This window comes from Scomber japonicus, chromosome 15, assembly GCF_027409825.1.
Source record: "Scomber japonicus isolate fScoJap1 chromosome 15, fScoJap1.pri, whole genome shotgun sequence".
Lineage (NCBI taxonomy): Eukaryota > Metazoa > Chordata > Actinopteri > Scombriformes > Scombridae > Scomber > Scomber japonicus.
Window position 1 is genome coordinate 6,336,454 of NC_070592.1, and position 280,022 is coordinate 6,616,475.

The window sequence follows — 280,022 nt, forward strand, 5'->3', positions numbered from 1 at the left end:
AAATCAGTAGTATTGCATAAAGGTAGGATTATATGTGCAACATAGAAATATGATTTAACTTTGGTTAATAATGAATACAAAGAGATTCTATTATTTGCTTGTTTGTGCTACAGTTTTGGTGGCCATTGTGTTTCCCCTGATACACATTACCAGCACCAATTTATTATTTTTTCAATTGTTCACTTCATATATTCCTTTCTTTTTCACACTACTGTAAACTTTACACTTTCAGCACTTTTAGTGGAAACGCATCAGCAGCAAACTAAAAGAACAACAACAAAAAAACTTTCTAAGATTTACAATCCAAGGAAATAAATAGCCATTGTCACACAATGATTCATACTAAGTTTAGTGACTTATTGTCGCTCACACAGATACACACACACACACACATCCCTGAGTTGTTTTCTTTTGTATACAGTGTCATTTGTTCCCTCTAAAGCATTCTGTGAAAAACTGGTTCAATAAAAGCCTTTTCTTATAAATAAATCTCACTCGACTAAACATAAATAATATAGCTTACAGTTCATAATGAAAGACATTTTTTGGTAAAATCTCACTTACAGTGGATATTTCAAAGTGCTAAAACATTTGGGTGGTGCACAAAAAGTCTTTTTACACTGGTGTGCCACTCTGTCGGTACTGTGCTGAAGTGTAGAAATGATCATCATCATCATCATCATCACTGTCCTCTGGGTCAGAGTAATCCTGGAGGCTCGAGGTGGAGGTGGAGGTGGAGGTTGATGGGGAGGTGGAGGCGGACTTGAGCTGGAAGGAATATGAATGAAAACATGAATGCCTCAACACCTGTAATACTTCTAGCAGGTGATTAAACAATTCAAGTGCAGTTGGCAGCATGTCAGGGCATTAAGTCTCCGGGCTTTGTTAATTACGGAAAAGTATGTAATTGTAGCACAAGCCTTAATAATTAGTTTTATTTAATCAAAATGAATTCTAAGAATAACAACAACAAATGGTCATATAATATATCATCTTTAAGCAGATGCACAAAGACATATTCATGTGAGTAGGCTCTCTTTAAAAGACAGGCCTCCTGTTTTTGTACCAAAACTATGTTAAAATGTGATTAACAAACATTTGTGGCTGCAAACAAACTTATTGACTGGATTTTGTTAATTTGTAAGGTCTGCTCCTTCTTTTCAAACTCAACAAGGCCTTTAAAAACTAATTGTTTTTTTTTTAAATGTTTAAAAAGTTTAATAAATCAGAGAGGCAACTTTATCTTGATTGACTTTATTTTAAACAACTGCATAGAATTACCAGTAGAAAGCATGATTGCCGTCCCTTGTTCAGTTGGTAGAAAACAAAGCTGTGTCTAGTTCTCATCATCTTGTCAGCTTCCTGTTTTGTTAGGGTTTGTTATTTTAGTTTATTTTATCTTATCTTTGAGGCCTAAATGATTGCTTTATTGGAATTTGGTTAGGGTTAGTTTAGGGTTAGGGCTTTAGTTAGTTTTGAGTTTGAATGAAAACGTGTGTGTCTGAATCTTATCATTAAATCTCACACAGTTTTGTGCCATTTGCCAGCAGTTCTATAAACCAAAGACTTATCATTATTATTATTGTTGGTAATCATAGTATCAGTTATAGTAAATGTAATAACAGAGTTTTGTAACAGTTGCACATTGTAACACTTGCTGTAGTTATAGTATGAGAAGTAGTTACCTTTTTGCCTGCCAGGTACTCATCTTTGCTTTCAGGCTTTGGGTCTTTGTGCTCTGTGTCCGTAAAGGCTACATAATGAATCAGGGTGTATATTCTGGATAAAAACACAACAGGAAAGTTAGACTTTAAACATTTTTAACATTATGAGCATCAAAAACGTGTTGAAAAGAGGATTTGGTGTTTTGTACCTGTGGTAAAACATGGCGAGGAACTGGATCAAAATGGACAAAGCGAATCCGAGAATGAACATGAAGCCAATGGGCTCTACCGTGATATTGCCGTCGTTTTGCAGTTGGAGGTTGATCTTGGGGATCTTGATGGTCAAGGTGGAGCCGAAGAACTGGAGGGTGAATGTCGCCACTAGCCACAGGGCGTTAACGATGAAGAAGGCGAAGTTTATCTGTTTGTTTATGACAAAGATAAGCTTTAGTTAAGTACATTGAACATTGGTTTCCTTTTAAGTATATAACAGTTCATCATACTGACTATACCTTGTTTCTCAGCTCTCGCAGGTCATCAGCGATTTTTTCCTGTGTCTCTTTGTCAGTAACCAGAGGTTTCAGGTACTTTTCCTGCAGCTCTTCAAAGAATATCTCCTCCTCCTGCAGAGAAACACACATATAACTCAATTAATTATTCTGAAGATAGATCATGATAAAGCAGCTTGAAACTCATATAGCAGGTAGAGCAAAAACTAAAACACTGTGTATGTATTTAGCCTTCTGGTATTCCCAAAGATGTATTATTGCTTTCACTGTTTGAGTTTAGTCGCAATAGTAAGTAACAACAAAGACACAGCAAATAACAAAAGACTAATTCTATTCCTCTGTGGCATGTAAAGTCAGTTTTAACCCTGAAACTGAATATGGTGAGCATCATTTCGACATTATACAAAGGTGATTAAAATATAATTTGAGACATATAGTCATACTAAACTGATAAAACAAAAAATGCACCTGGCTGAGTGTGTCCTCCTGCAGGTGTATGTCATCAGACAAAGACTTTAAGTCTCTGACCCAACCTGAAGCGAAGAGCAAGACAGGAGAATATTAGAGAACGTGACATCTAGAGTAGTGTGTTGGAAATCAACATTTTTGCAACAGATTCAGACTGATTTTTGCCAAATCATCAGGACTTACAGTGGGGTTCTTCAGGACAGTCGACAGAAGGCTGCTGAAACCTGAAATGCAATCAGAAATATTATCAGTATCATCTCACACTTTTTATGGGTGACACATTCAATTTCAATCTGTGTTCCAGCATCAAAAATACCTCTCCTCTTCCTCTGGGATGTGCACGTCCTCTACGATAGTGTTTTGGGGCTGAAGTTCAGGCTGTGTGGGTTCTGGGATCTGGTTCTCTTGGTTGACATTGAGCTCCTCACTATCTCCTTGTCTGGACTTTTTACAACATTTGATCCATGAGAGGAAACGTGTGAAGGTGCTTTTGGCTGCAGGGATGAAAATGACTTCAGTCAGCTCAAGCTCTAATACTTGTTTGGTGTTACTCTGTGAATTATTATTATTATCTTTAGTTGTATCTAGTATCTACCTTTTTGGGATGTCGTTTGCGGCTGGGTGGTTGTAGGAGCAGCTCCAGTGGCAGGCTTTGTCTCCCTGGTGCCCCAAGATGAATTGGTCATGTTAACCATGGAGTAAATAGTGAGCAGGAGGTAGGCGCTAGGGACACAAATAATGTAGAGAAAGCCGTGGAATAACAGCAGAAATTCCAGTGGATGCATCATCGCAGTGATGATGTACATGAGCGCCATGGCCACAACAAAGAGGCTGCTGGGTGTCAAGATGGTTTGTTCCTTCACCATTGATGCTGATGGGAAGTAAAGTGGTGGAGAAATATTGAGATTAACGCAGCATTAAACAGGTCTTCATGTATAAATAAAGTAGCTACATAAATGTCTGCATAGTTATGCCTGTTAACATTTAACTCACCTATAATGGACATCGTCACCACCAACATTAGAAATGCGTATAAGATACTCAAGATTGCTGCAATCGTGACCTGAGTATCTGGTTTGAGCCTGAAGCAAAGACCCAGGTAGACAGTAGGAGGGATCACAGCCATGATGAGGGCAACGTTCGAAGAGACATTGAAGACCAAGGTCAAACTTCCTGAAATACACAATAGATGGGCTTAAGTTTTACATATTCTTCTTAGGTAAAAATCCAGTGGATCTCTAAATTATAGTTCACAAAGGGTTATGTTCTAACCTGCGATCAAAAGGCAGATGGTGGCGGGCGCCAGTATTGCTGATACCATTCCAAAGAGCTGGTAGAACATGTAGAGTTTGGACATGGATCTATTCTTCTTGGCAACTGTGTTGGTGGATCCCAGCAAATCCACAACATTAGCCATTGTGGACGGTCCCCAACGCCGACGCTGATGGTGCAAAGAGCCATTAGCATGACTGATGTGATAATGTGATTAAAATTATATGAAAAAATACAAGCACTGCAGAGCAGCACAGGTTTTTCCAGCTAAATCACTTTAAACCAGTGAGATCTACAGTCAAAAATCTATCTATGTCGATTTTGGAATGTTTTTTGTTTTTTCCCCAAATCTTTGTATGTAATCTAGTGAGATTTTGATCAGTCCCTGCACTCACTTGGTTGTAGAGTTCTTTGAAGTCCTCTGGGGCATTGGTGTAGGCATCAGATGCTGCAACATACTCCACTCTCCATCCCTGCTTCAGCAGTAGTGTACACAGCCAACGGTCTTCACCTGCAGGGTACCGAGAATTCATTTATATAAAGGAGGGACTGACAAATCATAAAGGAGGTCAGTAAGACTGAGTTCCAAGACAGGAAGTTCTAAGAAACAGCATCCCTTACCTTGATCGTACTGGATGTGGTGACTCGCCTCGGTGGGTTTGGTGGAGTATCTCTTCATCACGTTGTCGTCCATAAGAGCAGCTCCTCTGAACAGGCTGAAGCACCCAGGGCTGCACAGCACACAACCGATCACGTGCTCTGCGGTCTTTTGTAGCCAGTGGCTGATGGCATATTCAAACTTCTGAAACCAAACTGCAGGACCTACCCAGGAAATACACAAGCATCGTTAACCTCAGTGCACCGATGCTACCTACTGCTGCCTGTTGCTTTTAGAGGTATTTGTTTTGTTAGTCCCTCTCTGGTAAATCTCTCAACTGTTTTTTAAAATGATTTTACTATGTGCCAACCTGAACCCGTGGGGTGAATCCTGCCACATGCTGCCCCGACATGAGGGTACATTTTCATACGATCGATGAGCAGCATCACAGCAGCTGGCTGGAAATCTGTGTCCCCATCCAAAGCGAGGATGTAGGTGTTGTGCTTCTCTTTCTGAAAGAAAAGGCACAGTTTGCTCTGTCTTACATTTATATCAAAACTATTTCATTGAGAAATGCTATCCATACCTTAAAAAAAAAAAAAAATTATATATAAAAATATATACACAACATTTACATTATGAAAAAGTTGACTGTATTATTGCATGTGCTTTTCTCACCTCGATCTCTTTTTGCAGATTTTCCTCATTCTCTCCTCCTCTCTGCCAGCGTTTGTAGTATTTGGTCATGAGTTTCCAGCCCAAAAGATAAAAAAGGTACATGACCTAGGAAAGATAAAATAAGTTGAAACACATTTGTCTCATGTTGCATTGTTGAGTTGAGGAGCAAGTCAGTTCCCTACCTGAGACCACCTCTTCTTGTGGCGGATGAGCTCTTTGTTCTTGAAGTGGACCACAATGTTGTTGCCGTGAGGCATGGTGAGCACAAGACGACCTCCATACGGAGTCCTTATGATCTTCTGATCAGGGACCTGCTGCTGCTTTTTGAAGAACTTCTCATCAATGTTCATGAAGATGCTGGTAACAGAGAATAGATGATAGTGATTTGTACTTCATGGAAAATGTGTGTTTAATGCACCATCATGGCAGACAATTTGATAGGTGGCTCATACTCGTAAACTTCTGTGAGGACTTCCACAAGGGTTTTTGCATATTCGTTGAGTTCAGGCCCCTGACGCCCCGGAACAGTAGTGAATGCATCATCAAAGTAGATATGGGCTTCAAAGGTGAAATCATTGAACTTTGGGTCTTTCTTTGGGTCTTTGTCTGAGTTTTCATTTGGTCTGTACTTGTCCAGTCTGCAATAATCAGAAAATCACAAAGAAGAACAGTGAGGAAATCCACTGTCAGGAAATAATTGATGAAGTTGTTGACAATGTTCAAAGTTCAAAACATAATTTACCTCAATGATTCCACAGAGAAAGAAACTGATGAAAATCAGTCATTTTAAGTAACAGCTAAATTACAGAATGTAACTCACCTGAAGATTGAAATAATGATTTTAATCATCTCATCGTAGTTTTCATGCCACATGGTTGCACACAGATACACCATTGTTTTCTCCAACTCCTGTAAGCCTCTGGAATGAAAAGATTTGCAAATTTGCGAAATTCTTGTTTCCAGTCCTAGCTAGATAAACTCTTCTTCTACACATTCACTTTACTAACCAAGTCCAAAAACACCCTGAAGAATGAAAGATCTAGCTTTTGATGATTACTCTTACACAGAGACCTCAGACTTACCTCCTCGATTTGTCTTTGATCTGAATGTCAAATCGGGTGTTGAAGAGAAGGGACTGTTCGATAAAAGCTCCTTCATAGAGCCTCCTGATGAACAGGTCCTGGGTCCTCTGAATGCGATACAAGTGGAGGTGCCACAAATGGATGGTGGCCAACACAAGACCGAGCCACCAAGCCACTGCCAAACCTGATGGAAGATAAACAAACCACTTAAAGATTTCACCCTCTGACAGGATGAAATATTTTAGTTTATTCAAAAAAATACAGAGCTGCCTAATAAATTGAATGTCAAGTGTCCATTTTTACATGAAACAAAATAACAATGTAGAGTTTTTGGTCATTTTTAATTCTGTTTAAAACAAATCCACATCATGATACAAAGATACTGAGACTAGTTTCTTATTCATAAAAGCCTTGGCTCCTTCATACGCATGAGCACTGTTGCTGACAGGTATATAGGATGGGTTTCGATGGCCTACAGAGATTCCACATTTGGGCTACATGAAAATTAAAAAAACCTTTTGGTCTGGTGACCCGTTCTTGTGACCTTTACATTTATAATTTGTGCGAAACTACATTGTAGAGGATACAAAGCTCAAGTTTCTTACCTGATATTAGACCGATGTCTGTTATGTTGGACATATCCAGGAAGCACAGAGTGTGTGTAACGTCCAAAACCAGATGTGTGAACACACTGCCATTCAGGCTTTGGTTTCTTGCATACACAGCTTCGGTGCAGTAGCCTGTGAAGTTGACGCTTGCGGTCCCGTTCAGACTTGTTCTGTAGTCCTGATAGTAAACGATAACGGGGATGATCAGCAGAGCCATCACAGCCAGAGAGGCCAGGTACAGAGGCAGGATGAAGCATCGTCGCAGGGCATGCATCTTACAAGCAGTAACTGCGAACCAGTGACACAGTGCTGAGCTGACAAGCTGGACACCGATGGTGATGACTATAATCCTTGTCTCACGACTCGGGATGGAAGTAACTACTTCCCAGTCCATCTTGGATAGAGGGACGTATGCACCGAGCACAGAGGCGGTCACTCCGATTCTCAGCATGCTGGACAGGATGTGCAGCATGTTCTCACTCCTTTTTATGTCTTTGCAAAAGTTCTTTAGGAAGTTGGATTTGCTCTTCTCACTGATCTGTCTGAAGTAGTTCTCCCACCAGTTGAAAGACACCAAGAATGACCCACCGACAGCCAGTCCGACCCAAATTGCCGACTTGGTATCCTTCATGATGTATAAGACGACAAACAAGACGTAACCGATCAAAATGAGGATGAAAGCAGTGATTGACGGCAGCAGGTGGCGGTTTCTTTCTTTGGCGGTGCACTGGGCAACCACCTGCAGGAGTGCAGAGAGGATCCCTATGCTGTTCAGTATGGTCACGTTGGTCACGATGTCCAAGTGTGGCATGGCTACAATAGTGAGAACTGCTGCACCCAGAGACACCAGAAACTCAAAGAAGAGTACCTGAAGGAGAAGCAGAAGAAGGTGAGAAAAAGGACTAAGACACATGCTGTGCTCTGTTTTTGGCATCAAGGGTAAAAACAGTTACATAATATAACTGGAACCCGTCTCACCAGAGCAATAGTTGTTTTTCTTGGAGGCTTTGATGTTTTGTAACATGCTTTCCAGAAGCTTTTGAGTAAAAGAAGGGCGCTGGATGCGATGAGAGAGCAGCCGATACACAGCAGAGCGACAGGTTTCTGGTCCGCTGGGAGGATCTTTGTGTCTTCATTGGCGTAGGTGATCATGAGGAGGAAAGCAGTCTAAAAATGATAAATGAAAAAGATGTTATTGTTTAACTGTTGTTAATACTGTAATGTGAAATGAGCGTCTGCTACATAGACAATGACTCGGTGGGACTGAGTTAATATGACAAAATTAAGATTAAAAATATAATAATAAAAAATAACAAACCTTGCTACTTATTGCCAATCCGAACACGAGCACACCGACTACCAATAATGAGATCAACTTTAGCAGCTTGATCATTTTCCATGGCGTGTGCTCATCTTCAATGACCGGGACCTCTCGACAGGTATCCCACGGCCTCCTGATTAAAGATACCAAAATGTCAGGTAGGTACAAAATTGGTGAGCTAAGAAAAATATACACATATAAATAATATATAATTAATTAATAATGATAATAATAAATGATGTCATAAATAGTTAGATACAGACACATACAGTAGCTGAATACGCATATAGATATATAGATATGAAGTGGAAAAACGTTGTAATATATTGCTTAAAAATATACAGTTTTTAATAAATATATTATTTGAAACTACTGCAGATGAATTATGGAATCTTTAAACGTATCCCAAGAAATTTTACTTAAAAAAAAAAAAAAATTGCAATCACTTTTTCCCTCTCTGTGAATTCCTCCAAAAAAGTTAGTTAAAAAGTTAAGTTAAAAGGAAAATGTAAAAAATATTAAACTTCAAAAAATGAAGTCAATGAGGAACTATTCACAACCAAAATGAATGTTAATAAATTCATATGTACTTACTTTGGCAAATCTCTGTCTTCATCCATGATGTGCGTTGCAAATGAGTTACCTGTGTCTGACAGTGAGTTTATAAAAGTGAGCACCTGAAGCTATGACTCATACCTGGCTGGGAACGCCCAACACCCAACACCTGAATTAACTGGTAACGTGCTGTACCACTGTACCAGCATATGAAAGTAGTTACACAGTAGCCAACTGGTTTAAGAAAAACTAGCAGTAAAGTTTTAGTTTTTTCTTGCTCTTGCTCCAGTAGAGTATTAACAGTATTACACCAATGGGGAGCCAGGAGAGAGAGGTGAGGTTGAGGGGCAAGTTGTTGGAAATGAAGGAGGGAAAAAAAAACAATATAAGGAACACGGAACAGACACTGAATAATGACCAGGATGAGCAGGATTTATCACTGCAAATCTAGACCTGGGAGTCTTCATGCAGCGTCACCATCAATAAAGAGAGAAAATAAAATAAATAAAACTGGATACACCTATAGAAGTTTTAGAATGTTACAGTAAATCTAACAGTCCCTAAAGGCTGCAGCAGGTTGTTACGCCTCCTATTGTTTTGAAGTGTTGCACCATGTCTTCAGTTCAAGCATTTCAGACAAATAACATGAACATATCCTCAGGCGGTTTTTACGCTCATGGAAAGTCCAAAAGGAGTGATTTGCACATCAGATTGTAGCATACAACATATCTTGCAAAAGTGTGGCTCAAAGGTGGTTTTTAATTTAACGTTAAAGCTGCAATTCATAATTTCTATCTTTTTGTGCTCTTGTGAAGCAAGTTATTCTCTATCTATTCTCTCAAAGTCCAGCACTATGAATACTTGGGGCATTGGTAGATACCAGATAGTCCTAAAAAACAATTGTTGAACATCTCACTCAAACATAATAAATTCATATTGGATTTTTGTCCTTAAACTGCTTGTTTCACTTTACAAAATTACTGTCCACATTGGATTATGGTAATATCCTGTATACATGTGCTGCTGCTGCCACCTTTAAACCACTGGACCCTTTTTTACCACAGTGCCATTCGACTCATTACTGCAGACAGGTCATCACGGACATCTAGAATACACCAGGGTATTTGTGACTTCATTTTAAAGCCTTGCTATGTACGTCGCTGAGTTATTTAAAATCCTCAGTTGAGCCCAGAGTTAATGACCCTGACATGAGGTGACAGAGCAGGTTTCCTATAGTTCCCATAAACTGTGGAGAACTGGTTTCTGGTACTTCACATGAACTGTAACACAGCTTAGATGTATAGATACCCCTCGGGGGGAGTTTAACTAGGTGATAATGTTTGAAGTAGTGTCTCTATGCATGTGTATAATGATGTGACTTCTTCTCACGTCTCTCGTGCAGAAGAAATCTTGATGTCAATGAGATTTTCTGAACAAATGAAACCTATTAAGTAATTCGATTTTACTTTTGAACTGATCTTAATAACTTTTCTTTCTTTTGCATCATGTAATGTACTATCCTGCACAATTCACACATATATGAAATGTACATCTAGAGTCATCATCTTGGGAGAATAAATATTTATAAGATATTTTATGGATGTGTTCAGATGAAACAATCAGAAATTGAATCAGAGTTTCTGGATGAGAGCAGGGTTAGGATTAGGTTTAGGGGTTAGGGGTTAGGGTTAAGGGTTAGGGGTTAGGGTTTTCACCAGGATGGTTTGTTTGCATAAATATGTGGAGCATGTTTTGGTAAACTTGTGACCTCTGGAAGAACCTGACAGTAAAAAGACGTAAACAGGTGGGTCTCAATCTGCTTCTTAAAGGAGTCAACAGACCAGAGAGTCTCTCAGTCAGCAGCCACAAATCAAACGCAGCCTGTCGTAAGTTATGAGCCAGAAAGCCGCTCAGTAAAGAAGACAGGTGTCTGAACATGCCGTCTCTAAAAGTGACCAGGTTATGAATTTATTGAGGAGGCAATGTCACGTTGCAATGATGATGATGATGATGGTGATGAAGGACCTCTTGTTTTCTTGCTGAAGCAAGTGAATGGGGAGTTGTCATAATCTGGTATAAATAATAATTTACAGTATACAGGGAATAAAATTAGCAATAATATAGAACAAAGTAAAAGTTATAGTGCAAAAAAACTTAAAGTAGAGATGGGAGTGAGTGGAGTACATATAGGTAATAGGTGATGATAATGTGCACAGGAACACCAGTTAATTGTGTTAAAAAAATAATGTTTTTTTAAAATTAATTTTCATGCACTTTAAATTGGAGAATGTTGCAGCTGACAATACTGTACAATCAGCCGATCACAGCTGTCAATGTATGAGTTATTGTGTGGGAAAAAATACTAAAAATGAACTCACTAACACACAGAAGCCCATTTATGTATAGAGTACATTTTAAAATGACCAAGTTTTTTCAGAGATGAGCTACAGTCAAATAAAAGGAGGATCAAAAGAAAAAAGAGTAAAATGTGGATCGTGTAAGCCGTCATGTCTCCCTGATGACTATGAAAAAGCTGAAGAAAACAGCTGACCCTAACCCTAACCCACCTTTTTGTTTTAACTGTGAATATAATCCATAGTCTGCAGCTTTTCTTAAAAGCCCACTGGAACAATTTGCCGTTCTCAGCCTACATGTTGCTTGTCTATTTCTACATATTTTATGTCTCTGCTTCAGGCTTTACTTTCATATTTGCACTCTGACTCTACAAGGAAGTAAGAAAGAATTTTGGAGCGGGGAAAAATCATAAGTGAGCTGTCACTAATAATAAATTCAAGATAACCATTGACTCAATCTTTACAGATGACATCATTCAGAGCCCTCGACTGGCTTCCTTGTGTTTTTAACCATCCTCACCACACGCAACCTTTTCTTTAATGTGGCGAAACTGCCTTTTAACACATGTTACACTTTCATAGACCATACTTGTGTTTTTCAACAAGGAAGAACTCTTTTTTTCTTGCTGTAATCATTCATCCTGTTCATACCGATCAGTTAGGGTTAGGGTTAGGCTATATAAATAAAGCTGCCTTGCCTCATTGATTCAAATAGTTTGTCATGAGCTGTGCAGCACGTCCACATATGTACTGAAAAATTAACATTTAATGAATTGCAGAGGGAGACGTGATTTATGATGTGGTTAAATCTAATTTATGATGTGGTTAAATCACCTGCCTATTCTTCCTTTAGCGACACAGACAATGTTGATTGATGGTTTAGAGCTATATTTACAACCACAGTTGGTCTCGATAGCTCATATGAAAAAGAAAAATATCTTGAAATACTACAAGTTTTTCAGTGGATATAAGAAAACTGTTTGAAATGGGGAAAAAAGATGAAAAGGATGACACGTCCCTTTTCTACTATCAGACTGGCTTATGGAGAATATCTTATTTTTTTAAAGTTTCCTTTTTAAATCTTGAATATGTTGGGTTGTGAATTAACATAAAGAAACATTAGGATACCACTACTACTACTACTACTACTACTACTACTACTACTACTACTACTAATAATAATATTAGTCCTTGGGCAAGGCACATCTGAATGTTGTGCGGTCGTGGCCTGAGATGTGTTGCTGACGGCTTGAATATGATATGTGGAGACACGAGCGCTCACTCAGTCCTGAAGAGGATGCATTACATTCTCTAGATCACTTCTCTGACAGCTATACGTTCAGATGACTTACTGTCTGCTTTCTGCTGCCGCAACATTTATGACAAGCACTTGGAAAAACTTGGTTTTCTTGATCAGACATAGGAGACAGCTACTGCTGCGGTTGCGTCTTCATTGTTGGGTTTCTTCTGTCAGTACAGATGTATTTTTTTTTAAAGCTGGTTTGACTCAAAATCTTTAAATATGATAGATGTTAGGCCAACTAATAAGTTTAACTAAAATGAATGTTTAAACAGAGTTCTTTGAAATGTGATTTAAGTCATGGTGCACAGAAAATCTAACTGAACAGATACACTAATAAACATGATCTAAAAATACCATAAAAAATAAAATTAGCTATTTTTTGAGTAACATTTCTGTGACGGTTGGAGGTGAGCTGTGGGACAATCCTTTCTGTCATGGCCCACCTGAGATGTTTACACTTGGAGCTTTAACACATGAGCTCATACAGGAAGACTTCAGACTTCAGACTTCAGGTTGTTTCTGCATACCTGCTGATGTTTTTTCATCTCTGTAATTATGCTTTGGAAAAAGTCAAAGTTTCTTTGTAACCAGAACAATGTCTCATTTCAGTAGCTTCATAAATCAAGAACTTCTCTTATGACTGACGGTTTATGAATCAGCAAAGCGTCATGTTTACATTCAACAGCATTTGAATTAAATTAAGTTTATTTCCGACTCCAAGTTCCTTGTTTTTTTTAGCTTGACATCATGAGTATCTGACTTTTAAACATGCCGAAACCTGAAATTCAGTTAGGACATTAAATCAGCCAAAACAGGAGCTGAACCTGGTTTGGTATGAATACTGACACTGCTACGAGATGTAAAATCACAGCTGTTAGTCTCGATAAAAAACAGATGAGATGTGTCACACATGGCTGCAACTTAAGTGTAAATGCTTCCGTCTCTTTAGAAGAAACTGTTTGATTATTTTTTAGTTCATTATCAGATTGTTCACACATGCACATGATCATTTAGATTCAGTGAAATGCAGATTTTACAGTTATAATGTTTGTCTCACTTCTTGTTTGTGACACTTGATGTGTTTATTGTCCTGTGTGCAAAAGCGATTGACTCTGCTCCCATCGAACCTGTATGAATAAAGGGTGGATGAATTAATATAAAAACAAATGAAACCTCATATATTGTATATTGTACTGCAAATGTTGTGTTTTTACTGTCTGTCTACTGTGTGTTTTAATCATGAGTCACATCAAAGACAAAGTTCCTTCACATTAATTGAATGTTACAAGTTTATTTCAGGCAATCAGCAGGAGGCACATCTGTAAATTATTATTATCGGCACAAAAAAATAAAACAAAATGTGTGCAGATCGCTGTGTTGTCTCCATTTCTTCTTTAATGTTTCATAGACATGACAGTTGACTACAAAAGGTCTTCCTCAGGTGAAGGTGAGGATGTGAATACAGTAGAGCTGCAGCTTGAGCTTATTTTCATAATCAATTAATGTATCAATGATTTTTTTTTTCAATTAATCGTAAAATGTCAGAAAAGGCCGCAGTTCGATGATTGACTTTGTAGTCGTGTCGTCGGACTTGCGGCCGCATGTCTTGGACACTCGGGTGAAGAGAGGGGCGGAGCTGTCAACTGATCACCACCTGGTGGTGAGTTGGCTCCGATGGTGGGGGAGGATGCCGGGCAGACCTGGCAGGCCCAAACGCATTGTGAGGGTCTGCTGGGAACGTCTGGCAGAGTCTCCTGTCAGAGAGAGTTTCAACTCACACCTCCGGGAGAGCTTCGACCATGTACCGGGGGAGGCGGGGGACATTGAGTCCGAGTGGGCCATGTTCCGTGCCTCCATTGTCAAGGCGGCTGACCGGAGCTGTGGCCGCAAGGTGGTCGGTGCCTGTCGTGGCGGCAATCCCCGAACCCGCTGGTGGACACCGGCGGTGAGGGATGCCGTCAAGCTGAAGAAGGAGTCCTATAGGGCCTTTTTGGCTTGTAGGACTCCGGAGGCAGCAGACAGGTACCGGCAGACCAAGCGGAGCGCAGCTAGGGCGGTCTCTGAGGCAAAAACCCGGACATGGGAGGAGTTCGGTGAGGCCATGGAAAAAGACTTCCGGACGGCTTCGAAGAGATTCTGGACCACCATCCGGCGTCTCAGGAGGGGGAAGCAGTGCACCGTAAACACTGTGTACGGTGGGGACGGTGTGCTGCTGACCTCGACTCGGGACGTTGTGGATCGGTGGAAGGAATACTTCGAAGACCTCCTCAATCCCACCAACACGCCTTCTGGTAAGGAAGCAGGGCCTGGGGGCTTGGGTGTGGGCTCTCCTATCTCTGGGGTGGAGGTCGCCGAGGTGGTTAAAAAGCTCCTCGGTGGCAGGGCCCCGGGGGTGGATGAGATCCGCCCCGAGTTCCTCAAGGCCCTGGATGCTGTGGGGCTGTCATGGTTGACACGACTCTGCAGCATCGCGTGGACATCGGGGGCAGTGCCTCTGGATTGGCAGACTGGGGTGGTGGTCCCTCTTTTTAAGAAGGGGGACCGGAGGGTGTGTTCCAATTACAGGGGAATCACACTCCTCAGCCTCCCTGGTAAGGTCTATTCGGGGGTGCTGGAGAGGAGGGTCCGTCGGATAGTCGAATCTCGGATTCAGGAGGAGCAATGTGGTTTTCGTCCAGGCCGTGGAACAGTGGACCAGCTCTACACCCTCTGCAGGATCCTTGAGGGTGCATGGGAGTTTGCCCAACCAGTCCACATGTGTTTTGTGGACTTGGAGAAGGCATTCGACCGTGTCCCTCGGGGGATCCTGTGGGGGGTTCTCCGGGAGTATGGGGTATCGGACTCCCTGATAAGGGCCGTCCGTTCCCTGCATGACCAGTGTCAGAGCTTGGTCCGCATTTCCGGCAATAAGTCGGACTTGTTTCCAGTGAGAGTTGGACTCCGCCAGGGCTGCCCTTTGTCACCGATAAAAATTATGAACAGGATTTCTAGGCGCAGCCAGGGTGTAGAGGGGGTCCGGTTTGGTGACCTCAGGATTGGGTCACTGCTTTTTGCAGATGATGTGGTCCTGTTGGCTTCATCAGACCGTGACCTCCAACTCTCACTGGATCGGTTCGCAGCCGAGTGTGAAGCGGCCGGGATGAGAATCAGCACCTCCAAATCCGAGGCCATGGTCCTCAACCGGAAAAGGGTGGAGTGCACTCTTCGGGTCGGGGATGAGATTCTGCCTCAAGTGGAGGAGTTCAAGTACCTCGGGGTCTTGTTCACGAGTGAGGGAAGGATGGAACGGGAGATCGACAGGCGGATCGGTGCGGCGTCTGCAGTAATGCGGACTCTGCACAGATCCGTCGTGGTGAAGAGAGAGCTGAGCCGAAAGGCGAAGCTCTCGATTTACCAGTCGATCTTCGTTCCTACCCTCACCTATGGTCATGAGCTTTGGGTAGTGACCGAAAGAACAAGATCGCGGGTACAAGCGGCCGAAATGAGCTTCCTCCGTAGGGTGGCTGGGCTCTCCCTTAGAGATAGGGTGAGAAGCTCAGTTATCCGGAGGGAGCTCGGAGTAGACCCGCTGCTCCTCCACGTCGAGAGGAGCCAGATGAGGTGGTTCGGGCATCTAATCAGGATGCCTCCCGGACGCCTCCCTGGTGAGGTGTTCAGGGCACGTCCCACCGGTAGGAGACCCCGGGGAAGACCCAGGACACGCTGGAGAGACTATGTCTCTCGGCTGGCCTGGGAACGCCTCGGGGTCCCCCTGGAAGAGCTGGACGAAGTGGCTGGGGAGAGGGAAGTCTGGGCTTCCCTGCTTAGGCTGCTGCCCCCGCGACCCGACCCCGGATAAGCGGCAAGAAGATGGATGGATGGATGGATGTCAGAAAACTGTGGAAAGTACTTGTTATAATTTTGCAGAGTCAAAATAAATCATCATCTTCAAATATAACTACTTATGTTTGGTATTTTTGCTTGAAAAATGACTAATAATTATTTAATTAAAATGAAAAAAACAGTTCCTGATTATTTTTCTGATGACTAATTGTTGCTGCCCTCAGGCTCAAATACTGTCGATAAGCTGGGATGATAAATCACTCGTCACCTGTGAAATTAGTAACTGATGTGATTGAAAGAAAGAGGAAGGTCGAACGTATTTTTAGAGCACTGTGCTACATACATACAGTGGATTCATATGCAAATGAGCTAACAGATGTTATAAGTAAAAATTAACAAATAACAGAAACTCACAAAAAAAGGGGAAATTAAAACTAACACAGCAGCTATCTGAAAATGTCCAAAATCTGTTTCTAAAACTAACATAACAAATCAAATCCTGAAGAAAATGTAGCTTTGATGTCATGTTGATGTGATAAGATATATATATGTATTAAGTGTATTCCCAATTATTACCCAATTCACCCTTTTCTGAGGAAACTTGTGTTTTTAGTCACTTTCCTTACATTTCTGATGGTTTGGAAGGTAATTCTTATAATACTACATTGTGTATTTTAGAAAAAGTAAATCAAAAGTCACCCAAGAACTAAGAAATTACAAGGCAAACAATAAAATAGAAATAACAGGGTCAGAATGTTAAATGTGAAGCTGATGCTTTAATATCCAGCTCTCTGTAGTTTTTTTTTTTTTGACAATTTCCAGCAATTAAAAGACTTAAAACAGTAATTTTAATCAGCCCAGGCTTTTCTTACTGTAATCATTCCTCATGTTCATATTGGACATTGAAAAATCCCTTTATAATGGACTTTCAATGGGCTAAGTGAAGGGAGACAAAATCCACAATCAGTGCGACACTATATTTAAAAGTTTACATGAAGTTAATATGAAGCTCCAGACGTTTGAGTCACTCAAATAAATAGGAAATCTTCCAGTGTTTATTTTAGAACACAATGCTTGCTTTGACTGTCCTTTCCCGCTTTCCACAGAAAAGTGTTTCATTTTCATTCATTGTCATCGATTCACTTAAAAATAAACTGAAAATCTGACAGCAGTGAAAAGGTATCATCATGACGCACAAGTACGTTGCTTACGAGGAAATGAAACCCTACTAAAACAATTCTGACCAACTGTGCAGTATCACAGGAAGACTACCAGCATACCTTTGTGTTTGGCCACTTACCATAACAACCAGTTTCCTTTGCCAATCAAGATTAAGGCACTAGACAACATGAGATGGAAGTATGATATGCAGTAAAACTTTGCATAACTAGGTCAAGATGTTTTACACCAGTGGTTCCCAACACTGGGGGAAACTAATCGCATCTAAGGAAGGAGTGTTGGGAAACTACCCCATAAAGGACCAAAATTTGGCTGCAGGTTTCCTTCCAACCAACCAAGCAGGAACACACCCAGCTTGACTCATTTAATCAACTGATCTCAGTCTTTAGACGGTTGATGGGTCAAATCACATGTGCTCTCGATTGGTTGGAAGAAAAACCTGCAGGCACACGGCCCTTTGTGGAGTAGTTTGGAGATGCCCAATCTAAAAAAGTGGCTTCTTTTCTTGAATCTCAGCCTTAGAGTCTTTTATTGCTAGTTTGTTGTACTAGATTGTAAATTGTAAAAAAACAAACCAAAAAAAAAAACAATTAGTGGTTGTGACAGGTAGCATCAAAAGCTAAAGAGTTACCTGTGAACGGAACCACAGTCCCATGCATGAACAGACATCAGGCGCCTTAAATGCAATAACAAATCATGTATGGTCATTACATATCAAACCGTGCATGACGATGAATCTGTGTCAAGATGTTTGATTGCGCGGTTAAGATTAGCTCTACAATATAAAGATGTGAAGCAAAGCGGAGTCATGACAGCTTCTCATTACATTCATCAGTTGCATATTTTTCCATCAAAGACTTCTTTGTCTTCTTGTCATCTTCTCACTGACCATACAACTGTTGTCCTCCCGAGTCAAAATGTTCCTGCTCTGGTTTATAAAGCATAAAGTATGAATTATCGCCCAATTCTGCGTGAGACCTTTTTGTCCAACTTCCTTCCAACTTTTGTCTACAGGTTTTACACCTATTTTTTTGTGGAAATTATAGTCAATAGGCTTCATTGAAATCAGGAGTGTCACACGCACATACAGCCCAATTTGATCTCAGATGGGCCAGACCAGTAAAACCACCGACTGCATAATAACCTATAAATAATATATAATATAACTTTACTGTAATAAAAAATGTACTTATAAAACAAATGAACACCCTGCGATGTTTTAAGAAAAATTAATGCATTTTCACCATTATGTCTCACAAATTACACAATTTTCAATACATGAATGTTTTAAATATGACCACAATATGTATTCACTGTATTCTGGTCATGGTGGGAAAAAACCCTGACGCAGCAGAAAAATTGGAATAACTTTCTGAAATGTTCATATTTTGCAAACATATGCAGTGGGCCGGATCAGACCCTTTGGGTGGCCGGTTCTGGCCCATGGGGCAAATGTTTGACACCTCTGATTTAAATTAAGTTATACCTCATTTTTGAGTTGAGTGTTGACCTCACAGGTAAAATTGAGCTGGTCTGGTTTGTCTGTTTATGAAGCAGTAAGTATAAATGATCACCCAATTCTTTGTTAGACCTGTATGTCCAACTTCATTTAAACTTATTTCTACAGGTTTTATTTATTTGTTCATATTTTTCTGGAAATTATAGTCTACAGGCTTCATTTAAGTTAAATTATACTTCATTTGAGTTGTCACGTTATCAGCAGGAATCAATTTCACGCCCAGTGATTACAGCCTTGTTGAGTGTCGGCATGTGTGTGATTCTTATCAGAGAGGCATCAGGTTATTTGTTTTATTGCTTGGCTGTTCATGCGATAAATCAACAAGTCATTTGTCATCTCAAGGAAGGAACTAAAAATCCCCTAAAAAAACCCTGATAGTGCCAAGTATCTCTGGCTCCCTCTTGTGGCCAGTTGTATTAACAGCAGATTTAAAAACAACCATTTCCAACTGAATCATCACATAAGTCTGATTTTACATTTTTCAAGTATGTCTTTAATTACAGAGTGTGCAGAAAAAGCATTCATCACTTTGAATATTATAAGAAACTATGTGGGATTTTTCCTCACAGCCGCAAATATTTTCACTGATTTTTAACCATTAAAAAAAAAAAAATCAAAAAACTGATTGTGCAGGAATGTCTTAAAGCAAACAGGACATTTTTAGTACAGCTGAAACACCACAACAGTTTATTTATATTTAGTTTTATTCTGTGGAATGTAAAAATATTAACATTCAGCATTTTCCAAACAAAAAAAATTAAATTCATATAACTGATGACATCTAGATCAGGCCAGTGTGCAGCGAGCACAAATAAGCCACATCATTGATTTCTTTGCTTCTCGCCGACCCAACTACGAAATGTTTGATGACTTTAAAAAAGGAACAGCCACGTGCCAAATGATATAAAAAAATTAATTGGTCTTATGGCTGAAAAAAAGTTACATGAATTTCAGCCCCACTTGTGGAGGGAGCAACGTGTCAGTTTAAGCTGTGATAAAAATATAAAATATATCTGGATGGTCCATGTAGTGAAAGTGGTGACTGGAGGAAAGAAAGAATGAATCTCTCCGTTCTTACCCACAGTGAACACACACACACACATACACACACATACACACACAGCAGTCCTCAAAGGGTTTTTTTTCTTCTTTCTTCCAGCTCTCGAGTCTTTGCTGCAGAACGTTTTTTTTTTAAAGACACCTTTCCTTTCAAAAACAATAAAAAACAAAACAAAAGAGGAACCGTGACATAAACCAGGGACGAGACAATGAACTGCTAAGACAACAAAAATCATCCATAGGTGGCGTTTGTCTCAAAACAGAACGTCGTTTAAAAAAAAAAAAAAAACCCTGACAAACTAGTTAAAACCGCCTTTTTTATATTTCCTCCTCTCTGTTCCTTCTCTTCCTGTTTCACTAGAAGACGTTTCTGTCCGCTCTGCTGCTGCGTCTCACTCGTACTCGGCGATCAGCACCATCATGCCCACTCCGAACAGCAGCGCCAGAATCTCCATCAGGGACTGGCCGAAACTGGAGCGACCCGCCAGCAGCTCTGGGAGCACGGTAACCGTGGCGATGTAAACAAACCCGCCGGCAGTGAACGGCAGGATCCAGGCCGTCGCCGCCGCGCCAACGCCTTCAGCCAATAGGGAGCAAGATGTGCCGGCCAGAGCTCCCAGGGCCGTAAGCAGCTGTAGACACATGGCCTGATGGGAAATAGGAAGAAGATGTTTTATATGGACATGGACGCCTGAAATCTGTCTTCACTTACTCAATAAAAAGATCCTTAAATATAGACTGAAAGGTTTTTTATTGAGCAAATGAAGACAGTGTACCTTTTTCATGTCATTTACAGATCTTTGTCTTTGGTGCCAAGTGTTCATTAAGGCTGAGACTAACTCTTCAATTAGATGTCCGGTCAATAAAATGTCAAGATAATGGTAAAAGGTGGCGTCTTAAAATGCCGACAGTCCAAAACACAAATACATTCAGTTGACCAGCATCGAAAGCGAAAGAAATTGGAAAATATTCACATTTGAGTATGTTGAACCAATTATTAAATCTTTCCTCTTTTAAAATCACTCAAAACACTGAGGCACTACTTAATTTTTTTTCTTTTCGGTTTTCTTTTGTTTTTCCTCCCATGTACTTATTTATGCCTTTCTGTCTCTATACCTTTTTCATCATGTACTTTATTATGTAACTGAAAGCACTTGGAAATCAGCACTATAGCACATTAACCCCTTAAATGTCCATATATCTACCACTGTCATTCATTATAATCAATCAAAACCAGCAATAGAGCTGTTTTTAGCACTTTTATTTTTATTGTCACTTAATCTGCTGATTATTTTCAACATGAATCCATTAAAACTATAAAAAGGGTTACCATCAGTGTAGTGAATAGCAGAGGTAGACTAGATTCACTAAATAACAGATGATCTAAGACAGGGGTGTCAAACATGCGGCCTGTGTCCACTTCGGCCCACTTTCCTTCCCTGTCTTTTTTTTCTTCCTTCCTTCCATCTGTCCTTCCTTCCTTCCATCCACCTTTCCTTCCTGTCTTCTTCCTTTCTTCCACCCATCCTTCCATCTTTCCTCCCTGTCTTCTTTTCCAATCTTTCCTTTCTTCCTTCCTCACTTTTATTCTTTCCTTCCTTCCACCTGTCCTTTCTTCCTTCTCCCCTTCCTTCCTTTCTGCCTTCTCACCTTCCTTCCTTCCATCTTTTTAATGGCCAACATGAGATCAAATTGGGCTGTTTGTGGCCCTCGAATGAAAATGAGTTTGACACCCCTGATCTAAGAGGACACATTTCATACAGTAAAGACTTCATTTTTAATCTCTATTGTTCCTGTGTGTGTAATAACTTGTTGTTGAATTGTGCTCTACAAATAAAGGGGAATACTGGACCAATGAACAGATTCTGATTAAAGACTTTCTCCGGTCTTTCTCAGATGATACAAAACATTCCTCTTATTTATAGTCTACCTTCTTTTTGGTGCAGCCGGACTGGACGAGGATGGCGAAGTCTCCGATCTCGTGTGGGACTTCGTGCAGCAGGATGGTGAGAGTGGTGACGGCGCCCACTGCTGGACCGACCAGGAAGGACGCTCCGATAGCCAGGCCGTCAGTGAAGTTGTGTGTGAAGTCGGCTGCCAAGTTAAGGTAACCTGACACTTTGATGTCTGTGTTTAGAAGGATTAAAAAAAGAAGAAGAAAGTTAAGAGTGGAAAAGGGATGAGGAGTCGACAGCAGCTAATTTCTGTCAATAAGGTAATAAATTAGTAATTTGAGTTTAAGAAGTCACAATGTTCTGAGGAAGATTTCCAGGATTCCAACAGCAACATATTTTCTCTGACTGACTGAGGTGAGGTGAAGCCATAAAAACAATTTCAGCCCACAAGCAGCAAAATAAATACTATCCAAAAAATGTGAGTGATAAATCAATGACTGACACGGGCTGTGTTGGAAACCGCATACTACATACTTCTATTCTACATACTAAAGGACCAGATAGTAAGCAGACCGTTTACACTGTAGTAAACTACACGATTACCCACAATGCATTTGGTTCCTACCCGAGCTGAAATCATCAGGCTGAAGCTGATTTCATTTCAGCTCTAACTCTGTAAATAAACCACTTTATCCACATTTCTAACCTTTTTAGGAAGAAAGTAAAGTAGCCCTTTAGATCCACAATGTGACGCTAATTTGTCCAAATAACACCTGTTTAAAGTTTTGTTCCTGAGAATTCGGAGTCAGCCGTGGCGAGTAACAGTTATTTCGGTTATTTTTACAAAATAAAACACCCGTTGACTTTTATTATTAAGAAAACCATAACGATAGAATTGGTGCTTTTATTTTGAAAACAGGAAGCGAACATACCCTCGCTGTATCTAACTTGAAACCCCCGAGCTGATGATCTGTGACGTTTGTATTTTGGGTTTTTTTCAGAAGTTGTGTTGCATCTTGGGTAATTTGAGTGTGAGTAGTCAGCTCTTGATGCATACTCTGCATTTCTGGAGAATCTAGTAAACCATCTGGGAACTTTGAGCAGTTGAAACCCACTACATACTTCAAATGACATCAGAGTTGGTATGAGTAGCAGGAAAGTATGCGGTTTCTAACAGACCCAGGGTCTTCAGAAACACACAAGAAAACCTGTTTGTGACTCCAGGAGAACAGTTTGTCACTTCCTGTTCCCCCGCAGTAAGAACAACTTATGTAAAAAGGTGTAAAGTGAGAAATTCACTTATGTAATCATCTTTTTTTTTTGGAGGATTGACAGGTGTGGTGTTAAAATTACACACCTGTCAAAAGTGGGGAATTACACTGGAATTTTAGACAGTGTGCAGGCGTTGAACACAACTTTTTCTTTTCATTCAACTTTGAGATTTTAGCACATTATAGTTTTTAATTCAGATAAATTACACAAAGTAATAAATATGGAGTGGTTTCAGACACAGTGCAAGTATTGATTAATTCTTAAAATATAAAAAAAGTGACCATCAGCCGACTGATCAATTAGTTAATGAACAGAAAATGTAACTATTGTGATAATCCAATAATTATTTATCATTTCTTAAAGAGAAAATGCTAAAATTACCAGTTGCAGCTTCTCAAATATATTGATTTTAAGCTTTTTGTGTTGTATATGATACACTGATTATCTTTGTTCACATTTAATAGATAAACCACTCGATTGATTAGATAGAAGTGAGTGAAGCTGATTTTTTTGTTCCTAAAGTTCAGGGTGTAAAACTGTGAAACTGTAAATTCTTGTTCACCTGTGTTCGCCTCCTCTTTCTTCGCCGCCTTCGTGTCTTTGCTTTCTTTCTTCTCCTCCTCCTCTTCCTTTTCTTCTTCGCCATCGCTGACCTTTTCCTTGGGAGCAGCTGAAAGTGTTACACATAATAACAGCTATTAAGAAAAAATGAGCAGTATAGGAATTTTACTCTTCTGTTTATTTGCCACGATGGCTGACAGAGATAAAACGTTAGGAGCCATTTTTGCTGATTTAGCAGACAAACTGATTTGAAGAAAATAAAACCTAGTAAAGCTACAATATATAATTTATTTCAGAGGCAACAGCTTGGCAGATAATTTGGGAACTATTTTGGTCATCAATTAATCATTTCAGATATCTTTAAAGCAAAAAATACCAAAACATTCCTGCTTCTGAAATGTTCCAATGTTCCTGTTTTCTTCAACATAAATCATTGTCAGTGATAAATAAGGGTTAGCAAGATAAGCAAATCAAAAATATCTTAAAAAAGACTGAATACTCCTTAAAATGTCAAATGGTGTAACCACAAAAAAATATGATAAATATTAAATATTTTATCCAACTTCAGTGTATTTAACTGTAGTTATTCGAACAATTACTTTTTGCATTTGCATTTTTAAGCATGTTTAATTATTTAGTACAGTTTTCATAGTTACACCACTTAGACATTTTGCCATAATCCTCTAATATATTCTCTCAAAATGGATTAAAAGCAGAAATTTGATGCTGAGTCCACAAAAAAAAAATGTGCAAGTTATTCATACATTTATTTTCTAATTTTAATCCCTTTAAATTTGACCAAAAATAAAAATCATTGACCCTTAACAGCCGAATGAATATCTTCAAATTGTGGACAAAACAGATAAATCAAAAGGCTTTGCTCTACACTTTAAGAAATGATAAACAGCATTTTATTCTCTAGTTTTTAACCAATTTAAATCGATTCATTCTATCTCTAAACACCAGCGTACCATGTGAGTGTCCATGTGAGTGTCCGTGTCCGTGTCCTCCCTTCAGCAGACGCACAAATTTCTCTACGACCAGGAAGGCGATGATCCCGCCGAGAACCCACAGACCCACCGACATCATGTGACCGTGGGCGGCTCCTGTGGAGAGAGGAAGAGAGTTTATTAGCTTTGATCACTACGTGTTGATTTTGCAGTATCTCGTCTAATAACTTTACCGTGAGAGTGTCCGTGGTCGTGTGATTCTTTTTCTTCATGCGAGTGGCCGTGATCTTCGTCTCCGTGGTGAGAGTGGGGCTCTGTGAACAACGAACACAACACAGAAAACAGACTTTAAAATCACAAAAAACAAAAAAAGGACAAAACTGAAAAGGCTGACTCCACTTTGGTTTGATGTGTCAGTTCAACAGTCAGTGGCAGATAGAAAACATCTCATTATTGCTCTTGTACATAATGTTACTATTATTTTTATTATTTCCAATTGTTTTTATTGCTTGAGTATTTCCTTTACTTTAGTCTTTAATTATGCTTCAAATTATGTAATAATTTACCTAAAGCTATGAGAGATGTGAGCTCTCTGAACATTTTTAAAACAGCAGCTGAAAACATATTTATTTAATCTGGCTTTTAATTAGAGTCATTTTATTATTATTCCTTATTTTTTAGTTACTAAATGTCATTTTTCATTGCCGTTTTATTGTATTGTATTTTTTTTAGCACTTGTATGAAAGGTGCTCTAAAATAAAGTTTATTATTATTTCTATTACTTCTTATTTATTGTTCTTTATTCTTTTTATTGACGCTCTTTCTATTTTTACTGTGCACATTTCTCCATCGTGGGTCTAATAAAAGGAATATCTTATCTTATTTTAAAGTTTTCAGGAGTGTTGAGAGTCTCATTCATCAATCACTGAGTGAAAGAGCCAATAAATAAACAAATAAATAATTAACTAATAATTGTTTTTTCTATTCCAAGAGACTGAGCTGCTCCTTACACTCAGAGAGTCAATTAGCTCTAAAGTAGTCAAAACCATCATGGCTCTGTGGATCAAACTTCGTACCCAGAGCGTGTGGTATGAGGTGAAGGAAGGCGTCGCCCAGCAGACCACCGGAGGCGAAACTCAGCAGCACTTTGAGCAGATTCTGGTGCTGGTCGCTGTTGGACTGAACCGGGATCAGAAACAGGATGAGGAAAGGAGCTGCGCTGATCAGCAGGGTGGCGCCGATAGCCTACGGACAGCGGAGGGAGGGAAGAGAACATGTGGTTAGTGCGCGTCGCCCTACAGAGGAGAGAAGACTGAAAGAGTAAAGGCCCATTTATGCTCGACATTAAATACGGATCCGGATACGGTCGGAGCCTCCTGTCCGTGCTCTGCGTTCATTTCGTCCGTATTTCTGCACGTTTCAATAAAGCTTACAGATACAGACCAAACGGAGCAGTATCGTGGGGGCAGTGTTGCTGTCACTACTCGATACGTAGCTCTAGTGAGACACGAAGAAGTAATAACAATGGAGGAAACTAGAAACTTAGAAACTTTAAACATATCGTTTTTGTCTTTTATGCAAGAGGAACATTATCGATATCTCCTCCACAGTCACCATGTTTGTTTTTGAGTTTGTTGTTGTCATAAACGTTTGACTCTGTGCTGCCCCCTGGTGGATGTATTGAGTTAACATCCATGCCAACGTAAAGGACGCATGGAAGTATGAGAGCAGTGACGGTAACATCGTTTGAAAAGGACGGATACATTTACATATTGTACGTTGAGCATAAATGGGCCTTAACGAGAATGAGAATGAGAAGAGAAAGTGTGTGTATCCATGGGAATCATCTAGCTATGACTCAAATAATAAATAAGAGCTTGAGACCGGTTGTTTAATTTGAGTCGATGCTGCACGATATCTTTGAGAGCAAAGCTGGGAAACAGACGAGTTCCCTTAAAAAGAAAGAAGCACGCTGAGTTTTAACAAAAGCCAGAGAAACTCTTAAGAAATGAACTGAAAATAAGTGAGCAGATGACACAGCTGAAACGTTGCAGGATGTGCACACACTGCAGTCACCGATGGCAAACAGACCAAAAGTCAATTTCGCCTCCAGAAAACTGCCGACTTAACGACTGTCATTATTTGTAATTTCCCTCCGGTGATAAGAGATGAATCAGCAGTAATGTTGAGTTCAGCTACACTCAACTGTTTTACATTTGTGGACAAAAAATGACATGAACACAACAGAATATTAAAAACAAAACACCAAACTACAGCTTTTAAATGTTAATTTCTACAGAAAGTCTTGAACATGTCGATGTGTGTTCAAACAGACTTTCTGGATGAACTGGATCTTCTTCCAGCTTTACGCCCATATTTAACGTGGCAGGTTGACATAATCTTATTTGAAATGTGTGAAAAGAAAGGGGAGGAAACAGATGTGACTGAGAAAATACCCATAACAGGAAAAAATACTGATTACAGTGGAGGGAAATAAACTGTTTTCCAAAAGAAGATAGTCACATGAAATGTCCACCAGACTTTAGTTTTAACTGAAGAAATCCACACATACAGAGAAACCAAAACATTAAAACTCGTAAATAAAGTTATGTGTAATAAAGTGGAATGAAACAAGAAAAAAAAGTAAGAAAGCAGCACACAAAGGCAAGGAACCAGCTGAAATCTGTAAGTAGTTAGAAAGTAATTCTACCTCTTATGTGTGTAAATGAATATCAGCTGGGTTAGAATATGTTGACAGGCTATAAAAAGGCTTTTTGTTACCAAGATGTTACACAAGAGACATCTAATGATGGGTTAAAGCAAAAACCTGGTAAAACATATCAGAGGGACTGGTTACAGACGTATTTCTAAACTTCTGACTTCCAGTAAACATCATTAGGGTTTCATTAAGATCAGAGTTCACAGGATGAAACCTCCTAATCTTATAGCTTTAAAAGACAAACTGTTTAACCCTCCTGTTGTCTTCGAGTCAAGGAAGGAAGGAAGGAAGGATGGAAGGGAGGGAGGAAGGAAAGGAGGAAGGAAGGAAGTAAGGGCGGAAGGAAAGGAGGGAGGAAGGCAGGAAGGATGAAAGGAAAAGAGGGGGGAAGGAAAGAAGGAGGGCAGGAGGAAGGAAGGAAGGAGGGGGATGGAGGAAGGATGGAAAGAAAGAGAGAAGGAAGGAGGGAGGGAGGGAGGGAGGAAGGGAGGAAAGAAGGAACAGTCAAAACAGACGGGGTCAATTTGACCCGGGAGGACGACAGGAAGGTTAAAACCAGCCTCCATTGTTTCCGTGGTTACCTGCATCCAGAGCTCCAGCGTGTCTCTCTTCTCGCCCTCCGCTTCTCTCTTCACCCTTTCACCTCCGTGCGTGTGTCCGTGGCCGCTCTCCTCCTTATGCACCCGGATAATATCCTCATGATGAGCGTGAGCGTGCCCGTGGTCGTGAGAGTGTGCATGTCCGTGGTCGTGAGCGTGCCCGTGGTCGTGAGCGTGCCCGTGGTCGTGAGCGTGCCCGTGGTGCATCTCTTCCTGTACATTGGCCTCGGCGCTCCACTTGCTCGCTCCGTGGAACATCTTCACCTCGGCGTGGTCATCGTCCTCTCCGTGCGAGTGGCCGTGGTGATGGTGGCCATGGTGATGGTTGCCATGGGAGTGGGCGTGCCCGTGGTCGCCGTGGGAGTGGCTGTGAGCGACGGCTGAACGGGAGGCTAACAGCAGCACCGCAGACGTGGCCAGTGTCAGTGCCAGCAGACGTAAACAGCCCATATTATTCCCTGTGATGAGAAGAAGAAGAAATATAGGAAAAGTCAGATAACGGCTGGAAATTAAACTCAGAGGTTTTATTTACATCTATACCCTGATTAAATTAAAGATAACTCACTGATCCTTTAAGAGTTTAAATAAAGAGCTTCAGGTTTGCCGTTTAATGCGAGTTAATATGTGTTTGAGAGCAAAGCTGGGAAGTTCCCTAAAAAAAAGAAGCACGCAGAGTTTCAACAAAAACCAGTGAAACTCTGAAAGTGAACTGAAAGTGTTCGACATGTTTTTGACGCATTATAAATTTACTTCAGACACACAAACACATAAGAGCTGAGCAGCGTCTTCAAGGCGAAGCAGCCTCGCCTGCTGTGAGAGCTTACAGAGCGACGCAGGTGAGTAGCGATCAGTTTGGGAAGAAAAGAAATGATCCATCGGTCCTCCTCTGAAAACAGAGTTAGAGGCAGAAAGCTCTGAAAGTTAAAAATGCTGCTGTGGTTTTATTTGATCTGTGGGAACCAGAGACGACCACTAAAGAGAAAAAAAATTCAAAAAGCTTTATTCATGACTCTAAAAAAGTTTAATGTATGTTGGGAGACTTATAGTTAAAGAGCGAGATTTAGTTTGTTAAGTGAGATTTTAAGCGAGGTGAATTGTTCAAATTGAAAAGAAGAAAAAAGAAAAGCAGCATGACAGGTCACTAAATGAAATATGCTCCAGATTAAAAGCTTCACTGAGCTCTCTGTTCTTCTGCAGCTCAGCCAGTTTGTGTTTTAGTGCCGACGCAGCAGGTATTCAAATCTCACTGGAAACTGTCCACGACCATAACTCAAGATTAGGCTTTACCAGTAATATATGGCGGCAGGACGTGATCTCAGTGCAGTAGGACTGCTACGAATGATTACTTTATATTATCAGTTAGTTAATGTGGTTATTATTTCCTTAATTAACTGAGCTGTGGTTAATTACCGTTTCTCAAAACCTGAAATAACATCATCTTCTTTTAGTCCCAACCAACAGAATTTAATACTATGACTAATAATAATAATAATAATAATAATAATAATAATAAGAAGAAGAAGAAATTGTATTTTCATAGCACCTTTCTTACAATAAATGCAGCTCAAAGTGTTTTACAATAAAAATAAATTACAAGTGCTTCAGATTAAAAAGGAGCATAAAGCAAAGTTAAAAAAAAACACACAACCAGACGAGAGGAAATGAAAACATTAATGAAATATAGCAATTAAAATAGTACATAGTAAAAGTAGCTAAAAATTTGAATATAAATGTTATATTCTTAAATCAAGTAAAACTATAACTATTAAAAGAAGTGCAGTAGTGAGTGATAGAAAAGCTAAAGTTTTTAATCAGTTTTTTATTGAAAGAAAAAAAGAGACTTTGGAGTGGATACCTGAAGATTAATTTAATAGTTGACAGCTAATCTATTAATCGACTAATCACACACAGCGATGAGTCAGTGCTGCATTAAAGGACCAGTTCACAACTTTTCATGTCTGTCCTAAAGTAACATTTCAGGAGCCCAAAAGAACCTTCATAAAAAGGAAGTTAGAGAGTAAATTGGAGACAGGAGGAAAGTCTGAAGCCAGCAGTAACTTATATTCATATCTATAACTTCAAGAGTGACAGCATCAACCCTCAGGCTGACGCTCAGTGTTTCACACCCGACATCATTCAGCCTTTCACCGAATTCCTCGTGTCTTTCTCACCACTCCTTATCGATGTGGGTGGGGCGGCTTTAACACACTTTTAAACGGACTGTGCTTGTGTTGTGAAAAGAAAGACAATCCTCCATAAAGTATTTACAATGTAAGTGATGGAGGACAATACTCACAGTCGTCTTTCTGTGTGAAACTGTATTTTAAAGTTAATCTGAAGCTAATATACATACAATACAAATGACTGCAGAAGTCACTACAATGACGACAGTCTTGACTATGGGACAGTTGTGATGGACTTTGTGGAGTGCTGTGACAGCCATTTCCTCAAGTTAAATGTTCAAAAAACTAAGGACATGGTCATTGATTTTAGGAAAATATCACAACCTGCTTGCCCAACGTTAAGAGTATAGCTGTGGAGATGGTTGCTTGGGGATAGTGATCGATAAAAACCTGACACATGATCTCAACAAATCAACGATCTGCAAAAAGGGCCTGCAGAGATTATACTTTCTGGCAGACTAAATTATTTTAATGTTGACAAGATTTTAATGGTTTTATTTTATAAATCCTTTATTGAGTCCATTTTAACGTTTTGCTTAATTTTGTTTTATGGAAACTTGTCAATAAAGAACAAAAATCATCTGCTAAAAATAGTGAAAGAAGCCAGTAAGGTAATCGTCCTGCAGCAGCGTTCTCTCAGAGATCTTTGACAGGCTTGTCTTAAAGAAAGCACGGTCAATCTTGATCGTCCACTTTTGGAGGAATTCATCCCCCTGCCATCTGGACGGAGATTTAGGCCTCGAGCACGAACAAACAGGTTCAAATTTTCCTTTGTCCCATGTGCAATCAATACAGTTAACTTGTACAACCCTTAAAAACAACATTTCTTATTTTTATTCAGATTGAGATTGTTCTTATCAAGTTTGGTTGTGTTGTGTCACTGTTTATTTATCTATTTATGGTTGTTGTGTTAGGAGTTTTTTGTTACTGTCACTACAAACCAAATTTCCCCTCGAGGGACAATAAAGCTCTGAACTGAACTGAATATGAAGCTCCAAATGAGTCTAATCAAGTAGATATCTTTGAACGTTACAGTGTTTTTAGTGCCAAAGTCTATCTTTTTGTTACTATACTTCCTCCACAGCTCAACATGAAAACATTTACAGTCTTTTTGATGCTAAAAGACAGTAAATGTGTCAGATATCCACTTGATATTTCTAACTCAGACTGCTGATGTAATGTGATATAAGCTTCATGTTAACTTTTAAATGTGTTTTTACTCTAAATGACTGGGTGGACACTATGTGGATCTTCACTTTCATTGAAAGCACATTTAAAGGAGATCTTTTAATAGTCAGTATGAACAGGAAGAACGATTACAGAGAGGAAAAACATCTTTCACTGCTCATGCTGACACCTGACTGCTGCTTTAAAACCCGGCTTAAAAAATGTTAGCTGTGCAGTTACACTTGAGCTCCATTCATAGATTTACAGCCAGCATTAAGAGGCTGTGTCGTTTATTATTATTATAATAACTATATGCAGATTAATTCAATTACAAATACCTTTCTACACTTTTTGTTTCATTTCATTCAAAACATGTGATAAGAGTCAGCTTCCTAAATGAACTATGAAACCTGTTTCTCTTGCTAAACCATTCCTCCTGTTCATACTGACCATTACAAGATAATGTATATACAATGTAAGTAAAGGAGGACAAAATAATATGAAGTTTCAGCTACAAATGAGTCAAATCAAGTAGATATCTTTTAGTGTTTTTAGTGCTTAAGTCTTTTTGTTACTATACTTCCACCACAGCTCAACATGAAACACAAAGAGGGAATTTGATGCTAAATGTACGTGTACTGTAAATGTGTCAGATATCCACTTGATATGACTAACTCAGACTGCTCTGCTGAAGCCTCATATAATGACTGTCTAGACACACTGTGGATTATTTAGCCACTAACACTTTCACACAAAGCACATTTGAAAGAAGGGAAACATCTTCCACTGCTCATAAAGACACCTGCCTGCTAGTTTAAACCCTGCTTTAAAATGTTATATATTGCACTTTAAGGTTATGCTATGCTCCTCATTCATTACTAGTGTTATAAAACAATGTAGAGCATCTAACCCAGCAGTGGCAGATAACAATGAATGCTTAGATGTTGCATTGTTTATTTGTTTGTTTGTTTTGCAGCTTCACACGTCGACGTGCAAAGCGGATTAATGCTATCCTAACTTTTTAAAGAGAGTGTGCACTTTAATCTCACAGTAAACAGTAGAAGCGAGTCTTCAAATAGCATCCATTGATCCTTGTTTTGTCTTCCCTGAAGTTGTGAAGAAAGCCTGCTAGCTGCTAGTTAGCTGCTACTCTGCTGAGCTACTAACATGTAGCTGCAGCCAGAGCAAATATCACCATAAATGATAATGTAGAAAGAGGAAATAAAGTTCATTCTTACCGGGTTGTGCAGGTTATGAGTGCCTGTTGTGCGGCTGGGTGTCTCTCTGCTGTGTATACTGCTTATATTTGAGTCCACGCTGCTCCTACTTGTAGCTGTGTGTTAAGACGTGGCATTTACTCAACTCAACTAGCCGAAATCTCGCGAGAACATATGGCTGTAGATGATAAAATAGATGTTTTATTTTTCATGTTTTATTTTTTAAATATATTTGCATGTATGGCTTTATTAAAATAATACTTTTAAAATATGTCCACTCATGATTAATGGTCTATATGAATTTGGTTTAGAGCTCTATGGAACTATCGCGAGATTTGGATTATTTTGTAATCAGCAGCATCCTGGAGGGGAGCAGGATGCAAATAGGAAACACTGGCTGAGACTGACATGGCAAATATTTAAAGGATATGCTCACAATTGTGCAAGTCTGTTAAAATAACATGCATGTGTCCATATGAACAGTAAAAAAGTATTTCTCCCTTTTGGCTAAGCATTATTCCTCCTTTTCATACGTATTAAAGGATCACATTCAAATATGCTTTCATTGTATGTGATAGAGGGCAACATCTGGTGTTTTTCTGCAAAATTGCATTTAAAAGTTGATGTGAAGCTTATATGATGTTTCATCAGTCTGAGTTAGTCATATCAAGTGGATATCTGACACATTTACAGTCTTTTTAGTATCAAATTCCCTCTTTGTGTTTTACCTGTTGAGTTGTGCTGGAAGTATAAGATAAGATAAGATACACTTTTATTTATCCCACAGTGGGGAAAATTCAGCATTACAGCAGCTCAAAAAGATAGGGATATGAGAAAAACAATAAAATTAACTAAAAAAGGACCTTATAGTGCAGGAGTGCACATCAGCAAGAAAAACTAACAAAAAGAGGAACTTTGGTTCTAAAAACTCTGTAACGTTGAAAGATATCTTCTTGAATTGACTCATTCAGACAGCTGAAGCTTCATATTAGCTTCAGATCAACTTTTAAATACATTTTGGAACAAAAGGAGCACTGTGGATTTTGTCCTCCATCACTCACATATACTGTAAGTGCATTATGAAAGAATCTTCTAATGGCCAGTATGCCATATTTACAGTCTTTTTTAGCATCTAATTCCCTCTTTAGGTTTCCTCGAACAGTTTTCCTTGGAAGTATAGTAACAAAAAGAGGGACTTTAGCAATAAAAAAGACTAAGGTTTTTGCATTATGAAGGGATAAGAAAATGTGGGCTTCTGATTGTTTTAAGACATAGGCTACTTGAAAAACTATCAAAAAATAAATAAATATGTGCAGCCAGGTTAAAATGATCAGTGGGTAATGGGTCTGTCAGCATTAATAACAGCTGCATAATAAATGCATTGTGGTTTGTAGAAATGTATTTAAGCTGTAGATACAATTGTGGAAAAATCCCTACAATATATTTTTTAAAGCATTAGTGCATTATCAATCCCAGGTCTGGACAGTTGTTTTTGCAGTACCGTCTTATAATGTAATAAAGTTTTGTTTTTGTTTTTTTCTACAGGTCACATGCAAACTGGAATTCATATGCCTATTGGGAATAATAATAGCTTTTATGATGATCGGAAGAATATCTCCGTTTGATAACATTGTTTTCCTTATCAGTAACACCTGAGCTATGACTCTTCTCTGTCGACACGCCCCACATTCACTATCAATGGTGTATATCACATCAGCTGACGGCAGCTCTGCAGCTCTGTCTGCTTCTCTAAACAAGATGAGGATACTATTTGTGTTGCTCCTATTGTCTCACGTTGCATCCCCAGGTAAAATGACATTATAATACTAACTGTTATTCCTGCTGTTGCTGTAAAAAGTTGCTTGATCTAGTCTTCTATCTGTCTTGTGTATGGCGCCACTAGAAAGTTTCGCTTTCAGTTTTTACAGTCATATCACTGAACTTACAATGTCATCACATATGTGTATTTGGAAATGGCATATTAAGTTGGTGCATTACAAAGTATACGTCTGTCTCTGCCATACTATGAGTTTTATTTGTAAATTTAGATGTTATGATCACAACTAAAATAGGAAACCACCGTTCATGTTGCTAGGAGACCGCCATACGTCGTTAAATGCATTCACTCAAACGACTAGTGCAGTCCTATGCTAACCTTAACCTTAACCCTATGCTGTTTACATGTTGGTATGACTATCAGCATTTGATATTAATGCACAGTAGCTTTCTTACGGCATAATACTGTAGGTTTGTGGGTTTTTTAGCTGCAAATGTTCAAGGTTCAAGGTTTCTTTATTTGTGTCCTAACGCTAAATATGCAGATTCAGTGATACAAAATGTTAAAACGCATCAAAACAAATGCATTAAAACAAATATCCTAGTATCAAACATAGTATTAAAGTATATATATATATTTTTTTTTTACTAAACTAAACTAAAAAAATGTATAAAATATCATTAAAATCCTGAAAACCTTCTTTATCCTACAGTGAAACACTCCCTGAAATATTTCCTCACTGCATCTTCTGGAGTGCCAAACTTCCCAGAGTTTGTGGGTGCAGCGACTGTTGATGAAATCCAGGTGGGTTACTGCGACAGCAACATCAAGACAGCAGAACCCAAACAGGACTGGATGAAGAGATTAATGAAGGACGACCCACAGCACCTGGAGTGGTATGCGTTGAAGTGTTTTGGTAATCAGCAGGTCTTCAGAGCCAACATTGACAGCTTGAAGCAGCGCCTAAATGAAACTGAAGGTATGGTTTACGAATTAAATGATTTCTCATTCTGCTCTAAGATGTAGCCTTCCCTCTCCATGATTTTGCCATTACTATTAGCTTTGGTCAGCCAAAATCAGCCAAAATCCACATCCTATTTCTCTGTCTCTCTCATTCAGGCGCCCACATTTTACAGAGGATGAACGGCTGTGAATGGGACAATGAAACAGGAGAGATTACTGGTTTTAATCAGTACGGTTATGATGGAGAAGACTTCATTGCGCTGGACCTGAAGACACTGACATGGATCGCTCCAAAACCGCAGGCCGTCATCACCAAACTAAGATGGGATACTGAGAAAGCTCGGTTAGAATACAATAAGAACTACTACATTCACAAATGCCCTGAGTGGCTGAAGAAGTATGTGCACTACGGGAAAAGCTTTCTGCAGAGAACAGGTAGAGTTACTATGACCAGATGTAAAGCTCTGTATGGATACAACATGCAAGTGGTTTTTCTGTTTCAAATGAATATTTACCTTCACATGAAAATAAAAACAATATATATCTATTTTTATCCACCTCTCTCCAGAGCATCCCTCAGTGTCTCTCCTCCAGAAGACTCCCTCCTCTCCAGTCAGCTGCTTCGCTACAGGTTTCTATTCTGGAGGAAAGATGGAGAGGAGCATCATGAGAACGTGGAACTTGGAGAGATCCTCCCCAACCATGATGGACCCTTCCAGATGAGTGTGGACTTGTATCTTTCATCAGTCACACCTGAAGACTGGAGGAGGTACGAATGTGTGTTTCAGCTCTCTGGTGTGAAGGACGACATCATCATCAAACTGGACAAAGCTGTGATCAGAACTAACTTGGGTAAGACTTGTTATAGTGCCACCATGAGGCTTCTGTTTCAAGTTATGTCAAGTATTTCAAGTATGTAAAGTACTGACGTCTACTCAGAGAGATCCTGCAGAGTTTCATGGCTAGATGGTGCTATTGAGTCCATAAATAACTGAGGTTATACGCAAAGGAACAATCAGATTTTGGAGCAGATTGCACCACCATGTAGTTTTGCTGTTTTGCTAATCTCCTAAATTTAGAGGTGTAGAAGCAAAGTTCTTACCTCATGAATTTCTTGGTTGCTTGGTGGTACAGATTGCTGTAAGTGAACAACTGTACCCTTTAAAAATAACTCTTTGCTTTTTATTATCTAAACCACCCAAATGTTTTGTTCTGGATCCAGTTCCCCCCTCAGACTTCCCTGTTGGTGCCGTTGTTGGAGGTGTTGTAGGACTGCTGCTCCTATTGGCCGTCTGCATCGCTGGACTTTTCATCTGGGGACGAAACTATCATGGTTAGAAACAATAATGATGTACTCCGCTAATGAATAAAGTGATAATCTAGCATAAATCTTCACATTGTTTGTGGTACTTTTGTTAAATGAATCAATTTGTTTGATATTTAAGTAATAATAAAGCACAAAGTAGTTTTTATGAATCATTTTTTAACATGATCTCATCTGTATTTCAGGGTTCCAGCTTGCTAACAGTGAGTATTTTACCTTCAAGTATTTTAATTGATCCTCTTTTTCACTCTGTGGATGAAAGACTCATTTCTTGTTCACTATAAAACCAAACATTCCTCATTATGTGTAGACTGTTTTTTGGCATGGTTTTACTGTTGGTATTTATTTACCATTTATCTTGACAGGGGGGCCATGAAGATTAGAAGAGGATTCTGAACTCTAATGTGTCTGTTGGCCATCAGTCCCCTCTCAGTGGGACTGTGATGGTGCTGAGTACCCTGGACAGCTCCAGGATCAGGACTCTGAACAGCAGCAGTGAGAGTCACCACCTCCCCTCTTCTCTTGACTCTGAAGCTGCAGTGACAAATAACATCATGGAGACACTCTGTAGGAATATATTTACACACTTTGTATTTGTTTCCAGTGCATCTGTCACATTTACTTTCTTTACTTTAAAATCAACTTTCAGAATTTCATCTTTTTCCATCTGTTCAAAACAATAAAGGAAGGGAAGGAAGGAAGGAAGGAAGGAAGGAAGGAAGGAAGGGAATAAGAAGGGAAGGAAGGAAGGAAGGGATTAAGAAGGGAGGGAAGAATGAATAGAAGGAAGGACGGACAGGCAGATGGAAGGAAGGAAGAAAAGAAAGGACAGAAGGGAGGAAGAAGGGAGGAAGGAAGGACAAAAAGGGAGGAAGGGCTGATGGAAGGAAGGAAGGACAAAAAGGGAGGAAGGGCTGATGGAAGGAAGGAAGGAAGGAAGGAAGGAAAGAAAAAAGGGAGGAAGGAAAGAAGGAAGGAAGAAAGGGAGGAAAGAAGGAAAAAAGAGAGGAAGGAAGGAAGGAAGGAAGAACAGAAAGAAAAAAGGGAGGAAGGGCAGATGGAAGGAAGAAGGGAAGAAAGGAAGGTAGGAATGATAGACAGACAGACAGAAGGAAGTAAGGAAGGGCATATGGAAGGAAGGAAAAGAAGACAGGTGGGCCGGTTTAGACTCCTCGGTGGGCCGGTTCTGGCCCACATGCCGCATGTTTGACACCCCTGCCATAAAGTAATCAAAACATCAGACTTTAATAAATCTGTTTACTTCATTTTATTGTCAGGGAATAGAATTAACTTTTGATTTATCATGTTGTTTTATTTTGTCCCTTAACATATTAACATTATTTAAGCCTTGAGTAAATTGAGAATATGAGTTATCATCATAACGGCTGATTCAGGCTGCATCTAACAAACATTTTCAACATCAATTTATCTGCCAATTATTTTCTCTATTCATCAATTCATTGTTTTGTGTTGCTCATAATTGTTCTTTTATTTTATTGTTTGTGCTTTATGTGCTATATTAATAAACTTTGACTGGACTTGTCTGTTAAATATCAGAAAATAGTGAAAATGACCATTATAATCCCCCAGAGTCAAACATGATGTCTTTAAATGTCTTCTGTCAGAACATGCACACATATTGACTAAAGGAGTATTCCACTATCATAGTAGTTACTGATTATGTTTCTGTTGATCAACAAATTGATCAATCCACTAATCATCACTGTTGTTATAAGTGCATTGCATCTGATCTGGTTTGCTTAAATAAAAGTGCTTTACTGATGCTGACAGGGACCAGGGCTCTGTGGTCTTGGTGAGAGACATAAAATATGAGGCAGAACCCACAAACTTGATGACAACTCGGTCAGATGTTCATACATGAAAATCACTCACCTTTCGGCGAAATTCGCCGTTTTGAAACCAAAATAGATGGCCTACGTGAATCGTGCAGATCCGATGAGATTTTTTTTTTTTTTGGGGGGGGGGGGTCAAGTGATTGTGATTTGGAGGTATACGGGAGTCTTGAATTAGGAAGAGAAAAAAAAAAACACCCACGAGCGTGAGAGCACCTAATTGGGTTGTGAATTTTACTGCAGTCCAGAGCGGCGGAAGCTTCTCTGGAGAGCTGCCGCGTGAGGAGACGTTCTTGGCCTGACTGAATTTCGTGAGTGACGGTTTCAATAATTTCATTATTTTCTTCATTAGCTCTGTTAACATAGCCTTAACGTTACCTACAGGCAAGCCCGGATCCCGAACCCCGGGGGCCTCGAGCTCCCAGAGGCCTCCGTCACTTAGTGTTTTTTTTTTCTTGTGAGTACATACATTAATACACGCACCTATTGTCACCCACGTTGTCGTCGGATACATGTCCTCATTGGCTTTGGAGACATGTGCTGCCTCATCCTAAGCACTGATTGACTGGTGTGTCGTGTCGTATGAAACAGGAGGAGCTCATGGACGTAAACAAAACAGTCACGTGTCCCACCGATGCACGCGTAGGCCAGGAAATGACGTAAAAGGGACCTATATGGTTTGTTCCGCGTGTGTTACGTTACGTGTTGGACTAAATACATGGACATATTGAGGAGAGTATTCTGGTTAGAAGGAAACGGATTTCATATTTCACAAGAATGGATACTTGGCGAGCTGTACAGAAAGTCCTGAGTCATAAGATGATCGTTGTGGATAAAGGGAAGACTTTGAAGGTATGTAGGCATTATAGCTGTTTTTACTTTAGCTGAGTGGCTAGCCGAGCTAATCGCTAATACTATTACTGCTGTGAGCAACCACATAATTCGTGAGTGGTCTTGAATTAATCAGGGCAATCTAAGCTTTCTAACAATGTACGGCATGAATATAAATGTTTAAGGGTTGGTGTTTAAAACATTCAGAAGAACGTGTGGCTACCTCCCAACTTCTGGTCCGTCCCGTAGGCGGAACAGCGTGTTTTACGCTGCAGTTCCGGTCCTTCATGTTGGTGACACACCCTCAAACATGCTGAAAACCAGATTGAAGTTTGGCCTGCAGTTAGTCTTCCCTAATGTTTATGTGGCTTCGAGGGTGCTCCTCACGGTGCCGGTGACAAACTGTGAGGGGGAGCGCTCATTTTCTCATTTGGGGAGAATCAGAAATGAGCCTGAAGTCCTTTTATCATTACTGGCAACAGTCTGAACCTGTCAGAGACCTGGACTTTACCTGGACCTGTTGTGGAGGAGTTTGCTAGGAAAAAGGTAATTGCATAAGGGAGCTACTCTAATGTATGTGTGTGTGTGTGTGTGTGTGTGTGTGTGTGTGTGTGTGTGTGTGTTGTTAATGTGCATTGTATTTTTTTATGACTCAGAAAGCATTTGTTGTTGGGATGTTTGATATTGTGGAGATTCTAAAAACAGGTTGTTTGCTATTCTTTGAAGTGTTTCTGCATATCTGAGTGTAGACTGTTTTGATAACACACACACACACACACACACACACACACACACACACACACATTCACTGCATGTGCTGAGAGTCTGGTGTTGAATTTATCAGTCAGTGTGAATCCTGTGCAAGTACAGGAGTTTCCAACAACTACTACATCCACACTTGTACACTAGTAAACTAGTTGTCTGTTGTGTTGGTGCACATACAAGTGTGTGGCTGTGTCTCAAATGGCGCACTTGCACACTTCAAGCACTATGTTTTAGGGCATAGTGCGTTCACACTGAAGAACAAGCGAAAACTCAGTGCTCTGAAAGTACCCGGATGGTGCACTTATAACGGACAAAAAATCCAGTGTGAGATGATGGACACTACTCACACTAAACGGACGCCATTTTGCCTACGTAGCGGAAGGGGAGGGACTTTTTGCCCAGTTTTCTGATTTCAATAATGGCGGCCAGCAGCGACATGCAAGCCCGTCACTTCCGCTAAGTGCAAAACGCCAGTGCTCCATTTCAGACAATACTTACCCACGACAGTGTGCACTACAGAGGTAAGTGCTCAGTGCGCACTACGCACTACATTCTGGTGCACTCACGTAAGTGCTCCATTTGAGACACAGCCTGTGTGTGTGTTTGTGTGTGTGTGTGTGTGCGTGTGTGTGTGTGTGTGCCCGCCCGTGTAAGGGCCTCTAAGAGTCTGGCCCAAGGGCCTCTGAATTCTTAATCCAGCTTTGGCTACAGGACATATATCACTTGAAGAATTAAAGCAAGAAAGATAACGTAACGTTAATGTTAGTTAACAAGCCTCCGGCCTCTTGTTGTAGCTTGTGCATTAGTCGACTGACAGCCGGTCATACTCTAAACAGCATATCTTTGATGTTTCATACAGCGTCTGACTGTAAACTGTGAGGTTGCTCATTTAAATTTATATGTCAAAGACAATGTGGCAGAGGATATTTAATATGAATATAATATGAATAATATTTCATTAAATAATGTTGAATCACACACTCAGGGTGGGTCCATGTAGATCAAATATTTAACCATTTCCATATAAATGAGATAAAGATGTGGTTTTCAAGCAGAAATTTACATTGAACATGTTTCTTTTAATCTTTGCACTTTCATCAAACTGTACTGTCCTCTGTCCGTCCGTCTTCTGCTGCTTATACGGGGTCGGGTTGTAGTTCTGCTTGAATTTCCTCTCAAAATGCAGATTGATGCTTTCAAGCCCTAACCTCCCTAGAGGGGTCGTATCCTTCTCACCTTTTTCACCCATGACCCGTTTTCATGTCTGGATGTTGTTCACTACACATCAAATAAAAAGTGTGCAGGCTTGTATGTGTCTTTCTCCAAAAACTCCAAATAAACACTAATATTAGTAATTAACACTACAAATACCAACAGTACAAACAATGATGCTGCTTCAGTTTAGCAAGGGAATATATGAAGTTTAAGTAAGTATTAGTCAAATAGTTTGATTGTAGGTACGTGGTTTGGGTGGTTTGGGTGGTTTGGGTGTGCTGGCACAGTTCTCACTTCTCACTGCAGTTGACAGGAAGTGGTCGGTTTGCAACAGAGAGGATAGGTCACACCATAAAAAAGCAAACAGTTTAACACTTAAACTGCAGAGTTTAATGCTGCAATTTTACACCTGGATTTACATATTACTGACTTTTCACTGAGTAAATAACCCCCAACCTACACTATTATTAAATAATTATTAACATCTAATCAATAACATGACAGTAAAATGTAAACTTCCCATACCTTTTATATATAAACCTATTTATTTGCATCTTTAATTTGGTTGTTTTACTTAATAACGTTTATTTATTTAAATGGTTGCCACAAAGATACCTTTGTTGCTCCTCCTGAAACAAGCTACACTATAGTACACTAACATGTTGACATAATATTCTGATAAATGTACTACAAGGCTTTCTTTGGTTTTAGCAGCACTCGTTATCCAGCATGCTAACAGCAAACATCTCACACTGAGGATTTATTGTATCGATTTAAATGTTTACACATTTAAATTTCATACATATTGGATACAGTGAAAGCATATTTGAGGGGAATATCACCCATAGAGTCCAGTGAGAGCTCTGCTTGTGCTAACTAGTGTTATATCATGACCCTCATTTAGTCTATTTATTGATGCATATTGTATTTGGTAGTGTAATGTGTCAAGTAGCCGGCCCATGAATGTGTTCATTATTAAATACATAAAACTAAAATACAATTTATTTGTGGGAAATGCTTTGTGAGAAAATAGCTTTTATCTAAATTCATCAGACACAAAAAGTAGGCGGGACACATCTTTCAGTATTTTACCAGACACGTTTCAGTTCTGGTTTCTTCACTGCTGAGCATCACACCAGGTTCATCTCTCAAGGGTCAGCTCGACTTCTTTATCAGGACAAGATGAAGATTTTATTTTTATTGCTCCACTTCTTTTACGTCGTCTCTCCAAGTAAGATCAAACTTTATTTTTTCCTTTATACCTTTTTAAATAACATTAGTTCTACCTTCTTCTCAACTTTGAGATTACACAAATCTAAATGCTGACATTCTTATGCAGAAACAGTAAATGATTAATGTCACATATCATACAAACAAGTTTATAGACCTTTCAACTCACTTCATTTAAATGCTGTTTCCCGTAAACCAGATAATCACTGAATTACTATGCAACCTGTGAGATTGTCACCAAATTCACAGCATCTAGACATGATTTCAGATTTGACTCCACACTCACACATGAACTGTTTATGCCTCGCTGTTTTAATTAGTTTAAGGGGCTATTACACACACTCAGCAGCTCATTTGAGCTCTAGTCCCGTTTTTCACTTGACATTCATACGTGAAACATATTCTAAGATGTTCTTATTTCCTGTAATCTGTGGTGAACAGTGTGTTTTTACACCAGGAAATAGTACACAGCTATGGGGGAAGGTACAGTACAACCTCAATTAAAAAGACCACAAAAACTGGTCAGCTCTTAAAGGATAGATTCAAAATTGTTCAAGTCTTTAAACAAATTTCAGTCTCCCATATGAACAGTAACAGAGGTTTTCCTCACGGTTATAATTTTGCCTGTTCATACTGACTATTAAAAGATTCCTTTCAAATGAACTTTCAGTGTAACTGATGGTGTGGAAGTTAATGTGGAGTTTATATGAGGCTTCATCAGTCTGAGTTAGTCATGTCAAGTAGATATTTGACACATTTACAGTCTTTTAAGCATCAAATTCCCTCTTTGTATTTACCTGTTGAGCTGTGGTGGAAGTATAGTAACAAAAAGACTTTGGCACTAAAAATACTGTAACATTGAATGATTTCCACTTGGACGGTGGATTTTGCCCCCCACCACTTACATTGTAGGTGTATTCAGTGTTCATTTGGGAAACTGACTGTTGCTTTAGGACAGACTTGAACATTTTGGATCCTCCTCTTCAACTCAGTGTATTTATGACTGAGGACTATCCACTTCCTCTCTGTAGGCTATGTAATGGGAGTGACAACTTCCCCTTTATATTTTAATTAAAATAAAATAATAAGCAACATTAACTTTACAATTCACATAGCATGAAACTCTAAGAGGATATTAATTTATACTTTGTATAAAACAGAAACACAAATGTAAATACATGTATCTGGGTGAATATCTGTTCAAATTATCTCTAGATAATTTTTTTTTTTGTCTATGGTGATTAGATAAACCTATGCAAAAAGGTAATAAATACAAACTGAAAACCTGTTTATCCTACAGTAACACACTCCCTACGGTTCTTCCTGACTGGGTCTTCTGGAGTTTCAAACTTCCCAGCGTTTGTGAGTGTTGCGATGGTTGATGATGTTGAAGTGATTTACTGTGACAGCAACAACCAGACAGCAGAAGCCAAACACGACTGGATGAAAAAATTAATGGAAGATACAAAACCTCTTGATTCTACTGCAGAGTGTCTGGAAAACCAACGCTTCTTCAACGACACCATTAGAATTTGGATGCAGCGATTTAACCACAGTGGAGGTATATTTACTGTATTGTTTTTAGTTCAATGTACAATAAACACAATAAAGACATGACTGCAGCTTTAGTTACCAGTGGAGCTGTTTTTCCCCATTTATCATTTTTCATTACTTGACTTTTATACTACTTGTATTTTCTCATACTTTTGATTGTTATACAGCACAACATCAAGGCAAATTTCTTGTATGTGCAAATGATTCATGTACCTCAGGCCAAAGCTGTGTTTGACTTGTTTGATAACAGGCAACCCATTCTCATATTAAAATTGTACTAGCTACATTGGTCCACAGTACTAAACATAGTTTAACACTAACGACTAAAGTTGTAAGATGCCAACATTTTCTTTGGCCCATTCATTTCTTTGGTAGTTCCTACAGTATCTGTCAAAACTAAAAATGGCTGCCACTTCTTTTGCTGTCCAACATTTCAGATTCATTCACACTGTTGCTGCCATCAATCTCACTCTGGTTTACTACAGTCTGTGTCTCTGTCTTCCTCCCAGGTGTTCACACTCTCCAGAGGATGTATGGTTGTGAATGGGACGATGAGACTCAAGAGGTTAATGGTTTTAATCAGTATGGTTATGATGGAGAAGACTTTATAGTATTTGACCTGAAGACTCTGACATGGATCGCTCCAATACAACAGGCTGAAACCACCAAACAGAAATGGGAGAGTAACAGAGCTTTGGTCGTACAGACTAAGCACTATCTCTCCCAGATTTGCGTTGACTGGCTGAAGAAGTATCTGTACTATGGGAGGAGCTCTCTGATGAGAAAAGGTAGAATCACATGACCTGACGTAGTTTCATGAACACAACAATGTTAATATGCCTCCTCTGTTTCTAACTTACAGTAACATTACAATAAATATGAACCAACACACAGAGACCTGCTGAGTCTCAGTTTACACATATTTCTCTTTTAATTGTCTCTCTGACACTTTTTCCACATCTATACCACTTTTTTCCTCCATTTACTGTCTCACTGTCCTCTCTTTTTGATTTAGTTTCTCTCCTCACCTCGCTTTGTCTGTCTTTCCTCTCCTCTGTCACTCCCTCCTTTTCTCAACCAGACTTCAATGTTGTTTATTTGCATGTTATAGTGTTACTAATTCATTTAAACGTCAACAATAATAATATACACCAAATACAAGTGGGACAATGACAAAGCTTTGAACGCACACAGTTGAAGAACTACCTCAACCAGGAGTGTCCTGACTTGCTGAAGAAGTATTTGAACTACGGGAGGAGCTTTCTGATGAGAACAGGTAGAATCACCTGACCTGATGTAGTTTCATGTATAGTATGTCTATTAGGGCTGAACAATTAATCGGTATTTTATCAAAATTGCAATATGGCCTACAGAGATTTTCAAATCGCATGAGGTGCAATATTGGTTGAAGGAGATAAAATAACATTCAACACATCATACTCTACAGACTTTAGAAACATCCTTTAGTCACATCATAATCTTTTAAATATTTTTTTGAAACTGAATAAAAATAATGATGTATATTGCATCACTCTCTCTAACATCGTAAGTTATATCACAATTGCAATATCAGTCAATATAATTGCAAATAGATATCTTTTTCTAAATCGTTCAGCTCTAATGTCTATCCTGTCTCTATTGTACATTATAATGAATATGAATTTAACAGCTGTCTCCCTCAGTTCAGTGTCTCTCAGTCACTTCAATCTGCATATGCCAATGTCACATTTTATGTGCAGGTGATAAGACAATCAGCAACTAAGTTTAGGGAAAGATCATGATTTGGTTTGATGGTTTAATGGGACTAAAACATCTGATGTGAGAGTGAAAATGTTCACAAAATGTCATGGTTGGTCTTGAACAAGGATCTCCTGCTGTTTGTGCCAACATTATGCCAAAATCAGCTTATGAGATAAAATTAAGTCACATTATATTGATGTCATCTGAAATATATCACTTCACCATCACTCAAACATAACAGCATGAAATGACATGCTAAAAAGTTTAAAAGGTACATATATTTGTGAGATTTTGAGGTTTTCGTATCATTCCGTAGCTTCCTGGTAGTAATCCAAGTACAAAAATTAATATTTAGGTCAAAATAAGTGTTAGCATCAAAATGCAATTTTCCTAAGCCCTTCTAAAAGCTTTCTCTAACATACAGCAAGTATATGGCGTTCCCTGGCTCTAACCCATGTCACTGCTTTTTGGTAATGGTTGAGTGGGTGTTTCCGTTTGAAACACCTGATATAGCCTAAAGGAATACAGGAAGATGTATCCTTTAAAATGCAGAGATGAATGAGGGGAATGACAAGAAATTGTTGTGATATTCATACACCTTTTGGTGAAACCAGACTGGCTTGCCAGTTCTGGCATGAGAACAATAGAGAGTTTGAATGAGCTCTTATCCTTCATTGGGAAGGGGAAACCCATATTTTGGTCACTGTACACATTTTTTTTTCTCTACTTTATCTGATTTACACTGGGCACAAAGACTCTCTCTCTCTCTCTCTCTCTCTCTCTCTCTCTCTCTCTCTCTCTCTCTCTCTCTCTCTCTCTCTCTCTCTCTCTCTCTCTCTCTCTCTCCAGAGCTTCCCTCAGTGTCTCTCCTCCAGAAGACTCCCTCCTCTCCAGTCAGCTGCTTCGCTACAGGTTTCTACCCTGACAGAGCCGAGATATTCTGGAGGAGAGATGGAGAGGAGCTTCATGATGAGGTGGAGCGTGGAGAGATCCTCCCCAACCATGATGGATCCTTCCAGATGAGTGTTGACCTGAACCTTTCATCAGTCACACCTGAAGACTGGAGGAGGTACGAATGTGTGTTTCAGCTCTCTGGTGTAAGGGACGACATCATCACCAAACTGGACAAAGCTGTGATCAAATCCAACTGGGGTAAGACTAGAGTCAGAAGTGATTTAAATGCAAAAAATTGGTCATCAGCTACAGGTGTGCCGGGTGTCCATCTTAGGCATGATTTTCAATCTCAGGTCAGTCGCCCTTGTATTAAGGGTATCTGTGTCGTATGGGCTTTTTGACTAGAGTCAAGCTGCCGACCATGAAAACACATTGAAAACCACATAGCATGGCTTGTTAAGTTCCAGCAAAGTAAGTGAACCTAAAGTGCAAATCTTGTTTTAATTTCACGTGCTCCTTCAGATTTCCCTGCTCGTCCGGTCATTATTAGAGCTGCTGTAGTCCTGCTCCTCATGCTCCTCCTGGTATTCTGCATCATAGCAACACATATCTACATCTGGAAAATGACCAAAAATGGTGAGACAAAAATGTAACTCTCAAATAAATAGACATTTCTAGTGATTCTTCCTACTATCCTTTAATACATTTCAAAATCTCACTAATAATAACCCCTCATTATTATTTTCAGGTTTCAACATAATTTCTTTTGTTCTTACTCATGTTTGTCTAATTTACCACAAACAATAAAAGCTAATTCCCTGCATTTGTGAACACCAGTTAGGTCAGTAATTCACTTTGGCTGTCTGTTCATTTGTCTTGACAGGAAAACAGCCTGAAGGTTAAAAGAAGATGATGAACTCTACTGAGGAGTCAACAGGATCAAACATTGTCTCAGAGAGTTGTCTTTCTCAACCCAAAATCATCTGGAGAGAGCTGATGCTTTTAAATGCAGCATAAAGCTTATGTTTATTTGTGCATTATCAATATGTAAGTGTGTAAAATAGTGAACCACTGCATATCTTTACTGTGAGCTTTTTTTTTCAATTACATTTGTGCATCCAGAGATTTAAAAATAGTGTGTTTCTACAATTATATTTTTGAGGCTAAATTTCAGTAACTCTCCACTAGAGAGCAACATCACCCTAAAAAACTCTGCTGTGAGAGAGAAGCAAGTTATTAAACAGTTGTTCTAATGTGATGAAGGATTTCTTTTACATGGGGTTTAATAACCCAGACAGAAGCACATCTGTAGTGAAATACATTGCATTTAGTTAAATTCAGTTCCCTTCATTATATCATAGCTCTAAGGAATGGTGACTGAAGACGGTTAAAGATGTATGTGAGGAAGAGACATGAATAATGAAAGAGAATGTAATTTTATAATATATACATAGATACAGTAAAATAAATCAATGCAGCAACAATGATTAGTGGAAAAAAACATGAAGGTAATTTTAAGTTAGAATTTAATCAATAATAATTTAACAGAAAATAATAATAATAAAAAAGAGTACAGAGACTGAGCACCAGCCGAATATTTTGGAAGACATTAAAGTAATCTTGATGTCAGAGAGGAGTGGGGAGTGATTTTTTTTATTGTTTTTGTTTTTCTTGAACTTATTTTTATCAAGTGCTTTACACTTGATTATGACTGATTTTAATGTTCAAAAACTGTTAAGTCTGTCTTAGAACAGTCAGATGCGCATATGAACTTCAGGATTTCCTTCAAATGCCCTACAATGTCAGTGATGGGGGGCAAAAGGTCTATTTTTTGTGCAAACATGTATTGAATAGTTCACCTGAAGAGTTAATCAAATGTAATGTATATTGCTTCAGTAAATATTGTCCTCTGTCCAGCTACAGTGAAAAGATTGATTTGACTCATTTGTACGGCTGAAGATTCACATTAGCTTCAAATAAACAAAAAGAGGGCTGTTTATTTACATTGTAAGTGCATTATGAAGGGATCTTATAATAGTTAGTAAGAATGGGAGGAATGATTACAGCAAGAAAAACATATCAATAATCATTTGGACATCTGGCTACTATTTCAAGACAGACTTGAAAAAATTGTGACCCTATTCTTTAACAAGAGAAATGAAGTTTATCATCATCATCATTATTTTTAACTCTTCAAGTAAGGAGACAAGCCCAGACAAAGAGCTTTGGTGGCAGCGGACAGGAACAGATAACAGCTTCATATCAAACAAGAAAATGTGTCAAATTAATGTTGAACACAGAGTGGAGATCATTCAAATAGGCTCTAATAATACTGAACACGTCCTCATAATTAAACAACTACACAGGTCGATTGTACTCAAGAATGACCCATGGGAGCATCTTTTAATAGGCCACCTCTATATCTATACTTTCCAAGTGTTACAAACCACTGTTAATAAATAATTATGGTTTATGGTGTGAGAACGCTGTGGTTAAGGTCTGGTTGTGTTTAGACACAAAAACACTTGGTTGGGGTTGGTGTGGGTTGAGGATAATACCATAGAAATAAAATATGCCTATTCAGTTATTACTTCCTTAAATGTGTGTCGTTTGTCTTCATGGCAGCAGGAAACACCAAGCAAAACTGTCCTAACACATGGTTGGAAACTTGACACTGGCGGTTGAAAACAGGAAGTGAACAGCAGCTAGATTCACCTTAAAACATCTATACACGTAACCCAGTTACTCTGAACATGGAAATTTGAACTTTTTAGGGTCAAAGAGAGAATGCACTGCCATCACAAGATAATTTGGTCACTTTTGACATTTTTTCTGATCCTTAATGAACACGTCATCTCCACCACATCTAAATATATGACTATTATTTAAAAATAATACGACATATGACACCACAATATATGACTATATATTTTCATACATTTTCACAATTATTACACATTTGCAAATGAAATTAATTAAATGTCAGTAGGACCAAATGGCTTAATGTACATCCAGCCATAATCAAGTTGGCTTGAACTGTTCGTAGAGTATGAAATCACAGGCTGTGATTTATTTTGTGTTTTTGTTTTTAGTGTTTAACGTATATTTAGAATTTTCTGGATATTTACAAAACAAAAATGTGTGTATTCATGGTAATGACAGTTAATGAACATGGATGTTGTGGTATTTTACTGTGTTGAAAACAGTAGAAAATTTTATTTGAAAATACTTTTGAACTAAAAAAATAATAGCAAGTCAAAAATGTAAGCAATAAATAAATAATGTATTATTATTATTATTATTGTTGTTGTTGTTGTTGTTGTCCTCCATCATCATCATAATGGACATTTGGTAAAATTGCTTGTTCTCTATGAACCACCCCTGAGCTGTAATAATAGCAGTTATAATTACAATGGCCACTAGATGGCGTCTATCACTCCAACCTAATAATAGGTGATTTTTGGCGTCTGAATTTATAAAATGTCTTTTTTGGGGGAGGAGGCCAGATTATAAATGTGGTAGTGAAGTTGAATTTGTACCTGTATTAAAGTTGAGCCCTTGAACACCTGTGAGAGTCTCTTACGATGACCAGGAAGTGCAAAACAACAAAACAAAATGTGAAAGACTTTTCAAAATTTTAGACAAATTTACATTTTGGAAAACATTTGAACGTCATAAAAGAAATTACATTAGCAAAACACTTTTACAATCCTGAAAGAAATTTACATTTTAAAAAACAAATAAGACGCGAAAACCCTTTAATGTTTCTAAAACGAAACTGTCAAACTAATTGTGAGTGAAAGCATTAGTAGTTCAACATATAATGTTTTAGTATGTTTGGTTTCAGCTTTAGAAGCAGAAGTTAAAGTGCTGAATATCATCATGTCCCTCATTAATGGATTCAATACTAATGCTTATCAACGGCAGTATAAATTTGATATCAGCAGATAAAATATGCTTCACTGGAGTAACGTTGTGACTCTTTGGTGTCTGGTAGCTGCTGCAGTGATTCATCTCCACCAAAGGTCTGAGGAAACAGCTGGACAGCAGCATCACTTCTCTCCAGATGTTGTTACTCCTGCAGTGGAGGATTCACATCAACATTAATGCTTCTGTCAGCTCTCAGATCATCTTCACAGATATCATTCTTCACTGCATCCACTGAGGACCTGAAACTCATGAATCTGATGAATGTGATTTATACATAAATATTAATAATGCATCTTTATTCAAAATCACCATTAGTGGTCATAACATACAGTATTTGATTTCATTATATGCCATATGTTTGATTTTGGTCCAAAATGTTAAACATTCAATCAATATTACAATAAAACCTTAGTGTCAGCTAAAACTATACTGGATCACTTAACTGAGAGATTCTCTCAAAACAGCCAAACAGTTTGTTTGTTTGTATATTGTTTTCTTTTCTTTTCTTTTATTAAGAAAGACTTTCAGTGTATTTATGAGAGTATTATGTCAGTATACTGTAGTTTGTTTCAGGAGGAAAGAAAGGAGAGCTTCTTCATACAGTATCTGCACAGTGTTGATGACATGATGAAATACTCACTGTGATCAGTTAAAAGCTGCATCTTTGACTGAGGAAGTTTCAAATGATAACTAGCTATAAAAGAAAAACAAACAGTGTCAGTAATTCAATTTAAAGTATAAAGTGCATTTATTTGTGCAGAGAGAGACAGATAGAGAGATAAACTGAATGAATACTCACAGTTTGCAGGCCTGAATCCTGAAATACAGACAAGAAATAAAAGTAATACAACATATAAAATGTCAGAATACATTAAAGTTAACAAAGAAACACTAATACATGTGACATACAGTACATTTGACTGATTCTTGCATTAATTTCTAACTCGCCAGTTCGAAGTCAAGCTACTGAACATCAGCCAGGTTACGCTGTTGTATGGAAGCCCTGAAAGGCAATTTTATTTTTTTCTGGAGATCCAAAAGTCTGATTTATATCATTTTGTCTCCTGTGTTTATAACTCAAGAACAGGAGGAAAAAAATGTTTTGCCTAAATAATCTTTCACATTTCCTTCATTTGTCATCAGTGAAAATAGCTGAGAAAATATTTTGGCAGGTTAAAAAAAATATTACTTTTAAATATATAGTGTTTAAGTTATCTATCATTGATAAACTAACATTCATGTCTTCTTTTGTATTTTGATCAATTTATTGAATTAATACATGGACAAATTAAAAATAAAAAAATGAATGCTTTCAGTCCTATTTGGAACACTGTGGTGGTACCTTGTGCCCTCTTGTGGTCAAAATGACTATTACAACACTCGTAACAAGCACAACATTTTCATTTCATTTCCCACAGACAGGGAAAAAATAGGGGAAATGAAAATGAATCTCACTTGCCTTTCAGGGCTTCTATACTTTGATTAATATTTTCCTGAAATGTTAGTTTGAATTTGGTGGCTGAAATATGTTCAAACAGTGAAGTTAAAATGGCTTGAAGAGTATTGATATTGATCATAATTTCTCCTTCTCCAGATGAAGACTCCAGTGATGCAGACTGCCAGGAGCAGCAGTCCTACAACACCTCCAATAACAGGACCAGCAGGGAACTCTGAGGGAGGAACTGGAACCCAAATAAAACATTCACAGTGTGTCAGGAACATGACTATGCACTTTTGGTATTTTCACCTATAATTATCTAAACTGATGTGTGATAATCAAACATCATTATTCAAAATCATATTAGTTACTTTTATATCCTTAAAGCTAGAGGGCTTTCTCCATCATGATGCACGGACAGTTTGGGATTCATGTGAGAGTTTTATTTAAATTGGATAACAAATGTTTTGAAAACAACATTGTGAAGTCAGTATTTCTATCTTACCACAGTTGGATTTGATCACAGCTTTGTCCAGTTTGGTGATGATGTCGTCCGTCACACCAGAGAGATGAAACACACATTCATACCTCCTCCAGTCTTCAGGTGTGACTGATGAAAGGTTCAGGTCAACACTCATCTGGAAGGATCCATCATGGTTGGGGAGGATCTCTCCAAGTTCCACGTCCTCATGAAGCTCCTCTCCATCTTTCCTCCAGAACATCTCGGCTCTGTCAGGGTAGAAACCTGTAGCGAAGCAGCTGACTGGAGAGGAGGGAGTCTTCTGGAGGAGAGACACTGAGGGAAGAACTGGAGAGACAAGGAGGAGAAAGGAAGTGAAGTTAGAAACAGAAGAGACATTTAAATATTGGGTCCATGAAACTATATCAGTTCATGTGGTTCTACCTGTTCTCAGCAGAAAGCTCTTCCCATAGTCCAAATATATCTTCACTAACTCAGGACAACGGTGGGTGAGGAAGTATTTCCACCATTCATTTTCAGGTCTATCTCTGTCCCACTTATGTTTGGTGATGACAGCTTCTGGTTTTGGAGCGATCCATGTCAGAGTCTTCAGGTCAAATACTAAGAAGTCCTCTCCATCATAAACAAACTGAACAAATCCATTAACCTCTCCAGTCTCATCCTCCCATTCGCAGCCAGTCATTCTCTGGAAGATGTGGACATCTGAGAGAGAGACAGAGAGCAGAGTGAGTGTTTGCTAATGACGAAAAACACAAATTTACATTTTTACCTCCAGTTTTGTTCAGTTGTTTCTTCAACATGTTGATGTGAGCTTTGTTCTCGTGTTGACTTGACAAACAATTCTGAATGTACATCTGCAAGTGTTGTGGATAATCGTCTATCATTTTTTGTGCCCAGTCCTGTCTGGTTTCTGGTATCTTCCTGGCGCTGTCACACTGACCTACGAGAACTTCATCAACCAACACAACAACCACATAATCTGGGATGTTTTTGACTCCAGAGGACGCTGTGAGGAAAAACGTCAGCGAGTGTTTCACTGTAAGAGAAAGAAGATTTAAGGGTTTTTAAGTTCATATACATACTCACGATAATTACATTTAATTACTTTCAGTATTTTGCCCAACATGAAACCTCAGACACACAAAGTTAGTGGTGAGCTGGTGATGAAAGTAGAAAATGTACCAACCTAAGAGCCAGATATTATAATTGGACTGATTGAGACTAAACAAAAGCTAAAAGGAGAGTGAATATTGACCTACTATTGGCAACTAAGCCAAAAACACAACTCAAAATACAAATAAATGCAGGCAAGTATTTGTTGGCACATTTACCTTAACGACTAAATCATCTTAATTGACCTTAGTGATAATTTTATATCAAGTTAGTAATGACTACACACTGCAAACATTCACGTTTAAATCCAATCAAAATGTTAAGCCTTTATATAAATATTTGTTCACTGCTATGGGATTCTGGGAAGTGGAACATCATATGATGAGAAAAAATAAATATTTATCACTGGGGTCTCTACCATGTGCCTTAATTTAATTGAATACTCACGAAATATCTTCTTTTTTTTTAATTATGTGATTTTATTGTATAATTTAATCTGATTGAATCACATTTAAAAAAATGTATATATTAACATAAGTAGGAAGCTATGTTATGACACAACCTGTTATGTGTTTAGTTGATGTGGTGATATCTCCTCTTGTGGCGTATAAACTCCACCCATGCAGTTATTATGGTATTAATACATTTTTGACAGTTTAGACATATCTGTAGTTTTTAAAATACACTGAGACATGGACTAGCCCATGATTGATGCTACATATCAGATCAGATCAATCAGCTCCAGGGTCCAATCACAGATTTTCAGTAAAGGAAAATAGGGTAGGAAGAAGCACTTTGTCTTTCATATCAAAGATGCATGTGCCAATTCACTGTGTAAAGTATCTGCATTTTAATTTAACGTATCGTAACCGTAGTGCACCACTCCTGAGAAAAATGGTTAAAGAAAGGAGAGAATGAAAAGTAATCTTACCTGCAAAAGCAAGGTGACAAAACAGAAGCAACAAAATGAGTCTCTTCATCTTGTTTTGAGTTAAGTTGAAGTTCTGTCTGAAGGGTGTGAGCAGGACTGCAAAGTGTTGACTTCAGTTCAGTGAGATTTGTTCAAGGGAAGGTGAGGCGTTGTACTTTGGACTTATGTTCATGCATTTATCAAGCTGTAGTGTTATTAGTCATGAATTTGTTTTTCACTGCGTGAGAGAACGGATGTGTGGCGTGAGAAAAGTGTCAATTGTGAGAGCCTCATGTTCATTGGGTGAAACTTTGCAGCTCCAGGTGTGAGCAGCAAAGTTTCCTCCAGAACATCATGACTCTGTCAGGGTAGAAACCTGTAGCCAGTGGTGGACAGTAACGAAGTACAAGTAATTCGTTACTGTACTTAAGTAACTTTTTAGCGGATCTGTACTTTACTTGAGTATCATTGTTTTGTGAGACTTTATACTTTGACTCAACTACATTTGGAAGAGGAAAATCTTACTTTTTACTCAACTACTTTCCAAAAACCTGTCGTTCCTTTCAATGTTCCTTTCCACAACATGCATGCATGACCGGCTGCTGTGACAGGTCCAAATGAACGTGCACCGCAAGTGTACCAATCAGAACACATCGTGTGTCGAGCAGTTTTGGCCCGGCCCCCTACCTGGCTACTTGTCCCAACTTGCCTTCTCCTCCATCCATATCTCTATTAGCATTCATTTGACAAAGTTTCGCTGTCCAGTAGCCTGCCCTGCCAACACATGGAAGTTAAAGAAATATGTGTCTAGTGTGGTTTTCCCCCTCCCTATTAATTCCTAATCAGGTGATTTCCATTTAGTATGATGTGCTTATGATAATTTCAAAAGATATCAATACCAGATATCACAAATGGAAAACATTTTGTTTTCAGGGTGGTGTTAGTGGGCTTTTTAACCTTAAATGACTTGATTGAGTGTATAAAGGACATACCAAGACATTGGAACTACATTACACCAAATTACTTTTACTTTTGATACTTAAGTACATTTGAAGCCAAGTACTTTTATACTTTTACTCAAGTCGACATTTAAAGGGAGCACTTTCACTTTTACTGGAGTAATATTTTACACTAGGTATCTCAACTTCTACTCAAGTACGTGGTCTGTGTACTTCGTCCACCACTGCCTGTAGCGAAGCAGCTGACTGGAGGGGAGGGAGTCTTCTGGAGGAGAGACACTGAGGGAAGGTCTGGAGAGATAAGGGGGAGGGAGGCATGGCGTGAGGTTAGAAACAGAAGAGACATTTAAATATTGGGTCCATGAAACTACATCAGGTCATGTGATTCTACCTGTTCTCAGCAGAAAGCTCCTCCCATAGTCCAACTTCAAAAACTCAGGACAACGCTGAATGAGGAAGTCTTTCCACCTTTCATTGTTGAATCTATCTCTATCCCACTCAAGTTTGGTGATGTCAGCCTGCTCAACTTGTTCCTGTTTTTAAGTTTTCGTCTCTGTAAGAATTATAACTGTCAACATCTTTTCTGACATCAAAACATCTTCACCATCACTTACAGTATAAAGGTTTATGAGGGCGAACATTTCCAAACACCAGTTACTGTATATCTGTTGCTGAGTTTTAATTAAAGACCTTTTTTTATTAATTTGATGATAATTTTCAACTGCTTAAATCTTCAGTAACACAATATAGAAAAGTTAATGTTTGATTTTAACTTTACTGTATTGGTCTGATCTTCAATGGAAACAGACTGTACGAATTTAGCTTTAAATGTTGAAAACTTTAAGTCAGGAAATTCTTTGTAATATTGGAGGAAATGTTCTGTCAGCTGTTTCTCTGGAGACTCACAGCTGAGACATTTCACAGTTATGTTGCTCTCTAGTGGTGATATAGAGAAATACACTCTAGGTCAAAGAGATTCATTGTACTTTTTCATGAATAAACCAAAATTCATGAAGAATACGGGTTTTTGTAGTTGCATAACATTTTTCTTTTATCCTCACACATTTTGATAACTGAAATAAACATTTTAAAAACTGATCTCATGCTTTCAGGTGTCAAACTTTACTCGTGTGTTTCCCAAAACTTGTAACAAAACCTTTAAACGTACACATCTGAACATTTGAGACAAATATATGATGTAACAAGAACATCTCTTACTCAGGTTCTCAAGATAATTTTATTGATTGAGGGTAAATATAAAACTTTTTGGAACAAAGAAAATAAAAATGACTCTAGAAAATGTAGTCCAAAAAAAACCATATTTTACAAATCACCAGTGAAAAGAGAATTAAGAAGTCACAATTAATCATTAACTTGTAATTGATTTAGAGACAAACTTTAACTGAAGTGAACACATTTAGTAATAAGAACCAGTGTTGGGCATGTTACTTTTAAAAAGTAATTAGTTATAGGCTAGTTACAGTTACTTCTCCCAAAATGTAACTGAATCACTCCATTATAAAAGTAAGTAGTTACCAGGGAAAGTAACTATTGCATTACTTTAAAAAACAATAATTAAAAAAAAAAGTATAAATATGTCTGTGTTTTTGACCACAAGTTTTGTAGTGGCATGTGCCGTTGAGAGATGCTTCATTAGGTTAAAGTTGTTTGTAACGGACGTGGACAAATACTTGGCTCTGATACATAATGTACATTTCACATGTATGTTCCTGCCTTTTACCTCAAGGAGATTAAAGTACTGTCTGTACTTCCATTGCTGCAGCTTCTGCTAGTTTGTGTGAGGCTGCTGTGTGCATGTGTAAACAGTGCCTCTGATTGGCTTACCATGAAATCTTACTCTGCCTTAACCAATCATCATCACGGTTGTCCCGCCCCTCCCTTCTCCCGTTCCCCTCTCCAAAAAAACAAAAAAAAAGGCTTTGCAGCTTTTATGGCTGAGAGCAAAGTTGGATGAGAACAGGTTCACTGAGTAGATTAGCTTCAGTTTGTAACGTGCCTCATTTAATTAAGTAACGTAACGGCGTTGTAACGATGGAAATAGTAATTAGTTACATTACCCGTTACTGAAAAAAGTAACACTGTTAGTATCACTGATAAGAACAGATCATATAACTATAGAGAAGACATATACTATCATGTTGACAAATCAACCATAATTAATCCTCTTACAACAATAATCTGAGTTTTACTATATATATAATATATAAACATTCAAACAATATGAGTAAATGTTAAAAATGTATGTGTAAAAAGAGTTACAGCTGTTACTTGTAGTGGAGGAGCAATGTGTGTTAGAAGACTGAGACATAAATCAGATATTTAGACTTTGGTTAAAGTGAGAGAAATAAACAATAACATGTTCATAGTTTAAACACATCACACTCAAACTATGGAAGTAATCACAACAAAACAGTAAAATATATTTTTTCAGCTGTTACCTAGTGCAGATTAATCATTAATGTTTCTAAAATGAAACTGTCAAACATATTACGAGTGAAAGCATTAGTAGTTCAACATATAATGTTTTAGTATGTTTGGTTTCAGCTTTAGAAGCAAAAGTTAAAGTTAAAGTGCTAGTTAAAGTATCATCATGTCTCTCATTAATGGATTTAATGCTAATGATTATTAACGGCAGTATAAATTTGATATCAGCAGATAAAAGATGCTTCACTGGAGTAACGTTGTGGCTCTTTGGTGTCTGGTAGCTGCTGCAGTGATTCATCTCCACCAAAGGTCTGAGGAAACAGCTGGACAGCAGCATCACTTCTCTCCAGATGTTGTTACTCCTGCAGTGGAGGATTCACATCAACATTAATGCTTCTGTCAGCTCTCAGATCATCTTCACAGATATCATTCTTCACTGCATCCACTGAGGACCTGAAACTCATGAATCTGATCTATGAATTCACACTTTAGTTTGATGTATCCTGTGACTTTCTGATGATATCTGTGACTTCACATTTCAACATTCATTAAAAAATGTTTTGTTAATTTACATTCATTGAAGCCACAGAGACTCAATTTATGTTCACTATCCTCCAGTAAATCTTTACTGGAAAGCTGCAAAGACATAAACAGGACAAGACCTGGACTTATTAATATTCATATATTCATACAGTAAGTAAATGTGTATATATATATATATATATATATATATATATATATATATATATATATATATATATATATTTAAAATGGTCAGTATTACAATAAAACCTCTGTTTCAGCTGTAACTATACTGAATCACTTGACTGACAAATCCTAACAAACTTTTAGTATATTTATGAGAGTATATCTCAGTATTAGCTAGTTTCAGGAAACAAAGGAAAGATTCTTCATACAGTATCTGCATATTGTTGATACTCACTGTGATCATTGAGCTGCATCTTTGACTCAAGAAGTTTAAGTGGATGATGGGTCTGAAGCTATAAAATAAAAAACCAAGTGTCAACAATTCAGTTTAAACTATTCACTGAATTTATTTTGTACAGCGAGAAATAGATAAACTGACATAATACTCACAGTTTGCAGGCCTGAATCCTGAAACACAAACGAGAGATTACAGTATTTCATCATTTAAAATGTTGCAGAACGTTGTAGCTTTCTAACTAGTCAGATATTAATTTTACATAATTTGCTAACACATGATTATGTGTTTTCAGTACATGGACAAATGAAAACTCACCAGGAATAAAAAATGAATGTGTCCTGTTTAGAACACTGTAGTGGTACACTTGTGCCCTCTTGTGGTCGAAATGACTATTACAACACTTTGTGAAACAATCGGTACACATGCACAAAAAATGTAATTTAATTCCCCACAGATTAAAAATCTGATTCATATTTCCTTAAATGTTAGCTTACATTCTGTGCTGAAACAGTGAAGTTAAAATGGCTTGAAGAGTATTATTGCCTCACCATTATTTCTCCTTCTCCAGAGTAAGACTCCAGTGATGCAGACTGCCAGCAGTCCTACAACACCTCCAATAACAGGACCAGCAGGGAACTCTGAGGGAGGAACTGGAACCAAAATAAAACATTCACAGTGTGCCAGGAGCATGACTATGTACTTTTGGTATTTTTACCTATAGGCTAATTATCTAAACTGATGTGTGATAGGCCTAATCAAACATCATTATTTAAAATCATATTAGTTACTTTTATATCCTTAAAGCTAAAGGGCGAGTTTGTGAGGAAACTTATTATTGTCCAGATGTACAGAGTTGTCAGTATGAATACAACTCCACGCATGCATGAATACGCATGAGTATCTTTAATGAGGTTTCTGTACAAAACTGACTCAACCTTTTCCTGACCATCTGAGCAGGTGGCTGGTGGACTGTGCAAAAGTGTGTTGCTGGATTAGCAACAGCACAACTTCAACTGCTCCTTTCCTCCTAATGGAGGGTATTCTGATGACCAGGCTGGTGCAGGTGAGGAATTTACCCCAGATCAGAGCTGGTGACTCGGACTTGCGACTCGTACTCGAGCTGCACTTACGTCGCACTACACATTGACTTCAGACTCGACTCGAACTCGAGGCTGGAGACTCGCAAATTACCATTATTTTCATGTTATCATTTATATTCTCATTAATTATTATCTGTCATTCGTCTTCTCTGTTTGCATTTGGGAAGTGATCTCTGGCTGTGACTGAGGCTGACAGTAAACACCAACATCACGCATGCGCCGTGTGTGTACGCGCGCATTTCGAGCTAAGCCCGTCTACTACTACTGTAGGCCTATACCAGAGACATACTGAAACTCTCTGATTTTAAGACAATGGCGAGTGAAAGAAGCCCAACAGGAGTCCCTTGGATCGTTACATTTGGCTACAATGCCTTCACGCAGTCAGCCTACAAACGGACAGCAGTGTGCAAAGTGTGCAACAAGAAGATTCAAGATTTTGGTTCAACCACTTCAAACTTCATCCGGCATCTGAAAACACACCCAGACCGGTCAGTCACTTGCTAATGTGAAAGACGCTAAAATTAGCAATTAGCTCTCAAACGAATATTAACGTTACATTCTTGCTGCTGGCCATATGATGTGACAGGCTGAGTTAACATTTCATAACGGTGTGCCAGAAGATTATTCTGTGACATTGTCTTAAGTTAAGTTACAGTACAGTCACCTAGTGGCGTTTTGTGTGTAAAAAATTAGTGGAGCACCTACACATTTAATGCTTTATAAGAGTCATACCCAAGCAGCCTATTCTAGATATCAAGAAGGATATTTGTCACATATCGAGAGAGAGACGGAGGGAGAGAGAGAGAGAGAGAGAGAGAGGAGTCATACTGTAATAACCATAAGGTTTTAAAGAACCAGTTTTTCATTTTTAAGTTAGTAAGTCAAATGAGTACAATTTATAATTTACTTGCACCATTGTGGGTGTGTTTTTTTATTTATTGTTAAAATGCAACATATTGTGTGCTGCGTGCCTGTTATCAAAATACATTGTTGGTGCAATATATTTCTTTTATTGTATTTTACAGCATTGTTAAAAAAAGAAAGAAAAGAAAAATACAGTTATGAAATTGAAACAATCCTTTGTATTTTTTCCACATCACATTGCTGTAGATTCTAGTGAAACAATCATCAATACTGTCTTATATAGAGGACTTTACAGAGCTTATAGAATTTGAATTTGATTTAGTGTTTGCGAGAGACTTGAGACTTGACTTGGACTTGACCCTCAAAGACTTGAGACTTGACTCGGACTCTCTCTCAAAGACTTGAGACTTGACTTGGACTTGCAAAAAATGACTTGTGAACACCTCTGCCTCAGATACATACCTGTGCTCCTAACCATGTGCTGGAACATCACTAGATTTAAACTGGTTTTCATTACATCTGCTTAAATAATTTAAGTAGGTCATGTGCATAAGGTAACAAGTACAGTCAGGACTGATAACTTTGTTTCAAACTCATTTGTAAAATCTGAACCCAGAGTTAACATCTTAATATTCACATCAATCACATGTGTTTATATTTAATTGATAATTAACGTTTTGAGGCAAAAACATTGTAAAGTCAGTATTTCTATCTTACCACAGTTGGTTTTGATCACAGCTTTGTCCAGTTTGGTGATGATGTCGTCCGTCACACCAGAGAGATGAAACACACATTCATACCTCCTCCAGTCTTCAGGTGTGACTGATGAAAGGTCCAGGTCAACACTCATCTGGAAGGATCCATCATGGTTGGGGAGGATCTCTCCAAGTTCCACGTTCTCATGAAGCTCCTCTCCATCTTTCCTCCAGAATATGTCGGCTCTGTCAGGGTAGAAACCTGTAGCGAAGCAGCTGACTGGAGAGGAGGGAGTCTTCTGGAGGAGAGACACTGAGGGAAGGTCTGGAGAGACAAGGGGGAATGAGGAATGGGGTGAGGTTAGAAACAGAAGAGACATTTAAATATTGGGTCCATGAAACTACATCAGGTCATGTGATTCTACCTGTTCTCAGCAGAGAGCTCTTCCCATAGTACAAATATCTCTTCAAAAACTCAGGGTAATGCTTGGTGAGGAAGGATTTCCAAATTTCATTTTCAGGTCTATCTCTGTCCCGCTTGTGTTTGGTGATGACAGCTTCTGGTTTTTGAGCGATCCATGTCAGAGTCTTCTGGTCAAATACTAAGAAGTCTTCTCCATCATAACCAAACTGTGCAAATCCATTAGTCTCTCCCGTCTCATCGTCCCATTCACAGCCATCCATCCTCTGTAAGATGTGGACACCTGAGAGAGAGACAGAGAGCAGAGTGAGATCCCACAGAGGGTTACAGGTGGCTGCAGTCTATGTGAGGCTTCATTTTAGAGAAGGTCGAGGAACACGTGGAAGAGTCACCTCTTCATCACAAGACCAACACAAGTTAACCAAAACCTTATCTGACCAGAACTTTTTAAACATACAGATGAAATCATACATGACAAGAAGGACCAAACACACACACAGACACAAAACAAGGGCTAGATTCAAATTCAGGGAAGTTATATGTTAATATTAATATTGGTACTGACCACCGATTTGGAAAGAGTCCCTCACCGTTAGCAAACTGTGTATCTGTTTGAACATTTAAACATGTGTGTTTATAATGTAACTATATCTGTTTGCTTTTTGACAAAAAACACAACTTTTTACTGTTTCTTAGTACTTTTACTTACCTCCAGTTTGGTTCAGCTGATTCTTCAACATGTCAATTTCAGCTTTGTATTTGAGTTGGCTCATCAAACACATCTGAGTGCACAACTCCAAGTGTTCTGGATCATCTTCTAACAGTTTTTTCATCCAGTCCTGTGTGGCTTCTACTTTCTTCCCGATGCTGTCACAGCGACCTACTGGAACTTCATCAACCAACCCAACAGCCAAAAGATCTGGGATGTTTTTGACTCCAGAGGACGCTGTGGTCAAAAACTTCAGCGAGTGTTTCACTGTAAGAGAAAACATTTTTAAGGGTTTTTAAGTTCATATAAATATCAGTACACTGCTATGTGATTCCTCAAAGAGAATCAACATATGATGAGCAAAGTTTATAAATCAAGGCATAGTCACAGAATATCTTAATTTTTTAGACATGTGTGTGATGTTATCATTAATTTGATTAATCAGAGTTTTTAAAACCTGTAATCATAATAACTAATATGAGTTATTAGTACAGTAGGAAGCTGCTATTATATGAACTCAGCTACCTGTGTTTAGTTGGTGTGGTGGAAAAACTAAAACAACACTTTTCAAATCTGATATAATAATTTCATAATTGTCATTTATCTAAATAATGTTCAATAACATCAGTATGAAAAAACCTCAAATCAAAAAGGAACAAGAACCAGCTACATAAGGGTCAGTGTTTATTTAACTTGATGATTACAAGATAAAGACCTCATAATTACAAAATAACTTAGATAGATAGATTGTTTATTTGTCCTTTCGGAAAATTGTTCTGTGCCGTTTTCAGTGCATCTGATACAAGTACAAAGACATTACAATAAACAAGAACACAATAGACAAACCATACACCCACCCTCCCAGGACAAAAAGACAAGTTGACAATAGGACAAAAAACCCCAACTTAAATACAGTACAATACTAAAATGCAGTTATTCAGTACTAAAGTGCAATGTGCTATTCGGTCTTAGTTGTCTTATTTAACATGGATATGCTGGTAGGTATGAATGATCTGTTTGTCTGGAATGAAGGCATCCTGAGCCTCCTACCTGAGGGCAACAACTCATATGTTTGATGTAAGGGGTGTGAGAGATCCTCACATATATTATTTGCCTTCTTTACCACCCTTGTTTCAACAGTCAAGCAATCTTGCTGGCCATGTTGACTATCCTGTGAAGCTTATTTTTATTTGCAATAGACAGAGAGAAGTACCAGGCCACAGAACAGAAACATAAAATGCTCTCCACAAAAGAATGGTAAAAGACCCGCATCATATCCCTATCTACTTTAAATTGCCTTAGCTTACGCATGAAGTACAGTCTCTGCATTCCCTTTTTGTAAATGGTGTCAGTGTTACAACTCCAATTTAATTTGTCATCTATAACAGTTCCCAAATATTTATAGTTTGTTACAGCCTCAATGTCTTCTCCATGTATGACCAACTTGATGATAATTAAAGTTAACCTCTAAATTATGAGTTAATATCTTCAACATAAGATACTTAATAGTTATACATATAGGAGTTACATTACTATTAGAGCAAATGATTTGAAGAATATATCTGAATAGTTTTCTCCCTCCATTAATGCAACGCTCCAAAAAGTCTTCTTATGAAACATTAAATGCATTGGTGTATGCATGCACTGTGTATTTACAAACAAACAAATCCAGATACAAAGTGTAAACACTCCTCATTTAAAGTAATAGTCTACTTGATTGGAGATCATATTACATTACAAGGATGTATATTTGGTTTGAGAAGTCGGAACATCTAGGAACTATGGTGATACAAAATCCAGGAAATAATTAAGTTGGTCTTAATGATATATTCCAACAGAAAGTATAGTACCACCTACCTAGACTGGTAAAATCTGGACTGGATTATCTCAGAGAGAAAGTCTCTTTAAAACAGTTTCAGAATTGTGAAAGCTTTATTCTGTTTGTGAAAATGCAATAAAGGCAGATTTCACTGAGTTTGTTTATATGGAGACCACTTTAGACTATTCAGGAATAGATAAAAAAAACAGTGGTCATCTGTGGAGATGAAGTTGCACGGCATCATCTCCACAGATAATAAACAAATTTGAAAGTGGGAGGGGACACAAATGGAATTTTATAAAGTTTAAAATATTATATCCTAATCATTTCTTGTTGTCAGATGTTCCTTTTTCATGAATGAAATAACATGAAAAACCAAGTTCACAAGTGTCATATTTGATTTTGCAATGGAGTTTGACTGGAGAAGCAGTATAGTAAGATAGCATTATTTTTTCATAAAAATTGGATTATGTGCAGGAAAATAAATATGAACTAAAATGTGGAATAAATGTAAGCCACTTCATTGGTCCCAACTTATTTAGAACATATGGTTGTGTTTAGGATCAATAATGACAAAAATGCATTAAAATTTAAATTATGTCATGATTTTCATTTGATGTTTTAAAATGAAGTAATTCTTTTTAGAAATGCACTTAAACACACTGTGGGTGAATAAAATATTTAATATTTATCATTCTTTTTTGGTTACACCATGGGACATTTTAAGGAGCATTCAGTCTTACTTTTGGTTTTAAAAATGGTGCAAATGTCATATCGAATGACAAAACCCCCCCAAAAAATATACACATTAATAAAGCTGATGCTGCTTTTAAAACTATCTTTAAGACATTTTTGAATTTCCCATCTTGCCAACTCTTATTTGTCACTGAGCCTTAAACCTCCATGGTAACTGTTGCAATTAACTCTCATGAAAGTTCACTGTAACATTGGTACTTTCCCCTTTTGGGTGTATATTAACTTTAACATTCTTGCTACTAACTCCCTGCTAATAAATAACTTTATTTAACCCATACCAACTGGTTCTATGTTGTTTCCATGTCCTCTAGTGAGCTGGGTGGTAACAATACACAACACTTCTGAGTTTATATTTGATGCTGCAGCCATAAAACAATGTTATATTGGTTTTGAATACAGTGTGGACTCCCCCATGACCCAGAAGGGCTTCTGAGTAGAATAAAGCAGATACTGTAAGTGTTCTCAAGCAAGTTTATCATAAAGATCTTTATCTGTCTAAAGTGAGAAAATAAATACAAGCTTCTTTGAAGCTAGTTGGTTACATTTGCCTCATTGACAGTCATTTCCATATTATCCTTCTGAACCTGTCTGTATAGCAGGAATACCATGATTTTCATACATTTTAAATACTGCCAGCATTGACAAATTGTCCACTCCTTAATTACGTTCAGTACATTTATTGTTATAGTCCACTGTATACACTACAAAAAACAATAACTTCAATGTGTGATTGTGCTAGTAAAGAAGAAAGTTGTGTTTTACAAGTTTAAAAGTACAACAGTGTTTAAAACATATGTGGCAGTGAATAGACATGTTAACATCTGAGTTATGTTATGTAGAAATAGACATAATTGTTTAAATTATTACGTTACCTGGAGAGACAACATGGAAAAAAGCAAGGCAAGGCAAGGCAAGGCAGTTTTATTTATATAGCGCATTTCATACACACTGGCAACTCAATGTGCTTTACATAAAACAGAAAAACATGTAATTTGAGAAACTTAAAACATACAATTAACCCCCACCCCCCACCCCCTCCACCGCCCCATAATAAAAACAAAGTACAGAAAAATAGAAAGACAAAAATAAAATGATTGCAGCATAAAATAATAATTTAGCTTTAAAATCATTAAAAGGACATAGAGTGCAAATGAAAGATTAAAATGTAAAGTGCTTTAGAAGAGCTCAATCATAAGCACAGGAGAAGAGAAGAGTTTTTAACCTGGATTTAAAAGTGTTCACTGTTGGGGCTGATTTCAGTTCTGCTGGTAGTTTGTTCCAGTTGTGTGCAGCATAACAGCTAAAAGCTGCTTCACCATGTTTAGTTTGAACTCTGGGCTCAACTATCTGACCTGAGTCAGTAGATCTCAGAGCTCTACTGGGTTTATATTCTACTAACATGTCATTCATGTATTCAGGACCTAAACCATTCAGTGATTTGTAGACCAGTAGCAGAACTTTAAAATCTATTCTATAGCTGACTGGGAGCCAGTGTAAAGACTTTAGAACTGGAGTAATGTGCTCTGATCTCTTTGTTCTGGTTAAAACTGGAGCTGCAGCTGTTTAATGCTTTTTTGTGGGAGTCCAGTCAGAAGACCGTTACAGTAGTCGAGTCTACTTGAGATGAAAGCATGAATCAACTTCTCCTGGTCTGTTTGAGACATAAAACCCTTCACTCTGGATATGTTCTTAAGCTGATAGAAGGCTGTTTTGGTGACTGATTTGATGTGACTGCTGAAAGTCAAATCTGAGTCTATCAGCACGCCAACGTTTCGGATTTGGTCCCTAGTTTTTAGAAGAAACAACAGAATCAGAAAGAGAAGAAACAACAGAATCCCCTTCATGTTGGTTTGATACAGACGTTAAAATACACTGAGGAGGAAAGACGGTCTGCAGTGCATGGAATAAAATGTAGTGACCAAAGGAAATTAAATATAGCTGAGGATAGCAGGAGGAGGAGCCAACTCATGTAGCTGCTCAGATTTAACAGGAAAATGCAGGAAGTGTGTGTGTGTGTGTGTGTGTATGTGTGTGCGTGTGTGTGTGTGCCAGAAGTTTAATACCATGTAGTTACATGAGTGGCTGTTTAAAGGAATGAAATTGGTCCCAAAATTAATAAATGTTATTTGAAGTGGCATAACTGAGAAAGTAACAGTGTGAATCACATGTGAACAAGGGCTCAAGAATTCAAACTAAAAGGGATTTTAACAATGTTGAGCTTCTGTGTGAACTTGATTTGAGTCTGTTACCTTTTTCTGCCTTCCTTCGGTAAAGCTCTGTCTTAACTTTTATTTTCATTTTATTTGATCTGTCACCCACATAGATCTGATTTCTGTGTGATACGTCACACACAAGCCCTCTCTGCAGACAATCTCCAATGACTGATCCTTACCGGACAACCTCCCTGCTTTCACTTTCACCTTCATCTTTTTTTTCCAGTAATAACCCTCTCAAGGCTGCTGGACCAGACAATATACCAGGTTCTGTAAGATTGCACAGAGCATTTGAAGTAAGTCTTCACAGACATATTCAACATTTCCCTCCACCAAGCAAGATTGCCGACTTGCTGGAAGAGTGCCACCATCATACCTATGCCAAAGAAGCCAAGTCCACATGACAACTTCAGGCTTGTGGACCTGACTCCAGCTCCAGTCATCATGAAATGCTTTGAGTGCCTTGTCATGCAACACATTAAAGCTGGCCTAAAGTCACCCTAATCCATCACAGTTTGCTTGCAGAGCCAACTGGTCCATATCCACTACCATGAACTGCAGCGGCTAGTGGAGAAGCTGAAGATACTGAATGTGGACACTAGCCCCTGTAATTGGATCTTGGATTTTTGTAGTTGGCAGTAAAATGTCAAAACCTACTGTAGTGAACACATGACCACCTCAGGGCTATGTACTTAAATCTAATCAAAATGTTGAATCCTGATATAAATATCTGTTCACTGCTATGGGATTCTGGAAAGTGGAACAACATATGACGAGAAAAGATAAATATTTATCACTGAGATCTCTAATGTGCCTTGATTTACTTGAATACTCATGAAATATCTAATTTTTTTTTAACCATGTGATTTTATTCTATAATTTAATTTGATTGAATCACATTTAAAAAAAATGTATATATTAACATAAGTAGGAAGCTATGTTATGACACAACCTGTTATGTGTTTAGTTGATGTGGTGATATCTCCTCTTGTGGCGTATAAACTCCACCCATGCAGTTATTAAGGTATTAATACATTGTTATTTTTGACAGTTTAGAAATATCTGTAGTTTTAAAATACACTGAGACATGGACTAGCCCATGACTGATGCTACATATCAGATCAGATCGATCAGCTCCAGGGTCCTATCACAGATTTTCAGTAAAGAAGGAAAATAGAGTAGGAAGAAACACTTTGTCTTTCATATCAAAGATGCATGTGCCAATTCACTGTGTAAAGTTTCTGCATTTTAATTGAACGTATCTTAACCGTAGTGCACCACTCCTGAGGAAAATGGTTAAAGAAAGAAAAAGTGATCTTACCTGCAAAAGCAAGGTGGCAAAACAGAAGTAACAAAATGAGTCTCTTCATCTTGTTTTGAGTTAAGTTGAAGTTCAGTCTGAAGGGTGTGAGCAGGACTGCAAAAGTTTGCCTTCAGCTCAGTGTGAAATTTGTTCAAGGGAAGGTGAGGCGTTGTACTTTGGACTTATGTTCATGCATTTATCAAGCTGCAGTGTTATCAGGCATGAATTTGTTTTTCACTGCGTGAGAGAACGGATGTGTGGCGTGAGAAAAGTGTCAATTGTGAGAGCCTCATGTTCATTGGGTGAAACTTTGCAGCTCCAGGTGTGAGCAGCAAAGTTTCCTCCAGAACATCATGACTCTGTCAGGGTAGAAACCTGTAGCGATGCAGCTGACTGGAGAGGAGGGAGTCTTCTGGAGGAGAGACACTGAGGGAAGGTCTGGAGAGATAAGGGGGGGGGGGGGCATGGCGTGAGGTTATAAACAGAAGAGACATTTAAATAGTGGGTCCATGAAACTACATCAGGTCATGTGATTCTACCTGTTCTCAGCAGAGAGCTCCTCCCATAGTCCAAATATAACTTCAAAAACTCAGGACAACGCTGAATGAGGAAGTCTTTCCACCTTTCATTGTTGAATCTATCTCTATCCCACTCAAGTTTGGTGATGTCAGCCTGCTCAACTTGTTCCTGTTTTTAAGTTTTCGTCTCTGTAAGAATTATAACTGTCAACATCTTTTCTGACATCAAAACATCTTCACCATCACTTACAGTATAAAGGTTTATGAGGGCGAACATTTCCAAACACCAGTTACTGTATATCTGTTGCTGAGTTTTAATTAAAGACCTTTTTTTATTAATTTGATGATAATTTTCAACTGCTTAAATCTTCAGTAACACAATATAGAAAAGTTAATGTTTGATTTTAACTTTACTGTATTGGTCTGATCTTCAATGGAAACAGACTGTTTCTAAGAATTTAGCTTTAAATGCTGAAAACTTTAAGTCAGGAAATTCTTTGTAATATTGGAGGAAATGTTCTGTCAGCTGTTTCTCTGGAGACTCACAGCTGAGACATTTCACAGTTATGTTGCTCTCTAGTGGTGATATAGAGAAATACACTCTCTAGGTCAAAGAGATTCATTGTACTTTTTCATGAATAAACCAAAATTCATGAAGAATACGGGTTTTTGTAGTTGCATAAAATTTTCTTTTATCCTCACACATTTTGATAACTGAAATAAACATTTTAAAAACTGATCTCATGCTTTCAGGTGTCAAACTTCACTAGTGTGTTTCCCAAAACTTGTAACAAAACCTTTAAACGTACACATCTGAACATTTGAGACAAATATATGATGTAACAAGAACATCTCTTACGCAGGTTCTCAAGATAATTTTATTGATTGAGGGTAAATATAAAACTTTTTGAAACAAAGAAAATAAAAATGACTCTAGAAAATGTAGTGAAAATGTAGTCCAAAAAAACATATTTTACAAATCACCAGTGAAAAGAGAATTAAGAAGTCACAATTAATCATTAACTTGTAATTGATTTAGAGACAAACTTTAACTGAAGTGAACACATTTAGTAATAAGAATCAGTGTTGGGCACGTTACTTTTAAAAAGTAATTAGTTATAGGCTAGTTACAGTTACTTCTCCCAAAATGTAACTGAATTACTCCATTATAAAAGTAACTAGTTACCAGGGAAAGTAACTATTGCATTACTTTAAAAAATAATAATTAAAAAAAAACAAAAGTATAAATATGTCTGTGTTTTTGACCACAAGTTTTGTAGTGGCATGTGCCGTTGAGAGATGCTTCATTAGGTTAGAGTTGCTTGTAACGGACAAATACTTGGCTCTGATACATAATGTACATTTCACATGTATGTTCCTGCCTTTTACCTCAAGGAGATTAAAGTACTGTCTGTACTTCCATTGCTGCAGCTTCTGCTAGTTTGTGTGAGGCTGCTGTGTGCATGTGTAAACACTGCCTCTGATTGGCTTACCATGCAATCTTACTCTGCCTTAACCAATCATCATCATGGTTGTCCCGCCCCTCCCTTCTCCCGTTCCCCTCTCAAAAAAAAAAAAAAAAGGCTTTGCAGCTTTTGTGGCAGAGAGCAAAGTTGGATGAGAACAGGTTCACTGAGTAGATTAGCTTCAGTTTGTAACGTGCCTCATTTAATTAAGTAACGTAACGGTGTTGTAACGATGGAAATAGTAATTAGTTACATTACCCGTTACTGAAAAAAGTAACGCCGTTAGTATCACTGATAAGAACAGATCATATAACTATAGAGAAGACATATACTATCATGTTGACAAATCAACCATAATTAATCCTCTTACAACAATAATCCGAGTTTTACCAATATATAAACATTCAAACAATATGAGTAAATGTTAAAAATGTATGTGTAAAAAGAGTTACAGCTGTTACTTGTAGTGGAGGAGCAATGTGTGTTAGAAGATTGAGACATAAATTAGATATTTACACTTTGGTTAAAGTGAGAGAAATAAACGGTAACATGTTCATAGTTTAAACACACCACACTCAAACTATGGAAGTAATCACAACAAAACAGTAAAATGTGTTTTTTCAGCTGTTACCTAGTGCAGATTAATCATTAATGTTTCTAAAATGAAACTGTCAAACTAATTGTGAGTGAAAGCATTAGTAGTTCAACATATAATGTTTTAGTATGTTTGGTTTCAGCTTTAGAAGCAAAAGTTAAAGTGCTGAGTATCAGCATGTCTCTCATTAATGGATTTAATGCTAATGATTATCAACGGCAGTATAAATTTGATATCATCAGATAAAAGATGCTTCACTGGAGTAACGTTGTGGCTCTTTGGTGTCTGGTAGCTGCTGCAGTGATTCATCTCCACCAAAGGTCTGAGGAAACAGCTGGACAGCAGCATCACTTCTCTCCAGATGTTGTTACTCCTGCAGTGGAGGATTCACATCAACATTAATGCTTCTGTCAGCTCTCAGATAATCTTCACAGATATCATTCTTCACTGCGTCCACTGAGGACCTGAAACTCATAAATCTGATCTATGAATTCACTCTTTAGTTTGATGTATCCTGTGACTTTCTGACGATATCTGTGACCTCACATCTCAACATTCATTAAAACAAGTTTTGTTGATTTAAATTCATGGTGAAAAATATTTTATTGCCACAGAATATTTATTTGAGTTCACCATTTGTGGTAATAACGAACAGTATTTGATTTCATTATAAGCAATATGTTTGATTTTGGTCCAGAATGTAAAATATTAAATCAGTATTACAATAAAACCCCAGTGTTGGTTGCTTCCTGTAACTGGATCACTTCACTGAGAGTCTTTCAACTGTTCTTTCTTTCTTTCTTTCTTTTTCTTACAAAGCTAGTGATGACATGATGAAATACTCACTGTGATCAGTTAAGGGCTGCATCTTGACACAAGAAGTTTCAGTGGATGATGAGTCTGAAGCTTTGAAAGAGAACAAAGTGTCAGTAATTCAATTTAAACTATTAGCTACAGAGAGATAAACTATCTAAAAATACAGAATATTACCAGTTTGCAGGCTTGAATCCTGAAATACAGACAAGAGATTACAGTACTTTAATATTTGAAATGTCTGAATTTATGAAACAAAGAAAACACTAAAACTGTATGTGTATTTGATTTACTACTCCTTCAGAATAAATATTTTCGTAAAACATTTGAATTCTGTGCTGAAATATGTTAAAACAGTGAAGTTAAAATGGCTTGAAGAGTATTGTTGACCCTCACCATTTTTTCTCCTTCTCCAGATGAAGACTCCAGTGATGCAGACTGCCAGGAGCAGCAGTCCTACAACACCTCCAATAACAGGACCAGCAGGGAACTCTGAGGGAGGAACTGGAACCCAAATAAAACATTCACAGTGTGTCAGGAGCATGACTATGCACTTTTGGTATTTTCACCTATAATTATCTAAACTGATATGTGATATTCAAACATCATTAGTGACAATTACATAAGTTACTTTGATTTCTTTAAAACACAGGGCTTTCTCCATCATGATGCACGGACAGTTTGGGAGTTTTCTGATGAGGAAACTTATTATTGTTCAGGATGTGCAGAGTTGTAAACATGACTACAGCAGCTCAGTTATATACTGCCAAAAGTAGATAATGTCTCTTTTTAAGTGAAATTCACTTCACTGTATATGTTGATCTGATGGTTTAATTTGGCATCACAATAATCCATACAATCAACATCTGCAGGTTTATACCACATTACTGTTTCTGTCCTCTGTGTGTCCATCCTGCATCTATGTTGAACCTATTCCCTGTCTTTGTTGTGTTACACCTTTTGCATTTTTGTTATTGTAAAACTGAAGTTTTATTCTTTGCCCTTTTTATACTAGTTTTTACAGTATAATAAATAGAAGGAAAATTAAAAGTTAAATGAAAAATGAAAAAAAAAATCATATTGGATATCTTTTTTTTTTTTTTTACCTTACCTAAATACCTGTGCTCCTAACCATGTGCTGGAACACAACTACATTTAAACTGTTTTTCATTACATCCACTTAAGTAATTTAAGTAGGTCATGTGCAGAAAGTAAAAAGCACATTTGTTAACTTTGGGCTAAACTAACTCTCAGTTTCAGAAAGACAGGACTGATAACTTTGTTTCAAACTCAAAATCAGAACCCAGAGTTAAATTCTTCATAATATTCACATCAATCACATGTGTTTATATTTAATTGGGTAACAAATGTTTTGAAGCAACAACATTGTAAAGTCAGTATTTCTATCATACCACAGTTGGTTTTGATCACAGCTTTGTCCAGTTTGGTGATGATGTCGTCCTTCACACCAGAGAGATGAAACACACATTCGTACCTCCTCCAGTCTTCAGGTGTGACTGATGAAAGGTTCAGGTCAACACTCATCTGGAAGGATCCATCATGGTTGGGGAGGATCTCTCCAAGTTCCACGTCTTCATGAAGCTCCTCTCCATCTTTCCTCCAGAACATGTCGGCTCTGTCAGGGTAGAAACCTGTAGCGAAGCAGCTGACTGGAGAGGAGGGAGTCTTCTGGAGGAGAGACACTGAGGGAAGCTCTGGAGAGACAAGGAGGAGGAAGGCAGGGTGTGAGGTTAGAAACAGAAGAGGCATTTAAATATTGGGTCTATGAAACTACATCAGGTCATGTGATTCTACCTGTTCTCAGCAGAAAGCTCTTCCCAACGTCCATATATGTCTTCAAAAACTCAGGACAACGCTGGGTGAGGAAGTGTTTCCACACCTCAATGTCTGGTGTATCTTTGTCCCAGCTGTGTTTGATGATGACAGCTTCTGGTTTTTGAGCGATCCATGTCAGTGTCTCCAGGTCAAATACTAAGAAGTCTTCTCCATTATAACCATACTGAGCAAATCCATTAATCTCTCGAGTCTCACTATCCCATTCACAGCCATCCATTCTCTGTAAGATGTGGACATCTGAGAGAGAGACAGAGAGCAGAGTGAGATCCTACAGAGGGTTACAGGTGGCTGCAGTCTATGTGAGGCTTCATTTTAGAGGTCGAGGAACACGTGGAAGAGTCACCTCTTCATTACAAGACCAACACTCAGAAATACACAAACGGACATGACAAGAAGGGCTGAACACACACACACACACACACATACACACACAAACAAAACAAGGGTGAGATTGAAATTCAGACCCTGTTATTCAGTTTTTAAGTGAATCCAGTACAAAGCTGCAGAGAAGCTGGATGAAATATTAATGTTAGTATTGACCACCAATTTGGAAAGAGTCCCTCACATTTAGCAAACTGTCTATGTGTTTGAACATTTAAACATGTGTGTTAACAATGTAACTTTGTAATTTTTTAGTGCTTTTACTTACCTCCAGTTTGGTTCAGTTGATTCTTCAACATGTCAATTGCAGCTTTGTATTTGTGTGGGCTTATCAAACACTCCTGAGTGTACCACTGTAAGTGTTCTGGATAATCTTCCATCAGTTTTTTCGCCCAGTCCTGTGTGGCTTCTACTTTCTTCTCGATGCTGTCACAGTGACCTACTGGAACTTCATCAATCAACCCAACAACCACAAAATCTGGGATGTTTTTGACTCCAGAGGACACTGTGAGGAAAAACTTCACAGAGTGTTTCACTGTAAGAGAAAGAGGTTTTAACATGTTTAAGTTCATATCAATTATTTCCATTTAACTACTTTCAATATTTAGCCTAGCATGAAACCTCAGACACACAAAGTTAGTGATGAGCTGGTGATGAAAGTAGAACATTTACCAACCTAAGAGCCAGATATTATAATTGGACTGATTGAGACTTTAAAAAAAAGCTAAAAGGAGAGTGAATATTGACCTACTGTTGGCCAGGAAAACAAAAACACAACTCAAAATACAAATTAATGTTTAATATGATAAAAGGCAATTTTTTGTTGACAAATTTGCCCTAATGACTAAATCAGCTTTATTACTCTCACTGATCAACATTTTATACACAGCTATGGGATTCCTGAAAGAGAATCAACATATGATGAGAAAAGTATTTAAATTAAGGCATAATCACAAAATATCTTAATTTCTAAAGAGTTATGTGATTTTATCATATCATTTAATTTGATTAATCACAGTTTTTTAAACCTTTATATGATCATAATAATTAATATGAGTTATTAGTACAGTAGGGAGCTGCTATGATATGAACTCAGTTACCTGTGTATAGTTGGTGTGGTGGAAATATGTTTTCGTTTTGAATCCCATTTGCTGTATCTTATACATACATTTAGGGGCTATGGTGATACAAATTCCAGGAAATAATTAAGTTGGTCTTAATGATATATTCCAACAGAAAATATAGTGCCACCTACCTAAACTGTTGAAATCTGGACTGAATTATCTCAGAGAGGCCAAAGTCTCTTTAAAACAGAAAATGCGTGGGTGGGACTCCTGGGCCTCTGTAGCCTATCATGGGGCCATTGGGCCAGGTATTCTTTATATAGACAAGCCAATGGGCCTCTGCTGTGTCAGCAGGCTGCAGCGGAGCTCTGTGGGCCGGTGTGTGTCGCTGCCCCTGGGCCGGGAGAGTTACCATGGCAAGGTGCAGCAAAAACTAAATGAAGAAATAGTTCTAAAAAACGGGCAGCCATCGGCCCAAATCCCGGTACTCCCAATGGCCAATCCACCCCTGCATGTGAACAAGGGCTCAAGAATTCAAACTAAAAGGGGTTTCAACAATGTTGAGCTTCTGTGTGAACTTGATTTGAGGATGTTACCTTTTTCTGCCTTCTTCCAGTAAAGTTCTGTCTCAACTTGTCTGCCTGCTAAGCTTGTTTTTATTTTCATTTTATTTTATAAGCCTCATGTAGATCTGATTTATGTGTAATGAGTCACACACAAGCCCTCTCTGCAGACAATCTCCAATGACTGATCCTTACCAGACAACCTCAATGCTTTTTACACAGACTTTCACTTTCACCTTCATCTACAAAGCAGGTATTCCACTTTCCCACTGAGGAGATAAAGAGGGTTTTTTTTCCAGCATGAACCCTCTCAAGGCTGACAATATACCAGGTTCTGTAAGATTGCACAGACCAATTGAAGTAAGTCTTCACAGACATATTCAACATCTCCCTCCACCAAGCCAGATTGCCTACTTGCTGGAAGAGTGCCACGATCATACCTGTGCCCAAGAAGCCAAGTCCTACATGACAAATTCAGGCCTGTAGACCTCACTCATGAAATGCTTTGAGTGCCTTGTCATGCAACACATTAAAGCTGGCCTAAAGTCACCCTAATCCATCACAGTTTGCTTGCAGAGCCAATTGGTCCATATTCATTACCATGAACTGCAGCAGCTAGTGGAGTGTTCACTACCTACTGTAGTGAACACATGATCACCTCAGGGCTGTGTACTTAAGGCCCATTTATGGTCAACATACGTACGAAAATCGTCATTTTCAAACGATGTTACCGTCACTGATCACTGCGTCCTTTATGTTGGCATGGATGTTAACCAATACATCCACCAGGGGGCAGCACAGAGTCAAAAGTTTATGACAACAACAAACTCAAAAACAAACATGGCGACTGTGGAGGAGATATTGATAATGTACCTCTTGCATAAAAGACAAAAACGATATGTTTAAAGTTTCTCACCAACCAGCTAAACCTTACCTCAAAAAGTTCCTCCATTGTTATTTCTTCTTCGTGTCTCACTAGAGCTACGTATCAAGTCGTGACAGCAACACTGCCCCCCCCATGGTTTCCGGTGGTACTGCTCCGTTTTGTCCGTATCTGTGGTGTATTGCAATAACGAAGCAGCTGCACACGTTTAACAACCTTTACTAGCAGACCGGGGCGTCAAGTACAACACAGTTAACATGTGGGTCTCAGATACCTTACTGAGCATGCGCGGCACAACAACTCAAAAGTACGGCAAGTCTATTAGGCCAATCAGTAACAAGTGAATATTATATTACTGTAATATATCACATTTCCTCCCCCTTTAGCTCAAAAATAACTGAAAATATTATGGCACCCCAAAACACTGTTCATCACTATAGTGCATTAACAATCACTATCATCACTGTAACTGTTAACAACTAAAAATAGACATGTTCAGTTAACCTTACTGAATGCTATTAATATGTTACTTTAATTGTGAACTTTTAATAAACCTAAATTCAGCAATCAGTACTCAACAGTCCTCAGAACCCTGCTTAGTTCTGGTAACGCTGCGGCAAGCGTGTAGCACGCTCTGAGCGTCTCAAAGTCACTGCAACTGGGTCGGGTGGCTCAGGAAGCTTTGGCAGCTCAGATGCTGGGGTCTCAGGTGCCAGGGGCTGCGTTCCTGAACAAGCTCCTCCTCAGGTGCTTGCTCCTGAGCGTCCGGAGAGAAGCGAGGTCTCAGCTGGTCTCCATGACGTCTGTACATTTGGTCAGTTTTTTTACCTTGGACCTTGTATGAGACTGGGCCAGTCTGCTGCTTTACTACTCCTGGAATCCACCTTGGATTTTCTCCTGCAGTATTGCGCAGATAAACCTGTTCATCCACTTCAAACTGTCTCTCTGTAGCTTTGTTGTCGTGTTCCTCCTTCTGTCGATACTGCTTCCTCCTCACCGTTTCTGTGATGCTTGGTTTCAGGAAGTCCAACCTGGTTCGCACATGCCTCTTTAAGAACATGTCGGCCGGTGACTCGCCAGTTGTGCTATTGGGAGTCGTGCGATATCGTAGCAGGAAGTGTGAGACTTTATCATCAATGCTCAGTTCGTCGTTTGCCAGCTTTTTCATGCCTGCCTTGAAAGTTGCAACATACCTCTCAGCTAGGCCATTAGTAGCTGGGTGTCTCGGAGCACCAGTTGTGTGTAGGATTCCATTTCTTCTCACAAACTGCTGGAACTCGTCTGATGTGAAGGTTGTTGCATTGTCAGTGACTATTTGCTCTGGAACTCCGTATGATGCAAACAGTCTCTTTAGTCTGGTGATGGTTGCTGCAGAAGTTATTTGTGTCATCTTGTAAACTTCCAGCCATTTTGAATATGCGTCGACCACGATCATGAACATGTTACTCATGAACGGCCCTGCAAAGTCAATGTGAAGTCTTTTCCAAACATCCCCAGGAAACTCCCAGGGGTGTAGTGGGACTTGGCGTGGCATGTGTTGATCCAGCTGGCAAGTCTCACACTCCTTGCAGACTCTCTCCACATCCATGTCGATTTTAGGCCACCAGACATATTGCTGTGCTATTGCTTTCATCTTTACGATGCCTGGGTGTCCGGCATGGATCTCTTTTAGCACTGCTGATCTCAGTTTTGCAGGTGCAATCACTCTTGTCCCCCACAGGACGCAACCCTGCTCCACAGACAATTCATCTTTCTTTTTGTGAAACACTTTCAGTTCCTCTGGTATTTCTTTCGGCCATCCCTCCATGATGTACCTGTGCAGCTTTGAAAACACTGGGTCATTCCTTGTCGACTTGGCAATCTGTCTTGCGCTCAGTGGCGCCCCCTCTAGGTGCTCACATACCAGTGCATCAATGTATGCTGACACAGTCTCAGTTCCAGCATCTTTGGTCTCGGGCAGTGGAACACGCGATAATCCATCTGCGTTGCCATGTTTTTCTGACTGGCGGTACAGTATGTGGTAATCATACGCAGAGAGTATGATGGCCCACCTCTGAATGCGTGCTGCCGCCATTGTTGGAAGTCCCTTATGCTCTCCAAACAGCGTCAGCAGAGGTCTGTGGTCTGTGATGAGGTTGAACTGTCGTCCCCAGAGGTATTGGTGGAACTTTTTCACACCAAACACCAAGCTCAAAGCCTCCTTCTCAATTTGTGAGTATTTCTTCTCCGCTGGGGAGAGTGAGCGTGAAGCATAAGCTACTGGATGCTCTTTTCCATCTGGTGTTGTATGCTGAATAACTGCTCCGATCCCATAAGCAGAAGCATCACATGCGAGAGTTAGTGGCAGGTGTGGGTTGTAATGTACTAACACTTTGTCACTTGTCAAAAGTTCTTTGCACTTGTTGAATGAATCCTGTTCAGCTTTGCTCCATCTCCAGGTGGCTTGATCCTTTAGCAGGCTATAGAGCGGTGCGAGCACTGTGCTCTGCTGAGGTACGAAACGTCCATAGTAATTTACCAGCCCCAGAAAAGCTCTTAACTCTTTGACGCTTGTAGGTGCTGGTGCATCGTGTATGGCTCTCACCTTATCTTGGGAGGGGTACACACCTTTTTCATCTAGCACATGACCCAGATACTCAATCTGAGTTTTGCCAAACTCGCACTTGGACTCTCTCACTCTCAGCCCGTTCTCCTGGAGACGCTGCAGTACTCTGTCCAAGTTCGTGAGATGCTCCGCTTTGTCTCTGCCCATTACGAGGAGGTCATCCAGATAAACCACCACGTTGAGGTCCTTCATTAAGTTCTCCATGATTCTCTGGAAGATACTGACAGCAGAGTTTATGCCAAAGCAGAGGCGATTGTAAACAAACAATCCCTTGTGAGTGTTTATTGTTGTGTACTTCTTGGAGTCTTCATCAAGGAGTACTTGTTGATATGCTGCAGCCAGGTCTATTTTTGAGAATAACTTTCCACCACTAAGTGTTGCCAGCACTTCCTCAATGCGTGGCAGGGGGTATATCTCAGTGTTTGTAGCCTGGTTCACAGTAACCTTGTAGTCACCGCATAAACGGAGCGTGCTGTCTCGCTTGGTTACTGGGACTACTGGGGCAGCCCACTCACTGTGCTTCACAGGGGAGATGATGCCATCCTTCTCCAGCCTTTCCAGTTCTTTTTCCACCTTTTCTTTCATTGCAAACGGCAGGGGACGTGCCTTGTGGAATTTTGGAGTTGCATCAGGCTTAACAGAGATTGTCGCTTTGATGTCCTTTAATGTCCCCAATTCATCTCTGAAGACTTCACTGTATTTTGCAATCACTTCAGGCATTGACTTGGGCGGCTCTGGTGGCTCTGTGCGTTCACTGACTGTTTTGATCATTTTCCAGTTGAGTCTTATTTGTTCCAGCCAGTTTCTCCCACACAGTGAAGGACCCTTTCCTTTCACAACTATCAGCGGTAAGTCAGCGGTCTGATCTTCATATGTCACTTTAGCCATGAACTGTCCTTTCACTGGAATGGGCTGACCTGTATAGGTTTTCAGCTTGACATTAGTGCCCTCTAGTGGTACTTGCGAGAACGACCTTTCATACACAGTCTCTGAGATTATGCTGACAGCGGCTCCCGTGTCTATTTCCATCAGTACATGTACAGTATTTACTTCAAAGTCAGCACTGAATGGCCGCCTGCCTGTGTCACCTGCACTGAACACTGGGAACATATCTACTTCTGCCCCTTCTGCATGAACATAGCCCGTGGTAACTTTTTGTGTGCGCTTCCTCTGCGCTCCCCTCTTCTCACGTGTGGGCCAGCTGGCCCTGCACGCTTTCTGGATATGCCCAAATTTATTACATTTATGGCATTTACTATCCTTGAAGTAGCAGTCATTAGCGCTATGGTTTTTGCCTTTGCATCTATAGCACTCCGTTTGTGCTGAAGGAGAGTGTCTCTGTTTTTCGTTTACCTTGTGAACAGAAATGGTAGCGCCGTCTCCTTTTCTCAACTGCTGCACATCCCGGTGGGCTGTTTCCATGTTCATTGCAAGTTCAAGGGCTTTTGCAAAAGTTAGTCCGTCCTCTGAGAGCAATTTTCGCTGGCAAGCTTCATTATTAATCCCGCTGACGAAACCATCTCGCAGGGCTTCATCCAGCCGGTCCCCGAAGTCACATTTGGCGGCTAACTGTTGTAGCTCTGCAGCATACTGAGTAGCCGACTCGTTACTTTTCTGGACACACTTACGAAACCTGAAGCGCTCAGCGATGACCAACGGTTTCGGCTCGTAATATCCCTTCAGAACTGCCACAATCTGGTCAAAACTTTTGTCCTTTGGCTTTTCTGGCTGAACCAGATTGCGCAAAAGTCCGTAAGCCGAAGCTCCCATGGTACTCAACAGGGTGGGCACTTTTTTAACCGCTGCAACTTCGTGTGCTTCGAAAAAGAGCTCCATACGCTCCACGTAGGCAGACCATGGTTCATTTTCAGGCTTGAATTCGTCCGGTCTTGCAAAATTAGCCATTTTACCTCGTCCAGTTTATCTCGTCGCCAATTATGTGGTGTATTGCAATAACGAAGCAGCTGCACACGTTTAACAACCTTTACTAGCAGACCGGGGCGTCAAGTACAACACAGTTAACATGTGGGTCTCAGATACCTTACTGAGCATGCGCGGCACAACAACTCAAAAGTACGGCAAGTCTATTAGGCCAATCAGTAACAAGTGAATATTATATTACTGTAATATATCACAGTATCCGTAAGCTTTATGGAAACGTGCAGAAATACGGACGAAATGAACGCAGAGCACGGACAGAAGGCTCCGTTCATATCCGTATTTAACGTTGAGCATAAATGGGCCTTAAACCCCTTTTTGTTCACTCTCCTAATCCATGACTGCTCGGCCAGGCTTGACAGCAACCATATAATACGATGATCGGCAACAAGGATGAGGCTGCCTACAGAAGGGAGGTGGAGCAGCTGGCAGCCTGGTGCAAAACACACAACCTTGCCCAACACAATAAAAAAGACCAGAGAGTTGATTGTTGAGACTAAAAAAAGCTAAAAGAAGAGTAAATATTGACCTTCTATTAGCCAGGAAGCCAAAACACAATGGATGTGTCAAAAGGCATTTTTTGTTGGCACCTCTGCCATAATGATTAAATCAGCTACATTAACCTCACTGACCATCATTCTATATAAGTTAATAATGACTACACACTATAAACATTCACATTTAAAACTAATCAAAATGTTAAATCTTGATATAAATATCAGTACACTGCTGATTACTGAAAGTGATGAGCAAAGTATATAAATCGACTAATCACAAAATATCTTAATTTTTAGAGATTTATGTGATGTTATCATATTATTTAATTTGATTAATCACAGTTTTTAAAACCTTTATGAAATCATAATAATCAATAAGTTATTAGTACAGTAAGCTGCTATGCTATGAACTCAGCTACTTGTGTTTAGTTGGTGTGGTGGAAAAAATAAAACAACACTTTACAAATCTGATATAATAATTTCATAATTGTCATTTATCTGAATAATGTTCAATAACATCAGTATGAAAAAAACTCAAATCAAAAAGGAACAAGAACCAGCTACATTAGGCCAAGGTCTGTGTTTATTTCACTTGATGATTAAAAGATAAAGACCTCATAATTACACAATAACTTGATGATAATTAAAATTAACCTCTTAATTGTAAATGTCCTCAGTGTAAGATATTTAATAGTTGTATATATAGGAGTTACATTACTATTAGAGCAAATTATTTGAAGAAAATATCTCTGAATAGTTTTCTCCTTCCCTTAATGCAATGCTCCTAAAGGTCTTCTTATGAAACATTAAATGCATTGGTGGTATTCACTGTATATTTACAAATAAACAAATCCAGATACAAAAATCTCCTTAATTAAAGTAATAGTCTACTTGACTGGTGATTATATTACATACTGTAATATATTGATCATCTGAGTTTACGGTATGAGCAGGGCCGATTTCAGAGTTGACAAGATCCGCAGAGCCAGGGACAATTTTTACATACATAGAATTTAATTTTACTGCATTGTATGACCACTGCTAACATTAATGGTCTCAGTGGTGATTTATTTTGGTGATTTATTTTGTATGTGAACAACAGTTGGTGTACCAAAACTAAGACCAGATGCAAATGCTAACTCTGCCCTGGGACATTGACATGACATAACGTTAGCTGTCAGCAGAGTATGTATCCTGAGGCTGTTCACATAATTGCAGAGGACTTTAACCATGCTGATTTAAAGGCAGTGCTCCCTAAATTCCACCAGCACGTTCAATGTGCTACCAGGGGAGCAAACACACCGGACAGGGTCTACTCTAACATCAAAAAGGACTTTATGACTAAGCAATTACCACACCTGGGCCACTCAGACCACATGTCCCTGCTCTTAATTCCAGCATATACCCCCCTCAGAAAAAGTGCTCTTACCACATCTAGAACTGTTACAACCTGGCCTGAAGGTGCCTCTCAACAGCTACAGGACTGCTTTGAGTCAACAATCTGGGATGTTTTTTAACATCAGGACCTAGAGCAGTACACACAGCTGTTCTGGGTTATATCAAGCACTGCATGGACAGTGTCACTGTTGACAAATGCATCCGGGTTTATCCCAACAAGAAACCCTGGATGACTAAAGAAGTGCAGTGCCTGCTCAGGCAGAGGAACACCACCTTCAGGTCTGGTGATGGGGTGCTGAACAGTGCTGCTAGAGCAAATGTGAAGAGAGGCATCAGAGAGTCCAAGGCTGCCTACAGGAGGAGGATTGAGGACTGCCTCCAGAGCAACGACTCCAGGCACGTGTGGCAGGGGGTCCAGCACATCACCAACTACAGACCCAGTAACATCTCATCTGTTGTTGGTGACGCCTCACTGGCAGAGGAGCTGAACCATTTCTCACAGCCACACTACATCCACAAGCCCACAACAGTCACATCCTCAAGATGGAGGAGCACGAGGTGAGGTGCACGTTGAGGGCTGTGAACCCGAGGAAAGCCTGACGGCGTCTCTGGACGGGTGCTGAGGGACTGTGCAGACCAGCTGGCTGGAGTCTTCACCAAGATCTTTAACCAGTCACTGTCTCAGTCTTCAGTCCCTCCTGCCCGAAGTCCTCCACAATTGTCCCACTCCCGAAGAAGAACAACACCAGCAGCCGGAGTGATTACTGACCAGTAGCTCTTACACCTGTCATTATAAAGTGCTTTGAGAAACTGGCCCGGAAGCACATCACTTCAAATCTTCCACCCATGTTTGACCCTCACCAGTTCACCTACAGAGCCAACAGGTCCACAGAGGACGCTATAGCCACAGCTCTCCACTTTGCTCTGTCCCACCTAGAGCAGCAGGGGAGCAACGCACGGATGCTCTTTGTGGACTTCAGCTCCCCAACAGACTGGTGAATGAGCTATCAGACCTGGGAATATCTCACTCTGTCTGTCTCTGGATCAAGGACTTCCTGTCTGACCGATCCCAGAGGGTGACAGTAGGGCCCCACATCTCCTCAGCGCTCAGCCTAAATACTGGATCACCTCAGGGCTGTGTGCTGAGCCCCCTACTCTAGACCCTCTACACCCACAACTGCACCCCTGTCCACTCCAGAAATAGCATCATCAAGTTTGCTGATGATACTACTATGGTGGGGCTCATCTCTGGGGGGGATGAGTTTGCATATTGGGACGAGGTGGAGCAGTTGTCAGTGTGGTGCACAGAAAACAACATGGCACTGAACACTACCAAGAGCTGGTCATAGACTACAGGAGAAATAAAGCAGACACTCCGCCCCTGTTCATCGCCGGGGACTGTGTGGAGAGGGTCACAGACATTCGGTTTCTGGGCATTCATATAGAGGATGACCTGACCTGGAGCATCAACACCACTGCTATCATTAAGAAGGCACAGCAGAGATTGTACTTCCTGAGAGTACTCATGAATAACCAACTCTCACAAAAACCGTGGGAGCATTTTGACCTACAGCATGTGTGTGTGTCTCCAGCTGCACAGCTGCAGAGAGGATAGCGCTCCAGAGGGTCATCACCACAGCCCAGAAGATTATCGGCTGCCCCCTCCCCTCCCTGAAAGATCTGTACAGTTCCCGCTGTTTCAGGAAAGGTCACCATATCCTCATTTTCCAAAAACATTTGCACATAGAAATACTTAACAATCATTTTTAATTGCATTTCACTCAGTTTCACTCAACACTGCCTTTAACTGAAATGTCACTCTTAATCACTGTTGTTATAATCTCACTCAGATTCAGGCAACAGCTGGTAAGTCACTTTTCAGGCAAGGCTAAGATGTTTCAAACCTGATGTCATCTCTTTACTTGCTCTTTATGGACATCCTTACAGGTTATGTAATAGATATCAGAGAGAATTGAATGAAGCAACACAGTACTAGTCAGAAATTTAGACACACTTCTTCATGGAAGAGAATGGGAATGTGTGTCTGTTAAGAGGTGGTCTTCATTTCACGTATTTCTATGAGATCATTTTGGTCCAAGCTTCGGACTGATGGCCTACTGTGTATATGAAACTGATTTATGTTCAACAGAGCTGTGTGCGCACCACTTCTAACTAAAGCCACGCAAATTGAGCTGAAATGAGTAAAACAGTTTGGTTTTGAAGTCATTAATTTACATAACGTATCTTTAAGTAGCCTATACAGTATCTATTAGAACCATTTACTAAGAGTGACTTATTAAAAAAAGGTTGGCTCGTTTAAACTGAAAGTTAAATATAACACTCTGCCATTAATACCGTTACTTAGTCCACACTCTACGTATTTTAGTTAATCTCACCTGAAAGTGTGACAGGAAAGAAGATGAGCAGAAAAACGAACTCCATCTTCTTCATAGTGAACAACCAGTCCGTTTTGATTCTGTTGTGCGTCTTCGTGTGTTGTGTGGGACCAAAGTATCAAATTACAGCAGCCGCCCAGCACACTTTTTTTTAATCAATAATATGTAGGCCTACAGACAAACATTTTATTCTAGGAGCACATATTTATATTATTATATGCAAGTTCACTGTGCATGTGCTTTCAATTAAATATTAAAATAATGAATAGCTCAAAAGAAAAAAAAAGCTAAAATTCAATGAGACAGATAGAATACAAACTTTAATCAAATTTGAATGAATCAAAAGCAGCAGCAGAGTCTTCAAAAGTCTTCAACCTTAATTTAAAACAACAGAGAGTTGCAGCAGACCTCATGAGATCAATTACAGAAATTACTTTGTATTGTTGGAGGAAATGTTCTGTCAGATGTTTCTCTGGAGACTCACAGCTGAGACATTTCACAGTTATGTTGCTCTCTAGTGGTGATATAGAGAAATGCACTCTGAGTCACAAAGTTCATTATTAATATGAGCTGACCAACATTTGTGGTGTGTGTGTGTGTGTGTGTGTGTGTGTGTGTGTGTGTGTGTGTGTGTGTGTGTGTGTGTGTGTGTGTGTGTGTGTGTGTGTTTCTTTTAGTACTGTAAGCTTTTTCTTTTATCCTCACACATTTTGACAACTGGTAACATTTTAAAAAGTAGCTTCACCAGAGTGTTTCCCAAAACCTTTAATCCACATCTGAACATTTGAAGTATACACATTTATGATCACCTCAGGTAGGTAGAAGGTAAATATAAACCCTTTTGGGGAAAAATTAGAAGAAAAATGAGGGTTAGGGTAATCTGACACATCTGAGAGGTATGACACCCCAAATAATCATGTTTTACAAATCATCAGAGAAAAGATCGATAAACAATTAATTAATCATTAACTTGTAGATGATGTATAGACAAACTTTAATTGAACTGAACACATTTAGCCAAAAACAGATTACATAACTTTAGAGAAGAAGTATACTGTCATGGAGACAAATCAATTTTCCTCTTTGGCAATATGAAATAACGTACATCAGTCAGTACAAAATATTACTTGAATTAATACTCTAACACCAATAACTTTAGCATTAACAATAACATTTGTCTGCATTACAATGATAACACTTATATAAGATTAAATGTATTAACTGTAAGAAGTGTAATTGCTTTAATCTGTGAGGTTCAATGAAAGGAGGAGTATCTAAATATTCAAAAATATATTTATATATCACAAAATTGTGGAAAACATTAGTGTTTCTAAAATGAAACTGTCAAACAAAGTGAGTGAAAGTGTTAGTAGTGGTGTATTTAATGTTTTATGATGTTTGGTTTCAGCTTTAATAGAGTTTAAAGTGCTGAGTATCATCATGTCCCTCATGAATGGATTTAATGCTAATGATTATCAAAGACAGTATAAATTTGATATCAGCAGATAAAAGATGCTTCACTGGAGTAGCGTTGTGGCTCTTTGGTGTCTGGTAGCTGCTGCAGTGATTCATCTCCACCTAAGGTCTGAGGAAACAGCTGGACAGTAGCATCACTTCTCACCAGATGTTGTTACTCCTGCAGTGGAGGATTCACATCAACATTAATGCTTCTGTCAGCTCTCAGATCATCTTCACAGATATCATTCTTCACTGTATCCACTGAGGACCTGAAACTCATGAATCTGATCTATGAATTCACACTTTAGTTTGATGTATCCTGTGACTTTCTGATGATATCTGTGACTTCACATCTCAACATTCATTAAAACAAGTTTTGTTGATTTAAATTCATGGTGAAAAATAAAATAAAATATTGATGCCATAGAATATTTATTTGAGTTCACCATTTGTGGTGATAACAAACAGTATTTGATTTCATTATAAGCAATATGTTTGATTTTGGTCCAGAATGTAAAATATTAAATCAGTATTACAATAAAACCCCAGTGTTGGTTGCTTCCTGTAACTGGATCACTTCACTGAGAGTCTGTCAACTGTTCTTTCTTTCTTTCTTTCTTTCTTTTTCTTACAAAGCTAGTGATGACATGATGAAATACTCACTGTGATCAGTTAAGGGCTGCATCTTGACACAAGAAGTTTCAGTGGATGATGAGTCTGAAGCTTTGAAAGAGAACAAAGTGTCAGTAATTCAATTTAAACTATTAGCTACAGAGAGATAAACTATCTAAAAATACAGAATATTACCAGTTTGCAGGCTTGAATCCTGAAATACAGACAAAAGATGACAGTACTTTAATATTTAAAATATTGGAATTTATGAATTTCAAAAAGAGACAGTAACTCTCCAGTTAGAGGTCAAGCTACTGAACATCAGTTTGTTTTATTGATTCAGAATAAATATTTCCAAAAAATATTTTACTTATGTGCTGAAATATGTTAAAACAGTGAAGTTAAAATGGCTTGAAGAGTATTGTTGTCCCTCACCATTATTTCTCCTTCTCCAGATGAAGACTCCAGTGATGGAGACTGCCAGGAGCATCAGTCCTACAACACCTCCAATAACAGGACCAGCAGGGAACTCTGAGGGAGGAACTGGAACTAAATAAAACATTCACAGTGTGTCAGGAGCATGACTATGAACTTTTGGTATTTTTACCTATAATTATCTAAACTGATATTTGATAATCAAACATCATTAGTGACAATAACATTTGTTACTTTGATTTCTTTAAAACACAGGGCTTTCTCCATCATGATGCACGGACAGTTTGGGAGTTTTCTGATGAGGAAACTTATTATTGTTCAGGATGTGCAGAGTTGTAAACATGACTACCACAGCTCAGTTATATACTGCCAAAGTAGGTAATGTCTCTTTTTAAGTGAAATTCACTTTACTGTACATGTTGATCTGATGGTTTAAATTGGCATCACAATAATCAATACAATCAACATCTGCAGGTTTATACCACATTACTGTTTCTGGCCTCTGTGTGTCCATCTTGCATCTATGTTGAACCTATCCCCTGTCTTTTATATTATATTACAACAACACATTAGTTGTATTTTATGTTTTTCTTATTGTAATACTCGAGTTTTATTCCTTATCTTTTTCATCCTGTCATCTTTGAGTTGATCACCCTGTCCACCCTGAAAGCTCTTAATCTCTCCTGCATGATCACATCCTCAAATCAACATCAGATTTATTTTGATCTTACTTTGTTTAATAAATCTTACTTTCACATATAAACAGTAGATTGTCTCTGACAGTACAATAGATAGAAGTGGAATTACAAATTTGATGCAGCTTTTTTCATATTGCAATTCTTTTTTTCTTTTTTTTCTTTTTTTACATCTTTTTCATATTTAATTTGGTTAGATTTGTGTGTTTTACCTGTAAATCATGAATAAAGACTTTTGTGTAACTATAATGAGGTTTCTGTATAAAACTGACTCAACCTTTTCCTGACCACCTGAGCAGGTTGCTGGTGGACTGTGCAAAAGTGTGTTGCTGGATTAGCAACAGCACAACCTCAACTGCTCCTTTCCTCCTAATGGAGTGTATTCTGATGACCAGACTGGTGCAGGTGAGGAACTTACCTCAGATGAATACCTGTGCTCCTAACCATGTGCTGCAACACCACTAGATTTAAACTGGTTGGATGTAATCCACCAAAGTTCTTTAAGGAGGTCATGTGCATGTTACGTGCCGTGTGGTTTCCTTGTTTCTTTTCCTTTTCTTTAGTTACCGCCCTCTTCCCCCCCACTTTTTAGCGCAGCTGTGGCGCATCAGGCCTGCCAGTTAAAAACCCTGGTGAAGCTGGTGCCAGGGCAGTTGGCCTTCTGGCAGTGTGCTGAACGGAGCTGTGTGCGTGTGTCAGTGTCAGAGTCTGGTGTTCCTGGTGTTCCTGGTGTTCCTGGTGTTCCTGGTGTTCCTAGTGTTGCTGTCAAGCGGCGTGGTTTGACTGCCTCATCATTGATCGGTTTCCCTTGTTTTTTTGGAAGCTCGTCTTTAGTTTGTTCGTTAATAAATTGAGTTTTTGATTTGATGCCTTTATTCAACGGTAGACAAATAGGAAACATAGGGGGGTATGACATGCAGCAAAGGACCTCCGGCCGAGAATCGAACTGGGGTCAGCTGTGTATATGACATGCGCTTTAACCACTCGTCCACCCATGTTTGGGTATATTTTTGTTTGAGTTGTTTTGTTTGTTACTTCCCCACTCCTAGACACAATCGGGGTCGTAACAGTGCATAAGGTAACAAGTACATTTGTTAACTCTGGACTTAACTAACTTTCAGTTTCAGGAAGTCAGGACTGATAACTTTGTTTCAAACTCATTTGTAAAATCAGAACCCAGAGTTAACATCTTCATAATATTCTCATCAATCACATGTTTATATTTATTTGGATAACAAATGTTCTGAGGCAACAACATTGTAACGTCAGTATTTCTATCTTACCACAGTTGGTTTTGATCACTGCTTTGTCCAGTTTGGAGATGATGTCGTCCTTCACACCAGAGAGATGAAACACACATTCGTACCTCCTCCAGTCTTCAGGTGTGATTGATGAAAGGTTCAGGTCAACACTCATCTGGAAGGATCCATCATGGTTGGGGAGGATCTCTCCAAGATCCACGTCCTCATGAAGCTCCTCTCCATCTTTCCTCCAGAACATCATGACTCTGTTAGGGTAGAAACCTGTAGCGAAGCAACTGACTGGAGAGGAGAGAGTCTTCTGGAGGAGAGACAGTGAGGGAAGGTCTTGAGAGACAAGGGGGAATGAGGAATGGGGTGAGGTTAGAAACAGGCGAGACAATTAAATATTGGGTCCATGAAACATCAGATCGTGTAATTCTACCTGTTCTCATCAGAGAGCTCCTCCCAAGGACCAAATACCTCTTCAATAACTCAGGGTAATGCTGGGTGAATAAGGATTTCCACCTTTCATTTTCAGGTCTATCTTTGTTACGCTTGTGTGTGATGATGACAGCTTCTGGTTTTTGAGCGATCCATGTCAGTGTCTTCAGGTCAAATGTTATGAAGTCTTCTCCATCATAACCAAACTGAACAAATCCATCAACCTCTCCAGTCTCATTGTCCCATTCACAGCCAGTCATGCCCTGGAAGATGTAGACATCTGACAAAGAGACAGAGAGCAGAGTGAGATCCCACAGAGGGTTACAGGTGGCTGCAGTCTATGTGAGGCTGCATTTTAAAGAAGGTCGAGGAACACGTGGAAGAGTCACCTCTTCATCACAAGACCAACACACAGAAATACACAAACGGACATGAGCCAAAACTTATCTGACTAGAAGATGAAATCACACATGACAAGAAGGGCCAAACACACAGTGAGGAGGCCTGTCTAATGTGCAGTGGCAATTCATTCCAAAATTTTGGAGCTGCAACGGCAAACGCTCGATCCCCTCTAAACTTAAGCCTATCTTTAGGTACTGTCAGGAGCAGCTGGTCAGCTGGCCTGAGAGATCGGCTGGGAGTGTAGGGGTAAAATGAATCCTAAAATGGACAGGCAGCCAGTGGAGTGAAGCTAAAATAGGTGAAATGTGCTCATACTTGCTTGTGCCAGTCAAAAGATGTGCAGCAGCATTTTGTACCAGTTGAAGACGGGCCATGGAGGACTCGCTAACCCCCATATAAAGTGCATTACAGTAATCCAGCGTGGATTACTGTCTCAAAGTGCTGTCTCTGAAGGACTGGTTTAAATTTTGCCAGCTGCTTTGACTGGAAAAAGCTAGACTTCACCACAGCTTTAATCTGGCTGTCAAATTTAAGGTCTGCGTCCACTTTTACCCCCAGATTGTTCACAATTGGCTTGTAATACAGTGCCAAAGAACCCAGATCAATTGGGAGGGGGTTCACAGAAGTGCCACCAAAGACCATGACTTCTGTCTTTTTTTCATTAAAATTCAGAAAATTTGAAGACATCCATGCTTAAAGGTCGTGTAAACATTTAGCGGTGGGTTAACAGAGTAGGAGTCAAACTTTTTAAAGGGGGACATAGATCTGACTGTCATCGCATACTGACTGTCACAGCAGTGAAAAGAAATGCCATGTTTCCTGAGAATGGAACCAAGTGGGAGTAGATAGAAAGAAAATAAAAGAGGGCCAAGCACAGAACCCTGTGGGACCCCACATGAGAGAGGAGCAGTGGAGGATACATAGTCATCAAGGCTGACACAGAAAGTCTGATGTGACACACACACACACACACACACACACACACACACACACACACACACACACACACACACACACACACACACACACACACACACACACACACACACACACACAAAAAAACAAGGGCTAGGTTCAAATACAGAATGCTGTTATTCAGTTTTTAAGTGAATCCAGCACAAAGCTACCAGAGAAGCTAGATGAAATATTAATATTAGTACTGACCACCAATTCAGAAGCAAACTATATGTTTAAACATTTAATCATGTGTGTTTATAATGTACCTATATCTGTTTGCTTTTTGACAATAAAGACATCTTTTTATTTTTTCAGTACTTTTACTAACCTCCAGTTTGGTTCAGTTGATTCTTCCAAATGTCAATTTCAGCTTTGAATTTGAGTGGGATTAACAAACACTCCCGAGTGTACAACTCCAAGTGTTCTGGATCATTTTCTATCAGTTTTTTCACCCAGTCCTGTGTGGCTTCTACTTTCTTCCCGATGCTGTCACAGCGACCTGCTGGAACTTCATCAACCAGCATTACAGCCACAAAATCTGGGATGTTTTTGACTCCAGAGGACAATATGACCGATAACTTCAGGGAGTGTCTCACTGTAAGAGAAAGAGGTTTTAATGGTTTTAAAACTCATATCCATAGCCATAATAATTACATTTAATTACATTCAGTATTTTGAAACATGAAACCTCAGACACACAAAGTTAGTGACAGGCTGGTGGTAAAAGTAGAACATTTACCAACCTTAGAGCCAGATATTATAATTGGACTGATTGAGACTAAACAAAAGCTAAAAGGAGAGTGAATATTGACCTTCTATTGGCCAGGAAAACAAAAACACAACTCAAAATACAAATAAATGCTGGATGTGTTAAAAGGCATTTTTTGTTGGCACATTTGCTATAATGACTAAATCAGCTACATTAACCTCACTGATCATCATTTTATATAAAGTTAATAATGACTACACACTGTAAACATTCACATTTAAAACCAATCAAAATGTTAAATCTTTATATAAATATTACACTGCTAAGAGAATCAACATATGATGAGCAAAGTTTATAAATCAAGGCATAGTCACAGAATATCTTATTTTTTTAGACATGTATGTGATGTTATTAATTTGATTAATCAGAGTTTTTAAAACCTGTAGTCATAATAATTAATATGAGTTATTAGTACAGTAGGAAGCTGCTATCATATGAACTCAGCTACCTGTGTTTAGTTGGTGTGGTGGAAAAACTAAAACAACACTTTCCAAATCTGATGGAATAATTTCATAATTGTGACTTATCTGAATAATGTTAAATAACATCAGTATGAAAAAACCTCAAAAAGGAAAAAAGCCAACTACATTAAGCCAAAGTCAGTGTTTATTTAACTTGATGATTAAATAATACGATAAATAAAGAGTACTGTATGGTGATTCAAAATCCAGAAAATAGTCTTAATGATATATTCCAACAGAAAGTATAGTACCACCCACCTAGACTGGTAAAATCTGTACTGGATTATCTCAGAGAGGCTAAAGTCTCTTTAAAACAGTTTCAGAATCGTGAAAGCTTTATTCTGTTTGTGAAAATGCAATAAAGGCAGATTTCACTGGGTTTATTCATATGGAGACCACTTTAGACTATTCAGGAATAGATAAAAAACAGTGGTCATCTGTGGAGATGATGTTGCACGGCATCATCTCCACAGATAATAAACATATTTGAAAGTGGGAGGGGACACAAATGGAATTTTGAAAAGTTTAAAATATTATATCCTAATCATTTCTTGTTGTCAGATGTTCCTTTTCTGAAATAACATGAAAAACCAAGTTCACAAGTGTCATATTTGATTTTGCAATGGAGTTTGACTGGAGAAGCAGTATAGTAAGATAGCATTATTTTTTCATAAAAATCTGATTATGTACAGAAAAATAAATGTAAACTAAATGTAAGCCACTTCATTGGTCCCAACTTATTTAGAACATATGGTTGTGTTTGGGATCAATAATGACAAAATGCATTAAAATTTAAATTATGTCATGATTGTCATTTGATGTTTTAAAATGAAATTATATTTAGAAATGCACCTAAACACACTGTTGGTGAATAAAATATTTAATATTTATCATTCTTTTTTGGTTACACCATGGGACATTTTCAGGAGCATTCAGACATTCATTCACACACAATATACACATTAATAAACTTGATGCTGCTTTTAAAACTATTTTTGAATTTCCCATCTTGCCAACTCTTATTTGTCACTGAGCCTTAAACCTCCATGGTAGCTGTTGCAATTAACTCACTGTAACTTTGGTACTTTCCCCTTTTGGGCGTATATTGACTTTAACATTCTTGCTGCTAACTCCCTGCTAATAAATAACTTTATTTAACCCATCCCAACTGGTTCTATGTTGTTTCCATTTCCTCTAGTGAGCTTGGTGGTAACAATACACAACACATCTGTTTTTACATTTGATGTAATGCTGCAGCCATAAAACAATGTTATATTGGTTTTGAATACAGTGTGGACTCCCCCATGACCCAGAAGGGCTTCTGAGTAGAACAAAGTAGATACTGTAAGTGTTCTCAAGCATGTTTATCATAAAGATCTTTATCTGTCAAGTGAGAAAATAAATATAGTCTATTCTTTGAAGCTAGTTGGTTACATTTGCCTCATTGACAGTCACTTCCATATTATCCTTCTGAGCTTGTCTGTATAGCAGGAATACCATGATTCTCATACATTTTAAATACTGCCAGCATTGACAAATTGACCACTCCTTTATTACGTTCAGTACATTTATTGTTATAGTCCACTGTATACACTACAAAAAACAGTAACTTCAATTGTGCTAGTAAAGAAGAGATTTGTCTTTTACAAGTTTATAAGTACAACAGCTTTAAAAAAAAATAGTTGGCAGTGAATAGACATGTTAACATCTGAGTTATGTAATGTAATGCTGAAATAGACACAATTTATTAATATTTTTTAAAATATGATTACGTTACCTGGAGAGACAACATTGCAAAAGAGAAGAAACAACAGAGTCCCCTTCATGTTGCTTTGATACAGACGTTAAAATACACTGAGGAGGAAAGACGGTCAGCAGTGCATGGAATAAAATGGAGTGACCAAAGGATATTAAATATAGCTGAGGATAGCAGGAGGAGGAGCCAACTCATCTGGCTGCTCAGATTTAACAGGAAAATGCAGGAAGTGTGTGTGTGTGTGTGTGTGTGTGTGTGTGTGTGTGTGTGTGTGTGTGTGTGTGTGTGTGTGTGTGTCTGTCTGTCTGTCTGTGTGTGTGTGTGTGTGTGTGTGTGTGTGTGTGCCAGAAGTTTAATACCATGTAGTAACATGAGTGGCTGTTTAAAGGAATGAAATTGGTCCCAAAATCAGTACATGTTATTTGAAGTGGCACAACTAAGAAAGTAACAGCAGCTCAGATAAGATGCTCTTTAAAAGACAGAGTAAAGTGAGACATGTGTATCTTCAGTATACAGTACAGCACAATTCATACAATGAGCCAGTTTCAAAGTGTCTGATTGAGAATGAATTATTACAGAACATAGTGAATAACTCTTCACATGTGAACAAGGGCTCAAGAATTCAAACTAAAAGGGATTTTAATAATGTTGAGCTTCTGTGTGAACTTGATTTCTGCCTTCCTTCAGTAAAGCTCTGTCTCAACTTTTATTTTCATTTTATTTGATCTGTCACCCACATAGATCTGATTTCTGTGTGATAAGTCACAAACAAGCCCTCCCTGCCTCCCTGCTTTTTACACAGAGACTTTCACTTTCACCTTCATCTTTTCTTTCCCAGTACTAACCCTCTCAAGGCTGCTGGACCAGACAATATACCAGGTTCTGTAAGATTGCACAGAGCATTTGAAGTAAGTATTCACAAACATATTCAACATCTCCCTCCACCAAGCCAGATTGCCGACTTGCTGGAAGAGTGCCACCATCATACCTATGCCAAAGAAGCCAAGTCCACATGACAACTTCAGGCTTGTTGACCTCACTCATCATGAAATGCTTTGAGCGCCTTGTCATGCAACACATTAAAGCTGGCCTAAAGTCAAAAGTAATAAAGTAATAAAAACTAGGAATTAGAAACTGTGTAATAATGCTGCCTTAGTTTGGAAATAAGAAAGCAATGCAGCAGTGACCTTTAGGATAGCAAGCAGAGTCTCAAAAACCAGTTAAACATACAGTTGATACAGAGACACCCTCCCACTCACCAAAGGGTTGTGCGTGTGCTCGTGTGTGTTTGCATGTGAGAAAGATTGAATTTTGTGTGTTAATTTCGTCTGACGAGACCAGACAAAATATATTTGTCAACAGCGAGACAGCACCAATGTCCTTAAACACTGACTGTGACTAAGTTAACACCCATTAGATAGCAGTAGGGTAGATGAATGGTGTCTTTATCTTTCTATTTTTTTTTGTGTGTGTTTGTTGCTGAAATACAGTTTGTTTTATAAGTTGACCGGAAGTTTTGTGCTTTTTGTGCTGACTTCCTGTCTGGTGTGATCTGCTCTGTTTACCTTGGCGTTTTCTCTGATGACAGCGACATTATGCCAGGAAGAAAAGACAACTGTATATTTGATCCCATTTTATAATATCTGGATGTATTTCTGTGAGTATCAGACCAGACACCTTTAGCAGAGTTAGACATAAATCAGAGATATTTACACTTTAGTGGGAGAAATAAACTGTAACATGTTCATAGTTTGGACACATCACATTCAAACTATGAGAGTAATCACAAGAAACAAAACAGAAACAAAAATATTAAAATGTCTTTTTTCAGCTGTGACCTAGTGCAAAATATTCATTAGTGTTTCTAAAATTCAACTGTCAGACTAATTGTGAGTGAAATCATTAATAGTTCAACATTTACAGTTTTAGGTTTCAGCTAAAGACGCAGAAGTTAAAGTGCTGAGTATCATCATGTCTCTCATTAATGGATTTAATGCTAATGATTATCAACGGCAGTATAAATTTGATATCTGAATAGAAAATATGCTTCACTGGAGTAACGTTGTGGCTCTTTGGTGTCTGGTAGCTGCTGCAGTGATTCATCTCCACCAAAGGTCTGAGGAAACAGCTGGACAGCAGCATCACTTCTCTCCAGATGTTGTTACTCCTGCAGTGGAGGATTCACATCAACATTAATGCTTCTGTCAGCTCTCAGATCATCTTCACACATATCATTCTTCACTGCATCCACTGAGGACCTGAAACTCATGAATCTGATGAATGTGATTTATACATAAATATTATTAATAATGCATCTTTATTCAAGTTCACCATTAGTGGTCATAACATACAGTATTTGATTTCATTATATGCCATATGTTTGATTTTGGTCCAGAATGTTAAACATTCAATCAATATTACAATAAAACCTCAGTGTCAGCTAAAACTATACTGGATCACTTGACTGAGAGATTACTTCAAATCAGCCAAACAGTTTGTTTGTTTGTATATTGTTTTCTTTTTCTTTTCTTTTTTTTTTAAGAAAGACTTAAAACAGTGTATTTATGAGAGTATTATATCAGTATACTGTAGTTGGTTTCAAAAGGAAACAAAGGAGAGATTCTTCATACAGTATCTACACAGTGTTGATGGCATGATGAAATACTCACTGTGATCAGTTAAGAGCTGCATCCTTGTCTGAGGACGTTTCAAAGGATGACGAGTCTGAAGCTATAAAAAAACAGTGTCAGTAATTCAATTTAAACTATAAAGTGCATTTATTTGTGCAGAGAGAGATAAACTGAATGAATACTCACAGTTTGCAGGCCTGAATCCTGAAATACAGACAAGAAATTACAGTAATTCAAAATATAAAATGTCAGAATTTATTACATTTAGAAAACACTAATACATGTGACATACAGTACATTTGACTGATTTCTGCATTTGTTTCTTTTTTCTTTTGAGTAACTCTCCAGAGATCAAGCTACTGAACATCAGCCAGAAAAAGAAGGTTTTCCTTGAATAATTCCTTTCACATTTCCTTAATTTTTCATCATGAAAATTGGTGAGAATATTATTATTATAATATAATAATTATATATATAATAATAATATTCTCATATATGTAGCTCCCTGAGCTACTACCTTACCGTGGTGGAGGGGTTTGCGTGTCCCAATGACCCCAGGAGCTCAGTTGTCGGGGGCTTTATGCCCCTGGTAGGGTCTCCCATGGCAAACAGGTTCCGGGGGAGGGGCCAGACAAAAGGTAGCTCAGAAGACCCCAATGATGAGCAACAAAATTGGTCTTCCGTGTCCCTTGCCCGGACGCGGGTCACCGGGGCCCCCCCCTGGAGCCAGGCCTGGGGGCGGGGCTCGGAGGCGAGCGCTTGGTGGCCGGGCCTTCACCCATGGGGCCCGGCCGGGCACAGCCCGAAAAAGGGACATGGGACCCCTCTCCCACAGACCCACCACCAGTGAGAGGGGCCAAAGGGGTCGGGTGTGTAATGAGCTGGGCGGCAGCCGAAGGCGGGGACCTTGGCGGTCCGATCCTCGGCTGCAGAAGCTGGCTCTAGGGACGTGGAACGTCACTTCTCTGGTGGGGAAGGAGCCTGAGCTGGTGCGTGAGGTTGAGAAGTTCCGGCTAGATATAGTCGGCCTCACCTCGACGCACAGCAAGGGCTCTGGAACCAGTCTCCTCGAGAGGGGTTGGACTCTCGTCCACTCTGGAGTTGCCACTGGTGTCAGGCGCCGGGCGGGGGTGGCAATACTTATTGCCCCCTGGCTTGGTGCCTGTATGTTGGAGTTTACCCCGGTAGACGAGAGGGTGGCCTCCCTCCGCCTTCGGGTGGGGGGACGGATCCTGACTGTTGTTTGTGCCTATGGTCCGAACAGCAGCTCAGAGTATCCTGCCTTTTTGGACTCCTTGGAGGGGGTGCTGGAAAACACTCCCCCTGGGGTTTCCCTCGTTCTGCTGGGGGACTTCAACACCCATGTTGGTAGCGACAGTGAGACCTGGAAGGGTGTGATTGGGAGGAACGGCCCCCCTGATCTGAACCCGAGCGGTGTTCTGTCGTTGGACTTCTGTGCTCGTCACGGATTGTCCATAACGAACACCATGTTCAAGCATAAGGGTGTCCATATGTGCACTTGGCACCAGGACACCCTAGGCCGCAGTTCGATGATTGACTTTGTAGTCGTGTCGTCGGACTTGCGGCCGCACATCTTGGACACTCGGGTGAAGAGAGGGGCGGAGCTGTCAACCGATCACCACCTGGTGGTGAGTTGGCTCCGATGGTGGGGGAGGATGCCGGTCAGACCTGGCAGGCCCAAACGCATTGTGAGGGTCTGCTGGGAACGTCTGGCAGAGTCTCCTGTCAGAGAGATTTTCAACTCACACCTCCGGCAGAGTTTCAACCATGTACCGGGGGAGGCGGGGGACATTGAGTCCGAGTGGGCCATGTTCCGTGCCTCCATTGTTAAGGCGGCTGACCGGAGCTGTGGCCGCAAGGTGGTCGGTGCCTGTCGGGGCGGCAATCCCCGAACCCGCTGGTGGACACCGGCGGTGAGGGATGCCGTCAAGCTGAAGAAGGAGTCCTATAGGGCCTTTTTGGCCTGTAGGACTCCGGAGGCAGCAGACAGGTACCGGCAGACCAAGCGGAGCGCAGGGCGGTCGCTGAGGCAAAAACCCGGACATGGGAGGAGTTCGGTGAGGCCATGGAAAAAGACTTCCGGACGGCTTCGAAGAGATTCTGGACCACCATCCGGCGTCTCAGGAGGGGGAAGCAGTGCACCGTAAACACTGTGTACGGTGGGGACGGTGTGCTGCTGACCTCGACTCGGGACGTTGTGGATCGGTGGAGGGAATACTTCGAAGACCTCCTCAATCCCACCAACATGCCTTCCGGTAAGGAAGCAGGGCCGGGGGACTCGGATGTGGGCTCTCCTATCTCTGGGGCTGAGGTTGCCGAGGTGGTTAAAAAGCTCCTCGGTGGCAGGGCCCCGGGGGTGGATGAGATCCGGCCCGAGTTCCTCAAGGCCCTGGATGTTGTGGGGCTGTCATGGTTGACACGACTCTGCAGCATCGCGTGGACATCGGGGGCAGTGCCTCTGGATTGGCAGACTGGGGTGGTGGTCCCCCTTTTTAAGAAGGGGGACCGGAGGGTGTGTTCCAATTACAGGGGAATCACACTCCTCAGCCTCCCTGGTAAGGTCTATTCGGGGGTGCTGGAGAGGAGGGTCCGTCGGGTAGTTGAACCTCGGATTCAGGAGGAGCAGTGTGGTTTTCGTCCGGGCCGTGGAACAGTGGACCAGCTCTACACCCTCTGCAGGATCTTTGAGGGTGCATGGGAGTTTGCCCAACCAGTTCACATGTGTTTTGTGGACTTGGAGAAGGCATTCGACCGTGTCCCTCGGGGGATCCTGTGGGGGGTTCTCCGGGAGTATGGGGTATCGGACTTCCTGATAAGGGCCGTCCGTTCCCTGTATGACCGGTGTCAGAGCTTGGTCCGCATTTCCGGCAATAAGTCGGACTTGTTTCCGGTGAGGGTTGGACTCCGCCAGGGCTGCCCTTTGTCACCGATCCTGTTCATAATTTTTATGGACAGGATTTCTAGGCGCAGCCAGGGTGAAGAGGGGGTCCGGTTTGGTGACCTCAGGATTGGGTCACTGCTTTTTGCAGATGATGTGGTCCTGTTGGCTTCATCAGACCGTGACCTCCAACTCTCACTGGATCGGTTCGCAGCCGAATGTGAAGCGGCCGGGATGAGAATCAGCACCTCCAAATCCGAGGCCATGGTCCTCAACTGGAAAAGGGTGGAGTGCACTCTTCGGGTCGGGGATGAGATTCTGCCTCAAGTGGAGGAGTTCAAGTACCTCAGGGTCTTGTTCACGAGTGAGGGAAGGATGGAACGGGAGATCGACAGGCGGATCGGTGCGGCGTCTGCAGTAATGCGGACTCTGCACAGATCCGTCGTGGTGAAGAGAGAGCTGAGCCGAAAGGCGAAGCTCTCGATTTACCAGTCGATCTTCGTTCCTACCCTCACCTATGGTCATGAGCTTTGGGTAGTGACCGAAAGAACGAGATCGCGGGTACAAGCGGCCGAAATGAGCTTCCTCCGTAGGGTGGCTGGGCTCTCCCTTAGAGATAGGGTGAGAAGCTCAGTTATCCGGAGGGAGCTCGGAGTAGACCCGCTGCTCCTCCACGTCGAGAGGAGCCAGATGAGGTGGTTCGGGCATCTAATCAGGATGCCTCCCGGACGCCTCCCTGGTGAGGTGTTCAGGGCACGTCCCACCGGTAGGAGGCCCCGGGGAAGACCCAGGACACGCTGGAAAGACTATGTCTCTCGGCTGGCCTGGGAACGCCTCGGGGTCCCCCTGGAAGAGCTGGACGAAGTGGCTGGGGAGAGGGAAGTCTGGGCTTCCCTGCTTAGGCTGCTGCCCCCGCAACCCGACCCCGGATAAGCGGCAAGAAGATGGATGGATGGATAATAATAATATTCTCATATATATAATAATAATATTCTCATATATATATATATATATATATATATATATATATATATATTAATATATATTATTATTATTATTATTATCATTATCATCATCATCATCATCATCATGAATAATTATATAGTGTGTTAGCAAGCTAAGCAACATTGATGTCATGTCTTCTTTTCAGCTACAAATGTATCTTGTTCAATGAATTGAATCAATACATGGAGAAATTAAAACTCACCAGGAGGGAAAAAATTAATGCTTTCAGTGCTAGTTATAACACTGTAGTGGTACACTTGTGCCCTCTTGTGGTCGAAATGATTATTACAACACTATTTGAAACTTTCATGACACACACACACATGCCAACGACCAGGATCTCATTTGCATTTCAGGGCTTCTGTACTTGTATTCATAATTTGGTGGCTGAAATATATTACAACAGTGAAGTTAAAATGGCTTGAAGAGTATTGTTGTCCCTCACCATTATTTCTCCAGATGAAGACTCCAGTGATGCAGACTGCCAGGGGCAGCAGTCCTACAACACCTCCAATAACAGGACCAGCAGGGAACTCTGAGGGAGGAACTGGAACCCAAATAAAACATTCACAGTGTGTCAGGAGCATGACTATGCACTTTTAGTACTTTCACCTATAATTATCTAAACTGATGTGTGATATTCAAACCATTATCATTATTCCAAATCATATTAGTTATTTTTATATCCTTAAAGCTAAAGGGCTTTCTCCATCATGATGCACGGACAGTTCGGGAATCATGTGAGAGTTTTATATTTAATTGGATAACAACACACATTTAACACACATTTAACATGTGTTTATTTCATTGAATATCAAATGTTTTGAAGCAACAACATTGTGAAGTCAGTATTTCTATCTTACCACAGTTGGATTTGATCACAGCTTTGTCCAGTTTGGTGATGATGTCGTCCTTCACACCAGACAGATGAAACACACATTCGTACCTCCTCCAGTCTTCAGGTGTGACTGATGAAAGGTTCAGGTCAACACTCATCTGGAAGGATCCATCATGGTTGGGGAGGATCTCTCCACGTTCCACGTCCTCATGAAGCTCCTCTCCATCTTTCCTCCAGAATATGTCGGCTCTGTCAGGGTAGAAACCTGTAGCGAAGCAGCTGACTGGAGAGGAGGGAGTCTTCTGGAGGAGAGACACTGAGGGAAGAACTGGAGCGAAGAGAGGGAGGAAGGCAGGGGTGAGGTCAGAAACAGAAGAGGCATTTAAATATTGGGTCCATGAAACTACATCAGGTCATGTGATTCTACCTGTTCTCATCAGAAAGCTCTTCCCATAGTCCAAATATTTCTTCAAAACCTCAGGGTAAAAATGGGTGAGATAATATTTCCACCTTTCATTGTTGTGTCTATTTATGTCCCACTTGTGTTTAGTGATGACAGCTTCTGGTTTTGGAGCGATCCATGTCAATGTCTTCTGGTCAAATGCTAAGAAGTCTTCTCCATCGTAACCATACTGATGAAACCCATTAACCTCTCCAGTCTCATCATCCCATTCACAGCCGTTCATGCTCTGGAAGATGTGGATATCTGAGAGAGAGACAGATAGCAGAGTGAGGGTTACAGGTGGCTGCAGTCTATGTGAGGCTGCATTTTAGAGAAGGTCGAGGAACACGTGGAAGAGTCACCTCTTTATCACAAGGCCAAATGAAACCAAACATGAAGAGAACAGCCTCCCATACAAACAAAAACAAAAAGGGCCGGATTCCAATTCAGAATCCTGTTGCTCACAGAATCCAACACAAAGCTACCTTAGAAGCTATATGAAATACTAATATTGACCACTCATTTATAAAGATTCCCTCACATTATATGAACCTTAATGGAAGTACATATGCACATTTAGCAAAGTGTGTATGTGTTTAGATATTCAAACATGTTTATAAAGAAACTATATATGTTTGCTTTTTGACAAAAAACACAAATTTACATGTTTTCAGTACTTTTACTTACCTCCAGTTTGGTTCAGTTGCTTCGTCAAAATGTCAATTTGAGCTTTGTATGTGTATTGGCTTAACAAACAGTGCTCAGTGTACCACTGTAAGTGTTCTGGATCATCGTCTAACACTTTTTGTGCCACGCCCAGTGTGGCTATTGGTATCTTCCTGATGCTGTCACAACGACCTACTGGAACTTCATTAACCAATGTAACAGCCACAAAATCTGGGATATTTTTGACCCCAGAGGACTGTGTGAGGAAAAACTTCACTGAGTGTTTCACTGTAAAAGAAATAAGTTTTAAGGGTTTTTAAGTTCATATCCATAGTTAGGGTAGTTTACATTCAATATTTTACCCCGAATGAAACCTCAGACACACAAAGTTGGTCAGGAAAGTAGAACATTTACCAACCTAAGAGCCAGATATTATAATTGGATTGTATATAATTATTATATACAATTATTATTATTATAATTGATTGAGACTAAACAAAAGCTAAATGAGCTTCATTAACCATATTGATCATCATTTTATATAAAGTTAGTAATCATTAAATACTGTAAAACATTCACGTTTAAATTTCAGCTAATATGCATGCAGCAACCTGATCTATGTTTAATCAATCTGGTGAAAGAAAACAAACAAAAGAACAATGTGAATCTGAATCATTTCATAATTGTGACTAATATTCAATAACGTCAGTATCAAAAAACCCCAAACCAAGGAGGAACAAAAGCCAACTGAATTAGGCCAAGATCAGTGTTTACTTAACTTCCTTATTACAAAGAAAGGATTCATTATAGTAGATAATAGCGTAGTTTTCTGATGAATTCATATTAAACAGATGTTTCCCCTGAGGGGAGGCTATAAAAAACCCTTATCTTAAATATCTTCAGCATAAGATGGCCAATTGTTATACATTTAGGTCTACTATAGGAGATGCTAAATTATTAGTAGAACAAATGATTTGAAGACAATATCTATATAGAAAATATCTTCCAACAAATAGTCAGATGTATGAACATACACAGCCAGTACTATGAACAAACTGCAAAATCTCAGATATATTCAGTGTCATACGATACGATATGATACTATACAAAACCACATGATACGATGTGATACGACACGATGTGGTACTATACGATACGATGTGGTACGATACGATACGATGTGATACGATATGATGTGATACGATACGATGTGGTACGATACGATGTGGTACGATACGATGTGGTACGATACGATGTGGTACGATACGATGTGGTACGATACGATGTGATATGATACGATGTGATACGATACGATGCGATGTGGTACAATACGATGTGGTATGATATGACACCACACAACACAATATGATACTATGCGGTACGATACAAAACCAAATGATACGATACGATGTGATACGACACAATACGATACGATACAATGTAGTACGATACGATGTGATACGTTATGATGTGGTACAATACGATACGACACCACACCACACGATACTATATACATATACAACACGATACGATGTGGTACAATGTGATACGATACAATGTCATACGATATGATACGATACGATACGATGTGGTTCGATATGATACGATACAATGTGATACGATATGATACAATACGATGTGGTACGATGTGATACGATACGACACCACACGATACGATATGATACGACACTAAACGATACGATACGACACTAAACGATACGATACGGTATACTTTATTGTCCCCGTAGGGAAATTTACCTTGGACTCATTCCTGCATGCATGAATGCGTCCACAAACAACACACATATGAACAACACAGGATCAGCTGTTTAAATCACAACAATAAATCACACTTAACAAAATATTACGCTCAGCTCATAATAAAACAACATGACACCACCTACAATCATTACAGCCACAAGTGTCATTGAACAACATTACTGATTCGATTCATAAATGAACTAACAGATTTCAGACATGAATTAATTTCATTAATAGCTTTATTTTGATGGACATCTCAACAGGTTATGTAATAGATACAAGAACGTAAGCAAAATACAGTACTAATCAGAAGTTTGGACACACTTTCTCATTGAAGAGCATGGGAAGGCCTCTCATGTAGAGAGTTGTGTTTTATAAGTTTAAAAGCACAACAGCATTAATTGGCAGAGAATAGACGTTAAAATCTGAGATATCGCAAACTGCGGTTAATGTACAGTTTATAAATAGTATGCCTTTATATGTTAAAACATAAATATAAATGCTGAAGTAGTAGTTACACAACTGTATAAAATATTATTACGTTACCTGGAGAGACAACATGGCAAAAGAGAAGAAACAACAGAATCCCCTTCATCTTGCTTTGATACAGACGTTAAAAACACTTTGTGATGGAGGAAAGACAACAGTGCAACACAGACAGTATGGGGAAGTGGAATAAGTGGACTAACCAGTATACTGTAGGTAAACATGTGAGGGGTTTCCACGAGGAATCAATTTAATGTCTGACTAACTGATCAGATTCAATAGGAAAATGCAGGAAATGTGTTTTTTGTTTTGCTATTTACCAGAAGTAAAAATAGAAAGAAAATATTAATGAAGAAAAGTGTAAAAGAAGAAGATGCTCTTCAAAAGATAGAGTGCACCAACAGACCACGCAAGACACTCGTGTATCTACAATATACAGTACAGCACAATTCATACAATGAGGCAGTGTCAAAGTACCTAAAAGATAATCAATTATTTTCAAAAACTAGTGAATAACTCTTTACATGTGAACAAGAGAATAATTCCTACTAAAGAGGAATTTAAATATTTTCTGCTGATGTTTTAACTTGTTATTTTGAGTCTCTGTTACTTTTCTCTGCCTGTTTCTTTGTCTGTGCTTGTTTGCTGCTAAAGTCCAAAACACATCGTATCATGTAACACAGAATCTGACACATTAAACATGATGCAGTTCTTCACCTGAAGAGCTAATAATGTTTCCAGCTGCAGCTTTTCCTCCTTTTAAGCTGTGAAAGCTTCACAGTTAATACATACAACACAACAGACATCAACAAGATACAGTGATCATGATGGGACAGAAAAGCACAAACAACCACTTTAGATACATGTTCAACATTGATAATAACTTCAGTTTAAAGGATTCACATGACTGCATTAGTATTGTTGTATCTCAGTCTCTCAACTTCCCACAGTAAAAAAAAACCCTGCTAAACTTGCTTCTGTTTTTTCTCCTTATTAATCAGATTTATGTGTCATAAGCCATGCACAGTCCTCTCTGGATTGTTCACATGTTAGCATTGATGGACGAGAAAGTGTGCTTTTTTTTAACTTTTCTATATTATCTTAGTTTCTCATTAGTTGTTCCTCTTTGTGCCTCATTTTCATTTAATCTATTTGAAGCCATCTAGAAGGGAGGCCTCAACTACACACTGCTTTTTTGTAAAGAGGCAAAAATGTTGGAAACTACAGCTGCAGACTATTAACCATGAGTAATTATTATTTCAGCTGCACAACAGACATTTATTCTGTCTTTATAATTCAACATCTATAAGTTGGACTTCTGTTAATTTAATTTGTGAGAATATTCATCTTACTGTAACTACAGTTGACAAACATATGTATGAAATAGGACTTTATTACTAAAACTTTACTAGGAAAACAATAATGACAAAAAATGGATATGACAGTTCATACAGTCATTATAAAAAGATAAATGTAAATAACTATTTTGAAGAATATTGTATGGATGTGCTGAGAGTAAAAAAAGAAAAGAAAAACTCAACGTGTAAATGACACACACACAATTATCTGCTCATACAAATCATACATAATACATCTTATATTTTATAATAATGTTTGGATATTAAATTTAAAATATTTACATTGTGAGCACAACAAATTCAATTCCATCCACCTGCCAGGGTTGAACAAAGAAAAGTCAAACTATCAGTATGCACACATTTAAAACACAAAAAGATGATAAGGGTTAGTCCAAAAAAGGGAGGTCCAACAAATATTCTGTATTGCAAAAGTAAATATGTTTTTAAAAAGTAGTCAAAAAAAATCAAAGTAACAAATTGGTGAGTCTGTAAGATCAGTAATGTAGGAAGTGGATAAGTGGGTGCACTCTGTATGGAGAGAGAGTCTGATCTGGCAGCTTCTCTGGCTTTATACTCGGACACATCAGACCAAGGTGTGTCCCATCCTGCTAATCATTCTGCCCTCATGTAACTGCCCCTGCAAACAGAGCACAGCAGCAGCAAGCAAAGCACAGACATCATCACATTGTTAACAAAAAAGTTTAAATATCCATGATTTGGTAACATTTTGGAATTTTGGATCTTATCAACCCGACTGTGGAAACTTCAAGAGGAAGTGATGGAGAACAAGGCTGTGTTTGAAACCGCATACTACATACTACATACTTCTATACTACATACTTCTATTCTAGACACTACATACTAAATGACCAGATAGTAAGCACACCAGCAACCATAACGATAGAATTGGTGCTTTTATTTTGAAAATAGGAAGCGAACATACCCTCGCTGTAGCTAACTTGAAACCACCGATGTGGTGATCTGTGACGTTTGTATTTTGGGGTTTTTTCAGAAGTTGCGTTGCATCTTGCGTAATTTGAGTGTGAGTAGTCAGCTCTTGTTGCATACTCTGCATTTCTGGAGAATCTAGTAAACCATCTGGGAACTTCTCACATACTCTGAATCACATACTACGCAGTTGAAACACACTACATACTTCAAATGACGTCAGAGTTGGTATGAGTAGTAGGAAAGTATGCGGTTTCTAACAGATCCCAAGACTGGCTGAGATTTTCAAATGACGAAGACTATATTCACTGTCATCATCACAACACTGACTTAAGGGAAATTAATGATTTTTTTTAATTATTAGTGGGGCGTTTTTATTTGTAATTGTATGCTTTAATGTTTCCATGTTTGTACTGTTATTGGGTTTTATTTATATTTTTCAAATATTGAATAATTGATCATTTCTAACCCATGTTTTTATGTTTTTTGTTTCCAATTTCATTGAGTTGCCCCTGGGTATGAGACAAAAGCAGGGACGTGCACATGATTATAGAGGGGCAGGGGCTCAAACTCAGAAAAGGGCAGCTGCGTGCCAACATTTTTTTCCGGTCCTTTACACAATATGGAAATTAATGTAAAATTAAAAAATATAGTTCTAATAGAAAGCTAACTACTTAGCTGTGTGTCCTGTGTAGGTGAAAGTGATATGTAATTGCAATTTCTTTTGTGTCACATTATCAAAGTCACAATAATCTTTATATCTAAACCTCGGACCTGTACTTCAGACCTGTAGTGAGAAGGGAAATATGATCCGCCGTAAACACGGTGTATTTTATTTTGAAAATTAACCCGGTGTTTTATTTTGTATTTTGCACACGATTTCCTGTACCGCACGATCTGCTCTGTGCTAATTTGACGTCCGGCAAAAATAGAAGTTGACACATTGACTAAAATAGAGCGTTTTCTGAAATATTACCCATATTTAAGCACGTTGAATAAGTGGACGGCGACTAGTTAGACCATAACTCAGGTTCACGTTGCTCCACTGTCACGTCTATCGTTATCCATGGGGCAGCTCTCTCTCTCTCTCTCTCTCTCTCTCTCTCTGGCGGCTCTGTGACGGAGCGGAGCCTCAACAGACAGAGGAGCAGCAGGCTCAACACACACAACAACCCCGTATTACAAGAAAATGGGTACGGTAGATCACCGTGGATATTTTTGTACAGCTGGGTTTTTTTACATCCTTAAGAGGAATTTATTAATGTAATTTTTTTAAACGCACACACACACGCACAGAGGGCACTTTTTAATACGAGGCAAAAAGGGCAGGGGCTCAAGCACCCCTAGGGCCCTATGTGTGCACGTGCCTGGACAAAAGGTTATGGTGTGTGTTTCTTTTAGCAGTGTAAGCTTTTTCTTGTATCCTCACACATGTTGACGACTGATAACATTTTAAAAAGTAATCTCATGCTTTCAGGTGTGAGAAACAAGCTTCACTGGAGTGTTTCGCAAAATGTTTTACAAAACCTTTAAACATGTTTTTGATGTAACAGGAACAATTCTAAAACAGAGGTGATTTCAGGTGATTTTATTTATTAACTGAAAGTAACTTTGGTGTCTGGTAGCTGCTGCAGTGATTCATCTCCACCAAAGGTCTGAGGAAACAGCTGGACAGCAGCATCACTTCTCTCCAGATGTTGTTACTCCTGCAGTGGAGGATTCACATCAACATTAATGCTTCTGTCAGCTCTCAGATAATCTTCACAGATATCATTCTTCACTGTATCCACTGAGGACCTGAAACTCATAAATCTGATCTATGAATTCACACTTTAGTTTGATTTCTGATGATATCTGTGACTTCACATCTCAACATTCATTAAAATGTATGTTGTAAAATAACATTTTTGATTATACCACAGTTTCTTAATGTGAGTTCACCATTGGTGGTGGTATGTTAGATTTTGGTGCAGAATGTAAAATATTCAATTGGTATTATAATAAAACCTCAGTATCTGGATCACTTGTCTGTCTGAAAGTCTGACAAGCTTTGAAAAGTCTGTCAAATCAGCCATTTTTTTTTTATTTATTTATTTATTTTTTACAAAGAAAGTATTTATGAGAGTATTATATCAGTATATAGCAGCTAGTTTCAGGAACAGCAACAGAGAAGACATTCTTCATCTGCACACTGTTGATGACATAATGAAATACTCACTGTGAGCCGTGATGCATCATTGACCGAAGAAACATCAATGGTTAAAAAGTCTGAAGAAAACCAAAATGTTAGAAATTCAATTGAAACTATCTACTAACTCCTAACTAGAGAGAGAGGGAGAGAGAGAGAGAGAGAGAGAGAGAGAGAGAGAGAGAGAGAGAGAGAGAGAGAGAGAGGGAGAGAGAGAGAGAGAGAGAGAGAGAGAGAGAGAGAATGTATTTAATAAAGCCAAGAAAACATTAATACATGTTTTATAGAAACACTGTACATATGGTAAGAGAGTAAATCTCCAGTTAGAGGTCAAGTTACTGAACATCAGCCAGGTCACACTTTGTTTGTTTTAGTCATTCAGAATAAATATTTTCCTGAAATGTTTGAATTATGTGCTGAAATATGTTAAAACAGTGAAGTTAAAATGGCTTGAAGAGTATTGTTGTCCCCTCACCATTATTTCTCCTTCTCCAGATGAAGACTCCAGTGATGCAGACTGCCAGGAGCAGCAGTCCTACAACACCTCCAATAACAGGACCAGCAGGGAACTCTGTGGGAGAAACCGAAACCCAAATAAAACATTCACAGTGTGCCAGGAACATGACTATGAACTTTCGATATTTTCACCTATAATTATCTAAACTGATATTTGATAATCAAACATCATTAGTGACAATTACATAAGTTACTTTGATCTCTTTAAAACACAGGGCTTTCTCCATCATGATGCACGGACAGTTTGGGAGTTTTCTGATGAGAAAACTTATTATTGTTCAGGATGTGCAGAGTTGTAAACATGACTACAGCAGCTCAGTTACATACTGCCAAAAGTAGGTAATGTCTCATTTTAAGTGAAATTCACTTTACTGTACATGTTGATCTGATGGTTTAAATTGGCATCACAATAATCAATACAATCAACATCTGCAGGTTTATACCACATTACTGTTTCTGGCCTCTGTGTGTCCATCCTGCGTCTATGTTGAACCTATCCCCTGTCTTTGTTGTATTACACATTTTTTGTCTTTGTAATTGTGATACTAGTTTTATTCTTTACCTTTTAATCCTGTCTTTACAGAACAATAAATAGAAATAAAATACAAATAAAATGAAAACTTTGGTCCAGCATTTTTCATATTTTATTTTATTTTTTTTAATTAATTTGGTTAGATTTGTTATACCTGTAAATCATGAATAAAGGGTTTTGTGTAACTTTAATGAAGTTTCTGTACAAAACTGACTGAACCTTTTCCTGACCACCTGAGCAGGTGGCCGGTGGACTGTGCAAAAGTGTGTTGCTGGATTAGCAACAGCACAACCTCAACTGCTCCTTTCCCCCTAATGGAGCGTATTCTGATGAGCAGACTGGTGCAGGTGAGGAACTTACCTCAGATAAATACCTGTGCTCCTAACCATGTGCTGCAACACCACTAGATTTAAACTGGTTCTCATTGCATCTGCTTAAATAATTTAAGTAGGTCATAAAGTAACAAGTACATTTGTTAACTGGACTCTCAGCTTCAGAAATTCAGGACTGATCATTTTGATCCAAACTCATTCAAACTGTAAAATCAGAGCCCAGAGTTAACATCTTCATAATATTCCTGAACATTCAGAGCAAAATACAGTCTTACCACAGTTGGTTTTGATCTCAGCTTTGTCCAATTTGGTGATGATGTCATCCGTCACACCAGAGAGATGAAACACACATTCGTACCTCCTCCAGTCTTCAGGTTTGACTGATAAAAGGTTCAGGACAACACTCATCTGGAAGGATCCATCATGGTTGGGGAGGATCTCTCCAAGTTCCACGTCCTCATGAAGCTCCTCTCCATCTTTCCTCCAGAACATCTCGGCTCTGTCAGGGTAGAAACCTGTAGCGAAGCAGTTGACTGGAGAGGAGGGAGTCTTCTGGAGGAGAGACACTGAGGGAAGGTCTGGAGAGACAAGGGGGAGGGAGGCAGGGTGTGAGGTTAGAAAGAGAAGAGGCATTTAAATATTGAGTCTATGAAACTACATCAGATCATGTGATTCTACCTGTTCTCAGCAGAGAGCTCTTCCCAGCGTCCAAATATCTCTTCAATAACTCAGCGTATAACTGGGTGAGTAAGTAGTTCCACTCTTCAATGCGGAGTGTTTCTCTGTCCCAGCTGTGTTTGATGATGACAGCTTCTGGGTTTTGAGCGATCCATGTCTTTGTCTTCAGGTCAAATGCTAAGAAGTCTTCTCCATGATAACCAAACTGAGCATATCCATTAACCTCTCCAGTCTCATTGTCCCATTCACAGCCAGTCATGCACTGGAAGGTGTAGACATCTGAGAGAGAGACAGAGAGAGGAGTGAGATCCCACAGAGGGTTTTAGGTGCCTGCAGTCTATGTGAGGATTCATTTTTGAGAAGGTCGAGGAACACGTGGAAGTGTGTATGTGTCTGAACATTTAAACATGTGTGTAATGTACGTAATGACAATAAATACACATTTTTATTTTTTGCTTGGTACTTTTACTTACCTCCAGTTTGGTTCTTGAACTTGTCAATTTCAGCTTTGTATTTGAGTTGGCTTAACAAACACTCCCGAGTGTACCACTTCAAGTCTTCTGGATCATGTTCCAGTCCTTTTTTCGCCCAGTCCTGTGTGGCTTCTACTTTCTTCCCGATGCTGTCACAGTGACCTATTGGAACTTCATCAACCAACAATACAGCCACAAAATCTGGGATGTTTTTGACTCCAGAGGACAGTGTGAACAAAAACTTCAACGAGTGTTTCACTGTAAGAGAAAGAGGTTTTATGTTTTAATTCTGGTGATGAAAGTAGAACATTTACCAACCTAAGAGCCAGATATTATAATTGGACTGATTGAGACTAAACAAAAGCTAAAAGGAGAGTGAATATTGACCTTCTATTGGCCAGGAAAACAAAAACACAACTCAAAATACAAATAAATCCTGGATGTGTTAAAAGGCAATAGTTTGTTGGTACATTTGACCTAATGACTTGATCAGCTTCATTTACCTCACTGATCATTATTTCATATAACGTTAGCAATGACTTCACACTGTAAACATTCATATTTAAAACTAATCAAAATGTTTAATGTTGATATAAATATCTGTACACTACCCCAGAAGGGCTCTTCTGAATAAAGCAGATACTGTAAGCGTTCTCAGGCAAGTTTATCATAAAGATCTTTATCTGTCTAAAGTGAGAAAATAAAAAGAAGTCAGTTCTTTGAAGCTAGTTGGTTACATTTGCCTCATTGACAGTCATTTCCATATTATCCATCTGAGCTTGTCTGTATAGCAGGAATACCATGATTTTCATACATTTTAAATACTGCCAGCATTGACAAATTGTCCACTCCTTAATTAAGTTCAGAACATTTATTGTTATAGTCCACTGTATACACTACAAAAAACAGTAACTTCAATGTGTGATTGTGCTAGTAAAGAAGAAAGTTGTGTTTTACAAGTTTAAAAGTACAACAGTGTTTAAAACATATTTGGCAGTGAATAGACATGTTAACATCTGAGTTATGTTATGTAGAAATAGACACAATTGTTTAAATTATTACGTTACCTGGAGAGACAACATGGAAAAAGAGAAGAAGCAACAGAATCCCCTTCATGTTGGTTTGATACAGACGTTAAAATACACTGAGGAGGAAAGACAGTCTGCAGTGCATAGAATAAAATGGAGTGACCAATGGAAATTAAATATAGCTGACTATCATCTGCTGCCAGGAGGAACCAACCTATTATCTGTCTGTCTGATCAGATTTAACAGGAAAATACAGGAAGTGTGTGTCTGTGTGTGTCTCTGTGTGTGTCTCTGTGTGTGTGTGTGTGTGTGTGTGTGTGTGTGTGTGTGTGTGTGTGTGTGTGTGTGTGTGTGTGTGTGTGTGTGTTTTATTTTGTCTTTGCCAGAAGTTGAGTAGCATGTAGTAACATGAGCTGTTTAAAGGAATGAAATTGGTCCCAAAATTAATAAATGTTTTTTGAAAGTAACAGCAGCTCAGATAAGTTGCTTTTTAAAAGACAGAGTAAAGTGCGACACTTGTATCTTCAGTATACAGTACAGCACAATTCATACAATGCGCCAGTTTCAAAGTGTCTGATTGAGAATGAAATATTACAAATAGTGAATGACTCTTTACATTTGAACAAGGGCTCAAGAATTCAAACTAAAGAGGAATTTAAAAATTTTCTGCTGATGTTTGAACTTTGTCTGTGCTTGTCTGCTGCTAAAGTCTAAAACACATTGTATCATGAAACATGTCTACTGTATTACACTATATTAAGATTATATTATATCACAAGCAGTATATCATAAGGAGGAAAAATAATAGTTCCCTGGTAAGCTGCAGCTGGAAACATAAAAAGCTCACACACTTTTAGTTTAGCACTTTGAAACTGCCTCATTGTATGAATTGTGCTGTACTGTGCATCGTAGTTAAACATGTATGTCTTGCTTTGTCAGCTGGTACACTCTGTCTTTACTGGTTAGACCACTTATTTCACTTCCTCATAATGTATTTGTGTACTTTTGTACTATCTTTACTCACAAATAAAAGATTTTTAACATCTGTATCAAAGCAAGATGAAGGAGATTCTGTTGTTTCTTCTCTTTTTCCATGTTGTCTCTGCAGGTAACGTTATAATCTTTTAAACTGTACTTTCACTGCAGTTCACCTTTTTTTCACTATGTGTAACTGACTGTATGTATGTCAAACAGCAATATCAGACTATCTTAGATGCATTGTTCAGTGTCTATGTGATCAAATAACAATCAGGATGCTTTGTCTGAGTGGAGTCTCACTGAGACACTGACCTTAGACTAATTCAGTTAGCTTTTGTTCCTTCTTGGTTTGAGGTTTTTTATACTGATGTCACTGAATATTATTCACCAAAGTCACAATTATGAAATTATTTCATGAGATTTGTAAAAGTCTCATCATACGTTGAATTACTTTTAGGAACCACATAGCAGTGTACTGATATTTATATAAAGATTTAACATTTTGATTAGTTTTAAATGTGAATGATTACAGTGTGTAGTCATTAATAACTTTATATAAAATGATGATCAGCGAGGTTAATGTAGCTGATTTAGTCATTATGGCAAATGTGCCAATAAAAAAACAAAAAAATTAAAAGCCTATTAACACATTCAGCATTTATTGAGTTGTGTTTTTGGCTTCCTGGTCAATAGAAGGTCAATATTCAGGAGAAAGCAGAAGACACACACGACTGGATGAAAAAACTGATAAAAGATGATCCACAACACTTGGAGTGGTACACTCAGAGGTGTTTGTTAAACCAATACATATACAAAGCTCACATTGACATTTTGAAGAAACTGAACCAAACTGGAGGTAAGTAAAAATGTAAAGTTGTGTTTTTCATCATTAGTAAACAGATGTAGTTCTATTATCATCATCATCATTATTATTATTAGCCTATTATTATTATTATTATCATCATTATTGTTCACATTGCTCACATAGACTGCTGCCACCTGTAACCCTATGTGGGATCTGTAATGTCAAATCAAAGTTCAATACTTTGTTGTTCAAAAGATGTTGGAGTTCTTGAGTTTTATTGTCGACAATAAACACCCGGGACCACAATACACAGACAGCGTCTATGCATAAATGATACCAAGTTACAATGTTCAGTGTTTCTATTTATAGTGATAATTTCGCTGACCATCGTTGTAGTAAAGATTCACTCCTGTCTTTTATTTATTCCACTTCCTTTCCCTCACTTCAATTCTGTTGTGTTTACAAACACAGAGACATTTAAGGCATTAGTTTCTGCTGTACTTTGTTACTGTCGCTATCCCTCCTCACCAGCAGGTGTCTCCGGTGTGTGACTGTGTAGAGCAGATAGGAGGAGATACAGACAAGTACATGTGTGTGCAGCAGGACCAGGTACGGAAGTATTGAGGGTACGTGCCATGTATGCTGTGTGAGTGTTCGTCATTGCTGAATAGACTCCTCAACAGTTGGTCGTCTCCTGTGCTCACTTAAACAACGTAACAAATTGGCGACGAGATGAGCGCTTCAATACCGAGCCCACCGCCCTTTCTTCATCAAGTTGGTGTGCCGCCAATACCGTTTATTACATGGCGAAAAATCTTCGACAACTACATGCTAGTGCTAATGATAAATGCTAGAGGAGACGCATGGCCGGATGCAAGACGACCCCACCTGTTAATTCAGCCACCAGTTAATCCGACACACTCTACCGGAGCAAGGTACGACATTTGAGGAGGCCATGGCAGCACTTGAAAAACACTATGTCCCGAAAGTCAATGTGCTAGTATGCAGACACACATTCAGTATGTTGCGGCTTTGAGAGCCTTAGCCATGCCATGTGGTTTTGGACAAATGGAGCGTGAACTGATACGAGATCAGCTAATTGCTAATGCTCATCTCAGCGCTGTGAAAGATAAGTTACTACTGGAGGAAAATCTCACACTGGACAAAGCCCTTACAATCGCTTGCCAAGTGGAGGCAGCAGTGAAAAATGCCATGGTGCTGTCTTCTGCTCACACGACCATGACCGCATCAGTACAGGCTGTGGATGCTACAAACACACGTTTTCGGGGGCAAAGAGGAGCACGGCCAACTAAAGCACACGCACCTGCACCACCTCCAGGCCGTTACAAAGAGGCAAGTGGTAACCAGCAGCAACGCCAGTGTTTAAGATGCGGATCCAATGAGCACATGGCTAATGATAAAAACTGTCCAGCTGCAAAAGTGAAGTGTAACAACTGTGACAAAAAAGGACACTTTGCCAAGGTATGCAAATCAGTAAGTGTGATGAGAGAAGTTGTAGTTCCAGAGTTAGCTATACTATGTGTGGATGATGTCAAGCTCGTGCCTACATCTTTTGATAAGATAACCTGTCAGGTGGTATCGAAGCACCACAAAGAAACTCTCAGGCCCTTGAGCTAATTGTTGATACTGGAGCCTCTGTATCTATCTTGCCAGAAACCTTCTACAAGCAACATTTTGTAAACTGCCCACTGACAGAGCCCAAAGTCAAACTCACTTGTGCAAAAGATGACTTGCCTGTCATTGGCTGCCTACAAGCTAAAAGTTCCAGCTCTCTTCTACATAGTTAAAGCTGGATCACCACTACTGGACCTGAACCTAATTAAAGCACTCAAGATCAGCATCATGGGTGGCAAAGTTGAATACAACCGGGAGGACAATGCAAAAACACCCCCTACTGACACACAAAAATCCACGGTGTCCAACATTGATTCTCCTCCAGTCCACCACCTTGGATGTGTGAAAGGCTTCATTCACAAAGTGCAAGTAAACAGCACAGTGCAACCTGTATGCCAAAAACTGAGACGCCTACCACTGAGCATACGCAAGGAGGTATCAACAGAGCTCAAGCGCTTACTCCAAGCAAGCCTCATTGAAGGAGTGGATGCAGCTGAATGGGCGAGTCCCATAGACTGTATAAAAGAAATGGACGTAACATACGTGACGTCACCCATTGATTTGTGGACTGCTGCTCGGAAGCCAATTGTTTCGAATCTAGGCAGCGCCATCTTAAAAATTTCAGGTGCATGCTGGGAAAAATAAAAACACGGATTCTACTTATAAGGGTTGAGGCTTTGTGTTGATCTCCGTGAACCCAATAAGAGTGTGATCATGGACTGTCATCCTCTCCCTCATGGAGGACTTGTTCATCGAAATGGCTGGTGCAACATACTACAGCCAGATTGATTTGAGCTCAGTATACCATCAACTGCCTCTTCATCCTGAAAGCCGCAGCCTCACTATCTTCATAACCCATGAATCGAAGCTTGACAAGCGCAGTTTCAGGAGCGGGAACACACACCAATCACAACCCTTCCAGCTCCTATATAAACAGACATAACCAGCTGCTACCCTTGTTCGCTTGCATTCATGTTTCTCCCGTCTGTGCTAGAACAAACAATCATGATCAACAAGTTACTCATTAATAGTGACTTACCAGTCTCCACGGCATGGATTTCTTATCTCTGTCTCCCTCCGACGATGAGGCATTCGGAGGTACACCGGTTACCCAGCGCCAGGGTCTCCAACCAGCCGAAGAAGTCGCCATAGCCTCGGTGTCCGAGGCCCCACCTTCCCGGCTCCTAAACCAGTCAAGGAAGCGGTCGACTCCCGCTAGCTCCGTGTCCTCCATCATCACGATCCCGCCCGGATCATCTCTCCTAAACCTCCAAAACTACAGTTCATCTGATGACTCCTCCACCTCGCCAGGTACACCTCCTCCACCAGCCAAAAGAGGATGCGGCGCTTCGAGGACTTCCTCCAGAAGACCCCGCAGTCATCCAACTCCCTCACCTGCAAGGATAACATCCCGCATCCGCCTGCTCTATCCCGGCGAAGACGAGTATTCAACATAATCCGACCAGGAGTTATGCTCTTCCCCACACACTATAACCAGCCCCACCAGCAACTCTCATTCCCAGGCCAGTCGCACCCAATCCCCCCTCTTTTCACCTAATATTAATGGAGTGGATAAGAGGGGCAGACCTATCTTACATCAAGGCGGGTGCACTATATGCAACAACTTCAACGAAGAAGTCACAATGCCGCTACCTCCATGTGTGCTCTTTCTGCGGCGGCGGACATGCCAGGTCTGCATGCCCGCAAAATCCTTCTTCCATTAAGTCAGGTAAGCACCCCTCAACACCTATCAACATCATGGCACTGAAAGCTGCTCTCCGTCACCACCCTGATCCCGCATTCGTCGAATTTCTTGTACCGTTTTCCCAACCTCCCTTCCCTACCTTTCGTATTAACCCTCTCGGTATAGCAACCCGAAAATACTCAGGCAAGCAGCGGATCATCATTGATCTTTCAGCTCCATGTGACATGTGATGTAAAGCGCTTTGAGTGGTCGCAAAGACTAGAAAGGCGCTATATAAGTACAGTCCATTTACCAGTCCATTTAGCTCCGCACGGCAGCAGCGTCCCCAGTGTTAACAGCCTCATTCCTAGCGAAGACTACTCACTTCATTACGCTACAATAAACCATGCTATCACACTCATTAAAATTGCAGGCAAAGATTCATGGCTTTCAAAAGCTGATATCACGAGTGCATTTAAAGTTCTCCCTATCCACCCTGATTTCTGGCGTTTTTTCGGCGTACGATGGCGAGGTGCTTACTACTTTGCAGTAAGACTCACCTTCGGCTGCAAAAGTAGTCCCAAACTGTTTGACACCTTATCAGAAGCCCTATGCTGGATATTATGCAATAATCACGGCATCCAATTCTCTTAGATGATTTTCTGCTCATTACTCCACCCTCTTCTCCTCCCGCATCTGGCATAGCCACACTGACCGCCGTGTATACCGACCTTGGCATCCCACTATCGGCGGAGAAAACGGAGGGCCCATCCACTTCATTAGAGTTTTTGGGCATCACACTCGATACTAACTCGTTCCAAGCGCCCCTCCCCATCAAGAAGCTTAAACGTATCTGTCTTCTCATTTCTAATTTCCTCTTGGCCCCATCTTGCACTAAACGACAATTACTCTCACTCCTCGGCCACCTTAACTTCGCCCTGTGCATTATCCCCCAAGGTCGGTCATTCATTTCTCACCTTCTGTCTATCGCCTCATCAGTACCGTCGCTCCTGTCATCCGTCTCACTAAACCCATCATGTCTCACCAAGCTGCGCTTATGGCTCCATCTCCTCTCAAACTGGAAAGGTATTTCTTTCTTCTACGACGATCAATTAACCCCCTCGACATTCAGCTCTTCACCGACGCCGCTCCCTCAGCCAGTTTTGAGGGATACTTTAATGGTAGATGGTTTGCTTCTTTATGGCCCCCAGAGCTCACGAATAATTGCCAGGTTGCTTCCTCCACGCTCTTCGAAATCTACCCAATCGTAGCTGCTGCCGTCCTATGGGGACACGATTGGTCCAGAAATTCCTTCCTCATACACTCCGATAATCTCTCAGTAGTCGATATCATCAATAAAGGTCGTTCCAACTCCAATTCAATCATGCCATTCATGTGTTGCCTCACATGGCACTCTGTTGCCCACCAATATATCCTCCGCGCTGTCCACGTCCCATGCCACCCATAATGCTATCGCTGCTCTCTCTCGCTTTATGTTTCAGAAGTTCAGAAACTTGGCTCCCAACGCCGATCCGATGCCGACTCCAGCTCCTCCGTATTCAGCGTTGACTTTCAACTTATAAATCCATCTCTGGTACCCCTGATCATCGAATCTCAAAATCACATCATTAACAGTTTATCACCTGCAACACTCTCCTCATACTAGACAGCCTGGAATAATTTTCATCAATTGCAATTGCAATGTCATCAGTTATGAATTAGTTTTTCACTGTGTGAGAGAACAGATGTCTGGCATGAGCGCGTGTGAAAAGTGTCAATTGTGTGAGCCTCATTTTCAGTGGGTGAAACTCTAGGTGTGAGCCATGGAGCAAACATGTGATCGCAGTATATGATATACAGTACATCTGTGCTTCAGCTTAGGTGTCAGAAGTAGCAACCTTTTTTTTGTAAAATAACAAATTTGTATGTGTACCACTTTACCTCATATGTCCCATCTCCATTTGACATCAAAGAAATGCTAATTGTAAGAGTTTTCATACATTTTGAATGATAAATAATTAAATTCAAATACACTTGATTTGTACTGCACTTAAAGGTCAAAGTGCTGCAGTTTTAAAAACATAGTAGACACAACCATTAACCTGACTTTGAGGGAGGAAGTGGTAAAGTCCAAGACTGTCTGAGATTGAGCTTTTCTAGATGTGACAACTGCGTAAAACAGTAAACATTTCTCAGCACAACACAGTTGGGAAAATAAGACAATAAAAATCTATAAATCTCTTAGCCTGTCGAAGAATTTTAACTACAAGTCTTTCTAATATCAAAACATCATGTCCATCACTTACAGTATAGAGCTCTTTGCAGGTGAACATGTTGCAATGGGGATAAAGATTTTAGGATTTATTTGATGATATTTTTAAGAGCATAAATCTTCAGTAATACAACAGAAAAGTTAGTTCAATTTTCACTTTAAGTGTAATGGTATGATCTTCTATGGATACAGATTGTAAGAATTTAGCTTTAAATGTTGAAAACTTTAAGACTGAAACCTTTTTGTAATGTTGGAGGAAATGTTCTGTCAGCTGTTTCTCTGGTGACTCACAGCTGAGTTATGTTGCTCTCTAGTGGCGATATAGAGAAATACACTCTAAGTCACAAGGTTCATCATTATTGTAAGCTGACCAACATTTATGGTACAGTATGTGTTTTTGTTTTAGCGGTATGAACTTTTTTTTATTTTATCCTCACACATTTTGACAGCTGATGAGATTTTACAAAGCAATCTTTCAGATGTCAGAGACGTGTTTCCCAAAACTTGATACAAACTGTTAAAATGACATTTGAGACACATATATGATGTAACAGGATTAAACAGGTTTTCAGGAGAACTTTATTGACTGAAGATTACTATAAAGATTTTTGGAACAAAAGTAAATAATAACTATAAATAAATAAGAAGAAAAATAATAAGAAAATGTAGCTGTTCCTCTAGAAAATATCAAGTTCACCAAAAAATCATATTTTACAAACTAAACTTTAAGTGAAGTGAAACCATTTAGTAATAAAAACAGATTAACCTTAAAGATGTATCGTGTCATGTTGACAAATCAACCATAATTAATCCTCTAAACACCAATCATTTCAGCTTCACCAATATGCAAACAATATATTTATATTGTGTAAAATTGCAAAACGTTTACAAATGTATGTGTTAAAAGAGTCATACAGTTGCTGTTACTTGGAGTAATCTGTGCTACTGAGCCTGGCGTCACTGGCATATTGTGCATTTTTGTATATTTATTCTGCTGTTTATCTTTATTATTTATTAAATTGTATTGGATTTTAATTGCACAAAGTAATTTTGTTGTGTGAAGTTTTACAAGGTTTCATTACAGCTATAGAAGCAGAAGTTAAAGTGCTGAGTATCATCATGTCTCCCATGAAGAGATTTAATGCTAATGATTATCAAAGACAGTATGAATTTGATATGAGCAAATAAAAGATGCTTCACTGGAGTAACGTTGTGGCTCTTTGGTGTCTGGTAGCTGCTGCAATGATTCATCTCCACCAAAGGTCTGAGGAAACAGCTGGACAGCAGCATCACTTCTCCCCATATGTTGTTACTCCTGCAGTGGAGGATTCACATCAACATTAATGCTTCTGTCAGCTCTCAGATCATCTTCACAGATATCATTCTGCACTGCATCCACTGAGGACCTGAAACTCATGAATCTGATCTATGAATTCACTCTTTAGTTTAATGTATCCTGTTACTTTCTGACGATACCTGTGCCATTTGTTGTGATAAGTTAACAAACAGTATTTGATTTCATTATATGCAATATGTTTGATTTTGGTCCAGAATGTAAAATATTAAATCAGTATTACAATAAAACCCCAGTGTTGATTGTTTCCTGTAACTATACTGGATCACTTCACTGAGAGTCTGTCAACTGTTTTTTCTTTCTTTCTTTTTTTTTACAAAGACAGTGATGACATGATGAAATACTCACTGTGATCAGTTAAGAGCTGCATCTTGACACCAGAAGTTTCAGGGGATGATGAGTCTGAAGCTTTGAAAGAGAACAAAGTGTCAGTAATTCAATTTAAACTATTAGCTACAGAGAGATAAACTATCTAAAGACAGAATACTCAGTTTGAAGGCTTGAATCCTGAAATACAGACAACGAGAGATTACAGTACTTTAATATTTGAAATGTCTGAATTTATGAAACAAAGAAAACACTAATACATGTTATATAGAAAGCTGTGTATTTGATTTATTTCTACTTTAATTTCAAAAGGTAAGACAGTAACTCTCCAGTTAGAAGACAAGCTACTGAACATCAGCCAGATCACACTTTGTTTTATTCATTAAGAATGAAGTTAAAATGGCTTGAAGAGTATTATTGCCTCACCATTTTTTCTCCTTCTCCAGATGAAGACTCCAGTGATGCAGACTGCCAGGAGCAGCAGTCCTACAACACCTCCAATAACAGGACCAACAGGGAACTCTGAGGGAGGAACTGGAACCCAAATAAAACATTCACAGTGTGTCAGGAGCATGACTATGCACTTTTAGTATTTTCACCTATAATTATCTAAACTGATAATCAAACATCATTAGTGACAATAACATTAGTTACTTTGATCTCTTTAAAACACAGGGCTTTCTCCATCATGATGCACGGACAGTTTGGGAGATTTCTGATGAGGAAACTTATTATTGTTCAGGATGTGCAGAGTTGTAAACATGACTACAGCAGCTCAGTTACATACTGCCAAAAGTAGATAATGTCTCATTTTAAGTGAAATTCACTTTACTGTACATGTTGATCTGATGGTTTAATTAGGAATCACAATAATCCATACAATCAACATCTGCAGGTTTATGCCACATTACTGTTTCTGTTCTCTGTGTGTCCATCCTGCGTCTATGTTGAACCTATCCCCTGTCTTTGTTGTGTTACACATTTTTTGTCTTTGTAATGTTAATACTAGTTTTATTCTTTACCTTTTAATCCTGTCTTTACAGAACAATAAATAGAAATAAAAGCACAAGTAAAATAAAAACTTTGGTCCAGCATTTTTCATGTTGTATTTCTTTTTTCTGATTTATTTTCTTTTATTATTAATTTGGTTAGATTTGTGTGCTTTATCTGTAAATCATGAATAAAGGGTTTTGTGTAACTTTAATGAGGTTTCTACCTCAGCTAAATACCGGTGCTCCTAACCATGTGCTGCAACACCACTAAATTTAAACTAGTTTTCATTACATTCACTGAGTAAGTCATGTGCATAATGTAACAAGTATATTTGTAAACTGGACTTAACTAACTCTCAGCTCCAGAAAACAGATTGTAAAATCAGAAAGAAGAGTTAACATCTCTGTTAACTTTATGCTCTATTTTAGTCTCTTTTATTTTCGTTCTGTCACACCGCGGTGAGGTTTGTCTCCTCCTGGGGTTTTTGTCTCGTGACTTCCTGTTTTATTTTGAAAATTAACTCTCCTCTCGTTTCAGGTCACTTGCCCTTCCTCATGTGTCACCGGTCTGATTGTCTTCCCTGATTCCTGATTGTGTCCACCTGTTCCCCATTACCCTCACGTGTTTTATAGTCTGCGTCTTCCCTTGGCTTGTGCTAGAGTGTCTTTCCGTCCTGTACCCCAGCCAGTGTTATTCCTCAGCCTTGTTATTCTCATGTCAAGTAAGCCTGTGTTCTTTGCCTCCTTGTGAGTGATCTTTTGTTTGTATTTTTTCATAGATACAGCGTAGTAGTCAGTTAAGTGTCTTAGAGCCTTTTGTAGAGCTTCCGATTGTTTGTTTTATTTTTCCTTTTGTTTGGTTCCTCTTTGAGTGTCTTGTTTTCCTAGTTGTGGCTTTTCGTTTACCTCTAGTGGAGTGATTTTCTGTTAGTTTTTTTTTTTTTTTTTTTTTTTTTGGCTTTTCCCCTCCTTGTTTAGGAATGGTTTTGTTTATTAGAAGATGTTCTCCCTGTTTTATTTTTTCTCCCTAGATTCCTAGCCGTGATTTTTAAAGTTTTCTAGCCTGTTATTTTGTCACTGTCAAGGGGGTTGGAGTCAATAAAAGTCTTCCTTAACAGTCCTTCCTCTGCGTCTGAGTCCTCATTCACGCCCAGAGCCCTGTACTACGAAGCTGGATTTTCTCTTATCGAGGTAACTTCAAGGTTAACCCTGGGTTTTCCGTACTACGACGCTGGTTCACTTCTTACCGGAGTAAATCACCATGGTAACTTATGCTGAACGGCTAACCTGCTCCGGAGCAGGTTATGTTCTGGATAAGGGATCAATGAGCACAAAAGCACCACCTCCTGACCAATCAGTTCTCTTAGAAAATGACCTGCCCATTCTTAAAAGATCATGTCCGTTTTCTTTCTATTTTTTTCGTACTTTGTTTTAATTTTATTATAATTGGGTTCATTTTTTTTTTTTTTGATTGTATGTTTGAAGATTTCTAGTTTTTACTATGATTGGGTTTTATCATTATTATAATTAGTTTTTTTTTTGCTTTAAAAAAGCACAGTTGTCCTTGGGTATGAAATGTGCTATATTAATATTTAAAGCAATCACATGTTTATCAAATGTTTTGAAGCAACAACATTACCCCAGTTGGTTTTGAGCACAGCTTTGTCCAGTTTGGTGGTGATGTCGTCCTTCACACCAGTGAGCTTAAACACACATTCGTACCTCCTCCAGTCTTCAGGTGTGACTGATGAAAGGTTCAGGTCAACACTCATCTGGAAGGATCCATCATGGTTGGGGAGGATCTCTCCAAGTTCCACGTCCTCATGAAGCTCCTCTCCATCTTTCCTCCAGAACATCTTGGCTCTGTCAGGGTAGAAACCTGTAGCGAAGCAGCTGACTGGAGAGGAGGGAGTCTTCTGGAGGAGAGACACTGAGGGAAGGTCTGGAGAGACAAGGGGGAAGGGGTGAGGTTAGAAACAGAAGAGGCATTTAAGTATTGGGTCCATGAAACTACACCAGGTCATGTGATTCTACCTGTTCTCAGCAGAGAGCTCTTCCCAGCGTCCAAATATCTCTTCAATGACTCAGGGTAACGCTTGGTGATGAAGTATTTCCACGCTTGAATGTCTAGTCTATCTCTGTTCCAGCTGAGTTTGATGATGACAGCTTCTGGTTTTTGAGCGATCCATGTCAGTGTCTTCAAGTCAAATGCTAAGAAGTCTTCTCCATCATAACCAAACTGAGCAAATCCATCAATCTCTCCAGTCTCATTGTCCCATTCACAGCCAGTCATGCACTGGAAGGTGTAGACATCTGAGAGAGAGACAGAGAGCAGAGTGAGATCCCACAGAGGGTTACAGGTGGCTGCAGTCTGTGAGGCTGCATTTTAGAGAAGGTTGAGGAACACGTGGAAGAGTCACCTCTTCATCACAAGACCAACACACAGAAATACACAAACTGACATGAACCAAAACTTACCTGACCTGAACTTTTTAAACATACAGAAGGACCAAACACACACAAAACAAGGGATGGATTCCAATTCAGAATGCTATTATTCAGTTTTTCATTGAATCCAGCACAAAGCTACCAGGGAAGCTACTGTATGTTAATATTAATATTAGCACTGACCACCAATTTGGAAATAGTCCCTCACCTTTAGAAAACTATGTGTTTGAACATTTAAATATGTGTGTTTATAGTGTAACTATCTGTTTGCTTTTTGACAAAAAACACAACTTTTTATTTTTTCTTAGTACTTTTACTTGCCTCCAGTTTGGTTCAAGTGATCCTCGAACTTGTCAATTTCAGCTTTGTAGTTGAGTGGGATTCTCAAACAGTACTGATTGTACCACTCCAATAGTTCTGGATCATCTTCTAACAGTTTTTTCATCCAGTCCTGTGTGACTTCTGGTATCTTCCCGATGCTGTCACAGTGACCTATTGGAACTTCATCAATCAACCCAACACCCAGAAAATCTGGGATGTTTTGGACTCCAGACGACTGTGTGAACAAAAACTTCAACGAGTGTTTCACTGTAAGAGAAAGAGGTTTTATGTTTTTTTAAATTCATATCAATACTCAATAATAATTATGTTTAATTACATTCAGTCTTTTGCCAAACATGAAACCTCAGACACACAAAGTTATTGATGAGCTGGTGATGAAAGTAGAACATTTACCAACCTTAGAGCCAGATATTATAATTGGACTGATTGAGACTAAACAAAAGCTAACCTTCTATTGGCCAGGAAAACAAAAACACAACTCAAAATACAAATAAATCCTGGATGTGTTTGTTGGTACATTTGACCTAATGACTTGATCAGCTTCATTTACCTCACTGATCATTATTTCATATAACGTTAGTAATGACTTCACACTGTAAACATTCATATTTAAAACTAATCAAAATGTTTCATTTTGATATAAATATCTGTACACTACCCCAGAAGGGCTCTTCTGAATAGAATAAAGCAGATACTGTAAATGTTCTCAAGTAAGTTTATCATAAAGATCTTTATCTGTCTAAAGTGAGAAAATAAATATAGTCTATTCTTTTAAGCTAGTTGGTTACATTTGCCTCATTGACAGTCATTTCCATATTATCCTTCTGAGCCTGTCTGTATAGCAGGAATGATTTTAATTCATTGTTATAGCCTAGTCCACTGTATACACTACAAAACACAGTAACTTCAATGAGTGATTGTGCTAGTAAAGAAGAAAGTTTTGTTTTACAAGTTTAAAAGTACAACAGTGTTTAAAAACATATTTGGCAGTGAATAGACATGTTAACATCTGAGTTATGTGTTATGTAATGTAGAAATAGACACAATTATTTAAATTATTACCTTACCTGGAGAGACAACATGGAAAAAGAGAGGAAACAACAGAATCCCCTTCATGTTGGTTTGATACAGACGTTAAAATACACTGAGGAGGAAAGACGGTCAGCAGTGCATGGAATAAAATGTAGTGACCAATGGACATTAGATATAATTGAGTATCATCTGTTACCAGGAGGAACCAACTTATTATCTGTCTGTCTGATCAGATTTAACAGGAAAATACAGGGTGTGTGTGTGTGTGTGTGTGTGTGTGTGTGTGTGTGTGTGTGTGTGTGTGTGTGTGTGTGTGTGTGTGTGTGTGTGTGTGTGTGTGTGTGTGTGTGTGTGATTTATTTTGTCTTTGCCAGAAGTTGAGTAGCATGTAGTAACATGAGTGGCTGTTTAAAGGCATGAAATTGGTCCCAAAATTAACAAATGTTATTTGAAAGTAACAGAAGCTCAGATAAGATTCTTTTTAAAAGACAGAGTAAAGTGCGACACTTGTATCTTCAGTATACAGTACACCACAATTCATACAATGAGCCAGTTTCAAAGTGTCTGATTGAGAATTAATTATTACACAAAATAGTCGAATGACTCTTTGCATGTGAACAAGGGCTCAAGAATTCAAACTAAAGAGGAATTTAAATATTTTCTGCTGATGTTTGAACTTTGTCTGTGCTTGTCTGCTGCTAAAGTCTAAAACACATTGTATCATGTAACATGTCTACTGTATTACACTATATTAAGATTATATTAACTCACAAGTAGTATATCATAAGGAGGAAAAATAATAGTTAAAACAGTTACTCATGTTCCTACATACTATTTAACCTTCTTGTAAATAGAGTCAGATATTGAATTGAGTCCTTATGGTAACACATGATGCCTAACTATTTTTTCTTCATACTGGTTAGTCAACTTATTTCACTTCCTCATAATGTCTTTATGCACTTTTGTACTATCTTTCCTCACATATCGGAGATTTTTAACATCTGTATCAAAGCAAGATGAAGGAGATTCTGTTTCTTCTCTTTTTCCATGTTGTCTCTCCAGGTAACGTTATAATCTTTTAAAAAATACTTTCACTTCAGTTCACCTTTTTTTTCTCTGTATGTAACTGACTGTATGTATGTCAAACAGCAATATCAGACTATCTTAGATGCATTGTTGAGTGTCTATGTGATCAAATAATAATGAGGATGCTTTGTCTGAGTGGAGTCTCACAGGGACACTGACCTTACACTAATTCAGTAAGCTTTTGTTCCTTCTTGGTCATATGAACTTAAAAACCCTTTAAACCCTTTTTTCTCTTACAGTGAAACACTCGCTGAAGTTTTTAGTCACATCGTCCTCTGGAGTCAAAAACATCCCAGATTATGTGGGTGTTTTGTTGATTGATGAAGTTCTAATAGGATACTGTGACAGCACCGGGGAGAAAGCAGAAGCCACACACGACTTGATGAAAAAACTGATAAAAGATGATCCACAACACTTGGAGTGGTACACTCAGAGGTGTTTGTTAAACCAATACATATACAAAGCTTACATTGACATTTTGAAAAAGCAACTGAACCAAACTGGAGGTAGGTAAAAATGTAAAGTTGTGTTTTTCATCATTAGTAAACAGATGTAGTTCTATTATTATTATTATTATCATTATAGTCCACATTGCTCACATAGACTGCTGCCACCTCTAACCCTATGTGGGATCTGTAATGTCAAATCAAAGTCCAATACTTTGTTGTTCAAAAGATGTTGGAGTCTCAAACAATTCAATCAAGAATCACCAGGAGTCATTAAGCTGAATGCAGTTAGAGTTTTATTGTCGACAATAAACACACGGGACCACAATACACAGACAGCATCTATGTATAAATGATACCAAGTTCAGTGTTTCTATTCATACTAATCATATTGCTGAATTCCCCTTCAGCCGAGTAAAATTTCAACCAATCAGCTTTATTTCAAAACAACTTTCTTGGCACCGATCAATACGATGCCCAGTCCTCCACTGGTGGCTACTGCTTCATCCATTTCTCGGTTAGAGAGGGCTGCAGGTGTATGAATCTTTGCTACACCAGCAGGTTTTTTGGAGTTTGGCCTTCAGACTTCAGTTTTTTCTACAGGAGTTATCCACAGTTCATTCAGCTGTTGCTCAGTTAATTTAAGATGTGTTCACTACAGGCCATATCGATTCTAATACTGTTCAACTACTTTCTTACTGCATTCTCTTTTTAAAGATAATAATAGTAAAAGTGTGATATATTTAATCACATACATTTCAAACATGCTTATTCACTCAGTAAGTGCAGACTCACATACACCTCTTCTTTTATCATAATGCCCTCAATTTTGATTATCTTTAGCAAATAACAGTCAATATTCAAGTACCCTTTTATCAGATACAACATTATTCATTGTTAGTATTTATCACCCAAATTTTACACTACAGATCTCACTCTGCTCTCTGTCTCTCTCTCAGATGTCCACATCTTACAAAGGATGTATGGCTGTGAATGGGACGATGAGACTGGAGAGGTTGATGGATTTGTTCAGTTAGGTTATGATGGAGAAGATTTCATAGCATTTGACCTGAAGACTCTGACATGGATTGCTCCAAAACCAGAAGCTGTCATCACCAAACACAGCTGGGACAGAGATAGACCAGGCAATGAAAGGTGGAAATACTTACTAACCCAGCATCACCCTGAGTTAGTGAAGATATATTTGGACTATGGGAAGAGCTCTCTGCTGAGAACAGGTAGAATCACATAATCTGATGTAGTTTCATAGACCCAATATTTACATGTCTCTTCTGTTTCTAACCTCAACCCCTGCCTTCCTCCCCCTTGTCTCTCCAGAGCTTCCCTCAGTGTTTCTCCTCCAGAAGACTCCCTCCTCTCCAGTCAGCTGCTTCGCTACAGGTTTCTACCCTGACAGAGCCGACATATTCTGGCGGAAAGATGGAGAGGAGCTTCATGAAGATGTGGAACTTGGAGAGATCCTCCCCAACCATGATGGATCCTTCCAGATGAGTGTTGACCTGAACCTTTCATCAGTCACACCTGAAGACTGGAGGAGGTACGAATGTGTGTTTCATCTCTCTGGTGTGAAGGACGACATCATCACCAAACTGGACAAAACTGTGATCAAATCCAACTGTGGTAAGATAGAAATACTGACATCCAATTAAGTAAACACATGTGATTGATGTGAATATTACGAAGATGTTAACTCTGGATTTGTCTGATGTAAGTTCCTCACCTGCACCAGTCTGGTCATCAGAATATGCTCCATTAGGAGGAAAGGAGCAGTTGAGGTTGTGCTGTTGCTAATCCAGCAACACACTTTTGCACAGTCCACCAGCCACCTGCTCAGGTGGTCAGGAAAAGGTTGAGTCAGTTTTGTACAGAAACTTCATTAAAGTTACACAAAACTCTTTATTCATGATTTGCATGGAAGACACAAAAATCTGACCAAATTAAATATGAAAAATAATTTCAGATAAAAGAAACACATTATGAAAAGTGCTGGACAACATTATTAATTTTACTTTGATTTTACTTCTGAACTGTCACAAGACAATCAGGTTATAGTTTCAACATAGACACAGGATGGACACACATTATCACACATCAGTTTAGATAATTATAGGTGAAAGTAACAAAAGTGCATAGTCATGCTCCTGGCACACTGTGAATGTTTTATTTGGGTTCCAGTTCCTCCCTCTGAGTTCCCTGCTGGTCCTGTTATTGGAGGTGTTGTAGGACTGCTGCTCCTGGCAGTCTGCATCACTGGAGTCTTCATCTGGAGAAGGAGAAATAATGGTGAGGGACAACAATACTCTTCAAGCCATTTTAACTTCACTGTTTTAACATATTTCAGTACAGGATTCTGGTCTGGATCTGTCATACGGGCATTTATTTTATTTTTTTGGTCTGACTCAACAAAAATAGACACCTTCTTTCATTGTCACTTTCATGCAAAGAAAATCAAGTCTCATGATTGACTGTTTCATTTCTCATTTTGACGGCTGGTCAAGTGACAATTGGTCAGCAGGTCATGATGCACTGTGGTTAGTTTGTATCATCTGGTGTGCGGGAAAAGTGATCACAAAATGGACAGTGCCAGCTGTAATCAAGCCCAGTGGGGAAGCCCACTTTTTTTTTTTTATAAAGAGAAAGAAGTGGCCGCAAAAAATAATAGTAAACTCAAATAAAGGTTATTTGGCATCATTTGGCAAAGGTTATTTGAATATTTTGCAGCATAAATATAAATTAACAACCACCTTTCAATGAATGTTGAGATGTGAGGTCACAGATATCATCAGAAAGTCACAGGATACATCAAACTAAAGTGTGAATTAATAGATCAGATTCATGAGTTTCAGGTCCTCAGTGGATGCAGTGCAGAATGATATCTGTGAAGATTATCTGAGAGCTGACAGAAGCATTAATGTTGATGTGAATCCTCCACTGCAGGAGTAACAACATCTGGAGAGAAGTGATGCTGCTGTCCAGCTGTTTCCTCAGACCTTTGGTGGAGATGAATCACTGCAGCAGCTACCAGACACCAAAGAGCCACAACGTTACTCCAGTGAAGCATCTTTTATCTGCTTTTATCTTTTATCTATTTATACTATCTTTGATAATCATTAGCATTAAATCCATTAATGAGGGACATGATGATACTCAGCACTTTAAACTCTGCTCTTAAAGCTGAAACCAAACATCATAAAAGACAGTTTCATTGTATAATCACAAATGAAGATTCTGCACTAGGTAATAGTTAAAAAAATATTTTAATTTATTTCATTGTGATTTCTCTCATAGTTTGAACACTGTAAAGGGTCCCACTTTAAACTAAATGTAAATATCAATGCCTCAGTCACACATTGCTCCACTACAAGTAACAGCTGTAACTCTTTTTACACATATTCATACTTTATTATTGAAACTCATATATTATATTAATAACACTTCTCAAATTTGTAAGTTAAACATTTGACATCTTCACGTTCTATATTTGTCATATGGACGATAAATGTTAATGTCATTGTAATGTTATTGTTAATTCTTGGATTATTGCTGTTAGAGGATTACTTACAATTTAATTTATACTGATGGATTTACTTCACTGCATATTACCACTCTGTATACATGACAGTATACATCTTCTCTAAGGTTATCTATTTTTTCATTAAACAGGATATTTTAGTTAGTTTGTCTCTTCATCTACGTCTGTTCATAATGTTAAATGAGAATTAGACACACACACACACACACACACCACAAATATTGGTCAGCTCGTGCTATCCAATGAACCTTGTGACTTAGAGTGTATTTCTCTATATCACCACTAGAGAGCACCATAACTGTGAACTGTCTCAGCTGTGAGTCACCATGGAAAGAGCTGACAGAACATTTCCTCCAACATTACAAAGAGTTTCCTGATTTAAAATTCTCAACATTTAGAGCTAAATTCTTACAAACAGTATTTTCAATGGACGATCAGACCAATACAGTAAAGGGAAAATTAAACAAACTTTTCTATTGTGTAACTGAAGATTTAAGCACTTAATATATATTCAATTTAATCCAAAAAAAAAGATCTATAATTAAAGCTCAGCAAAAGATGTACAGTAAATTAATTTTGCAAGTGTCCACCTGCATTGACCGTTATACTCAGAGTCATAGTTACTCACTTAATTTTCTTTAAAATAACTTTTTAATTAGCCTATTCTTGCAACAGATAATCCGTAACCTCTTACTTTTGTAAATGTTGACCTGCATAGACCGTGAGTGATGGTCATGATGCTTGATGTCCTCAAAGAGGTTGGCAGTTAAAAGTTTTAGACAAGCTAATAGATTGATATATATTTCCCTAATGTCAGTGATGATGACATCAGATACTGTCTTCATCATTTGGAAAATTTTAAAAACAATTGTTGCATCTATCACAGGAAATAATCAAATATCTCCGACAGTCATTAGGAGGATGAGACAGCTTGGTCTTATGTGCCCTGAGTATAAAGCCAGAGAAGCTGCCAGTTCAGACTCTCTCCTCATTCCTGTGTTTAGTTAATTTTTATTTTGTTCCACCCTGCACCCATACAGAGTACACTCACTTATCCACTTCCTACATTACTGATCTTACAGACTCACCAATATATTACTTTGATTTATTTTGACTTCTTTGTTTAAATATATTTACTTTTGTAGTATGGAATACCTGTTTGACCTCCCTTTTTACTACAGTCCAGAGCCAAGCTGCGACTAATTGTTTTGTATTTTAAGTTTTTTGTGCACAAGTAGATATTTGACTTTTATTTGTTGAGGCTTCATTATAAATTCCTCCTTCGACTTGATACAAAGGAGGTCGATGGAATTTATTGTGCCGAATGTCAATACTTTTAAAGAATTTAAAAGTTATATTATTTCATACATATGTTTGTCAACTGTAGTTACAGTAAGATGAATATTCTCACAAACTAAATTAACAGAACTCCAACTTATAGATGTTGAACTATAAAGACAGAATAAATGTCTGTTGTGCAGCTGAAATAATAATTACTCATGGTTAATAGTCTGCAGCTGTAGTTCCCAACATTTTTGCCTCTTTACAAAAAAGCAGTTTGTAGTTTGTAGCCTCCCTTCTAGATGGCTTCAAATAGATTAAATGAAAATGAGGCACAAAGAGGAACAACTAATAAGAAACTAAGATAATATAAAAAAGTAAAAAAAAAAAAAAGCACACTTTCTAATCCCTATTTTTTATTACTTTGTAATATAAACTTTTATAAATACTTAAATTTCCATCAATGCTAACATGTCAACAATCCAGAGAGGCCTGTGCATGGCTTATGATACAGAAATCTAATTCGTGAGAAAAAACAGAAGCAAGTTCAGTAGGTTTTTTTTTTTTTACTGTGGGAAGTTGAGAGACTCAGATACAACAATACTAATGCAGTCATGTGAATCCTTTAAACTGAAGTTATTATCAATGTTGAATATCTAAATAAATCCAAAGTGGTTTGTACATCTGTGTCACATCATGATCACTGTATCTTGTTGATGTCTGTTGTGTTGTATGTATTAACTGTGAAGCTTTCACAGCTTAAAAGGAGGAAAAGTTGCGACTGGAAACATTTTTAGCTCTTCAGGTGAAGAACTGCATCATGTTTAATGTGTCAGATTCTGTGTTACATGATACGATGTGTTTTGGACTTTAGCAGCAAACAAGCACAGACAAAGAAACAGGCAGAGAAAAGTAACAGAGACTCAAATTAAAAAGTTCACACTTTTAGTTTAGTACTTTGAAACTGCCTCATTGTATGAACTGTGTTGTACTGTATATTAGGATAGAATTGATCCTTTATTGTCATTGTCACAAGTACAATTACATTTTAAAGTGTTCACCAGTCAGTGCATCATTCATAAATTAAAAAAAAGAAAAAGAAAAAAATAATCAATAAATACTATACATAAAAACAGCCCAAGTATACCCACATACAGTACGGTTACATCCTGTCATCGCACAGCCGTATGGCAGTCAGTTGTAAACAGTGTTGATTAGCAGTATTGAGTGTAGTAATAAGTGTAGAGTGTAGAGTATTCTTAGGAAGTAAAGTCTCTGCTGGGCCTTTTACAGCAGCTCAGAGGTGTCCGTGCTCCAGGTCAGTCCCCCCAATGTGGCCCCCCCCCCAGGTATTGTAGATACACGTGTATGTCTTGCTTTGTCTGCTGGTACACTCTGTCTTTTTAAGAGCATCTTCTTTGAGCTGTTTTTACACTTTCTTAATTGTGTAACATCATCTGATTTTAGGATCAATTTTATTCTTGATTTTAAACAGTTGCTCATGTTACTACATACTATTAAACTTCTTGTAAATAGAGTCAGATATTGAATTGACTCCTCCTGGTAACACATGATGCCTAACTATTTCTTTTACTATTTCACTTCCTCATAATGTATTTGTGTACTTTTGACCTATCTTTCCTCACAAATAAGAGAATTTAACATCTGTATCAAAGCAAGATGAAGGAGATTCTGTTGTTTCTTCTCTTTTTCCATGTTGTCTCTCCAGGTAACGTTATAATCTTTTAAACTGTACTTTCACTGCAGTACACCTTTTTTTTCACTTTATGTAACTGACTGTATGTATGTCAAACAGCAATATCAGACCCTTAGATGCATTGTTGAGTGTCTATGTGATCAAGTAACAATCAGGATGCTTTGTTTGAGTGGAGTCTCACAGTCTCAGACTTTGAAAACCTGGTTTAGAGGAAACATCTGTTTAATATGAATCATCAGAAAGTTACTCTGTAATTATGAGTTAAGGAAACAATGACCTTGGACTAATTCAGTTAGCTTTTGATCCTTCTTGGTTCTTGGTTTGAGGTTTCTTACACTAATGTCACTGAACATTATTTAGCAAAGTCACATTTATGAAATCATATCACATCATAGAAGCTTCCTACTATACTAATAACTCGTAGTAATGACTAGGTTTTTAAAAAATTCAAGCAAAATAAGGCAATATAGAGAAGATATATAGAATAGCTGCACCTTGTTCATCATATGTTGTTCCACTTTAAGAAATCTCATAGCAGTGTACAAATATTTATATCAAGATTTAATATTTAGATTTTGTGTGTTGTCAGTCATTTTATATAAAATGATGATCAGTAAGGTTAATAATTTAGTCATGATGCCAAATATTGTTTCAACAAATCCAGCATTTATTAGTGTATATTGAGTTGTGTTTTTGGCTTCCTGGCCAATAGAAGGTCAGTATTCATTCTCTTTTTAGCTTTTGTTTAATCTCAATCAGTCCAATTATAATATCTTACGTTGGTAAATGACTTTAATGACCAGCTCATCACTAACTTTGTGTGTCTGAAGTTTCATGCTATTGGAAAAATACTGAATGTAATTTTCATAAGTTTTAGCTATGAATTTAAAAACTCTTAAAGCCTCTTTCTCTTCCAGTGAAACACTCAATGACGATTTTGATCACAGTGTCCTCTGAAATCGAAAATCTCCCAGATGTAATGACTGTTGCAGTGGTTGATGAAGTTCCAATAGGTCACTGCGACAGCGTTGGGAAGAAAGCAGAAGTCACACAGGACTGGGCAAAAAAGTTAGTAGAAGATGATCCACAACACTTGGAGTGGTACACTGAGAAGTGTCAGTCAGTCCTAAAATATGCGAAAGAATTAACAGATGTTTTTAAGGGATTGGGAGGTAAGTAATGTGAAGTAAAAATGTTGTGTTTTTGTCAAATAGTAAATATAGTTCCATTATAAACACGTTTAAATGTTTGAAACACACACATAGTTTGCTAAATCCGCCTATATTTCCCTCATACCACGTCATTGGCCATGTAATGTGAGGAACTCTTTCTAAAGGGGTGGTCAATATTATTTCATATCGGGTTCTGAATTTGTCTTTTTTTGTGTTTCTTGATTTATTCTGGATGTTTGAAAAGTTCAGGTCAGGTAAGTCTTGTTTGGAAAGTTTACATCACCAGTTATTTCTGTGTGTTGGTCTTGTGATGAAGAGGAGACTTTCCCACATGTTTCTTGACCTTCTCTAAAATGCAGCCTCACATAGACTGCAGCCACCTGTAACCCTCTGTGGGATCTCACTCTGCTTTCTGTCTCTCTCTCAGGTGTCCACGTCTTCCAGAACATGGAGGGCTGTGAATGGGACGATGAGACTGGAGAGGTTGATGGAGTTGTTCAGTTTGGTTATAATGCAGAAGACTTCTTAGCATTTGACCTGAAGACATTGACATGGATCGCTCATAACCCAATTGCTGTCATCTACAAATCGAAGGTGGAGAGTGATAATTACAACAACCAAAGACTGAAATCCTTTCTCACCCAGCTTTACCCTGTGTATTTGAAGAATTATTTGGACTATCGGAAGAGCTTTCTGCTGAGAACAGGTAGAATCACATGACCAGATGTAGTTTCATGGACCCAATATTTAAAGTCTCTTCTGTTTCTAACCTCACCCCCTGCCTCCCTCCCCCTTGTCTCTCCAGACCTTCCCTCAGTGTCTCTCCTCAAGAAGACTCCCTCCTCTCCAGTCAGCTGCTTCGCTACAGGTTTCTACCCTGACAGAGCCGACATATTCTGGAGGAAAGATGGAGAGGAGCTTCATGAGGACGTGGAACTTGGAGAGATCCTCCCCAACCATGATGGATCCTTCCAGATGAGTGTTGACCTGAACCTTTCATCAGTCACACCTGAAGACTGGAGGAGGTACGAATGTGTGTTTCAGCTCTCTGGTGTGACGGATGACATCATCACCAAACTGGACAAAGCTGTGATCAAATCCAACTGTGGTAAGATAGAAATACTGACGTTACAATGTTGTTGCTTCAAAACATTTGTTATCCAATTAAATATAAACATGTGATTGATGTGAATATTATGAAGATGTTAACTCTGGGTTCTGATTTTCCAATCTGAATGAGTTTGAAACAGTTATCAGTCCTGAATTTCTGAAGCTGAGAGTCCAGTTAACAAATGTTCGTGTTACCTTATGCACATGACTTACTTAAATTATTTAAGCAGATGCAATGAGAACTAGTTTAAATCTAGTGCTGTTGCAGCACATGGTTAGGAGCACAGGTATTTATCTGATGTAAGTTCCTCACCTGCACCAGTCTGGTCATCAGAATACGCTCCATTAGGAGGAAAGGAGCAGTTTAAATTGTGCTGTTGCTAATCCAGCAACACACTTTTGCACATGATTTACAGGTAAAACACACAAATCTAACCAAATTAAATATGCAAAAGATGTAGAAAAAAGAATTACAATATGAAAAAAGCTGCATCAATGTTTTAATTCCACTTGTATCTATTGTACTGTCAAGAGAGACAATCTACAGTTTGTATGTGAAAGTAAGATTTATTAAACAAAGTAAGATCAAAATAAATCTGATGTTGATTTGAGGAAAAATGTGATCATGCAGGAGAGATCAAGAGCTTTCAGGGAGGACAGGGTGATCAACTCAAAGATGACAGGATGAAAAAGATAAGGAATAAAACTCGAGTATTACAATAAGAAACACATAAAATACAACAAATGTATTGTTGTAATATAATATAAAAGACAGGGGATAGGTTCAACATAGACGCAGGATGGACACACAGAGGCCAGAAACAGTAATGTGGTATAAACCTGCAGATGTTGATTGTATGGATTATTGTGATGCCAAATCAAACCATCAGATCAACATGTACAGTAAAGTGAATTTCACTTAAAACGAGACATTATCTACTTTTGGCAGTATATAACTGAGCTGCTGTAGTCATGTTTACAACTCTGCACATCCTGAACAATAATATTCACATACCTATTCACATATTCACAATTTCCTCATCAGAAAACTGTAACAGTATTTCCAAACTGTCCGTGCATCATGATGGAGAAAGCCCTGTGTTTTAAAGAAATCAAAGTAACAAATGTCATTGTCACTAATGATGTTTAATTATCACATATCAGTTTAGATAATTATAGGTGAAAATACCAAAAGTGCATAGTCATGCTCCTGACACACTGTGAATGTTTTATTTAGTTCCAGTTCCTCCCTCAGAGTTCCCTGCTGGTCCTGTTATTGGAGGTTTTGTAGGACTGCTGCTCCTGGTAGTCTCCATCACTGGAGTCTTCATCTGGAGGAGAAAAAATGGTGAGGCAATAATACTCTTGAAGTCATTTTAATCCCATTTCAACATTAACATTTCAGGAAAATATATATTCTCAATGTACCTCTACACGCTGTAAAGAAAACTAATAAACAGTAATGATATTTAAAGAATAGCTAAAGAACTACACGGCACAAATGAGCCGTTTACATTAACAGTAGGCTGATACACATCGTTGCTAAGCAACGCACACTTTACATTAGCTCTCAAATTACCTTTAGCACGACTTCTTGTATGACTTCCCAGTCAATAAACATCACACGTTACAATACAAAACTTAACATTACATATTCATCTTCATTCGTATCAAATATCAAATTATCAAACTTACAGCCATTGCTTTCGTGAGCATGAGAACAGAAGATTTACTGATTTAGAGCAGAACATTAAATAACTTGTAAACACAGAATATATGTACCTAATGTTCAGAATACATGGAGAAATTAAAACTCACCAGGAAGAAAACATGAATGTTTTCAGTTCAATTTAAAACATGGTAGATGTAGGCTACACGTGCAACATATAAATAAGTCAAATGAATACATACAGTATTTCTCAAAAACATGTATGAGTTTTTTTCTTGGTTTGATTTAATAATTTACTGTAATCGCTCATCTGTATTTCAGAATTCAGGCCTGCAAACTGTGAGTATTCTGTTTATCTCTTTCTGTACTAATAAATGCAGGTAATAGTGTAAACTGAATTACTGACACAACATTTTCTTTCAAAGCTCATGAGATGTCAAGCTTTGAAACTTCTTGTGTCACAGATGCAGCTCTTAACTAATCACAGTGAGTGTTTCATCATGTCATCAACGCTGCGCAGATACTGTATGAAGAATCTCTCCCTCCCGATACTAACTACAGTAAACTGATCAAATACTCTTATAAATATCCTGACAGTCTACTGAAAGTGTTTGATGATTTTGGTTGATATTAAATACTGTGATGTAGATCACTACTAATTAACTCAAATAAAGATGCTATAGAAGCCATTTTTTATTCAAATTTTCACCATAAATATAAATTAACAAAACTTGTTTTAATGAATGTTGAAATGTGAAGTCACAGATATCGTCAGAAAGTCACAGAATACATTAAATTAAAGTGTGAATTCATAGACCAGATTCATGAGTTTCAGGTTTCCAAATGTCGAAATTGATAACAGTATGTCTTCTCGAAGGTTATGTAATCTCTTTTTTAATAAATGTGTTGACATTAACTAAAATTTGCCTCTACATCATCTGCAAGTTAATGATTAATTATGAATTGTTAACTGATCATCTTTTCAACATGATTGTTTGGTTAACTTTATTTTTTCTAGAGGAACAGATGCATTTTCCAGAGTTATTTTTGTAATAATTGTTCCAAAACGCTTTATATTTACCTTCAGTCAATGAATACAATTTTCCTGATAACCTGCATAAGAGGTTTACGTAACAAGTTTTGGGAAACATTAGTGAAGTTTGTCTCTGAAGCATGAGATTACTTTTTAAAATGTTACCAGTTATTAAAATGTGTGAGGACAAAAGGAAAAGTTTACAGTACTAAAAGAAATACACACACATCACAAATGTTTGTCAGCTTACATTAATAATGAACGTTGTGAATGAGTGTGTATTTCTCTATATCACCACTAGAGAGCAACATAACTGTGAAATGTCTCAGCTGTGAGTCACCAGGGAAAGAGCTGACAGAACATTTCCTCCAACATTACTGAGAATTTCCGGACTTCTCAACATTTAAAGCTAAATTCTTACAAACAGTATTTTCAATGGAAGATCAGACCAATACAGTAAAGTGAAAATTAAACTAACTTTTCTATTGTGTAACTGAAGATTTCAAAATGTAAAGTTACATGAAAAGAGATGGGTCGAGACCTCAGCAGCCATGAAAAGAAAGGGACAGAAGTTGTAAGGAGAGTGTTGTACCCCCCCCTTTTCCCACCCCCATTTCTTTTCATTACATATATGTCTTGTATGGTAGTTTACATGTGTTCTGTCATGTGCTGTATTTTTCTTTATAGCACTATGTTTCTTGCAACTAAAAAAGAAACTTAATTTAATTCTTCCATGATTCAGACCAGATCAGACCAATACAGTTAAAGTGAAAATCAAATTGTAACTTTTCTATTGCTTTACTGAAGATTTAAGCTCTTGCTAATTATCATCAAATTAATCCAATAAAGGTCTTTATTTCAAACTCAGTAACAGATATGCAGTAAATTACGTTGGAAATGTTCACCTACTTATACCTTTATACTGGAATTGATCTCATGAGGTCTGCTGCAACTCTCAGTTGTTTTAAATTAAGGCTGAAGACTTTTCTGTTATGCTTAAATGTTCTTTTATGCTCTGCTTCTTTGTCTTTATTTTTTTAAATGTTTTATTTGAATCACTTTGAAATGCCTTGTTTAAATGTGCTGTACAAATAAATGTACCTTGACTTACATTAAAAATCCCCACTGCTCACACTGCACTAATCAAATGATCCTGAGAGGAGACCACAGACAGACTTTGTAGAAGGAAACTACTCCTGTTGTAAACCCTAGGTCCTCAACTCAAGTTGTACTAATCGAAGTAATAACTCATCTCCTGAGTCAGATCCAGTATAAATCCAGATGTTTGATCCGGACAGCTGTTAAAATCGCCCCATGGTGCTCCTTTTAAACACTGAATGTGCACTGCAGTTAATCAGTGAACAAGTAACCCTTTTAGTTTGGTACCTTAAGCTGTCAAAATATGTTTGTTTGATAAAAAGTGTGCTGGGCGGTTGCTGTAATTTGATACTGGTGGTCAACTTTGGTCCCACATCTCAACACATGAAGAATTACATAATCATAACGGACTGGTGTGTCCACTGGTGGTCACTTGACAGGACTCTGCAACAAGTCATGAAGACGATGAAACTAGTTTTTCTGCTCTTCTTCTTTCCTGTCACACTTTCAGGTGAGATTAGCTTTAAAATGTGTTGATTGTAAGTGAGGATGTTTGGCCTAGAGTTATGTTTCACTTTCACGTTGGGCACTTTGACGCAGTTTAGATCGAGCTTTACGTTATTGATATGATACATTCATCAGTTACGAATACGAAAACCTTCACACTCCAAAGACGCTGGCATAGTCAGTCGCCCTACTAACTTGATTTGGTCAGGCATCCGCAGTAAGTTGATTTATTTGCCTGTTTTTGTTTTGTTTTTCTTGTGTCGGACTTTTTCTTGCCTTCCTTTTTTTGCTGGCTCTAATAGACCTACTCCGTTGTAGTTTCCAGTGTTTCAGGCTCTTCTACACATTCAGCACTGAGATTGGTTTCTAACGAAAATTTAAAAAAAAAAAAAAAAAAAAAAAAAAAAGTGCAAATGCCACAATTTGCATTGCTTTAGTTAGCAGTGGGAGCACATCGGGACAATTCCCGGATAGTCGTTCTGGCCTGACTTGAACAGTCAACTTCACCAATCAAATCCACGTAGCTATCTATGTGGTGATGACGGGCAACTGTAGACTATTGTCTCTGCTGCATCCCCAGCTCCACAGAGGAGAGGAGCAGCTGATGTTAACCTCCGCTGCTGTTTACTGTCACTTCTCGTGGCGTTGCTCGCCTCTGCTCTGGTCGAGCGAGCTAGAGAGTGAATGGAGAGAGAGAGAGAGAGAGAGAGAGAGAGAGAGAGAGAGAGAGCAGTAAGAAACCCGGTGAATCAGATCAATACAACGTTATTTTCTGGTTGTTTTATAGCGATTACGTTCAACAAATAAACTTCCCCACACACCTCCACTCAACCCTGCAGCTCAGCCTCAAACCTCTCAATGTGAAACACCTGCTTGCTGTTTAAAACACAGCAGCAGCTTTATGCTGCTTCAGTTGGTTTAGTTTAAAAAGTCTTAATGAGAGATCTTCTTTATTTCCATCTGTAGCCTACAATAAATCAACTCTGATCCTGATCCACATCTAAGACATCTGGAAGTCTTTTATTGATAAGCAAAGACAGTTAGTTTAGTTATTTGAAGAAACACAATGTAGAAAAAATATATTTACTGAACAATGTCAAAATCTAACCATGTTTTCCTCAATAATTAACTAGTTGAACTTAGATAATCACGTCTACTTTCTTTGTTTCAGAGTTAAAATATGGACATTAGTTTTTTTGATGGGTTTTTTAAACATTTATTAACTGGTAACATTTATTTCCTGTGCTCTGTGGGTGTGTCACCATCATTCATATCTATACAACCAGCAGTTAAATTACTAAAGCACAAATCATTTTTTCTAGACATAACCTCTTAATGTTACTGCCAGAGTGCACCAGAATGATGCATTTGACTTAAAAATGTACAAAATGTTCTTACCCCCTACAGGGTCAGACTGAGGTCCAGCGACCATAGTCTCTCAAAAATCTGTGGTTCAGGCCGGGAATTTGACTCTATTCAAGGTCACTCTTTTCATGCAGATATCAGATGATAAAAATTATTTCAATGATTATTTTGGTAACACTTTATTTGACACCTATCGCTATAACGCATCATAAATATATTTATAATGTGTTATAATGATGTTATAGCACTGTATAACTATAGTTATAAACACTCATAAATGATCATATTGCTTTACAACAATAATCATAACACACTATAAAACATTTTATTATGACTTATAAGGTCAGGTATTATGATGCTTTATAACTGTTATGACCAGCTTCTAAAGTGTTATATCAGCCTATACCTGTGCAGTTTCATCACTTTACTTGAAGCACCCAATGACCATTTACAATAAGTTATAATTACATTATAATGCATTATACTAGTGATTATAATGCATTATAAAGAGTTTTAATATATGACAACTATATAATTATAATAATACCCTTTGATCCTTGGAACAAAAAGTGATTAGCAAGGGACCAGTAATCATTAAGTATTATAATTCTAGACCTTAAGCCTTATGATATTTATGAGTGTTTATAATGATAGTTATACATGTTTATAAGCCAATTATAATACATCATAAATATATGTATAATACATTATCTATGTGGTCATTGTCAGTGAGTTGTTAACAGTTATAACGCATTATAATACCTGACCTTATAAGTAATAATAAAATGTTTTATAGTGTGTTATGATTATTGTTGTAAAGCATTATTATCATTTATGAGTGTTTATAACTATAGTTATACGGCGCTATAACGTCATTATAAACGTCATTATGCGTTATAGAGATAGGTGTCAAATAAAGTGTTACCAAAATAATCATTGAAATCATTTTTATCATCTGATATCTGCATGAAAAGAGTGACCTGGAATAGAGTCAAATTCCCGGCCTGAATGATTGTCCCAGTTCGCACCTGCTGGAAATAAATCAGTTTTAGGTGAACATTAGCTCATCAATGTATGTACACCAATCCAAAGTGTGGACACACTTTCCCATTCTCTTCAATCAGAAAGTGTGTCCAAACTTCTGAGTAGTATTAGTACTGTATTTTACTTCTTTTACTTCTCTCTTGTATCTATGTTGAGATGCCCCCCAAGTAGTCATTAATGAGATTAATTCACGTATGAACATGTTAATCTATTAATCTCACCAATAATGTCCTTCAGGTGTCACTGACACTGAATTTGTCTGGGATTTTGTATAAATAGCAGTTTCTGTATAGTCCTGATGTTATTAACATCTGGCTGTGTGTCAGATTATTTAAACTGAATGTCAATATTAAAAATGCAATTTATTCTTCATTTAATAATTTAAAACACTCATATAATTCTCTTTTTAAATATAAATGCATAAACTGTTACTGCAGAACTTAACCTATCTCAGATTTGTCTGTTCACTTTTCTTCAAATAATGTGTTATAATGATAATAATAATAATAATAATAATAATAATAATAATAATAATGTATGTATCATTTCCTATAGTAAGCTTGATGGTATAACTATTAGCCATTTTATATTGAAGACATTTACCTCATAATTTAGAGGTGAATATGAATTAATCCTTAAACAATTTTGTAATTATGACGTCTTCATCTTGTAATCATCAAGTAAACACTGACCTTGGACTAAGTTGGCTTTTGTTGTTGTTGAACATTATTCTGTAAAGTCACATTTCTGAAAATGTTTAATCAGATTTGCACTATTTTATATGTTGTTTTTTTGTCTGCCAAACTGACTAAACACTGATCAGCTCAGCCTCCTATTTATGACCAGGCCTACATACAGATTTTAATAATTTGATAAATCAAATAAAGCAGTGTACAGATATTCATATCTAGATTTAACATTTTGATGAGTTTTAAACATGCATGTTAACAGTGTGTAGTCATTAGTAAGTTATATGAAATGATGATCAGTGAGGTTATTAAAGCTGATTTAGTCATTATGGCAAATCTGCCAATAAAAAATGGCCTTGTACAATATTTAACATTTATTTGTATATTAAGTTGTGTTTTTGGCTTCCTGGCCAATAGAAGGTCAGTATTTACTCTCCTTTTAGCTTTTGTTTAGTCTCAATCAGTCCAATTATAACATCTGGATCTTAAGATGGTAAATGTTCTACTTTCATCACCAGCTCATCACTAACTTTGTGTGTCTGAGGTTTCATGCTGGACAAAATACTGAATGTAGTTAAATGTAATTATCATAACTATCAATATGAACTTAAAACCTCTTTCTCTTACAGTGAAACACTCGCTGACAATTTTGGTCACAGTGTCCTCTGGAGTCAAAAACATCCCAGATTTAGTGGGTGTATTGTTGGTTGATGAAGTTCCAGTAGGTCGCTGTGACAGCATCAGGGATCAAGCAGAAGCCACACAGGACTGGATGAAAAAACTGGTAGAAGATTATCCAGAACACTTGGAGCGGTACACTCGGGGGTGTTTATTTATCCATAATAATTACAAAGCTCAAATTGACATTTTGAAGAAGCAACTGAACCAAACTGGAGGTAAGTAAAAGTACTGAAAAATGTAAATATGTATTTATTGTAAAATAGCAAACAGATATTAGTTACATTATTAACACACATGTTTAAATGTTTAAACACATACACAGTTTGCTAAATGTGAGGGACTCTTTCCAAATTGGTGGTCAATACTAATATTAATATTTAATCTAGCTTTCCTGGTAATTTGAATCTCACCCTTGTTCTGTTTGTGTGTGTGTGTTTGGCCCTTTTTTCATGCATGATTTCATCTGTATGTTTAAAAAGTTCAGGTCAGGTAAGTTTTGGTTAATTTGTGTTGGTCTTGTGATGAAGAGGTGACTCTTCCACGTGTTCCTCGACCTTCTCTAAAATGCAGCCTCACATAGACTGCAGCCACCTGTAACCCTCTGTGGGATCTCACTCTGCTCTCTGTCTCTTTCTCAGGTGTCCACATCCTCCAGAACAAGGAGGGCTGTGAATGGGACGATGAGACTGGAGAGATTAATGGATTTGATCAGATTGGTTACGATGGAGAAGACTTCATCAAATTTGACCTGAAGACTCTGACATGGATCGCTCAAAAACCAGAAGCTGTCATCACCAAACACAAGCGGGACAGAGATAGACCCAAAATTGAAAGGCTGACATCTTTACTCACCCAGCGTTACCCTGAGTTTTTGATGAAATATCTGGACTATGGGAAGAGCTTTCTGATGAGAACAGGTAGAATCACATGACCTGATGTAGTTTCATGGACCCAATACTTAAATGTTTCATCTCTTTCTAACCTCACCCCCTGCCTCCCTCCCCCTCGTCTGTCCAGACCATCCCTCAGTGTCTCTCCTCCAGAAGACTCCCTCCTCTCCAGTCAGCTGCTTCGCTACAGGTTTCTACCCTGACAGAGTCATGATGTTCTGGAGGAAAGATGGAGAGGAGCTTCACGGAGACATGGAACTTGGAGAGATCCTCCCCAACCATGATGGATCCTTCCAGATGAGTGTTGACCTGAACCTTTCATCAGTCACACCTGAAGACTGGAGGAGGTACGAATGTGTGTTTCATCTCTCTGGTGTGAAGGACGACATCATCACCAAACTCGACAAAGCTTTGATCAGAACCAACTGGGGTAAGACTTTTTGATGGTCGTCCACTAAGAACTAAGAACATTTGTTGTCATTTGCTGTAAATGTTCTGACAGAATCAGCTCTGCCTTCTGATTATACAGTTTGAATGAGAGTGAAACGAGGTTATCAGTCCTCAGAATAATGGAGACGAGGATTAGTTAAGTCCAGGGTTAACAAACAAAACTGTTGATCCCTACTTAAACTACTGAAGTAAAACTAAGAAACAAGTTTGAATCCGATTGAGACAAAGGGCTCTGTTTTGGAGGATTTTGGATTTACCATGCACCCCATTGGGAGGAAGAGGTGCAGTTGAGGGTGTGATGTTGCCAATCAAGATAGTGCACTGGAGTCTTGGTGCCAAGAATGAGCGTTGCACAGTCCACTTCCCACCTGCTCAGTGAAAGTTTAACTAAACAGCACTGCAAACCTTTGGTGATGACTCGTTCTAACAAATCCCCTTATTACTGTTTTTCTTTTATGATGTGCAAACCTGACTCAAACTCGTTTCAGAAAAAGAAAAACAACATGCAAAACCACATTGTAAGTTTTACTTGGATTTTACTCATCGCACCATCATGAAAATACTCAAAAGACTTTCCTATGTTTAAAAAGTTTATTAAAGAAAGTATAATCGCAGGTTTTATCATTTCAAGTTTAGCCTCTTTAGTTTTTTGCTGTACTGTTTTAATGAATTTCTATTTCTTAACACTTCACTATGCATCCATCTCACACTTGAACGTTTACTCTCAAATCAACACAAATACACATGAATAATCCTCACAAATTTCACAAAGTCAAATCCCTCTGGAGAACTAAATTATAATACAATAGGAGAAACCAAACAAATGTAATCCAAATGTATTTCAAAGGTCAGTCAAAGATAAAGATAATGTCAAAAAGGCATCCTCCTTCTTTCACTAACTTCTGGTTAACCAGCTTTTTACATGTGATTTCTAGATTACAACTCTAGGAGGTGCACTTTACAAATAGAGCAAGTAATACATACACAGTGCAAACATTATTCACAATTGGTCAACAATTATATTAATCCAGAATTATTCATTTACAGGAAATTTGGATTATTGTGACCCTAAAAAAACCCATTCAGTTATCCTCACAGAGAAAGCCCTGTGTTTAAAGGGGACCAAACAACTAATGTAATTGTCAATAATGATGTTTTATTATCATACTTTAGTTCAGATAATTATAGGTGAAAATACCGAAAGTGCATAGTCATGCTCCTGACACACTGTGAATGTTTTATTTTAGTTCTAGTTCCTCCCTCAGAGTTCCCTGCTGGTCCTGTTATTGGAGGTGTTGTAGGACTGCTGCTCCTGGCAGTCTGCATCACTGGAGTCTTCATCTGGAGAAGGAGAAATAATGGTGAGGGACAACAATACTCTTGAAGCCAATTTAACTTCACTGTTTTAACATACTTTAGAACAGAATTTAAATATTTCAGGAAAATATTTATTCTGAATGATTAAAACAAATAACAGAGTAACCTGGCTGATGTTCAGTAGCTTGGCCTCTAACTGGAGAGTTACTATATTACTTTTTGAAATGAAAGCAGAAATAATTCAAATACACATACAGTTTTCTATAAAACATGTAATGTTTTCTTTTTTCATAGATAGATAGATAGATAGATATTTATAAAAACACAACAAAATGCTGTTTGCAGCGCCAAAAATCAGAATAAAAGGCGGCATAAATAAAGGTTAAAGTAATAAATAATGCACAGATAAGTAACACAACAATAAATAATAAAAATAATAATAATGATGTTCCAGTAAATTGCGCTTGTCCATCTAACTGTAGTACTTGTACACTTGAAATTATACTATACTTATATTGACATTTTAAATATTAAAGTACTGTAATCTCTTGTCTGTATTTCAGGATTCAAGCCTGCAAACTGTGAGTATTCTGTCTTTTTAGATAGTTTATCTCTCTGTAGCTAATAGTTTAAATTGAATTACTGACCCTTTGTTCTCTTTCAAAACTTCAGACTCATCATCCCCTGAAACTTCTTGTGTCAAGATGCAGCCCTTAACTGATCACAGTGAGTATTTCATCATGTCATCACTAGCTTTGTAAGAAAAAGAAAAGAAAGAAAGAAAAAAACTGTTTTGCGAGAATCTCTCAGTCAAGTGATCCAGTATAGTTACAGGAAACAGCCGATACTGAGGTTTTATTATAATACTGACTGAATATTTTACATTCTGGACCAAAATCAAACATATTGAATATAATATTATATCGAATACTGTATGTTATCACCACTAACGGTGAACTCAATAAATATTCAAGATAGTGGAGGATAGTAAATTCATATAGAGATTCTGTGGCATCAATATTTTATTAGATTTTTCACCAATATAAATCAACAAAACTTGTTTTAATGAATGTTGAGATGTGAAGACACAGATATCATCAGAAAGTCACAGGATACATCAAACTAAAGAGAATTCATAGATCAGATTTATGAGTTTCAGGTCCTCAGTGGATGCAGTGCAGAATGACATCTGTGAAGATGATCTGAGAGCTGACAGAAGCATTAATGTTGATGTGAATCCTCCACTGCAGGAGTAACAACATCTGGAGAGAAGTGATGCTGCTGTCCAGCTGTTTCCTCAGACCTTTGGTGGAGATGAATCACTGCAGCAGCTACCAGACACCAAAGAGCCACAACGTTACTCCAGTGAGGCCTCTTTTCTATTCAGATATCAAATTCATGTCATGTGATGCACAAGGGGAGGAGCCGCTGTCCACCACAAGTTTACATAGACATTGCATGGCAACTCGCCATAGGCCGAATATTTTAATATATGAATATTTTTTCCAGGTCAGAGTGGGTGAGCCTCGGCTTGAGTTTGGAGATTGTTCTTAGTTGTAGATCATAGGACTGGACAGTTTTTTTGATGTGGGTTTGATTGAAATGTGTGTCATTTTTTGTATTTGGGGACTGAACAATATGATTTCTGTTTTGGAGTTGTTAAGTTGAAGGAAATGTTGTGCTATCCAACAGTTGATATCATGCAGACAGTCTCCAGCAGCAGCTAGGTTTCTTGGGTCACTGGATCTCAGGGGAAGGTATATCTGTGTGTCGTCTGCATAGCAATGAAAAGAAACATTGTGTTGCTGGATGATTTGGCCAGGTGGGAGCATGATGGAGAATAAAATTGGACCTAAAATATAACCTTACAGTACACCACAGGCAATGGGGGCTGCGGAAGAGGTGTAATCACCTATGGTGACTGCAAAGGTTCTTTCTAAAAAGGTAAGAATAAAACTAATCAAGTGCAGTGTCCTTGGATTTTTGTTTTTTTGGTTTTATCCACAAACAATTTTGCACTAATGATATGTCTCCACAAACACAACCATAAAACATTGAAGCTGAAAGCAGTTTTGCTTCTGTTCTGAGCAGAGCTGTTTCCTGTGTTTTAGGCCTTTGTCCACATTTCAGCACAGAGATTGTTTCATAATGAAAACTGCACTTGAATTGTGCGACTTTAAATATTAATGTGACTAATAATAATGAGCCAATCTGAAGATGCTAATAACTACACTTAGTTGAGTGTGGCAACAAGTCCTGGTCTTTTCATAGAAAGGAACAAATTTTGCACTGAATTTATGAAAATTACCTCATTTACATATATGCAGATGGTAAAGATGCACCATGGTGCTGATGGCAACACATTTCATGCTTTGGTTGTGCTTTGAGCCAGCAATCTTTTGCAGCTACATGAAGTTTAGTTTGCTGCTGACTGAACAGTTTGTCATGACGTGTTGACAGCAGCGATATGTTGGTGATTTCAGGTCGTTTTGCCATTTAGTTCAATGTGACACATTTCCTGAAGTGAGCTAACACTATTTCCTCTGCTGTGTAGAGCATGTTGTGTTTTGTTCCGCTATTTGGAGCTTTTGAGCTTCAATGACCGTTAGTGTTAAATCATTTCATAAAAGACATGAAGACACTTTATAAAGCTTTTTTGCCTTCAATGGACAGGTTAGTAGAGATAGACAGGAAACAGGAGGCAGAGTGAGGGGGGAATGACATGCAGGACAAGACCACTTGGTGTGGGATTTGAACCGGGGTTGCCTGCAGCAAGGACTGTAGCCTCTACACATGGGGCAGGTGCTCTACCCACTGAGCTATGCTCAACCAACATGAAGACATTTTAATCTCTGTTCCTAAAGCTGGAACCAAACATCCCAAAACGTGAGATCAGTCTCAATAAATCATTTTAGAAACACTAATAAAGAGTCTGCACTAGACCACAGTTGGAAAAAACATTTTAATGTTTTTGTTTTGTTTGTTTCATTGTGATTACTCCCATAGTTTAAACATGCTGTGCTCAAACTATGAACATGTTACCATTTATTTCTCCTACTTTAACCAAAGTGTAAATATCTCTGATTTGTCTTCGTCTTCTAACACACATTATTCCTCCACTAAAAGTAACAGCTGTAGCTTTTTACACATGAATTAGTTAATGTTTCTACATTGCATGGTTATTGTTAATTCTAAAATGATTGGTTAGAGGATTAATTACAGTAACCGTAATGTACTTTATTCCATATTTCTAAAATGACTAAATTGATTTGTCTACATGACAGTAGACATCTTCTCTCAGGTTATACCATCTGTATTTGGCTAATAAATGTGTTACTTTGTAAAATATGATTGTTTTGGGTGATACCGGTTCTCACCTATTTCAAATGTATAAATGATCAAATCAGTGTTTATTCATGTGAGTGGCTGCCACATTTTATTGTGTCTATTTGTGTTCTGATAGAATTTACATTTACCTTCTGTTAATAAATAAAATTGCTCTGAAAACCTGTTTAAGAGAAGTTCCTTTTACATCATACATGTATATTCCTCAAATGTTCAAATGTGTAGGCCTAAAGGTTTTGTTACAAGTTTTGGGAAACACTCTATGAAGCTAGTCTCTGACACCTGAAAGCTTGAGATTACCTTTTTAAATGTTTTAATCAGTTGTCAATGTGTCAAAATGAATCCAAAAAGGTCTTTAATTAAAACTCAGCAACAGATATACGTTACTTTCAGAATAAACCTCTATACTGTAAGTGATGGTCATGATGTTTTGATGTCAGAAAGAAGTTGCTAGTTAAAATTCCTAGAAAGGCAAATAGATTTATATTGTTTTGTTTCTCTAATGTCAGTTTTTGATGATATCAGAGGAAACAGACATCCTTCATCGTTACCACTTCCTCCCCCACATGAATCACTTTAAAACTGCTCCATGAATTGTGCCATAGGCTATACTGTACTCTTGCCTTACATTGCATTTTCTTTGAGCTGATTTCTTATAGTTTCTTCATTTAGTCACTTTAATCAACATTTACTGATTTTAGGATCAATTGTGTTTAAACAGCTGTCCATATTACTACATGATATTAAACTTGTAAATAACAAAACAAAAAAAACAATTTCCTGCATTTCCTGTTGAACCTGATCAGGTAGTCAGATATTGAAATGACTCCTCCTTGTAACAGATGAGGCACAACTATTCATAATTTCTATTGGTCATTCCATTTGATTCTGCGCACCGTTGACAGTCTTTCCGCCTCAGTGTTTTTTAATATATGTATCAAACCAAGATGAAGCATTTCATGTCATTACTTTTTTATTATTTCCACGTGGTCTCTCCAGGTAATAATCTTTATCAAACATCTATTTAACTTCTACTACTTCAGCATTTATATATTTTTTTCGGCATAGACGCCTTTATTGAGCAATAGACAGCCAGGAAACATGGGAGAGAGAGAGAAGGGTGTGACATGTAGTAAAGTACCTCAGGCTGGGAATCGGACCGGGGTCTGCTTCGTACGTTACATGCTCTCTAACCACTCGTCCACCTGCGCACCAGCATTTATATTTTAACATATGAAAGGCTAAATATTTATATACCTCAGATTTGAACATGTCTATTCTCTGACAGTTATTTTATATTACACTGTTTTGCTTTTAAACTTATAAAAAACAACTTTCTACATGAGAGGACTTCCCTTTCTCTTCAATGACAAAGTATGTCCAAACTCCAGACTAATACTGTGTTTTGCTTCTTTGTCTTCTCTCTCGTATCTATTACACAGCGTATTGAGGTGGCCATCGAAATAAAGCTATTAATGAGATTAATTCAGGTCTGAAATGTGTTAGATTAATCTATGAATTTGACCAATAATGCCGTTCAGGTGTCACTGACACTGCATATATCTGTGGTTTTGTAGAAATAACTATAGGCTACTGTCAATTCAGATTATCAATACTATAATACAGTATAATCTAGGCCTAATGTGATGTAACTTTATAATTATGTAATATTCACAGAGCAAGAATTAAATTGAAATCTCAAAGCATATACTTCAAGTATTACTTTAATAAAGGAGTGTTTACATTGCGTATTTGGATTTGTTTTAAATACACAGTGAATGACATCAATCTCAAAAATCTATTCAGAGATATTTTCTTCAAATGATTTGTTTTAATAGTAATGTAGCATCTCGTATAGTTAGATAGCTCATAATTTAGAGGTTAATATGAAGCCATCACTATTTTGTAATTATGAGGCCTTTATCTTGTAATTCAGTTAAGTAAAGACTGACCTTGGCCTAATGTAGTTGGCTTTCGTTCGTTGGCTCTCTTGAGGTTTTTTATACTGATGTTATTGAACATTATTCACCAAAGTCAATTATTAAATCAGATTTGTAAAGTGTTGTTTTATTTTTTCCACCACACCAACTAAACATAGTTTGCTGGAGTCATATCACAGCAGCTTCTTACTTTATTAATAATTCATATTAATGACCATTTAAGATTTTTTTTAAAAATGTGATGTGAAACGTTCATGCTTACACTGTGTAGTCATTACTAACCTAAAACCTATAAAATGACGATTAGTAAGGTTAATGAAGCATATATAGTCATTATGGCAAATATACCAACAAAAAAAATGCCTTTTAACACATCCAGCATTCATTTGTATTTTGAGTTGTGTTTTTGTTTTCCTGGCCAATAGAAGGTCAATATTCACTCTCCTTTGAGCTTTTGTTTAGTCTCAATCAGTCCAATTATAATATCTGGCTCTTAGGTTGGTAAATGTTCTACTTTCATCACCAGCTCATCACTTACTTTGTGTATCTGAGGTTTCATGCTGGGCAAAATATTCTATGTAATTAAATGTCATGACTATGGATATGAACTTAAAACCTTTAAAACTTTTTTCTCTTACAGTGAAACACTCGCTGAAGTTTTTCCTCACAGCGACCTCTGGAGTCAAAACCTTCCCAGATTTTGTGGTTGTCGGGTTGGTTAATGAAGTTTCAATAGGTCGCTGTGACAGCATCGGGAAGAAGCCAGAAGCCACACCGGGCTTGGCACAAAAAGTGTTAGACGATGATCCACAACTCTTGGAGTGGTACACTCATCGTTGTGTGTTAAGCCAATACGACTTAAGAGATCAAATTGACATTCTGAAACAACAACTAAACCAAACTGGAAGTAAGTAAAAATAATGTAAAAATGTCAATTTGTGTTTTTGATCAAGAGCAAACAGATATAGTTGCACACATGTAAACATATGAACATGTATACACATACACAGTTTGCTAAATGTGCATATACCTTTGTATCCTTCACTCAGTATTACTGTTCATGTAATGTGCAAGACTTTTTCTTAATGGGTTGTCAATATTTCATATAGTTCCACTGGTTGCTTTGTGCTGCATTCACTGAAAAACTGAGCAACAGGGTTCAAAATAAAAACTGATTTTTTTATTGCTGAGAGTCCTTTGGCTTTAGGATCGCATTCTTGTGCTGAGGTGTTGTTCAGTCTCTTCCTGAAGGCATGAACACTACTTGTTGTGATCTGCCCAACAGCAGAAGGGGCTGAAGGTTGTTCCATGTTGTTACAGCAGAATGAAGAAAGTTCCCGTCAAGGCATTTGGTGTTAGGACTGTGAAGTGACAAGGCATGGCTTGGTTGTAACCTTGACCAGGGATATGAGCTGAGGGTAGCGCTTTCAGGTTTTCTGGGCAGTTGGGGGTGTCCATTTTATAAAGAACAGTTGTAGCAGCAACTGTTATGCAATTGCTCAGCTTGGTGATGGCATAATCCTTTAGGGCAGAGTCCTCATCCACACCAATAATCAACTATGCTTTTTTCTTGATGTTATCAAGCTGCTTAAGAACTGTTTGTGAGTCTTTCATCCAGACGAGGCAGGAATACTCCATCACACTCCTGACCTGGGATTTATAGACAGTGGCTCTGCTTCTACCATCGAGTTTTCTGTTAATGTTAAACCTGAGAAATTCCATCTTTTTTACTATGTTTGATTTTCATGTTCCCAAAGAAGAGATCCGGGAAAGGATTCCTTTTTCTGTACAAGATTATTGCATTACACTTGATCAGGTAACATGTCGGAGGAGAAAAGGAGTTGGGAGAGATGACTGAGGTGACTGGCCAATTTTGCAGTGCACTCTTTGAGGTCCCTTGTTGGAATTTTATCAGACCGCGTCGCTTTTTCTGGATCCAGGTTGCGGTAGATGTTCCTGACATCTTTTGGTTTGAAGTGGACATTACCCATAGATGATGATGGTAAAAGGCATGGGTGCTGTGGTTGTACATGTGTGTCAGAGTCTACACCTCTCTGCAAAGGTCTGGCAGATGTTGATCTTTTTACTAGCTGTGATGGCAATGCCCTCAAGTTCAATGACTACGATGTCTGTTGATCAACTTCCTCCAGAAAGTGAATTTACAATACTTTGAGCTGAGTGAATTGTTAGATAGGTCTTTTTTCATTTTGCTTTTGGACTGTCTTTTTGCTCATTTTTCTACTTGGTTGAAAGTTGCACTTGCTTCAAGGAGCTTTTGTTGTGCAGTCAGGCTGTTTGATGTCAGCATGTTACAATAGACCACATGAACTTGAAGTCTTCAGGGTCTTTGGATGGATTACCCTCAGGTTGTAGGAACTTTCCCACATGTTCCTCAGCCTTCTCTAAAATAAAGCCTCACATAAGCTGCAGCCACTTGTAACCCTCTGTGGGATCTCTCTCTCTGTCTCTCTCCCTCTTCCTCTCTCAGGTGTCCACATCCTCCAGAGGATGGACAGCTGTGAATGGGATGATGACACCGGAGAGGTTGATGGATTTATTCAGTTTGGTTACGATGGAGAAGATTTCATAGCATTTGACCTGAAGACAATGACATGGATCGCTCCAAAATCACAAGCTGTCATCACTAAACACAGCTGGGACAGAGATAGACCAAACAATGACTATTGGAGATACTTCCTCACTGAGCGTTGTCCTGAGTTAGTGAAGAGATATTTGTACTACGGGAAGGACTCTCTGCTGAGAACAGGTAGAATCACATGACCTGATGTAGTTTCATAGACCCAATTTTTACATGTCTCTTCTCTTTCTAACCTCACCCCCTGCCTCCCTCCCCCTTGTCTCTCCAGACCTTCCCTCAGTGTCTCTCCTCCAGAAGACTCCCTCCTCTCCAGTCAGATGCCACGCTACAGGTTTCTACCCTGACAGAGCCGACATATTCTGGAGGAAAGATGGAGAGGAGCTTCATGAGAACGTGGAACTTGGAGAGATCCTCCCCAACCATGATGGATCCTTCCAGATGAGTGTTGACCTGAACCTTTCATCAGTCACACCTGAAGACTGGAGGAGATACGAATGTGTGTTTCAGCTCTCTGGTGTGAAGGACGACATCATCACCAAACTGGACAAAGCTGTGATCAAATCCAACTGGGGTAAGACTGTAATTTGCCCTGAATGTTCAGGAGATGTGCATTCTGATTTACAGTTTCAATGAGTTTGAAACAATGTTATCAGCCCTGAACTCTCTGAGATGAGTATTAGTTACCTCATGCACCAGTGATGCGCGGGTCGGGCAGGTTCGGGTTCAATTTTTAAAAAATATTGTGGGTGCGGGCGGGGCCGGTCAAAAAGAGAAAACACATATTTTTCACTTAGGAACTTTCGCTTGCCTATTTATGATGATCCATTTTTTATGTGAAAGAAAAAGAAGACAAACTTTAAAATAAAACTGTTATTAATATCGCTATGTGACTACTTTTGTGCGGACTCTGGCTGACTCTATCTGCTGTGTTTTAAATCTCCATGGCAACGGGATAGAGCTGAAGCTTGATGGTGCCGTTCTTCCACAATCTCCTCAGATCAAACCTGACGCTATGTCCTAACACAGTTGGGTGTCACTCCGAATCATCATTATGGTCTAAAGTGTATAGTTATGCTCCTGACACACTGTGAATGTTTTATTTGGGTTCCAGTTCCTCCCTCAGAGTTCCCTGCTGGTCCTGTTATTGGAGGTGTTGTAGGACTGCTGCTCCTGGCAGTCTGCATCACTGGAGTCTTCATCTGGAGAAGGAGAAATTATGGTGAGGGTCAACAATACTCTTCAAGCCATTTTAACTTCACTGTTTTAACATATTTCAGCACATATTCTGAATGACTAAAACAAACAAAGTGTGACCTGGCTGATGTTCAGTAACTTGACCTCTAACTGGAATTCCATTTGAAATAAATGCAGAAATCTGTAAAATTATCAAGATGTTGCTGTAAAACATGTATTAGTGTTTTTCTGTGTATGCTTTCATAAATTGTGACATTTTAAATGTTGAAATACTGTAGTCTCTCATCTGTTTGTTACTACTTTAAATTGAACTGCTGCCATTGTTTTTCTTAGCTTCAGACATTCGTAGGACAAAGATGCAGCTCGTAACTGATCGCAGTGAGTATTTCATAATGTCATTAACACTGGGCAGATATACATATACAGAATCTCTCCCAAAACTAGCTACACTATACTGAAATATTTTTTATGCTAAAAAATACAATAAAAAACTACAGGATTTCACAGTCAAATTATCAAGTTTAGTCACAGAAAAAAGCTTTGCAGGAGAATAGTGAATTCATATAAAGAATATGTGGCATCAATATGTTATTCTTTTTTTACCATACATTTACAATGAGTTTCAGGTCCTCAGTGGATACAGTGAAGAATGATATCTGTGAAGATGATCTGAGAGCTGACAGAAGCATTAATGTGATGTGAATCCTCCACTGCAGGAGTAACAACATATGGAGAGAAGTGATGCTGCTGTCCAGCTGTTTCCTCAGACCTTTGGTGGAGATGAATCACTGCAGCAGCTACCAGACACCAAAGAGTCACAACGTTACTCCAGTGAGGCATCTTTTATCTTTAGGTATCAAATTTATACTGTCTTTGATAATCATTAGCATTAAATCCATTAATGAGGGACATGATGATACTCAGCACTTAAACGTCTGCTATTAAAGCTGAAACCAAACATACTAAAACATTATATGTTGAACTACTAACACTTTCACTAACACTTAGTTTGACAGTTTCATTTTGGAAACACTAACAATACAATACAAAGATTCTGCACTAGGTCACAGCTGAAAAACATATTTTAATATTTTTGTTTCTTTGTTTCATTGTGATTACTTCCATAGTTTGATTACTCGATACTGGTGTATTTGTAATGCTCAGATTATTGGTGTTAAATGATTAATTACAGTTTTACTTGTACTGGTTGATGTACTTTATTGCATACTGCCTAAAAGGCAAATTGATGTGTTTACATGACAGTATACATCTTCTCTAAAGTTATATCTTCTGTTTTTTGATACATTTGTTCATTTCAGTTAAGTTTTGTGTCCACGTCATCTGCAAGATAATTAATTATGAATTGTTAATCAATCATCTTTTCACTGGGGATTTATTTTGGTGAACTTCATTTTTTCTAGACAAACAGATACATGTTAGTGTCATTTGTCTTATTATTTGTTCTTACATTATCTAGTATTTATTTTAACTTTCAGTCAATGAATAAAATTATCCTGAAAACCTGTATACTTCAAATGTTCAGATGTGTAGACTTAATTGTTTCAAAACAAGTTTTGGGAAACACTCAAGTGAAGCTTGTCTTTGACACTTGAAAATCATGGGATTATGCTAAGACTAACACTACTCACATTACTACAAAAACAGATACCTTTTGGTTTATTCATGGAAAAGAACACTGACTTGTGACTGAGAGCGTGTCTTTCTCTATGTCACCACTAGAGTGCAACATAACTCTGAACCTCTCGGTTGTCAAGCGGGTCACCACAGAGATACAGCTGACAGAGCATTTTCAAACCTCCAACATTATAAAGAGTTTTCTGATTATCAAATTATCATCAATTAAATTCTCAAATGTATTAATTCAAAACTCAGCAACAGATACACAGCAAATTACTTATGGAAACGTTCGCCTGCATAGACCTCTACTGTAAGTGATGGTCGTGATGTTTTGATGTCAGAAAGCAGGTTTGTAGTTAAAATTCCTTGACAGGCTAATAGATTCATAGATTTATATTGTCTTTTTTTCCCTAATGTCTGTGTTGTGTTGATGACCGCAAAAACAGTCATTTGTGTCATTCAGAAACTTGTAAACACAAGTGCTGCATCTATCAGAGCAAACAAACATCTCAGACATTCTTGGTCTTGGTCAGTGGAGACCTCCTCTTGAAGTCTCCACAGCAGAGTTAATGATATAAAGTGTGTGTAAACTCTTACAATCAGCACCTATATTGATGTCAAATGGAGATATGAAAGAATTCATATTACAGAATGTGATGCACACCTTAAATGTGCAAATGGATTCAGGTAAAATAGTTCCTGAATTAGTACAATGCACTGCAGAAGTCATTCAGTCTATTCAGTCATACAGGCAGATACATGAGTACATTACTGCAGAAACCTACAGCATTTTTTATGTACTAATGTTACTTGGTAATTATACACCAGTCTAAATCTAAATTTGTCTGAAAGGTTTACAAAGGGTGTCAGTTTTTAACATCTCCATTTGTAGTGAGGAAGATATGTGTATCTTCAGCTTCATGTTAGCATGAAAGTAGAAGAATGAGCCTATTCTGTGACATTTCCAGATTTTCCACATAAAGACAGAGAGTATAAAACCTGGAGGGTTAGAGTTAGGGTTAGAAAATATTACAGTCAGCATTTAAAGACTACCACAAACAAAAAGCCTTTAACCTACAATGTATGTTGGCAGCCATTATGTTAAACATGGTGATAGATCAGTAATGGTACAGAGGAGCCATTTCTGTCTTATGATAGCTCTCTATGGTCAAATGTCATCACCACATTATATTATCAGCTTGCTATAGGTTAGGTGCTGTAGGTGATGGCTTCAGTTACTGTTTAACAGAGTATGCTTTTATTTGCAATAAAATGGATAATAATATTAGTATGCTTGAGAGTCAAAAAGTTGATTGGATACTAAACATCTGCCTGTGGACACTGCCAAGCACCTTAAGCTAATTTCTTGGTACCGTCTTGGCTTTAAAGGACAGTCTTTATGAAGTGTTTTAAATGTCTGTGTTGGCTTTTGATGAGTAGTCTATTAGGGCTGCAACTGAAGATTAGTGCCATTATCGATTAATCTGCTGATTATTAACTGTTTTGGCTATAAAAATGTTTGTCTGTTCAGTTGTTTTTTTTTTGATCAACAGTCCAAAAACAGGATATTCAGATTACTATCATGTTTAACACATAAAGGTTTAAAATCCTCACATTTGAGAAGCTGCAATCAGCAAATTTTTCCTTAAAAATTACAAAACCGATTATTTGATGATCAAATTAGATGCAGATTGAGACTAATCATTGCAGTCCTACAATTTAATGTTATGTTTTACCACAAGGTGAATTATAATGCATGAAGTGGAAGCATGTGAATGTTCTGTTATGAATTTTTTTTTAGCAAAACACTGAACCTGTAAAGTAGCTACGGTGAAGTGATGCAAAATCATAAATGTTTTCTTCCATTTCATACTTTGAGAAACAACTTGTTCACATGAAAGACAGATGTCAGACACATTCTCAGACAGACAGACAGAAATTTGAATCAATCAATATCCTTGTCATTGAGTAAAGTCTACTTCAAGTTCACACGTTCTCAGGGGCGTCTGCAGCCGGCTGCTCATTTTGTCCAGGGGAACTGCGCTGACCCCTGAGCCACTGCCAAGGATTGTCCTGATGCAAATCAGGAGGGGGGACCAATTCATCGTTGCACAATTCGATTAGACATCTGCATATTGAGCATCTGCACCCCACGAAAATCTGCCAATACCTCCCCTCCCTCCCCCCACTGCCCCCACATTCTCTGACCCCCCACAGGGGTAGCGCCCCACGACCTCAGGGGCAGCCTCTGTCCCTGCTCCCCACCGCCTCCCCCTGTCTCCCCCTCTTGTCCCCTCCTGACCCTGTCAGACCCAGCTACAATACCTGACCCCGCCCCAGAGACGGGACGATTAGAGTTCAAGGTAAATGCCCCTTTCTCTGCGTCCGTCTGCAGGCTGCCCTGCCTGGCCCCTGTCCGGCTCTTGTCCGATAATCACATGCACCGCTTTTTTTTCATACTTTCTCACACACACCTACACACACACACACACACACACACATACACACACACACAATGTTTTTCATTTCAATGTTTTGTTTTGTTTTTGAAGACATGACTTTGAAAATGAAGGCTTTACTTTCTCTGGAGCTTTTCCATTGTGATCAATTCTGACCGTTGGCTCTTATTCAGACGTCTCTGCCACTCAGACAATTTCCCTCTTTTCCTCCCTTTTTTTTGTGCTCTTATTGATTCATCAGGCTCTCATTCGGCGCTGGGAAGAGAGAGCAAGCATGTCAAGAAGTTTAAAGAAACATGTGTTGAACTTTACCACACACAATGTTAAGTTGAGATGTGATGTGCCCATACCATATATATATACTTATACAGCTTTTGGCAATACGGAATGTTCCTAAATCTGTCTGTCATTAAGGTTCAACATGTATGAATATTCACAATTCTGGATATTTCTACAACTTTTGTCTAAATAGTAAAAAATATTTCAAGGCGCGAATCATACAGGTTGAAGTAGCACATATTAGACACATCAGCATTTTGCTTTACTTACTATTAGTGTCATTTTACTCCATGTAAAATACCGTGAATACCTTAGAAAGACCAACATAATCAGCTTAAAAATACTCATAAACATTTATTGTTCTTTTATAAAACTATATAGTTGCACTTTGCAGCTGTGTGTGAATGAGTGACTGCATGATGTGACACTGTATAACACCAGCTACTCCAAATTCACAATTACCAAATAAATTATAATAACAGTTTGAAAATGTACAGTGTAATTATCTATATTATTGGTGTGCTGGTCCAAATAGTACCCTTTACATCTGTGAAGAGGGGGAGACAAGACTCTTAACTCAATGTTTTTTCCATTCTGATAATGATGACATATTTTATCAAATATGTCTGTGTTTTGTGGTGTTTCCTTCATTAAATAACATCAAATGTGCCGATTGCTTTTGACTTAAATAAAAAAGTAGTGTCTGTACACCAGTATAGAAAGACAAATCAAATCCCAAAGTGACATTTTGACACCTTTTGTTGGGATTTTCTCATCCAGTGTAACTGGAAATTGTACTCATAATTATTGATTTTATCTCATTTGATTTGGATTGATGGATATCATTTAAAAGAAACATGCAGGAGCTCCACAGATGATGATGCTGATCACATGCAACACACAGCAGACATTAGATTTTTTGTTTTCTCACTTCTGAAACAGCTGTGGACAGTGTTAGTCTAGATATGTGACAAATGATTGGAACCTGACGCATGGAGCTGACCTGCACATTGTATTTGAATCACACTCAAGCTGGAATTTCCCAGTGACATGACAGTGAGTAAATCTTATGTAATCCAAATGAGACAATCAAAGTTTTGCAGGTGCATCATGAATCTCCCAGCAACCACAGCAGTCTCCATCAGAGTACTCGCTCTTTGCCTGAAAATAACAGCCAGCCTTGACAAAAAGAGACATCTAAGAAGGATAACTGTGGTCTGACTTTGAATCCTGTTGTTTAGGGAAATTAGCTTGTTTGCTAACCAAGATTTTATGAGAGTCATCTTGCAAAGTGGGGCAATCAATGAATTTACTTATATGCCGCTGTCACGCAGTCTAAAGGTGCATTTACTGCAGGTTGAAATGATGATGAGGCACTGTCATTCACTCTTTTGTTGTACTCAGAGAACAGGCTAGTTTGCCACATTTTCCATCTCTCCACAAACATTATTCGTCTTAAGACATGCATGGTCACGCTTCTAAAAAAGACAAAAACCATAATTGAAAGCAGCAAGAGGTCTGTTGGTGTGAACGCATCCAAAACTAAATCTCAGAACACGTGTGCCAGGGTTTGTGTGTGATTTATGTGTGTTTCTCGATGCACGTGTGTTGGTATGTGAGCCGCTGATCACTTTGAACCTCGCCTCTCTGATTCTTGGCAGGAAGTGAGCGTCAGCAGCTCTTGGTCGTAAAACTGCTTTTGGTCGCTCTCCCAGAGTGCACTGGGAGGGGAGAGGACAGAGAATCTCTGTGTCACCTCTCCATGGCACGGGATGTGAGGAGATCGCCGGGAATGTCAATAATCGTTCAAACTGAGGAGGAACTGCTGCCTGCTCGTAGACAGAACCACCTGAATATCAATTCAAGAGAGGATCAAATTACATTATGGCTTCTTTCTTTCAAATGTCACCTATTAGAAGTAGGAAATACATTCACTAAGTTGAGAACATAATTGAAATTAAATGAAAATATCAGCCAACAGATATGAATCTCATTTTAACCCTTTGTAGGTCTGCTCAACTGTTTGGTAGAGGTTACTTTGTGTCATGATGATATCTGGTCAAAAACAAAACCCATTAACTCAAACTTTTTGGGCAATCTTTACCACTTTACCATGAGGTATGTAATGCACAAAACACCATCAGATTGTGTTATGGTTGCTATAGATACAGGTTGTTCTATGGTTGCTATAGATACAGGTCATGCTAGTGTATAAATGAAGAAAAACACAAATCACTGCTGACATAAGAGATCATGCTGGAGACATTTTTGAAGTTGAGTTTCATTTTTTCATCTTGTACACAAACAAATGAGGTCTCACTGAGGTCTGTAGAGGTCTGTAAAACATAAGATTCAGGGCCAATGAGAAAAAAAATGTTGTCATGGCCTCAAAGGAAAAAATAAAAAATAAATGATTTAATAGCACTTGGTGTGAACTACTGCATGTTTATCTATTTTAGGATTCAATTAAATGTGTACATTTTAAAGGCTGCTAAATGGCACAATGTTTTGTTTACTGTGGTGAAACTCCATCTGACATTAAAGAACCAACATATATCCAAAAGCACGTGTGTTTTAGTGAGTTTTATGTAAGGGAAATATAACACAACTGACCACAACATCATGACTTTGCAAAAGCTCTTGCACCCATGCATTACACTAAAAAAGAAGAAAGAAGTTGAGCATGTTTCTACCACTTCATTAGGTACACCCATGCAATCTAATTCAATTTAATACAACAGCTCTGCTATAAAATCTTCTTTTTTCAAGTTTATACATTTTCAGTTTTTGTTGAAATTGTCAAAAAACTGATTATTCTACTGTATGTTTATTATTGAGGTTGTACTAAGTGGTGATGATATATACTGGGGTGCGTCGTATAGATTGGTGTTCCTAATATTTTGCCCCCCTCATGTATATTAATGTAGTCGATTATCACTTTGTATAAATGTATAAACTTAATGAAAGTAGAATTTAAAGCAAAACTGGATTGAATTAGATTGCACAGGTGTAACTAAAGGAGTGGCAGGTGACTGTATATTTCCATGTAAGGTGAAACATCAACAGTTTAGAAAATGATTCATTGTTCTTAAAATGTCTAATTAGTAGAGATACAGGATAAAAGAAAATGAACCATGTCCATGACAACTGAGCTAATCCTTTCTGCTGCTGAAGACTGTGAGTGAACTCAATTTCATATCAGCATGTTGTGGGTCTTCCCTGGAAATAATCCTTTGATTTACAGGAAGTGATGGTTTTTATGTTTGTGGTTTGTTTGAAATAAAAAGAGGAAGAAAAACTGCAGCGTTAGTAGAAGCAGCGGGAGCCACATAACAGACAAAGAGAAGAGCATCACCTACAGGAACTTTGCAGAATATATCTACAGTATGTGTATATATATTGCATATATTAAAATTGCTCTTTCCTTGGTGGGAAGAGGCCTACAGCAATGGAAATTTGTCTTTATTCATGTTTGTTGTCTTGTGTATTTGGGTATGTTTGTATCTAGGTATGCAGGTGTGTATACAAACTATATATACACGTTATCCGTCATAGAGTATTTATATCCAGAGGTGTGTGTATAAAGTATATGCTTGTCTATTTAAATGTATGTGACTGTGAGTTTATAGTTGTGGATCTAGGTATATATGTCAACATGTATAGATTTTTGTTCATAATTAATAATTATCATAAAAAAATCATAATTAATATCATGTACCAATAATCATGCCAGATAAACCAAAAAGTAATCTTTTCTCATTGCTTGTTTACAATTTCTTACAACTCAAATGTTTTGTGCTATTTGTTAAAAAAACTTATGTCAATATTATTTGTATAAATTTCTGGGAAATTCTTTGAAACATAAGAATAATCTAAACTCTCTTTAAGTGAATACATTTATTTATTTATTTTTTTAAACAAGCATCCTAACCCTTCTCTGCTAAAAGGACAAAATAATGTTTCATTGATTTAAAAGGAGAAAAAAAAGGTTTCTCAAACACTTGATCCATCCTAAAAATTGATTGAGTTGTCTAAATCGCTGTCTGTTCATTTTATGTGCAGTGGAACTCGGGGCTCGACGTTCTCCCATCAGGGTATATTTGTAGCTACAACACAATATTCAAAAGCCTTTGTCCCTCATCCTATTGCTGTGATCTGCGTCTCAGGGCTTGTGGACAAAAGGTGTCAAACGGAGCGTTGGACTTGGCCTGCCATGTCCTCCTGAGGCTGTTCCTAATCCTATTACTGCGGGCTGTGGAGGAGTATGGATCCTGTCCCTTCATCCCAGAAACTATTAAAGTGTGAGGGGGCCCTGTGTGTTTACTCTGTGTATGTGTGCGTGTCCATGTGTGTGTTCTTGTGTGTGTAATTGCATTGTAAGCGACTTCTTATCCACGTTGTCATAATGTGTTATCCACTGATGCGGCTCAAGGTTCGCCGTCTTTTTCAGTTCGTTACGGGGCAGGTGGACATTTTAATCTTGCTCTTCACTGCTGCCATATTTCAGTCCAGCTGAGAGGCCTGATGTGATGAAGCTTCAGCATAGATCGTTTCATTTGGATATTTGATGTTGTTATGGGAAGAAAATGTTTTGTGTGTGGAGTAGGAATGTCTCCAAGCAATACTACAGAACATGACAAATGATCAGTCTTTGTGGATGTAATTTCTGCTGGAATCTGAGAAGTTTAAGTGATACTGCATTGATTGTGCTGTATGTTACACCTTTAAAGCTGCATGTGTTGTGTGTGGCTGTAGTGATGAACCTACGGAGAACCAGTGATTGAGAACCTTGGCTTTACAGAGTTTTAGCTCAATTTTTAGCTGCAGCTTTAAGATTTTAATACTTAACTGTCTCTCATAGTCGTAGCAGGCAGCTGTTTTCAGAGAAAAAGCTCCAAAAAAGCCCGCTGTACACTACCTGATCAGCACCAAACAGCAAACAGACACAGTTAGCTGTGAACATAGTGGAGCATTTAGCAGCTAAAGAGCCAGATATTTCCCTCAGGAGTTGATAGAGAGCAAACACAGAGCTAAAAGAGAGTGAGTATCGGACTTACGTTCACCAGGAGGACAGAAAGTGTTGCTCCATAACTGCTGGATGTGGAAATAACTTGTTTAAACTGCCTCCAATAGGCCAAAATATCACTTAAATGCATGCTGGGTTCACGATGCAACGGTTCATTATATTGTATTAATGTATCGTATTGTATCATATCATATCATATCATATCATATTGTTTCAAAACATTACGTATGGTATCCCATCCTGTTATGTTGTATTGTATGTTGTATCATAATAGCCAAGGCTATAAGGCTCAAATCTCAGTGCATGAGAAAAACTGAAAAACTTTTCCAAAATCTATTGTTACCACATTTGTAAAAATACACTTTTTGAGTAATAGTTGTTCTCAAGTTTGAAATATTAAGCTCTCATGAAGATGAATGTTAAATCAAAATAAATGAGAATATACAGGGCATGTGTGTATTATTTAGCTATTATTTTTTAGTATAAGTAGTAAGTATATTAAATAGTAACACTGCTGTTAAATCAACTCAAACCTTGACGTACAGTATGTTCATTGTTACACCTCGTTAGCCACTAACAATAGATTATCTGCCCTGGTTTAACAAGAATCTAATCATCTCAAGATAAACTGGTGTTTTGGAGAAAAGCTAGTTAAGAATTGATTCATTGGGCGGATTGCAAGGCAAAGTTTGATATAATGTAAAAACTGAGTGAGACAGCACAACTAAACCTGTGTAATCAATCGAAGAAGACCTGTAGATTAGACTACAAAATAAAATGCAATTCTCTTCATTTCTTCTTGTAAATTTTGGATTAAGATTTTCCCATCAAAATTTTAATATTTCACAGATTCTTAGTCCAAGTGAAAATGAGTTTGTGAAGATGGGAGTGTAACAATTAAACCCAACAGTAATTTAATTAGGTTAGAGTTTAATTATTGTTTTTCTGCAAAGATTGAATGCATCATCAAATCTATAATAGTGCTTTCAATTGAAATTGTGAAAGAATAACTGATTCAGTCAATAACACAAAAACAATCCCGAAGGCTCATAACTATTCAAAGAAAGCAAAAACCTAATTCTTTAATATAAATTCTATTATGAAAGCCAAAGACTTATACAATAATTAGTCGGTAGTGGTTCAATAAACAAACATCTCAATAAGACATTAATCAATTTTGATCCTTTTTCAAACTTTGTAAACTCCTTCCTGTGTCAAATCAGTGCATTACTATATATTAGTGTTTTTTTATAGCTCTGATTAAACTGAAGGCTTAAAGGAGTACCAGGACAGCAGGTGAAACAAAATTAAAATGGTGGAATATTCAGAAATAGTCTTTTCCCATGTTCCCAAAATATTGATTCATTACCCCCCTTCAGTCTGTCTTATTGTCTGTGAGCAGTTTTGAGCTCAAAACGACCGGAATGAAATCTGGTCCAATGGCCTTTTGTTTTCTCTGGGTATCACTTATCTGACTAAAGTGCAGGCCGTGGCCACACAGACCGACACACACGCACATGCAGCAGTCCACATCCTCTCAATAGTCGCATTTGCGTGTACATTGACCAGAGTCAATTGGCTGTCAAATGCTATGCGCGATTAGACACCAGTAGGTATAAGGCCTAATGCAGGGGAGCCTCGAAAAGCCTGGACATAGTGGGGGCCCCTCTCTGTGAGCCCCATGGCCCTTCTCACCCCCCTTCACCCTCTTCAACCCCCCCTCCTTCACTTATCCCTTTTTCATCTCACCGCCCCAGTTCAATGTTAATGTCCAGTGTTGTCCACTCCTCGGACGTCTCCCTCCCGCGCAAAAACCCAGAGAAGAAAGGGCGAAAAAAGAGAAAGCAAATCAAATCTTCCCTCCTTCTTTTCTCACCCTGGCCTCCTCTTGTGTGCTGTCCAGCTGGCTGTGACCCTTGACCCCCTGACCCTCACTCCTGACCCCTGGACCCGTTCCCACGCCACGCCTTTTTGTGTCCACCTCGCCATGGCAACACCTTGGTCACTGCTGCTGCCACGGTAACAGATGGACAGGGGCCTGGAAATAACTTCATTCAGCCCCGCCCGGAGGGGTGAGCACCATGGACAATCTGCCCAACCCCCTCCCACCTCCTTCTCCCCCTTGTCTCACACACATACACATACTTGGACACACACACACACACACAGCGCCAACAACCCAACTTTGACACCTCCTGTGCCACATTCTAACACCCCAATCCTCTTGGATCCATTGCCTCAGCAGGGGCCTCTGGGTATCAGGGCCTGATAGAGTCATTAACACAGAGATCCCAGATTCAGCCTGGCATGTACACAGGAAATACATGGGAATAAGAATAAGTCGCCGTTGTTGGTGCATAAAAATGAATAAGAAGGCACCCCAAAGTCACCCACATATCCCATTTCACACTGCTGGTATTTATGGTTCGGGGCGTAGGAGCACTAACTTCATCGCCGTGGTGTAATTATGTCTCTGCTTCTTTTATTAGCCCTATTGTTTTCTCACATCCTCCGATGAGAAAAGGGGCTGAGGGGAGAGTTGTAAAGACACAGAGCTGAGCAGCGGGGGATCTGTTTGCTAACTACAGAGACAAACGACTAACTGAATAGCATCGCAGAGGAGCTCAATAAGGTGCAGCAGGAAAATGAACTGCAACAGTTTTGGTGCTAATCAGTAACTAACCTCTAAACAAGGTTGTGTGTGTTTTGTCCCCTTCTTTGGGGAACACCTCTCGGACAGAGACTGTGAATAGATTAAAGGGGGATAGTGTAATTACTTGTGCTGAATGGGGCCCACACGATGCAGAGGAAGAGAGGGTTTACACTGTCGAAACTTGTCTTTATAAAGAGGGCTCTGATCCTTTGGGTCTCATCTTGCGCTCCTGCCGAGAGCAAACAAACAAGTAAACAAACAAAATGGCTACCACTGACACAGCTGAGGCCTCCCATCTAACGGTTATCAGGACAGTCTTCAGTTTTATTTGGTGGTTGCCCAAAAAAAGGAGTTAAACTTTAGTTTTTCCACTCATGAAAAGACCACTTTATTTCCTTATTTCATTAAGAATCCATGAAAAATTTGACTTGAAATCCATTAAAGGGGTTTGTGTTTGCTCAGTTAGACCAAGTGAGCTGACTGGGGAGCAGGTGGGTGGGTCGGTGGGGGGGGGGGGGGGGGGGGGGGGGCACAGCAGGCAACTGCCAAAAGACTGACCGTATAGGCGAAATCACACCACAATTTTTTAGGATTTTGAATCCCCCTTCCATTCCTGCATGCATCTGCATCCCACTATCATTCCTTGTAGTTTAACCCCCCCCCCCCCTATTCCTACCCTCCTCTCTCCAACACCCCCTCATACACCCCCCCCCCCCCCAACACTCACACACACACACACACACACCCTTTCTCTCCCCCTCCCCTCTGCCTCTCGCCCAGTTCATTGTACCAAAGGAGATTTTCTCCATTGAGGCCCAGTCTCTTAGGTAACCCCAGCGCTGCATGAAATGAGGAGAGGGAGAGTGGGAGAGACATGGAATGAGTGAAAGAGAGAGAGAGAGAGAGGGCGGGGAAATTGAGAGAGAGAGAGAGAGAGAGAGGGCGAAGGAAATGTAAAGGCGGAGGGAGGGCCGGACAGAAAGGGTTGAAGAAGGAGAGGGAGAAGGACGCAGGATCAGAGGAGGCAGAGGCGGAGAGAGTGAAAGATGGAGAAGAAGGACAAGTGCGGTCAGACGTCGACAACGATGCAGCTAAAACTAGAGCCAGAACTGAGGGAGGAAGAAAGGGAGAGGAGGATGTCTATCGAACATGTAAGGATGAAGAGGGACTTTATCACATGCTTTGTGCACTTATTCTTGATTTCCAGATTTTAGGCCCCAAAGGGTCCAAACTCTGGTCACTACTGCACTTTTGTCCTTTTCTTGTTTTTTTGTTTTGTTTTTTTCTTTGAGCTGTTACTAACTGATATACATTTATGCATTACACCTTTATTTCACTTTTAAACAGGGCAGGTCTTTTTGAAATAGGCTTTAGTAGATTGTGAGGTCTCAGTACTTGGATAGACTAGATGAGTTCAGGCCTTCAGGCCTCTTTTAGGACGAGCATGACTGCAGCCTGTTGAGAAGGTGGAATAAGATGACCTGGTCTGGAGTTTTTGTGCTTAACACTTTTATTTGAATGTATAATATAGGGTTCATATTTTTATACAGATACTAGCAAACTTAATTACAAAGTTCATAACTGGAAAAAAGTTTAAAACTTCATATTTTATTGACGTTATTGGTTCTTCTTTACTTACAATGAATTATAATAATCATTTAATTTGTCATGTAAAGTATCTTTGACTGTCAAATGAGTGTATAATGTAATTTTTTCATGACACGCATTAATTTCCATCAGAAATTTCAAATGTTTTTCAGTTTACTAATTTTTTTGAATATATACAGAATTCAAGTAACATTTGTTTTTTTTTTCTTTTCACTTCTTTAAATTGTGAGGTAGATTTTCTGGCTCTGTGTCTTAACTGTAAACTGTTCTGAACAGAGACTCTAACTGTAGGGAAAGGACTCTCTGAAACGCTGCCATCCTTTGTGGCCATGCTGCTCTGCACCTCAATGGTGGGCACAGCACATGGGGTTCCCATGAATAGGCCAGGCCTCACCAAAGACCACATCATTTGGATAAAGACGGGCTCCCACAGAAAGAGAAAACGCCTCACAGAGCGAATCAGATAAAGAGAAAATTTTGCGTACGGCAAATCAGATTAGGGCGAGTCAGAGCTTTACTTTTTCGTTTTCAGGTTTTCTTCACCCCCCCTCCGCCCTCCTGCCTCCAACTCAGTTAAATTTACTACCACTGCTGCTCATGTGTCTGATAATAATGCGCTCTACTGCTGCGCTGAGTTATCATCTCAGGCTTTTGTCTTCTTTGATCTGTGTGACAGTTGGGGGACCCACTTCTTCTTTTGTACGAGGTCACATCGCCGGCTCCTTTTGGACAGGCCTGCCCCCGGGTGGTGACCCCTTCGTTCATCATGGTGTCACCCACACAGAGGACAAGCATGAGTTAGAGCTCTCTCTCTCTCTCTCTTTTCTCTTCTTTCTTTCTCTTGCCTTCCCGCTCACTCCTCTGTTCTATTCTGTTCATCCTTTCCTTCTTGTCCATCCACAAGCGCTGACCTGAGGCGAACTGGGGGTCAAACACCATTATGAAACTGAGCTTCAGCAAAGTGGAGGAAGTGATTATTGTATGGAAGCTCACCATTCGCCCACTGACGTTATTGAATTGAGCCTAAATTGAACTCAGCAATCAGCGAACCGGGCCGCCCTCCCGCCTGTGCAAATATATGTGTGTGTGTGTGTGTGTGAACATACAGAGGACAGAGAGAAGCATGGAGGTCTGGAGCTGATTGTCCAAACGCAATTCTTGCGTCTGCCTTGGTGAAACCAGGAGTTGTGGATGGACATCACGCCCCTGACCTCTGCGAATCACCGAGGGATGGAGCATCATGTATGGGATGAAACTGAGAGCCTTTGAGGATGGATGAGCGAGAGACTCTGAAAGACAGAGAGAGGGAGAAGGAGAGAGAGAGATATTGAATAAGGGAGATTGTGTCCACTTAATATTTTTATTTGTAAGAATCTTAAAAATCCACAATCAAAGCAAATGTTATCGCTCTTGTGGCAGTTGGGCTTGTTATACTATGTGCCTGAACTTATATTTTTACTTTATGTTTATTTTACCTCAAACACAAACGCTGCAGTAGTCATCTGCTTAAATCTGCTCTTAGATACTAACTCGCACAAATGATACTGTCTCTGTTATGTACGTTTCTCAGTTTCACAGAGAAAACTGCACTTTAAGACTGTTTGGTTATGACTCATCAGGAGAGCCTGAACCTGATGGAGACCTGACTTCACCATCACTTTGGCTGTCCTCTCCTCATTTAACTGTTGAATATCAGGAGGGAACAACGACATCGCTTCACTCTGTTCAAAAGGTATTTCTCATCAACATTTTTACATCACATTCAATTTCTCTGGGATTCTTATGTTTCATGTTTCCTATATGATTGCTAAAATTACCATTAGGGTCTTAAGTCTAAACTATTCAACAAAAGTTTGATTCTATGTTTGACAGTCTTACAAAAATGCTATTACACAGACAGTGATTGTAAAATATTTTTTATTTTTCTGTGAATCTACAGCAGCTGTTATTCTGTTTGCTGAAGAACACGAAGCAGAGGTGGACAATCTAAAGGATCCAAACCCAGCGGACCCCTGTCACAAAGTGGACTAAGGTGGGCTTTTGGATTATTTACAGACAAGTACACATGCACAAACACCATTTTAAAACCTGCTCGCTTCCTGATCGCTTGACTTGACTTCCATGTTTCAATTACCCAACACTGTGTTCTTTTTGATTCAAGTTCTGTGATTTGATATTTTTACTTATAGTAGGTTTAAGAAATGGTTTCAATATTTGTTGTGAGGTTTCGATTAACTGTTGCTCCAGACTTAAACAAGCATTTTACATATTGTCTTTGTAACATTTACCAATGTTTAATACACAAATTTGAAAAATGTGTTGCATATTTAAAGGACAGAAAGTTGCACATAGTCTCTGCTTCTTTTATGGCTTAATGGGTTATAGTGCAATGTTTTCTCAGATATGATAAGAACTGGAAACACTAAAGAAATCAATCTTATTTACTGTGTTAAATTGATTCTCGTGCAGTTCAAACCTTCTCACTGGTGTAACACTATGTGGCTTTTATCATAAAGCATAGACAAGACATGCAAAACTGTCTTCACTGGTGCTATTGGTCAGTAAATATTGATCTACACAGCAAAATGTTTTGTGCTGTTTGATCAGCAGATCACATTTATATATTGAAATGGAGGAATGGTAAAAGAGGAAACAGCCACAATGAACCTGCAGCTCTTCATCTACCAGCCCACAGTGGTATGTACATGGTATACACACAATGTAAATCAGTAAATATGTCTGTTCCTGTTCAACAGTTTACAATAAAAATATGTCAATTAAACAGCTGGCTCTGTACTCATTTATCGAATTTAAATGTGGTTTGAAAGTTTCATTACATGAATAACTGCAAAATGTCTGGTGCTGTATTCTTAAGTTATATACAACTATTGAAAATGTAATGAAGTAATACAGTATTATTAAACAACTGTGTTTCATTTCACTGTTACAATATTGCTATTGTAAATACAAGCACAGTAAACTTACTATAATTAATTTACCTTTAGAGTTACTTGTCAATCACTGCTCAACATTTTTCAAGTGTAAAAGTAAATCCTGTTAAAACCTCTCTTGACATTTTTGGAGGTTAGCTCAATTTCTGGTAAACATTGCCCAAAACCAGAATAGTTTCAAGTGGGAGTTATAAAATCTTTTTCTTCATGTCAAATGAAAAACTGATATTGTTTCATTTTCATTGACCAGGCTAGTTATGGTTTACAAGGCAGGGTTAGTGGTGAATAATTATAATCATCATTGGTCTAAAGTGTAATGGAAATAAATGGAGCTAGCTGCCAAAATAAAAGAAGTGAGACAGACCGATTATTTCATTGAGTATTTTAAACACAACTAATACAAGTCAGGCTTTGTCACATCTTGAAACAGACTCTCTCTTTCACAGTGATATAAAAATCAAGTCTTTTTTTAAGGTTTCAACAGGTTGCAGGTGATGAAACTGACTTGAAAGATAAATATCCACATAAACGTTCATGAAATAATTACATAAATGACCTAAAAGCCAATTCCATATTTTTTTACTTCCATCCCAGCTCAGTTGCAAAGCCTGGCTCTGCAAATCAGGGGGTGTCCCATTTTGGAAGTGTAGGGGGGGTTACAGTCTGTCTGTGCAGCAGAAAAGGCTGAAAAGCTCTCACCGTGTTAAGTACAGTTGAATGTGTCCGGTTCGCACTTCAACACTGTCTAGAGAGGGTCTTGCTAAATTTCACTGGAAGCGGTGTGAGTGACAGAAAAGGAGAATGAATGAGGGGAGGGAGTGCGTGTGCATGAGTGTGCATGTGTGTGTGTACGTGTGTGTATGTGTGTGTGTGTGTGTGTGTGTACTCAGGCTCTCTGTGTTTGCCCCTGTGAATTTGCCTCTGTGTGTGTTTTCCTATGTTTGACAAAGTTCAGGGGGCCAGACCTGGTGAAAGAAAAGGGAAAATGAGAGAAAGTAAAGGATTTGAATGAGGCGGAGAGAGAGAGAGGGCGAGGGAGAGAGAGAGATGGTGAACGGGATGAAAAAGAAGGCAAAGATCTGACAGAGAGAGAGGAGGACAAGAGGACATTTTTTTGGAGGGAAAAGAAGACCAGGCACCTTGAAAATCTGTGTGGCGAGATAGTCCGCTGCTTCACAGCACGAGTGGCGTAAATTGGTGAGATTTATACATTGAAGCTGCAGGAAGCGACAACTTGGTGTGGGAAATATAGAGAAACACAGAGAAAGAGAAAGAAAAGCGAGAGAGAGAGAGAGTGGGAGAGAGAGGGTGGGAGGGAGATCAAGAGCGAGGCTGCATTAATATGCTAATGGCCTGAGTGAATGCACAACAGGCCCACTGACCAGGCTAATCACTGGTGGACACACACTGCGGCTAATCCCTCACACAGCTCACACACACACACACACACACGCACACATATGCAGGCACACATGCACATACAGTGAAATGAAATGAAACAACGAGTATGAGGTTAAACTGCTGAATTTCAGGTTTCATTTAAAGATGTTCATGTCCACAATGGATGAACAAGGTAGGAATTATGAATCAGGTTTTTTTTAGACATAGACTCTCAATTTTTTTGGTAAAGCATGAAGACAATGATCCCAAACAGGCAGACAACGCAACCACAGAGCTTTTATAGACAAATCATAAAAGATATTACAACATAAAGTCATTATTCTTAAGTTAATAAGTCAATCACCTGGTTTTAATCTAACTGATCATGCATTTAATTGCAAAAAAACAGACTGAAATAACCCCGACAACAAACAGGAAGTGAAGAAGGCTGCTGCAAATGCCTGAAAGTACATTATCAGGGAAAATATCAAGTATCTGCTGATGTTTGTGAGTCATAAACCACAGATAGGAAAGAAATATCAAATACAGTGAGGTTATTTAAGTTCATGTCTATTTGTTATATCCAGTTTATCTCCCTAAAACATGTGTGATTATGACTAAAATGAGGTACAATCCCTAAACTGTCTTAAATGTTAATCCCATCAAATCTATCATACATACATGATGCAGAAGTAAAGATGCAAAACTACTGAAAAATACAGTGAGTCTCAGTCAACAGCTGGGATATATTTGGGACTTGAAGAAACAGAAACAGAAATAAGTACAAGGACAATATCCAAAAAGTCAACTATCCTCAACTGTTGCTTTTATGTATGTCTTATATTTATTATCTTACTGTATGTAATGTGTGAAATTATTAATATTATGTTGTCATATTATAGGTGAAATAATGAAGATGCCAATGCAATATAATAACATAATGAAAATGTTTTTGGTGTTTTTAGCTGTGGTTCTGTCTCTCTCTGATTGACTATTAAAACATCTGAAGCTGCTGTGTTTTAGGAGACATAATTTAAGATAATGCTAAAAGTCCGAATGTCTGAGGAATAAAATGCATCACCAATTATCAACACCAGTTCAGTAAGTGTTATTGTGTTTTATTAATACCAAAGTTGCTAAATTCTCTCAATATATAACAGTGTTTAATTTGACTTAAATAAATAAAGAAGACATTCAATCTGCCCCCTACAGATCAATATCAGTCAAAATGTGTCTTATGTCTAAAACCACAAATCCTATTTATTCTCATAGAAGATACAACTGCAGTTAATATTGATTATTAAATGAGTGGGAAACAATGGTTGCCTTGAGTGCAGGATAAATCTATTGTGAAGTGTAACCTACAGAAATAAATGATAGTGTGTGAAGTGAAACACATTTAATGAAACACCTGTGTTGCTATTTACATATTTGGCATTTACAGTAAAAAATAAAAATAATAAAATATGTTGGGTCTTTGTAAATAATGCTGTAAAGAGTCTAACCCTGCTCTGTTATAATTTGGTGCTATATAAATAAAAACTGACTTGACCTGACTGGACACTTGAGGGTGGTAAAGCACAAAAAAAACAAAACCTAGAGACTCAGCTTTCAGGAAGGAGGTGGAAGGAAGGAAGCGACTCCTCACCAAATCAGAAATACATTTAATTGTTGCCAATTTTTGAAACAGAGAACACAGAAACACAGATATCACTTCTCTTATCAGTCTTATTTACAGATAGAAGAAGAAAATACTCCATAGGCAGTGAATGTGAAGTGAAATTCAAAAGTAAACATGGAGTAACATCATGTCGTACTTGATGACAAAGCTTTAATTAACTTGAAGCTGTTTAAATTATTAATGTTAATGTTTATGTGTATATCAGCTGGGGAACAGAGATGTAAATACTTCATTATATTATCTACTGTAAACCTCATTAGTGATGTTCTTATTCCTCCACAGTCTCAGCCGAACTTTCCTAAATGATAAGTAAAGTAATTATGGCTGCAACAGTTATTGCACATTTATTTTAAATATTGCTTAATCTGCCATTTTCTCAATTGTTTGATGCAGGGCTGCAACTAATGATTATTTTAAATGATCAATTAACCGTCTGATAATTTATTAGATTCACTGATTTATCCATTTGGTCTATATAACATTTAGTTTTAAAATGTTATGATGATCAAACGTCTGCAGAACAGTCCAAATATTCAATGTTCTGTAGTGTTTTAAAATTTGAGAACCTAAAACTATCAGATGTTTGCTTCTCCTTGGCCTTAATTTCTTATTTTCATTGCTTTTTATTTTGTGGCTGTTATTATTTTTACTCATGTTTTATGTCTTTTATGTCATTTATTTTTGTATTTTATATGTAATTTTGGCCTCATGTGAGCTGCTACATCTCTTATTTATTATTCTGTATACAGCACATTGGTTAACTTTGGTTGTGTTAAAGTGCTTAACAAATAAAGTTTGTTTGTATATGTTTGGATATAAAAAGACCCAAACAATGAATCTATTATTGAAATTGTTGCTGATTAACTTTCTGTCGATTGATTAATCAATTAACTGTTGCAACTCTAAATTGAGTAATTGTTTTGTCAATGAAATGTCAGAAAAATGTGAGGTATAATGTAGAGCCCAATGTGTTCAAATATCTTGTTTTATCTGATAAACATGCATCTATTTGGTACATCTATCATAATATATTGTTCCTATTTTTTGCAGATACTTTGCAGGGTGATCAGCACCATAAATACAGATTGAAATGTTCCTTTTTTCTTTTCATTTGATTAATATTATTGTGTTTTAAGTGTATGATTGTGTGACTTGGCTGTGTTTGCATGTATATGTATGTTGATGATGTATATATACTGAATGAAGATGTATTAGGACTGCAACAAATGATTCTTTTCATTATGTATTCATCTGTTATCATTAAAAGATTGATCCTTCTCCAGTGGAGGTCTCTGCATCCTCGGAGCTGGACTCAGGTGCAGACTGTGATGACGCAGCATCTCAAACTTGAGAAACTGATACGTGACTCCTCGGCCACATTAGTGAGAATCTGGCAAACATTTATAGAGAATACTAGAGTCACGCTGCTAACTCTCTCACCTGTTTGAATGCAACTCCATATGAAATAAATAACACATCTTTCTGGTCATTTATCTATCTCAGTGTTTTAACTCACCTCAACGGGATATTCATTTAACTTATATTTATTTGTGTAACTGTTTGTTTTCACCACAGCTCCCAGTACCTCTGATACTGTCCTTCAGTGTTTACTCCAGGAACATTGGACACATGTATATAATCTTCTGTATATTGCACATTTATATACTCCAGATTTATTTACACAAAGATTGTTTACTGAATACAGTATTTTATTTATTTTTCTAACCCTTTTTATCACTTTCACCCTCATGCTGCTGCTTTTTTCCTACTATATACTGCTTGTGTCAATTTGAATTTCTCCAAAGCTGAATCGATAAAGATACATCTTATCTTACCATATCTTTTTGTTGTGTGGCTGTATATATTACAAAACAACAAAAATGTTTTAAAAAAGAAAGAAAGAAAATAAATCAGTTCATGCATCATACATGGTGAGACTCAAATATTCAACTATAAGAGCAAAATGAAAAAACATATTTTTGAGTAGAGGGAGACTTAAAAAAAACTGACATAATTTATAAACAGAAGAAAACTGAAGGAGAGATCACATACACATGATATATAATCAGTGTTTGGAAGTAGTGATGTAACAGCATTACATAATTTAATTACAAAATAAATGTAACTGTAATCCGTTACAGTTACTGAGAAAAAATGTGTCATTAAATTAGTTAGTAGAAAATGTTGATTACATCTGAAGTCAGACCTTTTACAACAAGAAATATTAATACATAGTAGAGTCTACTATAGTGTATAATAATAATGGTTCAGAATAAACATTCACAGATTTCTACAAAGAGGTTTGGGTTAGATAGTTAATGAACTCTGAGGGAAAGATTATATATTAATGACAGAACTAAACAAAGTACCTGTAGCATACGTGTTTGTCCCATCTTTAACAGACAGGCTTGCAAAATGATTAAAGTTTCATACAATGATTTTTAGAAAAAATGTATTAGTTATTAAATTTATTTATTTGTAGGGGTGCTGAGATCAAATTTAGGGTCTAAAATCGCCCCTGATCACACTGAGCTGAACTTATCTTGACCTCCTAACCTCTGTTGCCCTGCATGTGTCTCCCTCTGTCAGTGACATGGGTTAAATAACACACATTATTATCATTATTATTATTATTATTACTTATCCTAACAGCTGAAACTTACTTTGATTAAGTAACTGAATTAGCTGCATGATGCTATAACATTTTAACTAGGCTAACTCGTAATCTTTAACCTAAGATAAAATAAGATATGCCTTTATTGGACTCACAATGGGGAAATGTGCATTGTTACAGCAGCAGGTGGACAGTAATAGAATAGAAGAGCAGCAATAAGAAAAGAATAAAGAAAAATAAACAAAAATAAACAAAAACAATAATAGTAAAAATATGTAATAAAAATAACATTATGTACAAGAGTAATATTGGTATTGAGCAGTAATATACCAGAGGTGAGATTAACCCTCACATACTATTCATATTCTGACTCATTAATTAATCTCTACACCAATGTCACTGTCAGTCATTAATAAATTAATTAATCCTTCTATTTGATTAATCTTATGGAAAAAAAGACATGCACAATCACTGTTTTATAGAATATGATAAATACAGCAACATGTTTGAATGCTGATTTTTTCATTTTCATTTTTGTACATTTGCATTTAAAAAAAAATTGTATCAGCTGCACAAAAATTTTAAATAAAAGATGCATTTTATTTCCATTTTTGTAAACTGTGGGTCACGTATGGCTAAAGGAAATGTGTATACTGTGTTCTTACAGTGTATAAATGGGTTAAAGGGTTAAAGTAAAACATATCATATTTCCAAAGCATCCCTGAATATAATTGGTTTGTTTTCCTTCTCAGCAGACTCATGTGTCAATAAGTCTCAGTGTCAGTAACCTTTTGAGCATCTGACACACTGCAGCTGAACTTATCTTGAACTCCTGACCTCTCTTGCACTGGATGTGGCTCCTCTCTCTCTCTCTCTCAGTGACATGATGACCACCACATGACCCTTCCCCCCCTTTAACCTTTGCACACACCCAGCTGCAGTGTGTGTGTGTGTGTGTGTGTGTGTATGTCTGAAGGGCTTGATACTTGACCAACAATGTGTGTTACTGTAAAGAAGAGAGAGCACTAAGCCAAATCCTCTTCCACCATCATCATGTGTTTTCATCCTTGCAGGGGAGGGAGGGAGGGAGGGTTGACTACGAGGCAAAGTGGGGGGGGAGACACACACACACTCACACTCTCACACACACACACACACACACACACACGGGGCCTAACAGTCGCCACATCTTTTCATGCGAAGAAGCTGTGCTGCTAAAACGTCAGTAATCCGTATTTATTCGCATAATTATATATATATTTAAACCGTGTAGCTAGTGCATGAGTGGTGGATAGTGAGAAAGAAGTGGATGAACCAGCAGCTTTAATGGTTTTACTCCTCTTTTCTCCTCTGTCGCTTTTCCTGCAGATGCATTCATGCTACTTAGCTTCTTAGCTTAGGTGGCTAATCTTAGCTTTAGCTTGTTTTTTTTGTTTTTTTTTAAACCATACACAGATAGACAATTAATAGAGAAAGTGTAGGCGTGTATTACACATCGTATGGGGGAAATGTGTGTGTATACCGGTGTGTATTTAGTGTTGTTATGTGTTGCTTTAATTGGCAGAGGAGTTTAAGAGCTATGTCACAGCTAATGGCTAGTTAGCATCTAGCATTAAGCAGCTGTGGTTTGTTGTCATCTCTCTTTTTGTAATAGGACGTTTTATTCACTGCTTTAACTTAATCTATCACTATTATAGCCTACTTATCCTTATAATGTGTGGTATTTGTTGCATAACCGAGTATATTTCCTCCTGTTTACTGTATCAGGCTGCTTTGCAAACTCCTTTTTTTTAATCTGCTGCTGTAAAAATTACATAAAAAACATAAATATTTCTATTGACAAGCAAATAGACAGCTAGTATACACGTGAGGGACTCTGTGGTGCTGCTTTTATGTGATTATATGGTTATTTTATTTGCAATAGGATGTTTTATTCACTGCTTTAACCTAAGCTATCACTATTATAGCCTACTTATCCTTATAATGTGTGGTATTTGTTGCATAACCGAGTATATTTCCTCCTGTTTACTGTATCAGCTGCTTTGCAAACTCCTCTTTTTTATTAATCTGCTGCTGCCAAAAAAAAAACCCATCAAATATTTCTATTGACAAGCAAATAGACAGCTGGTACACGTGAGGGACTCTGTGGTGCTGCTTTTATGTGATTAAATGTGTATTTTATTATAATAGGATACCTTATTCACTGCTTTAACTTGATCTATCACTATCAAAGCCTACCTATCCTGATAATGTGTGTTATTTGTTGCACAACAGAGTATATTTCCTCCTGTTTACTGTATCAGGCTGCTTTGCAAACTCCTCTTTTTTTAATCTGCTGCAAAAAAAAAAAATGCACCAAATCCACAAGTATTACTATTGACAAGCAAACATGCATCTGGTATGCTCTGTGGTGCTGCTTTTATGTGATTTAAATGTGTATTTTATTTGCAATAGGATGTTTTATTCACTGCTTTAACCTAATCTATCACTATCATAGCCTTACTTGTTGCATAACCCAGTATATTTCCCTTGTTAACTGTATCAGGCTGCTTTGCAAACTATGTTTCTTTTGCAAAAAATCAATTACATATTTCTATTGACAATCAAACATGCAGCTGGTATACATGTGAACTCTGTGGTGCTGCTTTTATGTGATTAAATGTGTATTTTTTTGTGCTAAAAGCAACATCTTCCTTGTGTTGGAATATTTCAGACCCTTTTTTGGTTTCCCAAAACAACTCCGGCCCGGGCCTCAGTCCGCGGTCTAGAGTTTGATATCAGGCTGTTTGAGAGTGAAGCACACCGGTGTGTAGCTGCCAGCCAGCGCCTGTAACCCCCAGCCACCATCATGGGAGACAGTAGAGGTGAGAACATGCCTCATTTTTCATTTTTTTCCACTCTTAAGTTACATGCAATGCAATGCAATGCAAAAAAAAAAGTAATGTTTAGTAAACACTGCACCTGTTAATGTTAATGTTGATATTAGCAACAGATTTAGAGGTCTTACTTGCACATTTGTCTTCATGTGTGCTGTAAAAATCAGGCCTGTGGAAGATAGTCTATTGTGAAGCAAAGACTTTTCTTAAATGATCAAATAAGTGTGTTTAAATGAACTTTGACACACAAGCACCTTAAAAGTAGGTAAGAAGCAGCACAAAGCTATTTTCCTCAAGATGACACTATGCACAAAATTATAATCTTATGTATGTTTAAATATATGTGCTAACTGTTTTTGCTTTTCTTGTATTACCTACATTATCTACTTAATGTGTGTGTGTTTTGACCTCCTGACATAATCCCCCCCCCCCAAAAGTTACACAAGTTACACGCAATGCAAAAAGAAATTTTAATGTTTCGTAAACACTGCACTTGAGATGTGCTGTGTTAATGTTAATGTTGATATATTAGCAACAGATTTAGAGATCTTACTTGGACATTTGTCTTTATCTGTGCTGTTAAAATCAGGCCTGTGGAAGATAGGGTTCATGGTGAAGCAAAGATTATCAAATAAGTGTGTTTAAATGAACTCTGACACACAAGCACTTTAAAAGTAGGTAGGTAGCAGCAAAGCTCTTCATGACTTTTTTCCCCTAAGATTCCACTATGCACACAATTATAATCTTATCTATGTTGAAATATATGTTATGTAAGTGCTAACTGTTTTTGCTTTCCTTGTATTATCTACATTATCCACTTAATGTGTGTGTTTTGTATGTTTCTAAAAGATGCACCGAGGCAAATTCCTGTCAGCTGTGTTGACATGAAAGTAAACACTGTTGATTGATTGATTGAGTTTACTTATAGTTGCATGTCTTACAGAGAGTTCAACTGTCCAAATTGCTCATCCCACCAGATTCCCATAAAGATAAAAGGGCTTAATTGAAATGAAGCAACCTATGTGTCTATAGGTCTGAATGGTTTGCCTTGAGTGATGATTTCTGTGTTGGTCCAAAACTAATTTAAATCAAGTATCAACTTCAAAATCAAGTATGAACTTAATTTAAAATACAATATCTTATCAATGTCGCTGTGTGCTTAATATGACAGTTATAATGATGTATAATGATGTGTGTACTTTTATCTGAAACACGTTACAGTAACATGAGAGTGTTGTATTATCGTGGCTCATGTCGATGCCATACGTGTTCAGGTACACACTGTGCAGTTTGACGTCAAATCGCTCGTTAATATGTGTGACAGGGGTACAACTTGTAACAGTATCAGGATTATATGTAGACACACTCTGGATAATTGAATGAGACAAGACGTGTATTCAATAATTGAAAGCATGATCCTTTGCATTTGTAAACTCTTTGTGGAGTTGGTGTATTTACATGATAGTGCGAGGCCCGCTCCCCATCAGTCACAGTTAGATGACTTGTGTGAGCCTGATGAATTTTGTTTTTCCTGTGTTGAAGGCAAGAACAGTTGATGGGATCAGACAACAAACAAGTAGACAGCCTGAAGCATTGAACATGCAGCAGCTGCAGAAGAAAGTGTCAAATAAATCACAGCAATCAAAAGAATAAATAAATAAAGCAACCAGTGTCATAAAAATATAAAGAAATTGAAGTGTGATGGGGGATTGGTGAAATTAGCCTCATGTCTTGTAACTTTCCAGCACTTGGGAACCAATATTATGTAATCTGTTATTTCATTCTTCATTAAGCTTGAACAGTAAAATGCTTCTGGATTGAGATCATAAAGTCTAAAAATACTTCTGGAAAATGTTGATTGATTTGTTCCTCGTGAATGCACAACACAGTCACAGTCAATGCACATCTTAGGTAAACGTCCCCTCAGGTACTGTGTGTCAAAAAAAGACGATGATAATTACTGACAAATGTAGAGAATAACTACTCTGCTGTGTAAGCTTTACTCGTGTAATTTCATTTGGCACCAAACTCGAGCAAATCAAATTTAAATCAGCTGTGTTTGCTTTACGCTGTGTAATGAACTGTAACATTTATTATTTAACTGATTAGATGTTGGTATCAAGACAGCACAGCAGTTGAGTTATTAATTACTATCATGCCGTTGTTGATCTAAGACGTAAAAACCCCCCCAGCATGTTATCATACCTACTTTTTGGCCTATTCCACAGTGTATAGACCACATTATACTAGCAGCATTACTGCCTTGGTAGTAATGATAATAAAACCATGGTTGAAAGAATAAAACAAATAGGGGGGAGCTTTAAGACCCTGATCAGGAGCACTTTTTGCAGGTTGCCAAATGCGATGCTTGCCAAGTCTTTTTTTTTTTTTTTTTTTTTTTTGGATCACCTGTCCTTAGCCTAACAGTTATTCTGCTGTGACGTAAACTGACTCCAGGGCTGCTTCACTCTTTTCAGATCATAGTAACCATGGTTGGTAAAGTCATACAGCTTCAGGTATCCTGCAACAGCCACCACTACTTTGTCCCCAATTATCTCCACTTGTCATCATGCAAATGATGCCGGACACTTTCCTGCTCCAAGGTTTTTTAACTCGGGGTGTTTAAGGCTGCTGAAACCACTCTGTCTGATTGGGGCCTAACAGTTTTAGCACTTTGCACTTTTTGGAAATTGACAACAGAATTAAACAAAATCTGCTCTTATTTCAAAATCATTTCTATCTTAATACCATTAGGCTTTTTTGCGCCACCTGATTTTCATTCATGTATCTTCTCACTCGGGTTGTCTCATCAGATTCCCGCAGCCCAGACAGTTCGTCTGTGTCCTCCCCCCCGTCTGGCCAGCGCTCACCCCCACTGGTTCCCTCAGCTGCAGCTTCCATGACCTCCCTTCCTCCCATCACCTCCGCCGGAGTCAACAGCCCCATCAGTAGCATTGGTTCCCCTTTCTCCGTCATCAGCTCTTCGCTAGGCTCACCCTGCCTACCCGGCACACCGTCAGTAGGCTACGGCCCCATTAGCAGTCCGCAGGTAAGAGAGGAATGCTTCATTTCATTTCAGGGATATTTCTGAACTTACTCTGTGTTTCCCTCCATAGCATTGTTTTCCTGCTCTATCACAGATTACATTTTGCTTTTATAATTACATGTACACGTTTTTTTTAGCCATAGTGTACAATTTGCGTCCATCTACAAGAAGAATGATGAAATGCATGTTAAAAAACTCTTCTTTAAGTCATTGTGTTAACTTCCTGCTCTTCCTTTCAGATCAACTCAACAGTGTCCATGTCAGGACTCCATGCAGTGAGCAGTTCAGATGATGTGAAACCTCCTTTGGGCTTGAAGCAGCTGTCAGCCCACAGCCCAGGCCCGATGCTTTCCCAGAAACGCCTTTGTTCAATCTGCGGAGACAGATCTTCTGGTGACAACACCTCCTGTTTTTGAGCTATACAGTTTAAACAGTTGAAAAGTTTTACTTGACCATGACACAAATTGGCATACCCTTTTATTTGTGTCTTTATGTTGCACTCACCATCCAGGTAAGCACTATGGTGTCTACAGCTGCGAGGGTTGTAAAGGTTTCTTCAAACGGACAGTGAGAAAAGACCTGACCTACACCTGTCGGGACAATAAAGACTGTATGGTGGATAAGAGACAGAGGAACCGCTGCCAGTACTGCCGCTACCAGAAGTGCCTGGCCATGGGCATGAAGAGAGAAGGTGAGCAACCATGTCATTTCGTCTAACCCCTCAGAAAATCACTGGTTTTCAACCCGATGTGCTCATCACTCACTCATCACAATGAGTGGTGCATTTAGACAATGATGAATTATGTGAAAAAGAGAGGAATCTTAAGTTCATGACCACGTAGCTGACAGGAAGTTCTTGTGGCCTCAATCAGCAGATAGAGTTTGGTCAGTCGTCATGGACATGCCTCGACTGAGCAAACTTCATCCCTTAATGTCTGTTAAGCTTCTTTGTCATCCAATCCAGGTCATGACATATCCAGAGCAGCAGAGTCAAGGGAAACTTAGATTCTTTAAGACGTTTCACCTCTCTTCCAAAAGGTTCAGACCTTAAGAAGTATTTTGGATGAGAGGTGAAACGTCTTACAAGAGTCTAACACAGGTCCAGTTGCCCATGACTCAGCTCTTCTGTATGTTTTCCCTAAATGAAAGCTGTGAGATGTAGGTGAGAGCTAAAGAAAACTTCCAGTAAGTAGAGTAATTTGTTAAACAAGGTCAACAATGAACCTTTAAGCTCAACTATAAACCTGAAAAAGGTTATTTATTGATAACAGAGAAGCTGAGTGTATTCAGGATAGACAGGCAAGTGTTTGATTCATCTGAGCAGCATCACTGTCATTATTTTGTATCACACACTCCAGATCTGTTTTCACAATTAATTGACAATAGTATAATTGTCCTGCAAGACTGTCACTACTAAAGAAACCTTTATTTATATTTATTAAAGTACAATTGGAAATAACTATCAAAAAGTGTTTAAAAAACTCTTAATCCAGGTGCTGGACTAAAGAGAAACTAAGTAGTCTGCACACTGAAACTCCCTTTTTAGACGCAGTTTTAAAATGTTTAACAGACTTCACATGTTGGTTAAACTACTATAAATAAATTCTCTGCTCATGGGCTGCCTCCTTCAAAGTCCACATATCAGTATGGGACACATCATTATTGGTCATTAAAGGTCGTTTAAGAAATGGTAGCCTTAATTTACCTTAAATTGGAGGACATTACTAGTGTATCATTTGGGGCCGTCAGTATCCTGAAATTCATGTTATGCCTCATTGTGTAGAATCTAAGCAGTGATCGCTAGCATTAAACATCATCTATGAATCTTTTTGCTGTTAATTGGTGTCAAAAATCTCTATTAAATCCACTGTTTTAAAATAAAAAACTATGAAAAAGTCACTGTATATATACCTGGCGATTTCTTGCTATTTCTGCTATTAGACTATAACATTGTTTACCCGCCGTGATTGAATTCTATGCAGCCAACTATTGCTCCCTCCAGTCACGCCTGCTTTAGACGACAGACGACACATTTACAAATTAGGACTAAAACTGTGCGCCGCTTCATACAAGTGTCTTAACGCTGAAAATCACGTGAGATCCAATTTAAGCCAATCAGTGTGAGATTATCTGGTGCTAAGTCTCTTTGAGTTGAGCAGTTTAGGTAAAGGCTAACTACATACGAGGTACTGTACTTTTCCCCAGATTAGATTAGGATTGAGTTCATGAGAATTTAACTGCACTAAATTTGTCATAGTTTGTTCCTAATTCAGTTTGTGTGCGACTAGTTTCTGAGACAGATTTAGTTAGTAGGAAAAGGAGCATTTTGATGGAGCCTCCATCTGTGGAAGCTCCATCAAATCAGTTGCTGTGGCAGCCTGTAAATCCTCCGTCTGACCTCAACTTTACCCAAAAAAGCTTAAATAAGATCTTATATGAATAGCAGGAAATGAATCAGTGAGTGATGCAGTCAGCGTTTGATATTTTTGATGTGCGTTCTTTTCACGCAAGAGAGGTTTTATGATATCTCTGCAGTACGGGGATAGACAGAACGAGTACAGAGTGATAGAGAGGGAGACGGGGGTGGGTAAGCCTTGTAAACACTAACCCCCTTTCCCCCTCTCTTCCTCTTTTTTTTGTTTCCTCTCGTTCTCTCTCTCCCCCCTTCTCCCTCCTTCTGTAGTGGCCAAGATGAACGACAGATGTAAGGAGAAGAGGGAGGGAGGGGTTGTGTGTCTGTGTCTGTATGAGTGAGCAAGGAGCAAAAAACAAAAAAACAAAAGAGATAATACATTGTGTATCAGTGAGAAGGAGCTAGTCTGAAATGTTTTCCGTAGTTTCTTGCCAGTGCTCAGAGGTGGACCAGTGCCAGCTCTGAATTAGTTCCCCATGTTTTTTGATCTTTATGGATCCAGGGAAAGTTTGCTGAGTATGCACACTCCTACCATACTGTATACTTACCCAGGTGCTCAGTTAGTGCAGTTTTGGACAGGCTCCCATCACAAACCCACTTCTTAAAAAATATTCATGGCCTCAGTCACACCTTTATCAAATAAGACGCAGCGATCAGTGTAGATTTACGGTGACATCGAGCAATTTAAAATCTCTGCCTCGCTTTACTGTAAGTGAACCTACCAGAACTTCTTTAATCAATTCCCAGACACATTAATGATCAATAATGGATTCATTATAGAGACAGAGCGCAATTAATTCCCGCCCACTCTGGAGGGGAAAACAATTCATCTCTCTCTCCATTGACTTTGTATTGAGTAAAGGTTTTTTCATGTCAGTTCTGTTAGCTGGCAAACTACAGAAGAATAGCTAAAGGCTGCTGTGTGGTGGGATTCTCCACCAGCAGGGTTAAGAACCCACATATAAGCTTTTATAAGCTGCTGAACCAAAGAACTGAACCTTTAAGAAGACAAAAGTGGATAACAGGAAAGACAGATCCGACCTGAGCTGCATTGACACCCTGCAGTTCAAAAACCTCCATAAAAATGACACACCTTGAAAAATGACCCTGAACACGCTGCTAGTCACAGAGAACTCATGAGGGACAAAAATAAGAACAGACATGTAATTGAAATGTATGCTGTGCTTGTAGTAGATGTTTGAATCAGCTGTAAAGCTAACTGTAAACTGAGCCTGAGTGGGAAATGATCGCATGTCTGTGACGGATGTTTAGAAACTGTTGTTGCCGTATCCAAGTGTCATACCAGCGTGTTGTACTAGCTCTACTGTAGACATGATGTCAGCCCTTGCTTCTTAATTTATTTTAATTTAATTTATCGCACATGAAAGAAAAATTAGATTAGGAGAAGAGACAGTAACCAACAAAAGAGAGATGTACAGGAGGAGTCAGTGATACTCATGTCTCGTCGGATGGCCCTCCTGTGGTGAGACATACAACATGAAAACTTATGAGTAAAGAAAAAAACTAAGGTGTTTCAAGTGTAACGAGAAAGGCGACAATTGCATTGCACATTAGCATACACAGTGTTATGTTAACAGGTTTCAGCATATGCTATAAATGACCTTTAACTCTCTGGTAGACATAGTAATAAAATAATCCTGCTGAAATTTAATATATATGAAATATAATAAAATATATATCCAATTGTTTTCCCCTCCAGTGGGCGAGTTTTTCAAAGTATGACATGTTGCGCTCTGTCTGTATTAAAATAAAACAAAATGCAAGCTTTTCCTTAATGAGATTTGTTTAAAACAATTGTTAGACTACTTTCAAATCACACCACTACACACAGATTAAAGTAAATAATGCAGTCTCTAAAATGTTCTGCTCCAAAAAATTACACATAATAATTAGATGAATGAAAATATATATGCAAAATATTACATATGAAGATTTTAATTACATATATTTAATTCGTCCGATTGCTGTTAGTAAAAATGTCTTCAGTTCATCTGATGTGGGTCAATAAACGACTCCATCCACATTTAGTGACATGTCAGCTCATCTAGAACGCCGTAAAAATAGAAAATGCAGCGCGATTGCATTGAGTCACATTCATTGTGTTTACACACACTTATATAACCTGACAGTTTTTGGCAGCACCCTGGTTTCTTAAATGTCACATATCACATATATCTGCTGGAGAACTTGACTTCCTGGCAGTGAAACCTGGGCAAAGTTTCTGTTTTCTGATTAACAGTGTTTTTGTATTTAATTAGATATCAAAACAGTTAGTTAACAAAAAATACCTGATGTCATGTTTGTCACATACTCTGCCTTGGTAGCGTGTGTGTGTGTGTGTGTGTGTGTGTGTGTGTGTGTGTGTGTGTGTGTGTGAAAAAGACTTTGACTTGATCATGAATCGCACATATGTATGTCTCTTCTTTCCCACTGTTTCCTTTTTCACATTAACTCTTTAATCTTTCCCCGTTATTTTTTTTTTTTTTTGTCTGCCAATCTATATCTCTCATTTCTCACTGTCATGGTCCACACATTTTCTTTTTTTACACCCCTAACTGTACCTCTCTCATACTTTTCCTCCACTCTTTGGTTTTCGTTGATTAATCCCTCCCGCTCACCCTCGTGCAATTTCAACACTTCACTGCTTTTCATTGTCCTGTTTTTGCTGCGTTCTTGTTGTCTTTATTTTGTCCTCTGCTCAAACCACTTCGCTCCTCCATTCCTTTTACACCTTTCCTGCTTCTGTGTTCTTCCACATTTACCTCTATTCACTCCCTCTCCTCCTCACCCACATTTTCTCTTTTGTGCTCTTTCTGCTCTTTCTTGTCCTTCATTATTTTTTCTCCTGTGCCCTTCTCTGTCCACCCCGTTTACCCCCCCCCCCCCAACCCCCCCTATTCCCCCCCGACCCCATCCCTGCAGCTGTTCAAGAGGAGCGGCAGAGGAACAAGGAGCGGGAGGGTGAAGTGGAGTCGACCAGCGTGGTGAATGAGGAGATGCCGGTGGATAAGATTTTGGAGGCTGAGATGGCCGTAGAGCAGAAGACAGAGCTGCACGCAGATGGAAGTTCAGGAGGAAGCTCTGTGAGTCGGGTGGACGATGGAAATGAAATGCAAACAAAAGAAAAAAAGGGCCTTTAAGTAGCATTTTATATGCAGAATTTGAGCAAATGAGATGTAGGCTAGTTTATAGATTTGTTGAGTTTATTCAAATACACTTTATAAATGAGCTTATATGTTTGGTGAATGCTGCAACTAACAATTATTTTTATTAAAGATTAAACTGTTGATTATTTTTCTTGATTAATCGACTGAAAATGTCTGAAAAAAGGTGAACACTGTTTCCCAAAGCTCAAGATGATTGTCCTTTTCTTTTTCGAGACCTTAATCAATTAGTCCATAACCAATATGTATTAACTATCATACGAAGACTAAATAAACCAGAATATATTCACATTTGAGAAGCTGAATTAAGAGAAAAAAGACTCAAAATGATTATTCGATTATAAAAAATAGTTGATGATGACCGTACTGTGTCTTTTAATCAAGCTGTCTGATGAAATAATAACTTAAGTCCTCTAAATCTTCTCTCTGCAGCCCAACGATCCCGTCACAAACATCTGTCAGGCAGCAGATAAGCAGCTCTTCACCCTGGTGGAGTGGGCCAAGAGGATCCCTCACTTCTCTGAGCTGCCGCTGGATGACCAAGTCATCTTGCTACGTGCAGGTAAATAGAAATTACAGGGTGGGGGCAGTATGGCAGAAAGTCTGATTATAACTACTTGCGATTTACTTATCCTAAAAATTCCTTTGTAGTATATTCAGAGCCTGAAAAGTTAAATATTTAAAGCACTTGAACTCATCATCAGTGCATCAGAGTTTCAAATTTTCAAAAATCACTGGCAGAGTTTATGTATTGTTTATATCACCAGCTGTATTGTAAATGGTTTCATGTGCATCTCTGGATATTTTTCATTGAGTTCCTACGTGACACTTGCATAAAAAATAAAAGACAGGCGAGCTGAGGGTCTAATGCTAAAGAGAATACCCTTTCCCTGGTTTTGTGCTAATCCATAGCACCATTACACTTCTCCCAGTACAGCGTGTGAAATCCATATACACTGTATATATTTAATGTGATTTTAACCCACAAAAAACACTTTCACTTACAACTACCTCGTTTCCATGCTCACATTTTATTGAATTTGGGCCATCACGTTAAGTTAATGGTCTCCCTCATGTATGTACTCACTGATGGATGAAACATTAGCAGCAACATCAATAAAATGCAATTCAATACAAAACCACGTACTGTAACTTTACTCATCACCTCTGTGAAACACTGTCGACAGAAACTTTTAACATTATCAAGATGTTTTTTTTCACAGCTCCACGGTTACCAATTTTACAATTACAAATGACAGTAGGTGTTAAATGAGTCCAGGAATATTAAGTCCTAGCAGGTATGAAACAAACTGAAAGAACTAAACTATAAAGCAGCGTAATAGTAGAATATGTATGCATTTTTGGCGCTTTTCCACTACACACTTACAGCACTACTTGTCTCGACTCAACTCGACGCGGTTCCAGGAACGACCTTTTCCATTGCAAAGAAGTACCTACTCAACGTGGGTGGGGTCGTCATAGCATGGCTACATGAAACTGCTGTGACTTCGTTTAATGCGTGACACAAACACATAAACAATGGAGGACATGGAGGCGATGGTGTACTTGCTGCTGTATGTGGCTTTCTGTCACACACAAAGCAAGCACATTGAGCCGTATGGCTGTAACACTGTTGTTGGTATTTAAAAATGGCGGGTTTGATTCTTGTGTGGGACGGCTCATGACTCTACCAGCGATAACTCTTCTGACCAATCAGTGGCCGGCAGTCTGTTGACGTCACATTTAGTATCGGCTCGGCTCGCTTGGAACCTCAGCAGAGCAGATACTAAAAAAGTAGCAGGTACCAGGTACTACCCCTAGTGGAGACACAAAGAAACCCGAGTCGAGGCGAGTCGTGCTGGAACCGTGTAGTGGAAAAGCACCATTTGATTCACTAGAAATATTGAGACACCCGACTCTTCTTGCAGGTTGGAATGAACTCCTGATTGCGTCGTTCTCCCATCGCTCCATCTCGGTGAAGGACGGGATCTTACTGGCGACCGGCCTTCACGTCCACAGGAACAGTGCTCACAGTGCGGGTGTTGGAGCCATCTTTGACAGGTAACACACAGGTTCATACAGTAGATGGACAAGTTGACAGGCATCACCACACTCTAGTGATTATTTCCCCTCCTTCTTTTTAAAGTTTGGGTGGATGGTCCAGCTGGGAGGACAGGCCACCATTTAAAATAAAACAACGACAACATACTCATTGGAGAGTTTTAGCAGTTTATGATTAAAATGATTGTTCAGAGACACATTTTTCTACTTTGAAATTGAAACTGCTCAGAGTAGATGTGCTTCAACACAATATCAGAACCACATACTCTTAGTCTGAAATAAACCCTGAAAAGCTACATAAATTACACAATTCCTTTGAATTCACCTGGTAAATCTACATCAGCGCTAAAAGTAAATGAAGAAAGAAAGATCTCTTGCCTTTATTCATCCACATGCATTTCTTTTTTTATGTGTGAGTGTGACGGTTTTACACACATTGTATTTTATTATTTTTTATTTGTTTGTAATCTAAACACGCACATGGTTCAGGTTTTAGCTGGATTATTAGGATTGGAGGTAAGATGTTAGCGTTCTGTGTCTTCATCGCTGGTTGGCTGCAGCTGCTGTGTTCTGCGTTGGCTGTGATTGGCTGAGAGACTTTTGCTTCTTTAGTATTGCCTGTAGGGTGACAGCGCATGACGGGGAGGCTGGTGACTAATAGACAAGCATGTGCACACACAAACGCGCACACATACTCAGCCGCATATAGCACATATTGCAGCATTTTGGTAATGTAATAATGGCTGGCTAATGTAGACTACTAACGTGTAAAATAGGATAGAAATGCTCCTTTAAAATTATGATAAGTACGTTAATGTAATAGTTTACATCCCATTATTGCACAGAGGGCTGGAGAAGTCGTTGGTATGAGGTTTACTATTGTGATTTCATGTCAATATAAAGAGCTTTGTTTTCTTGTGATCATAAAATAATTACAATTTTAATATAATCCAGGATAAAAATGCACATTCTGATAATTCTCTATAATTAGCAGGCGACTTTATTCTCTATAGGCTACTGTATTGTATTGATTGGTGACCACAGACACATTATCACTCCCTATAGGAATAAGTTATAGTTTATTGCAGGTGTGTCAGTTAATAACTTTTATCTGCATCATAGTTTAATGCATTTTTTTATCTAATCCATGATCACAGGAAAACAAAACAGAAAGTACAGCCATGGCCTCTGCAGCCTTCTGCATATTTGCATCAACCATCAGTAGTTACATCAAATGTAGTGTTTTTCTCTATTAACTAAAAATGTAATAACTCAAATTATTACATTACATATATATATATTATTGCATTATTATGCTATAATAAATGCTGTTTCATGCCATAATGGGATGTTTTATTATATATATTATACCAATTAGTATCTTACATCAGCACGTTTTAATATATATTATCAGTGATTTGAGTGAGACATGACTTCCTGCCTGAAGTTAAACCATGCAGATAATATTGCAAATCTTAATGAATTTTACATAAAATCCCAACCACATCACAGCGTGTCAATTCACTGTTAATTACACAGTAATTACATTGTTATAAAGGAATAATTCCACCTATGAAATCCAGTCAGGTTTTAAATTAAAGCAAGCTAACTGGGCTCATGGCGAACGGCTCAATGTTTTCTCTCTGATATTTACTTGTTTTCATAGCAGTGCTCTTTTCTAGCAGCAGGCTTCTGTTTCAGCTTGGTATCGGTTTGAAGCTACTGGATTGTATTTTAGCAGAGAGGGTGTCAATAATGAAACTCCTAATATGTAATAATTTCTTTAACACCTTGGTTGAAGTAGATTTCTTATTAGGGCGGCTGTGAAGTGCAAAACACAACAACCTCAAAGAAAACAGCTGAGCAAAGCAGAGAATACAACTACATTTCAGAAAACACAACACGAGATGTTTCATGACACAGATATGAAAAGAGAAACACTGTAAACATTTAACCTACAGGAAAGGGTGTGATCCTAAGCAGCACACTTTGACCTGCAGACCTTTTTCACAGCAGACGTTTTCAACTTGTCATTGCAGGAAAACCAAAGATGGAGGTGGTAACATTAATAATTGCTCAGTCCATACTTATGGCGCTTTTCCACTGCACAGTTCTATCACTACTCGGCTCAGCTCGACCCGACTCGACTCAGAACCTTTTCCATTACAAAAAGGTACCTACTCAACGTGGGCGGGGTCGTCATAGCACAGCTCCACAAAACTGTTGTGACTTCGTTTTCTACGCGACACAAACACATAAACAATGGAGGACATGGAGGCAGTGGTGTACTTACTGCTGTATGAGGCTTTCTGTCACACAAAGCAACAAAATTGAGCCGTATGGCTGTAACGATGTTGTCGGTATTTAAAAATGCCGGGTTTGATTCTTGTGTGGGACGGCTCATGACTCTACCAACGACAACTCTTCTGAGCAATCAGTGGCCGGCAGTCTGTTGACGTCACATTTAGTATCGGCTCGGCTCGCTTGGAACCTCAGCAGAGCAGGTACTAAAAAAGTACCAGGTATCAGGTACTATCCCTAGTGGAAACGCAAAAAAAAACTGAGTCGGGTCGAACCGAGCCGAGTCGTGCTGGAACTGTGTAGTGGAAAAGCGCCATTAATGCACTAAAACAGTGTCATGAATGGAAAATGGAAAATCTTAATGGGATTCAGCTGTTGTTAATGTTATTAATTTGCATTTCTTGACATGTCTAAACATCTGCTGTGACAAAAGGTGTGTCGTCTGCATCCTCTTCGTATCTCAGTGACATTTAGTCAGAATTCAGAAAGACAAAGACAGTTGATACCTTTTATTTTCCACTCTGTGAAATGTGTTTTCTGAAATGTTTATTTTCTGTTTTGTTGATTTTTTTTTGTGTGAACATGTTATTTATGTTGTTAATTGATTTTTCTTTAATGTTTTTTTTTTTGGTGTGTGTTTTGCACTTCAGAGTTTTCTCATGAAACGGCTACAGCTTAGTTAAACCTGCTTAAGTTTCTTTATTTAATAATTTTTGATTGAGTCACTTGTAGTTTTAAGCTGCATTAACAACATTATAGCCGGTAACACCTGTTGAAGGTATAAGGGTTAATTGCTTTTTCCAATTATGAACAGTGTTATGTGCACTAATGGGTTTCTGCTGTAAATGCATTTGGCTCATAGGATTTATCATAACCTCCTTTCTGCTTATGTTGATACATGTGAATATATACATTAGATTACAGCTTCAAGTGGTATAAAACTGATCAGTTGTTTCTCAGAGTTGCATATTTGAGTTTTGGAGCAGGATAAAATAAAGCTTGAGCCCATGTATAGTGTTAAAAAAAGAGAGTTTTTAATATATCAGAAACTAGTTTGTATCACCTCAGATTTTCAACATCAATCATGTGTAGGAACTTATAACCTGTGCAGCTGAAGGGCTCAAAACCAGCCAGAATACTGTAATAACAATGTAACTGTGTAATGACATTGTAATAACACATTGTGATTGAATACACAGGGCGCACAATGCCGAGGTTGGGGCCATATTTGACAGGTAATTACAACTTGCCACTACACAAACACTTTTTTCTTGAACCCCTCCTCTTGAGTCAACATCAAAACAATCACAGAGATTAAAAGTTGATGCGTTGAGGCTTTTCTGCAGCTTTGCCGAAGCCAGCCGGGTCTCCAACGACATCTGCCGAGAATCACTCAGCAAACTCTGGCAACGTGGTTTCGATGATGATGACAAATGGTACTTTGTTTGATTTTGAATCCAGCACCCATGTTTTTGATTGTGGCTTTGAGTGCTAAAGCTCTGGTCCAGTCACCTGCAGAGTACTTTTCATCTTACACTCATTCATCATGTGTCTTGCTGCCAAACTGAATCCTTATGGAGCCCTGCTGAAATGTGTGGGCTAGCTTTGTGAAGCTAGCTTTCTGTTAAAGTGTTAATGGTTGGATATAACTCAAAATAATGTATATCTCCAATTAGGGCTGGGCGATTATGGCAAAATTTAAAATCATGATTAATTGAACTTTTAACCTCGATTACGATTAATGAACGATTATCTCCACCCACAGTTTCTTTTGTTTTGTATTTTCCACTGCTGCCCTCACACATGAGGATCTTTAGGGAGTGAAAATAAAGATGTTTTAAGGCGTGACGCTGTGGTTAATGTCTAGTTTACTTGATTAGAACTATGTAAAGATCATGGTTTGGGTTAAAATGATCACTGGAGACAAGTTTTCTAATTCCTTAAAGATATGCAACCTTTACTGTCATGGCAACAATGAACACCACCATTAATTGACATGAGCAAGATTAAGTCGATTAGAGTTTCTAAATGTTGGTTTAGATTATTTTTCGGTTAATTGCCCAGCCCTATCTCCAATGCAGGACACTGTTTTCGGGGTCAGTTTTTGATGCTCTCTCTTTAATGATGCCTCTGTGATGGGTGGTGCCCATTTTTAAATAAACTCTCTAGGTGTGTAAAATAACTGATTTTCTCCACTTTCTCAACCAAAGCTGAATGTAACTTTTATCCTTTGTGTTGGCTGTGCATTGATACATAGATTTGGTAGTGTAGTGTATTGAAGGATTGGTCAGTGTCATTAAAATCGGACCGTAGGAGTAGCATGTAGGACTAGGAGTGGCCCAGACAAGGCCTCTTAAATCTATACGGTATACGGTGTATACCGTTTTCTGAATTTGCTGATAATGGTGGTATGAAAGGGGTAGTAGAGAGGTAGAAGAGAGTTTTTGATGGTAATCCATTTATATCGCATATTACATCTAATGCAGCATGATAACTCCAAAGTTTAGTGACATGTTATGTTGAAATATTGGTAAGATAAGTTGATAAGTCTTTGGTATTTGTTTATAACTTATCCATTTTCAAATTCTAGTTTCTACTGGCCACATGCCTTGGCCTTGAATAACAATGAGAAACCCATCTTAGATAGTTGGGTTTTGAGATTTGTGAAGCGTGTTTACAAATGTTAAGAATACTCAAACACTTGAATTCATCATGGTGTCTTTGTGCTGCCTCTTTCTTCATTCTTTCACCACAAAAACACTCTTGTGCGCTGGCGAAGGTCCCCGAAACGTTGTAAAGTATCTTCATTTAGCAAGTGAAGACAATGTGCGGGTGTCCCTTCCTCTTTTGAATATGTGCATCACTAAGTTAAAATCCGATACAGTAGTACTTTTAAAATGAGGATTTTGACTAAACCTTGTTGCATACCCTAAAACAAGCCAGTTTTGACTCATTGAAATATATTAAAGAGGCATTACCAGTAATTAAATGTGATGTTCTGGTGTCTTTATTCTTCTCTGTGAGTGAGAACATCTGTTTAATGGCTGTAATGTGTTTTGCGTTTGGTTTTAGAGCATTAAAATCTGTTTTTTGCTCCTGAATCCTGACTGACATTTACGTCAGCCTCCTTATAGTCGTCTCTTGAGGTCAAAACTAAGGCTGCGATTATTATTTTTTTGGTCTGTTAATTGTCAGAAAGTAGTGGATGATGTTAATGACAACAACAGTCAACAATCCAAAGATATTCAGTTTACTATCACAGAAGACAAGTACAGAGAAACAAGTAATGTGTCATCAAAATAGTGTGCGATTGGTTTGAATAATAGTTGCAGCTCTAGTCAACATGAAATAGTGGAAGATAGGGTTGAGCTGATAGGCGATACCATCATCGGTGGAACAGAGGAAGATATCATCCGTCTCAATGTTTCACTGTGGATGTCATTATATGCAAATTCTGTTGACGTCACCCAACCCTAGCGGGAAAAAACCTTTAAAATTAGACAGGAAACTAACCTTTTTACTCTCCAGCCTCAGTAGACTTAAAGGTTTACCAGCCACTTTGATTATCTTACACACAACAGAGTGAAGCAGCCATTGAAATGGTCAGTAGGTGAAACCAGAACCAGTCACAGCCACAACGTAACTATATCTGGTTGGCAGCAGTTTACCACCTGGGCCATTTTATGACCAGCATTTTTGTGTTTTTTTACAGAAGCAGCAGTTCAGCCATGCTCTAACTAGTGTGGACATTAAGTCTGTGTGATTATGGAGTGTGGTCCCTCTCTGTTGTTCTCACTCTCTTCTTCCCTCACTTTCTTTCTCTTGTTGCTTTTCTTGCTCTGCCACCTCGGTCTCTCTCTTGTTTTTTTTCTTCTTTCCTTTTTGCTTCTTCTCTCTTCTCTAATGTGTTGTTGCCCTTCTATCTTTTAACTGTGACCCCCCTCTTTGCTTCTCCTCTCCTCTCCTCTCCTCTCTGCAGGGTTTTGACAGAGCTTGTGAGTAAGATGAGAGACATGCAAATGGATAAGACAGAACTGGGCTGCCTGCGAGCCATTATCCTCTTCAACCCAGGTACACAGTCAGCCAGAATCTGGAAAATATCAGACACAGAAAGAAAGAGAACAAATTAATGTCTGGGGAAATTAAACATGTCAACAGATAATGTAAATGTTGTCTTCTTCACCTAAAGATGCCAAGGGTTTGTCCAACTCCAGTGAGGTGGAGCTCCTGAGAGAAAGAGTGTACGCATCTCTCGAGACTTACTGCAAACAGAAATACCCCGACCAGCAGGGCAGGTATGTTACAACACCTACACATACCCACATATAAGAGGTGAGGTCTCTGCATGTGACAGGTCTGGGTGCCTATGATGCAGAGACAGATCAACACAGTTACATAATATTGTAGCTTTAAATGTCACTGCATCACACAGCAGCTGGTTAAAGGCTGGATGTGATGCATGATGTTGTTTCCCCTGTGAGCATTTAACGAAGAGAGCAACCAAATAAAAAGTTGCCACCCAGAGAGATTGATTGATTGATTACTGCCATGGTAGCACTTACCCACTCGTCTATACATTCAATTTATATTTGAGAAAAAGCTTTGATCTCTCTGGTTCTAGTAGGACTGTTTATGTTATCACATTGTTTTAAATGTCTCTTTTGTTTTCCTATTTTTTAAGGTAAGGAATAAATGCAAAACAAGGTGTCAGGAGACTGTTGAGAGCATTGACACGTAAAGCATGAATTAAGCTTTAAGCTACGCTGTTAGACAGTGTGATACATCCTTAGATAACATCATGCATTTTGTGACATTTTGGCTCTTCAGCCCCCCCAACTTGATGCAATTTGTTCCCCTCTAATAGGTTTCTAGTACAGTAAAAATTGTGCTTTGAAGTTGAATTTAAAGATGAGACTGAAATGCCACCCACAGCCAATAAACATTTTTTGTTATACACTATATTGTGAACATCTTTATCAGTCTGTATTTGGTTAAAATCTTTCTCCCAGATTATAAAGGCAAATATGACAATTTATTACATTATATTTTCACATATTTTTAATATAAATATAAATATTTAATTGATAGATAGATGGACATTTCTCACTCTAGTCTCCTCTTCATTCTTTCCCGTGTCGTCCAGGTTTGCAAAGCTCCTCCTCCGGCTCCCAGCACTGCGCTCCATCGGTCTAAAGTGCCTGGAGCACCTGTTCTTCTTTAAACTGATCGGTGACACGCCCATCGACACCTTCCTGATGGAGATGCTGGAGGCACCTCACCAGCTCACCTAGAGGAGCCAGCCAGGTTCAGTCCGGTCAGGATCCGATGCACACCAGGATTACCTACAGCCTGCCCCCCCGTTGGGTCGCTGGCTCTTGCCATTGGGCTTCACTTAAACTGCAGCACCTGCTGGTTTTAATGTACCAGCTCTTACACTTATACACACACATACTGTAGACCTACACACACACATGTTCCCTGTCACCGGCTAATTCTCCACACACACACACACACACACTGTTATATGCAGATCCTAACTTGCAGAAATGAATCGACATGCATAACTATTACACAGGATATGGCTCTGAATGAACAGTATGCTAATACATACACACACATACATGCAAACAAACTCCTCACATTTGCACCCTCTTCTCCCATACTCAGTTTTCCCCCGTAGGGGTTAAGACTCAAGGAATATATTTCCCCTTTTTATTACAAAATTACAGCTAATGTCTTAATTTTAATTTAGCCTTCAGTTTTCACATCTTCATCTCACAGTGGGTTTTTGCTTCTGCATATCTGGTGTACTTCCCCTGTTTTTACCTGGTTACACAGCTAGCTGCACCTCTGTATATTGTATCCATCATTAGTCGGTTAGTTATCCATGTATGGTTTTAGCTTAAAATCAGGTGCGTAGCATTTCAATCAACTGTCCACCATCAAACAAATTGACTTCTTATTGGTCAGGAAGTGTCCTATAACGGACAGGCAGACACACCCTCCCAGTGAGTTCATCCAATCGTGTTAACCTTAAAATATTTTATGTTTTTTTTTTTTGAATATTCATGCTGAAACTTGTTTGAGTTTCTATCTTGAAGTACTGTACTCATGAAATGAGAGCTTTTTCCAAGGCATTGTAATCCAGGAAAAGGGGGCTGGGAGCACTTTGTTGAAAAGACAGACTTTGTCCTTCCCACCCTGATGCGCACAGTGGGCTTTGTAAGACAAGAAGAATGACTTGAATTTTCTTTTCTTTTCTTTTTTTCCTTTTGCTTTGATTTGATTTTATCCTTTTCACTACTTTGGCAGTTGGTTGGCATTTTGAACAGTTTGAGGCTCACAGAAAGTACAGCTTCATGCAAGATAAAATAGTATTTGTTTCTCTTGTATCTCCCGTTCCTCCAAATCCCCCCTTTCCTGGTGGTCATTTATGCACTTTTTGTGAGTTGTAACTGTGTAAATGTTCCTGTTTTCTCAAAATGACCATCTATTCTCAGACACCTAAGATGACCTTGAAGGTACTATGTGTAGGGTTTTCTCATTATTGCATCAATTTCAAATCAGATGAAATGATTTGATTTAGGCTTTGCAGAATAATTTGCTACTTCCTGTACAGATGATAACCAGGTTTGGGAATTAACACTAGCCACCAATCAAATAGTTGAAACTGTTGGCTGGCAGCAGGTATGTTAACTTGTTCCAACAGTCCAGCTGATAGTCGACTATTATGATAGGTAGCTCTTTATTCCAAAAATCTGCTTTGTATCAGCTGTCCGTTGGCCACAGAAGAGGAGAATAATCTTCTGTGTAGCACTGGCCAACCTGTAGCGGTGTTGTGAGTAAATAAATTAGTCTAGTTTTGACCTTTCTTCGCCGCAGCTATGGAAGTGTCCTTGTACAAGTTACTGAACGAACCAGTATGTGAGGCATTGCTTTGCATTCAAGATGCTGCACTCTGTCCTCCTTTTCAAAACGAGGTGCAAAAACTGAATTTTTAGTGCAACACACACACACAAAAAGAACAGCAGAGATGGTAAATATAAAGATTAGAAGTGATTCTACAGTGGCAATAATGCAACATCTCATTTCACCAAGTAGTCAGTCAGTGATACTACTACTACTTTAACCCATCGTTCATGGATGGATCATCAGCTGCAGATATCAATTCTTAAAACAAAAGCACCAGTGTTTGACTCGCAGAGGATGTTTTGTGTGCCATGTTACTGTATCGCAATAATGAAATGAATTAGTTCTATTTAATGGAAATCCTACACTTACTACCTGCAGCTTTGAAAACTTTATTCAGTGTGTATCAGCTCAATGCTTGCGACTTTTGTACAGTAGATGTAAATAATAGAAGAAAGAGAAAAAAAAAATCACACAGGAGTCATGCAGAAACAAAGGCCTGTTCACACTCATGTGAATGTGAAATATATGGCTCTAACAAAATTTGAAAAGCTCTATTTTTTTGCTGTCGAATCAACATTAGACTCGCCTTCCGTGTATTGACGTCACCATTAAATTATTATTGAGCCCAGGGCCAAAACCACACCTCACTGCTGCTTTTGCACCAACTTCTGCCAATGTTTCCTGATGTTCTTGGTAATTGATTGGCTGGATGTTATTGACAATGGCACTTGACATTTACTGTGATTGAAAAATTGTGGGCAACTGAATCTGAGCATTGCATTAAGAAGTCAAATGCAGCTACCACATGATCAGGATATATGAACTATGAATTAAACCGTCTACAACATGCTCCAAGTTGATCAATACTGGGGTACACATTAAGACTTTATTGCCGTTTTTTGTTAGTAAAGTATTTAAAGGAGTGTTGAAGTTCAGAAGTATATTTAGCCTTCTTATTAGTCACTGCATTTCATACAAAAAATTCGTAACGTACATTTTGCAGTATCATTCTACAGGGAAGAGGTACAGTTGTCCTCTACCAGGTGCTAAATAACTGATGTGGTCTTTTTAGTTTGAGACTTGCACATTTACATCAATGCAAATACACAAGATAGATCAAGACAGCCATTTCTCCACCACAGGTCTGCTTAACATTTTTTATTTTATTTGTTACTTTATGACCCCTAACTTTATTGCAGACTTCCAGCTATGGAAAATGAACACCAGCTAAGTGCTTGTACATTTTGGCTGTGGTGGATAAGTCTCTGTACGTTACCAGACACAGCTTAGAGTCTTTTGTATTTTAGAAAGGCTGGTGGAAACGGTGAGAGTAGCCGTTTAATTTCGGGGGTCCGCCCACCCGCCTGCTACTTTGACCACATTTGAGCAATGAGCTTCCTGCCCTGCAGATAGTCCAAATACTTCTACTCAGAGACGATCCTCGGCCTCCCCCCATGTGATGTGGACAATGGAGGCCGACAGTTAAAGATGACCTGTGAGACAGGTGGTTCTTTTGAACACGTCAATTAGTTGGTCTAACCATAGAGTTTGGTGTTGTTTCATTTTTTTTCTCCACTCATGCATGCGTACGGCCATCTAAAAAAAAAAAGTAGTCTCCAGATGTCCATTCATTTCATACATGCAGAGGAAAGTCAGCCCCGCGTACACCGTTACTGCCTCATTTTGGTGTTTGTTAGCGTGGAATAGCCAGGTGCAACTGATGCTTTGAGTGAAAAGCACCAACACCTGCTTGAATTCTTATACTGTATATTCTACCGTTCGGTCTCAGTGCTTTAGCAGACTGAATTGGTTCAGACGAGCCAATAAGAGCAGTTTTGAGACTTAAGTGAAAAAAAGATTTTGTGGCAACCGGGCTTTGAGACACTTTCTCAGTCTTTTTGTTGTTGGAGCATATCTCTAGATTAGAGGTAAGATAACCTTTAAAAGTGCAACCCAAAATGAGATTTTGAGAGTAGCCTGACTTTCGTATGTGCGCTTTTGTAAATAATCTTACCTTCTGTTTGGTTGGTAGCTCAGCATCTTTATCTGCAGGATTTCTTTTTTTTTTAATGTTTGGAGCTTCCTCTGTTGAATGTTTCAGCTTGCTGCTACAGCATCACGTTTAAAGCCGGGGATGGGAATGATTACAGAATCATTCAAGTGCTGAGTGACGCCTTTATCTATGTTAAGAATATCACAAACGTAACACAATTGTCTGAGCAAATGCCAATCCTTTGTTGACGATTCATCAAAAATCAACATATGCAACTTGTATATTCATATTGTGGTAACGTGATTAAGCAGTCGTCATGCAATATGCACATTATGTTTCTGGCATTTGTCATTTTTTAGCTTTTAGTCTGTTACATCAGTTAATAATAATAACTGGCATTGAAATTATTTAGTTTCCATCCCTCCATATAACAGCAATGCATTTTAAGTTTTGCTATGCCATGTTCGTATTTCTTTACATTTTTGCTTTGAGCTTAGGTCATTTGAAGATGAAAAAGCAAGAGCTGGTGGTTGGGTGTCTTCTTTTTTTCCATTCTTTCTTTTTGTTTTTTGCATTTGTTATAAGGTAAGTGTGGCCACATGTGTTATACTTTAAGACACGTGTGTGTGAAATCTGTCTGCAGCTACCTTTTGACTGGCAGATACTGTAGCTTCGGCTGTGACGTGCTGAGCGCTGTTTAATTGAATTTGTCGTGCAACATAATAAAAAGGATGCACAGAGGAATTAGGAGCCAGGCTGGAGGAGTGATTTAAAACTGGCTTTGTTGACCTGATGCTTTATCGACACAACTCAGCCTCCTCCCTTCATTCACTTTGCCCCGTCTCCACTGCTTTTCTTTAAGTTTTAGTTTTAGTTTTAGTTTTTTTAAACTGAAACGCTTATTCACTCGCCCACGTTGGCTGAAAACGTCTTGGGCTTTTTGTGTTGGAAATGGACTTGTAACCTAAAAACTTGCCGATTCTTCTTTGGACTGTTTGAAAAGGATGTGAAGCTTTTCTTGAATCAAACATATGGAGAGCTGTAAGGAAGGGATTCAGTACTGTGTGTCCCTCTTTGCTTAACTTTACTTGACGGCAGAGCAGCGACGATCTGCGGTCGCCGTGGGAGACCGCCGGATCGCACCGCAACGCCCACAAAAATGTTTGTCGTTGCAACCGTGTGCACTCAAGGCAGACGCATGCTGTGACCTTTTGACTGTGTAGCAGTATTGTTGTCGCCGTCTTTGTTACATTTTTGAAATTACTCGCTTTTTGAAAATAAAGACATTAATTAAATATGCTTTTTTTTTCTTTCTTTTTAATGGATCGCAGGCTGTGACTGAAGAATTGATCATTGTGTATAGATTAGATATCAGGGTGGCATTTTGACCTATTGACACAGGCCCCCTGGAGCCGAGGCCCATCCCATTATGATCAATGAGGCGCAGTGTGTGCTATGCAGCCTTGAAACCACCACCCTCACTGGTTTATTTATCACTGCCAAGCTGTTAGCGGATGTGGCCGTTTTAAATGCAGGGCCACTCTGTGCCCAGTGCTTGTTTTGTCATATATGTTGTGATTATTGTGCGGCGTACTAAAGAGTGTGCGCTAACCTTGCCCTGTGTAGTGCATACTAAAGAGGGGCCCTAATAGGAATGGAATGACAGCTCGTGTGGAGAGGGGAGAACTGGTCTTAGGAGAGATGAGTAGACCAGTGTGTGGCCCCCTCTGGGTGCTCAAGCTGTGCATTGGTGCTTTTTTTTTTTTCTTTCTTTTTTTTTTAAGGGTTCCCCAGTCTGAAAACTTTGGTTTCCAAGACACAGGGAAATGCATATATGAGTGAAATGCAAATAAGGAATGGTTTGACCAGCCTAGCCCTTGCCCTACACCTAGACCTGCTCTTCTTGAGCTGCATTTGGTTGGGTGTTTTCTGCATCCAGGTCCAACTGCAACGTTTTGTGTGTTTACTGTGTCAGGATCACGTGTGGCTCTAGCTGGATATGACCAGCAATAAAAAAACAAAACCCTCAGAATCAGTTCTAGATTAAGAGGGAGAAACTGTGGCTCTAATTGTAGACACGCAGTGTTAAAGGCCACCGTCGAAATCCACACGTCTGGTTTGCAGACAACAACCCGCCCCCCTGAGCAGGATCTAGATACATTGAATGAACTTGATGGGAGGCGTCAACTTACTATTATAGCATTGGAGGTTGTTGTTGTTGTTGTTGGTTTTAAAGGTTGGAGGAATTGTGAAGGGTTGGTTAGAGAGAAGGAGGGAGGAAAAAGAGGGCAGGGACTTAAAGAACTCTGATCAGGTGTTTATTTGTCGATCAAGAAGAAAAACAGAAAAAAAAGACTTTTTTTCCAGTAGATCCTAGAATCTTCCTTAATGTTTACTCTTCACCTAAACAAAATTCACACTGTTTCTTTATCTCGTTTCCTGTCTCCCTCTTCTCTGACTATGCTATTCATCTTTTGTTTATTACAAAGTATTAAACAAATACAAGAACTGTAAAATCTGAATGGAATCTATCACTCTTATTTTTAATTTCTTCATTCTTTTTTTTCTTTTCCTTTTTTTTTTCTTGTGTCTGTTCTTTGTCCCGTTTGTATCCTACTCCATTGTACATGTGGAGCTGATTGACTTATTGTGTGCTTCGGGGATTGAAAGAAGATAAAAAAAAAAAAAATCTGAATAATTTTTTTCAGTCATTAATTCTGAATCTTGTTTCTGTTTGTTGTATCATGTCCGAGTAAAGGTTTTAATACTGTACCTCAACTGTTTTTCATTCATTATTTTAAAAATAAGCTCACATGTGAAACTCTGCATTGCATTTTATTAGTCAACAGTGTTTTTGTTTTGCAAATATTGCAATATGGAAAAGAAAATTGCAATAGTTATAAGCTTTAAAACATACTCTTGGTGCATTAATTTCCTTCATGCACCCACTCTCTGGCTATGAAATGGAACGTCCCGACTCGACTCCCACTGCGTCTTGGGGAAATGATGGTACACTCCTCAGTCCAGCAGGACCCAAGGGCCTCGGGTGACCGCTGGCGCCGCACTCCCACCATACAACCTCTAGAGGGAGCACTGACCTCTTGTCCTCGTCCAGGCTTCATCAAACCGTGGTCTCCTGTCGCACCACCTCCTTCCCTCCCTCCCTCCCCTCCACTAGAGCTGTGGAGTGGCCCGTGTGTGCCTTACCGCCCACTTAACACACCTCAGCCAATCAAGAAGCAGCACAACTGAGATCAGAACATGTTAATAGGTAAATTTCATGGCTCTGTTTCCTTTGCCACAGATTCAGATGTCTGTTAAGAAGGATAGAAATGTGGGTATGGGTTTGTAGCTGTGTGGCCATGTAGTCCCAAGGCGCTCTCTCTCTCTCTCTACCTCTCTCTCTCTCTCTCTCCCACCTCCTTCAGCTTGCCTCCTCCCTCGTCTCTGATAGTCTATCCACAGTAGCTCCTCTTCGTCTCGTCTTCTTGGCCTGCAGTAGCTCGAATGTACAGCTGTAATGATGCACAGAGCTGAACTTTTACAAAACTGTGTTATCTGAATTCTGTAATACAACACAAATACATTTCTAGGTCATATTTGAAGCCTCTCATAATAGTTTTCAGGTTTCCTCTAACATGAATATTGAAAGCGTGTAACAGCAGTTATTAGAATTAGGCAGAGTCTATTAAGTTCAACCTGTTTCTATAAACTCATGTTCAGAAAGGCTAAGAAGCAACTGATCTTTACATATCCCATATTTAACCCTTTAAAATCTTTTGATTCTAAATAGTGTGTGAGACTTGTGAAGATTATATGGGTATAGTAGAACTTACAGTATGTTTTTGGCCTTGTACCCCGATCCCCCAAACTCCTTTGGAACAAGCCTGAAAACCACTGAGTTAAACGTTTAACATTTGTGAAGTATTCAACTAACTAAATATGTGATTAAACATGAGTTTTCTTTCCGCTGACATGACTTGGGTAAAATAAATCACTTGGTGGTTAAGCATCACTTTTCCATGTTGCAGACATCTGTGGACGCTTGCTCCTGTAGTTCCAGTAGCTGCCAGCAGAGGGAGCAAACACAATGAGATCTCTGTTCAGGACCCTGCAGCACTTTACGGCCATGTCAGCAGCATCTTATTTAGAGAAGACCTCTACCTGTAACCTCTCAGCATGGAGCGATAGACAGTAAGTTTTGGAAAGCTGAAGCCAACCTCACGCGTGTTAAATGTTTATTAAAATCACAGCACAAAGTGTCGGGTTTCCATATTTTCTTTAACATCGAGCACAGGATCACTTTAAACACCCTTTGGTGATCCTTGATGAGCAGGGATCTCTCTCAACCTTTCTCATGCCATTCATCATCTCACCTTTTCCTTTTCCATCATCTTTATTTTCCTATCTGATTTTCCTCATCACAGTCTCGTCTCACCTCCTTGTACTCGTACTTTCCTCTCTGCTCCTCTACCCACGTCCCTCTCTCTCTCATTCTGACTCCCTCCATCCTGTCTGCCAACCTTTCGATCTCCTCCGATGTCTTTCCTGCCCTCCTCTCTCCTCTGGCTCCTTGTGGCTCAAACTCCTCCTCTCCCTCCTGTTTTTCTTCCCCCTCCTCTTCCTCACCTCCCCTCCGGTGTGTGAGGGCGAGCACCGCAGAAAGACACCTTTATACCAAGGGTCAAATTCCTCTTAATTTCTGCTTCACAAATGTCAATTTTCACCAGGTGAATGTTAATGCTGTGCGAGTTGTGTTTGAAGTCACTTGCCAGCAGCGATTTGGTGGATTCTGTGCGGTAAAAATAGCTGCCCCACACATTGCATTCATGCACACACACACACACATCTCTGAGAAACATAGAGCTTTATTGAGCTTGTGTAGTCTATGTATTTTCTGTTCTCTCTCGTAGAATTACAGTGAAATTAATGGTGTAACCCACCACTCTAAAATTAAGGATTGCAAAATTTTCCTTTACTGTGCAAAAGAGCTTCATTCAAATCTTACATTTGCACTCAGTCACAAGCACACGACTTTAAACTTGCAGTGTTGTCCACATTATATGAACCCTGTCTAAAAAAACATATGCTGTTAACTTTTAAAAGACACTTTATGCTAAATCTGAACCACTAAAAAACTGATTTATATTGCTTTACAAAGTCATTACTGAGTCACAAGCCATGAGTATTAGGAGTAATTTCCCTGTGATTTGTACCAAAAACTACATAAAAATTGCAGAGGGCTTTAAGAAGAGAAAAAAATCAGACTGTACTTGCACAATCTCCAAAACATTTAGCTTGTTAATTAAAACCATCTAGTGTTGGCAGATTTACGTGCTAAATGAAAGACAACACGTGCATGTTTACTTGCACGTGTCATGACAGTAAATCGTGAAAACAACCATTAGTTTGGAATTTTGACCAGATTTTTGTCAACTTAATATACAGCCATGTCTGTACTGTTTGCTTTTTTAATGACAAGAACAAGCTAAACAAACTTTCTACTGCATACGGTTCAGTCTGATGATATGGCGGCGCAAAAAAATACTTGACGACATTTAGCAAAGCCAAATTACTGGTCAGCCACTGTCCCCATGTTCTTTCAGCTGTAATGATATGCTGGGTTTTGGTATATACAGACCAAATATGAGCCAGGGTACACTTAGATGGCTGAACGCGCCTCGTGAGCAGAGCTAAATCTGGGTGAAACTCATAATGGTTCCCACATAAAGTATATAATTCTACATCTGAGGGTGGTTGGTCTTGCTTTCTAATCAAGGGAAGATGGTAGATATAAAAATATGTCAGACAGACAGAGACGCCGGCAGAGATGTTTCAGGAAGATATCACAGTGCCAGAAACATCAGGGACATACTCCAAAACTTAATACAAAATTAAAGAACAGTTACATATGGAAATGCAGAATTATAGGCTTCAATCATGAGCCAGATTCAAACATGGTGTCACAAGCACATCGTGTGTTTGCCTTGTCCGTTCCAGGTCAAGTAGCTGATTGTACATGCTGCTTCTTTGTATGTCCAAATCTCATATCTGATGATAATAGCCTGCCTTTTCACATTGCATGAACTCTTTAATTTACCCTACCACCAAAAACGCTAAGAGTCACCGTAAGGTAAGATAGTGTAATATTTAGGATATCTGCAGGACTTAAAAAGGCTTTAAAAAACAGTAAATCAGTTTCCTTAAAATGGGCCTTAAAGGGTATTAAAAAGCTTCAATACATTAGTTATAACTCTTCTGTGTTGTTGCGGCTTGTTGGGTGACAGTACGCACCTTAACCTATGAATTACAGGTGAGACTGACAGTGGAGTGTACTGCAGGAAGCTGTTTCATCCCATGTGCCGACCTGTAACAACACTGTCATTACTACTTGCCATAGTACAGAAGAAGCTCAGATTGAAGATTTATTGATTATTGTGCAATTAGTTAAATTCATCCTTCAGTTTTCTGCTGTGTATCTGTGTCCAAGTTACCTTTAATGTAATATTAATTGGAATTATTTACAGCAGGAAAATACTGGCAGTGTGAGTGTGAGATAAATGTCAATACATTAACATATCATATTGTAATATATATGATAATGAAAAGGGTATTATATTGCATTATATGTGGGATTAAAAAGTTCTTAGAAAGTCAATTGAATTTGTTGAACACTGCAGGAACCCTGCTATTACAGTGACCCATATTGTCTGGAAGATATAAAGAAGAGTCCAAAAAGGATGTACAAAAAGATTACAGTCTGCATCCAAAAGTCTGTGGTGATTTTTTCTCTAAATCATGAAGTATATAATATACTTTTTTTTTTTTTTTAGCAATAGTCGACCCACTAACATTTAACTGCAGCACTGACTGTGAAATGAGCTTCAGTTATAAAGTGATGTGGCTTAGACGAAAACGACAATCAACAGCTTTAACACTTCTCAAAATATTCTGATTGAAAGTGAAGAAGAAGAAGAAAGGGGAGAAAAGAAAAAACGTAAAGCGTGCATAAACCTTGTTAATGATGTCTTGTAAATGAGAGAGGTGGAGGTTAAAATAATTTTTCCTGGAAAGATTGCCAACCGCCACCTCTTAATTTCACTGTCATGACAAGAGACTGGGCAGACTGTGTGTGGGAGGATTAACGAGCTCCTGTCTGTGTGCCAGGAGTGAACGTGAGAGGGCCAAAATGTGTCAGCAAGGGGAAACAAGTGTAGACAGAAGAACAGAAAAAGGAAGAGGGAGGGTAATATTTTTTTATTCTGCAGTATCACAGTGATTTATCCTGCCGCCTTAGGATGTGTATGTTTTGTTGGTGCAGTAATGACCCCCGGATGGGACTGAACTGAGATGAAAAGCTCTTTGATGGCTCTTCAGAGGAGAGACAGACATACTGGAATGAGCCTCAATGCCACAAACAGCTCTGATTGTGTTTATTGCTAGTTTTCCCTGACCTCATTAACCGGCTGCTGCATCTGTGTGCAAACACTGTCGGCCTGCATGTTCAGTCGCCCGCTTTGGAAATCAATCATTTGTTTTTACTGTTTTTAATCTTCTATGACTCCATCCTCAAGAACATCCTCCACATTTTACTTTAATTTATGCAGGGAAGTTTTAGGAACACCCAGTTCACATTTATACCTGGAAGCCTCCAGTCAGATTTGTTGGCAGCATTCGGAGGCTAAAAGGTCGGTTTATGCTCAGACAGGAGTAGTTTGTTCGACGTGTTGTCCAATCACGTTAGAAATCAAGTGTTCATAATCAGTCTGAACGTCTAGGAGTTAAAGGAGTGAAAAGTCAGCCGTCATAGAGAGGCAGGAAGACGTGATATCATTTACTGTAGTCATTTTCAGAAAAGTTGTGTCAAGTATGAAAGAAGAATGCGAGAGAGAGAGAGAGAGAAGTTCAAACCATGGCTCCTTTCTTGCCTCTGCACAGCCGGGCAGGTCACGACAGAAGGTGGGTATGAATGCTGGATAGTCAGTTTCGGAAAATGAGAAAATGGTCGGACACAACCCACTTGCATTCAACGTCAGAAAGGTTTTGGTAGAAGGGTTTTCTGAAGTTATTCACTCAACCGATATGCAGTTCTGACTGAGTATACTGGCCCTTTAACGGCTTTGCTCAAGGGCATTGAGGTGGCATATTTGGAAATGCTGATCTTGTGCTATGTCCACCCAGATTTAACCTGTGAGCTTGAGGATTGAAAAAGGCAACTTTCCAGTCACACACCCACTTCCATAACCTTTAAACCATCATGGCCCAAGTAAGATGCCAGGTTAAAAAAAAGCTTACTTGTGATACCTCCTTTAATATTTATTCTCCAATCTTAAAGTATCTTTTTGATGAGTTTTTGTACTGTATTCCAGATTTTAGCCCAAATAAAGGGTTTACATTTTTTATGAACACATCATGGTTGCTGAGTTGATCCAAGTTTCTTTTGAAATATAAAACTGAGCTGATAAAAATCATTGAGTTTATTAAAAAAGTACAACAAAGACAGTCTGTAACTTCACCAAAACGACTGATAGTGTCTCAAATGTTTAACTTTAATGATTGAGCAATCAGTGAACAACATTTTTAAGCCTTTTAGATGTGCGGTAAAGACTCAAATGGACAATCATCTAAAACTTTCCATGGTGAAGTAATTAATATAATATAGTATCTGGATGCTGAATAAAATCCTGCCCACTCCTACACTCCATTTGTTCACTTTTTGTCCCTCACTCTCTGCCCTTTCTACCACCCCCCAGGTGTCATTTCCTCCACTCACTGAGCTCTCTTCCCTCCTCGGTGCACTTTGTCCTCATCCCCTCAGTCACTTCTTTCTCCCTCACCATCTTCATCATATCCCAGGTTTCTCTCCGCTGTGCTACTGTACCCAGAGAGAGGGCCCTGGGTCTCAGCAGCTTCCTGTCTCACAAAAGACCCCTCTGTCTCCCCCCCTCCTGTGTTTCCTCCGCTGCCACCCCACCCCCTTCCTCAACACCCCTGTGGTACATTCCCTCCCTCTCCCCTGGTGCATTCCTTATTGACCTCGGCCGGCTGAGGAGTCCCTCTGTCAGCGGGTCTCTGAAACTGGAACTGAGCCTCCACTGATCTGTAGAAGCAGATTTAAGGTTTTTCTGTCGAGGACGTGTTTGTCAAAAGGTTTACGTTGCATCACATTAAAACATAATCTGTAACTTTTCAACACGTCTATTGTGTTCATTTAAGGTACCTAAAGAGAAGTTGAGTGGGCATCAGTTCAGTCACTCGTGTTACAACACAAAGCTTGACTCCAAAACGCTAGCCATTAATCTGAATAAAATGTTGGATTTTGACTAATTATCAATAATGTTCTTGCAGGTAAAAGCTTTTGATTCAGCTGATGTTCTCAGATTTTTAATACAGTCATCACAGTGTCGGCTACATAACGGTTTAACATTACAGTTAACAAAATTAGACAGATCCCAGTATGAATCAGGAAAGGAACTGGTCATTTCATTAAGTGCATAGTATAATCCAATGGATGAGTTTGATGTTTTCAGCCTTTCCTCTGCTGTATTTGTTGTTTTTCTTCTTTGAGACCCCTCAGAGAACACAGTCACACTTTTAATTTGGCCACATACAAAAGAAATGTTGACAGGAAATGCAAAATATTGCTAGCAGCCACTGAATCCCGAAACATGGATGAGTAATTATCTCCTTCCATAAATGCAAGAACTCCAAAATCAGCCTTTATGTTTCAGCACCAGTGGTCCATTGATAAATCAGCTGCTTTTACTTTACCAAATGCTAAACACTTCTTGATGGGGGACGCTGCAGCTCAGGAGGTTAATATGGTCATCTGCTAATTAACCAGTCGCTGGTGTATCAATCCCTGGCTCATCTTGTCCATATGTCAAAGTGTTCTTGAGCAAGACGCTGAATCCCAAGTCGCCCCTGATGGTCATGCCAATGCCATCCGTGTCCTCTCTTGCTTTGACATGTTAAAATGTCTGCTGTAGTAAAAATGTATGTTGTTGACTTTTACTAAGATCTATTGTTCATCTATGATTTCAGCTATCATTTATTTCTGTGTACTGTTGCTTATATGTTGCTTGATTTGAAGAAAATGTCAATTTCTTTACATTTAGTTGTCTGTTGCTATTCATTTTTATACAAATGTACATCTTTTCTTGTTGGTGAATATCTCATTATGGAAAGTAATGATTTTCCCTCTCTGCACTGTTGTTATATAATCAATTCCTCACGATCAACAGAGAAACTGAAAACCTCCGGTCACCTCAGCCTAAAAAAGCCCAGTTCAGCAGCCGGTGAGAAAAAAGTCTCAGAGCCCCTGATGTCCTGCTCCGGGTCCTTTAGTGTTGTTTGTAATGGTCAGCCCGGTCAGGTATAGCAAGGTGTCACACCAGCGCCAAAATGACCCACATGACCTTCGCCTCGACCTCTCAGCGTCCAGCTGACTAGTCTGAGTTACAGCTGGGCTTCGCTGCCCTCTGTCCATTCACCGTTCAACCGACCGAATACTTTCAATACTTCACATACTTGCTGCTTCTCCTCTTTCATCCCTCACAATGAAGAAAACCCACAACAGAGCCTTGTTTTTCCGTCAGAATCATCTATTTCTAACAAAAAAAAATGCTTTCCTGTCCTGGCAGGGTCTTCTTTTACCAAAACAATATGCTATTTGTACAGCAAACTGCAGCTTGTAATGTGTGTTGAAAGCAGTCAACATCACCAATTTTTTCATGGATCCTTTGAGCATCTGAGATTTTTTTTGTGTCCAGGATTATCAGAGCAGGCTTATTGATCTCTCCTATGCATGTAGTTTACATACTCTCTCTGTGTTAAACTGTGTTTTCTTCAAAGATCAGATGTTGCCACGACACACCGACCCCTGTTTAGGTGAATTGAAGAATCAAAGTGTCTGTTTGTGAGGACTGGACCTCTTATGTGGGTCACAGTCTGTCCAGGATGTTTCCTTTCCTCCAACCCAAAATATGCTTACGTGCCAAATGACTCTCATTAGTGGCAACTAAGCCAACAAAGACCTAGTAGAGCAGTTTTATTGTTTCAAAGCAGAAGCAGTATGATATGTCTGCTGGATAGTTAAATGGGACCTCCACTGATTTTAAACATCAGGGTCTTTTTGCAGCTGGTGAGGAGAAGTTGTACAAAGCTTTTTTTGTGGCTCCAGAGTAGGCTGCATGAAATCTGACCAATTGTCTCAAGTGATTATTGGTTGAGGCTGAAGACTACAAGTTTGAAAATGAACAAAATCTGGGGGTGCAAAGTTAGGAAAAAAAGTGAGTTTATCAGATCTCTCTAGCCAGCACCTCATTTCTGCTTGAGGCTTGCAGCTTCAAGGTACAGTAGCCACTCCTGGTATATAACGCACCAAAATCTCCAATGTAACTCTAGCAGGCAAGTTGCATTGTGGGCGATGTAGGCCTCAGGTTTTAGAATAAAAAAAGACAATATCTCTGATTCTGCTCCAGCGATTTCAATCTTTTTTTTTTGCCTTTAAAACTTTCCCTCGTGAGTCAGACAATGTTATGTTAAATCGGTCAGTGGAGTACTTTTAAGTAAAATTTAAAGGTCCCAAGAAATGGTGTTGAGATCACAGTTTCCTTACTTAGCTTGTTGTTGTAACATTAAAAAGGTGAATGAGGCAGAACCTGCAGTAACATTGTGCAGGTCTTGTTCGGGAAAGAAATTTGGACAAACATTGAAACAGTGAAGCTTGCCTGAGCTGAGTTGTCCCTCTTTTTGTCCCAGTTTAAGGGTGCAGGACAGAGATAAAGAACTGTTTTTAATCTTGGTCATCTAGTTAAATATGTGTGTGCCTTTCATAGTCGAGACAGCTGATGATGACTGTGCTTATGTTGCAGACTGAAAGAGTCAACACCCTTTACCTTTGAGAAACTATCTTGATCACATCTTGGGTTAAGATATTTGCCAAAGCATTTTCAGGGAGATTATCCATTTTGAAACAGTACAATCTGAGTTAACAACACAGAAAGGGTTTTTTTTAATGTCATGGGACCTTCAGGGCCTCTCTTAAACTGAGCTGACCTTTGCACAGTCATCCTAAGGAAAACTCTACTCTAAACTTTACTGTAGTCTACTGTCTGCTGCTCTGACAGCTGTTTAGGTGACTTCACTTGTGGAAAAACCTGTGACTCTGAAGACACAAATATGCAGCTGTGTCAAAGTCGCCCAAATTCCCACCCAGTGTTTTAGTCAGTAGGTCAGGTAAAGATGCTTCTCTTCATCCAGCCATCCATCCCTTTGTCCATCCACCTTTTCCCTCCCTACCTTAATGTTCTCCTGGAGTCTCCGTGTGTAAATACCTTTTGATCCCTCCTCTCTCCCTCTTGCTCTTTCTCTCGTTCTCCCTCCCCTCACCTCCGTCCGCTCTCTCCGTCTTTATCAATGGCCCTCATTCATTCCCTCTCACCCTCTGCATGCCTGTGTGCCCCCCACCACCAGCAACTCTGCCCATACCCTCCTCCCCATTCCCTCTCTTTATCCCTCTCCCTCTCTCTCTCTCTCTCTCTCTCTCTCTCTCTCTCTCTCTCTCTCTCTCTATTCATTCCTGTGATTTTTCCCTGCCTGTACCTTTCCACGGCCTTAACGTCCCCTCCCAAATTGCACTTTCCTCAAAACTTCATAAGTGTCCTATCGCTGTCCTCCATCTTTTGGCTCTGTTTCATTTCAGGGATTTTGTTATTTAGATGCAGATCTAGATGTGGTTATTTAAGGCTTAGGTAATATGCATTGGCATTTATGACGGTAAAAAAAATGAATGGCCATTACTTTGGGGCACGCTTGTTACAATTTCAGGTATTCCAGTATTTGTTAGATAGAGATCTCTTCTGTCACTGCCTCTGTGTAGCATAATGAAGCTTTTAGTGGACACATTAATATACTCAATATGAAATATGCTCATCACATTTATATTAAAAATTATTAACTGCATGATCCAGTATATTTTTTTCCTCTTTCTGGTTCATGCTGTATCACCAGTCCCCCTTTTAATAGCCTTTTATTAATATAGCAATTATGCGTCATCTGGTTAAATTGCCTTCTGGCAGTGAGTAATTGTACTAAATTGAGCAAATCTGCTTGGAGTTCACCTACTGCTATATTTAACGTCAAAGACTAAGCTCAAACTCCAAGAACAGAATTACAAAGTGTTGAAAGCTGCTACTGAAACACAGGCACACAAGAGAAATGCTGAAAATGAGAGAGAAGGGGAACACACACATTGCTTTTTTTCTTTTAAAGTTCAGTTTATCAAATAACATCAAATGACTAGTATACTTTGGCAAAATATACTCTGTGTTCATATATAAACTGTCTCACACAGACACGCACTGTTATACATCAGTTGGCATGCAAACTTCAGAGCTCAGAACACACCCACTTCTGTGTACCCTTGCTCTACCTCCAACCCCCCTCCCTCTCCACCCTTCACTCTCTGCCTCTTTGCCCGTCATCACCTCTTGTCCTCCCTCCTCCTCCTCCTCGCCTGCCTATTTCGAGGTATGTGGTTAACTGGGTGTGCTCGGTGGCCAGATTCGAAATCACTGACCCATTCTCTGTCTAAATTCCCTTTTTTTTCCTTTTTTTTCATACCTGGAGTTACACACCTCCAGCAGCTTCACCAGGCCGAGCTGAGTGTGCATTCATCTCACACACACACACACACACATACACACACTCTTTGACCCCCACTGTTAGCTCTCCCACTCCCTTTCTCCGTTTCCTCCCAGGCCAGCCCCTGCTCTGATCTATTTCAGTGTGTTGTGGCTAGCAGGGTGTGTGTGCGTTTGCGGCCCTGCCCAGTAAAATACAGACTTTTCAAGGAAGTCAGCAGTATAATATGGCCGCTTTATTGTAATTACAAGGTTCTCCTTTTGGAAATAGCGCACTGAGAGAGAGCTGCCCACAGGCACTTGCTGAATCTGACTCCAAAAGCTGATGCCATCTCTTGATTTCCTTATGCAAACGTCCTTGTCTCAGTCTCACCCATTCTTGGAGACTCCTTTCTTGCTCTGACCCAGATCTTGCCAAACCAGTGCCAGCTGGATATTAGTCACCCTTTGGCATTACAGCCAGTGCCGTCTGACTGGATGAAGTGTCAGAAATCACTTAGGTGGGTGGCCACGTCTGATGGAGCTTCCCTGCAGGGAAACCTCGTGGTCTTGGGGTTCTTATAACCTTTAAATTACTACCCAGCAAATTATAAGGGTTTATTAATTCCTATATGGCTGACATTGAAGCTAAAATGTGTAATTGAAGGGTTGACATTGACCTTTCAGACAAATGTTCTGCTGCATTGAACAAGTGGACGCACCTGCCTTTTCATGTTAGGATTTGTTAGCCCACCGTAACGTTTTTGCAGCTTCACCTCTCGGTCAAGCGGTTGCTAGAATGTCTGTTTAAAGGATGATGAAGTCACGCTGCTGGTGAGGGCATAAATGCAACTCCAGGAATTTGTGGTACCTCCACGATGTAGATGCTCCGCAGACTGTGTGGATTATACTGTTGCTAAGGCAGAGTGCTGCATGCTGTATTTGGTTAAGGGTGTGGATAAAGTGGCACTCATTTGACACACCAGATGAAAAAACTTCACGTGGCCAAATGCTTCCATCCTACATGCTGTAACAGCAGAATAATCTTGAGAGGATGCCATACGTAGCCATATTAAGCCAAATGTAGATGTACTGTAAGTGCATCTTTTGTTACCATTTGATATACAATTTAATAAAAAAGCTTTAATATACAAGTACCTTTATTTCACCTGGAAATTTAAAATGAGCACAGGATCTGAGGTCCCTTGTACCAAAGTCATATTATAAAACTGGGCATCATGTGACTCCAGTAAGACCCTTCTTGTACATGAAGATAAGCTCTCACTGTTTCCGTGGAGTTCAAACTTAATTTTACACTTCACGACTGAAATGTCAAACAAACACTTGTTTCCCTACACCAGCCGCACCTCTACTGGTCATTTGTGAAAAACAAAAGTGCATTTTTTGGTATTCACAGTTCAGTTTAGCTCAACACAACCACAGTTATATTGGTTCTTGCAAAAATAAATACCGGTACATCAAAAAGTTTTAGACTAACACAACAAACCAGGTCTCCAGAGGAAACACACAAGTTAACATTGTTGGGTTATGTTAAGGGTTAGTTTCCCATATTCCACATGAGAAACAAGTACACAGTACATCCTTATTAAACAAAAACAAACAAAAAAGGTCTTCCTCTTCTTCCCAGAGTTGTTCATCAATAGATGAAAAAATAAATAAAGTAGAAAGAAAAAGATTTCATTGATGGAGGGATAAATTAAGGCTACTTCAAGTCACAATTTAAAACTTTAAAAGGAGAATTGGCCTTGTAAAAAAACCCCATTGTTCAGATCTCCATTATATGTACAATTTATGCCACAGTGTAGGAAGAAATTCAGTGATATGAATAAGAAATATGATAATACAGGTTTAATATAAAACCCAATGTATCTGAGATAGAGATACACATGCAGTCTTGTTTTTTATGTGGATGAGAGCAGTTTACCATGAGGTTGTAAAAAACCACGTAGGAAAAAAAGGGGAAAATAAACAAATATACCAGTGAATAATATTGGCTTTTCATATTTAACATTCTGTTAAAATTTGACCCCTGTGACTATATTTGACCATTTTATTGTATGTTTTCATGTTCATACAAACCACTCTCTTGGGTATCTGAATTGGGGTGCTTCAGGTCTAAATTTGTAACTCGTACCTCAAACACAGCTGTCCCAAATCCACTGAAACCTGGGTGGGAACAGACAGATGAAATCATTTCAGCATCAGCAGCTCTTTAAGGCAGAATGACTCACCACGCTTCTTAGAGAGAGAACTGGCAACATCACTACCCTTTTAAATGAAAAAATTAAATTACTAAATACCTTAATGAGTCATTGAATAACTTTTGATCAACTCCACTCACATGACCGCAGTCTGCAGTGATTCTGGTCCAAACAACAACAGGCGACACAGACTCCAGCCAGACCACTGCCTGTTGTGTCCGTCATAGAACCATGAATACAACAAAAACCAAAATCCTTTGGTTTAAATGAATTTTTTTTAAATGTACTTACAGTACTCACACACACACACACACACACACATTCACAAAGTCCAGCACAAGCACATACCACAGCTGTCTCTTGGGGTGTCTCTTTTTACTCTCTGTGGCATCTACTTTCAGAGCACAAGGAGGCCAGAACCAAACAGTCTGTCTTACAAATACACTCAGCTCACTGTGTCCAGGAAGCCAAAATAAAAACCCAGAGATGCCACACTGAGGGAGCGTTTCCTGGACGAATACTCTTGCAGTGAAAAAATAACATTTCATTTTGTGAAGCACATACAGTGTGTGTAAAAACACTCATAACAAAGCGTTTAGGCAACTGACACATTTTTTGGTTTCTATTGTTTCTATTTATATATTGTTTATTTAATTTGAATTCAGCAGTATTTGGTTTTCTACCCCCCGCTGTCTGATCTTTTCCACTTTCCTGCTGTCACGTTGACCTCCTCCATCCTCCTTTTCTTTTGGTTTTGACTTTTATGTTTTTTTCTACATCTTAGAGCATGAAATTCTATATTTTCAAATAGTAAAATATAGGTATAAAAGCTTCTCCAGCCCAGGTTTTTTCTTTTATGATTTCTGATGGATAATTGCGGGATGCAGCAGCCTATTTGATGGTTTGAGAGAATGATCACACGATGGCCGCTCCTTCTCATTCTGCCTACATGAAAGCTCACCCCCTGTACTTTCTTATGATATGGTGAAGTTTTTCTTCATTTGGCAGCCTCGTATGCAAACTCACGGACAGTATGCCAATCAGACCATAAAACATGCTGAGATACTTAAAGCGTGTCCCTTTTTTCCATGTCTGGAATTTAGCATCCTGTATATGTGTATTCTGGGTAAATTATAGGTCCAAAATGGTCTCAAAATGCATCAAAAACTGGCAGAAACCTGGAGTGTGTCCATGCTGAGGCTTATGGTATATACTATAGTTAGACCAGTGTAAAATATATTGGATGTGCTAATTTACCTACATTTTTAGATTTAAATGTCATTTTCATTTTAATGTATTGAAAGTATTAAATTTTTCACTCAGAATTTCCTTCTAGTCAGGGTAGAAAAGCGCCATAAACAGCATTCGGACTCTCCATTAAAAGCCCAATCTCACTAAGCCAACATTATGTAAACCTTAGGATAAATTAGGCTTTTAATTGACGACTTAATTCACCGAAACCATGATTGAACAGTTGATTAGTGATATTAAAAGAACTTGTCACAGCATGTTTTACACACTTCATCCATCTAAACATCCAAATCTGCTAAATCAAATTGACATAAGCCACCTTTCCATCTATTTATTGTGTCATATACAATGTATGCATATGTTATCAACCTGATTGCACCACCCTGACCGATTCCTGTTGCTTAATTGTACAATAATGAGTTGTAGTGTTAAAGCCTCTGATTGAAAACGTCTGACCTACCAGACATTTATTCCACTTAACATCTACAACACAGATATTACAGTCACACAAATGTTTAGTTTCCAATGTATACTTGTCACATGTTTATGTTTAGTCTGCTGTCACAATCTACCTCTTATCTACACTGTAAGTGGGGTCCTTTTCTGATTTATCTCTGTATGGGACTTACAATATGTTCAGAATAAGTAACTTAATGTTATGTTTGACACTGAAAGGGCAGCTTAGGCCAAAATACTGATGATGTTGACGTCATGGTGGAACATTATGGGTACTGTGGAGCGAAACTTATCCAGTAGCAAGTCAGTGTAGATAAGAACTTTGGCTGAATAATAACTTTTATTAGTTATGAGAACAAACATTTTTTTTTTAAAAAGAAGAAGGAAAATAAGAAAGAAAAACAAACTTGTTACATTTGAATTTCACGCATAAGACAAACTGCATTAGGTTGCAAATTAACTCAAAATAGGGAAAGCAATTCAAAAGAGGTTTTTAAAGGGAACACGTTTTTTTTCTGTTATTTATATACTGTTACGATTTCAGATATCTTTTGTTGTACTTGGCCAAAGTTCCTAAAACTTGAAGTTAACAAATGTAAAAATGCTCCAAGCAACTCAGAAGCCAGAGATTCTGCCTGCTTTCAACGCTTCGTTTTCAATGTTATTTCTACCTTGCAGACAAGCTGATGTTGCATTCCCATAAATAGTTGTTCGTTCTGAAGTCTTGGTTCCTCAAGTTATTTCAAAGGTTTTTGTGCGTGTTGTTTGCATATCCACTCACATATTCCAGATCAGATTTTGGCTCAATTATGTACGGATGTATTTGAGAAGTTGACATTTTGAGTAAAGAACAAGAAAAAGAAGTGAAATGCTGCTACTGAAGTTAGTTTAACTCTGGAAGTTGATTGAAGCTTCTGGGAGCTGACCAATTAGAGACAGGAGCTGGAAATGTGCTTAAAAAGTCTCCTTTAAAAACCCATTTGATAAAAAATATACTTATGTATAAGTGATTTAAAAGAAGATACAGACACTTGATCCTGTCATTAGTCAGATACACACATCTTACACCTAGTACTCATCCATATTCAGTGGCATCATCAACAAGTTAAAAGGGTATAACTGAGTCCATCACAAACGCTACAACACTACAAGAAGTTAAGCAAACATATCAACATTTCATTCCATGTGTAATTTTGACACCATACAGATCATACTTTCTTGGGGTGTGTCCCTAAAATGTGTGAAATTACCTCACGTGACTTCACCGAATATCTTAAATGGTGACATCATCTTGCACTAGTGCCAGCCATTACAAATAAATAATTCTTAGGGGCCCAAGTTATAGACAAGACCATTTTGAATCTGATGCAAGTCGTGGAAGTCTGAACCATGAATGCACCTCATCAAAAAATTATACCTAGTATAATGCATTTTAATACATTTTACATGAATACAGACTTTTTTTTGCAATTTGTGAGGTTAAACATTGTCAGAACAATATTGCAGTGGTTGAACAGCCATTTGAGTTGCCTTTACCTAAGAAGTATTGTTTTTTCAATATAATGTAAAAGAAAAACAGTTAAGTTTTAGTCTTTGTTTGCATTTACAATGTTTTATACTTGCTACTAAAGCCCTCAGAGAGAATGAGATTAATGTTATCATGGTAATGCCACATCCCCCCTTCTTTTCCCCTCAGAGAATCAGACAGAAATCAGGGTGAAGAAATGAAAGGTAGCGAGGAAGAGCGAATGGTATAGAGCATCAAGGGATAATGATGGTTAATTACTGCTTTCAGGTTGTGGAGTCTGTATTCAAAGAAAGTGACTAACCATGGGCGGTGTGACTTTAGAAAAATTTACAAGGCAGACGGCTGGGTACATGTGATAGCTTTGAAATATGGAAGATTGCTGTTAAGGGGCAGGTAGGGATATGAAAGCTGCTTTGAAATTATAAAAGGAATGTCTCTTTTAAGGTTTGAAGTTTATGTCCCAGTGGCTTGATATCTTAGAATACCCAAAAGAAACAAGAGTTTTAAAACTTATAGTGACCATGCTTTTTTCTTTTCCAGGTAAGTGTCGTTTTTTTTTAGACATGGCAAACAGGATGTCAAAAATACCAGTTGTGTTCAAAATGTTCAGTTATTGTTGATTCAACACTGGTCATTTTTGAGATTATGGCTTGTTGTGTTGTTGGAGTGTGTTATCTTGTGAGGCAGGACACTGTATGCGGTTGCTCAATATGTAGATTGGGTTGTCGAATATTTTTTTGGCTTGTTTTCAGTTTGTAATGTTAAATAGGTTTCGATTATATCGCAATTTCTTTCAGCCAACCAGAGCGATGCATTGCTGCTGACCACCCAGAGGTCACTGTGAAGTGGTGCTTGGTTATCACACTTCTGTACAAAAGATCAGGTATTTGTACTTTCCTTGGTATTTCCATTTCTTAATTCTTCAACTTTTTTTTACTTTCTTCTTCATTCAGTTTGTTCTAAGATATATACTGTGTTACTACTTACGTTCAGATAAGATTATGCTTAAAAACTAGTATGATACACTCATAAAACTATAAGATTCAAACAGTGTTTCCCAGCCTTTTTAACGTGTGTCTCACTGTCAATTTAGGAAACTGCTGAGTCATCAGCAGTTTCCTAAATTTAGTGTTGGTCATGTTCATTTTGGGATCTAAAGGATGCTATTGTAGGTCGGAAAATGTTGAGAAGACTAAATATTACATTCCACATACACAGCCACCAATGTTTATTGTTTTATCCAGCTGTATGCCCTATTAGATCATCATGAAACATGGTTTGTTGGATATCACGTGTCAATGTAAATAAATGATTTAGGCTATACTCTGTTCATGCTGTCTAGGGTTGACAATGTCAAACAGCTGGTCCACAGCTATTGGATGGATATGCATTGAATTTGGTGAAGATTGTCATCATTCCCAAGAGATGAACCCCACCAACTTTAGTGATCATCTGACTTTTTCTCTACCACCACAATGAGGTTGACAGCACCATCATCAGGTAAAAATATTTCAATTTTATGATCAAATACCTGAAGAGTTGATAGCATTCTAACCCAACACATTAAACTAAGATGGTGAACAAAGAAAATATTATACTTTACATTTAGTATATTAGTATTGTCACTGAAAGAATGAGAAGAGAGTGGAGTAGAAGCACTGTGGGGTCTTTGTGGTGGTCTCACAGGTGCTCTTTGGATACTTCAGGTGTACTGTGCTCACTGCATGGGTAGAATATAATCTCAGTCAAAACCACAAAATTTGAGTCTCCTTCAAACAAATCAAGACACTGTAGGGTTTATGCAACATGAAAATGTCTTTATTTTACATGGCAATAGGTATTGAAAGTGATTAACGTGTTAGGACTTTATCTGAGTTATTGTCAGCAGTAGCTTGATTTTAAGTATGTTAGTATGTTGAAATGAACTTTAAACTCAAAGCACTACAGTGTCTTCAAGTACATCCACACAAAGCTGTTATATCAGGTGAAAATATTGTATCTCAAAAATGCTAAACTTTATGAGACAGAGAGAGAGAGAAAGAGGGAGATGATGATGCCATGTGCAAGTTCATTAGACATTACACAATTTACAAATAGTTATTACTCATCTCTGTCTCCCTTTCAGCCCACCTGAGTTGAAGCTGCAAAACAAGGCCACGTGGGACTGACCAATCAGCACGAGAGGAGGGCTACACGGATTGTGCTGAAGGGGCGTGGTGAATAGCGCGGACAGAAGCCTGATTGGCTGTCCGGACGCTCACTCTCCTCCGCTGCCCACCTCGGTGCGCTGTCCTGCTGTCTGATCCACCGTTTACCTGGACAAACCACCATAAAACAGCGTTGTTAAGCCACAGGTATGAAGACAATAAAGAGGGAAGTGGAAAAAGTCGAAGAGCAAAACTCTGTCAGTCTTTTTTCTGTTAGCCTGAATTGTTAAGAGAGAATCAGACACAAACAGTGACAATGTGCCCAACATGCAACATTATGTCACTTGCTCATGGTTGCAAAGAAAGACTCAATTGTTGTGTGTGTGTGTGTGTGTGTGTGTGTGTGTGTGTGTGTGTGTGTGTGTGTGTGTGTGTGTGTGTGTGTGTGTGTGTGTGTGTGTTAGGTGAAATATTCGTGTAAGCCTATCATTAAGAAACTTCAGTTCGCACTCTAAGGCGCTCCTCCGTACACGTAGATGTACGTGCGCCAAGCGCGCAATTACGCACGCCCTCTCTCTCTCCCTCTCTCTCTCCCTCTCCCTCTTTGCCATTCACGCATTCACCCTCTCTCTCCACACACACATACACACACACTCTCACTCTTCGTTTGGAGAAAGTAAAGAAGGGGAGAGGGAAAGAGAGAGAAGGGAGAGAGAGAGCGTGATTCCAGGTCTCTCTCTGCTGCTCTCTCCACTTTGGGTACTTGTACCCAGTCTGACTCAATGGGGCTTTAGCACTAAGGGGTTAAACGTTAAAATAAAAGATATTTATTCACCCCAAACCCCTTTTAGTGTTTAGGTTTTGTGCATTAACATAGACAGACATAGGTAACTCATCAAGGAAAGTCTCCGGGAGAGAGGTAGAGACGTCTCCAGAGGCGTGCCTTTTTTTTGTCTGTTGCCTCGCAGAAGGTTCAGTCGGGTCCCTCTCGTCGGCTGGCTTTCTGTGAGAGGATAACTTCCACCATATCCTACATTTACAGCTGAACCAGGCCGGCAAACTACTGCAACACTATGGATATTGGAAATTGTTCCCTACGGAAGAAACGGAGACCTTGGCGCATGGACTTCTCATCCTTCGCCTTGGTTGCCTTGGCGTTCGCCGTGTGCCAAACTACCGTGGTTCGGGCAGGTAAGAAAGTTTGTCTTGTAAATGTTTGCGATGTTTTTGGCCACCTTTAGTGTTTTCCTGTTTAAAACATCTTCATGTTTCGTCGGTGTTTAACGTGTGTGTATTAAACATACACTTCATCTATCATCGGACACTTGGGCAACTGACATGCTTCTTTACATTTTCCCCAGAAAACGGGGTCAGCAGTTCCCCACCAACTATCAACCCCTGGAATTCAAATGTGTTAATATGTGTTTTTATTTGTCATATTTACAAGTTTATCTCCAGTTTCTGCACTGGGTCAAATGCATCGTCCAAGCAGCATCCATGTGCTACTTGTGTTTTCTACATGACTCCCAAAGGCCTTATGTGACTGATCAATGCTGCCCTTAATCATTAATCAGAAATATGAAGAAGTGATGCTGAGGAAAGCTGTGTGTCCGACAATTGACTTAGGACTTTTAGGGAATTTTCGGCGCTGCGTCTGTAAATGTCAATTCCCTAAAGCTCATACGCCAGTACTGTTAACCTTTGTGATATTTGTTTTTGTAGGACTTTATTTTTTCTTATCGGGAATGCAGAAATCTCGTCAGGTTAACACACTATGTCCGATAATGGATTTTACGCACGGTCAAAAAAAAACAAAAAAACAATGGTCACGGAGCAAGCTGAGAGGGTAAAGAAGCTTTAATGTCACTTATTTGTTCCAGGAAAACAAAGATACGGGTTATTGTGCTTCGTATAAAAGTGTTTGATGGCTTTTTGCACTCAGTCTCACTCTGTCAGTGCCTGCACCCTGCTGACAGATGTCATCTCACCAGATGTGGCGATTATCCACTGAGCTCAACTATTTCAGGCATGATTTGTAAACATTTTTCTTGACATTTTGCTTTCCACTTTATCCTCCTATAAACTAAATTCCACTATTAAGAATCTCGTTGAATTTTGATATAATAGTGCTCATTTACGTCCTCCTTCATCACCCCCATCCAGAGGGGGCCATGGGATAGGACGGTGCGTAGAGCTGCTTCAGTCGCTTTTTGAGATTTGCGATCTGAACCCACTCAGAAAATTTGTAGGATTGTTTTTTTTAATTATTCCTCGAAACTGAATGTTGGCCTGTAAGTGAACTGATCTTTGCACATAGAGGCTGAAGCAGGGACTGTGGGAAGTTGGCTGAGTGTTTACCAGTTCAGCCTGTGCACCAGTCCATCCATCACTGCCTCCAGGGAGGGATTTCTACATCTAGTTTGTAGGATGTGACAAAGTGCCTATGGAAAGTTGATCTTGAGTTTTCCCCCATTGTGAAGAACGGAAGATTATATTTGTATTAGTTTTATGACGATGGTATTAACAAGAGGACTAGAAAAGATGTTAAATGATATCGACATCTTTTTAGTCTAGAGGATTTTTGACCTTTTCCACTTTATAATTCTTAATACTACATGGTACCTGTGATGACATTTTTAAAGTATGGACTAAGTTTCTGTAAAGTTCCCCCCCTCACTCAGTTAAAGATCAGTCAACCTTCATAAAGGAATGATCTGTATGTGCTGCAGTTCACTGACTGACCGCTACTTGCCTTTAGTTATTTTTAACACAGAGAATCCATTGATTCACCTGAGTCCGGATCAGCTCTCATCTGATTGAAGACGTTTGTTGCAGAATGGCACTGAAAGAAATGACATGAAAGATAAAAGGGGGAAAGGGTGTAGGCACAAAATTACAATGGTGATGCTTGAATGACCTAATATGTGTTTGTTTAAATGATGAATTTGTGAGTTTGGTTAAACCACTGTGCCTCTGAAGTTAGTTGGAACTTCTTTTTTTTTTTAAATATTTTGGTTTCTTAGCTTTTTTTTGGCAGCGTTTTACAACTTGTCAGAGTTAGAAGTGAAGTTTGGCTGCTTTGGCTGAGACGCGTCATGCAGATTTAGTGCAGAAACAGGTTTAGTTTACACAGACTTTTGGAGAAATAAATTTACTTTAGCACTTTCAGTGGACAGATGGATCAATGCCTCTTTATTCCAAATTTGGATAGTTCGCTGGGACAGTTGCTGCAGCGTATGGACCAAAGGGGCTTTTGTGCCGTAAACTGCCCTCCTTCAGTGTATTCTTTGGCCCCGTTTCCAATTTCAGATTGCGAGAGGCGATTGCACCTTCCCGTCGTCTCCCGTGTGTATTTTGGAGGCGGAAGCCTGAAACATTTTTGCTTTTTATGAATAGGTTATTATGCGGCGGAGCACCTCGGTCGCAGGGGTTTGGGAGTGAAAGCGTTTAGTGTCTCCATGTCTATGTGCGCTTTGTACAGTTCTGTTTGTGTATATGCGTCTGTAAGCTATGGATGTTTTTTCTCAGTTCAGGGTGTGGAAATGTATGCCACATCTAGGTGAATGTGCCTCTGTGTGCAACACCTCGGCCAGGCTGTGTTTCTCATCTTAAACGATGCTTACAGGCGCCGTGCGTGTACATGTTGAGTATAGAAGAAAGTTAGATTATCTGATCCTGTGATAATGTCTGAGTGACGAAGATAAGACATTCCCTTTACCTGTACGCGCGTGTCTGGTAAATGCGGGCGTGTGCACATGGCGTTCCAGCACGCGCCTAATGGATGGCATGCCTGTAGTTGGGCTTACGCGTTGGACCATGGTGTGCACGTATCTATGCGCGTCCCAGTGCTCACAGTGTGGTGCAGCAGCAGCTGTTAGTGTAAACTATAACAGCGCCCCACCCAGGCTGTGAAAGACAGATTTAGAGAAGAAAGTGGTCAGATTCTTTCATGTTTATTCTCTCTGCCCTGGGAGAGTGAAGACATTTGGAAAAGAGGAGGAGGGACGGATGAGGCGCAGCCATCACCCAGAATGCAGTGGGCCCAGGAAGGCATGAAAGCCGGGTTTTGTTTGAAGGAGGAGAAAATCGGAGGGCAATATTTTCTTGACATGGATGTTCCTCAGCCTCATTTCAAAGCAGAGCACTCCTCAAAGAGAAGTCTGTCTCAGTTTGGCTAAACATAACATAACCCTGCGCGCTCTCTCTCTCCCTCTCTGCTGCTGAATAGAGCTACTATATGTGGAGGCAAAACGGGGTTTTGACAGTTCATTCCTGTGACTGTATGGAAGTGTGTGGTATTTCAGGCTTCTGTTGGACACATGTGACTCAGTCTGGCAGCTGTGGCCTCCTCCCTTTGATTTTTCTCTGTCTTGTCATTTTCATATGGGCCCTCATGGCTCTGGTAATCCACACCCATCCTCTCTCCTCCTTTATTTTAAATATTCATACTTCTGTATTGATGTTAGACATCCAGGGTGATGTGTCCAGTTAATTTTGGAAGATCCCAAACAGACATCAGTACTGTATCCATTTCTCTACAGCTATCATGGGCCATCACCAAATTTAAATTTCCAGTAATCTGTAATATCACCCGGAGCATCATCTAATTATTTAGTTCATAGGAGTTGACAGATGACTATTTTGCCAATCAGCAAACCACAATTCCTCTGAGGTTTAATTTGTTCAAAAAAGACCCTGTGATGCACCAAACTTACACACACAGATGTCCTAAGCAATTGAATCTTTTTGCCTTGAGTTTAGCCTCTCAGGCAGACCTCAGTCTCATTCTGCATTCGACTTCCACCTCCTTCTCCAAGACTAACACACATCACCCAGAGCTCAACCCTGAACTTTACAATGTGTTTTGTAAAATTATAATATTTTTTAAATTTTTTTAGAAAAGAAGTCTGGGCTTGCCAGGAGGCCAAGTTCAAGGCAAAACCTCCCTGTTACTCAAAGGCAACAACTGTTGGCAAGTTTTTAATGTTCACCAGTTTACAGACAACCAACAACTTGGATATCTGAACATTGGCACTGTGACACCTTAAGGCTCAGTTTAATAGTGATTTTTATCATAGATTATTTTGGGTGGAAACTCACATTACTTACATTAATGTGGGATTTCCTTTCCATATTTGACACACTTCACTGTGTAACTCTGAATCTCTCACAAAAAATCTGATTTGAAGCCTAAAAAAAGTTACTCGGGACTGTCGAGTGACTCAGGTGTACTTCTGTAAAATTATATTGTACTGTATCCAGGGTTAAGGCTCAGACTGTCGCAGTTCTTCACTAAAACACATAAAATCAAAGCTCAGTTAAACATACAACACTTCTGATGCTTGTAAACGTGAGTGATGTACTCAAGGACCTCAGTTCTAAACCATGACATCCCCTCAAACTGTGAACTCATAAAAGCCTCTCAGACAAAACCATTATAACGCTGCAGACATGAGGGAGCGGCATGAGCATAAGACGGTTCTTCCTTCATCCGTAGTTTCATAGGTGATGATTTAGTGGTTTGTGTGTGTGTGTATGTGTATGTGTGTGTGTGGATAGTTAGTCATTCCTCGGAGGCTTTCTGTTTCAGCAGAAGATGTACAAGGACGGCAGGAGAGCGTGCCAGCTTTATAATGACAGACTATAGGATGCTATTCCTAGTCACTGTTATTTTGCTGCTTCTAGGAAGTCAATGTAGGAGGGCGTGGAGACCAGCTGTGTGCTTTTCCATATAATGTTAATGCATATCTCTTTTCCAGACATCTATAGAGTCTATCCAATTTGAAAATAGTTTTAAATGTTGTTTTAGCTGGGTGCATATTTAGACTTGAGTGGAAAGTGTTTCTCTCTGGTATGTTAGAAGACAGAATACAGCTTAAAAGTGTTACAATATGACCTGAAAACATATTTTATACACTCTTACCTGCTGGGAGGGTCAGAGACACATCCTACATAGACTACACATGTAGATAAACAGGTTAAAATAAATAGCGATAATTATTTTCTAACACACCATCAGTGTAGAAGAAACAGCTCAGTCATTGCATCCTGTAATTTAAGGAGGGCCAAGCCAACTCTACACAATGCATCAATCATTTTAACAACCAAATACAATTTAGTGCAGTGATTTTGTTAGTGGCAGTAGTGCAGGAACACAAAATGATGCACAGTTTAAGGACAACAGGATTTCTACTTTTCAGTAGGCTACATAGCTAGAAGGTTTCCAGACGTTTGATTTTATATCTCTTACTGTCTGCAGATAATTAAGGTTCTTAATTAGTTGAAGATATGAAATGTTCCATTTGCAGGGCATTTCAGGGATTCATCTCAGTGTTTTAGTAAAGAGCCGCAACGCAGCACATAACAACCATTCGATGTCCTCCTGCAGTCCCTCTGCAGCTCTCTCTATTCATCATCTCTTCACAGGTTTTTTACAACTAAATTACACCTATAAGGATCCTCAGAATGAAGGGAAGATTTCTGATGTGGGGATTCCCACCCTGAAAAGATGTTAGTGTAAACAGTGATGATGATAGTTTATAATGCTACGCCAGCTTCACCACTGTTCTCTTTAATATAAGTCTCACTTGTCACTTCTGGCTAGACTCTGGAGTAAATGACGGTATTCTGATGCCACTACTAGTGACTGTATGTGATCACATACAGTCACTAGTAGTTGTATCAGAATACGTAAGTTAACCTATTGGTGTTAAAGCAATAGATTTGTAAAGTGGTGATTCAGTGTATGATTTTGGTTAGTATCAAAATCCTTAAGAGACCAAAGTATCTTTTTGCATGTTTTAAACAATTATCTATAATTTGCATTTGCACTGACCAGTGATCATACTGTAGAGCAGAGTATACATTTTTGCGCAGTTTTGCTATGAAAGTAATCCAATTAAGAGATGCAGAATCTCAGCTACCTAATGCTGGTAAATAAAGTTACAGTAACCCTCTGTTTAATCTCAGAGGTTAAATAGTTTAGTGTAACAGCTGATTTTCCTAAGAGTAACATATGCAGACTGTGTTTTTGGACTGTAAGTTGATCACAGTCAGAGCTGATTTGTGAAACTTATCATTCAGGACAGACATGTCAGTCAGTGGGCTTACGACTGGTTTCTAATTTGTGCCCTTGCTCACTGTCTGTCCCATGTGATAATACGTTTCAAGGAGCCACTGGCTGTCTCCTGGTCAGGGTCCTGTGGTCCCATTCAGGCCCTGTGGTGTCAGTATCCACCCTCAGTTCCAAACTGAGACTGTGGCCTCAGGCTCTGAAACCACACGTGGCTCCAGTAAGATACACGTTGGCAACATCAGTGAAGCACACACAGACAGGCACAGACCACATAATGGTACACAGGGGACAGTAGAGGACTTGGGCACATGTTGGCAGCAGCTCTTTTATGGAATATAGTGATATGTGAGAAAGCATAGAAAGCTGCAGCCAAATACTGTTAAAATATGCAAGTGTCTAGTAGATTTGCGTCACTCATTAGCCAAAAAAACAATGGTAATCTATTCAGAGGCTGGTTAAATTTGAATATTTACTTGACATTTGGCCGGTGGACAAAAAAGTTAATTGTGAGCACTGGCTGCAACACACTAAAATCTGGCTCTGTAGTGATGGATAAACCACATGGACTGTGAGAGTCATTTGTAGTAACACTAAATTTGTGCTGATAGAGGAAAGTGCAAGAAGCTAAAAAAAAAAACAACAATAAGCTAGAGTAGAAAAGCAAAGAATACCTTTTACTTAATTTGGTCATATAGAGTTTTTTGATGTCATAGTACAATTATTTAATAAATGTTTATAAGCATGAAACTCACATCGAGTAAAAGAAAAAACACAAGAAAGGATGAAGTTGCAGTTATTTGACTAAATGATAAAGGACGTTTCCTGTCACTGCAGGACTTCAACTTATTCAGTAAGATATAATCAATGTTATTCAAATATTTGAACTCTTGGTCGCCTTTTGGTGTTTATATGCCAGGTGCATTAGTAAGTGAGATTTTACATTAAGACAAATGATTTTCCAGTTCCCCTTATAGTCCCATGTCCTTGCTAAACACTCCACCTTAAACACCATTTTTAATAATAGTGAAAGTCTCTGTTGCTGTATAAAACACACCTGTAACCTGCTTTTCAAATCACATGTGTGGGAACAACAGTGGTGTTATATTCTACATCAAAATGTGTGTTTGACAATTTTTCTAACATAAAGGCCTTTCTAAGTCACTTTTGTCTTTAAGACGTCACCAGGTTTCAAGCAGAAGTCTAAAGACAGTGCATAAATTGTTCAATCATCCCGCCACTTTGATTAGTTTACTAATTTCGTAAGACTTAAAAATTTGCCATCTCCTCTCTGTGTTCTTTAGTTTGGTAAGAGATCAGTGCCCTCCTCAACTGGTTCAACTTTTATCTAAATCTTGCTGTTGACTTTTCTGATGTTTTCGGAGGAATTGAAGTGAAACGTTTGTGTAGATTTATTGACATTTACATTCGTATATATAGGATGCCCTTTTGGAGTATTTTAAGTCATATAAATAATATGAAATCTAATAACCTGTTTTTACAGCATGGCTGCACATAATGGATTTTCTGTCTGTTTACACTAGGCATTATAAATAAATTGTAACTATAGAGCATCATGTAGTAAATTATAACCTGCAGTCAGAGTTGTGCCCAAACGCCTAGCCATCATGGTCAGCTGGGTGGACGGAGCGCGGTGCATGATGGAGGAGCAACTGGAGTTTAGTTTTTCAGTGCGGAAATTACTTTTATATTTAACTGTTTGTAAGTTATGATGTTTTTTTCCCTGAAAAAACCTGACATCTTTGTGTATTCTTGGAAATGCATGGAGGTAAATTAGTGTACAGATTAATTTGTGTGTCTATTTGTGTGTGTGTGTGTGTGTGTGTGTGTGTGTTAACCTGTGGCCTTTATTGCAAGTCCTTTTCACTCTGTGTCTCTAACAATGTGGTCGTTGTGTTAAAGGTGAGAGGCGAGGGGTCAACATGTCAGCTGTAGTGTGTGTCTGGTATTTGACACAGCTGTACCAGTAGAGGGTACACAAACACATACACACACACACACACACACACACACACACACACACACACACACACACACACACACACACACACACAGAAATTGTTGAACATTGAAGGCAGATTCACCAGGGGAGGAAATAAAGGTTTAAAGTGACCAAAGAATCACACATGTCAGTAGTGAACAGTATGTATGAACAGTATGATCAGTGACTACTCAGTGCTGTCACTGTGATCTGACAGGTTCCAACACACACAAACATATTATAAATATAAATATTCAAATATTAACGATTACTGTATACCACATACTGTTTTATTATAACTTACTGCCTTAATTCATACTGTGATTGGCTTCAGGCTATTGAACAAGTACTGAATAAGTGTAGAAAATGGATGAATGTGTGGGGGCTGTTGTATATCTGATACTACTTATATGCTGCTCTCTTTCACATACAACCACTCATTGGAGTCCATTATTTCTATTTATTAGTCTTTTCGGTTGTTTAATTTTGTGAAAATCTCAGTAAACTCCCTTTAAGTGCAAACTGATTCGTTCTCTGATGTGTTGTGTGCATACAGGGTCTAATCTGTGTGTTCAGCTGCTTTGTGCTCAGTCAGGAGTGCTGTGTGTTTTCTGTTACTGTGTAGGCTCACAGGACATACACACTCACTGTATTAAAGCTTCAACACTGAGTAATAGTTGCTTGTTCAGTAAGCATTGCCATTGTTTATCTCTCACCCCTGTGTGTGTGTGTGTTTGTTTGCATAGTGTGTGTACAAGTAAACACCTGTGTGTGTGTGTGTGTGTGTGTGTGTGTGTGTGTGTGTGTGTGTGTGTAACATCGTGTGGCTCCAGCCTTACAACAGAGATCGACTGTTAAAAGCGACGCCTGTCAGAAAGTTAATTAAGTCCCCTTCAGCTCCATCTAGTGGCAGCTGAGGGGAACTACAGTAATACGAACACTGCAGTTTTAGTGGCAGCACACCTCGTTTTACAGTGTGACTGCTAACCTGGGTATCACATATGTTTTCTATCTGGTCGTAATAAGTTCGTGGTCTGCATGTTTGGTAAGTTGTGGTTTTGAGGAACCGAGCGGGTTAGACTATAACAGTGACAGGATTGTTTCAGACCTGGGGCACCTGTTGAAAATAATACATCCTTTCTCATAATACAGTAAACACCAAAAAGCATATCTTCATATCAGCTGAAGTTAAATCTACATCTGATTTCAATTTAACTGATTAAATTATCTTGGATTAATGGAAATTCGTGAAATGATGAATTATCATTTGGGGGTCAAGGTAAAATGGAGTCTCTTTTTCTACCTTTTTAAAAATAATAGAAGGTTTTCACTGAGGATCAGCAATTTATTGTTACATAACTGAACTGACGTTTTCATAATAGTTAATTGATAAGACAACAAGCTCATATTTGCCTGCTTTGTGTAGATTAAGTAAAGTGGTAAAATAATAAGGAAGATGAATAATGAGGACATGAGGAGGTTTAAACAAGATCCTTACCAACTTACAATAAGCAACATCATCTAGACAACTTTTAGTCTTTCATTTGGACTTGAGCCAGTGCAGCTGTCAGGAGGGATAACTGTACCAGCTACTGTAATCTTTACCTACAGCGCTGGTTCTAACTGCCCTCTCGTGCCTGGGAGCCCTGTTTCCTGTCTTAATGACAGCATTGTAATTGGCCTGCATTTACTTCAAAAGGCTGCAGCCATCTGTGAGCGCTTATGGTAAGAAAGGCCGATGGAGCGAGAAGCGGGAGAAGAAAGAAAGTAAAGAGAGAGAGAGTTTGTGCCCCCCGGCTGTCTGTTTTCCTACCTTGTCTGGTTTCATATTTGCCAATCCTCGTCTCGCGAGGTGTATGGGTGCAGGTTTCCCTGCCCAGGCTGTGTGAGTGTGTACCTCTGAGGCCCCATGTGTTATTTTTGTGGGTGTGTTTTTGTCGTGATTGTGGTCCTCCAGGCAGGAAGGGCCCCCTGCTGCAGATGTGAGCTGGGCAGGCAGCGGGGGAACAGAGCGGCACATTGTACTGGGCGTACTGGGGGAGCACGGGCTGCAATCTGATCCAGTATCCTGCCATCACAGAACCACGCTGTCTACTGTCACTGCCTGATCCCCCCACCAAAACACACACACACTCCACCTCTGTCTGAACCTCTCTCCATCTTCCTCTCATCACTCTCTCTCTCATTCCCAGCATTCCTGTGCAGATCTGTAAACTTGAATAGTATGAAAAATAAATTCAAGGCTCTACTGTTTATATAAGGTTTAAAAGTTTCAAAATTGCAGAAAAGGTCTGAAAAAGTTCAAAACAAGATAGTTTATGAATGTCCAGTCAAGGAACCAAAGTACAGAAAATAGTATAACATTTTTAATGAGTGAATTACTCTCAGTATTTATTGCTCTCTCTCTCATTTCATCAACCTGCTCTATGTATAACTCCTCATCTCTGTTTTGATCTTTCTCACTTTTCCGCTTTTAGAAACTAATCTCTGTTCATTTCCCTCTTCACACAGTTGTTTTTAGAAAAATTTCTGTTTTTTCGACGGTTAATGTAGCATCACAGTACCACTCAATCTAACCCTCACTTTCCTTCCTATTTACATATTACCGGTTCCTTCCTCCCTCTCATTCCCACCATTCTCTTCCTCTTTCTCCCCTCCTCTTCCTCTCTAGGGTAGAGTGACGTTAATGGACTGTGGTCTAGACACCCTGAGGCAATATTAACGCACCATTTGCTCTGTCTGAATAAATATTACCATCTGTTGACCACTTTGAGTGACCGTTAACTCTGGGTGTCACCTAAACACAAGCACCACAGATGGGATCAGAGCAATTTTTGGACAGAAACTAAAACAGTGTCCCTCATTTGTGGCAGTTATAAAGCATCATAAGTACATGACGTGAGATGAGTCAGTGACTGTGAGTCTATGAGTGTGACAAAAGCTAGGTAATGTAATGTACAGTATGTGTGCCAGCTTCTAGTCATAAATGAAGATGGACAGCTGTGGGCAATGATGACTCGGCCATATTATTTGCCAGGAAAAATTTTGTCCCAAGTGTTTCTTGTGTATTGCTGATTTAAAGATGATGGATTTTGAAAAATGCAGATTTACGCCTGCATATCTCCCTCACTAATAAATAGTATTCATTAATGTGTTGAAAATTGAAAATTGAAATGTCCTACTGTTTTCTCTCTGTAACACTGTTAAACTCGAGTCCTTATATATTTTTTAAAATACAGGTAGCACATAAGCTGTATATTTTGATGGTTTTGCACTTCACGACAACTGTACTGTAGTGTACTAGCAGGTCACGTTTAGCAGTAGTTACCCCAGCAGTGCAGGGATGTCTCATGTAGTTAGAGTTGGTGCCTTATGCTGTTTCATGCTCTGTTGTGCTTTTCAAACAGGCTGAGGTGTTCGTGATTACACAACTCCTGCATAAACATGCTGAGGTGTTCAACTTCTACATAAACACGCTTCTTTTGACAGTTTATTAATGTGGCTGGCGAATAAAAAAATAAAAACGAATGTGTAACTTTAATCTGCTTCATCACAGGAGGGGATCAGTTTTAATCTTTCATCAGTGTTGTAGTTTTTGCCAGAGCAATGCATCACTGCCACCGTAAGTTTATTATGAGAGCTGCCACAGCGGGGATGACTGTAAGTGATTTTAATTGGCTGTTAACAGCAAAGTTAGCCTTCTGGTGCACCTCAAACACAGGGACGATTGCCAAGACTGAGGGAGGATAATTGAGTTCAGAAAAATGTGAATACTGGGTGTTGTTGAAAACTTAAGCTTCAATAACAAAGGAACCTTTTAATGTGCTGTAATTGTCTAAGGTGGACTTTACAATTACATCTGGGTTCTCATATTGTGAAATATTACATGTGAATGCAATACCTCGTACCAAGATTTGTGTCACACATCATGGTGAAGAAGTTAAGATTATAGCACAAAATATGTAGATAGTCTTATTTGTAAATTGCATTTTTTACTAAATACACATTAAACGACTAATTTTTGAATAGCCAGTTATCACAATAAACATGATTAGGGCATGTATAAAAGAATGTACAGCAACACTGAGCCTAAGCTTTGTCTTCTGTCACTGATAATTTTCCTATGAAGATTAACAGTGTGCTGCTATTTTAACAGGCATCAAATACGTATTACACCTACTGCAAGACAGTACACGTCAATATCTGGTGTATGAATGGATGAGAAATTAGTCATCCCCCTTTTTAAGATGTTACACTTACAGTGATGAAATAAGTGTTGGCATGAATGTAAAACTGACTGATCAGTTATTCTATCTTTCTCTGTGGTATTACCACTTTGATTTCCAGCTTTTCCAGTTTTGTATGTATACAGGTGCAGGTAGCTACAGTAATTATTTGTGCACAGATTACCCTTAAGGGTATCAAACTTCAAATTCCAGAAGTAACAGCCATGCATCTGATACAAGATGCACAGACTGCAACAGTGCCTTTGAGCAATGAACAAGTTAAACCGCAGTGCAGACTGAGGGTGGAGAAACAGACTGGTTGACCTCAGCGTGTGAAAGTGGAGACAGGATGTGAGACTGGTGGCACTGTGTATGTGTACGTGTGTGTGTGTGTGTGTGTGTGTGTGTGTGTGTGTGTGTGTTACTACATACTGGATCTGGAAAGCGTGTGTGTGTGTGCATACCTGCATTTTTGTGTGTGTTGTGCATGTCAGGTGAGACTGTGAAATGCTTGTGTGTCCTCAGACAAACATTAATCTGACTCAGCACTATCACATCAACAGCCAGTTTCATTTGCTTGATAAATGTAAGCAGTATAGAAAAGACACTGTCTCCACTCTGGTTTAAACTGTAGCTGTACCTACAATGGTTCATATATGTGGTTTGGACTGTTGCCCACAGTTTTCTTTTTTATATTATACCTAAACGTACAGTGGTAGCTACTGTGGACATCCCTGATATTTGCACCTATATCACATTAGTGCTACAAGAACATTTAAGGTTACTCTTAAAATGAATTCATTTGATCCTCCTGACATAGTTAGATCACTGCAGCTGCATTGAAGAATATAACTGTCTTCTGTTTTGAATATTTAACAACGATGCAGGCATATAGGAGTAAGCTTTAAAATACATATTTTAAGTGATTTCCACACATCATGTAGGATGATGGGCCCTCTGAAAAGCTATTGGAGAAAGCTCTGGGATTTATTTGAGCCTGCGGTAGCGTAATTAACCCTCTGTGTGCGTGTGTGTATGTGTGTGTGTAATTTACAGATGTAACATAACAGAATTTCTCAGCTTTGACATTGTCCATTTTTCTAGTTGTTTCAATTTCACCTGTTTTTAGTACTTAAATTTTAATTATTATATATGCTCTGTCCGTCACATGCAGAGCAATAAGAGCTTGTTAATAAGCCTATTTAATAAAATGTTCTTGTCTTGTTTCTCTTTCTGTTAATCCTCAGACCCAGTGGACGTTTTGCGGGCTCTGCAGCTTCCCTCTCTCCCCGAGGGTGTGAAGAAAGTCCCCGGCTTCTGCACATCCCGTCGCGCAGGCACCCCTGATCATGCCTACCGCATCACCAAGAAGGCCCAGATCTCCGCCCCCACCAAGCAGCTCTTCTCAGGTAAGGTCAAAGTGTTTAGAGAGACTGGTCTGTAAATTACCACAAGGGTGTTTGACCAGTACTGATCTCTCTTACCATAAATGCCAAAAATAGGTTTAGAAAAATGGTTTTACAGTATAGCTAAGCTATTTAGTGTTCATATTCAAATTATCTTTCATGTCTTAACCATAAGTAACTCCAGTTGTGTCAAAGCAGGTTGTACAGTGTTTACAGTGTAATTATGGTCATTCACAAAAACAGAATAATACAAATAATTTATAAAAGAATATATAGGTGATTTGATAAGATGAGAAAAGTTTCTTCTGCTGGTTTTCCCTCACGCTGTGTCTGTCATGGTCCTTTTTTGTGATATTTTACTGCGTTCTTGGCAGTGTCCTTTTTTCCTCAAGCATATATAGACTTTTCTTTTGGTCCAATAATTATAGTAAATTACTAGTATTTGAGCTTGATCCTTAATACAAATTTTTTTTTAATGGTTTTCAATGCACAACACAATTTTAATTACCTCTTTAGTTGGTGTAAATATTCTAGAAAATATATCTTTGTGACTATTTTGCAGGTGTCTGAACCATATACTAAATGTTCATGATTTAAATCAGTTCACAAGAGCCAATTAACTGCCATTGTATTCATTACAACAGTGCACTAAAGTCATTAAACATTAAGCCTGCATATGAAATATTTACGATGAATTCCTGAGTGCAGAAACCTACAATTATCACTACAGGTTGCTATTTATGTTTGGGTGTATTTTAAATGTGGCTGTTATGCCCGCTGCTAGACACCTCGGGGGCATAAAGTATAATTATGTGCTTCAGTGCAGAGAGCTGACTTAAACAGTGTGGGAGAACCAAAACAAATTAACTTTAGACTGCTGTCTGACACCCCAGCGTGAGGAAAGAAAAGAGAAAGTAGTATTTATGTGGTCGTGAAGAAATGCTCAAAAGTCAGTTAATTTTCAACTCGTTTTCTGAGGCTTTTGAGGCTCCTCTCTCCAGCTGTTCCTACCTGTTATTATGTGTCCTCAACTATTTATGCCAATTCCATGTGTGACTTTATTCTGATATTTCATAATCAGGTGGTCCTGACACATGTCTCTTTCTTTAATTACTTTAAGTTCATGTTATTTTCTCATGCTCTGCTCCATCTCCTGCTCTAATCTTCTTCATTCATGTCTCCCTTCCTTTCCTAGACACTTCTTTTTTATCTGTCCCCCTTGAAACTTTCTTCACTTTGACCTCCGTCTTCTGCCTGCCTTTATCTGTACAATAAATAAATATTGAAGTGAAAGGTTGCCTCTTTCTCTTGTTTCTTTTCCGTCAAGCCCACAACCCAGTCTAACAGTGACCAGTGTTTATGTTATTTAACCCTGTCCTTTTTTTGTTGTCTCCTTCCTCCTATCCCTCCCTTCCCTCATCTCATCATCATAGGTCGTTTCCCGGAGAACTTTTCCATCATGACTTTGATAAAAGCCCAGTCTGGTCTCCAGGCCTTCCTTCTCTCTATCTACAGTGAGCAGGGTGTCCAGCAGCTGGGCGTTGAACTGGGACGTTCACCTGTGTTCCTGTACGAGGACCAGAATGGCAAGCCTGCCCCCGAGGACTACCCATTGTTCAGAGGCATCAACCTGGCTGATGGCAAGTCAGTAACCAGCAACAACCAGTTTGTGACTGGTTGAGATGACACGATTGGGGTTGTGTGGGTTTGAGTGGTTGAGAATAGTATGAGTGTGAGTGTGTGTTGGAAGTTGTTTGATGGTTTGATGCCTTTTTAATCAGGCCTGTAGTTACATTACACATTTATTCGCCTTCGGTTCCTCCTCCTTGTCTCTAGGTGGCATCGCATTGCTATCTCTGTTTCCAAGAAAAACGTGACACTGCTGTTGGACTGCAAGAAGAAGATGACCCGTCCACTGCCTCGTGGCAACAACGCACAGGTCGACACCAATGGCATCACAGTGTTTGGTGCACGTCTGCTCGATGAGGAAGTTTTCCAGGTGAGGATATTGATTCCTAAGGGAAAAGGTATGCTGTTGTTGGTTGTTTGGCAGTGACAGTGAGTATGAACCTTTCCATGAAGTTACTTTTTTTGGTAATTTAACACAGGGAGCAAGTTCACAGGTAGCAAATTAGTCTTAAAGTTATAATTGATTAAAATTAAAGATACTCAATATACTTAAAAGGCTTTTATTAAGCCCTGTAATAGATGGTGCAACTCTACAGCTTTGTTAATCTGTTTCTTTGTTGTTCCTTCATAGGGAGACATCCAGCAACTGCTGATAGCCTCCAACCCCCAAGCTGCCTATGACTTCTGTGAACACTACAGCCCCGACTGTGACTCCCCTCTGCCCAAGACCCAAGCTCAGGACCCCAACACATACGTGAGTAACACCACGACAACAACAGTTCTTACAGAGACATTAAACAAATAACCTTATCAGTGAAGAATTATGTTTGATTCATCTTCCGGCAGGGAAGAATAACATCACACACCCTGTTATATATCTCATAAAGTTTACTTTGCAGTGTCATCTTAGTGTAAGAGGCCTTTCACATAATTCCCATGGCTCTTACAAACTTCTGAGTAGTGTAAATTACAGTGTCAGCACTATGCTAAGACAACTGATTAAAAACTATGTAGGCTCACCTGTAGCTCCGATAAAGCAGGCCCAAACAGAAGCTGAGGACTTTGTTTTCCTTTTCTATGGCTCTTTTTTTAAATAAAGTTACTTCCAGTAATCATAAATGAAAATAAATGTTCTCTTCATCTGAATAGTCTAGATTTGTTTTCCCATTCCTAGACATTTTTCATTCAATTCCTGGACTAAGATATAACTGAATGACAAGATTTGTTTTCCTTTTATGAATGATGGTCGTGTGTGTGTGGTCAGAGATAGAAAAGGGACTGAGGCACCTTTTTACAAAGTTTTTAAAGAGTTCCTCCAGCTCTTGTCATTTTTTCCACTTTTTTAGTGGTCAACACTGTCACCTTTTAGGAAAAAGATCCCTCATATTCCCGCTGTCTGGAGTTTGTATGTTTTTTTCTATGTTTGCTTGACGTTCCTCTGGATCCACTTGGTTTCTTCCCACAAAGGGATGATAAAATACACTTATGTCCAAAAATTAAATGAATTAGTTACTGATAGTTTAAAACAAAAGCGACTTTAAAGCATTAGTCCTCTGAAAATTAAAGAAAAGTCCTCAGGTTCAGTTTGGGTCATCTGATAATGTCATCAAAGTGCTGCTCTCCCTTTCTGTCTTCCTCACTCATCATCACTGTCATCAGCAACTGTTTGTATCCATCCACTTTCCTCCTCACCTCCTCAGTCTGTGTGTCGCTGAGGTAAATAAATAAAACCAGAGGCGCTGCCGTATCATACCCTGCCATAACCACACCACTAAAAAAAAAAGTACATTTCCATAATTTTGTACACTTGTGTTGCAGAAAGATACGTTTGAATTGTTACAGCAGTGGGTTAGTTGTTTTTCTGCTTTACTGAAATGAAACACAGAAAGGTAGGGGAAAGAGGATGATACAAGCCAATTATGAATGTCTTTCTCCGATTATTTCCTTATGGATTGAAAGAGAGAAAACTTAAAAAGATTAAGTTAAATTTTGATTGGTTTTCTGGGTAAATTGAAATATATCAGGATCTGGCATGAAGATGGCTTAAGGTGGAGCCTCTCTGCTTACTGAGACTGGTTGTGCACATTACATGCATTACAAGCTTTGCTAGCTCTCCCTCATTCTTTGTCTCTCAAAAAAAAAAAACATATATTGATATTTGGGAGCTGACAGTTTCCCCCCCCCAACACCAGCTGCAATCACAGAGCTACAGTAGCGAGTGATTTTCATCCGCATTCATCCATCCAAAGTACATGATCTCTGTTTTACAAGCCTGCATGCTGGATCTTTAGTCATTATAAATCGTATCAGTCACTGTACAGAGCTCCAGCAATTCGTCCCAAACCCTGTCATGTTGATGCTATTGAGATGACTGCTCTCTGAATGAATACAAATCAGTGTGGTTTTATTCATTGGCTTCACCCATTGCTTTATTATTTGCTGTTTTCTTATTCATCAAGGTTGTCTGTGTATGTGTGGACATTTTTAATTTTAACACTGTTTAAACCAGAAGCACAGACTCCTTCTGATGAATGGAAAATAAAATGATCTTTGCTATCTTTCGCTGTCTATCACCATGTTTTATTTTATTCCCCATCTTGCTGCTTCAAACCAAATTCACCCCTTTTCTGCTTTACCTTTATTTATCCCTCTGTTGCCTCTGCAAAACTTCTTCACCTCCCCTTGGAAATCCACTCCCTACCCCCTCTATCATGCATTCTTCTCCTTCCATTCCTCTTGCTTTCATCTACTTTCTTCCCCTCCCTCCATCTCTCCCATCTTTCAATCCTTCCATCGCTCTCAGTACTTTGATGAGGAGCAGGATGACCATGAATACCCCTATTATTATGAGGAAACAACAGGCATTCCCTCCTCCTCTCCGTTCCCCTCTCCCCAACCTGGGGCCCCCACTCAACAGGTAAAGAGGGAGCAAGAAAGAGGGAAAACATGAGCGGGGTTTGAGAAAAGGGAAGGAGAATGAGAGAGAGGTATGAAGGAAATAAGAGAGGGCATCCTCAACAAAATAACAAAATTTAACGATTACATTTCCCATAAATTGTGCACATGCTGCACTGTGTGTTTTACTATCATAAAATGCATCTTTATTTGAAAATGTGCAGTACATTTTCACCTTTATCACTCTATATGCCTCTCATCCTTCATCCCTCAATCCTCATCACTCCATACCTCATTTGTTTTATTTACATCTCACCTTTATTGACCTCTCACACATCCATCTAATCGTCACACTGATTTAACGCTGCTCCTTGTCATTTTTTTGTCCTCATGTCATTTACATGATGTCGTATATATGTTTGTGTGTCTAGATAGAGTCTATGTTCTCATGGTGGGGGCACTAGGGTGACGTAGGTGCAGCTGTGTTGACGTACACACATGCACATATATTTTCTCTTATTCTTTTCTGCTCACTCCTCCAATCATCCCTTCTACCTCATACATCCCATCCTGTTTCATCATAAGCAAAGCCAAAATATATTCTCCCAAATAGTCATGTCATGTTATTAGTACAACACATTTAAAACATAAAAAACACAGTTGACCAAAGTTGAAGCTGAACAAGCTTAAAATACCAAAATAATAAATATTAAAAAATAAATAAATTTAAATAAAAGAAAGCAATAGACATGACAATAACAAAGTAATTGCATGGTGAAAACATTACATCACTAGTGATTTGTACTAAACCAAAAAGCAAATAGCCTGAGAAGGGCAATTTGTTTATATCAGATAGATTTTTTTTAGTTCATTTGGAAAAGTTTTGTTCAGACTAACTACAGAGGACCTCAATAATGGCTGGTAAAAGTAACAGGGATTAAAAGCCTTGCTATGTACATACTATCATCTTCGGTTTAAATTTGTAGGTCTACTTACATCATTTCAAACCAATAGATTACTTGATGATTGGGTGTTTTGCTTTTGAGGTTAAACTGAAGACATGCCAGGACCAATTAGTAATAGAAAGAGTGGGTGTGTCAGAGCAGCTTTTTCTTTATCTGACTTGGGTCTTTGTACATAAGTTTTACTTGAATTTGCATTGAGTACATGATAGGTGGAGTTTGTCACACAGTGGTGAGACAGAAAATGTAGACAGTGTTGGATAAGTTGATCATCACAGTACAGCATAATTATACTGACTGTCTAATGCTTGCCTGTGATGTCTGACTTTACCGGCGCTTGTTGCATGGTCTTTTTTGACAAAACCCACCTATATGGCTTCAAAGTGGATTACAAAAAAACAACAGACAGGTTTGCAACACTGTTTGACCAGGGCATGTGTTTGTGTTGTCTTGTTACTTGCATGATTTCTTAATTGTCTTGGAGGATGTCACCGCATGCACCTACTGGACTTCTGCATCAGTTTACATACCAATTTTCAGTCAACATGGGAATATCAATGCACATGTTTTTTTTTTTTATTTCTTGGTATATGCATTCATGGTTGTACATCTTACTGCATATATAACATAAATGTATGCCACAGTCTCTCTCTTTTAGGTCTGTTTTGTGTTTCGTATTGCATATTTGAGGAGTTTACATTCACTTTGATTGCCTGTATTTCCTTCACATAGTATTATTTGGATCATTTTTTAATTTTGTTTACTGTCAGTTTGCACGTCTTTTCTTGATAGCAGCATGTGTAATGACAATCATGTACAATAATATTCATGTTGTTGTTTTTTTACATGACTAACATGAATTTGCATGTCAGCCTGGCATCAATGCTCCTGCTTCTGCACGGCTGATAAACAGCAGCCTTCTCTTACTAGTAGTATGACCACTCAGTGAAGTCATCAACTGTGTGTTTGTGTGTGTGTTTGTGCACATAGCAGGTCAGTGTATCCGTTGTGTGTATTTTTGTTTGTGTGTCTGTTCAGTTTGTGTGTGATCAGCAACAGCTTTACCTCACCAGTCACACCCTCAGTGCCTCTGCCGACCCACAGGCTCCAGATCTTATTAGCACAAAGACGCTGCTTTGTCATTTAATATTGAGAATGGCATTACTGGAGAGATCAGCAAAAATGACTCTAAGTCAAAGACGTGAAATTTCTCAATTATCTTATGTGGATTTAATTTGACAATTTGTTTGAGTAGTGATACTTTTGAGTTGAACATTTTCTAACTAAATCATCATCTGCTGTATCCAGTAATGCCTGTACAGTCTCAGTAAATCATCCAAGCCATAGCCATCTTTATGTCATTGTTTCTCAAAACATCCATTCTTGTCTTTCTCTCTCCTGTCCATCCCTTGTTTGTGCTTTTCATCCCCCTCCCAACCCCTCCACGTATCTTTGTCTTCCTTCACTCTCTCTCCGTGTCTTTGTCAATATGCACTTTTACACATTAAATAACATCTCATCCAAACAAAATAAACACGGATATTAGAAGAAGGCGCTCAATGGAAAGGCAGCCCCCACTAAATCCACCCCTGTCAAAGCCAAACCCTCTCCAGTAAAAGCAGCCAAGGCTGGACCATACAAACTTGTAGTCAAGCCACCTATGCCCACCAAAGCCGCCAAGTCTTCCACTTCCAAGCCATCCAAAGCAAAGCCCACTGCAGTAGAGATCCTCTTGTCTAAGATCAAGCCAACTGCAGCAGTTAAATCAAAGCCCACAGCTGCCCCAGCTAAGAACAGCAATGGTAAACCAGCTGAGAAGAAAGAAAATGGCACAGCTAAAGCCAATGGCAATGGCAATGGCAAAGCTGCTGCAGCAAAAGCTAACGGCAATGCCAAACCTACAGCTCAGGCCAAAGTAAATGGAAATGGAAATGGAAATGGCAAGGTTGTAGCTGAGAAGAAAGTCAATGGTAATGGGAAATCCTCTGCAGATAAGAAAGCCAATGGAAAGGTCACTGTTGTGTCTAAGACTAATGGAAATGGCAATGGAAAAGCTGCTGCAGAGAAGAAAGCTAATGGAAATGGAAAAACCACCATTGAGGTTAAAGAGGTTAAAGTCAAAGTTAATGGAAAAGCAGAGAACAAAGTTAATGGTGAAGCTAAGGCTAATGGAAATGGCAAAGTTACTACTGTGGTAGAAAAGAAAGCTGCAAATCATGCAAAAATTGAAACCACTACAAAAGCAAAGTCTGAGAAAATTGTTAAAGTAGAGAAGATAGAAAAGACTGTGGTCAGTGCAGCTAAATCAGCTGTCAAAGTAGAAACTACCAAGGCACCTAAACCCACAAAAGCATCAAAACCTCAACCTACAAAAGTGGCAAAGGCTGTTGCCACCAAAGCTCCAGCAGCAAAAACTCAAGTGAAGGCAGAGGTCAAAGAAGTCACCAAAGTTAAAACTGTGGTCAGCAAGGTCCCCCTGGTCAAATCGACGGTGAACAAAGTCGTGAAGACTGTTGTCCAAAAGGTTCCCCTCTCGAAGAAAGTAGTTTCAACATCAGCCCCTGTCCGGCCAACTCCACCCAGACCTACGAAATCCAAGGTGGTGGACATTAATGTCAAATCCCAGCACAAACCTTTCCCACCCTTCGGAAAGACTGCGCTGAGTGGAACTGGTGTCCCAGCGAAGAAAATTACCAACAGTTATCAACAGGTACAACAGGAGGGCCCATGGTCAGAGTGTCCAGAGCTGTATGTCCTATCTGTCCCATCTGGTTGCCAGGTCCTTCCACCATTCAGGGTCTGCAACAAAATTTTGTGAATCTCTTTTTATAACCAGTTTGTTCTCTTAATATGAGGTAGTCTGTGCAACTTTTGAGGCAAATCCTTGATGGTGGACAGTCTGGACTTCAGAATGGAAGTTGGTTCATACCAAGCTGGGCACCCTCTCCTCTGTTTATATATCATATGATCTTCACGATCGTCCAAACTTCTCCATATGATATGATACAGCGGAGCACATTGAAGCATGGCTAATTGTACGGTTTCATTGTTCTTTACTTCACTTCATACTCCTACCTTAAAGCTGCTGAAACTGGATCTCAACCTGAATACACTCCAGCACTTCGTCTCTTTTCTTTTTTCGGGAAACCATTAACGAATCAGTCAAATGAATGAGCATGGATTGTTATGGTACAGAAACTAAACCTGAGAAAACACAAATACTATCACATTCTACACACATGCACACAATGATATTTCCCTGTCACTCTGTCATTCTCTCTTTGTTTTGTTGTTTTTCTTGAAGTACCTGTGTTTTCTCTGCGATACCTGTCTCCGGTCATATTTTGTATCAAATATGAATAAAGCAGCTTCACAGAAACAAAAAAGCCAGCTTTTAAATCAGAGCTTACATTTCATTCAATTTGTGCGGTTATCTTCTATGAAGCTAACTTGTTTCAAGGTAGGGAAGCGTTGGGAGGTTTATATTCATTAGTGGGTTCTAGAAAATTCAAACCATGTTTTGACTTTTACATCAAATTAACTGATTTCGGTTCTGTGAGGCTGTTTGATTGGGTTGTCTCTCTGTTTTCTGGTCTTGGGTGAAACTAGACATCCCAAAGCATCAAGTCATGATGTTGTCATCTCATGGGATGGATAGAGGCTCTCAACCCTATTTCCAGTAAGAGCAGACTTAACCCTTTCATGAATCTTGGCTTTGGGAGCTTCAAAAAGCAAAAATTGCTCAACAATACAATGAAAAGAAATCTCAGCAAAGTGGTCTCAATGACTCCCTAAATCTTGCACCTGGCAAAATTTATAGTCATCGAGACTTTGAGACTACCTGAAATTTCTTTTCTATAATGGATCTTTACAACTTTAAAAATGTGAGTTGCCAGTAAAAATGACTTTGCCTTTGGCAACCACAATTTAAAATGTGTTTCGTTCTCTTCTTTTAACTCATCATCACTTACAAGCAGACTTTGAACTAACCGCGCTCTTCCAATCAAATCTGCTTACTTCCTCCCTGCTCCCACTTCCTGTCAACTTGACCAATCAGGATGTAGACACTGAATATTCCGAGGCTGGCCACACCCCTACAGAGACTGATTATTACTATGAGGAGACGGCCCAGCTGCCAGAGGGTGAGGTGTTTGGACAAGAAGAGATCCCTGCACAGGTAAAAGAAAAAAAAACACTGATCAGTGACACAGGTCAGAGAGGAAATCCCAGGAAAAAAGGGAAAGCAGATCAGACAAGAAATGAATCACCAAATTGTCTGATAGATTTGCAGAATCAGAGGAATATAAAATCTGAGTGAGAAGAGAATAGCAATTAGGACAAAGGGACAAAAACAAGAATAAATCATCATCTCAATACGAGGCTTTCATCACCAAAGGAAGAAGATGGTCTAATACCTGTGTGGTGAGCCCAGTCTTTGTAGTTTAACTAACTAGTTTTAACTATGTCTCTCTTTACACTTTTCTAACCACAAATCACTGTTTTGTTGGCACCGATGCCAAGAGACAAGACATAATGAAAAAACAACCCCTCTTTCAAAGAAGAATGCACCACATCCATCTACTTGTATCATCAAACATTTCTATGTGACTCCCCTTTTCCTTAACAGCAAGATTGGTGTTTTGTCCTCATCTCAAGATCCTTGGATGATCAGGTTGTGATCTTAAAATGAGAACAAAAATCTTGTGAAAAAGGGATTCACACAGAAATATTTGATATGCAATTTTAACCAGAGTAACAAAGGGATGAATATAATGCATTCTTGTTTGACAGAAAATCGAAATGAACTAGAGAATACAGGAAATGTTGCGACTGACTTTGCAGCCCCCTAAACTGTTTCTCATAGTTCACTTCTTTTGGCAATAATGTTTATTGTCATATTAACATTTCATCTGTATTAGCTGACTTTGATGACTTTGTTATGTTTTCCAATGTTGATGCAATTAATGTTTATGTTCTGTTTTTGAGAGGAATATGTTGTGCAATAAGGTTTATCCTATGAACAAATATTATCCACTATTCAATATTGTTTTATCACTTTTTTATATAACACACCAGTCCAGCGTTATTCCCACTGGATTCATATTTGTTTTTCAAACATCCATGGTAAGTAAACTAGAAAAATAACATGGTAGTAATTGCTTTGCATAGCATAGCACATAGCAGTAGCTTGTTTACACAAAGTGTTTTATATCAGCCATGTGTGTTTAAGGATTTGGCAGACATCACCTTGACTTTCAGAGTTTAAATATTCACTTTTTTAGCTCTTAGTATTTCACATTTCAAACATATTTTAGCAAATTTAGAATACAGGTACAGTTCATAACACACAGGCTGATGAGGATACGCTTTGATGGAAACATACTATTATGAGCTCAACAATAGAATATTAACAGAAGACATATTAAGGTAGCAGAATAAACCTGAAAGTGGTAATTCACCTGAAAAGTCAGACTGAAGTTACAGCGTGAAGGACTGGTAGAGTCCCTACAGTCTGTTTGTCAGATGCCTTTTTGTTTTGTTGACCCTGTGTCACTGTTTATTTGCAAAAGGTAAGACTCACTTTTTTCTATATATGCCCTCCTCTTTCACTCTCCTTGTTGCTTCATGCTATATTTTCTTTCCTTTACTAACATTTCCTCTTCATACATATCTCACCCACCTCCTTTCACTGTTCATCTTCTTCCTCTTCTTCCTAATTTTTCCTCTCTTTTGCTCGATTCATCCTCTCCTGTCCCTTCTACTATCCCATTGTGGCTCTGATAAACCCTAAACCAGCCCGAGGAGGAGCCGACGCTGGTGGTAGAGGAGTTTGATGCCACCAAGGCAGGCGGTGTGGGTGAGGAGACCTTCACCGAGGAATATGTGACTGGTGACGTGGGAATGAGGGAATACGACTATTCCTACAGGGACTACAATGAGCCGTTAACAGACACCAGAGATGCCAACATGGGCCCCGCCCTGTCCGCTGTGACAGACGAGGGAGGCGTAAGTAATTTTGCTTCAGAGGCAAAAAAACCCCAAAACTAAATCAGATCATTTCAACCATCTCTGAAACCTAGTTAAATTGTATTCAATGTCCTTTCAAATGACTTGTTTGAGTTTGCCGTCTCTCAAGGGCCATATTGTAGAGTTTTTACCACCCAAGACATTCTTAACATTTCTCACCCAAAGGCCGCCATCCTAAGGTCTTTTATGCCGGCAAGCTCAATTAGTCATGGAGGAACTAATATTTGAATGCATTTCCAAGAGCTAGTCCCCACATCATTGGTTGAAATGAGATTTATTTTACACAGTGTACAGTCAGCAACTCAGGACCCCTGGAAGAATAGCTACTACTGTGGTAGAAGCTAATGGGGATCCTCACATAACCATGCATACAGTGCATAAAGGGGCATTTCAAAGTGCAGCAAATAACCAAATTGCTGCATCTTTTGTTTTTAATGCCATTTATCTCAGTGTGTGGCTCCATTTAGTGCCGCTAAGCCCAGATGACTCTGTATCAATGCAAAAAAAAAAGAAAAAAGTAATGGACCCACAGTTTGGAGAACCATTGAATCAACGGTATTTGGACAAAAGCTTATGACTTTATCATTTTATTTTCTACATTCTACATTAGTGTTTAATATAATGTGAGAAACATACATTATGTGGGGTGTTTCTATGTAAGCGTACATCTACCTGTTATCTAAATGCTTGCAGCCAACCACTATTGTCTGTCACATTGATTTTATTTGTGTGTTTGTCTGTCATTTTCCTTTTAATATGTGTGTGAGTACCTCTGTACTGACTGGGCTTGTTGTTGGCTACATGTGTGTTTTCCTCAGGCTGCCGTCAGAGGCCAGAAAGGAGAGAAAGGAGAGCCTGCTGTCCTAGAGCCTGTGAGTTAATGAGTATTGTTAAGCAGCTTTACCTGAGCAGGTAGAGCTAAACCACATTGCTCTGTCACTTTTCTCTAAGGGATTTGCACCTGACATAATTTTGCTTTTCTAACTCTGTATGTGTGAAAGCGCAATAAGGCAGTCACACATCATTCATTTACTATATCTAAGGTAATCCAAGATATATTGACCACATAGATAGCAAGATTTAACTTAGATTTAACTTAACCTTTTGAGATATGACTGATCTATGAATGGTAACTTACTCTGTTCCCTATTATTTTAAACTGGTAAACTGGGAGTCATTATCAAAATCTGTGATCTAATTGACCTGCTTTTAATTTTCCAAATGGGGATCTTGGAACAATTTTCGTTTCTTGTACTACAAACAAGTTGAAGAGCTGAGCATGTTTTCATATTTCATTTTTAAAATGTTTACCTGTTGATTTATCCCTTCTGCAGTGCATAATTCAGTTGCAACATGCTGAAATATATTCTTTAAATTCAAATGTCTAATTTTTCTACTGCCTCAAATATGTCTTCGTTCTAGTTTAGGAAATTGAATTGAAAACGTTTCAGTGCATTAAAATAATATTTATTTTATTATTAATTTATTATTAATTAATATTATTTTTTGCAATGTATAGATAGATAGTCTATCTCTTTAATCAAACGTTCTCCTGCTATGTCCCATTTTTAACTTTATTTGGTGTTTTGTAGGGTATGCTGATTGAAGGACCCCCAGGACCTGAGGGACCTGCTGTAAGTAAATCATGTTTATTCCGCATAGCCTTCTCTGAGCTATAAATTGTGTTCATGGTGGTAGTGTAATTTCTTTCTTACTAGGTAGTGATCAAACTTCACCAGAATATATGGAAAATGCCTTGCTTATCGTGACTGTAATCAGAATATTCATGCACTCTCCTCCTACTTCTTTCAGGGACCTACCGGGCCCCCTGGCCATTCTGGACCTCCTGGCTCTGTCGGTGACCCTGGCGAGAGGGTAAGTCTTTTACTTTATCTGAAGATTTGTCAAAACATTAGTGCTAAATCTCTGCACAGATACAATTCCTACATAAGTACCAGTCACTGAAGATGCACTTTGCCAAAAAGAAAAGCACATTTCATTTCCACATTTCTACACTTTTCTAAAACCTTCTGGTCTCCCTCTCTGCATCCTTTAGGGCCCTCCTGGTAGGGCTGGTTTGCCTGGAGCTGATGGAGTCCCTGGACCTCCTGGAACCTCAGTCATGCTGCCTGTGAGTAACCCTTAATCTTTGATCCTTTACTTTACGTGGCTACTGTCTGAATTGGTCATAAATGTGGGTGACATTTGTTCCAACTTGGGGAAATGTTTTATGGACATTATTATTACTTTATTATTACACAAACATAAGATGTGACATTGGCCTCTGATCACCCTTCTGTGTTATATAGGGTATTCATATTGGTCCAATCGTTTATAATATTATTTATAAATATTTTTCCCTCCATGCAATTCCGGCACACTGCCGATTTGAGCAGATGCATGTCAGCAGGTGTGCATATGAGGCTGTGTTCTTCAGTTGACAGTTACAGAGTAAAATACTGAGGAATGCAGCGCAAATCATCGTTTGTTTTATTTATTTATTGCAAGGGAGTTAATGTCACCTAAGCACCACTATAATGTTAATAGTAATATAATAGTTCATTTCTTTTCATGTTTATATTGTGTATTGTTTCATTGTTATGAGGGTTGTGGTATTGGTGGTTGTTGTTTGTTTTGTTGTAAATTTATAGGAAATAATTAATTTGTAAAACTTTTAAGTATATTTCAATTTATTAAAATTATCATTTCTTATACTGTATTGTATACGATTATTTTATATTTATTGTATGTGTGATTTCTGAGTTTATTTATTTTAAATAGGATTACAGAGAATAGGCTCTATAAATTTTTTATTTTGTGATTTTTGTTATTCTGTGATTCATAGTGTGATTGTTGTTATTTTATATATTGTACATATATATATATATATATATATTGTACATGATTATATTATTTATATTGCACATTGTTCACATGAGTTGACAGTTACAGAAAAATACTGAGGAGCGGAGATCATTGTTTGATTTATTTATTTATTGCAGAATATGTTCACCAAATATGGTGTGCTCAATGGGTGCAACACATACATACCTGTATATAACCTTACATTCATGTTAACCTCTACCTGTCCATAGACACAATGCGACTCCACCTCTTAAAGAGCTTCTAACTTTGAGGTATTACATTATCTCCTAATATAGTCTAAATCCCTTTTCCTTTTCTTTTTGCAGTTCCGTTTTGGTCAGAGTGGAGGAGATAAGGGTCCCGCTGTTTCTGCACAGGAAGCTCAGGCAGCAGCCATCTTGTCTCAGGCCAGGGTGAGTTATTACTTTTACTTCACTTTGCCTCTGTGCAGTTACTTTGCTTCAAGAGAGCATATCTTTGTAGCTTTAACTCTCACAATTTTCCTGAGATCTTCACCATCTGTCATAAACGTTGTGTTTGTAGATGTGTAATACCTTTTTGTGAATCTTGGTCTTACTTAGAAAATGCATATTATTACTACAGATGTTGAAAAAGACACTTCATGAGACTTTAAAACTGCTTGGCTGAATTAATTCACTATTAATTGTATATTTACATTCACTACTACAGCCCAGTTATATTTGCTCAAATGGGCTCAAGTGACTAAACTGTGCAACCTCTACTTCCTACATCTTAATTATTACAAGCAGCGATGTGCATTCATCATAGTTTATCTTGTGATTTGTTGTCTCTAGATGGCACTGAAGGGACCACCTGGACCAATGGGATTCACTGGACGCCCTGGGCCACTGGTATGTAACCTACATATCTTCTTGTACATATTAAGAGTTTGTTGTTGTCACCACAAAGGATTTTTATCTTATGATTATAATTATATGCAATTGGTTTAAAATAAGACAACCTAAGACTGGCAGCCAAGTATTTTAGAAGATAAATGCATGGTGTTTCACATAAATGTTGATGCTACATATCTATACAGCTGTGTGATCATCTCTCTTCTGGTAATATTAGATGACTTTGTAAACCCTCGTTTCTTGGGTTAGTCTCAACAGCAAAAACAGCTTTTGTTTTTCTTCTTTCTTGTCATTTCATGTGATATCATCATTAAGGGACACATCGTTAAGCATGAGATGATAAATAGGTCACATGATGATGATGTTGTGATTGTGTCTGTTTCAGGGAAATCCAGGAAGTTCTGGTCTGAAGGGAGAGAGTGGAGACCCAGGTCCTCAGGTAAAAAACATATAAGCCTCACTTCACATCACTCAGTCAAGTTTTTTTAACCACTTGCATTTCAAATAATGTAATAAACACATCTTTTTATAGTACAATTTTATATAATAATTGAACCTTAGATCCATAACAGGCCTTTCTCACATACATCTAATTTATTTGTCAGGGCCCCAGGGGACCCCAGGGTATGATGGGACCTCCAGGAAAATCAGGAAGAAGAGTGAGTATAAAAAACATGCTTTGTCATTGCTTTTTTGTTAAATGTTCATTGTTTGTTTAACCACCCAAAGAACACAGGTAGGGAGTAACTATTGTTTCTCAAAGAGGCTCAAGCCCTGCTACAGGTTTGAATAAATTTGGTGGTAAATAACAAGTCTCTCATCATAAAGTTTTACCAGTTGCACCTTCAGAAATGTCCAGGTAGGCTTTAGTCAAACCAAAGGTTCCCCCTGCAACACTTGAACAAGGAATCTTCTTCCATACTTGCAAAGCTCCTATATTCCTGTTTAAATTCTCTCTATCTTAGCTGAGTACATTCTGTCAAAAACAAAACATTAGTATAGTAAAGTGGCAGAACTGAAACATGTTCTTCCTCTGCTCGTCTCTCACAGGGCCGTGCTGGAGCTGATGGTGCCAGGGGAATGCCAGGAGAGCTTGGATCTAAGGTAACCTCGCTCTGGTGTTATGGATATCATATAAATTAACTCTGCAAATCTTTGAATACATCCTCATATATGAAAAAAATACAAAATTAGTGTTATTTTGGTGCTGATTCATACAGACTGATGTATTTTGTTGATACATTTGTAAAATGATAAACGTGGTAGGCTACATGATGTTGGTCTTGCTGGCAAATCAAAAGTTGAACTCAATATTAATGCACCATCTCCACTCATAACCCCTTTCATGTCCTGTGTCTCTCTGTCAGGGTGACCGTGGTTTTGATGGTCTTCCTGGTTTGCCTGGCGAGAAAGGACACAGGGTGAGTCAAAAGCAAAACAGTCACATTGTCTCATCAGAGTTTAATACTTTTGTCTTAACTTTAAACCCTCATCATTTTCGCAGGGTGACACTGGAGGAATGGGACCCCCAGGATCTCAAGGAGAGGACGGAGAGAGGGTATGAAGATATGAGAAAAGAATCTGAAATTATCCCAATCGCTTTTCAGAACGTCTTCATGTCGCTCGATGTCTGTCACTAATAAGCGTCTTACCATCCATAACATGCTGTTTCTGTGCATGTTTTCAGGGAGACGATGGAGACATTGGACCCAGGGGTCTCCCAGGTGAACCAGTGAGTGTTTCCATGACAACACAGCTGATACTCTGATTCTCTCCGTTTCCACTACTACCTGTTTCTCACGATATCAATAATGACTGAGATACTTTAGAGCTTCTTCACTGTAATTACATGCAGGGCAGTAATGGAGAGGTAGAAGGTGTAGCCATGTGCTGTAGGGATCACAGGTAGAGGGAATAATGGTTTCTACACAATAATTACCAACACATGTACAGACTGAAAAGCCTTCTGAAAATTAACACCTTTCGTAAACAAGAGAAAGTCACATCACTTATTAGCATCTGATAAACACAAGAGTAAGTACAGCAACCATAGTTTTTTGCTTACCCACAAGTTTTCTTTCTTTCTTCACACGGTTTCAGATGTCATTTGTAATCTATTTAATTTCCATTAAAATATATCTATATAATATATCTCTTATAAATTAACAATAACTGATGATAATAGAAGATGATTAGAAAATAAATATTAAACCTGTTACAAAGCTAAAATAGTTATAAATACATAGCTTGTATTTATCAAAGCAAACAATAACAATCATTACAATAATCATTATAATATCATTGTCTGTCTGCATATATGTTTGTATCTCTACCTATGTGTCTTTTTGTGTGTGTTTGCCTCTAGGGACCTCGTGGTTTGCTTGGACCTAAAGGTCCTCCTGGAATCTCTGGACCTCCTGTGAGTGAAAACTATTTAAAACCACATTGTGCTGCTGAGCTTTTAGCAGCATTGTTATATTCCTTTGTGGCCACTGAACACCCACAGCACATCCTGAAACAACACCCTGTGATGTGATATAAAGACGGGGATATCCAGTCATCTAAAAATGAACATGCATTGTGCCCACAATCATCTCAAAACTGCACCAAGACACTTGTACATGGCCGAGTCTCCAAGTATCCATTTGGAAATCATACATTATATATAGTACAGTTGTTTGGCTGAAGTGAAACTCTCCCCTTTAGCAGCAGGGTTAGGGTTACACAAATATAAAGATACATGCTTGCATCATCAACAAACTGTAATTTGCTGCCAATGGCACAGAGCCAGGCACAAGAAATTATATTTTGTTTCTATTGCAGTCAGGACCTCACTTCCTGAAGCTGTTTCTTGTTAGAATGGCATACATTATAATAATCACACAGTGTTTGAATGATTTATATCCATTCTGTTGATAGTTGACATTAATTTTGCTCAGAATTCATCCTGATTTAGATTTTTTTCTCTGTTTATTCTCCTCTGCACAGGGTGTGCGCGGAAATGATGGACACCAAGGTCCCAAGGGAAATTTGGTTAGTTTCGTAGTTCTGTTTTCTAACATGTTTTCACATAACCTTGTTCTTTTAAATGGCGAATATTTAGCATCGCTACCTAAAATGTCCTTTCTTACTAGTATTTCTATGATGTGATTCGCCCTCCCTTGTCTCATCACTTTATCTATTTTTCACGTCTGTCTCTCAGGGTCCCCAAGGAGAGCCAGGACCTCCAGGTCAGCAGGGAACCTCAGGAACTCAGGTGAGACAGAGGACCACTGGTCAGGACCGGACTTGTGATATGAACCCCACTCACCAATAATTTCGCATCAGTAATCATATGCTGAAGAACATAGACCTGTACAAGCATGCACAAGAAAATGAAAGTAATGCTGAGTGTGTAGGCATTGCATGAAGTGAACATATAGTTTCATATTCATTTGTTGTTTCCTTTTTTTCAGGGAATGCCAGGACCTCAGGGAGCCATCGGACCCCCAGGAGAGAAAGTAAGAGGCCAAATATACATATAGTCTGTATCAAAAGCACATAGTGTTACAGGAAGTTAATTTCTCCAAAGAAAAATATTCAATATGCTTACACACAGTTTTTAACTAGGTTTCCTTCAACTTTCCTTCATCTGATGTTGTGTGGCAGTTACATAACAGTTTCAGGTGCATTACAACCAACCTCCAGACGTAGGGCACACTTGAGACAGATATTTGCATCAAGCTCATAAGACTAATACAGTCAGATTTACGAGGTGTAAATTGTTGGCATCCGCTAAATTGCATCTGGAGTTCACCCAGATATGAGACATGTAAAATGAAAAGTGTAAATGGAGCCTTATTTTTACCTCCCAGTCCACTGATTTATTTGTCACTTCAGCTCACGACCACCTTGTTTTCTCCTCCAGGGTCCCACAGGAAAACCAGGTCTTCCAGGAATGCCTGGAGCTGATGGCCCTCCCGTAAGTTTGTCTCTTCTTTTTTTTTTTCTTTGTTTATATCTTAAAATCTGATTTATGTGTGGATGTCCTTTCTGGAGTTTGACCTTTCTGTCCTCTCTTCTCAGGGTCACCCAGGAAAGGAGGGGCCTACTGGCACCAAAGGAAACCAGGTAGGTATCAATCATAAACCTAAATCACTGCATCCCCTCTGTCCTAAAGTATCAATTCATCTATTACACATGAACACACATTACAAGACATATTACATCTAAAAGAATTCCATTAAAAATCAATTTATAGTAATTTTTCTGTTATAGTAACTTATGTCTTTGTGATTGTAGTTGTCTATGTAAAAACATTTAGTTTGTTTTAAACTTGTCCTTCTCTCTTTGACTTCAGGGACCCAGTGGTCCTCAGGGAGCTATTGGCTATCCTGGCCCTCGTGGCATCAAGGTTAGTACAGTAACCAGCTTTTGACCCAGAAAACTGTGGTCAGTTTGTATCACCTGCTCAGTTTGGATGACTTTTCTCTCTTTTGAATTCTGCATTGCATGTGCACATAAACTTTGTAAACATGAGACCTTTTGTGCCAAAAATGTTCCTCAGCTCATCAATTATTTGGTTATTTAATGCTTTGATTGCAGGGAGGTCAAGGAATCCGTGGACTGAAAGGCCACAAGGGAGAGAAGGTAAGTTGAGTTTAATTAGCTCAGTTTAGTACTTAAACTCACATTACTCACTCAAGAAATAGCTTCTCTTAATAGAGCATGGTTTAAGCATGCTAATAGGTACATGTCTAGTTGATACACATTCGTAAAATGTAAGAAAATTAGGACATTCATTTGTCTAAGCATTTTGCTCTGAAATCCAAAAAACATGCTTGATGTATTTGTTTGTTTGTGTTTCTAGGGAGAAGATGGCTTTCCTGGAATTAAGGGAGATTTTGGTTCCAAGGGAGAGAGGGTAAGATGGGATTACAGAGAAAAAGATGGATGGATAAATGGAGGGGGGATTGATTGATCTATGTATGTTCTGTATTTTCATCCCCCATATACATTGTGTTAATTTATTTTGATGGCTTTGTCGTGTTTGTTGTCCTTGCTGACAGGGTGAGCTCGGAGTATCAGGCCCTAGAGGAGAGGACGGTCCAGAGGGGCCAAAGGGTCGTGTCGGACCCCCTGGTGAGCTCGGACCTATTGGAGTAGTTGGAGAGAAGGTACGGCCTGATGATTGGCTTTTAGTAACATGTAACAGCTTACATATATTCTTGGCTTATCCGTTGATATTATTATGTTTAAAGGGATTTTAAAGTTGACATATAGATATTTTATTAGTTAGTTATTTTATTCGTTTTTTATGCTTAGTGGGTGGGCCCCATCCTTTTTCAGACATTAGGGGAGAAAAGATTATCATGCTGCCCTCTTGTGGTGATATGTGCTTTTGAGTGAAAACCACTTTATTAAAATTAAGGGCAGCTGACAGAGGCAATTGTGTGATCCCATTTAGATGCAGCAAAACTGGAAAGTGAGCTTTTTCTGTGGGAGCAACAAATATTTGGAATACTCTACCTGTAACTTAAGGCTGTGCTCCATACTGCACTTTTACTCAGCATCTACACAGATGCTACACCGAATTACATCTTTTCACTTATTAACTCTAATTTGTTTGTAGTGATTTATATTAGTCTGTTTGTATTGGTTGTTCAAGCCTGTTTAGACAAGCAATTGTGACACATTTTCTTATTTTGATTGTAATTCTGTTATGTATGAAGTTAAGTCGGGGCTTCAGGTGCAAATTGGCTGTTAAGCTAATGCTGGCACATTTACACTGAAACAACTAATATGGCTGTACAGGTTTAATGATTAATGGAGTCAACATTTAATTTCAGGGTAAACTTGGTGTACCTGGACTTCCTGGATATCCTGGAAGACAAGGACCCAAGGTGAGAGCAACACACTCATAGTATATCCCATTATTGATTTAATTACTCATTCATTCATCCAGGTGAGAAACAGTGCTGATGTTGAGATGTTGCTTTGTTTTTTAGGGATCTCTTGGATTCCCAGGATTCCCCGGCTCAAACGGCGAAAAGGGAACAAGGGTAAGTTGACAGTTCTGCAGAAGTTTAAGCTCTTAAATCAAGATGTCAAGCTTCTTGAGGCTGTAAGTGATTTAAGTTGAAGTGAATACCGGTGGACAGTTCACCTCTGTCTGTATGAGACTGTGATCATGTTTTTTTTCTTCAGGGTCTGTCAGGCAAATCTGGACCAAGAGGACAAAGAGGACCAACGGTACTGTTTGTTCATTCATGCATTCATTCCCAGTCATTCGTTCATTCTTTCAGTCTTTCTGCTCAGAGGATAAAGGTGTTCATAAAGATTATTTTTGATCTTCCATTTAAGCTATTGAGCACAGATGGATATAAACTCACTCTTTTGAGCTTATGGTATTAAGCAATGTTTCAATTAAAAGATAGCATCACTTTTGCATTGTTGTTTAACTGCTGGAGGCTGTTTGTGTCCATCAGGGTCCCAGAGGGCAGAGAGGTCCGAGGGGCTCAACCGGAAAACCAGGAGCTAAGGTTTGTCTACGCATTGGATTGATCCTAATTAAACTTTGTATCTTTGTCCGCAAAAGTGTTAGACAAATGCCATTGTGTTGATTTTGATGTTAACGGTTCTCATCATTGTTTATACTATTATCCCCATTATTATCATTATATATTTATATTGGTTGGAATTTAAACACCTTAAACTGGATAGTTAGATTTTGGTCTTTACTAACTGAATTTGAATTTGGAAAACCAGCAAGTTAACTCAAGCACAGGGCAGTTTTTCTAATGATATTTCAGGCTCAACACTTCAGCTTACTACATACAGCATTTGCTGTTTTGCCTAAAACACCTGCCACCTGTTTTCGTTCATTTGTTTACATGTTTCTTTAAAACTTTGCCTTAAAATGAACTGCCTCAAAATGGCAGTGGAGGCTATGTCAAGAAGCAACATATATTAACTTTTCTGTGTTATTGTTTTTTTTCTTGTTGCCTATTAGGGAACTTCAGGAAGTGATGGCCCTCCTGGTCCTCTTGGAGAGAGGGTGAGCTCTTAATTTTCATTACAGCAAAACACCAAACACAAGTGATGATGTCCTGCTGGGTAGCACTTGGTCAGAGTTTCACATTCAAATCTGTGCCTGCATGTTCTCATCATATTATATGTTGTTGTCACATCAGGGATTGCCCGGACCTCAAGGAGCCAACGGTTTCCCCGGACCAAAGGGACCTCCTGTAAGTACAATGTTTTAATACCAGTTTCTTACAGAGTGAAAAAGATATAATGAAAGTGATATCACTTGGCTGTTTATAAGATAATTCTAGTACATTGTTCCAGCATGTTTGGGGATTTGGGTTTAGTTTTTTTCCCCCTCATGCTTTTAGGGAAAGCACTCTTTAAGGTGGTGATTTAATGAGTACTTGATGGTTAATTGATGTTTCTTTACAGGGACCACCAGGAAAGGATGGGCTGCCCGGACACCCTGGGCAGAGAGGAGAAGTTGTAAGTTTAATTTTTCACTTTTAATATTCTTCTTTTATCTTCGTATCCATTGTGGCTCTGTTGAAGCATATAGACACTCAGAAATTATGTCAGTGATTAGTTTGCTACAGATGTTTTTTATACTACATACAAATATATATAATTTATGTATTTATGCACCATTTTCTGCTGTTTTTGAAATCAGAAAATATTTACAACACCCCTTGGAATTGGGTTAGTTTCAATTAGACATCAGTGGATTGGTTCCAATTATCTCCAATAATGTACCTATACACGCTTTCTTTAAATATCCAATGCAGGCATCTACATAGCTGCACAGTTACAATAAGCACTTAAGCACACACCTGTTACCAGTCATGTGAAATGTGTCATATCTTTATGACTAATTAAATTAATTGAAGTAATCATTAAAGTTGATCTGCTCAGTCCTTATGTGTGCTTGAATGCTTTTGAATCAGTGTTTCTACATTGTTCCTGATCCAGATGGCATCTTGTAGAATTACATTTGGCTATCTATGCACCTGCTGAATAGTTTTTCATATGTTACAGGCGATTATTACTTAATGTAGACTGGAGCAATATTTTCTGTTCATTGAGTGGACAAATCATTACAAACTCTCTACACACATCGGTTGTTTCATCCTCACTTCACTTCTATAAAGCTGAGATAGTGATGAAGAGGATGAGAAGGGCTGAGATGTTCTGATAGTTAAGACATGTCTTACACACATTATGATGCATCTCAACAATAGGAAAGTTGTCAAATATTTTGTATATTTTCAGTATTTTAACTGAATGTCTCTTCTTCAGGGTTTCCAAGGTAAGATGGGTCCACCTGGGCCTCCCGGAGTTGTTGGACCTCAGGTGAGTTTCTCCTCAGAATTTTCTCACTGATAACAAAATATATTATTTCAGCTCCTAAGACAGAAGATTTTGTAAAGCTGTATAGATTTTAAAGACCCCAGAGGGACATTTGAGATTTGTGATACTGGACTATTTAAATAGAAATTGACTTGACAATGAATGACAGCTGTTTTCAATTTGTCATCTCTTCTCTCCAACATCGTCTCCATCTATCTCTCCATCCTCCCAGGGTCCATCAGGAGAAACTGGCCCAATGGGCGAGCGTGGCCACCCCGGACCTCCAGGTCCACCTGGAGAGCAGGGACTTTCTGGTCCCTCAGGAAAGGAGGGCACTAAGGGAGACCCTGGACCCCCAGGAGGCCCAGGTAAAGATGGGCCCCCAGGACTGAGAGGCTTCCCTGGAGAGAGAGGACTGCCCGGAACCCCTGTAAGTCATTTTAAAGCTTGTACTGATCACTTCAATAGCAATAAATTGATCTCTAAATAAAAGTATCCACCTTAGGTGAAGTAAAATATGACTAACTGAACTCTTTCTTGTCTACTTTTGTAGGGAGGTGGAGGACTGAAGGGAAGTGAAGGACCTGCCGGACCTCCTGGACCTGCTGTATGTTTGAATACATTTTAATCCCCTAAATTCAAATACTTTGGAACAAATTCATATCTAGCTAGTTTATGGTATAGTTTGTCAACAAAGAATGTATGTTAATATACGTTAGGTCCTGTCATTTCTATTTGTCTATGATTAATTTTATGAGTTTACTTTTTTTAAATATTTGCTGTATCAGCACTGTCTTTATGCTATCGTACCTCTCTAGGGGTCTCCTGGTGAGAGGGGATCAGCTGGTACTGCTGGACCTGTTGGACCTCCTGGCAGACCAGGTCCTCAGGGACCTCCAGGACCTGCTGGAGAGAAAGGAGTTCCTGTGAGTATCTGTAGATGTTTGTTCAATGTACAGTAAGGTGTTGTACATCCAACCAATCATAAATGCAAAGTGTTCTTATCGCTGTTCTTGTCCTTTTTTCTGTCTTAGGGTGAGAAAGGTCCTATTGGCCCTGCAGGTCGAGATGGCGTCCAGGGTCCCGTGGGTCTTCCTGGCCCTGCCGGATCACCAGGAGTACCTGGAGAGGATGGAGACAAGGCCAGTAACACTGAATAACAATCTGCACAACCAAAAGCTGTGTTGGGGAAATGTTGCATCTCCAAATGTGATGCACTTGAGTCATGTTTAACAGTATACCATGACATGCTTTGTTATATCATCCTCAAGGTTCTGATTTGTAAAAGATATCACTCAGAATAATGAGTCGGATAGTCTAGTTGTCCTAGATCTGGTTTTTGAGTGGTGCATCCATTCATATCTTATTCATTTTAGGGTTCTTTCCTATAACTTGTTGCATGTTTGTCATTACAGGGTGAGGTTGGAGAACACGGGCAGAAGGGCGCCAAGGGAGGTAAAGGAGAGCATGTGAGTGAAACTGAAATATCATCAAACCCTAAATTTTGTTTCTGAGTGGAAATAATCTGAATTGAACATTAATTCAGATTAAATTCTTAATATTAATCAAATTATAATTATTGCTGTTTGCTTGTTCTTTGGTAGGGTCCTCCTGGTCCACCAGGGCCAATGGGTCCTGTCGGTCAGCCTGGTCCTGCTGTAAGTACAGACTTTATATCTTTGAGTACACAATCAGACAGTTAGCAGTTACAGTTGGTTGTACTTGTTCCTAATTGTATGAACCTGTGGTTTGATGCAGTAGTTATAGGTCATCCTTGTTTCAAACCAACCAGAGCATGAAACACAGCACTTCCTCAGCAGCAGGAAAGTCACTGTTGTAGTATTAGACAGGTGATAAAAATATAATTGATGAGGCATTAGCTGTGTAAAATAATATGACCAAAACATCCTATATGTTTTAACAAGTGAATCAACTAATTAAGACAGGATACATTAACTACCACTGTGGGTGATTACAGTTGTGTTGACAGTGTTGTCAGCTAAGTAATTTTTTATCTGAAAATCTTTTTTTGTCTTCTTGTTCTGTGGTGTAGGGTGCTGATGGAGAGCTTGGACCTAGGGGCCAACAGGGGCCATTTGGAGCTAAAGGTGATGAAGGATCCAGAGGATTCCCAGGAGCCCCAGGACCCATCGGACTGCAGGTAAGTTAACATTAGCAAATTCACTCGAATCTTTATTATGTCTTTATTTTAGGCCGAAAATAATAAGATGATGTTCTGAGCCACACTCTTATGAGTGAAATGCTTTGTTTAACTCTATCTTTGTCCTGCAGGGATTGCCAGGACCATCAGGCGAGAAGGGAGAGACTGGCGATGTTGGACCTCTGGTGAGTTTCAGGAATACATTGGTTTCAAAATGTTATGAATTTATAACTTTATAATGCTAACGACCATAGAGTCAGACTGATAGGGAGTTCATTATCTGCCTTAACGTTCACTGAGGGGTCCATTGGCTTCCATCATGATAACTGATCAACAATAAAAGCATGAATCTGTCTGGGTTTCAGGGTCCTCCAGGCCCTCCTGGACCCCGTGGCCCCGCCGGACCCAACGGTGCTGACGTGAGTGTTACAGCTTTTATTTAAATTTTAAAATATAATTTAATACACACTATAGTATATGTAACTATTGTTTTTGTGTCTGTTTTTCAGGGTCCTCAAGGTCCTCCTGGTGGTTTGGGTAATCCTGGACCAGCTGGAGAGAAGGTGCAGAGATAAAGAATCTACTCTAACATGAACGCAGTATTTCTGCATATGGGTATTGGCTTTCAATGTAATAAAAACTAAATGGATGAATGAGCACTAACAGAAATATTGTTCACTCCACAGGGAGAGCCTGGTGAGTCTGGACCACCTGGAATCGGAGGAGAGCCAGGGAAGAAGGTGAGTGGCTCAGTGTCAGATCCTGAGACCTTGTCCATCAAGATATTGAGATATTGTGTCTTCACTGACGAGTTAATACCGTCCATGAGTTAAGAAAGTGTTCTGTGTTCCCATCGGCAGGGTCCTCGTGGAGAGCGCGGAGAGAAGGGAGAGGCAGGACAACCTGGAACCGCTGGACCTGCCGGAGGAAGAGGACGACCTGGAGATGACGGACCCAAAGGAAACCCTGTATGACAATGACAGTCAAACACACACATACTGACATAAACACACAGATCAATTACTTTAGACTCAACTCCACAATCAATGAGGATTTCCTCTGTCACTTCAGCTTTTTCCATATATTCAGATGACATATCAATCTTTGCCTTCTAATCTCTGAATTGCATTTTTGTCACCATCATCAGGGTCCCGTTGGTTTCCCTGGTGATCCTGGTCCCCCTGGTGAGGTCGGACCCAGAGTAAGTAAACTCTCCTTTAAGAATAGACATCAGCATCTCATTTATACACCATAGCACTAATATATTCAGTTGATAAGCTATGTTGTATGTGGCTGCATGGCTGCCTTCAGTAACCCTGTTCTGCTCTGCCTACAGGGTCAAGACGGTGCCAAGGGAGAGAGGGGAGAAGATGGTGAACAAGGAGAATCTGTAAGTCAAAATCTATCATTATGCAAATGTGTGAATTAAATATTATAAATTGTCAGTCTCCATTATGATATTGTCTTCTCTTTGTCCCACTGCAGGGCTCTCCTGGACCCTCTGGTGAGAACGGACCTCCTGGCCCACCAGGAAAGAGGGTAAGATCACACTCTGGTCATCAATAAATCCCCCTGCTCATGATTTATCCAAACAACCTTCATTGTATACTTTTACGTGAAAAAAGAAGGAACTCTTTAGTTTGAAAATGCTTGATGGTGGAGCAGCGGTGCAGCAGTAGTTCAGTCAGCTTCCATTAATAAATGCTCTGAAAGGTCTATATTTGACATACATCACATAATCCATCTAAATCCATCTCTTGCTGTAGATACGACCAAATTATAGATTTTATTTAATGTATGATAAAAATTATATTTTAATCATGTTGTATTTGCCAGGGACCTGCTGGAACAAGAGGACCAGAGGGACGTCAAGGAGAAAAAGGAACCAAGGTGAGTCCGGAGATTTTTAGTGCATTTTCATTATTTTTGTCATGAAGTGCACATCAGCTGGGTCTGGATTGATCATTTAAAGCCTAAACCCCTGGCATACAATAAAAAAGGCACTAAGATGCTGACATTGACATCAGATGGCTATCTCACTTACTTATGCTGACAAACAATCAATTCCTCTGAGATGTTATTTATGCAATCATGTAATGCGTGGAATAACTTCTTAAAACATGCTGGTTTTCAATCATGTTTTTTCTATTCATCATTTCCATCTCAGGGAGACACAGGTGCTGTTGGCCCCCCAGGAAAGACTGGCCCCGTCGGTCCACAGGGTCCAGCAGGAAAACCAGGAACGGAAGGTCTCAGAGGTCTCCCAGGATCAGTGGTCAGTAAACATTCAGAATAATTTTCATATTTGTAAATGTGACCACTAAACAATACAATATTCTGCTAGTAACAATACACTTTATGTGCATTGAATTAATGTGTTTCTGTGTTTCAGGGTGAGCAAGGATCTCCAGGACCTGCCGGACAGAAAGGACCACCTGGACCTATGGTAAGAAAACTTTTTATTTTTATTTACACATCTATTCTGTAATTTGATGGACATTACGATCATTAGAACACAAACTGCTGTCCTCATCCTCTCTTCTTCCTCTCCTCCTGCAGGGACCTCCTGGTTTGCTCGGTCTGCGTGGAGACCCCGGTTCAAAGGGAGAGAAGGGACACCCAGGTCTTATCGGTCTCATTGGACCCCCAGGAGAACAGGGAGAGAAGGGAGACCGAGGTATGCCTGGCCCTCAAGGATCCAATGGACCCAAAGGAGAGAATGTAAGTATGACTTGTATCATATGTACTGGAAAGGTCCAGTCTACCATTATTTTCATTGGCTTAGATAATAATGTATGTTGAATGTCTTGTGTTATTACAGGGAATGTCTGGAGGCACAGGACCCATCGGCCCTGCTGGTCCTCCTGGTCTGCCTGTGAGTCATTTTACTGTTTCATCCCATAAACATGTCATCACACACTGTTCCCAAGATGTTTTTGAGGGTCATATTAATTAAAGACAGCAAGAAAATATTGAAGGATGGTGAACGTCACAAAACTAAAGTCTCATTTCATCTACAGGGTCCTCAAGGTATCAAAGGAGCTAAAGGTTCTTCCGTGAGTATACCTTAAGAGTACTTGTACCACACACATGAACATTGTTCATGAAAAATAATTTGACCATCATCTGATGCTATAATGCTCTGGATTTGTTTAGGGAGGAGCTGGTCCCAAGGGAGAGAAGGGTGTACAAGGACCTGCTGGACCTCCTGTAAGGACTTTTTCTTCTCATTGTGAAAACTTCAGGAAAAGAAGGCTTTATCATTTGATTCTGAATTAACTGATTACAATGTGAACGTGCTTCTCAAGGGCCCACCCGGTGAGGTCATCCAGCCCCTGCCCATCCAGAGGAGTCCCAAGTCCAAGCGATCCATTGACGCCAGCCAGCTGCTCCCAGAGTCCGACCCCGACATGCCTGCATCTGACGCTACTGGCACTGAGTTCCTGATGGGCAGTGAAGGCATGGAGGAGATCTTCGGCTCACTGAACTCACTACGACAGGAGATCGAGACCATGCGTTTCCCTCTGGGAACCCAGGACAGCCCCGCACGTACCTGCCAGGACCTGCACCTCAGCCAGCCAGAACTTAAAGATGGTGAGGAAATGCCCATAAAAAATGATATCTTGTTGACCCCAATGAGTCACGATTTCTCCATCAGATTTTGTCTCCTGTTAATGTGACTCTCATGGTCATTTCATTACGTGGATGATGCAAGATTTTAATTAAGTAATGCATTAATGCAAAGCAAAGGTATGTCTTTGCCAATGTAACAATGAGGAATTCATATATTGTTTGTAAAAATCTAAGAAAACTAATACTAAGAGATTCCTGCCAATTTTCTCCAACTTTCCTCTCTCTATCACCCCCTGCAGGAGAGTACTGGATTGACCCCAACCAGGGCTGCTCCAGAGACTCCTTCAAGGTCTTCTGTAACTTCACTAATGGAGCAGAGACGTGCCTGTACCCAAGCGAGAGAATCAACACGGTCAGTCCAATGACTTAGCAACCATCAAGAAGCTCATTAAGAGCCATTTAATTAACTTCTCCCAACACTAACTGCCAATAATCTGTAAAAAAAATGCAGTATTGATCGGTATAATTGGAGGTTTGACTTCTCCAAATGCTCCCTTTCTACTCATTTATGATAAAATATCTCCAAATGATTATTCTGAGAAATAATACATTTTTCACTATTAATTAATTATAGTGCAGTGATAATCCTACTTTACCATATGTATATGACCATAATATCGTTACCATAATAATGTTGACTATTCTGGTGGCAGGTGAAGATGAGCTCGTGGGACAAAGAGACTCCAGGATCCTGGTACAGTCAGTTTGCCACTGGCAGCAAGGTCAGTAAACCTCTGTGATGTGTTGTTTCCAATCTTCTGTTTTTAGTTGAGGACCCTCTATTTTTATCACACCTTATTTTCCCTCCTCATCCCTTTTTGCTTTGAAAACCCTCCATCTATCACTTCCTCCTCCCAGTTCTCCTACGTGGACTCTAACGGCGAGCCCGTGGGCGTGGTTCAGCTGGGCTTCCTGCGTCTCCTGAGCGTCCAGGCCCGTCAAAACTTCACCTACCACTGCCACCGCTCAGTGGCCTGGTCCGACAGAAGCGCCAACAATTATGAGAGGGCGCTGCACCTCCAGGGTGCCAACGATGAGGAGCTGAGCTACGAGACCAACCCTTACATCAAAGCCCTGGTCGACGGCTGCTCTGTGAGTTAACACACATGAACTGAAGACTCCATGTTATTAGTCTCTGGAGAGCTGAAAATCTTTATTGAGCCCATGCAGATCGTCATCTAGAAATGTAATCAATTGCTTCAAAATAACATGTTTAATCGATTATTAAAACAGTTGCAGATTAACTATCTGTTCACTTACATTAATTATCTCATTTCTACAGCTCTAAAGTAGACAAAATATACAACTATATAATGCCATCTCCCCTTTTGCTGCAAATCACAGGAATCACCACACCACTGCAACTTCAGTCTTTGTATATTGATTGTTAATATTTTTGACCCTTGATTTGGGTCCCTTTGCTGTCACTGAAGCTACCTTTTAATTTCTACCAGTGTTATTGCTTACTTTAAAGCTGCAGTGCGGGACTTCTGTCTCCCCCGTCTGGCAGTGAGAGTAATTACAAAAACATTGACAGGTACTCTGTCACTACTATTATGGCTGTAAAACAGTGGATACAACTCTGTGAGGGCATGAAATGACTCATTTCATTATTCAAATTTGATCCATTCAGTCCAATGACATTTGAAAAGTTCAAGTCAGCAGAGAGCGAACCGGAAGTCCGCTGCTCGTTCAGTGGAAGTTTGCATTCATCCATTCATTCATTCAACTCAGATGATACAATGTAAAATAGAGAGATTTATCCGACAGTGATGGCTTAATCAGCATGAACCATTTGGAAAGAGCTTTTTGAAGCTTTTAGTTCAACTTAAGACACTTGAGAAGGGCCTATTTTGATCTGAAATGTATTGTTTGCCTTGAAACTATAGTTCTACAGAGCAACTTTTTTTTACTTGTACGTAATGACACAAATAAATCATAATTGGTTTGATGTTCAAGCTAAATAAAATCCATTTTGAGCACTAACTCTCTTTCCTTAAAGTTATCAAAGTTAATAACGCACCAAATTATGACAAAGAGCTTAAAAATATAACATAAATGAAACAATACAAGAAAATTTGTATAATCTAGTATAAAGAGCAACTTGATTGTGAGATAATCATGCAGGGGTTTTGATCTCCTCAGGCTTTTTTTCTTTCTTCACTCACTTTAGAAGTGGGTGAAGAAATCCCTATTTTACCTGTACATTAACTTTACTTCTAAACCACCTTTTCCAATCATTCCACCTGTAATTATCTTGATGCCATTTTCTGACATGTCTTTTTTTCTCTCTGTGTCTCTGCAGTATCGTAAGGGCTTTGACAGGACAGTCCTGGAGATCAACTCACCACAGGTGGAGCATCTTCCTCTGCTGGATATCAAGGTGTCAGACTTTGGGGAGAGCAACCAGCAGTTTGGCTTTGAAGTGGGACCTGTCTGTTTCCAAGGCTAAAAAACACACTCATACACACACAACATGCAGAGAACAACACATGCAAATACTCACACACATGCACTTAGAGACACACTCACACATGATAAACATACAAGCCCAGTAATTTGTAAATTAACTTGTAAATGATATGAAACACACACATACACACACATACCCACACACAGACACAAACACCTCCACACACAGATGCTGTTGTGAGACAAACACGCACTCACACTCAAGTACGTGCCTGGGGAAAGCAACATCCTCCCGACAATTCATGGACGTCAAAAAAAGTAAAGAGGAGAGAAATTGTTTTTTAAAACTCGCGGAGAGGAGACCAGCGACTGGGCGCACAACCGCGACAAAGGAAGAAAAAAAAACAGAAGAAAGTGTTCTTCGGAAAATAAAACAGTGTTTTCTTTACCAGCATTGAAAGGGGCCGGCCTAAGAAAGAGAGCAAGTCAGCAACTTGAGGCCTGAAGCCCCCCCGTCTCTGACCCCCCCCCCCCCTCTCATTCTTCACTCCTCTCTGCTGTCTCTCTTTTATTTCCACTCATCTCACCTGCTCTACCTCCCCCTCCATCCTACTCCTAAAAAGGGTCACACTTTGATATGTTTCCCATGTCTTTCATTGCACGTTTACACAGCGAGCAACGTGATTGGCGGTCACTCTTTTATGACCGACAAGAGGTGCAAGATGCTCCTGCATAGCTACCTGCAATCATGAGTTTTGGTTCAAAGCATTGGTGTCTGGAAGGTGTTTATAGCTTTAGTCACTCTGATAAAAAGGTTTTTGGAGAACTGGAAGGTTTGAATCAACTTATTATCTCTTCTAGACAGAGCTTCTTTTCATGAATAGATTGAGGAGGTAAACAGCAAACATCAAAATCATCAAAATGGCGGTTTAACGGTTAACTTCTCTGGTCGTCTTGTTCTGTAAGAAGTGGACGAACTTGTAGTGACCCGTCGATCACGTTGTTCACATTGTAAATGCGGAGTAGCTATCAGCTCTTTTAACATTAAAAGGAACCAAAGAATTAAAGCCACCAGTTTACACCCAGAATAAAAAGAGGGAAATGACCGAACCAGCTGGGTCTTGCTTGATACATTGATCTATTTTTGTCTTTTTTTATGAGTGAATTTTCTACTTTGTCATGTCCTCTTCATGACCACCTTATAGTAAAACCATCTAAAAATGTGATAAACAGCTCAAACTGATGATGAAAATCTATCTGGTTATTTGAATTAAGGGTAACGGAGTCTGGATGTTGGGACAAAACCTGCATGTGATGCAAGATAGAAGATGTGTTTAAACCTAGACCCGTGAATAAGCCATTGTTGTTGTAAACTGTGCTGAACTTTGTGTTATTGTACTTGCATGCTATTGGTGCTTATGAAATTGGTGCTGCCAGGCTCGTTACCACACACACCAGTCCAGTATTTTCTCTTTTGGGTACTTTTTGTTTTCCATCCAGAACACATTTTCTGATTTCTCATCCAAGCACAGAACATCATCATCAGGGTTTAAATATGTATATGAGTTTCAAAGTTCCCTCCTCCTTTTTTTTCTTGCAGCAGTGAATAAAAATGCATGCGTTACTGAAATAAAAACTGTGTGGCAAGGTGCTAATTATACCAAAGCATAAAAAAATTTTTAGTATTAACTTAGAGTCCTCCATTTTCTTTAGTCTCTTTTACAATTTCATACAGCTTTTTACTGGGGAAAATGTGCATTACATTTCATTTGTACAGAAATAGTGATATTCTATTGTATTTATTTAAAACAAACAGGGTGCTTTGAGATTAAAAAAACAACCACCAAATATTCCAGTCAAATGTGGTATATTTCATTTGTATTTATTTCCTGTAGCTATCATTTGAAGGTCAAGTGAAGCGAGCGACTTGCATGTTAAACTCAACCTGCCAGCCTTGAGTTACGCCCTGTCCAAACTCCTTTTGTACAACCAAAGAATCTGTGGCCATATTTTATTTGTAATATCCCTTTTTTTGTTTTTTTAGTGTTTTCACCAACTGTACTGTGCTGTTAAATTTTGCTTCCACTGTAATGATTAAATGGTGACTCTCCAGTTTTGTCACACTTCCTTGTCGTTGCTACTGTTTGACTTGGCATGTGTTGGTTTCATTGCTTCACCGGGCTTTGAAATGCATCACAGAAATATAATTTTTTTTACTGCGTTTACCTAGATTACGGTGCTTTAAAAAAAGTATTAACACATCTGATCTTCTAAAAAATCTATCTGAGACTACAGCAGGGAGGAGAAAAGTTGTGAGAGGGAAGAAAGAAATCTATCAACCACCTTTGCGATTAGAAATAATCAACTAGATTAAGGGGTGATGTCATTCTAGGGCTCTGGATTTATTTGTTTATTTTTATTTCTTTTTCTTTTTCAAAAACAAAATATAGCAGGGAAACTGGGCGGGATGGCCAAAAACCTCAAATAGAAAAAAATCTGCCCTTGAGATTCTTCAGCGAGAGAATGACCTCAAATATTTGTTTCTAATTGTGTTGAAGACGAACATTTCAACATAAAATATGGTGCTGATAAAAAGAAAAAAGTATTATTTTATGATGTGTGTAAGTATTTTTTTTAAATCCTTGTTTCTGTAATATATAATCTTTTTAAAGAGCTGCTTGACTCTTGTTTTTCTTCCAAACCCCATGAATCCTCCTTGCAATACTCTAAAAAAGTGGCGCTGTTTCTCTCTTGTACAGTAACCACCGGAACACAGCACAAATGCTTTAAAACATTTCTATTCAAGAAGGCTTCTTCATCTTATTACTTATTACTTTTTATTTTCTTTATGTTGTCTGGTAAAGATTTATTTATTTGTCATTTTTGTAATTGCATACACAAAATGTTGTTTCTCACTTGTCCATCACAGCCCATAAAATATACAAAAATAGAAACTACACAGTGTAACGAGCAGCAGTAATTAAGTTATATATCTAATAAATTGACCAGACTCACAGTAATAAAATTAGGTTACAAAGGCCAGTGCTTCTGTGTTGGGTCTATGTCATTAATAACGTAGCACTTGGAGTTTCACTATAAATGAAAAGTATGGTACAAATTAAAATTTATTATTGTTATGTATTATTATTAAGGGGTTTCATTTTCCAGATCTCTCTTGAACATACTAACCCTCTTAATCTTAATTTGGTTTTCAAAAGAAAAATAAGGAGTGATTAATGGTATTTTTTGTTTCATAGCACAGACACAAAGGTTTGCTGTTGTAAATAAGGTGCTGTAAGTGTTAAGGAGGCATTAGTTTGGCTTTTTGCAGTGCCTGAATAGAAACCTTAAATGTTTAAATTATATATTTTGGCATTTGTGACATTGTTGTTCTTTCTCCTTCACCTTTAAATGGTTGTTTTTAAAACCTAAAACTATTTGAAAAAGTGACACATGACAAACTGAGCTGTTGTTTTACTTGGTGGCTCAGCAAAAATAATCTATTGCACAGTTTTCGGGATTGTAGACCAACCAATAATCACAACCCTACAGTTTATTGTGAAATGCACAAACACAATCTGCTGTGTTTATGACATTGGTTTTAACATAGCAGCCAGAAGAAAGCTTGGCACTTACAATGCAAGAATAATGAATTTTGAAATATTGAAATGTTTGTTGAATGTCAAACAATCAGTGGCTCAGTGAGTTAAGCACCTGTAACATCTGGAGTTTGGTGGTTCAAATCCTGGTCACGCCTTTAAAACAATGAAAAGGTCTCAGAGAACAAACAAAAAGGTGAAGCAGCTCTGGTGGTGATGTGGCAGAGGGGTCAACATAAATCTCTGAAAGTGTCTGTTAATCTGGAGCAGGTGGTTCAACTCCCTGCTTCCCCCAAACATGGATAAAAAAGACATTGAGATTGTGGAAGAAGTAAACATGATCTTTATTTAGTGTTATAGATACAAATTAAAATAAATTCTGTACAAAAATATTACAAAGACTTGTGTTTATTGGCACAGAAAGTAGCGTCATGCTGTACAGTACATATTCAGAACCACAATCATAAAACACAATCATGACTGAGAGCTATAAAAAGTAGAATCACTTCAACAATTAAATGCAGAAACTGGCCTCCTGTTGGTCTTTATCAAAGAGACAGACGCTGATTCAGCCCATGAAAAGTCCACCTGGCAGAAAGAGACACATTACACATGCAAATATACTGAGAAAACAAATATTTTATCATTGGTTATAAAATGAGGGAGTGTTTTTCTTTTACCTGTCACTTCTAAACTGACTCCTGTGATGTATCGAGAATCATCTGAAGCTAGAAAGGCACAGACATCAGCGACCTCTGAAGGAAGACAACAAAAGAAACAAGTTGGATGAAATGTGTCAGACTGCATCTTTCCCCATATTTCACTTGACAGCCTGTTTTTCAAGTCTGCCTCAAAGAGTCAGGTGCACAAATGAACATTGAGATCTCCTGTGCAAGTGATAGACAGAATCCACAGTCTTCAATTTAAAAGTTTATCTGAAGATAATATGAAGCTTCAGTTATTCAAATTAACTGGATATCTCACACAGTTTCAGTCCTTTAGTTAAAAAAGCCCTTTTTGTGTCTGTGTGAACATCCCGTTCAACTGCAGCAGTACTAAATAAATACTTTTTTGGACAGCTGAAGCCTCATACAGTATAAGCTTCAAATAAACCTTTAAATGCATTTTTGCACAGACGGAGGACTGTGGATTTTGTATCCCACCACTTACATTGTCAGTGCATTAAGGGGGGATCTGTTAATGGTCAGTATGAACAGGAGGAATGATTACAGAAAGACGAACAGTGTTCATTTGGGCACCAGACTGTTGTTATAGGACATAATTGTGAATCCATCCTTTAGTGACATAAAGATGATCAAAGGAGATAGGAAAATCTTTTGAAACTGGTTTGGCCACAGCTGATACAAAGAGAGAGAAGATATTAAAGCAGAGGGGAAAAAAGAAAACACAGGTTTCCAGTAAATTGTGATGATGACGCGTCTTTACTAACCTGCAGGCTCACCCATCCTCCCCATAGGCACTAAAGACTTCATCTGAAACACACACACGACATGACAAGAAAAATACAGTTTTATTTTAGAAGAAAATACTTTTTAAAAAAGTCTTTGTGCAGCAAATATAAACTTCAGTTGCTTGGAGCTGCTGCAGAAGTTGTGGTAGTGAACATCTTTAAAGCACAGCACATAAAACAAGACTGCCTGCATAACTAACTACTGTATGTGTCAGGCAGAAAATGTTTTATTGGATTGAGGATTTGTGTGAACTCACTCTTTAATAAAATCTCCAACCAAAGTAAACCTAAATAGATAACCTGAACTCTCTACTCTTTCCCCTTCCTCACATGTTTGTTTACTAGTGAAACAACAGAGTAACATCCTCTCTAACTCTGTTTTTTAGGTGAAATTACCCTTTAATGTTTCCTGCTACTTCCTGTGTGTGTGTGTGTGTGTGTGTGTGTGTGTGTGTGTGTGTGTGTGTACCTTGTATATAACCTTCTCTGGTACTTTATCCGTCATCGGAGTCGATATGAAACCTGGAAGCACACAGTTACACCGAATCCCAAACCTGAAAGGCAGGAGGAGGAAAAAGGAAAGGGTTTGCTCTTTTTTCTTCTTCTTCTGAAATAATAATATTCTAAATAATATTAAATCAACTCCATGTGTCTTCATGTCTTTTTTGTGCATCAGGATCTTCTAACCTGCTGAGCTCTTTGGCCGCCGTCCTAGTTAAACCTTCCACTCCAGATTTAGAGGCGGCGTAATTTACCTGCCCGATGTTTCCCACCTACAAACATTAACCACACAGACACAAGGATAAGCCCGTTAAACCCGGAAAATATATTCTTATTTTTTTCAATCAACAGTAAGAACTGAAATCCTTCACCAAGTCCTGAGATTTTTTTTTAAACCAGCTTTTGTATTTATAATCTGTTTAAGAATAAAGTCTTGATGAATGTCTGTGTATCTTTTATGTGATTCCTTGGAAAACAATAATCAGTGAGCTTAAAAAATATATAAATATGCCACCACTAACTTTATTCACCACTAATATTTACAAAAGAAAATTAAGCTTTTGGATGTGGACTGCACTGAAGTAAAGCTCTCCATCTGAGCAAACTCATCACTTAAGACAACTTATTCTTCAACTGTTACTGTTATGTGTTTCTGAGTAAAAGCTTAAAAGTCTCAACTAAATTTTTAAAAACAGTAAAACAGGCCTGCTGCTGTCTCACCTTGCCCACGATGCTCCCCACAGTGATGATGGATCCCTTTGGTGCTCCACAGGCCACCAGAGCCTGAGCTACAGCCTGAGTGACCAGAAAGGAACCCTGACCGAGACACGAGAGGAAAGAAGAGCAAATAAAACGGTACTGTCACACCCAGCTAAATTATCTCCGTTTGTATTTGAATAAAAAAGTGGAAATAGGTATAAGAATCCTGCTTTTGTTTTCATTACGCTTCTAATTTTAGGATATTTAAATGTTATAATAAGGGTTCATCAATAAACTATTTGGAGAAGGAGGTCCTCCTCTGCACACATTTGACTCATATTTGACTTTTTTTTCCAGCTCCATCCCTACTCTACGTACAGATTGAAGCAGGGAGGATATTACTACACTAGAGCTGCAAGTATTAAATTAATCTATGAATATTTTGATAAGAGATTCATTGTTTCAGTCAGGGGAAAAAAGTGCACATTTTCTGACTTTATATATTCTGATATTTTCAGGTCTTTTCATCTTTTTTCTTTGACAGTAAACAACTTGTTGTGTACATCACACTGAACTTTGGGCAACTATGATCGATGTGTTTCACCATTTTTTGAAATTTTATAGAACAAACAACTAACTGATTAGTCAAGAAAATATTTGACAGATTATTATATGATGATAGTGATAGTTGTTGTAGTTGCAGTAGTGAAAATAATCATTAGTTGCAAGTGTCCCTTAGTTACAGGTGAAAAGTGGAAAAATAGGTGGAAATTCTGTTGCAGTTTGGTTTTGTTGTGGAGAGAAATATCTTAAAGCCAACTGAAAATTAAAACTATTTACAACAGGATATAAAATACAAGCTGCTATCTTCCTTTAGTGTGTAAAAATTGACTTCTCTAGAAAGTTTATCAATTCCTTTTCTCAGTGAGAAATACACCTTTTATAATCCAGAGATAAACATGTGTAGCAGCTCTGTACCTTCAGGTTGACCTGGATGACCTTGTCAAAGTGATCCTCCTCCATGCTGAGCAGGAAGTCGTCCTGAGTGATGCCCGCAGCGTTCACACACACTGAGGGAGGCTGGAAGTA

The 280,022-nt window shown here is 38.8% G+C and overlaps 10 protein-coding genes and 1 pseudogene across 12 annotated transcripts in view; 6 read left to right on the forward strand and 5 right to left on the reverse strand.

Moving 5' to 3' along the window:
- Positions 1-615: 615 nt before the first annotated feature.
- Positions 616-8,820, reverse strand: LOC128373850 (chitin synthase chs-2-like). Its single transcript, XM_053334045.1, has 22 exons — positions 8,795-8,820; positions 8,198-8,333; positions 7,858-8,046; positions 6,877-7,747; positions 6,272-6,455; positions 6,010-6,108; positions 5,642-5,827; positions 5,372-5,546; positions 5,190-5,294; positions 4,882-5,023; positions 4,535-4,735; positions 4,309-4,424; positions 3,914-4,082; positions 3,635-3,814; positions 3,237-3,512; positions 2,958-3,135; positions 2,825-2,865; positions 2,642-2,706; positions 2,177-2,287; positions 1,874-2,085; positions 1,686-1,779; positions 616-768 (listed from the first exon to the last, which is right to left on the reverse strand). Exons 1-22 carry the CDS (start codon positions 8,818-8,820, stop codon positions 616-618), a joined length of 3,909 nt encoding a protein of 1,302 aa, XP_053190020.1.
- A 10,588-nt stretch (positions 8,821-19,408) lies between these two features.
- On the reverse strand, positions 19,409-32,702 carry slc39a7 (solute carrier family 39 member 7). The gene is made up of 8 exons (XM_053334687.1): positions 32,576-32,702; positions 27,970-28,445; positions 25,746-25,914; positions 24,903-24,983; positions 24,691-24,825; positions 23,721-23,828; positions 21,922-22,118; positions 19,409-20,638 (listed from the first exon to the last, which is right to left on the reverse strand). The coding sequence occupies exons 2-8, from the start codon at positions 28,435-28,437 to the stop codon at positions 20,384-20,386; spliced, it is 1,413 nt and encodes a 470-aa protein (XP_053190662.1). The 5' UTR covers positions 28,438-28,445; positions 32,576-32,702; the 3' UTR covers positions 19,409-20,383.
- A 1,583-nt stretch (positions 32,703-34,285) lies between these two features.
- LOC128374434 (major histocompatibility complex class I-related gene protein-like) lies at positions 34,286-37,027 on the forward strand (annotated as a pseudogene).
- Positions 37,028-42,443: 5,416 nt separating this feature from the next.
- On the forward strand, positions 42,444-157,937 carry LOC128373851 (major histocompatibility complex class I-related gene protein-like). The gene is made up of 5 exons (XM_053334046.1): positions 42,444-42,513; positions 43,813-44,073; positions 44,576-44,854; positions 156,913-157,215; positions 157,756-157,937. The coding sequence occupies exons 1-5, from the start codon at positions 42,465-42,467 to the stop codon at positions 157,935-157,937; spliced, it is 1,074 nt and encodes a 357-aa protein (XP_053190021.1). The 5' UTR covers positions 42,444-42,464.
- Positions 58,924-95,123, reverse strand: LOC128374430 (major histocompatibility complex class I-related gene protein-like). Its single transcript, XM_053334695.1, has 7 exons — positions 95,025-95,123; positions 92,346-92,612; positions 90,660-90,938; positions 90,260-90,562; positions 88,282-88,389; positions 59,075-59,092; positions 58,924-58,977 (listed from the first exon to the last, which is right to left on the reverse strand). Exons 1-7 carry the CDS (start codon positions 95,071-95,073, stop codon positions 58,955-58,957), a joined length of 1,047 nt encoding a protein of 348 aa, XP_053190670.1. The 5' UTR covers positions 95,074-95,123; the 3' UTR covers positions 58,924-58,954.
- On the reverse strand, positions 71,479-85,848 carry LOC128374433 (major histocompatibility complex class I-related gene protein-like). The gene is made up of 8 exons (XM_053334697.1): positions 85,777-85,848; positions 74,701-74,967; positions 74,010-74,288; positions 73,607-73,909; positions 72,591-72,698; positions 72,372-72,390; positions 72,228-72,287; positions 71,479-71,754 (listed from the first exon to the last, which is right to left on the reverse strand). The coding sequence occupies exons 1-7, from the start codon at positions 85,829-85,831 to the stop codon at positions 72,266-72,268; spliced, it is 1,053 nt and encodes a 350-aa protein (XP_053190672.1). The 5' UTR covers positions 85,832-85,848; the 3' UTR covers positions 71,479-71,754; positions 72,228-72,265.
- LOC128374439 (class I histocompatibility antigen, F10 alpha chain-like) lies at positions 129,121-130,854 on the forward strand. Its single transcript, XM_053334703.1, has 3 exons — positions 129,121-129,244; positions 130,144-130,422; positions 130,523-130,854. Exons 1-3 carry the CDS (start codon positions 129,121-129,123, stop codon positions 130,852-130,854), a joined length of 735 nt encoding a protein of 244 aa, XP_053190678.1.
- LOC128374432 (major histocompatibility complex class I-related gene protein-like) lies at positions 142,283-150,182 on the forward strand. Its single transcript, XM_053334696.1, has 8 exons — positions 142,283-142,328; positions 146,052-146,318; positions 146,742-147,020; positions 147,121-147,423; positions 148,709-148,804; positions 149,324-149,342; positions 149,427-149,486; positions 150,011-150,182. Exons 1-7 carry the CDS (start codon positions 142,283-142,285, stop codon positions 149,446-149,448), a joined length of 1,032 nt encoding a protein of 343 aa, XP_053190671.1. The 3' UTR covers positions 149,449-149,486; positions 150,011-150,182.
- A 23,350-nt stretch (positions 157,938-181,287) lies between the features above and the next one.
- rxrba (retinoid x receptor, beta a) lies at positions 181,288-207,438 on the forward strand. 3 transcript variants are annotated; one of them, XR_008322990.1, is made up of 14 exons: positions 181,288-181,348; positions 182,841-182,991; positions 185,817-186,052; positions 186,289-186,442; positions 186,561-186,740; positions 188,733-188,753; positions 191,406-191,566; positions 192,080-192,209; positions 193,576-193,708; positions 197,209-197,244; positions 199,989-200,080; positions 200,199-200,304; positions 201,153-207,011; positions 207,070-207,438. XR_008322990.1 is itself a non-coding variant. In XM_053334689.1 (13 exons), the coding sequence occupies exons 2-13, from the start codon at positions 182,976-182,978 to the stop codon at positions 201,298-201,300; spliced, it is 1,413 nt and encodes a 470-aa protein (XP_053190664.1). In that variant the 5' UTR covers positions 181,288-181,348; positions 182,841-182,975; the 3' UTR covers positions 201,301-207,438. The 3 variants fall into 3 exon arrangements, 2 of the variants coding, with proteins under 2 accessions (XP_053190664.1, XP_053190665.1); XM_053334689.1 differs by having other exon boundaries at positions 201,153-207,438; XM_053334690.1 differs by lacking the exon at positions 188,733-188,753 and having other exon boundaries at positions 201,153-207,438.
- A 33,248-nt stretch (positions 207,439-240,686) lies between these two features.
- Positions 240,687-272,703, forward strand: col11a2 (collagen, type XI, alpha 2; the record flags this gene model as incomplete). The annotated part of the gene is made up of 64 exons (XM_053334047.1): positions 240,687-240,852; positions 242,283-242,493; positions 242,686-242,848; positions 243,110-243,232; positions 245,282-245,395; positions 250,393-250,512; positions 252,138-252,341; positions 253,181-253,234; positions 253,955-253,996; positions 254,175-254,237; positions 254,419-254,493; positions 255,554-255,640; positions 256,043-256,099; positions 256,488-256,541; positions 256,708-256,761; positions 257,153-257,206; positions 257,470-257,523; positions 257,607-257,660; positions 257,790-257,834; positions 258,468-258,521; positions 259,091-259,135; positions 259,305-259,358; positions 259,558-259,602; positions 260,010-260,063; positions 260,168-260,212; positions 260,442-260,495; positions 260,687-260,731; positions 260,952-261,005; positions 261,151-261,258; positions 261,931-261,984; positions 262,090-262,143; positions 262,289-262,333; positions 262,570-262,623; positions 263,094-263,138; positions 263,275-263,328; positions 263,543-263,596; positions 264,407-264,460; positions 264,690-264,887; positions 265,011-265,064; positions 265,276-265,383; positions 265,492-265,599; positions 265,873-265,926; positions 266,062-266,115; positions 266,511-266,618; positions 266,750-266,803; positions 266,984-267,037; positions 267,128-267,181; positions 267,305-267,358; positions 267,479-267,586; positions 267,766-267,819; positions 267,955-268,008; positions 268,104-268,157; positions 268,455-268,508; positions 268,786-268,893; positions 269,011-269,064; positions 269,178-269,339; positions 269,440-269,493; positions 269,639-269,674; positions 269,775-269,828; positions 269,927-270,212; positions 270,491-270,603; positions 270,905-270,973; positions 271,110-271,343; positions 272,557-272,703. Coding segments are annotated over 64 exons (5,307 nt in total), but the record flags the coding sequence as incomplete, so codon positions are not given.
- Positions 272,704-276,588: 3,885 nt separating this feature from the next.
- hsd17b8 (hydroxysteroid (17-beta) dehydrogenase 8) overlaps positions 276,589-280,022 on the reverse strand; it is a 4,993-nt gene continuing 1,559 nt past the window's right edge. The window contains exons 3-9 of the mRNA XM_053334702.1: positions 279,912-280,022; positions 278,955-279,050; positions 278,421-278,506; positions 278,203-278,287; positions 277,713-277,755; positions 276,943-277,017; positions 276,589-276,850 (exon numbers count right to left, since the gene is read on the reverse strand). The exon at positions 279,912-280,022 is cut by the window's right edge and continues 6 nt beyond it. Coding sequence (XP_053190677.1) covers positions 276,831-276,850; positions 276,943-277,017; positions 277,713-277,755; positions 278,203-278,287; positions 278,421-278,506; positions 278,955-279,050; positions 279,912-280,022 — 516 coding nt within the window. The 3' untranslated portion in view covers positions 276,589-276,830. The remainder of the gene's footprint in view (positions 276,851-276,942; positions 277,018-277,712; positions 277,756-278,202; positions 278,288-278,420; positions 278,507-278,954; positions 279,051-279,911) is intronic.

What these genes read in the sequence shown, in the direction of transcription:
- LOC128374430 (XM_053334695.1), bottom strand. Translation starts at nt 95,073, where the DNA reads ATGAAGGGGACTCTGTTGTTTCTTCTCTTTTGCAATGTTGTCTCTCCA. An exon ending in TTGCAATGTTGTCTCTCCAG is followed by an intron (nt 92,613 to 95,024) that starts GTAACGTAATCA and finishes TTTCTCTTACAG; the next exon opens with TGAGACACTCCCTGAAGTTA. An exon ending in AGTGATCAAAACCAACTGTG is followed by an intron (nt 88,390 to 90,259) that starts GTAAGATAGAAA and finishes ATTTAGTTCCAG; the next exon opens with TTCCTCCCTCAGAGTTCCCT.
- rxrba (XM_053334689.1), top strand. An exon ending in AGTCATCTTGCTACGTGCAG is followed by an intron (nt 192,210 to 193,575) that starts GTAAATAGAAAT and finishes CTCTTCTTGCAG; the next exon opens with GTTGGAATGAACTCCTGATT. An exon ending in GTTGGAGCCATCTTTGACAG is followed by an intron (nt 193,709 to 197,208) that starts GTAACACACAGG and finishes TTGAATACACAG; the next exon opens with GGCGCACAATGCCGAGGTTG.
- LOC128374432 (XM_053334696.1), top strand. Translation starts at nt 142,283, where the DNA reads ATGAAACTAGTTTTTCTGCTCTTCTTCTTTCCTGTCACACTTTCAG. An exon ending in CTTTCCTGTCACACTTTCAG is followed by an intron (nt 142,329 to 146,051) that starts GTGAGATTAGCT and finishes TTTCTCTTACAG; the next exon opens with TGAAACACTCGCTGACAATT. An exon ending in GAGCTTTCTGATGAGAACAG is followed by an intron (nt 147,021 to 147,120) that starts GTAGAATCACAT and finishes TCGTCTGTCCAG; the next exon opens with ACCATCCCTCAGTGTCTCTC.
- LOC128374433 (XM_053334697.1), bottom strand. Translation starts at nt 85,831, where the DNA reads ATGAAGAAGATGGAGTTCGTTTTTCTGCTCATCTTCTTTCCTGTCACA. An exon ending in CTTTCCTGTCACACTTTCAG is followed by an intron (nt 74,968 to 85,776) that starts GTGAGATTAACT and finishes TTTCTCTTACAG; the next exon opens with TGAAACACTCTGTGAAGTTT. An exon ending in TGTGATCAAAACCAACTGTG is followed by an intron (nt 72,699 to 73,606) that starts GTATGATAGAAA and finishes TTTGGGTTCCAG; the next exon opens with TTCCTCCCTCAGAGTTCCCT.
- LOC128373851 (XM_053334046.1), top strand. Translation starts at nt 42,465, where the DNA reads ATGAAGATTTTATTTTTATTGCTCCACTTCTTTTACGTCGTCTCTCCA. An exon ending in CTTTTACGTCGTCTCTCCAA is followed by an intron (nt 42,514 to 43,812) that starts GTAAGATCAAAC and finishes TTTATCCTACAG; the next exon opens with TAACACACTCCCTACGGTTC. An exon ending in TGTGATCAAATCCAACTGGG is followed by an intron (nt 157,216 to 157,755) that starts GTAAGACTGTAA and finishes TTTGGGTTCCAG; the next exon opens with TTCCTCCCTCAGAGTTCCCT.
- LOC128373850 (XM_053334045.1), bottom strand. Translation starts at nt 8,820, where the DNA reads ATGGATGAAGACAGAGATTTGCCAAA. An exon ending in CTGTCCTGAAGAACCCCACT is followed by an intron (nt 2,707 to 2,824) that starts GTAAGTCCTGAT and finishes TCTTCGCTTCAG; the next exon opens with GTTGGGTCAGAGACTTAAAG. An exon ending in AGGAGGACACACTCAGCCAG is followed by an intron (nt 2,288 to 2,641) that starts GTGCATTTTTTG and finishes GTTTCTCTGCAG; the next exon opens with GAGGAGGAGATATTCTTTGA.
- LOC128374439 (XM_053334703.1), top strand. Translation starts at nt 129,121, where the DNA reads ATGAAAAAACTGATAAAAGATGATCCACAACACTTGGAGTGGTACACT. An exon ending in GCAACTGAACCAAACTGGAG is followed by an intron (nt 129,245 to 130,143) that starts GTAGGTAAAAAT and finishes TCTCTCTCTCAG; the next exon opens with ATGTCCACATCTTACAAAGG. An exon ending in GAGCTCTCTGCTGAGAACAG is followed by an intron (nt 130,423 to 130,522) that starts GTAGAATCACAT and finishes TTGTCTCTCCAG; the next exon opens with AGCTTCCCTCAGTGTTTCTC.
- slc39a7 (XM_053334687.1), bottom strand. Translation starts at nt 28,437, where the DNA reads ATGGGCTGTTTACGTCTGCTGGCACTGACACTGGCCACGTCTGCGGTG. An exon ending in GAAAGAGGAGGCGAACACAG is followed by an intron (nt 22,119 to 23,720) that starts GTGAACAAGAAT and finishes TTCTAAACACAG; the next exon opens with ACATCAAAGTGTCAGGTTAC. An exon ending in CCGGCTGCACCAAAAAGAAG is followed by an intron (nt 20,639 to 21,921) that starts GTAGACTATAAA and finishes ATTTCCCATCAG; the next exon opens with GCCATGTGTCTACAGCTGCT.